General features: G+C 38.9%; 1 protein-coding gene and 1 pseudogene across 1 annotated transcript; one reads left to right on the forward strand and one right to left on the reverse strand.

Moving 5' to 3' along the window:
• Window positions 1-7596: 7596 nt before the first annotated feature.
• St8sia1 (ST8 alpha-N-acetyl-neuraminide alpha-2,8-sialyltransferase 1) lies at window positions 7597-147366 on the reverse strand. The gene is made up of 5 exons (XM_003470448.5): window positions 146672-147366; window positions 99687-99831; window positions 69707-69816; window positions 65153-65245; window positions 7597-15619 (listed from the first exon to the last, which is right to left on the reverse strand). The coding sequence occupies exons 1-5, from the start codon at window positions 146905-146907 to the stop codon at window positions 15133-15135; spliced, it is 1071 nt and encodes a 356-aa protein (XP_003470496.1). The 5' UTR covers window positions 146908-147366; the 3' UTR covers window positions 7597-15132.
• LOC111757022 (dnaJ homolog subfamily A member 1-like) lies at window positions 100540-103519 on the forward strand (annotated as a pseudogene).
• Window positions 147367-236964: the final 89598 nt, after the last annotated feature.

Genomic DNA, 236964 nt, shown 5'->3' on the forward strand with positions numbered 1-236964 from the left:
CAAACTTAAACTAAGATCTGTTTTGGCCCAGCGAGTGTGTCACAGAACTGAATTCTAGCAATGGCTGAGCAACTATACATGTTTATTTAAAATAATCAAACTATGTAAACATTTATAGCGGGTACATTGGGTGGTTTATAAACTGTCCGTAAAGTTGTTAAACATCTATGAGTAACAATTCAGTTAAGTAAAGTGTAACGTCCTTCTCTCACATAGATCTTGGGTAGTTTGTTTAATAAGAGGGTAGTTTGTTTAATAAGGAGAAGGAGAAGGAGAATTAGGAAGAAGAAGAGGAAAAGGAAGGAAAATGGAGAGGAGAGGGGAAGAAGAAGACAGTCAAACTGTTAGTGCTCAGAGTGGAAAGAACTAGCTGGAGTCCTAGAAAATTCGCAGGTGCAGAAATTCTTTCACTGACCTGGCGTCTCCCTCCCTAACAAACCAACACCGCCAACTATTTCCTTAGGAAAATGTTATTTCAACTAAGCCTCAAAAGCATAGAAAGGGGCTTTTAGTTTCCAGTCGGGCATGTTAAGCTTGGAAGTCACCATTTCCTCTTAATAAGGAAAAAACTGGACAAAATGAAAATTCAACAACTCTCTTTAATTCTGTAGATGCAGTGTCTCAAGGCAAATGCTTATTCCCAAACTGAAGAAACCTAAAGGTATAAACAGTGAATCACAGCTCACCCGAGCAGAAATCCTTTAGCACAGTCTGCGGTGGGAACAAATGCCAGAGGAGGAAAACCTGAACATTAACTGATGACTTGCTGGAGACTCAGTGTGGTTAATTCTGAGAGTGAAAAATCTTAGGAGAGGGGCGGAAGTCATAAGAGAGTCCTAAAACTCTTGTGAGCTTTGCTTCCAGGAGATGTACTAGCTGCTCAGAGAGATTACTCAGGAAAAGTTCCCTTGTGTATCCAGCAGTAAAGGAAAAACAGAACCATTATGAAATATGTCAGAGCACTGTGCTCTTCATCACCAGGACTGCTTGCAGGTATTCTACTGGTAATTCACCAAGCCTCAATAAGAAATAGCAAATAGCCTACAGAAAATAAGAAACATCGACTCCAGCCCACTGTAGGCAGCCTATCCCAGTGGTTTTCAGGGAAAAATCTGAGAAGCATTTGTGAAGTTCAGTCTAGAAGCACAGGCTGTCTATGGGACCATACCTAACAGGATATAGGGTTGTCTTTTATCAGTACGTTATGTACAGGAAATACTACAAAAAGTGAAAGTTCAGACTGAAAAGACAAAGCAAGGCTTAGAATCAGAGCCAGATGTGGCAGAGATGTTAGAGTTATCTGACCGGGAACTGGAAACAGCTATCACTGGTCTGCTAAAGCTGACATGAATAAAAGAGAGAGAGAGAGAGAGAGAGAGAGAGAGAGAGAGAGAGAAGGAACAGATGGTCATTTTAGGAAGAGAGATGGAAATTCTAGGGAAGAATCAAAAGAAAGGCTAGAACACCCTAATATTGTCATAAAAATGAAGATTGGCTTTGAGCTGATTGATAGTGGACATAGCCGAGGAAAGAATCCAAAAGCTGAGGTGCAAAAGAGAGAAAACACTAGGACAGGAAGAACGTAATACCCAAGAACTGTGCAGCAACTACAAGAATATTGTATATATGATGGAAATAATGGAAAGACCAGAAAGAGGAGAAATAAAGGGAAGGAAAAATACTTATCACAGTAAAGACAGGATTTCTCCAATTTAACGTTTGATACCAAACTACAGACCCAGGGAACTCAGAACACCAAGTTGGGTAAATGCCTCAATAAATAAACAAATAAATGAATAATAAAGCGACACCTAGTCATATCAGGACCAAACTATAAAAAAATAAGGAGAAATAATTTTGAAGGAAAATACCCCTCACCCATGAAGAAGCAGGTATCATGTGTCTTGTCAGAAACCACACAAGCAAGGAAAACAGACTGAAATACTTCATGTGTTGAAAGGAGAAAAAAAAGGAAGAAAAAAAAACTAGTTTTCTGTAACTGCAAAATTATTCTTCAAAAGTAAAGAAAGAGCAAGGGTGTACCTCAGTGGCAGACAGCTTCCCAGAACACATGAAGTTCTGGGTTCAACCTCCAGTACTGTGCATGTGTGTACTCACACACGTGTGCACACATGGGTCCACAAAAGTAAGAAATTAGACTATTGCAGAAAAACAAAAATTCAGAAAGTTTATTGCCTGCACTCAGAACTGCATGAAGAAAGAACAGCAAAGAAGAAACAAAGAAAGATAAAATGAGCATTTCTGTGTCTTATTCTTATATTATCTAATAAAGAAAGGTTCTTTTCAAAGTTAGAATAGCAACTATGTGTTTGCTTATGTTGACCTGTATAAATAAAATGAATGGCTGTGACAATACAAATAATAAAAGGGACGAAAGATTATTTCATTATAAAATAATAAATAAGTAGTGCACTGTTACTTAAAGGTGGATTTGTGTTAGCTATAATTGTCTGTTGCAAATTTTAAAGCAATTGCTTAAAAAAGCAAAAGTAACTATAACATATACAAAGAAAATAGAAAATGGAATCATAAAATGCTTAGTGAAAACTATGAAAGCCAGGAAAAGAATGCAAGATAAAAATAGAAAAGAAAGAACAAGGACAACAAATAGAAATAGTAATAAATACGGTAGGTATTACTCCGAGGATATTAGCAATCTCTCTGAATGTAAAACCCACCTATCAAAAGACGGTATAAATGGAGTAAAAAACTCATTACGAATGAAATCACCAATTAACAACTAAGCCAGATTTTAACAGACATCACTCCAAAGAAGACACACAGATGGAAAATAGCATATGAAGAGATGCCCATCTTATTTTTCATTAATTGTGTGCAAATTAAAGTAACAATGCCCTACCACTACCCACCTATTTGAATGACCAAGTGAACACTGACCACATCTAATGATGGCTGGAGTGTGGAGCAGAAGAAACTCTAATTCCTGCTCATGGGAATGACTGAAAAATAGTAAATTTATTTTTCCTGCTTTTTTTTTTTTTTTTTTTTTGTACCTGGGATTGAACTCATGACCTCACACTTGCCAGGCAGGCACTTATACCACTGTGCTAAATCCCCAGCCCATAACTACAAACTATTACAGTCATTTTGGATGAGAGTGATCGTTTTTTACGATACTAAAATATAGACCCATCATTATTTCCACAGTTACATACTATGGCATTTACCCAAAGTAGTTGCAAACATATGTCCACACAAAAACTTGTGCTCCAAAGTTTATATCAGTTTTATTCATATTCAATGTTTATTCCTTATTCATTGCCAAATCTTGGAAGCAACTAAGATGTCCTTTAGCAGACAAATAGATAATGAACTTCTAGACAATGCAAAACTATTCAGTGCTAAAAAGAAATGAGCTGTCAAGGCATAAAAAGACGAGTGAAACCAACCTATTTGAAAGGGCTACATACTGTACATACATACATCATTCACCTATCTGAGAAAAGTCAAAGCTATGGAGGAGGTAAAAGATTATTGGTAGATATGGGTGGGGTGAGAGGTGGGGATGAAGACATGAATTTTGAGAATAGCAGAACTATTCTGTATCACATACTATAATGTAGCATTGTAGAACAACACGCTACAATGGTGGATAGATGACATTTACATTTGTCCAAGTGTGTAGAATGTCTAACACCAAGACAAATGTAAGCTGTGAACTTTGGATAACAGTGATACGAGGGTGTAGGTTTGTCCACTGTGCTAAGTGCACAGTTCTTTTAGGACTTGCTGATCATGAGAGAGGTTATGTCTTTGTGGACGCAGCGAGTATATAGGAAATATCTGTAATTCTCTCTCCATTTTTCTGTGGACCTAAAAATCTTCTTAAAAAATAAAGTTTATTTAAACAAACATGCAAAGAGCTCATTTAGCTTTCCCTGTTCTAGTGAAAATCCAAAACTAGTGATGCTGCTACAGCTAAATCCAAAACGAAACCCGTGTCGAAGTATTGATAATTAAAGACTTGTTTAAAAAAACCTAAAGAAGTTAGAGAGCCAGGCATGGTAGCACATGCTTGTAATCTCAGCAGTAGGGAGGCTGAGGCAGGAGGATCATTACGAGTTCGAGACCAGCCTGGGCTATAAAATGAGTTCAAGGCCAGCCTGAACTGCATAGTGAGACCCTGTATCAAAAAGAGAAAGAAAGAAAGAAAGAAAGAAAGAAAGAAAGAGAGAGAGAGAGAGAGAGAAAGAAAGAGAGAAAGAGAGAGAAAGAAAGAGAGAAAGAGAGAGAAAGAAAGAGAAAAGGGAAGAAAAGAAAGATTAGAAGATGAAAACAAAGTGATTGTGACATATAATATGATGATGATAATTTTAGCAAAATCCTCATCAGAAATAAGGCAAACTGGAAGAAAATAGAATGACATATTTAAAATGCAAAAAGAAAAGCTGTCAAGCTAGATGTCTATTATAACAAAAATATACCTCAAAAATGAAGGTGAACTATGGACATTTGGAGGTCAAGTGTGAGGTCATGAGTTCAATCCCAGGTACAAAAAAAAAAAGCAGGAAAAATAAATTTACTATTTTTTAGTCAAGTAAAAGCTGACAGAATGCATTGCTAGCACTACAAAAATAGCTAAAGGAATTTCATGAGGCTTTACAGAAATGAGACCAATTCTAAGAGAAGAGTTAAAAGAATGAAATTGGTATAGAAAGGTATACATACAAAAGTATATTTCCATATGCTAATTTCTTTGAAAACCATCATGTATCTTAAAGTGAAACAACAATATTGAATTATGGAGCTTATCAAATACATAGTAGTAATATATATGACAGCACAGAAAAGACAGGAGGAGCAGAATAAAGTGATCTATTGAAAATTTCTTCAATATGTAGTATAATATGAATTCAATTTATACTATGCTTAATTACAGATACGTAAAATCTCTGCAGCAACTAAAAGTATTTTTTAAAAACTTGATAATTAAAAAACAACTTGACTAATTTTTTAAAAGGCAAAAATGTGGTATGAAAGGAAAAAAAAAAAAAACCAGAAGGAACCAAAAGAAAATAGTAAGATGATAGACCTAAAATTCAACTATATGTATCACTAATTGCATTAAATATAAACATGTTAAATGCTCCCATTAAATGGAAAAGCTTATAATAATATCTAAAAGAAATAAGATTCAGATATATGCTGTTCACAAGAGACACATTTTAAAACCTAATATAATAAGCCAGCTGCAGTGGTGTGCCTGTAGTTTCTACTATGCAAGGTCCTGAAGCAAAAAGATTGTTTCAGCTCAGGACTTTAGGCCAGCCCGGACAACCTCTTAAAAAGACCAAATAAAGCAAAAACGAAAAGCTAAAATAATGCATGAAAGCAAAAAATTGGGAAAAGAAATAAATACTTGCCATAAGAAATCTTGTAAGTATTCATTAATCTCAAAATACACTTCATGACAAGGAATACTACCAGAAATAAAAAAGAAAAATTAATACTCTTATTTTTATGTTGCTATAATATTAACATTGCTATAGAACCTAATAAAAGGGTCAATTCATAAAGACAATAGAATAACCTTAAACATATATTTTAAGAAACCAAGTAGGAAAGAGCTCAATTAGGGCAACAAACCAAGTTGAAACAAAGCTTTTATTCACATATTACATTGTCAACAATGTAAGGGTTTTGGCCCAGACAGGACACTGTAGCCAGGAAAGCCACAACCGGAAGCAGGAAGCCCCATCTTGCCCTGCCCCTAGGAAGTTACCTGTGACGCCATCTTCCCGCCCTTAGGAAATTTACAAATGGCGCCAAACCTAGGACCAATGGGCTACCTGTGCATCCCTAATGCCCGCCTTAGGTTCCACCCCAAACCGAGGCTATTTACATGCCCCCACAGCATGTGTCCGCTGGAGAGATCCCCGGACTCCAGCTGTGGCGGTGCCGGTCATCTCTCTCCGTGTTCTCAGAATAAAGGCCGCTTTTTATTTTATACTTCTCATCTTTTGGAAATATTTTTCATCTTTTGGAAATAATCCTAGCAAACAAGAGCATAAAGAGATACTATTTCTCTGAGGATTTCTACTCAAAGTGGGTCTGGTAGAAGGGATGGAATTTATGTATGGAATCTCAGTAACTGGATAATCTGACTTCTGCCATTGTCAACAGCAAACCAGCAATAGCAAAACCGAATGTTAAACCTTTGGTAGAGAGCCATCCTCCAGGAGATCAGTAATCCATAAGGTAGGAAGTCAAATACAGGACAACATCCACTCTTCTTCCTCCTCATCAAAGGACCCTCTTGTCTCCTTTGTCGACATGCAAAGATGGAAATCTTTCTGCCTAATGTCTAGATTGAGAGCAGCAAACTTTTGATTGCTTTTTAATCTAACTTTTGATAGCACTGTGTATCACAAAAATGTTCCCAAACATCAAGGCTGAGTTTTTAAATTCATGCCCAGCAACCATCACTCAGAAGGAGGAAGCACATAACTTTCAACCTAATAACAAAGGGGTTATTTTCCTAACTTCAAAAATTCTGAAAACAGCATGTGAATTATAATCAAATTCATCCTTCCTTGAATCATCCTCCAGCTTCAATTGTTTTTACCAACAAGACTCACTAGATACCTAAAACAGTAAGTTTTCAAGCAGTCTTTGAGTTACAAACATCCCCTTTTGGGGTTTGGCAAAGGGATTCCTAGTGTTCTTGCTTTTGAATTCTTAATATATGTTTTTGGGCACTTAAACCAAAACAAAGCAGAACAGCAGGACTCAGTAAAATCTAGAATTTTTTAAAAACTTAATGATGACTGATGAAAATAAGTCTATTTTGCTCATGTGGTTGGGGTAACCTACATTTATATTAAAGTTCTGATTTTTTTTTTCCCCTTGGAATGATTCAGCTAAACACCAGGCAGATTTTCCATTAGGTAACAGAATATCCTTTCCTAAAATAGCTGTTGCCCAGAAGCTAGGATATGGGAAAATGAAGTCAGAGAATTAATAAGATCCTACACAGCACCTTGATCAATTCCAGAGAATATGTCCTGAAGGATGGACCAAGGTCACTTTTGTGATGCCAATCCCTCTTGAAAAGCGTTTGGCAGAACTGGGCCACTAGAGCCCAAGGGAGTGGGCAATTATCTAAAATAATTTAGACACGATGGCACATTTGGACTTCTCAAAGTCACCCACATGAGCAGAAGGGGAATCTAAATGTTTTTCACCTTGTTAGGAATTTATTAAAATATGTCTAGGGCATGTATGCTGGTACTGTGTACTGACTCACTATAAAAAGAAAAAAACTGTTATTACTGAGCAAAGCAGGCTTCTCTACATTAATCACATTATATAAATGCTTAATTTTCTTTCTAATTTGCCCAATAGACACTACTAAGCCTCTGAATGAAATATATCAAAGTGTTCTTATATGCAGAGCAATTAAAATTTTTATCTCTACAATAATTTCCTGAGGAACATGACTTTTCATTTACAAGAGGAAAAATAAACAGAGGCAGATAAGGATGCAAATAAAGCAGAACAAAAAACAAAATAGAATTATCTATATACTTCCGGAAAAGAAAAAGACTTCACAAGTTATTTTAAAAAATCATTTTATTCACCGGGTACATTTGCAAATTTTCTCCAAGTAAGGGAGGTAGAGAAATTAAGACTCACTGAACCTTCTACCCTCAGCCATAATTACAATGAACACACCAAAGAAAAAGACATGTTTTTATAGCAAACCTCCTCCTATGACATTGAGTTTAGATTCTGTGGAAAGAAACAATTCAGCAGAACCAACAGAGATAGGTACATTTTTTTTCAAGTCACACTATAAAAAGTACCAATTAAAGCTTTTTTCTTACCTGCCACATTTTATATGAAAATCTAAAAAAAGAAACAAAAAGCATTGATTTTCCCCATACTTCCCATCCATGGAGTTTGGCCTCAATAGGAAGAAGCAATTTCATATACATTTCAAAGGTGATTTCAACTTAATAGTCTAACCTAAAGTCTTCTCCAGAATTATTACATTTATGGATTGGAAATCAGATTACATCGAATGAGAATGAATATTATTTGAGTTTTATCTTCTTACCTCCAGCCTCTGAAAATTTGCTGGAAAAGCACATATAGGATGATATATAATGTGCAATAATGGAGTTAAAGAGACCAAAGAGAAAGTTCTTTTCCGATGTTTTCTACACCAACTAGACTGTACGCTAACTAGACTTCTAACAATATTCCACACATATCAGTGGAGCTGTATTCACCGGTTCTCTCCCCTTTTCTCTAGTGTCTCTGATCATGAGAGATTCTAGCAGTCATCTGTCACCCTAAATTGTGAGTCCTGTACATTAGGAGGGGAGTGTCTCAGTGATCCACCCATGAGGAAGCCATAATATTGGTGTTTATGAGTGCATGAGAAACTGTGACAGACTGATTTTCTGCTTCTGTGAATGCTGCAACTTGCTGGAGAAACTATTATTCTTAATCTATGAGTCCTCCTATAGCTATTACCTAAGCACCTTCTTACCAGACAGTCATGACACTTCCACAAAGAATATTTACATTATCAGACTTCTCCAAGTCCTATCTACCACTATGCACTTCTAAGGAATAGTCAAGTTTGCTACATGTACGAGAGTTCTTGCTGATGATAAAGGTACAACCCGGATAAGACATGGTTGCATCTGTAAAGTGACACAGGTATATGAAGGAACGACAGAAGGAGATGGGAACAAAGCCAAAGGTAAGGCACCTCTGCCACTCCCACCTTTCTACAATCAACCATCAACCTCTTTTCCATAGGCATAAAGTGTGTGTGTGTGTGTGTGTGTGTGTGTGTGTGTGTGTGTGTCTGTGTACATGCATGCACAAACACGTAAATGTGTCCTCCAGGACTCTAGAACACAGGGGGAAACACATGTAAGCCTGATTACATAATAATGAACACAAGAGCTGATGTACTAGTGTAATGGTGGGGGCAGGAGACTAAAGCGCCCTGCAGTTATGCATACCACACGATAATCTGTTCAAAAGGTCAGGTTCAGCTGGTGTTACAGCTCAGTGGCACATGGCCTGCCTGGCAAATGCGAGGTCGTGAGTTTGATTCCTGGTAGAAAAAAAAAATTAATAAAAAATAAATAGGTTCTTGCTATCATTGTGTCATGACAGTGGATTTGGTAAGAATCTTTGAAACTATGTGCCCAAGTGCCACTAATAGGATATGAAAATGGGGTGCTGACTTCTCAAGGCTCAGCAACAAGGAAAAGGGCAGGAAACGGGGTCCTGAGACTGCCAGGGGCCACACATGGGTAACAGGTGCCTCCCTGTCCTCTCTGTGAGTGTCTCACAATTTGCCTCATACACTGCCCCTCTGGCATCTTTTTATCCTTATTGATAAGGATTGGATTTAAAAAAGGTTCCATTCTTAGGATTTTATTCAAGGACAACAGCTTCTTCCTTTGTCTCAGCTTAGGGACCTCTTCTGAGACCCCTCCAAAGATCTTTTTTAATGGAAACCATGATTTTCTCTTCTGCTACTTTCGTTAAACCTTTTAAAATCACAATTTTGTGGGGATTTAGCTCAGCGGCATAAGCGCCTGCCTTGCAAGCAGGCAGTCGTCACATCCCCAGTACCGATAAAAAGGAAAAAGACAAAAAAAAAAAAAAAAAAAAAAAAAAAATCACAATCTTGTGTATCTCTTGCTGTGCAGAGAAAAACAGTCATTATCTAGTTTCTGATTTTCTCTGTGTTAGGAGCTGTGTGAAACATACATTTAAAAATGACAAGTATCTGAAAAAGTCTAATTACACAAATGCAGGAAAAGACAGAGTCAATATATTTGGGGATTGTTCTATAAAAATCCCAGAGAGCTTTGCATCATTGATTAGATCCCATGGCTTCAACCAAAATGTAAAATTAGTAAGGAGTTTTAGTACAACGTAGAGATCAATAGGAACACAGAGACGGTAAGCAAATAAGTGCCCATAAAATAGAATTTCTCTTTTGTACTTTAAAAAGAGTCCAAGGCTTTTGCTATTACTCAACTGCTCACAGATATTAAAAGTCAATGTATAATATGTTATTTATTCCTTAGGTGTTAAAGGAAATCACAAATGCTGACACCAGATAAAAGGAAATCAAAGAATGTAAGCAAAAATATATATTTATTGCAGTGATGAACAACGTTGTTTGAATAAGCTTTGCATTCATGCATGCGTTTCAATCTGTCACCTCTGAGGTATACATAAAAATGTCAGCAAATGAGCCAGGACTGAGGAGACGACAGTACCCACTTTCTAATAATGGGAAGAAAAATGCCTATAGATTCAAGTCTCCTTCTGTTTTAAAAAACAGCAATTTTACGATGATCAAGCTACATACTGTGGCTTTGCAATTTTAGTTTATAGACACGCATTATGGGCTTCAGAATCCCAGCTAGTTTGTTTCCAGGACTTTCAAAGAGGCTCCATAGGAATGGGTTGAATATGTTACACCTCCCTGGTTTCAAGGACTCAGAATGTCTAACTAGGTAAAAAAAAAAAAAAATTCCACTTTTCATCCTCACTTGGCATGGCTATAATTACGTTTGGATCACCAGACTCTGCCAATGGACACCAAATTTAGAGAACACAACTTGAAGCAAAATAGTTGGAGGCAGTGTAAAAACTTAAACTTCTGAGTGTACGTAGCAGCCCTCTGGTCAGTGTCCATAGCTCAACCTTCAAACCAAGCCAGCTCCTCTGGTAGGGCAGATGCAGGGGGTCCTGGAAGGCCACCAACAAGGGTAAAGATTGCTCAGACCCTCAGTAAGCAGCAGTTTGGAGATGGATTTGTTCTTCCTGTCCACTTGCCTCTCCCTCTCCTGAGCACGCAACCACTGGACTAAGTTTGCAAAAGGACCGGTTATATTCACTGCTGATTTGACTATGTGCGCTGATAGAGACTGCAGGGGCCTTGAAATGGTTAACCCATTTTTCTCTCTGATGTGCAATGTGTGCTCTCACCAAAGCCATATAATCTGCAAGTCAATCTCTATACTGGGAAGACAAAGAAATAAAAAGCACACTAATTACTCTCTGTCCTTATTCCTCAACATGCTTGTCCTCAAGTTTCCACAGACATCTCACAGCTATTGATCTTTGGAATTGTATAAACAAACAGTAGACATTATCTGGGTCTAAGGAGAAAGTATTTGTACAACAAGATAAATGGTTGCTCAAGTTTTCAGTGGACTGGCTTCATTTTTCCAGCTCAGATTCTGAGGGGCATCAAGGCTCCTAATAAAGATTTGTCTGCTAAAAATTTCACAAGGTTGATATTTTCAAACCTAGGAATTAGGAACTATAGGTGGCTGACTTTCCAAAGAAATAGGAGGTTGGGTATAATAGAGTTACAAAACTACCCTAGCTACTAAAAAGAAGTGTTATTGATAGTGTTTCCATTTTGGGTCAGCTACAGCACTCTTATAAAGCTTTCTGACAAATCCAAGAACATTAGTGGCACATTTAGAATCCCAGATTTCTTCAGTTATTTTCCATTTTAAGCCACAATGGCCAAACTGCTACAGGTACAAGTTATATTTAGTCTAAACAAAATGTTAGCCCCCCAAAAAGAAGGGTATGAGACATCACAAAACCAAACAAAGGGTACTGACCAAAAATCTGCCACGCTGGATCATTTATTTCCTAGCTTGGTTCGAACAGCGAAAAAGTAAACTAAACAGTGTCAAACTCTAGTCTGAGCACTTTCCAAGCTTCTTATGTGAGAACTATGCAGTTTAGATGCCCGATTTCACATAAACTTTTGGTTACAAATAGTCTAAAGAAAGCATAGTGTCCAACGAGTCCTCTTTCATAGAAAAAAATCTTTCCTATAAAATGTTACTTTTCTTTCTTATGGACTGATTTAATCCTTCACTTATTGTAATTTTGCTGAGGTGTAATTAAAATTAACAGATTGTCCTTATTTGTGATCTTCAAAATCAATGCAATTCTCAAATTGGTAGGAATAAATCAAAAGTCCTATCAGAATATTCATTTCTATTCTCTCCATCCTTTCCTTTGTACTCATAGAACAATTTAATTTTTGTCACACACACACACACACACAATTTAAAAAAGTAGTCTGATGTAGAGAGAATGTCCTCTCCTGGCAGATGACTGAAAGTGATTCAGTGTTTCTCACTCAATGTATCTACTACAACCCAAAGGTCCTCTGAGCTGAATATTAAAGAGACAGAATATTAAAATGAAATCGAACAAATTTGGAAAGTACCAGACCCAATTCTAAAGGTCCAAATTTCAGATAAACAAAATTAACGAATTCCAGAGTACTCTATAGAATACTTCTCAAGAAGTTCCTACTTAGGAACAAGTATATTTCAGAGGAGAAAGATGCAGAACTTCAGACTACAGACATATTCACAGTTACACACACAAACAGACACAGACATATACCACAGACTTCTCTGGAGAGCACAGAAAAATGGATACGTTTGGCATAACTATGTATTATCGTTATAAAGTAACACCAAACCATAATCTACTCTAAGAAAACAATCACATTAAATTATAGCCATACTTTGTGGTGTGGGCATGTATGTGTACACTTCAGTGAAGATTAATGTAGAATAGTCATCCTTTCATTTTGGTCTAATCTAGGGTTTTTCAACCTTGGTACTACAGACCTCTTAGACTAGGTAATTATTTGCTGAAGGGCCTGATCTATGCATTGTACCTTATTTAGCAGGATCTGTCTATGCAGTCTGCATTAAACTAGAAGCGACCTTAAGTCACGACAGTGAAAAACATCTCAAAACATTGTCAGTGTCATCAGAAAGGGCAAGGGAATTATTGAGAAGCACAGGTCCAATCAAATATAACTGTACTGGCCATTGCTGTTTTTGTATTTCAGAATACAATTTTTAAATGTATAGACTAAACATTGTACAAATCTACTAAATCTACTTCATAAATCTATCCCAGCAATTATACTTCGATGTAAAACCTCCAAATAGCATTTTTAATGGAACTACGACATACAGGCTTTATGAGCTCACTGATTACTTTTAACAATTTTATAAATTAATGCACTAATTTGACTGACAGATGATTCATTTATGTATATGTTTTTGTAGCCCTTTTACACTTTAATGAAGATATTGGTAAAATGTATTCTTTTCTTAAATATCAAATAATAGTTCATTAGAGGAAATACACTCAAAAGAGGGCTGTGCATGAATAAATATTTTACAATGTTCATTTATAATACCTTCCATTACACTTTGGCTGCTATATAAGATCAAAATAGCAACTCAGTTTGCAAAGAGTCACTCTCAAATTCTTAACTTTCCACGTATCAGTATAATGTGTGTTATGCCAGCCAATCACCATTACAAAAGATGATTTCTACATCATCTCAGCATTCATTTAGAAATTCCCCACTCATACAGGGCTTGGTTATCTTGATATCTCATAAATTATTCCACTACAAAAAAAATGTCACAAGTCTTCACCTCTCTGGTATACTACATTTCTACTATCAAAACTGGGGAACATTTCTGTACAGTTTACCAATGCTTTTTAAGACACTTGAGCAAATAATGAATTTTAGTGTCTCCTTGTAGGATAGGATGACCTAACTCACAAAGAGAACGAGAGAGTTCTTTTATTTTTATCTTACATGTAAAAACATTTAGCTGACTATAATCAGTCAACAGCATTTTCCTTCTGTGTGTCAAGTCTGCTGAACCAAGCTGCCTAAGTAGTCCTACCTGATGCTAAAGAAAGAAAGAAAGCATTACTAAAGTAGATTCTTTTACTTGTGTGACCATGCTCCTTCCCAGGCCCATTCATCAGATTTGGTGGGAACCAGAATGAATAAAACATTTCTGCTCATTCTGGATTAAGCATTTGGGGGTCAGCCTCGCATCTCATGCTGGTATGAACATTATGAGCAGCAATCACTAAGCTGATTTGTCCTATATTAACATGTAAGGTATACTACATAATGCACAGCAGCTGCCCGACACAGATTATAGAGTTTTGCTATATAGCAGGTCATCTGGGTTCAGCTTTCATGGATACACGAGAAGGAGCTTTATTTATTTACCTTTGTATAATGTGTGTGTACACGTCTATATGCATCTGTGTGCACAGGATTTATCTTGGTGTGAGTGCCACCTTACATGGAAAAATAATTTGCCTTTTGGTCTGTCTTCTGCAGAGACTCGGCCTTGTCTCATTGTGCTTTACTTCATCTCTGAGCATTGAAGTTTTGAAGACAATTATGCTCATTTACAAATCAATAATGCACTTACATTTGTAGTCTTTCTGCACTAAAATAATAATAACACTGCAAACAGATTTCCATAATGCAGACCTAAAATTGAGTTTATACCCTAATGCTGAGGAGGAAAAGTGGCTCATGTTACCCAGACAATGAATCAACACAGTCTAAATTCAACACTGCTTCACATCATCCAAGCAGACTTGACAGAAAAGGGAGAAGCCATTCTTACTTAAAATTTTAGAAACACAGGGGAGCTACAGTTAACACAGATTTGGTTCAACAAATCACAATGATCAGCTGTATTGTTTTGTATCCTTATTATTCAATAAGGGCTTTAAAAAAATCTACCCCATCACCCACCCTCTGCCCCTAAATAGGGCAAAAATAAATAATAATTTTTAAAACTACAGTCCTAATACCAGTCTTAATAAGAGTTCTTTTTGAATTATCATTAGGCCAATTTGTGTTGATAATTGGCAACACTCTTTTTGCCCTGGCATTTTCTATATTGTATCTTGTTTAGATCGTCAGTCTCAACAGCTAGCGTTCATCTTGTTTTTCAATTGCATCTTCTAGATTTGAATCCTACAAATGTGCTTTGCCAGCATCCTCATGGGGATCTCCTAGTCACAAATCCACCATGTGCTACAAACTGTTTCACAGAACGTTTCACTTCTTATTTGTTTTCCAAGCCAACATTAAAAGTAACGTTCTGCTTGAGTTTCTCTTGTTCCTTTCTCATCTGTCCAAGTGGCACATATGGACCCAACCTAATCGTTGCCCTTTGCGAAACAAATACCCTGGCTCAGTCCTCCCTTCTTCCACTGTCCCTAGGAAGTGGACTGGAGGGCAGGCTCCTCGCATGGATCTAGCTGCATTCTCAATGCACCAATTTTATGAAGGTACCAGAGCTGGAGAAACTCCTCTGGCATGGCGTGGAAGCCAGAAAAGGGCAGGACATTATCGTAGTAGTGATGACTGATGGGCTGCTCACGCATGTTCACGGAGAAGGGCCAGAAGCCATAAATGGCTACCTCTTCGCAGAGGCCCAGGGCTGCACTCACTAGGAAGAGTCCTGTGGACAGGCGCTTGGCATGGATTCCCCTACTTTTCCAGAACTTTCCAATGCTACGCAGAAAGTTGGGGTTGGCAAAAAGCACTGTTTGATTGGCACCAACATCTGACAGTGTATAATAAACCCGGAGGGATGGCTCTGTTCCCGTCTTCATAGAAAAGGCGGGCATGTAGATGTAACTGTGGTTGTAGATTTTCATGTTGTCCACGAATGTCTTTCTGGACCAGAGGAGATTCTGAAACCTATTAGAGAGAAGAGGCTCAAGTAAATCTCAAGGAAAGAAAATCATTAAAATCCATCCTATTGCTTCTGATGGCAAATCTTCTCAGCAAAGTACTTCACTGATATTTAAGATCTTCTGTGTTTTATTACTCCCACAGTTCTTATTACTTTTTTTTGAAGAGAGTAAAACCAAATGTGACGGAACAGAGTCAGTCAAATCAAAAGGATGGACATATTACATAATGTAAAAACAGAAAGAAGGTGATCAGCAATGGTTACCATAATGCCTCTTGCTATTAAGATCTTCTGTGAACTTACCAATTATTCGGGCTTTCTTATACCCCAGTGCCTTAAACTCAAGTTTAACATTCCTGAATAGAGTTTTTCTGAGCAAAAACATTCTATGCACTCCATTGTTTCCCCAAATGTTTTTGGGCTGGAGTGTAAAATGCTTTAGTACTCCCGAATTCATACAAAGTGTTGGCTGGGGTCTTTGTCAAACCTCTCTGTGTGGTCTGATACAAGTGTAGGGCTCATTTCCTGATGTGCAAATCAAAGCACTGACTTCAGCAAGTCCGAGCCCCACCAAAACAGGTACTCAGGTCAACTGACGCTGTTCTAACTATAATAATATATGGAAAAACAAAGACTTGTTACTGTTATAATACAAAGAGCTGCCCACCTTGCTTTCTCCAAAGCATTCTCCTTTTCCATTTGGATAAATGAAGACAGGACCTCTGATTCAAACGTATTCAACTAAAACTTATGGTATAACCCCCATGTGTCAGACATGGGGGAAATATATCATTAGTGACCCAATTTTTCCATCTCAAAAAATTCAAGTCCAGTTGTGGAAACAAACAATATAAGCAAGTATAATGTGCTACTGCAAATTGATATTTATATAAAATACTGTAGAATGAAGATGAAAAATTCTGCCTTGGAAGGGAGAGTAGATTCTGTGAAAACTGCAGAGAGGGATGGTGTTTAATGACCTCTCCTTAGGAAAACAACAGGAAAAGCAGCAACTATGCTGTATAGCATGGTTTGGTCAGAGACAAGAGTGTATTAGTGTCCTGCAGCCACTGTCACTGGAATATTGGAGACAGAGATGGTGAGGACCGTGTTTAAAGGAAAGGCATGTTGCAAAAACATTTCATGTCCCTCTAATTTGTTCAGATCCAAGATAACATTGAGCCTTTATAGCAGTGTCTATCACAACACTTACTACAGTTGTCAGATTGTATTCCCCCCCACAAAAAAAAACCCAAAAAACCTATTGAAGATAATCTTGGGAAGACAGTGCACAAGGTAGAGACCAGATAAGATGCACTTGAGATAGCTCAAGGGAAAAGAGGAAAGAAAATAAGAAAAAGTACAAGAAAGGGCAGTGAGCTAGACTAGGGTCTTGTGACTCTGGATTTCTTCTGGGAAGGAAAAACTGCTCATCTAAGATGACCTGCAGGTGAAGCTGCAGCATCTACAGACAGAAGAACTACGCCATAAATCTCTGCGTGACATGTTGGCAGGCTCACCATAAATATGTGCAATTAAAATTCGGAATACACAAATCCACAGGATGGCATGTTCACGCAGTGTTATTTACTCTGTTTGCCAAGAAAGAAAGGTCCATTTCTTACACCTACAAGGAAGGGAAATATTTCAATTTTTCTTTAAATCTTTGCTTTGGCAATTTCCGCAGGGCCTGGACGAGAAGAGACAACACAGTCTTTTGGTAGAATCCCTTTACCCTAGAAGAAGCCCAGAAGCACCTTCAACTGTACTCGGTGTGTGCTAACTTCTGTAACACGTTTTCCTGCTTCCCGACTTCAAGGGGGATTGCTCAGCAGTTCTCTTATTTCTTTCATTGACCATCCATTTGTTCTGCTCCCTTCCTAAATACACGAGGTTCAACCCCCAATCATAAGAAACATCAAAAACAGCACCAATGGTTTCCCAATCACACTGACAAACCATTTAGAGAAACTCCTACTGCACTGAACCATGGTTTTCTCGCTTTAGTTAGAATAAGCTCCAGGGTTTACCAGTATCTCCTTTCCTGGATTAGGATCAGAGTGGTCCAGGCAGGTAATTTTTATCCCAATCCCCATGGAAGAACAAAACATCGGTGTAGGTCATCTAACCTTCTGCATTAACACCTCTTTCTTGGTATCAGTTTTATCCCTGCTGTCATTTGAAGAGGCAAAGAAGTTCCCTCTTTCCTTGTGAGTCTTGGGACAAGCTGTCTCACATTTCCTGAAGGATCTGTGGTTTAACATGAGTTTTCCTTCTTTAACATCCATTTTCTCCATCTCTATCAGAATTGTTCTCTCTTGTCTTCTAATCATAGTTAAGAACTCCCCCCTAGCTTTAATAAAGCATATTTGAGAATTTAAATATATACATATTTACCCAGGTGTGGTGATGTACACTGGTAATCTCAATACTATGGGAGGCTGACACAGGAATATCACAAGTTCAAGCCCAGTCTCAGCTGCTTACTGAATTAGCAAGAGCTTTTCTCAAAAAATTACAAAAAGGCTGGGGATGTAACGCCATGCAAAGGCCCTGGGTTTAATTCCTGGTACCATAAAGCAACAACAAAAATGCGTAATTTCAGGTGTGCAATATTTGATATAATGTATGTTAAAATGATCACCAAATCAGGTTAGAGCCTAAGAAAATTCTCGATTATGCTCATACTGCTCTAGAACTACATTCTGCTTCTATCATTTCACATCAACATTCACGAAGGAAGCTAGAATACTTTTCCTGTTGTCTTTCTTGCTTGGATCCTCCCCTTACTACAGTGGAATGGCTCCCAATTCCCAGGGCTTTGCTGGCTGTTGGAACTGGTAATCTGTGTCACTGTGGTGAACTTCACACTAGGGAGAATTATAGGGAGCTTCAGTAAAATCAGAACAATTGACACTGATCTTGTTCCCTTTTGTGGGGTACTGGGGGTTGAACAAGGGGCCTCTCAGTGAGCTCCATCCCCATGCCTTCTTATTTTTTATTTTGAGACAAGGTCCCACTGAGTCACTAATTTGCCCAGGCTGAGCCCAAACTCACAATCCTCCAGCATCAGCCTCCTGGAGTATCTGGGATTACAGGCACTCACCACCATGCTCAACACTGCTTCCTATCTTAAAGCTGACTGACAGTTCTCAAAAGGGGTCATCTTTTGACTCTGAGTTTTAACTTTAAAAATGGACATCATGTACATATCAGTATTTTTACTGTCTTGTTCTTCAACAAATGACATTATTTAAAAAATTGATTCCACTCAATAATGATGATTTTATCTAATATAATTATTTTCCTGATGAAGAGTTTAATAGAGTTGGTTTTCAACTTTATTAAATTATAAAATTTCATTAGAATTGTTAAAACAGTGCTCTCTCTACTTTCCATGCCCTCATCCTACGCATCAGCCATCCCTGGATGTGGCCTCTGTACACTGTTTTTTGTATTTTTCATATATAGAGTCCTTATTGATCATCTGTTTATTGCTATGGTGAAATTCTGCCTCTAAATTAAAATCTAAATTAAACTTTTTCTTCTTAAGCTTACTCTGTTCTTCTGAAATAAGCTTTAAAGATTCTTCTTTAACTTATCAAACTGAATTGATCATATCCTTCAACACTGTGTGCTCCCTGAAGAAAAGAGACAAAGACTTCTTCATCCTTTGATATTTATAACCAGCTCAAAAGAGCTGTAAAACACATAAATGAAAAACTAATAATAAAAACTGAAAAAGAAGAAAAATGAAACCAGATCAGTCTACAAATGAATAAGAAAAATAAAATCAGACAGCTCATAAATTAAAAAGAAAAATGAATTAGGTTAGTCTATGATGTTAAAGTAAGAATAATTAATAAATACAAATATGGGCATGAAGAAAAAATATGAAAAACTTAAAAATTTGAGTACAAATCACAAAAATGTAGGGCATTTTACAAATAAATTTAATGTGTGATGGGGACATAAAACCAATGAAGTTTAAAATATTATTTAATAAAAATATTGAGATAGCTACCTACCAATTTTGAAATGTTTGGGAATAATACATTTACAGATGAGAAGAAAATGACAAAATAATTTCAAGATAAGTAACTCATAAACTACATTATGAGAAAAACTAAGGAAAACAATTGTGGACTTAGACATTTATAAAATAGCTTTCAAGAGAAGAAATTAGTGACAAAATTAACTATGTTAAGATGTGAAATAGCTAAAATAAAAAGGAAATTACTCTAAAAATATTTACATCAAATATGACAAATAAAAGGTTAATTTTTGTCACGGTTTATGTCTGTGTCCCTCAGGCCTCATGAGTTTGCATTGTGCATTTGTGATTGGTTCATTGTCTAGTGCTTGGATTGATGGTGTCAGTGCTCCACCCACACAGGGGTGGAGCCAGGATGTGATGTAATGGCAGGAAGAAGGTGTGACTTGCTCTTTGCTGGTCCCTTTTTACTGTTTGCAGCCGCCATGAACTGTGGCCCAGCCATGCCCGCCTGTCTTGGAGCCAACTGAGTGTGGACTAAAACCTCCAAAAATTGCAAGAAATAAACCTTTCCTTTCCCAACTTTGGGCTTCAGGTATTTTGTCTCAGCGATGAGTAAAAAGTAACTAAGACAATTCTGATAAGCTTATACACTAAATGTATTGACACACTGATATGAAAATTACCAAAAGATAATTTAAAAGGAGTTTTACTTAAAAATACCAGTTGATAATCAGGATGCAAACTGCAGAGAATAATGAGAAGCTGAAGGACCATTTCTCTCCTGCTACAAGGCCCCAGAAATCAGAAAGAAAAAGTACTTTTAAAAAGCTATATCCATTTTGACAAAAAGAAGAGAAAGCAAACCTTCATTGAGTCCCAGATCTGGGTTACTCCTACAAAACAGCCTTTAGGAAACCTGCCTTGTTGAGCAGCGCTCTGAGAGGTAGAAGAATCCTGTATCTAGAGGCAGGCGATACTAGAGAATATGTTTGTTTTGGATAATAAGAAACGTTATTGTGGGGCTGGGGATTTAGCTCAGCGGCGTAAGTGCCTGCCTTGGAAGCAGGCAGTCGTGAGTTCGATCCCTGGTACCAATAAAAAAGACAAAAAAAAGAAAAAGAAAAAAAGAAAAGAAATGTTATTGTTCAGGTATGGGGTAGTAGAGAGAGACACAATCCTGCTTTGGTCGGTTGTCACTGTATGTGGGAGGGAGTCTCAGCCTCCAGGCTGGGACAGTGGGTGTGTGTCCACTGTTGGCTCAGCCTGGGAAACTGGGAACTCAGTTTACACTGTATCTTCAGCCAGGCTTAGAGCTTCCAAGAGGACTGAAGGCATTACCTGGCCCATGAGCTGCAGATAATGACATTAGGAAATTACTCAGGGGGAAACAACTTTGCCCCTATCTCAGGCCACAACAAAATCTACTCATGGACGGTCTCATCTACTCGCTAAAGAAGAAAACAGAGCGAAGATCAGAAAATCCTGAAGCAGAGAACAAAAGGGAAGAACAAAGAAATTCAGAAGAAACCAAGATCATTCAAGGGACAGAAGCAAACTCTTAAAAATCCATAATTAGTTTGTTTTGAAATATTAATCGCAATTATATCCAGACTAGAATGCTATAGAAAGAAAAAAAAACATTTAGGTAAGAAGAAAAAGCTGTTGGCAATTTTAAAAAATACAGCAACAGATGGATTCTGGTGTTACAGCTCCACAGGAGGGCTAGAAAGCTATCAATCAGATACTAGGGAGCAGAAAAGACAACTCCAAGATGGATGTCTCCACAACACAAAGGGCCCCGAAAGACAAATGTACATTGCTCTCAAGAAGGAAGAGCTGAAGCTCCATCAGAGCCCGGAGATGAATTACGGCTGCATCGAGGGGCTTTATTAGAGCTCGGGAAAAATTAAAAGCTGGGCAGGATACAAAATAGTTCCAATAGGCTTTCTGTCTCAGATGTGAACTATGCGTAGGTAGATGCTCAATCCTGACCACGCATTCGACTGTGCTGAAGCCAATGGAGAGGTCCATACTTAAACATGGAAATGCAATTATTAAAATCATAAAAAAGGAAAAACAGTTTTGTTGATCAAATGTGCAATCACCAAGAAGATACAATAGTCTTCTGTACGTCCCTACCAAGACACTTTCAAAATCAGTTAAAAATAAATTAGAAAAAAAAAATATATATATATATATATTAAAAAAACTGATAGAAATTTACAAGTCAATGACCATAGTGGGTCTTCAATTTCAAAATGGGTGTATTTAAAACAGAAAATTTTTAATGACACTCAATATGTTACAAAAGAAAGATCAGTATCTTAAAATCATTTTGCTTACCACACTGTCATACAAATATAGTGAAATGAGATGTCAACAACATAAGGCATACAACTACAGCAGAAAAACCTTTAAAATGACATTTAAAGTATGTTTATGAGAGGACTCTATTATTAATAATACATGTAGCATATGAAGCAAAATTGACTGAAAATTATTTATTGGAACCAAGGACCTTAGGCAAGATTATCTTTCTAGTTTCTATACATAGCAGCAATTAAATATTGGAAAATATTGTACGTATTTTATATTTATCTGAAGCAAAATACTCTGAAGACCCAAAATACTTTGAACTTAAAATAAATATATGATGTTTTTGCAGAGACAATGAAAACTAAAAGATATCTCATCAGCTAAATGTGTAGTTGCAATATACTCTCCACCAAAAATCTCCAATATTATTTTACAGTAAAATCTGGTAACATAACTCTAAATTTCAGGTGGGAGATATAAGTCAGGATGCATGTTCAAGACAAGACTGGATGAAAGAGTAAAAAACAGGAGGGATTGAATTCACCAATGTCAAAGTTGATTATAAAACTATAGTAATAAAAATAATATGAAATTCACACAAAAACTGACAATGCACAATGGAATAGGAGGAGGAGTCTCAAAATGGACCTATGTGTTTTTGGCAATTTCTTTTATGATAAGTAACATGTCAAATGAATTGATAAAATATTGACTATCCCATAAGTTGTACTGAGGCCACCAGCTAATCAATGATAAAACTGAGATTGCTTTTTCTCTCATAGGGCTCAGAACATTAAGATCCAGATGGAATAATAATACTGTATATTATAAAATGAGGGAAAATGCCTTTAAGATCTTGGGATATAAAAGGCATTATAAAATGAGGCATAAAAAAAGCACAATCCATAAAGGAAAAGATTGGAAAACAACTGCTTTAAAAATAAAGAATTCTATAAGATAAAAGTTGTATAGTGAAAGAAAGCAACAGATAGGAAGAAAGTATGATACACATAACAAAGGATTAGTACCCAAAATACAAACAATTAATATCAGCATACAAATAACAATCAGCAAAATGAACAATTGTACAGAACTGTCAAGTCCAAAGGACCAATGTCCTCCCTAAAATATGCATAACCTCACTAACATTAAAGTTATAATTATTAAAATACAGCAAAATAAGTTCCTCACACACCTGACTGGTTAAAAAATTGAAAGACCTTATAATAATAATGCTAGAAAGAATGGGAGAAACAGATACAGATGGGGTATCTCTTATTCTAAATTCTTAGGACTAGAAGCATTTCAGATTTTAGAATGTTTATATAAACATAATACCTTGGGTTGGGACCAAGTTGAAACATGAAATTCATTAATGTTTCATATACACATCTTATACTCATAGCCTGACAGTAATCTTACACAATATTTTTAGTGTCTGAATTTTGACGGTAACCCACCACATGCAATCAGGTATAGGATTTTCTACATGTTGTATCCTGTTTGCACTTAAAAAACTTCAAAATTGGAAACTTCAAATTTCCAATGTTCAGAATAGAGATTCTTAGCTTGTATTTTTTTTTTTTTTTTGCTTCAATGGCGGTGTGAATTGTTGGGAACGATTTGGAAGGTGATTTGGCATTGCAAATATGCACATCTACTGACCTGGCATTTCTATTTCTCAGCTGAGGCCATCAACTTTACACAGTATTTACCTTTACCTTTCACAGGCTCTGGTTTAAATCAGAGTTCCTTTTCTGACTACCAACCTCTCATTTTTGTTGTATTTATTTAAGGTACCCATTGTGATGCAACATTTTATTACACATGCATACTTTTACTGATTGTATATATCTTATTGAACATTTATTGTTTCCTGCTAAATCCATGGCACCAAGAAGGGTACCTGATACAAGGGCTAAGTAACAACCAGTATCAGTCAGTTATCTGTAATTACAACAAACATTCAAGATAGATGTGCTTGAGAAGGAATGCTGATTTTGGCTCACAGTTTAGAGGTTTCAGTCCATGGTCATTTGTGCTTCTCCCTGATGAAGGAGATCTATTTCCCTCACAGTGGCCAGAAAACAAGGAGAAAGAAGGGTCCTGACATCTCCCTTCAAAGCCGTGGCCCCCAGTGATCTAACTCCCACGAGGCCCCAGCTCCTAAAGGTCCAGACAGTGTCACAGCTGAAAGCCAAGTCTTCAGCACACGAGCCCTTCAATACAAGAGTGGGGAGTAGTGATCCAAACTATAGCACTACTTATGATTACTGAAGTAGATAGAAAATTAGAAACCACTTAAATGTCCATCACTAACAGAAGACCAAATAAATGATTTTGTATTTCTACTGGAGACACTAAGCAAATCCTTTTGAGGACTCAGTTCTGCTTGTCTTGAAACGTTGTCTAGAAAAGTAGAATAATAAAATTATGACTGCTACTTCTATAATGGATTACCATATATAAATGTATATCATGTGAAATAAAGATACTTTTTCTATAGCAGCAAGTCTACATATGGATGAAAATGCATGGGGAAAATTTTGGAAGGATGCACATTAAACTGAAAATAAAGGTTACCACAGACAAGAGCTAGGGCCACGTCAAGAAACAACCCTTGCCTGAAACCCTCCCAATGTTTTAGAAAGTGAATATGTTTATGTGTTACTCGTGCTATTAAAATATTTCTTTTAAAAGGTCAAGTAGGTTCCTTAGTAATCATGTATGTGCAAACTAAAAACCATTTTGAGTCTACTTTATTCTTTTCAATTCAACAACAAATTAGGATTATAGAACACTTTCATCCTCAATATTATTATAATGTCTATATAATGTCTATAGTTTAAAACATAGTAATTGTTTTTAAAATTCTGTAAATAACTAAATTGATTTCTTCTAAAACACATTTCATTTTATAGTCCACTTCTCTATTATGTTTGTACTAAAGTTTTTCTCTTTAATTAATCTGAATGCTTCAGCAATTTTTCCAGTGGATGAACTCATTTCCTGATATTATTTACTTGTTTTTCTACCATTTTTGGACCAGGCGCCATGTTCATGGGTGCTCACAGAAGCTGCTGGCTTACCCAGCTGTTGCTTCCTCTGTTCTCTCAATGGGTGTTAATTTTATGTTGATTTATTGTGCTTTTATGCCGTTGCACCTTCTCATCCTCTGGGTGTGCTTTTCCCATAGGAAAGTATCGTATCAGACTGCAAAGGATATACTTCATCCCATGGATAGACAAGACACAGTAAAATGTCCCCTGAGAATGCTAACTCTCAAAATGCTTGCAGAATAGGCACTGCAAGCCCACCCTTGGAATGGTGCTAAGAGGGGAGAAATTTAGGACAAGCCTTTCAGATGTGATTCACCCAACATAAATTTAGGAGGATGAGTCCATGGTAGCTGACTCCACTGACTCATGTCAATGGAGCTGGTGGAGAAACGCACCCTTAGCTGAAGGAGCAGAGTGGCAAAGGCACACAGGTGACAGACAGTGGTGTGCAAGGAAAGGTAAATAATTTAACATGGGAAAGCCTGGAGATTTGGGAGCAATTAGTGATGGGGTTAGCCTGGCACACAGGACAGAACAGAAGAGGGACCTAAGGCATGCCAGGATGAGAAATTCCGTGGAAGGAAAAGACTTGTGAGCATGCTGTTAGTCTACAGGTACAGTTATGACTCTCATCAGAGCAGCAGGAGGGGAGAAAGGCACTGATTTTGGTGCCTGGGTGGCTCAGAGTTGCTCTTCAGCTGAGAAGCAATAATGAGCAGGGGGCAGCATCCAGCCTGTTCCAGTGCTTGTCTTGTGCCAATTGGTAAATATTTATCACTTCTAGATTTCAGAGTAGTAGCAGTTGGGGGAACGGATTAGATCAGACTCTGTGACTCCTTTCATTGTGGAGCAGGGAACGCACAGGAGAAGGTAGATGGAAGAGAACACTTACCTAATTTTTGACATGGACATCAACCACCCTGAGCAGTGGACCAAAATGCAAAACACTGGCAAATTACAGCATTGAAATGGTGGGCAAAGAAGGCAAAATACAGATAAAGGAGCAGCTGGGGGAATCCCGGGCATGTGCAAAACAGACCCGGAAGCAGTCACAGGAACAGTTTACCGCCAGTGTCAGATGCTGCAGAGAGATCAAGTGAACTGCAGACACAAAATGCTTTGGGAGGTTTTGCAACACGAACATTACTAATGCTACAGCTATTTGAGTAGAAATCAGTCTAAGGCATGAATTGGAAACTCAGTTGTCTACAGGCACCAAACAAATTAGGAAAATGTGTAAAGGCCCCAAATATAAGACAAGAAGAAGCAGACCTAGAAATGAAATGTGCATGTCTCATGTAAATAATTTACATTAAAAAGAAAGGGGAAAAGTGATGGCCAAATACAAGAAATCTGGCAGCCAGATTTGGCCTCTTGGCAACAAGTTTGATGTGAACTCTCAAAGCATATTCAAAATTCCTTTTGGCAATGGGGCTATGAAATCACAAATCATTTCAGAGCAGAATGCAAAGGAATACAAGTTGAAAGACTTACAATCAAATTACAGAAATAACCAACAAATTCCTATTGTAAGATTCTAACAATGCAAATTCACTTATCTAACCCTTGCAGTAACTTTGTAAAGAGGGCATTATCCCTTTTCTGCTGTTGAGGAACGTGAAGATCAGAATGATTAAATAATTAATGATTCATAGCAGGAAGGAATCACACTTTTAACTCAGCTCAGCCTCTGGGTTCTGTACTTTTTCAGTCACAACACGCAGCTTTCCCCTGAGTAGAAGACAGCTCCCTCTTGCCTTTTCTGTAATCTGGTCCCATCCATTCTCATTTTAATGATCCAGTTTACATCTTTTTTATTGCCTTTACCTTATCCACTGCCTTTCACTGGGCCTTGCTCCAACACTTGCCCAAGTCAGTCCCAAGTAAAAACAAAATGAGAAGAAAAAAAATGTCTTCAGAAATACATTTTTAGCTACTTTCCAATCTTTTTCCTTTCTTCTGCAACCTTTTTCTAAATCCCATCTCCCTCATGCTTTCTGGAAGGTATCAATCACTTTCAGGACCTAAACTAGGTCCTATATATTATTAACAGGCTGGAAAATACTATTTTCACAAAAGATACTACAGACTCTTGTGAAGAAAGAATTCTTATGGTTTAGGAGCACAGAATAGTTTGAGTGTTGCAAGTAGCAACTGAAGAGTATGTCCCAGGGGCGGAAAGGGAAGAAGGTGATCACTCTCCTGCCTAAGTAGTTAACAATTATTTGGGGACAGGGGTGTCAAAGGATGTGAGGAAGGGAGAAACTGGGAAAAGAATGAGAAAAAAGCACCATGGATGCTGGAGCCTGACTTAACACAAGCGGCACATTTTCAAAAACGGGAGTAGTCAAAATGCATTTAAGAAAAGAGATAGCTAATGTTTGATTTTTATGTTCTTTGCAGGGTAAGTTTTAGCGCCTCTCTTCCCTAACTTCAAAACATTTATAAAATCCTCAAACGCATATATTGCATTTGGGAATGGTATTTCACAGAATTAAGGACAGGAAGCTTAAATTCATGTTTGCGTGCCTGTGGGGCAGACCAAGGAGAGTTTTCACTGGAAATAAGATGATACAGAGGTAAACAGTTAATTCAAGGAAACAGATACTCGAAACCAACAATGATCATGGAAATATAAGCTTATGGAAATCCTCAAACTATTGGGGAAAGCATTGAATTTACTACCAGATACAGGACAGGAATCCCAAGTCAACGTGAAAAAAGCCACGAGGTCCAGAGTGACCTCTCCTTGCATCTGAATTCGTCCTGATGATTTCTTAGTCTCTGCCTCCAGCCTTGCTACAAAATGTTCTAAAACTGAATGCTAGAAAACACAGTTGTTCACACTCTGAACTTGAAGCATCAACACTTACAAAGGGTTGCTCTCACCTTGAATATTTTCTAACGTTGTGAATTTAGGTTTCTCGAACTGTATGAACGTCAGTTTCCTTATCCATAACATAAGGATATTACTTGTACCTAAAAGCATTCCTGCATTATTACATAAATTGATACTTGAGAAGTATCTAGCATAGTATTGTTCCAGAGTAAGCACTTATTACATCCAACAGTCCACCAGCTACTTCCATTTGAATTCATTCACACCTCTAACAATTATTTTATTGAGTACCTTTGTTCACAAGCACTGTTCTTTCAAATTGTGTTGAGGTAGCATGAGGTTATATAGGGATCAGTAGCAATGAACAATATGAAGTCTCTTCTCTTGTAGAGTTTTCATTCAAGTGAGAAGAGACAACCAATAAACATTATATGGAGAATGCTATGAAAAACATAAAGTAAGGTCATAAAAGAGGGGTAAGTATAATATTGCTACTTTAGTTAGAGTGCAATTTTAGCAAAAGTTGAAGAAAGTGAGGGGGCAAGTCCTGTGGAGATCTGTGAGAAGCATCTCAAACTATGCATCTTCCTGTCACAATCTATGACAACCAGCACCATCTGCCCACAAGGCACAGCCTTGCAGCAGTGACTCAAGGCAAGGGGAATCACAGTTTCCCTTCTGGTGGCTTCTGAACCCAACTGGTCACTGATTTCCATTTTTAAGTTATGTCGTGAGTTTACTTTCCCATCTCTCTATTATTATGGACTGAGCCACCCAAATGGTCATTCTTCAGGTGAAAATCAGTTGCCTTGTGCCCTCTTCGGACCCCTCTATTCCTCCACCAGCGTGCAGGAGTGGGCTGCTTCCATGCCCCACTGTCCAGCCCTCGGGGATCCCCCCACCTCTTGGATCTACTACTGCTGTTGATCTTTGGCTGAACCTTCTTTTCCCAGAACCTTGAACTGCAGTGGATTAAATGTGCTGGGTTGACGGGAGACTCAGTAACCCCTCATCCAAACAGAAGACCTCGCCAGGCTGGAGTTAGTATGGCGAGTTTGCCCCTAAAATAGAGGTCTTCAGTGGGTAAACGAGAGCAGTAGCAAGCTCCCTCCAGCTATGGGACCTTGACGAGCTTGGCAAGAGTGTGGATGATCCCCTCCTCCACACAGAACATCAGGTAGGTTGAGGAATGGGCCAATAAGGCCTCCCCAACCTAGAGAAAATTACAAAGGCTATGAGACACCAAGTGACATAGTAAAGTCTCAGCCAAGACAAACACTACAGACAGGAAGATCTGGTGATTTGAACAACCGGAAGACATAGTAACAACAGGAACTAAGGATTAACTTACATCAATATTGCTAGGCTAGTCAGTCTAGGAAGAATATAGGACTCACCCAACAGGCCCTGTAGAAGGAATTAAGGTGACTGGCCCTCCTCTGCATTGTGGTACCCAGCAATTGGACAAACATCAACTACACAGTAGGACCCTAAGATACACACTACCAACAATAGAGACTAGTGGGATTAGAAGATCAAATATTAGCCCGAAAGGTGAAATTGACAAAAAAAAAAAAAAAAAAGTAAAATGCAATCTCAAACATCTAGTCCAGCAGGGGCAAGTACAGGCGACACTGAAATAGAGGATGTTAAAAGTCATACCCCAGAAATCTCCAAAAAGAGAGCAAATGAAATAAAGAAACAAATTCATGAGGATATAGAGGAAATCAAATTAAAAATAGTTACTTATATAAAGACAGAAATAACAACCTTAGTAAAGGAATTACTCAGGATAGCCAGAGAAGAAATAGATAAAAAAAATTACAGAAACACAGGTAATTGATTGAAACTTTGAATGAACAATATAGAAAACAAGCAAAATCTGTGAAGCAAATTCAAAGAGATATCCAAGAAACAAAAAATTCTACTGAAAGCTGGCAAAACTTTAAATGAAGCTGAGGATAGAATTTCCAACCTTGAAGACAGGATCACACTAAGTGATCATGAAAGAGTAGAACTTTTAAAAACAACAAAGCAGCATGAAATGACAATATAGCAGCTTCAGGATGATGCCAAGAGACACAGTATAAGCTAATAAGCATCAATGAAGATACAGGAGTCAATGCAAATGACGTGGGTAAACTACTCACAGAAGTAATAGAAAAATTTCACAAACATGGCGAAAAAATCTGATGTACAGATAAGTGAAGCATATAGAATGCCAGTCACAACCAACATAAATCTACATACAGATATATAATAATTAGAATCCCAGACACACCATGCAAAAACAGAATACTAAAAGCTGTTAGAGAAAATACACAACCCACCTATCAAGAAAAGCCCATCAGAATCACAGCAGACTTTTCAGCACAAACCCTCAAGTTAAGACAAACTTGGAATGCAGTATTTAAAGCCCTGAAAGAAAACAACTTTCAACCCAAACTGATGTATCCAGAAAAACTTTCCTTCAAATTTAATGGAGAAATAAGATACTTCCATGCCAAAGAACAACGGAAGAAATTCATGGCCACCAAACCAACCCTAGAAAGAGTACTAAAAAACACACTGCATAGAGATATAAATGACCACAATTTCCAGAACAAAAACAGAAAGAAACTACCAGGCAGGGCAAGCAATTAAACAAGGGGGAAAAGCAGAACACCAACAACATGGACATAACATGACAAAGTTGAGCCAGTACATATCAGTTATATCCATCAATGTAAATGGCCTCCATTCACCTATTAAAAGAAATAGACTGACAGAATGGACCAAGAAACAGAATCCCACAATATGCTGTACACAAGAAACATATCTGACTCAAAAAGAGACTCATAGATAGAAGTCAAAAGATAGAAAACAGTATTCCACGCAACAGGAATCTAGAAAAAAGCAGAGGTAGCTATTCTGTTTGCAGATAGTGTGAACTTCAAACCTAAAATGGTTAAAAGAGATAAAGAAGGTTACTACACACCTGTTAGTGGAAAAATTCAAGAGGAAGAACTAACAATTATAAATATATATGCACCAAATACAGAGGCACCCAACTATGTATGACAAATACTAATAGACATGAAAAAGCAAATACACAAGAACATAATTGCAATAGGTGACCTTAATGCTCCATTGTTACAAAGAGATCGATCAACTAGACAAAAAGTCAGCAAAGAAATAATAGAATTCAATCATACCTGTGAGGAAATGGACTTATTGATGTTTACAGAGTCATGCACTCAACCACATCAGAATATACATCTCTTCTTGGCTGCACATGGGACATTCTCAAAATAGACCATATATTATCCCATAAAACATTCTTAAGTAAATGCAAAGGGATTGAAATTATCCCATTCATATTATTTGACCACAGTGCACTGAAATTGGAAATTAGTGGCAAAAGAAATTGCCAAAGCTGCATAAATACATGGGAATTAAATAAAAACCTTCTGAACAACCAGTGGGTTACAGGTAAAATTAAAGAAGAAATAAAGCAATATCTACAATTCAACAAAAATGCAGATACAACATACTATAATCTGTGGGACACAATGAGAGTGGTCCTAGAGGTAAATATATAGCAATAAATTGTCATACCAAGAAAACAGAATGAGCACAAATAAACAACCTAATCCTACATCTCAAGCTTCTAGAAAAAGAAGTAAATTCCTGGGTTCATAGAAGAGAGGAAATTGTAAAGATCAGAGCAGCCATTAATGTAATTGAAACTAAAAAAAAAAAAAAATACAAAGAATTAATGAATCAAAGAGCTGGTTCTTTGAGAGAATAAACAAAACTGATAAACCTCTAGCCAATCCTATCAAGAAAAAGAAAAAAAAACCCCTCAAATTCACACAATAAGGACTGAAAATAGAGAAATTACTACAGATCCCATGGAAATTCAAAAGATTGTGAATACCTACTTTAAAAATCTCTACTCACATTGGGTGGGAAACACAGAGGAAATGGACAGATTTCTAGAAACATATGAACTACCAAAGCTCAATCAAGAAGATATAACAATTTTGAATAACCCAGTATCAGCTATAGAAATTGAAATTGCAATTAAAAGCTTACCAACAAAGAAAAACCCAGGTCCTGATAGATTCACAGCTAAATGCTACAAGAAATTTAAAGAAATTTTGACACCAATATTCCTTAAACTCTTCAATGAAATTGAAATGGAAGCACTCCTCCCTAACTTATTCCTGGAGGCATGTATTACCCTAATACCAAAACCAGACAAAGATCCAACCAAAAAGGAGAACTATAGACCAATCTCACTAATGAACACTAATGTAAAGATTCACAATAAATTATTGGCAAATAGAATGCAGCAAATCATCAAGAAGATTATACATCATGACCAAGAGGGATTTATCCCAGGAATGCAGGAATGCTTTAGCATACGCAAATCAATAAATGTAACACACAACATCAACAGAGCCAAAAACAAAAACCACATGATTATCTCTTTAGACACAGAAAAAGCTTTTGATTATGTTCAACACTTGTTCATGATAAAAACCCTGCAGAAACTCGGAATAGATGGTATCCACCTCAATCTTCCAAAAGCCAGGTATGACAAACCAACAGCCAACATTATATTAAATGGACAAAAGCTGAAAGCTTTTATGCTAAAATCAGGAACAAGACAAGGATGACCATTATCACCATTCCTATTCAATATAGTTCTGGAAATATCAGCCAGATCAATCAGGCAAAAGAGAAATAAAAATAGGAAAGGAAGAAGTTAAATTATCACTATTTGCAGATGACATAATACTCTATATAGAAGAACCCCCCCAAAAAACTCTGTTAAAAGACTACTAGAAGTAATAAATTCAGCAGTGTAGCTGGATAAAAAGTTAATACTCAAAAATAGCATTCCTGTACACAAACAAAAAACTCACTGAGAGAGAAATTATGGAAATATAGCCTTTCACAACAGCATCTAAAAAAATGAGAAACTTAGGAATCAACCTAACCAAGAATGTAAAAGACTCATATGCTGAAAATTATACCAGCCTAAAAAAGGAGATTGAAGAGGATGTTAGAAAATGGAAGGATATTCCTTGTTCTTGATTAGGAAGAACTAGCATTTGGAAAATGGCCATACTCCCCAAACAGTTACACAGACTTAATGCAATCCCTATCAAAATACCATTAACATACCTTACGAATCTAGAAAAAACACTCCTAACATTCATTTGGAAACAGAAGAAACCTAGAATGGCAAAGGCAATTCTGGGCAACAAACGCAAGACAGGAGGCATCTCAATTCCTGACTTGAAATTATACTACAAAGCTTCAGTGACAAAATCAGCATGGCACTGGAAAAAAAATAGACCTGAGGATTAATGGAACAGATTAGAAGATGCAAATAGAACTACAAAAACACTCAGCCACCTTATAGTTGACAAAGGAAGAATAGCCTCTTTAATAAATGGTGTGGGAAAAATTGGCTTCCCACATGCTGAAGACTGAAACTAGATCCATGTCTATCACCATATACTACACTAAAGTCAAAATGTATCAAAGATCCAAATATTAAAATAGAAACACTAAATCTGCTGGAAGACAAGGTAGATAGAAATCTTGGAGACACAGGGGTAGGCAGAGAATTCATGAACAAAGCACAAACCGCATGGGAAATACTTCCAAAAATCAACAAGTGGGATCCCATATTATTTAAAAGTTTTTGCACTTCAAAAGAAAACACCAACAAAGTGGAAAGAAAACCCACAGAATGGAAAAGAATCTTAGTCAGCAGTCCTTCAGACAAAATGACTCATATCCAGAACATATAAAGAACTGAAAAACACCAAGCTCCCCAAATTCAAAGACACTCTCCAAAAATGGGCATTAGAGATGAACACACAGTTCTCAAATGAAAATATACAAATGGCAAATAAATACATGAAGAATTGTTCATCATCACTGGTCATTCAAGAAATGCAAACTAAAACACCATTGAGATTTCATATCACTTCAGAAAGAACGGCTGCCATCGAGTAATCAATTGATAACAAATGTTGGTTAGGCTGTGGGGAAAAAGGAACACTGATCCACTGTTGGTGGGAGTGCAGACTGGTGCAGCCACTATGGAAATCAGTATGGAGATTCCTCAAAAAACTAGGATTGGAAGCTCTATTCAATCCAGTTATTCCCTTCCTGGCTATTTTTCCAGAAAAATTGAAAAGATCATATCACAGTGATATACGTGCACCCATGTTTATATCAGCACAATTTTTAATAGCTAAATCTGGAAACAATCAAAATGCCCATCAACTGCAGAGTGGATGAAAAAGTTGTGGTATTTTTATACAATGGAATACTACTCTGCTATAAAAAGGATGTTCTTGAGATTTTACAGATAAATGGAGACAACTTGGGCCCATCCTCATAAGTGAAATAGATCAAACTCACATTTGTAAATATCATATTGTCTGTCTAGTGTAAAATATAACAAAAACTGAAGGAGTAATAAGATCCAAAGTGTATAATAAATATTGTAAAAATGGAAGTGTTCTAAAGGATATAACTGTGTGTATGCTTAAGAGTATAAGATGGATAACCATATTGCTAAATTTTTGTTGGATCATTGAAGAGAATGGTTTGCGCCATCACTGTTTGACTGTGTGTCCACTTTCTATGCTATGATTTTGTAACTTGAACAACTATTTCTAAGATGACAATATGTAATTTATCAACTAGTGATATTATTATTTCCTTTTTTGAAAGTCTGTATTATTTCTACCTTTTCTGTAGTTTTTTTTCCTCCAAATTAAAAAAAAAATGAAAACCAGTTACTTTTTCTCAGCAAAAGCAAAATTAAAAAAGAGAATGCAGTCATGGTTTCTACAGTCCTACAGGAATGCTGCAACCTCTGGAGGCACAAAGTTTGGGTCGGCAAATGACAACATGACACAGAGCCCTTTCCTGCTGTACTTTAAACTGTATGTGAGGGTGAGGAGGAATACGCTACTGTACTAAGTCATCAACCTGTGGGTTCGCTTGTAAACCCAAACGTATAACCTTGGTGTCACAGGTTAATCTCAGGTCACCATCAGTCCTCCTCTGTACCACTGCAATGTGACCCGAATGGCTCCTGGCTTGACACACACCCTTCTCAGTGCAGGCTGAACAACTGATCCCAACCCCAGGCTCAGCCTCAGCTTCCTGTCAAGCTGGAGCTCTTCGAAGCCCTTTCCTCCAGTTCAGATAAAATAGAAGCAAAGTAGATATTATATTAAAACCCTTTGTGGTGTAAGCCCTGCGGGCACCCACAGCCTCCCTCCTGGCCACTGATCGTCACCATTTGCTACTCCTGTTCCAGCCATTTACAGCCTATGCTGTAATCAGTCCTCAAATCAGTCCTGCCCCTTCTTTCTAAGTCATTCACAGGATGCTCTTTCTGTCTGAAATGATCACCTTCTTGGCACAACTAACTCCCACCAGTCTTTCCAAACTCACCTCGTGGTATCTACCATAGAAAGTTTTCCATCACTCTGAGCCAGGTTACTAGATATCCAACCTAATCTGCAAAGTATCTTTCAGTACATTATTTTTATCAAAGTTTTTGTCACCTGGTCAGGTAATTAGCACTCTGATTTTTATATTTCATTTACTCAATTCCTTCCCCCAAAAGAAAGCTAATGTCTTTATCTCATTATGGCTGACACGAGTAGGCATTTGTGTTTGTTGAATGAATGTATGCAACAGAATTGAATCAATTTCTAAGTTTTCTACAGGAAAAAGCAAAACCGTTTTTCAACTTTTTTCTTTTACAGAAATACCAAGCTAACTCAAGAGATAGCCTTGCTTGCCTTCATATTTGTCAAGCAACATTTTCTATCACTGGTTTTTATGCAAACTCTTCTTCTGAAACTGGAAAATGGGTAATTAAGAACTGAATGGTACCATTACATAAAAATCCCTCATCAGGCACTAGTTCATTTTCTTGCAAACAAAATATGGTAATCTCTGGCAAACAGCAAACCTTCCAAGAATCAAACTCCCATTTTTCATTTCAGGAACTACTTATCACATCTCATTTTTCCCAGGAAAAATGAAATGGTGCTTACTGAAGGTGTTTGCTTCTGATTTTTCCCTTTTGCAGTTGTCAGAATAGCAATCATACTTATTTCTCTAAGTTTTCATATTTACATATGAAATTGAAGCCATACTAACCTTTATAAACTGATAGATTCATTTTGAGACGTAACATTAAGTGAGGCATACTACTCTGTGACATGTCATCACTTCAGTAAAAATATTATACCAATGCCCGCATAAAGTAATAATCTTGTGCATATTTTAAAAATGCTTTGCACTTTGGAGGCTCGCTGATTTCATCATATTTCTAATATAGATGATAGTTTTAAAGGCAACCTCAATTCTAGGGGAGGTGTGTCGAGAAGCCTGCTGTTCAGCCTCTTCTGCAGACAAAACCGCAACATTAAGTCAGCTACTTCATTATTTTGGGCCTCTATTTCCCCATCTAAACAAATGGAGACACTAATAACACATAATTAATAGGCCTGCTATGAGGACTAAGTGAGTTTACATGCATGACGTACTTAGAATAGTGCCGGGTACACAAGGTCTTATAATTGCTAGGTTTCTTTTCCCCTTCTCTTTCTCCTCCCCCTTTTCTTTTTTTCTCTTCCTCCTCTTCTGCTCCTCTCCCTTCTTCACTGGTCCTCTCTTCTTTGAAAATCAAATGTTGAAAACCTGAATCATAATTCCTTCAGAGAAATCAACATTTATTTCTGAGGACTCAAATTATAAATTAACAGAAAAGCAACAGGCAGTATGGTAACCACTGTTGATCACCTTGTATTTTGTTTTTACATTATCTATTATGTCCATCCTTTTGATTTGACTGACTCTGTTCTGTTATGGCACATTTGGTTTTACTGTCTTCAAAAAACAATAATAAGAACTGTGGGAGTAATAAAACCCAAAATGTGTAATTGTCATTGTACAAAAGAGAGAAAAAGAAAGTGCTCTAAAGGATATAACTGCATATATATTTAAGTGTGTAAGATAGATAACTGATTTTTGTTGGATCATTAAACAAAACTGTTTCCAGTAAAAAAAAAATTAACAGAAAAACCACTTATACAAAGGATATGGCTTGTACGGTATACAAGTTTATACAGGCATTACTGGGTATTGGGATACATTATACGTAAATTTTCTCATCTCATTTTTCATTATTTTAAAACAAAATTCAAACATGTGACAAATATTATAAACTGTAAGTGAACACTCAGAAACAATAAGCAAAAATCACTGCAGAGACGAGTGAAAATGCGAATTTCATATAAAATCAGAAATTCATTTAAATAAGAAAGAGGATATCAAAGTGTCTCTCCTTTCTATATCAAAAACCAAAAAAAGCTAACTTTAAACAAAGTTTTGAGAATAGAATCTCTCCAAATATAATAAATATCTCTGAAAGACACAAACAAAAAAGAGAACTACACGCCAATCTCCTTAATGAACACAGAAGCAAAAAATTCTCAGTAAAATATTGGCAAACAGAATGTAGCAAATCATCAAGATCATATATCACAACCAAGTGGGATTCATCGCAGGAAGGCAGAGATGCATATCAATAAATGTAACACATTGTATCAACAGGAACAAAGATAAGAATCACATCATTTCAATAGATGCAGAAAAAGCTTTTGACAAGGTCCAACACTCATTCATAAGAACCCTACAGAAAATCAGAATAGATGGTCTTTACCTCAATCTGATAAATGCCATCTATGACAAACCAACAGCCAGCATCAAATTAAATGGTCGAAAACTGAAAGCTTTTACTCTAAAATCAGGAACAAGACAAGGATGTCCATTATCACCACTCCTATTCAATATGGTGCTGGAAATATTAGCCAAAGCAATTAAACAAGAGAGAGAAATAAAAAGAAAAAGGATAGGAAAAGCAGAAATTCATGCAATAAGGAATGAAAAGGGTGAAATCACTACAGACTCTGTGGAAATACTGGAAAAGAAGTTAAATTATTATTATTTGCAGATGACATGATAGTCTACATAGAAGACTTCCAAAACTCCTTTAAAAGACTTCTAGGTATAATAAAATAAATTCAGTAGTGTAACTGGATATAAAGTCAACACTCAAAAGTCAATAGCATTCCTCTACACAAACAACAAATTCACTGAGATAAATAAGAGAAACCACACCCCTCACTATAGCATCCTGAAAAATGAAATCTTTAGGAATCAATCTAACAAAAGAAGTAAAAGATCTATTCAGTGAAAATTATAATGCCCTAAAAAAAAAAAAAGAGACCAAAGAGGACCTCAGAAAATGGAAAGACATCCTTTGTTCATGGACAGGAAGAACAAACATTGTGAAAATGGCCATTCTCCCAAAATTGTTACACAGATTTAATGCAATTCCAATCAAAATACCAGTAGCATACTCACGGGTCCAGAGAAATCATTCCTAAAATTTATCTGAAATCAAAAGAGACCTAGAATAGCAAAGGCAATTCTGGGCAACAAAGGTAAGGCAGGAGGCATCACAATCCCTGACCTGAAGTTATACTACAAAGCCACTGTGATAAAATCAGCATGGTACTGGAATACAAACAGACCCAAAGACTAAAGGAATGCCTATCACCATGCACTAAAGTCAAAATGGACCAACCAAAGATCCAAATACTAAAACAGAAACAGTAAATCTTCTGGAAGACAAGGTCGGTAGAAATGTTGATGACATAGGGTTAGGCAGAGAATTCATGAACAAAAATCAAACTGCAAACTTCCCCTGCATGTGCATCCTGTACCACTATGACTACTTGTGGAGGCTGCCACAGGATATGTGAGGGTGGCCATGATCATCTGCAAGGCATTTTCACTGTAACTGATGTGATTAAAGGACAAAAAAAAAAACCTTGTCCCACATGGAGAATCAACTACTAGACTTGACTTTGGCTTTCACCTTTCACATGAACCTTTCTAATCCACTGGAATATTGTGCCACTGTGCACACTCACTCTACTTCTGAAGATTCAAACAATACACTAACTCTAAATTTCTGAATTGAAACATTGCTTGGGAAACTAAGCTCTGTATATGCTCTATGAAATGAGTTCTGAAACGTACATTGGAATGTACATTTAACTAACATCAAAAGCGTAGTCTGAAGAACAGAAGAGTCAACGCTAAGAATCAGGTTACAACTCACAAGGTGATATGTGTATCACTCAAATACACAATGACTGAATTGGATAAATATGTTTCTAAATAGTATTTTAGTTTTTCCTTTCTACAAAAGCAAAGCATAGAAACTGTTCAATTATGGAAAATTAGAAATAAAGCACAAAGAAGTACATTATGTATATAATAAATGTTTAATAAATACATGTTGAATGACAGATGAAAAAAGAGAAAGAGAAAAATAAAAGAACCACCCAACAAATCCACCACTCAGAATTAGCCTCATTCATACACTGATTTCTATCTTTTATACACACATCTTTAGTAGCAGAGATGAAAATATACACAAACACATGTGAAAAAACACATTATTTCCTCCACCCACATGCAATTACCTTTATCTTTCTCTGATGTCCCCATTATCACAGTAGCAAGTAAAAAAAAAAAAAGAAAGAAAGAAAACAAATTTTCTAACAAAAAGCAATTCGGTGTTTTTTGAAATGAAAGGCACGAGTCATGGGCTGGGAGGAGACCCAAGAAGCCAAGCTGTGCCCTCCCATGAGCCAGCGGCACACAGGTCAGGAGACAAGAGCACCTCCCCACCCCACTCCAGTACGTAACCAGATGATTCGGAGGAACACAGGCCGAGATGATAGCAAATGAAGTTTTTTTAAAAAAAAAAATTTTAATGCTTGAATTGTTTGATTGACTTTGCAGGCTTAAAGCCGTCTGAGCATCTGTTTGGAGGATAAAAATATGCAATTTAGCAACTATGGGGGATTTTCTTCTGTCTTGTTTTTGAAATCCAATATTGTTCTCACTGTTTTGGTTTGTTCTGTTTTATTGTTTTATTTCATTTTCCAAGAGAGAGAGAGAGAGAGAGAGAGAGAGAGAGAGAGAGAGAGAGAGAGAGAGAAAGGAAGGAAGGAAGGAAGGAAGTACATTCTGACCACTTATAATATAAAATGTCTTCAGGATTGCTTTTTGCTCCCTGATCTCTCAGGTTCCTTCCCTTCCTACTAGGTCCTCACAGAAATGGTGGATTCCCACGCAGTCTCTGACCATGTTCTCTGGTTCTTCTCCCAGTTTATCTGGTTTTGTGCTTGGGACCCAGATCTGGTGTCTGCTAAGATGCAGCTGGCATCTCTGGTCCTTTCAAACACCAAGTAAGCAAGCACTATGCAAGTCTGTGACCCCTCCGGTTGTCTCAGTAAACTATAGCTGCTTTTTCTCTATTTTGGACCCTTTTTATTCCATCTGTACTTTCAATGCTTTGTATTTTGTAATATGGAAATGTCACAACTGCCAAAATACCACATGCAAGATATAAAAACAGGAGGTATCGACTCAGTCTCCCAATCCCAGCCCAGGCAGCTGCACCTGTCTCCTTCAGCTTTTAATTCCTCTGCGAGAACCAGGTTGCCCGTGTTCCTGGAAAGGCACATAAACAGCTCCTCCAGTCACCCAGCCTGCTTCTCAAACCACTGCTACCCCAACACCATACACACACCATCCCCAAGAAACAATCAGATTAACAGTGAGGACAGATGGGGAAGGATGGGAAAAGCACCAGAGAACCAAAGAAGAACAGAACAGGAAGCAAAGAGAAAGTAAGAAGAGGAGGTAAACAAAAACGGTTTTCAAAAACAATTGGAAAGATAAAATTAGGCAATCAAAACCTTGGGTGATGGGATTTGGGATGCAAAGAGAGGAAAGGAACAAACACCACCGATTTCCTATTATGGATCGCATTCTTTATCGGCCACACTGAAGAAAGATGGCAGGAGGGGGTGGGTTTTGAGCAAAACGAAGAAAATAACAAAGAAGAGGAGGTAAGAAGGTATGTCTCACTGGCTCAACTTCAGGCACTAATTATACACTCACTTCCTCTCACCTTCAATTCTTTCAAAGCACGTACTGCAAACAGCCCTAAAGAACCTCAGTAGACTGTAATATCGTTGATTCAGTGGCTAGGTAAAAACAGAGTCTAAGAGTTAATTATACTACAGTTGTTGAAAACAGAACATCTATTTTCATTCCATGCTGTGATTCAAGTGTTAGTGGATTACATCAGCTTTTAAAGTAAACCTTTTCTTTGCACACACCTCTATTAACTAGGCAAGCAGCATTCCCTTCCATTCCCCCCCCCCTCCCGTTTCATTCTGCCTAGGCTAAAAACTATTTTGAGTAACAAACTTTATACGTTATATATATACACAACAATCACTCTGTTTCTCTAAAATATGGCCAATGCCCTAATTCTTCACCTACTTTACAAAAATGGGAAAGACAAATTTAAATAAAGAAACAAGGCAAAGCATACATGTCTGATAGCTATTACCAAAAATATTCATAATATGGGTAAATTTGAGAATAAAAGTTTGGGAACATTTCTTATTAAGTGTTTTAACTTATTATCCGGGCTTGCTTGTAATAAACTAGCAAAGATAAGTCATCAATGAGAGTCCCCATGAATCCTGTGCTAGATCACACACTAAGTTAAAAGGTTGGCACAGACAGAAGCTGCCTTGCAAACAAGAATCATAAAAATCTTTTTTGCTTGAGGATTTTCACTGCAGGAATTGATTTGCTTTAGAAAATCTGTCATTTTCTACACCAAAAAAAGTCTCTAACACTGAAGGAAAAGATACTGGAGAACTTACGATTTTTGTCACTACTGATAAACAGCAAAAATTATTTATTTGAAATATTAACAGAATTTTAACTAAATGTATCATTCTAAGAAAAGGGAAAGTGACCACATTACTAGTAAATAGGGAAAAGGCTTTATACATAAAGCCTCTTCAGGTTTTGTTTTTCTTTGTCAGCAATCATTATATTTATTGACTTACTTATGGTTAATAAAATTAGTTTCTTTACATATTAATATTAAATAAGATTCTGTGTAGTCACATACTTTCACATGAATATCACACAATACATGTATGTATGTATTACCTAACCAGCACATAAGTGCACACATGCTCTGACTTCAATGTAAATGGTTGTTCTGTTTCCGCCATTGCCCGTCAACAACCACAGCTCAAGTTGGCTGGGAAAAAGTTCAGAATAAACTCAACTAGTCTTTTTAAACTATCTCTCCCAACACTAAAAGACCAAGAGTAATAACCATAAATATATTTTTTCCTTTTCAGTTAGCTCCTTGTTAATTCCACTTTTTATTTAACAAACATCTGTTTGCTTGCTTTGGTGGATATTGGGGCTCTTAAAATCAACTCATGCTCGTTTTAGAAAAGGTAAAATGTAGAAAAAGAGAAAAACTATTGCAGTGTCTCGTGCAAGTGTTTAAGGCTTTGGTATTTTTCTTCAAGTGTTTTATTCTTTCCTATACATATTTTACATAAATGAGACTATACTTAATGTTTATCTTTTGCTTTTTAAATAAAATGTTAAACCCAAAGTATTTCAGAGTCATTTAAAGTCACTGAACCCATTACTTATATTTTGGATGCTTAGGGTGTAGTAAATAAATGGACTGGATCAAACAATGTCCAGTGGACCCTCTAGTATCTTCCTCTTCTCCCAAGTAGGACAGCAAAGAACCGGCTTTCTCCAGCTTCTTCTGTGATGTAGACTCAGCCGATGGCATCAACCTGTGAGAATCTTGAGCGAAGAGAGAGATGAGTTCTGATTTCCCAACGTGGAGGGTGGCCTCCTGATGCTGCAGGGTCCTGACTGCCAAACAAGATTTGTACCGTGGCTGTTAGAGTTGCTCCTAGTCTGCCAATGGAGATTCTGTTTCTTCAAACTCCCAATGACTAAAATCCCTGTAAATGCAGCCGTTTATGCTTAAGCTGGCTTTCATGGATTATATTTTCTGCAATAGCCTCCACCACACAGTGTATCCCATTGCTCAAAATAACAGTTTTAAGGATGCCATCTTTTCCTCTCTGCTCCTTTTGCTTGAAATGTTCCCAGATGAATACCTTAGCACTGACTTTCTTAGAAGTGCTTTTACTTGATTCAAAGGGAGGGATATTTTTAAAGTTCTCAATACACACCAATTCCTTTGTTTTGCTAGATAGAAGAGAGATCACAGTAATTCATACACCCATTAGCAGCAGAATAATATACAGCAGCGATATCTTTTCTCTTTATTTTTGCGACGTTGGTAGTTAAAAATAGGTAACTTACTGCTGTTTTAATGTTAATATATTTACTTATTAGTCGGGTTGAACGCTTACAAATCCTTGGATCTGTTAGTGTTTACTCTTTTGTGAATTTTTCCACTCTACATCCAATTATCTCCAGAGACTGAGATGTTTTTCATACCTACTGAAATACTATATATCTATAGCTATATGGTAAACGGTATCTTTATAAACCTGTATATCTATAATTTATATATCTTACCATTTTACATATAATTACTAAATAGTAAATGGTAAGTATCCTTACATATCTATATATCTATACCTTATATATCTTACCAATTCTCTGATTATAGTGGCCAAATGGTTGTGAATTTTTAAATTTCTAAGGTTATGGATTTTTAAATTTTTGTTTCACACTTTTGACAAGTTTTAAAATTTTGTAGTCCAGTGCATAAATCATTTTTCCCAATTTTTGCTTGACAAAAATACTACAGCCATGGAGTAATTACCATTGTTAATGCTTTTTACTTTTGTCATTTGTTATTATAGTTGATGTGTTAACCCTTGTACTGGGTTGATTCTTATGCTAGTTCTGAAGTTTGAACCTCAGAATGTGACTTTATTTAAAAATAAACACCTCAGAATGTGAAGTAGAACCTCAGAATGTGACTTTATTTAAAAATAGGGTCACTGTAGATATAAGAGTTAACATAAAATGAGATCACTATAGATTAGAGTGAGATTAGGGTGAGCCCTAATCCAAGGATTGGTGTCCTTATAAGAGAGACAATAGTCTCAGATTCGGGAAGGATGCCACATAGTGACAGAAGAAGAGGCTGGGAGACTGAGGGCTGATTTTTGGCCACCACCAGAAATCAGGAAGTGACAAGACAGGATTCTCCCTCAGAGTCCCAGTGATTCCTGATACCTTGATTTTAGACTTTTAGCCTTCCAAATGATGAAAGAATAAATTTCTGTTTTTTCATTCCAATCAATTTTGGTGATTTGTTATAGCATCCCTAAGACTAGAAAAGTGATTACACAGCTAAGTTTGGTAAATGGCCTGAATGAATTCTTTTTTTTTTTTTCTGAAAGAGTGAACTAATTGGCCAGCTGAGGCTGGTCCTAAAGGCACATATTTCTCCTCCAATGTAAACTAAAATGAAGCCCAGAAATGAGGAATCTGAGAAAACAAAGTCAGCTAGGATATACAGGTAACCTTAACCTTGTCTGATTTGCAAACAAATGAAACGTAAGAAGCAATTCAGTATAAATGCCAATATTGTTTGTATGATTGGTTGACTTTTTGAGACAGGGTTTTACCATGCAGTTCAGGCTGGCCTTGAACTCACTTTATAGCCCAAGCTGGGTTTGAACTCATATAAATACTTCTGCCTCAGCCTTTCCCAGTGCTGGCATTATAGGTATGTGCCATCATGCTTGGCCAAATGCCAATATTAAAGGAAAATGAAACAATCTCAACCAATTAGAAACCACCAGCTAACGTATACTGTAACTAGGAATTTTCCAGCAGGATAGACCCTATAAGAAAACTGTGTAGTAATTGTAACCAGTCAAATATCTGCTTTGCTTTAATTCCTCATCAATCCTATAAACCCCTTCCCTTTGTGTTCCTGCTACAAAACCTGCAACCATCCTTTTGTTTGGTGCTTCCTGACTCAAGAACTGTTGTTTCCTCAAATAAACTCTAAAAAATGTTACTATGTCCCACTTCACTTTTCATCACTCCACACTGACATCATATGGGTAGCCGGAAATTAGTCACAGGTGCACACAAGCAGAATTTACACCATGGAAACCATCCCATTCTGTACCAAACATCACACCCGGCTTTAAAACATTTACCAGCATATCAACTGTTTCAGGCTCTATATTCTAAATTCCTTTTGAATTTTACCAGTAAAAATCCTCTACTATAAATTTCTTATTCTAGAGTGTTGGCCTCTCAGTTGTACATACTCGTGACACTTACACATACATATTTTAATACATAGTACATAATGTAAAGAGCTGGGGATTTAGCTCAGTGGTGTAAGCACCTGCCTGGCAAGTGCAAGGTCGTGAGTTCAATCCCTGGTACCAAGAAAAAAAGAAAGAGAATGTGGGTTCTGGCTCCTCTTCAAAGAATGATTCATATATCCCCTTCCCTGACCACCCAATTTGAAGGATTCCCTATTGCATAATGTGAAGAAAGGAATCTCAAATCCACGTTCTGAGTTTCTGTATCATCTATGCAAGACAATTTAGCTGGGTAAAGGGTGGAGCCTGTCAAATCTCTGTACCTACTGTGACACTTGTCTTAAAATTTGGGATACAGCAAAGTCTGAAGCTACCCAAATGCTGAGTCCTTTGTAGATAAGTCATGTTTTTCTGATGAGGTAATTGTAGAATATCTTTTAGCCTTGAAATGTAAATGTTTCCAAAATATATATATAAATGTAGGTCATTGTTCACAAATTTGACCTAAAATGTGGTATTTCTATTTGTATACCAGATCCTATTCCAACTCTGGAAAGGTTTTCAGCTCTTAAAGCATTTTTTTTTCTTATTGGTTCTAACAACTGTATAATACTTAAAATTTTTTTATTGATTCCTCTTCAGAAAAATCTCTAATGAATGTTCTTGCCTTTTCCTTTGTGTAATTTCTCCTCTTGTTTAATCTCTTCAGGGATTTTCCTCACATTCTGTACTTTTATTTTCTACTATGGGTTGAACCTAGAGCCTTTGCACTGAGCTACATTCTGGCCTTTTATTTTATTTTATTTTGAGACAGAGTCTCTCTAAATTGTTCAGGCTAGGCTCAAACTTTTAATCTTGCTCCCACAATCTCCCAGAGTGCTGGGATTACACGTGTATGCCACCATGCCCGGCTCTAAATCCCAATTCTTAGGATCTGGCTCCTATGTTCTTAAAGTGAAAATATTATGAATTTTACTTTCTGCACTGTAACTGTGCTTTCTGCAGCAGCCAATGTGAATTTCACTGTCTCCCTGCAATTTTGCTCACACTCAGGCAGCTCCTTTAGCCTGTGTCAGAGGTTTCATACAGGACACAGAATTTATAGTATTATTTTATGATGGTCACCCAGAGTTCAATACAAGAAAGAGCAGGAAATCTGTCGACAACACTAATGACCTAGAAAATCCAGCCAAGAGCCTAGATCCCACAGCAATTTTGCATGAGTTCTGCTAAGGACCAAGAGTCCATGACAGTGCCTCCCGTGAGTCTAAATGGAGGTCTAGAGCCCATGACAAGGACTTATGCCAGTCTCTTTTACAGATCTTCACTAGGAAGGAAGATCCAAAGGTCAGGGGTGGAAACTAGAAAGTCTATGCCAGTGAGGTGAACGATCTGTGCTAGTAGATTGAAGCTTCTGCAGTGGAGCCAAGCAGTGATGCTCAAAATAAGGACCAGGGCTCCCCTGAAACGTACCACAGCCATCCTCAGAGATAATCAGGTCCTGAGCTCCTCCAACAATGAGAACAGTCAAGTACATATTAGCAAGCCAGTGTGACAAGCTTATCCTGGAGATTAAACAGCACACATCTTCCCCTCCAGAGACAGGAAGCGATGCTCAATGTAAGGACTAGAGCTCCTCCAAAGTGACAGATGATTTTTTTTTTTTTGTCTTTTTTGTATTTTTATCGGTACCAGGGATCGAACTCACAACTGCCTGCTTGCAAGGCAGGCGCTTATGCCGCTGAGCTAAATCCCCAGCCCCTGAGCTCCTCCAAAGTGAACCACAGGCACTCTCAGCAACAAGATCCCAACCTCCTCTGATGATAATGGCCAAATTCACATCAGGGAAGCCAGCATGACAAGCTCCTCCAGGAGAACCAACAGCTCCAAACAGCAACACCTTGGAGAACCCACAGCCCACACTTTTCCTCTCTACATCTCCTTTAATGCTGGCAACAGTCCTCAGGTGGGCCATCTACGCTCAGCACCATGCTGATTAAGTTCCGCTAGTGTTAAGTTGATCACCCATGTTTAATACACAACAACCTGTTTTCAACTTCTCTTCTTCTGCCCCAACCACTCCATGCAATGACTCAATTCTTACTAAGCACATCAAGTAAAGGCTTTGATAGCTATTTTTTCTAATCCTTCTAGAAAAGCCCTTTTATTTGTGTTTTTCTCTGAGTCTACCATTCACATTCTCTTGTGCTGCAAAATGTGTTTTTGCAGGGAGGATTCAGTGCTATATACTCTTCTTATTTTTCTTAAATAGTAAAAAAATATACAAAAAGCAAAAAAAAAAAAAAAAAAAAAAAAAATCTCAGAACCCTACAGGCTTCAGAAGGGTGTGAATGTTTTCCTTTTGTCCGCAGTTACAAATCACTTAGCTACACATACATTTTGCTTCCTAGATCTAGACACAGAGAACACTGAGGTGTCAAATCCGGAACCTGGACTCTGATGTCCAGAAAACACTCATCTAATATTCCTACGACCTGAGAGAGGATCTTCTGCTGCAGCTGTGGGCTGACTGCTAACCAGGAAGCCAAGTGCAGAATTCAAGTCTTCATTCAGTGACAGATAAAACCATAACTTCAGTTGCACTAGTTAAAGGATCTTCCTCTCAATCTCAGTGTTTTCCTTGTCATAACATTTCCCAGTGTTATCTTGCCCTAGCCTGCAAACAGCTCCTGCCTCTTCTTCCACTATCTGCCTGTAGCAGGGCTGTGTATTTGGAAGTGTGGTTTTCTTTAGGGGGCATGCAGAGGTTTTGAGATAAGATCTCACTATGCAGTTCAAGGTGGCCTTGAACTCACTGAGTGGCCCAGGGTGACCTCTAACTCACAGCAATCCTCCTGCCTCAGCCTCCTGAGTGCTGGGATTACAGATGTGCACCACCACGCCCGGCTTTGAAGTGTAATTTTCAAATGGATGAAGAAAGACAAGAATCAGCGAGGAGCAGGAAGTGCATGGCTCTAGCCAACTAAGAAAGGAACTCATATGGCTTTGGGATTCTCTGCATTTTGTTGCCAGTAAAGAGACTGGGGTTGAGTCACAGCGTTTTCCCATTTCTCCCAGATTTCTGTGCTATTCTGGTTCTGCAGGCTTAGTTTAGGATTATGACTCTCAACCCAACCCCCTCCTCCCTGCAGTTAGTGGAAATTCCCAGCAGATTCTAGCGTTTTGTTTCTCTTATCCTTATTTTTCACTTGTCCAATAGGATTTTTGGGCGGGGGGTCTATTTATTTATGGTGATTTAATTGAAACACTGACAAGGGCATTTCTCAAAAGTGGCACAAACTGGCCCAGATACTTGGTAAGCACTCAAGGTGGGTCAAACGGTCTGCTGGGCACTGAGAATAAACAGATGAGAAAGGCAGTCACTGCCTTTGGAGAGCCAAGCCCGCAAAGGAAAAGGCGAGGACACTGTAGGGAACGGACATGCTCAGAGGTACTGACAAGCAGGTTTCTCAGGGACAGACAGGTGATATGGGGAGACTGAGGCAAACTGGAAAAAGCAGTGTGGGATGATGAACTGAGATTCTACTTAGGAAAAGGAAATAGGGAGCCCAGTAGAGATTATTAATTTGGTATTTTACAAGACCGATCGAGAGAGAAAGGGAGAGAGAGGATTGAAGAGAGATTTTAGGTCACCATTTGAGTTCTGTCCAGGGATTCTTACAGCCTGAACAATGGTAATAGTGGTGAAAAAACTGAGACAGTAGCAGAGTTCATGACTAATATGACAGTAAGATCCACAAGGTTTTGCAGTTGAGTAGATACAGATGCAAAGAGGTATAAGAATCACCAACGTGGTGACTGGCTGGAGGATGCAGTGACTGTGAAGGGGACTTTATCAGCAAGGGGAGTTTGATGGACAATGTAACGGATTCCCCAGGAGCATATACCAAATGTGAAGTGCCTGCGGGCGTGATTAAACAGAGGTAGACTCACAGCTGTCTGCAGCACAGAAAAGAGTGAAAGTTCAGGGCAGATCTGCACCAGCTGTCATGACGACTGAAGGTGAAGGTCATGGATGAGTCCTCAGAGGAGACCACTGAGTGAGGAAAAAAAAAAAGAGCCAAAAAGCGACACTGGGAATAGCAACATTAAGGTGGCAGATGAAAGGAAACATCAGCCAAGGAAGCTAAACAGAAAACAGGAAGGAGAGGTATGCCGGTACTGCATGGGAAAACGGTTTTAAGGATGCAGGCAGCAACCGTGTTCAGCAAAACAGAAGCACTAATAACCACAGGTTCAATCTTCCAGAGCTTTAAAGCTCTATTTTCAAATGCTTATTTAACAATAACTGTTCAAACAAATAACTGGAAGCTCTTCCATAGTAATACAAATGCTTTCATCAGAAAACCTTTCCAGCTAATGAGAATCTGTGCCATGAAACCTCTGCCTTCTTGGTGTTCAATGATATCAGGAACAAGTTATTATTTAGCAGAGACATGAGAACCACAGCCTTTTTGTTTCACAGAATTTGTTGCAGGAGATTTAACCCAAGAAAAAGGCAAGCTTGTGAGAGCCTCTGTTCTCACAGGACAGCAGTAGAGTCTGCATTAGGCTCTCTGTGGGTCTCTGTGATACAGAAAGGTCAGGTCTGTTTCCCATTAGTTCTCCAAAAGCCATCATTAATCTTGAGGTAGCAGGGTCAGTCCAAGGAAAGACTAGCCATAAAAACAGTGTGATACAAAGGACACTAAAAATTCCTTTTCGATGCTTTGATGAAAATACTTTCCCAGCTCCAAAAGAATCAAGGTAGCTGCAATTCCTCCAGATAAAAAATCATCCTGTTTTGGTAAAGCGGTCAGTTTCCTCCAGGTGGTTCCAGTTAAGATGCAAAGCCAAACAGGGGAGTAAAACATTAACCCATCATCAACCATATTAATTAATAAACATTAACCCATTGTCAGCCATAGCTAGTAAAGATCTGTTTATCAAATGAATCGCTGTAATCTTAAGAAGAAAAGACTAGAGAGCAGGAGTTAAACTGAGAAGATCTCATTTATAGGGCTCTGCACAGGAAAACTTCTGCAATGAAGAACATGTCACCAGGAAGCGGGATGGGTACAAAATGGGGTGATGTGGGGGGGGGGGCTAATGGAAAGCAGGGTTTACTCAGACTTTCCTTAACACAGACTCATCTTTAAGGAACATTAAGATCTCTTGGGCCATGGCCATTCCTGATTCTGGTGCATTTCCAAGTAAAGCATCAACGACTACCAACAAGCACCAAACGTGCACATCCCTGGCAACTAATGCTACAGAGCTGAGCTTGTGCTTCTGCAATTCTGGTCATGAAAATAATAAGACATTTCTTAACATTTCAAAAGATGAGTATTTAAATATATAAAGCATTAGCATACTGCACATGGTTCGCCAAAAACTCTCACCTCCTGGAAATCTTGATTTGACATTTTAACTGATCCACCCTTCTGCCCTATCACGAACACACTCATTCCAACATAGGTAGAAAACATAGTATTTTATCCAGGTAGGTAGGAAGCATACAATTTTATCAGAGTAATCAGTATAAACTATTTTTTTTTTCTGAGCTGAAAAGCATCATAGAAAATTACCAAAGGCTACAACAAAAATTCAAATCAGAGAGACCAGTCCATGTGGAGAGAACATGCCTGAAAAAGGTATGGAATTCCAAGAGGTTGGGATGGATCCATACAGACTAATTCTTCTACTTTGTACCAGTTTATGCTTAAACTGGGTCACTGTGGTTTTGCAAATAGCAAATTATTAAAAGATAAGAATAAAGATCTCTTATCTGCATGTCAACTGTTTCAAGTTTTGAAGGAAACTGCCAGTTGGATTCAGTGACTACTATGGAAAGGTACTGTTGTTTAGGGGCTGCTCATTGGAATTATAGGGGATTAGGAAGCCACAGGACGTCAACAGAAAGGAGCAAGTCCTTTATCTCTTCACAGCATTCCAGTGCTCCCTTAGAGCCCCGAGTTGGGAGCCTTCATGGAGAAGGAGCTTGTCATGGTTTATGTCTGTGTCCCCCAGACCTCATGAGTTTGAATTGTGCATTTGTTATTCGTTCATTGTCTAGTGCTTGGATTGATGGTGTCAGTGCTCCACCCACAAAGGGGTGGAGCCAGGATGTGATGTAATGGCAGGAAGAAGGCGTGTCTTACTCTTTGCCGGTTCCTGTTTGGAGCCACCATGAAGGGCGGCCCAGCCCTCCTGCCTGGGAGCCAACTGAGTGTGGACTGAAACTTCCAAAAACTGTAAGAAATAAACCTTTCCTTTCCCAACTTGGGCATCAGGTATTTTGTCTCAGTGAGGAGCATAAAGGAACTAAGACAGAATTTGGTACCAGGAGTGGGGTCATTTGCTGTGACTATACCTGGCCATGTTTTTCGAGAGGCTTTGGAAATGGCTTGTGGGTAGAATTTGGAAAGGTTTGGACATGTTGCCTGTATGCATAGAGCTGGAGCAGCTTAGGCTGTTCTGTAGAGGAGATTCTGGTCAGAGCTAAGGAGACCAGAAGAATGATAGAAAGCCTCATGGTAAAGACCAGGCTTGGGAGGCTTCTGCTGGGAAGGACTGCATTGGTCGTTGGACTCCACATGATGTGTGTTATGGCTTAGCAGAAAGTTTATCTGCATTTTGCTCCTGCCCAGAGACTTTGCCTGAGACAGACAAAGGGCAATGGACTGATTAATCTTAAAAAAGAAATTAAAAAGCAACCAAATGTCCAGGCTGTGGCATGGCTATTGTTGGGGGCTTTCAGCCAGCTTTATGTTTCGAATCAAGAGCAAAGAGCCCAGCAGGATAATTCACAATGCTGTAAGTTTGGCCAGAAGGAAAATTCCAGGAAGGCTGTGGATTTTAAAGACACAGTTGAGATTTTGATTCCTGAAGAGAAACAGAGAGATAAGAAAGATGGCCCTGGGGCATCCCAGGAAATGGGTCCCCACCCTGTGCAGCCTCACAGCAAAGGTGAAACAATTTGCTCAGAGGGAAATGCTGCAGAGTGCCATGCTCCAGAATGGTGACAGAGGCCAAGTGAGGTTCCAGAATGGTGACAGAGGCCACGTGAAGTTCCAGAATAGCAACAGAAGCCACATGAGTTTCCAGAATGGTGGCAACACAGAGAAGCTTTTCATCACAATCAGGTAAATAGAGCCCTGTGATCCTGGCAACTGACCCCTACAGCCAAGAGAGAGAAAAGCTTGGCTACTGCTTCAGCTAGCAGCAAACCTTGGTGGCATCCACAAGATGCTGATTTTAGGTGCAAGGAAAATGCACAAATTCTGAGGGTAAGACTGCTTCCACCTTGAATGCAAAGGGCCTGGCTGGCCAAGAAGTTTGCTCCTGAGAGGGCAATTTATGAAGATGCAAGTGTGAAGCCAAAGGTGCAATGGAGACCCCAGAAATTTGGAAAAGCCAGGAATGTGGATGATCCAAGGAAAGCTGCAAAAAGCGAGCAGAGAGGAATTAAGAAAAAAGCTGCAGGAGTTGAAATTGCCAGAAGTGCCATGAGGGTGGAATCACCCAAGCATTTTGGAGCTTGCAACCAGATTGCTTCAGATGCTGAGCATGGAACTCTGGGACTTAATGTTTGTCCTGCTGGATGCTGGACTTACTTTGTTTCTGATGCTTTATATTCCCCTGTTTGTAACTTTTGGAATGGTAATGTTTATCTTGTGCCTTTGCATTTCAGAAATGTTTAATTGTTTCATTTTTACAGGAGGTTACAGTTAAGAGTTTACCATAGATCTTGGAGGAGACTTGGGACTTGGACTTTTCAGCAATATTGAAGCTGTTAGGACTTTGGCAACTCTTGGAGGTGGACTAAATGTCTTTTGTATAAAGGTTGTACACAAGTCCTGGGGGCCAGGGGTGAAATGTCATGGTTTATGTCTGTGTCACCCAGGCCTCATGAGTTTGAATTGTGCATTTGTTATTCGTTCATTGTCTAGTGCTTGGATTGATGGTGTCAGTGCTCCATTCACAAAGGGGTGGAGCCAGGATGTGATGTAATGGCAGGAAGAAGGTGTGTCTTGCTCTTTGCCGGTTCCTGCTAGCTGTTTGCAGCCACCGTGAAGGGCGGCCCAGCCATGCCTGCCTGCCTAGGAGCCAACAGATGTGGACTGAAACTTCCAAAAACTGTAAGAAATAAACCTTTCCTTTCCCAACTTGGGCATCAAATATTTTGCCTCAGCAACGAGCATAAAGTAACCAAAACAGAGCTACACAGAAATGTGATCAGTAGGGTTCCAGTGCCAGCATCACAAACAAGAGAGTAGGAAAGGGAATTTAGAATAGAAAGGCAACAACCTATTAAATGGCTCAAGTGGTAAGAGAGGAAGCAGAAAAGTAGAAGACTACTCCAGTAATTCAGGGACACATTGTAATGGTTTGAACGAGGGAGTGACAGTAGAGTAGATGAAAAGTGGTCAAAACATTTGGAAGTAGGTCTATCACAGTCTGGCAGTAGATTTACCAAGTCAGGGATACTGGTTTTTTTTTTAATTTTTATTATTTTAAACAGGGTAAGATTAACCATAACAAAACAGATCACAAGGAAACAATTTTAAGAAACACAGATTTCAAAGCAAGTCCACTGGAGATCTTCACTATCTTATTGTCTCTAGTTTTCTCCCAATTAGTTGTTCCCATCTTCACGCACACTGAATACATACTGAACATTATAGAACTAATCTGATCATAACAGGATGATGAAGGGTCTTTAGGTCTTCATGACCTAACATTGGAGAAGTCAATAATGACTGCCATAATGACTCTCATTCTCTTCGTAGTAGCTGTCCTTATCTTACATATGCTGAAACTGAACATAAGAGACTAGACTAATATCAGTGTGAACAGTGAATAATAGTATTGCTAGATTTTATATCATAATGCTACAGAATTAGCACTGGGTTTCTCAGTGTCTCTTCTTTGGAGTATCTGTTCATATACTGCGGTTTTTAAAACTGAGCAATTGGGGGGCTGGGGATTTAGCTCAGTGACATAAGCACCTGTCTTGCAAGCAGGTGGTTGTGAGTTTGATCCCCGGTACCAAGAAAATAGAAAAAGAAAAAGACAAAAAAAAAAAAAAAAAAAACCTGAGCAACTGAAAAATGGGATTTCCATTTTTGAGATGGAGAAGCCTGTAGAGTACCCAGGTTTTGGAGGTGAGGAAGATTAGGCATACTGGTTATTTTAAGTTTGATGTTCTTATTCGATACACAAATAGACTACTCTGCTGTGAGTTGGATACCTGAGTTTGAGGGTAAACGAGTAAGTTTCTGTCGCACTACAAATTTAAGAGTACCAGAGGACATGTTGTATTTAAAGCCAGAGAACTGGATGGAATCCTGCTGAGTGAACAAACAGAGAAAAGGAAAGATATTGAATAGATTACTAGACTCCAATGATTTTAGGTTTATGAGGTGAGAAGAATCTAGCAAAAGCTAATGCGACAGAGTAGCTTCTAAAGAGAGTAGGAATCTAAAGAGAGTGCTAATTTAGAAAAAATATCAAGCATGTCACAAGGTGCTGATAGGCCACATGAGAACTGACCACTGTCCACTGCAGTTGGCAATCATTCAAGGAAATCATTCAAGAAAAATTTCCAAAATGGGAAGACATGAGCTTGCAGATTGAAAAAGTCCACTAAGTGCCAGCTCAGTGAATAAATGCAGGACAGCAACAAGGAAAATCACTGTAAAATCTCAAAATAGAGGGCAAAGAGAGGAAGAAGAGGAGATGACAGAGGAGATGCCTAGACCAGAATCCAGAGGACAGTAAAAACTCAGGTCAGACACAGAAGGTGAGGAATCTGAATGATATTAGTTTTCTCAAAGCAGCATTGAATCTAGAAAACACTGGAGGAATATCTTCAAAACGCCAAAGAATTTTCATTCAAACTGTAAGTAAAATCCTAGTAAAAATATCCATCGATACAAAGCAAAATAACCTTTCCTTTCCTTGTACTTTCTCTCGGGAAGCTGCTGCAGAATGTATACCACTAAAACGACAAAAATCACTCAAGAAACAAGATGCATTGAGCTCTGGGAATTAAGAGATCCCATACAGGGAAAAGGGGGGCAGGAATTCCCATAAATGATGGTGAAGGTGCTTCCAAGATGTCCCTGAATCAGGTACACTGGAACATGTAAGATTTCAGCTGTCATCCCTTTACAAAACTAAAACTGTTGACTGCTGACACTGCCGAATGCTAACTACACAGCTGCCTAAAATTTAAATAGTTGTCCCAGGAAGGGGATAAAGAAAAGAAAGGTGGGAAGGAAGGATGGAGGGAAGAGAAAGAGAGGCTGGGAGGCAGGAGGGGTTGGGATTCTGGACTCATGATGATTTTAAGTATATAGTCACAGATACAGATGATTTGATTGATGTGAAGTTAAAAGCATGGGTGTTTCCTTCTCATACCTGTCTTTTCAGGGAAGTAGAAACCAAGGGGTGGGTGAGGAGGAGGTGCTGGAGGATCGAAACAGGAAAAGACGCAGTCCAGTCCTCTAAAACACAGACAGTGAATCGCCTCTTCTTTCCTGGGGGCACTAAAGGAGCTCTCTAACTGCTATCACTTCGGGCTGCTAACCATGGCTAATGGACGGTGGTGAAAGCATTCAAGAGCAGAAGCTACTGTGATGGGAGGGCTGGGAAAGTGGTTCATAAGCTCCCTGTGTGCGCTAATAAGAGGAGCGGGGGTCCAGGCGGTGGGGCTGGCAGGGGTGGCCGGAGCAGCTCCGGTGCAAGGCACTGCCAGAAGCACCCTGGGGCAGCAACTTCAAATCAAAAATGATTCGGCCTCATGTGAAGCAGAGTAATTTCAAGAACTTAAAGAAGGGACTCAGAGTCAACATGTCAGGAGATAATTGGCTGTGAAAACTGACTGGGAAGGGTGAAGGATAACAGAAGTAGAGAAAGTGGGAAGGAGAGTAATCACAATGTATCCTGGAAAAGAGTAATCACTGTTTATCCACCTAGCACTCGGCTAGGGTTTAGTTTAAAGCTACCACGAGGAGCAGTTATTTGGTGGCAGGATGCTTCTGTATGAAACAGCTGCAAAACCAATTGGAAATAGGAGATCTTGTCAACTGCACCTTAGTAAAATAGTTCCCTGTAAGTTATGGCAACCTGGGGCCAGGGATTTAGCTCAGTGGCATAAGCAACTGCCTGGCAAATGCGAGGTCATGAGTTAGAACCCCAGTACCAAAAAAAAAAAAAAACCTTATAGCAGCCTGTGGGTTGTTTTGTTTGTTTGGTTCGGTTGTTGTTTTTTCCTTGCTGTTCATAAACTTGGTGCTTATTGTGGTGTGTTTTTTGTTTCGCAGCACACTTAGCTTTCTCTGTCTTTTAAATGTCTAGATAGTTTTATTAGCACATAAAATTTGTTAATGTTTGCTGTTACTTGTTAATGTATTGTTTTGCCCTCTTATGCTTTCTGATATTGTCAGGATCTTTGAAATACAACCAGCCACTAACTCCTTCCCTTCCCTTGTATTTATTTAGTGTTTTGGGACCGGAGATTGAACTCATGCCCATGGGCTTGCAAGGCAGGCATTATGCCACTGAGCTAAATCCCCAGCCCTCCCCTTCCCTTTTAAATGGTAAACTCATTACTGCCTCCTTGAGGTTGTCGTTTACCTCCAGGTGAATCCAGGCTACACTGTGAGGCTAACTCTAAACCTCTCTACAAACTCAACTCCAGAAGAGATGCCAGCATCCACGTTCAAATCTCTGTTCTGCCCTTTAATCTTCCACCAAAGCAGATCACATCAAGATGACTGTCCTAGACGTTTTCACTAAAGAGTCAAGATGATGCTAATGCCTGTGCCCTCAACTCCTCGGAGTCAGTCCTGCCCACATCACCTGGAGGCTCTGCAGGGCTCCGGGTTACTTTCCTGAGTCGCTTTCTCTAAACACTTGCTCACACTTTTACTTCCCACCTAATCATTTTTATTTCAGAGTACTTGAAAGATGCTGTTTATTAAAAGAAATTACATTTCATGACATCTCCGATACTGGACTATTGAGCAATAATAAAGGAAAACTATCACAGCCAATAAAACAAATGATGGCTCAGGGTTTTGTTTTGCTTTGATTTGCTTTGTTTTCTACAGCTCTAGGCCTTTGCACTGAGGTACATCATCAGGCCCTCAGTAAAATTATTTCTTTGTCTATTTTTAAAATTTGAGATGAGATCTCACTAAGTTGCCTAGGCTGGGCTCCAACTCTTGATCCTCCTGCCTCAGCTTCCCAGGTTGGTGGCATGAACAGTGCTGTGAATAGTCCTGTACTAGCCTCTTCTCTCGGGCATTTCTTTCATCCATTCCAATTCTTGCTTTGCATCATTTGGCTGATATAGAGATACTGCACACATTTTAGTAACTATTTATAATATACCTTCATTTACTTGGGGATCTTTTCTCCTTACTTGCTTTTGCAGAAGATATAAAACTGCTCTCATCATTTTTCTGAAATAATTGGCTTATAAATCAAATTTACACCCCATTGCTCTTTCTGCCTTTCAGAGATATTTTAAATGTCAATCAAACTCAATGTATGCAGGGCCAACAATGCAAATAACTCAGCTGAGACAACAGCACAGGAACAGCTATAAGCACAGGGACTGGTAGAGTTTGGATGTGAAGGTCCTGTGTGCATTAAAGTCTCGGTTGCTAGAATATTTGCAATAATATCATCTTAGTCACACTACTCTTGCTTCCAAGACAAAATACCTGATGCCCAAACTAAAGAGGATAAGGTTTATGTAGCTCACAGTTTGTGGAGGTTTCAGTCCATAATCAGCTGGCTCCAAGGCAGGGTGGCTTGGCAGAGAGTGCATGACAGCAGAAGATAGCAAAAGCAAAAATGTGACAACAAGTCTCTTTTCCTCCTTTCTACTGCCCTCAGGTGGGTGTAGTACTCACATCATCTCCCTGCCCTCCTCTTGCACAGGCTCAGGGTGTTCAGGAATTGAGGCCCTGGACCCCTGCTGAGTCACTTAGTTAAGCTTTTAAACTTCTCAAATTGACATAATGAATAACATCCTAGATCAATAAGGGCATGTCCTCTACAACCTAGGATGTAGAACTGTTAAGTTACTTAGTTAAGCTTCTAGACTTCTCAAGTTAACATGAAGTATCAATCATTACAAATGTTTATCAAATATACCTGTTTCACTCATTTATACCCTGTCCTTGTCAATAATATACATTGTGAGTCTGATCTTTGAGATGTTTCTTTTCTTTGTTGTCTGAATTTGCAGGTATATGTCATAGAGAACTCCCAGTATGACTTAATAGTGAAACGTAAGCTAAAAATATGTATCATAATTTACACATCAATCAACACTAAAGTGCTGGACAAAAAGAAAACAAGACAAAAAGGAAAAAGTATTCTACTAACTAAATTAAAGCAATTGAGTAATAGAAACTTATAGACATGTTCTTACAATTCAAGTTAGAAAGCAAATCTTTTCTGATAATGTATGATTTGATCACTTTAGTGGCTAAAGCCCATATATAATCAGATAATAGAATTAGTAATTCCTGACACCATGCTGTGTTTAATCCATATGATTCACAGTCACCAGTAAAATTAATTACAAATGTCAATTTAATGAAGTAATTTTCAGCGACTATAGAAAGATTCACATACATACTAACAATTATTACTCTCATCCTATTTCATAAATAAAATTAGGTCAGTTCATTATCAGCTAAACAATCTGAAATCACTGAATGCATAATCAACTGTTTGTAATGGAAGTGTTCACAGTAGGACCTCTAGTTCATTGCCCATAGAAGCTCTTGGCAGAGAAGGAATTTGTAACAGAATTAGCCAGTTTTACACTTTACACTAAAGTATCTGCTACAGTTAAGCCTGAGCCCAAATGCCTTGGCTGTAACAACACATCTTTGTGAGTCTAAGGGTGTCTCTACATTCCAACAGGGGCAGCAGTCAGTATGAATGTAGTTTCTCAAGATTCCACTCTGAAAATTCTCAGAAGAGTGACATTTTCAAGACTGTCTGTGCCCCCTCAGTGTCATTATCTGAGTGCAAATCATGATTGATTCCAGATGAATGAGTCATAGCAGTCTCTTCACCATTTACACCCAGACACACATATGCATGCAAGCGCACACACACACACACAGAGCTGCCATAACTGATCCCAAATGGATGAGAAACAGGAGTCCCTTCATCTCTTACATACATACATTCATACACATATGCGTACACGCATGAATACCACTTACAACAATGCATGGTTATACTACAAATCTGAACAGTCAAATCAGATGAGAAAGGATTGAGGAAAAATAATCTCAAGACACACACTTTTAAAAAAACAATTTACGATTGATTATAAGTATTTTTGTTCCTTTCTTGCCAACCGGCCTCCAGTTCCAAAAGATGCCATTCCTGGTCTTTTCCCTTCTCTCGTTCCCCTCTTTTCCTCTCTTTTGACTCACTCAAACAACTCCACACTTCTGCATTATTCACATCCAACAACAGGACCAACACCAGCCTGTGAGGCTCTCTCTGAAGTCCCCAAATTCAGTAGGAAATAGTTCTAGATAAAGAACACTTTGAAAACAGAACTCTGGTGCTATTAGATGTTTTCCACCATGTTATGTGAAAGACCAGCTCCAGCGTCACATACAGGGATGCCTTGGTTCGTGAATTCAATTATTTCCATGATTCTTGTTGCAAATGGAATTGGACAAGGACTGAATTAAATCTCTTCCTATACAAGTAAGGTTAAGGAACTTTCTTCCATCACACAACTGCTGCTGCCTCACTGAATTTCAGAAAGTTCTCTGCCCATTTTTTTCTTCTACTGAAACTAGAACTTTCCAACATGCTACTTACTGAGCAGAAAAAATACACAACAGAAGCAAGCATTAAAAAGAAAGCAAAGAGAGGTGCACGGGAAAAAAATGATGCAAATTATTGACCCAGTGGTCTCCATCTAAGACATGCCAATTAGACATGCCTATCAGAAATCACTCCATTGTGCCCTTGGTGGACCATGGGCACCCACAATGTTTTTTCACTAGAATGCAGTCTATTCTCAGGGGGTCTATGTAGGAGTGCCATGAAAATTTACTCCAATATTTACTTAATGATATGTACTAATGATGCTTTTTTTTTTTTTTTTTTTTGAGACAAGATCTCACTATGTAGCACCAGGCTGACCTTGAACTCAAGGCTCAGCTTCCCTTTGGCTGGGATTACAGGTGTGCACCACCACGCCCCCCAATGACGCTTCTCCTGGAGGTCTCTAAATATCTCGTGTATATTTCTCAGCAATCCTCAAGGCAAACAATTTCATTCTCAGTACCAGAAGGGAGATTAAGTAACTAAGGTTACATAGCTAAGAAACAGAAGCACTGGCCCTAGAATTGGAAACACATCTGCTTCAAGCTAACACCTGTGTTCTTCCCTCCTATGTAACATTGCCACAAACTCCATAGTCATATCCTATTAGAGACATCTTTTTTCCATCTACTTTCTACTGTTAATTCCAGTTTTAAAACTTGCTTCAAATTCTCTGATATCACTGCAGATGTAATTCTGCATGGTTATCAGTGACTGTGAAGCCTTTGAGTTTGGAAAGAAAAGAAAAAAGAAAGAGATGGATGTTTTAGGAACACAATCTGAAATGTGAGTCGTAAAACTTTAGAGAGATTATTATAAATTTTTGGATCCAAGTTATTTGTCTTAAAGCTCATGATTTTAAAAAAAATCAATAAATAAACAACTGTTCTCCTGATATTATCTCCACATTCCCAATTTCTTTAGTAAAATCAGAAGCAAGATCATGGGTTAAAATCTCTCTCACTGGGGCTGGGGATTTAGCTCAGCGGCATAAGCGCCTGCCTTGCAAGCAGGCAGTCGTGAGTTCGATCCCCGGTACCAATAAAAAGGAAAAAGACAAAAAAAAAAAAAAAAAAAAAAAAAAAACTCTCTCACTTGTATAGGAAAAGATTTGATTCAGTTCTCATCTGGTTCGGAGTGTGACAAGAATCATGAAAAGAACTGAGTTCCTGAATGAAGGTATCACTGTACAAGACATTGGAAATCTCAAAATAAATATCAGATTTTCATATCATTTTTTTCTAGTAAGCTAACAGTTATGCACTTACAAATTGTAGCAGTCAGCTCACCATGACTTTTTACTCCATTTGTCCTGAAAGCTTTAATGCTTTTCTAAATCATATCAACTTTTTTTAAAAAGTATCAAAACTTTAGATAAGCAAACCAGCGATACCTTTTTGAAACATTCATTACTAAAAATAACCTCATCCACTCTAGAATATGAAACTAGATTGACACCAAAAAGTAATTAACTTTAAAAAAAAAAAAAGACAATGTGGACCAGAAATTCGGTGTGGAAGATTTTACAATGTGTATGTTCCTGTATTCATGCATTCCATAAGCTATGCATGTCCTGTATGCCAAGCAGAAGTTCTAGGGTCCGACACAGATAAAAAGACTCAGCCCAAAGTCATTCATTTCTATTTTATTTCTTCTATTATGCCAATAAGAAAGTATACCAGATTCATTCTTCTTAACTGGGTTCAAATAACAAACATTTCTCAAGTTCCACCTTAAAGTTCAAAAATGAATTCTTAATGTCATAATAGGATCACCGATTTTATTTTTGCTTTTATTTACCAGTATTTTGTCTACACACATTTATCATCCCTGGGAGTAAGTACCATAAAGTCCTGATTTAGGCAAAATGACTCACTGAATTTTCAGCTCTATTGAAAACTGAGAAACAAAGTTTGAGAACTCTGCCTTTCTTCTTCTCATCAAGTTACCAGAGGATAATTCAGGTGAGGCCAGAAATTTCAACCCTTTTGTGAGTCAGGGAGCACTTGGAAAATCTGATGAAACACAGACATGCACACATGTGAAAAATTTTAAATTAATTTTGGGAGGAGCCCCTGATATTTATAAAGGCCTTTCCATAGACGTTAAGACCATGGCTATACTCACTGACTTTGGAGCTTGAATTTATTTCATTCAATTTGGTATTCTCTGTCCCAGAATAGAGTTTAGACAGTATCTGTTGCAGAAGTGAAATCTGATTTTATGGAGCCCCCTTCTTAACCTGCCCTCTTCCCATGATTTTTCCAATGCAAAAAATTATTTTCCAAATTCTACTTTCATAATTTTCTTTTTTCCGCCTCACCAAAGAAAGTTATTGCTTCTATTTCCCAAATACTAAAATGGAGCAATCACCTGAGGATCAAAACGACCAGGCCACCAAAGAATGATTGCCAAAATACCTTCTGAGGGAGTATCGCCTGGGGAAAAAGACAAGGACACCTCTAGAAGAAACAGAAAGAACTGTGCTCTGTCTTATCCAAGGGACAAATTCTTAACAATTCCCTACACCTTATTTACATGTTGAATAATTTCATGTCAAGTGAGATAATTACATTGGGTGACACTGTAACACGTATTTAAATTTTAAAAGGCAGTCTTGTCTGATGGAAGTTATCTTAATAAATGAATGTGATTAAGAGCACTGACTTTGACATGAGGACATGTAACATCAAAGGAGCTAAATCCACTCTTGTGAGATTCTGACAATAGGACATAAAGCATATGCACAACCCATGACACGCTATAAATTTATTCTTGGCAACAATTTATCCTTATGCCAAAACTTGAGATAATTTGAAAAGAAGCAAGGAAATGATGAATTTAAAAATATTTTGAAGGCTATTTGAATAAGCATGTTTGAAGTCCAGTGATACAGAGGTTGTATGTTGAATTAATCCTTCCTGCGGCTCTCCTCTCACAAAATCCAGCAAAGGAAGGAAAGAGACCGCACTAGGTTTCTTCATTAACAGACTGATGCCAATTAGAGCAACCTCTTTCGGCTGGACAATTAAAACACAGACGGCTCATTTCTACCTAGGAGGATTGTCGTGAGGGTAGAGTACCGAAATGTAAATAAAGGACACGGAAGGTGACATAAAAAATGTTAACTATTTATCAGTGTTGCTAATAGATTTTGTTTATTCATGCTTTTTTTCCTCTTTATACTGAATCTATGTTGTTATCAAGAGGTTTACTTTCCTATTCCATATTTAATGTTTGACCCTGTCTTCCTCCTGTTTATTTATAATTTTCCCTCAAAAACATAACTGCTGAAAAAACCCCACAATTGCTCCCTCTTTCTCTCTGCCTTTTCCTCTCTACCTCTCAGTCACCTTGCATTAGTGTTCTTTTCCACCATTCTCTTTAAATTTTACCCATAACTCCACACATTCATGTAAAAAACAAACCAAAAAAACAGGATCTTCTCCTGAACGTAACATGCTCAAAGTTTCATCCTATTCCACCAGAATTTATATTCTTTCCTAAAAGTTATTTTATTCCCAATTCAAAAATAATAGTTAAAGTAGTTAACTATGGTTACACCAAATGTTACTTTCGGGAAAACTGTGTAAAGGGTTCGTGGAACTTTTTTTCATTTTAGGGGCAAAAAAATGTCCTGTGAATCTGTAAGTATTAAAAACTAAAAATTCCCCAGTTAATCACAGAAGAATAATTTGTTTTATCCTCTTCCTTGTACTTTTTTATTTCTCAGAGAACATATATTTTCTTTTAAAAATAATACATTCAAATTGTATCAATAAAATTAATTCTTAAAGATAAAAATAATGCATTCACATAGATTACATTTGTTAAATATGAAACATTAAATTATAAATGCACTATGGAACATCACATAATATTTTTAATGAGACTGTCATGGGGCAAAGAGCATTGTCCCCAGAAAGACTTTTAATAAAAGAAGTTATAAAAGGCTAACAAATTTCATTGCGTAAAAATTTTTAAACAATACAACCTAAGTTTAAATCAATATGACAAAATGAAATCAAACATTTGCTATATATAATAAGCAAACCCTTAGCATCTATACTTACATATCAATAGGAAAATATTTTCTAAAGATGGAAGCAAAGCAAGAAAAAGTACAGGCAATTCAAAGAAGAAACAGTCAATACCAACTAATTGCATTTTTTATGCAGAAAAAATACAAATTAAGTTTAAAAAGTGTCATTTTTCACTCAAACACAATGACAAAATTTAAGAGATTAACAATAAGTATACATTTGTGTTTTCGATGTAGCATAACAGTCTTATCCATTACTGAAAGAAAATGGTATATTTGGAGAGTATTCTGCAAAATTAAAAATCATTTGATTACAGTTTGAGGTACCTACTTTATGAGAATACTTACTTATGAACCAAAACAAGAATAAATGCATGTGCTGTCCACTTGACAAGGCTTTCAGATAGCAAATAAGTGGGCCCAGAACATCTGGATATCTCACTCCTCAGCACTAGGTACACAGGAAGATCTCAAGGGCAATGTCTGATTCTTCTTTCCTCACAAATGGACTCATTCTATACAATACACAGTCCTTAGGACTGAGATGGGTTTCCTCAGGGGGACTGACCCTTAGGAGCTCCCCTAGCAGCTGCAGAGATTTATGGGATTGATGCTGAACAAGAAATTCCATTAGCTTTTCCAAACTGGATAGACGTAGCATAATGTAACTTAATACTATTACATGATCACCATAATCGTGTACATTCTGACACTACTATTACTTCAAAGCACATTGATGCAGGAGATTGACCCTTTATTTTGTTTTATTAATTCAGTTCATAGGTGGCAATCAATAAATTGGGACTGAAGCCAAAAACTGAAAGTAGTTGTAACAAGTAAGTGTGTTGTTCGTTTGAGCAAAATCACTGATCTTCGTGCTGGGTCTACTGTCTGCAACAGTCAGAAACAGAGTACCAGATGTACTGTTTGGATTCCCATAATCCTGCCTTATTTATTTACGATTCCTTCTTTCCTCCTTCCTCCTGTACAGATGCTTTTCCTCTTTGTTTTCTAAACTCAGTCATGTTCACTGCCTTTAAGATGCTATAGCACTTCAAAAACCTTCCCTCTAAGTTCCACACAAACAGAGCTCACCAACTCTTACCTTTGCCGAATTATGCTGGGATTAGCTGTCACCAAATGACTTTTGGATCCAACATCTTTAGTGTATTCACTTGACAAAGGAGGAAGGTTGCATCTAAAGACAGAAGAACAAGCATTTCAGAATGACTTAACACTTTTAAATCAAGTCAGCTATCAAGGCATAAATAGGGACTTTAATTCTAGCTCAATTCACAAATAACTGTATTTTACCACCTCTCCCTTTTAATAGACATTAGATGACTAATTAACCATCAGCATCTTTAAAGTGCTGTCAAAAGACTACTCCTGTTTTAGAAGAAAGAAAATGTCAGCTACAGAAGTAAATGATCTACCAAGCAAAAGAGACAGTAACTGGAATGTATTTATTCCATTTAAAATACTTGAGGTGCTAGGCCATGGAGTATTAGGCTTGAAATTAGGACTCAGGAGGTCATGTTCCCTGCATAACCGTAAACCTCAAGAAACACAGGAATTATACTTGCCCATGTTTTCCTTTCCTGTCCCCAAATATAAATCATAATAGTACAATCAGGGCAACACAACGTTCACTTAAATCAGTCCATGTCTGACTATTCTGACCAGTAGACAGTTTGTTTACTACTGAAGATACAATTACATGAAACCAAAGAACCAAAGATGGTGCGAGGATTCTGCACCATCCTGCATCCTCCAAGGAAAAGTTGCTCGTAATGTCTTCCCAGTGAGGCAAACAGCTGTTCACCTGGCTTGTCATTATGAAATGCAACTTACTTCCTGCCACAGAGTACAAGCTCAAGAAAACTTTGCAGATATGGGTGCTCACTACAGGCAAGTATCTAAATGAATGTCTAAAAAATAACAGCAATATGTTTCAGTGTAAATATCTGCCTTAACCCCTTCTAGGTGAACTTTCTTTAAGTGCAAATATCTGAGACAATTTCCTGTATCTCTTTTCTTAGGAAAAGCACACCATACAATTTTAGCTCCTCAGTTCCTAAATTGATAATTACACAAATTTATATAAAAGGCACATGTAATAGAGTCAAATTGTTTCTAATGAAGCATAATTGTGTAAAAGTGTTTCAAACTTTGCATTACTGCTTGTTGGCACAATTAACAGATATTAACAGCTAACGTGTCTTAGTAACGGTGCTCATGATACTGAAAGAGATCTGGCCTCAAAGTGGCAAGAAAGAAATATCCTTTAACTGTAAAGTAGAGTGGATGAGGAATGGGCTTAGTGGAGAAAAAACTTTAAATAGAGAAATCATAAAATTACTTTAAAACATTGTATACATATATTTAAGTACATGAAGCATACAGTTGAGCATAATTCAAAAGACACCCATTTATATCGTCTTCACCGTGATGCTGAGCCCAGAAACAATCACTGCTCTTTCCATCTCACAGGCCTTTCAGATGTACTGAACTCAACAATATTATTTTTCAAAGTGTTGCTTTTTTTTTCCCCTTTGGTCTTTTTCGTTTTTATCGGTACCGGGGATCGACTCACGACTGCCTGCTTGCAAGGCAGGCGCTTATGCCGCTGAGCTAAATCCCCAGCCCTAAAGTGTTGCTTTTGATTCTACAGCAAATATACACTTTGAAAAAGAGGAAATACTAGCATTTTAGAAGATGTATTTGAAAACGTCTACACAAGGAAATTATGCAATTATTATAATCTAGCCCTAAAAGTTTGCGCTGTGATCTGGTATATCTCTCTGCACAGGCAGGTCTGTTTTGGGGTCTCCTTTTCCACTTCTTGTGCCCACATAACCTAGAGTGTAGGATCACACTAGCCATATGCTTCCTAAACACTGTTTGAAAATGTTTCAATATTCTAAATGTGCCGCCTAAGAATGTGTGTTAACCACTTGTGTAAGTAGAACTGTAAGAGGTCAAGTAATAATTTAAAAATAATTTATTGACCTTTATTACTCCCACATTGGCAACCCCATATAAAGCTTGTTAAAATTTCAAATGTGATACAGAAATAATTCAATATTAATCCACAACACATACACATATAGCTTTAGTTACAATGCTATCTTCCTTGAATTCACTTCAGTGCTCACTTTTCTCATCATCCTATGATCGTTATGCTTCATACTGTGTTGGACACTCTAATCACGGATACTCATTAATTCCAAGCTTGGATCTATCAGTAGGATATACGGGGCCAACCGTCTTGTTTATCTGGGATAAATATTGTACTGCTAGGTAATCCCCTATGGTGCTTAGGTCTCATACATGTTAAATTGAAAATACTCATCTTCCTAAGGGAAGACACACACACACACACACACACACACACACACACACACACACGTGTGCACGCACACAGAGTCAGGAATAATAGAGAAAAATATTTATGGTATTGCTTCCTTCTATACCATCTCAAGGCCACTTGAACTCACTTAACTTCTTTGAACCTGTGAGCTTAATCCTACCAATGCTTACTTCCTAACATCAACGTGTGGAAAGAGCTAATAAACGTATGCACAAAAGCAATTTGAAAATTTAAAGTAAGCTGTGTCATTAATGCCACCTTCACAGAACCACAGGTAGAAGCAGAGTTACATAACAGAAAACCCTCTTCCTCAAGCCTATGAGAAGGCTGAGCTCCAGCAAAGGTAACGTAACATACCGCAGGTCACAGACATGACCAAGGGCAAGTGCTTGTCCTCCTAACCTGCAGTGATCCTCGTCTGCTCTGCAGCCTCACCTAAAGCCAACATATTGGAGTAGGTTCCTGAGCAGACCCAAGGCCTAACTCACCCAATCCTGCTCTCTAGGTTATTTCATCCAGTCTTGTGGCTTAAATCTCTATCTACCTCCACCACATAGTACTGTATTTTTCAGGACACTGCAACAGGCTCTGTTGCACATTACAGTATGGAAAAGCCTTTTCCCTAGCAAAAGGGAAAGAAGAGAAGACTCACTCACCCCGACAACGCTTCTACTCAGAAGCTCTTGCTGACCCCCCGCCATCTATGTCTTCGTTGTCCCAAAGCACAACCCCAGGACATAAGCCTACCTCAGAATTGTTCAACATGCCTTCCCAGAAGCCGCCCTAAAGCCCTATAATATGCAAAGTGCACAGTAAACTGCATTGCATTGATTTAAATTAAGAAAATTATTTTCTTTCCCCCATTTTCCTATTGCTTATATATACCGCAGAAGGAAAAAAAATTGGAATAGAGGTGAAAAAGACAGTGCCACACTGGAAAAAAAAAAGACGTTAGGGCACCCAAAGAAGGAAAAGCAGGTAAGGATGTCCCAACTCTGACACAGGCTTCACCAAATGACACTGGGTCTTTCCAGGAGCCTCCTCTCCTCATGCAGGTTTGGTTCATGGATCTTTTAGCTACTTCAGCCACTTCATTATTTAGCCCTACAAAAAACCCCACAAATGTAAAATCGCCCTGCCCCTTTGCTCAGCTTCCTGCCTTCTGTGTTGCTGGGGCCCTTGGCTCCCTGGTCACAAAGCCCTTTAGCCACTGGCTGGTGGTCCTTCCAACTTCACTGGAACTTTAGGGTCTGAGCTGAAAAACCTCCACAGAGTCTAATCTCCTGGACTTTCTCGGTGTTGAATATCCTGTTTTCCTACAACTTGTCTAATCATTCCCTGGATAAGCCAACCTCTGAAGTCTTGCACTCCAGTGGGCCACTCTTGGGTTTTTCTTCTCCATCCATGTCTCCCTCCTCTTTACCCCCTGAGCTCTGGGCACCCCCACAGGCTGACCCCCTCCCTTTCTCCTCTGCACAGTGCAGAGCCCAGTCCTTTCCCTGTCTCACATGCAGGCTTGTCTCTGACTTCTCACGCTGTCCAGGCCAGCTCTGCAGGCTGTCACCCCTGTCCTCCTCCCCTCTCATCTAATCTCAAACCTGCGCCAAGGCAATCCCTGGCTCTTTGCTCCCACACCAGACTGCTGAGTGCTGTGCTTAAAATCACCAACAGTGCCTCCCTACCCACACCATCAGCATGTCCTCATCACAACCCTGCAGGGGCCTCCACCTCTTCTAGGATCTGATGTCACCACTCTGCTCAGGCCCCTGCCCATGGTCTCCCTTTGTTTGAAACTTACTCCTCCTCCTCTTCCCCATTTTCCTAGTCAGGCACACAGGGAATCCCTTCAAATCCTACTCTGCTACTTTGAGATGCTTCTGTGAAAAACCAGGAAGACAAGGGTAAAGAATAAAATGAACACATTCGAGTGTTTATTCGTATGGAACTAGCCTTAGATAGAGCAATTTAGGAAGTTTCCAGCACCAGATTGTAACATCTCAAAGGAGGTCAAAGAAGGGGCATTTCTGTTTTCTTGGCTGTCCTGCTTAAGGGTCAGAGTGGGGACCTCTGTAGCCATGGGCTCTGGTGGCTTTGTATCTCATCCAGGCACTTTCCCTGGCTCCCCTTAGCACTCTCATGAACTCCATTGTGTAGGAGCTAGAGGGAAACTAAAGAGTGTGCTTCAGCTGATTAATGACAAATGACTAATTCTGAAAGGCCCTGGGCTCCTGGGAGGGGCGGGGACAGGAGAGAAGGCAGAGGCCGCGCTGTGGTGCTCTCTCTTACCGCATGACAAAATTTGCTGCATCTATTTGCCGGCCACAGCCACTCTTCTTCAGAATCCCACCATTTCCCACCACCGCGCATTTCTTCAATGGCAGCTGGAAGGGGGTTGCCTAGCAACAGAAAACAAGGCGGGTTTTCACTGCAAAGAACACACAACCCCACAAAAAGCATTGTTTACAGCAGAACCTTTGGAGGAAGCTGATTGAAGGCTGGGCCAGGCAAGAAGACCATGTGGAAAGAAAGATGCCAAGAGGTCAGTAAGGAGTACACTAGCCTGTTCCTTTGAAATTAAAAAGGCAAAACAAAAAACTCTCCTGAAGAGTATTTAAATATAATCTTTTCTGTCTTTGTCAAATTGGCCAAACACATAGTAGAGTGCATTTGCTAGGGGAAACAAACAAACAAACAAAAATCCAAACTAAGCCCAGAATTATTCTTAAAGATAATACACTAGAAACAAACTCAAAGGAATTCTATCTAGTTGCCTATTTGATTACAATTTCATTCATTCGTACTGTCAGTCACCTACGGCACGGAGGTTTCGGGGCATTTTCTATGCTGCTGAGGACATGTGCAAGGACACAGAAGTCACAGTCGCAGGAACCACAGCTTAGATGCAAGGGGAAGAGGAATGATAACTGCTGAAATGCTGAAGTTCTACAGAAGTGAGCACCTCTTGCTCAGGGGACGCGCCAGGAGGAGCAGGAAGGAACCTCTGCAGCTAAACAGGGAAAGCTTTCTCACTTGAGATGAGCCTGGAAGAAATAGGATACTGCCAGGAGGAGAAGGCAGCACAAACAAAGGCACGAAAGGCTTTGCTGAGGGCAAATGCTGTGTTTAGGAGCAAATGAGCACTTTGCCAGATGGTTCTGTCTAGAAGTTGGGCGTCATTTAGGGGCAAGTGACTTGAGTTGAACCAGACAGCATGTGAGTCTCTCTCTCTGCGAACAATAAGCTGGACTGCAAGGAAAATGTTCAGTGTCCCTGAGTGTGCCCTGGAGAGCTATTTATAGCACCAGGGAATATGGAAACCCAGCACTAGCACCTGGAAGCATAATGCATCATTTGGCCTCTTCTAGCAAGAACTGCCAGCTACAGAATTTCCTGCCTGCTGAAGCCAAGCCTAGCCATTGGGGTTCTTAGAGGAAGACCTTACATATATGTAAATGGTTCAGAAAATAACAGCATTGATACTAAATAGGCTGTCTTGGATGAATCTCAAGCAAACAATCTCAACTATACAAATGAGTAAATGGAACTGATACATGGATATCATGAGGTCTTCATAAAAATATCAAGTATTTAAATAAGTAAAAATATTTCATTCATTGGTAGTGGAGGTGAGCACTTAGTGCAGTTCAGAAGATTTTATTCCCTTGATTTCTACTATGTAAAAGAAGTAGCCAAAGCTATGGAAATTTTCTTGATAAAGATACAGTACTTAAAGTGTAAGCACCTGCAAACAGAGCATCAGGAATTCCCTGTATTACTAGAGCTGAGATAGTCAGCTCTGCAGGGCAAAATTAACAGAAGAGGGAAAACCCACCAATAGCATTCTAACAGATCTGGAATGGATGCATGGTGTTTTTATCAGTTGCCCCTGAGAATGAGTTTGGGATCAACAGCAGAAAAACATGAGTTAGATCAATAATTTGCTGGAGAATATTTAACTGTGTATCTTCAAGTTGTTTGAATATAGTTGTTTGCTTATTCCATAAATACTTAGCGTCTGCTATGTGTCAGGCACTGTCCTGGGTGATAAGGACACAAGTGAAAATCACTGTTGCCTTGGAGATTATAGTCTATGGGAGAGACAGATAAGAAATAAAGATACATGAGTGCACTGGTTAGCTTTCCTCCCTGAGACCAAACACATGATGGCCATAGCTTAAAAAGAGCTCTCTTTAAGAGCTCAGTTTCGGGGGTTGAAAGTTCATGGTAGGCTTGCTTCCAGAAAGAAACATGGCGGAAGGGCATGGGGAGGTAAAGCTGCTCAACTTACGGCATCTGGAAAGCAAAGTGCGGGTTCGGGGGGAGCCAGAAAGCAATGGACCAAGGTCACAAACCTGTGGCCCACCCAGACATATCAGAAATGTGCTTTATTAATCCCCTAGGTGACAAACCAGTTAAATGGACAGTCAAGATCAGCCATCACAATACGGGCCATGGAGCAGGTCAAAAGATGCTTCCAGAAAGGAACTGCAATTTGAATAGGATGTTAAGGGAAGAATTCTTAGGCTGCAAGTGAACGTACCCCAGAAGGAGACAAGGAAGCGAGCCATTCAGATACCTGTGGAAACAACTGGTGCACAGACCTGGAGACTCGAACATTTCCTCCATGGGAAGAGAGAGCAGATAGCCTGTGGTGTCTGAAAATGAGTCAACAAGGGAGAAGAAGAAGTCCGTAGACTGGAAACAAACTTTGCAGGATTTTTTAAGGCACGGGGAATGTTGGGAGCCGCGGCCGAGCCCGGTCGCCTTACTTGGCGGACGTGAGGCCTGTAGGAAAGAGCAAAGCCTGAGCTAGATTACCCCTCCCATCGAGTGTGCTAAGATGGCGCTTATCTCCTGCTTGGTAAACAACCCGCCCTGTAAGATCTCCTGCTTCCTGCTTGGTAAACAACCCGCCCTGTAAGATCTCCTGCTTCACAACCCGCCCTGTAAGATAGTCTGCCTAGTAACAACTGAACCCTATAAAAGTGAGTGCCTCTCCCGCCAAAGAAAGAAGAAGCAAAAGAAGCAGAAGAAGCACGCAAGGAGCCGCGGAGAGCGGACCGGTAGAGGCTTCGGGACAGACTGTAGGGAGAAGCACGCAAGGAGCCGCGGGGAGCGGACCAGAGGAGGCTTCGGCTGGGAGCGATCCCAGGGCAGGCTGTACGGAGAGAAAATAAAAGAAAAGGTTGTCCACTGCCAGACTTTGTCGTGTGTCCTTCCTGCCGGCCGGGAGCGACATCGACAGGGGAAAACTTCAGTTTTTATTGTACAATGAGAATCTCATCAAGCCGGGGGGTGGGGGATATGAAAAGCAGTGACATTACGGCATATGCTGGACTAATCACTGTGTTACTGTGCAAAGTGGCTGTAGGACGTCATGAACAGAAAAAGAAACCAGCGAGGAGTCTCTTTACTAATCCAGGTTGGGAATTTTGGTAACTTGGATCAGTAGGAGTGGGCATGTTTGAGGATGTGATTTGAAACTCAGTTTTAATGACAAGTTAAGCCTTAACATCAAGTGCGTAATGGCCATTTAGACGCACAAGTAGCAAAGTTAGGGGCTGGGGATTTAGCTCAGCGGCATAAGCGCCTGCTTGCAAGCAGTCAGTCGTGAGTTCAATCCCTGGTACAGATAAAAATGAAAAAAACAAAAAAAAAAACAAAACAAAACAAAAAAAACAAACAAAGTTAAGTTAGGCAAATGAGCAAGCATCAGGGAACCCGTCTTTCCTGGACAGAGAAAGTTGAAAGTGGTCAGCTTAACTATTAAAAGTCAAGAGATTGGCGGGAGAGTGAATGCAGACAGAAAAGAGATGTAAGAAAGACTAAAATTGAAAACAAAGTGAAGAAGGAAGGAAAATTTGCATCAAATGCTGTTGATAAATTATGTACAACAGCTTAAAATTGCCCCTGGACTTAGCAACACAGGAGCTGCTGGCAACCTTAACAAGGATTTGGCTTCGTAGTAAGGACAAAAGCCTGATCTGAGTTCACAGAGTTAAACATATAGCATATAATGGTTTATTTGAAAATGTAGATTCATGTGTCCTCAGCTAATATTTATTTTGATTTGTAAAAACTAACTTAAAACTTCTGTAATTGTTCAAGAGAGGTCTTTTTAAATCTCACATAGTGTCGATTCCAGGTTTGTTTGCTTGTTTTTTAAGTTTAGTGGTACAATTTAGGTATGCATAATGATCACATTAACTATAGGGAATTTGCATCTGTACATGATATACACTGATTTCCTCTTTTGTTTTTCCCATTCCTGTTCCCTCCTTGCAAACTTCTTTGCCCTCCCTGCTCACAAAGGGTTCCGCGTTTTGAGGCAGGACTAGAACAGGCAGAGCTGGGAAGCAATGACACAGCCTGGGACTCCATAGGACCGTTAGAGTTGGGGCAGCTATAGCACTCCCCTGAGTTTGGCTTCCCATTTTCAAAGGGGGACATTATCACACAGGTGCCTGTGAGATGACACATACAAAGCCACCCACAGGCTGGGCTCCTCGGATTCTCCTGGCCTCCTTTCATTCCTGCACTTCTTCTAGCAGAAATTCATGGATCTATTCAAGCCATAAAATGCCTAGATAAAACCGTGACTTATCTAGCTGCATCTTAATGATCTGGAATAATTTCATTAGCAGACAATTTGCTATTTTATGCACACCTATTAACATAACCCCAAAAGTCCAGGGATTTAAAAAACATAACAGTCACTTTTGACATCTTTCTGGTAATATTTGGTTGCTCTTTGTCTTCTTCGTTGTGTCAATTGTTAGCACTTGCACAAGCAATTTCATTTCAGTATATATTCTCAAGTTTCTGGGTATACCCTTCTAAGTGATTGGTAATACATCCATGAACAGTAATAGCACCCCATAGCTTTGCAGAGGAAAACAATTAATGGAAGAAATATTATGAATTTTTATTCTAGATAAACATCAGTAACAGATTACCTTGTCATTATTCTCCCTTAGACACAGAATGTACAATTTGGCAATGGTCAATGCTCTCCATAATGATTTAGAACAAGCTATGGTCCTTTATGGATATAGCACGTAGAAGAAATTTTAGCCTCCATTGTCCCATAAACATTATGATTTTGATAGTGTTTTCATTAAAACACTGCATGCTCTCTTTTGAAATATATTTCCTTCTACCCATGCAAGAAAATACCTACTAGATCTGAAACTGTAGTACTGTAACACTCCTGTCAAACTTAAAAAATATTCTAAATGAAAGAGAAGATTAAGGTAGATGAAATAAATTATAGTGATGAGCTCAAAATTTTTTTCAACTCTTGCATAGCTATTAATTCAATTTATAGATTTTCTTTTCCAACTTTTTCTCCCATAATTTTCTTCTGTTAATGGCCAGTTTCTCAATATCATATTATACTATGCATCAAGAATTCTAATTTGCCAGGTCCTTCAACTCCTCAGTGACTCTCTGGAAACAGACTTAGGAAACTTTTAATTTAGGAAGGTTAAAAAAAAAGAAACAAAAATTAGAGTCTTTCATGTTTTATGACATGGCTGAGGGTGAAAAGACCGTTAGAGGCTGGAAGACTTTTTCAGAAATGAACTGCAGGTTCAAATGGTGATAACATTTCTGGCTGACAATATGACTTCTGAAAGAATGTTACTAAAATCTGAAGAATTTAAGCTGTTTTTGTGCCCTGAGTAGATAGCAGCAGAGCATTCTCCAAATCGTTTACAGCTAGGTGAATGAAACATGGTTTCCAGGGTCATATGCAAAACGTCTCCTCTTCCTCTTTCCCACATGCAGTCCACGTAGAGCAACCAAGAGCCGAGAGCGAGTCTCCACCTTCACCCCCGACACAGTGCGGCTGAGTCACTGGCACAGGGACCCTGTACCCACTCCTCTTCCACAATTCTAACTAGAAGTCCTGACCGGTAACTATACTGCCTCTAATATGCAGTTAACCACCGCAGTCACCAAAGGCTTTGGAGTTTCCTCTGGTCTTGAAGGGAAGGAGGAAGTAGGAAATGTATGGAAGAGAAATGTAAATCCCTCAGCAAAAACAAACCGGATTAAACAGTGTTGTGATGACTATTTTCACAGGCATGTACAATATTTTGCTAAAGAGCATCTCTGATTAGAAATTAAGCTACACCAGGTTTTGAAAGAGGCTGCCTTTGAGGCAGATCAACAATTTCAAAAATTAGCATCACGTGATACAAAATCAGAATCTAAGAATAAAAAGTGTCCCATAGAACCACTAAAGGGCCAAACTAGAGATCAAGGACGCTGGGTCTTGTGTCTCTATATCTAAGTTATAAAAATCATCCTTAAATCCAGTATCTTTGGGAATACCAGGAATCTAACATTTGGGATCCCAGAAGAAACCCACTCAGATCCTATCAGCAGCAGAACTCTGCTGAAACTGACTTAAGGCCTAAACAGACTTGAAGAGGATCTGAGGCTCTAGCGCTCATAAAAACTGACTCAGATTCAATCAGATTAAGCGCTATAAATAGATGAAAAATGGCCAATTTAATATCATTAGTTCCAAAAATTATCTTAGCAACAAATGTGTATTTTTCATGTTCTTTTTTAATGAAGATGACAATGAAAGAACTGTTTTAACTTTAATACACTATGTGCACTATTTGATTATGACTCCTCCAGAATTCACTGCTTCACTGTCATATTCTTAAGTGCACAGAATATTTTTAAACTGCTTTGTTTTATTCTTCTTCCTCTGGCAACCTTCTTCTCTCTTGTATTCCTACATTTCTTGTTTTGTTGCTGCTATACAGGAAGCGTAACATTATTATTTATGGATAAAATTGTTTTAGATAATTAAGTTTCCAGTTTAGTTTTGGTGGTTTCATTGCACAAGTAACTTTGTGTGGTACTCATTTAGCTGGAGGAGTTGATACTTTAACACTTGACAGTTGTGATGAAAATACAGTGAATGTTTTACTTTTTTAATTATCGCTCCTGATAATACTTCCCTTGCTTCAAAAACACTTAACCTGTTACTCCTGCCGCTTTCTGAAGCAGTTTAAGTCTTCTTTCAGGTCTTTAGTTGCACTAGCTGTCTTGATGTGCTGAAATGATGCAAAATATTTACCATTCATGGTCATTCTGACATTTAAGAGCCAGAAATTGCAAGCTCAGTAAGGTGGATGACTGCGATCTTTCATAAGCCTGCCTTTCTTTGGGTGGCATGTAGCACTGTATTTTTTTTTTTTTATCACATCTTGTAGATGCTCAGAAATGAGGGCTTTTAGAACTACTTCAGAAAGTTACAAGACCCATCCTTGAAGCAAGTGGGAGCAGCAGGAGGAAGATCAAGGGCATTGTGTCTTTTACAGTAACTCTTTAAATTTCACCATTTACCATATATCTCAATCTCACCTTATACACAGGAAAACTGTTGTGTTTTGGTTTTGTGATGTGTAAGTTTTTCAGTTTAGTGGGGGCTTGTTGCTGGCTACTAATCTCCAAACTCTCTTCTCCTAGGTAAGAAGGGGGTACTCATCCCCCTTATGTGCCTTAAAGCCAGAAAATTTACCAATGCAGTATTTGGAACACCATAAAGCAAGACACCATGGTGAAGAATGAATGTCAGTATTAGATATGAATCTCAAATCACAACAAAAAAGCAGAGATTTTGCTTTGTGAGCCTTTGGGGAGATCAAAAAAAAAATCCCTATATGCCACCTGCTATGAGTCACCATGCCAAATCTTATGCCTGCCTTCATGATGAAAATCTCCAAGTTTGTCCACAAGAACATCAACACACACTTAGGTGCACACCAACCTACTCATTTCTATGTACCCTCACCTATGGATCCACATGGACTCCCACACATAATTATGCTTCACCCACACACATAATTTAATTTCTTGCCCATATGTTAATTATATCCTCAACTTAGGCATCTAAATACACCCCCTGCCTCACATCTAATTACAGCCCCCTCTTATGAATGTAATTACACCATTCAGCCACCCATCTAATTATGCCCTCCTTGACATAGTTAATTGTACTGCCCTGCTCAAGGACCTAATTACATTCTAACCAGTGCATCAATTAAACCCCCAACCCTCCAACAATATTCCTCAAATGCACATCTCTTTATCTCTGTCTCCAATCCGTTACTACTCCAGCTAAGGGTTGGCAACTTCCAATAAGTGAATTCCTAACAAGCAGGGCACCCAGGTCCCCAGGCAAAATAATGCGAGAGTTAAGCCCAAGCCAGCTTCAGCCCTTTCCAGTAAGTAAACTTACTTTAACATGCATTTGCTTTTTCAGGTATTTAACAAGACGCTTGGAAGTCCAAATTAAAATTTCAGCCGTTTACTTACTTTGCATTTGAAAATATTTTTATGATGAAAATATCTAGTAATTAGTTCATTTATTCCAGAGAAAAATGCTCATTTACAGATATTTAGTTATTGAACCCTTAAGAAAACATTACCCAAAACTTTCTCTAGGGATATATATTTCTGAGTACTAATTACTGAATATTTGCAGATCCCTACATTCAAGGACACTTACTGCTCTTCAATTTTATGAAAACCATTTCCCAAAAAGCTGCTGTTAAGAACTTGTATACTCCATTCTTCTAATAAAACTGTGATTTCAAAAAAGATAAATTTAGTATTATCATGCTTTCTGCACATGATACATCTCTAGAAATTGAATGATATGAATATATACTAGGTATTGTTTGTCATTTAAAACTTGTTATTCAATTGGTTAAAAAAATAATATCTAAACAATCCAGAGAGCATTGTGTATTTCACATACAATTTGTCATTTCTAGATACATTTCTAGATTGCATATAGCATCATTTTGTGCCACCATTGACTATATTTATTAAACATTTCAAAACCAAGTCTCAGTTCACTGAAATTTACTACTGATGTCATTTCTGACTCATGAATGCCAAAGCAGTAAACAAAAATTGTGTCTATCCTATACCAGAGGTTGGCCACATTTCAAACATCCTCAAAAATTAAATGGAATTTTATTATGGTGGAATGGTAAAAAAAAAAAAAAAAGTGTAAAAATCATTTACATTTCAAAGGTAAGGGCAGAAAGCAGAAGCAACAGCCAGAGGAACTGAGCCTCACCCTTCTGGAAGTCCTTGCAAGTTACACTTCCTTCCCTGGAAATCCCACTGATAGATTCCTTTTCTCTAACGATAGAAAGTTCTTCTTCCTGTCATTGAACATCAGCCCTGAACCCCTCCTGTCTGCATCAGAATCCTGGCTTTAACGTTTCCTGTAGGACCAGGGGCAAGCTAACCGTAATCCTTCAGCCTCTGTGCTAACGGTACCCACTCCAGACAGTGGCTATGAGGATTAAAGTTATTTGTGGCACAAAGTAAGCAACCAAGAACTGTCATTTTTGTTTTTAATGAACCAAAATATTCTTATGACACAGACTAGAAATCTCAAAGTCATCTTTGCACAGCTCTTTCTTCGGATCACCCTCATACCTACCTCTACAGAGGTTCTAATATTCTTTACTGCTTTACCTTTAATGCAAGTACTGAAAGAAAATGCTGTCTTACTTTTGGTTACTTATGACTTCTGTCCACTTCTGGCTTGTGCCCTTCCTCAATCCTTCATTCTTACTCAAATTCTTCTTAAGTAAAGTCTGGTACAAATGACTTGCTTACTACAAATTATGCCAAGTTTTCCCCTGCCTACAGACAAAACGTTTGGGATTTTCACCAATACACCCAACATCCTGCCCATTCTTTTCTGCCACCCATTTCTATGCAGACACCCAATTTTCCCTCTATACCTTTTTAATCTTCCTTGTGGATCTTCTCCTGAATTTTGGGCCACCTACCTTTACTAAAGCTGTTACCTCTTCTTCCTCCCTCTATTTACCCTACTGTTATCTACCTACCAAATTATTTTTCACCTTTACAATCTGTAAAATGTCTGCAGGGATTGTTCACAGTAAAATCCCCTACAAATTCAAAGGATGCTTAACAATGGAAGCAAATCAGAAGCACATTAGAATTCATTTGTGCTCAATGAGTCATGAGAATTACATATTAAAGCTGTGCACAATGGCTTGTAAATATAGGTGGAATTGAATCAAATCACTTCTTTAATACTTCAGAGATTTCTAAACTCATCACTGCTAGGGCTGCATTTTGTTTGGCAATGTGTTTGTTCATATTTCTCAAATAAGGTGCTATGCAAAAAGTCCCCATACAAACCAAAACATGGAAAAACAAAAGACAATACTGTTTGTAGTAGAGGTGGTTCCTTCTCTTTGATCTTTTACTTTTGGAAGTGCCACCTAGACACCCCAAGGAATGTGATGGTGCAAAAATACTTCCATATAACCAGACTCAATGTTTTTCCCCCCAGAAATTAAAAACTATAAATATCAAGTAAGTTACAAGTATGGCTACATGGCAAGTACTCAGTGTCAACCAATCATGTTCCCATCCATATTCCAAGTAAGGGTTAAAAACCAGACATCCAGTTAGGTGTCTGTTCCAATAAATGGTGGTTTGGAGCTGGGCATGGTGGGACATGCTTGGAATCCCAGCCCTCTGGGAGGCTGAGGTAGGAGAATCACATGTTTACTCCCAGCCTGAGCCAAAATAGAAAAGTGACGGGGGTGTAACTCAAGGTGTACTGGGGACTGCAAAACACACGAGTGCAATCCCTAGCACCACCAAAAACAAAAACAAACAAACAAAAAAAAAAAATGGTGGGTGAATTAAGACATCCATCTTGCTTTCAACTATAGTGAGTAATCATTCAGTAGAGTCATTTAGCATTGGCAGCAGATTGCCAGACTGTTAATCCAATTGAACTGATTAGGCAACTGAACTAGGAGGACTAAGCTCAATTGCCTGCTAATTAACTATCTGCATTTGTAAAAAAGCAAGCTCGAGATTGATTGTCTCATATATAACTATTTCTTTCTATTAAATGATAAAGAATTCGAACAAAACATTCTTTTGGGGACTAAAAGAATGCTGCTGCTACCGTGACTGATGCTGCCCCACCTTTACTTCCCAGACTCTATGAAAAGCATCTGTCATCCTTTCTTAATAAGAAAAGCCAAAGAAGTTGATTCCAGAGTGTTCTTTAATGCCAGGATGGCTCCCTTGTTATCTCTCAGGACCCCTGTAAGTCTCTAATCAATGGAATTTTATAGCCTCTAAATTTCCCGTTCAATACCTTTATTATTTTTCTTTACCTGCCTCTCTTTTTTTCACAGTGTGGCTTAGGATGTACATCAAAGACGTATACTCTTGCTCATATCAGCTCTCCTAAAATAGAATCTCTGGGTAGAGCTTAGAAATCTGAAGCTCCCCACATAATTCATGTGCAGAATCAAGATTGTGACCAATGTCTGCCCACTCCAGATCCTGTCAACTCTTAGATATGATCTAAAGGCTTCCCTCCCTGACCAATCTTATCTCCTGGGATTGGCATCTACATCCCACCCAACCCCCACTGAAACACCTCCAGCACTTACAGTCAGTCCTGCAGCAGGACACTCTGACACTTGGCATGAGGTACCACCTTACCAGTTGCAGGCTTGCACACCGCCTGTGGCTTGAGTAAGGATTAAGTGTGTCCTGCAAGCATTCGTGTATTAGACACACTTGGTCCTCAGAGTGGAGATGCTGGCAGGTAGAACCTTTAAGAGGTAGAACCAGTGGGTGAGAGGGTACATTCTACTCTAGAACCCAGGCAAAGCCACACAGACTTACACTTACCCAATCAACATAGACTATTTTTCAATTTTTCACTGTGACAAGCAACATTACTATACTTTGAATTGTGGCATAACCAGGAGGGTAGGTGAAGGGGGGAGAGGTGGTAACCCTCTCTATTTCTCTCCTTTGATATGAACAACAGAGTTAATTTTATGTAAGGCATCAGAGAAAGGCCTTCTTTCAATAGAGGTGCCATCATTAACCCATTCCACTCAGAAAGATTTCTCCTGCTGCTACTGCCCTGCTACACTGAACGCTGGTCCAATTATTCCGTTAATTAAGATGAAGCCTTAGGGGGCTCGGGATTTAGCTCAGCGGCATGAGCGCCTGCCTTGCAAGCAGGCAGTCACGAGTTCGATCCCTGGTACTGATAAAAAGGAAAAAGACAAAAAAAAAAAGATGAAGCCTTAGACATGGAATTACTGGGTTAGGTTATAAGCACACATTTAAGGTTTTGATTCACACTCCTCAGTTACTCATCAGATGACTGTAATACCAGCATGCCTGCCCCTGGGTCTCTACTTTCTTACCTGACTTCCTTCAAACAACTTAGATAACATCAACGAAAATTAACAACTCAACATGCATAGTGGGAGGCGGAGATAGGTGGATCACAAGTTCAAGTCCAGCCTGGGCAAGATAGACCCTGTTTTTACCCTTTCCCCCACATTTAAAAAAAGGATAGGTTTGTGGTGAAGGCCTGGGCTCAATCCTCCCTTGAGAAGACCTGATAATCTTCTTCCATGAGAAAAACACAAATGGGAATTCACTTACCTAATCTACAGCTATTTTACGCATACCAAGGAAAAGACTTAATTATACTGTACTTATATGATAATCGTTTTGTTATGAATGAATCTAAGTAAAAGGGAATGTAGTTTCGAAGGTTCGATTTGCAAACTTAGGCTTCAGCGGGTCTCAGTTCAAATTCTGACTTGAGATCACAATTTGGAATCAGTCTCTAAGAAATCCCAGACAAGTCACGTAACATCTCTCAGCCTCAGTTTCCACAAGTAAAATGGAGACCATAATACCAGCTTTATAGCTTGAGGTCATCAGACAATGCGTGCAAAACATTTAGCAAAGAGCCTAGCAATAGTAAATTCTCAGCAAACTATAGCTACACAGTATATCTACAAAACTCAATTAAATTACAGAAACACAAAGAACCCAACACTTTGCCAGATTTTCCCTAATATATTTCACTTTGAACAATATTTCTCAGCCATTTTGCCTAAAATGTTATATTCCTAGATACTGAATCCATTTATTTTAATAAATGTATCTATTATTTCTAATTTAAAACAAAAACGTGGAATTTAAATTCAAAAGTCCCATATAATTTTACCTCTCAATAGATATGCTAATATATTTCAATTAAGAAACTTGTGTAGGAGCTGTAAGCAGTTTATATTAATTGCTTTGTTTGGATATGTGCTGGCTATAAAATTATAATTAGCAAATGGAAACATATTTGAAACTTCATGAAAATGTCTTTTTTTCCTGTTTACTCACTGGCACCCACTTCACTTCCTACCCCGCCCTCATCTCTCTTAAAATCAAGGCTGCCTTCCACAGGAGACAGGATAGATTCTTTATGTCTGCATTTCCCATACATGCATAGGTTTCCTTTTTCTTCCGAGAAGAACCTTAAGAAAATGAAGCTTTTCTCATTTTGACAGCACTAGCTTTCAGGGATCCTTTGGCTCCCATCTCTCTTAACCAAGTGCATGAAAAAACCAATTTGCATTAGACAGGATGATTTTCTTTCAAGAGCACTAAACACACTGCCAAGCCCACAAGAAGCACTGGCAGTGGCAGGTTTGGGGCTGGCCAATGTAATCCGCAGCGCTTCTCAAGCACATTTGAATTAAAGAAAACTTCATAGACAGATGGAATAATAACATATGTAAACTCTGCATTTTTACATTTAACATACCAAAATTATTCCTTCAGTCAGCTCTTAAGTGCCCAAGTCATCAAAATGACCCCTGAGCGAAGGAGAATATAATAATTACATATACAGATTATAGCAGCAGAGGATTTTGCCACATGTCACTTTGAGATGATTCCTGAACCTCAGCCTCAGTTTCTTCAGCTGTAAAATGGGGGGAAATAGAAGAAACTACCTCCAGAGATATTAAAAGAAATAAATAAAATGACAATTAGGAAAAGTATCACTTAGAAGCCACAATAAGGTTGACACTTACAAATCACCCAGTAAATATACTATTCAAGGTGCCATTTCCCATTTGCCCCAAGAATACTCACTTGTAGATGTGGCCCTTGTAGGTATAGCATTTACCCAGCCACAACTCACTTATTACTGCCCTAATCTCACCCCCAAAGTTCGCCAGTTAATTATTGTTTTTCCTTTTATTATTTTTGTATCATTCTAGCACACCGACAATCTCTGGAAAAAAAAGACATTCTATTTGGGCAACCTCTTTTGAGTAATGGGATTCTCATAGATAAATACAGCATTTTTTTTGTCTTTTTGAGACAGAGTCTTGCTAAGCATTTCAGGCAGACCCTGAACTCACTTTGTAGCCCAGTCTGATCTCAAATTTGCAAAGATCCTCTTGCCTCAGCCTCTAGAGTGCTGGGATTACAGGTGTGTGCCACCATGCCCAGCTTAAAATACAGTAATTCTCCATTGCTGCAAATTAAACAAACACTGGTAGCAGCCTGCATTTGCCCCCCTAATCAGGAAATGGGTTAGAAGCGGGAAGGCTCCAGCTTTCTTACTGTCCTGGTCTCTTCCCCTTTATGCTGCTATTCCCAGGCTCTCCTCCCTATCGAGGACTTCCCTGGCCCCTGCACTATGAACCCTTCCAGACGGGAAATGTGAAAGGAAGTTTCTACACATCAAGACCTCGAGGGTATAATGTCATGGCTTAGGCCTAAAATGTCCCCCAAATTCTCAGGTGGGGCCTGGTTGGTGGGGCTGGTCCAGGTCACTGTAGCCTAGTCCCCAGCTCCTCCCTTCTCTTGCTTCCCTGCAAGACCTGGGTTGAGCACCTTTGCCCACGCCCCTCTGCCATTCTGTTTCCACCTTGGAGCCCTCCAACGGTGGACTAAATACAAGAGGAGGCCAAATGAAACTTCTCCTTTATGTTGTGGGTGTTGGGCACTTCATCCCAGTGACAAGAAAAGCGACTAAGACATAACCGAAAACACAAAACTTAACGTTTCCTTCGGGCACCTCTTTCTAAAGACATGGCATAAACCATGACATTTTACTACCACTACTTTTAGCAATATGGTCACAGTTTGTCTTTTTCCCCCAAAGCCTAGTGACCCTCACTTCCTCCACCTGGTGTTCTATACATTTTTATACCTAAATGTTCGCTTCCCTAAGCCCGAATCTTCATCTTAATATCTTTCCTTGCGTCTACTTGTTCATCACCCAAAAGGCTGGCAATAAAATTACGAAATGTCTTAAGAAGTCAAGGACTGTCATTTAATTTTTGACCTTTTATAGTTTGAATTTTGAAGACTGCAGATCTCTCTCTCTCTCTCTCTCTCTCTCTCTCAGGGACCGTTTCCTTGAAATGTGATTAGAATCTGAAGAAGTCCTTTGAGGGATTACTTATATCCTTTCCTAATTCCAGAAAAGCCCCAAGGTCCTGAAGTCAAAAATGACTGTTGCAACTGTCCCCAACACTCATTCAGCCTAGTGTCTATAATCTGGCTGAAAACCTTTTTCCTGCTGTGAGTTTCAAGGGGTTAAACATTATTACTGTCTCTGGCAAGAGGCTGTCTTCAAGGTTTATCGACTGGCTTGTTTCCCAAACATATTGGCTCCATAGCCTTACAAAGACTAAAATGAATGCTGTCTTCCAGCAGCTGAGCCAAGAAAGCCTGAAAACAACCAGGGAGGCAGTATGTTAATTTAAAAATACAAATCCCACTCGTTTGTTTTGGTGGGGAAATTGGGGCAGGATTGTCTGAGGCTGGGAAGACTGAAGAAAAGAAAGAGCAGCAGGGCCCCTGCTCTGGGCTCCAAAGCCTGCTGATGCCAGCTCATGGCAGGAAAGAGACCTAGGAGTTAACTCAGCCTCATGCTCGTCACTCTGCCATTTAGCTCTGGAGAGAGGAGGGAGGAAGCGCACAGTCTGGCCTGCTGACATCTCTGTCTGTGACTTTAAATCCTCAGAAACAGCAGCAATTTCTCCTGCACAGTCTCATAAAATTGATTTTTTTTTACACTTGAGACTTTATATTGATCTGTAAGCCCACAGGGGTGACACGTGGCCCAGTAACAAAAGGGGCTCGCTGTGATCCTGTTATTCACTGCCAGTCTCCTCCTAAAAGCTTCAGTTGGGGCTTTCCCAAATTGATTGCTTATAATGCAGGGATTTCTCCTCCACTGTCTCATAATGAACTCAAGTCTTCACACCAAAACACAGGCCGTGGGTGTCCCAGGATACAGGGGTGGCTGAACGCGGCCAAACCAAGCAGTCCTATTCAATCTTTTCATTGATTCCACTAAAATGTGTTCAATCTCTGTCACATCCCAGGCATGATGCTCAACACTGATATACTACGGCTCCCTACTCCCTCAAATAAAATACTAGCCATGGGAAGCTTCCCAGACAGGGAGCAGAAGAGCTATGAATCAAACACAACAGGATACCAAGTTATAATTGAGAGAGGCACCTAGTGCTGTGAGGAACCCCCTGCACCCCAGGAAATGACACTCAAATAGGCGCTAAAGGATAAATGCAAGTTATCCAAGTAACAGGAGGCAAGAGCCTGCCAGGAAAAGGCACAATGTGTTGAAATCTCTGTAGGAGAAAGCATGGTGTGGATGAGGACAGAAGGCATCGAGGCTGCATGGGAAGGGTCAGGGGGAGGCTGGGAAGCACTATGGTTGCTGGAAGCTGTGGAAGAGACGCCTGTCTTTCTCTTGGAGTTCTTAATCCTGAAATCAATGGGAAGGGAGTCAAGGGTTTTAGGCAAAGTGAGTGCAAGATCCCCAACTTGCGTTTAAAAGACTGACTCAAGGCTACCACAGGGGACACAGGCTGGCTGCAGAGAAGGCCAGTTTAGATACAAGAAACTTGTTTCTAGATATCCCCTCAAAGCTTCGCAGGCAGAGCTTTTGGGAGGTGACTGGATCGTGAGTGGGATACTGGCTAAGCCCACTGATGGGCTTATAGCTGGGTGTGATGTCTGTCAGGAGAGATGAGCCACTGTGGGTGTGGTCTAAAGGGCTACAAATCCCTTCTCTTCCGCTGAGCTTTGCTCTGCTTCCTGCCTGCCATGCCATGAGTTCTTTCTGGCTCTTCCATGTCAGCCTGCTTTGAAGCCAATCCTTTACGGTCTGAAACCTCTACAAACCGTGAGCCAAAATAAACTTCTCCTCCTCTAATGTATGGGAGACAAGTATTTTTCCCCAGCAAGGAGAAAGTAACCAAGACAAAGTCTAGTAAAAGACTTTTGAAGAATTCTAGACAAGAGGTCACTGTCACTTAGAATAGGATAGGAAAAGAACAGTGGGAAATAAAACAAAGGCATGGGAAAGAGATTTTCAACACAGTTTGATAACTTTCCTTCAGCTCTGCTGTGGTTTGACTGTCCTCTCCAAAACTCATGCTTAAAAAGAGTTTCCACTGTAACAGAATCACAAGGTCATCACAAGACTAGGATAAAGTTCTGAAAACCAAGAGGATACTGCTGACATCCCATCCACACTGCACACAGCACCCTTAGCATCTGGGACCTCTCCTTCCTCCATTGCTGCTGTCTGTAAGACTCTGCTCCTGGATCACTATACCACATGCAGAACACCAAGCTCACGCCAGGACAGTATAAAGAGTGTTGTACAAGGACCACCCACCCATTGTTGTTACGTTCTGCCCTCCAGGGGCCATAGTCTGAGCAGAAGAAAATATGCAAACAAATACTTCTTATTCAATACTGTAGTAAAAAGAGGTGTCACTGACAAACATAGTAAAAATTTAAATGTTTAAAAATGTTATTACAGTAAAAGACACACCATCATTAATCTCCATCCTTGCTTCAAACGCATCTATCCTATCATTCTTGCCACTCTCTGGAGCAGTTCTGGAGGTCAGCTGTGCCTTCAGCTGTGCTGTTTTGGATGCCTCAATGTCCAGAATTGATTCAAAATGTTTGCCTTTCATGGTCATTTTGACCTTAGGGGGGAACTGGAAGTCACACAGTGTCAGACCTGGTAAACAGATGGATGACACCACACCCTAGTGTTTTTACATACCTGCCTTTCCATCGGATAGGACTCAGCAAAAGCATTCACCACACTTATTGATCACATCTCATAAAGACAGTCCTGAAAGAGGACTTCTGGAGCTTCTTCAGAAAAGGGCAAGAGAAAGGCTGGGGATATAGCTTGGTGGCACAGCACCTGACTGGCAAGGGCGAGGTACTGAGTTCAGTTCCTGGTACCATCCCGCCCCCAAAAAAGAAAAGAAAAAAAGGGACAAGAATATCAAGACAGGTGCATTTGTTGCAAGAGAGAATATTTTGAGGGGGATGCTTGGCGATGCATCTTTTACTGTAATAAGTTTTAAATTTTAAGTATTTACCACATATTTTGATCACACCTTGCATATACAAATTTGGGAAGAGAAAAGAACAGATTTTTTAATCAATACAGGCAGGAAGTAGAAATTCAGAAGGGGCAACTGGGGAGCTTGTACAAAAAATAAAGATGCTTTAGATAGACTTTGAAAAGTAAGAAAGAAGTCATCAGATAGGAAAACAAAGGTCATTCTGGCCAGGTAAAACAGGTGAGGAGGAATTTTTTAAAAAAACATCTTATTTTGGAAACTGTGAATCACCTGGTAACAACAGAATATAAAGAAACAAAGATCAGGGGAGAGAGGGTTTCTAATGCATCAACTCCTTATTTCAAATTTAATTTCCACTTTGATTTTATTTTGCGGATTCTCCACTCATACTAAATTTTATGGCTCATATAGTATTGTGTTTTTTTCTGAATCCATAAATATCTTTAGCCTTTGGATTTTAAAAAGTCCTCCAACAATCTCTGTATCAGGCATCTGGATCTGTCTGCAAATGAGAAGATATTTCAGTTCTTACTGATTTTGAGTATTGTAGTCAAGGTGTCTGTCAGGCTACAACAAGAAAAACCAATTAGGAAATTTATAAATTAGAATTAACAACTAATTAATTAATACTACTTTGTGACTATGCTATTCTCTGGATAGTAGATAATTCTATATGAAATTTATATAATATGTATATAATGTATCATATACCAGACTACTCAGATGAGTACTCTGAACCCTAGAATTAGAGACATTCAAGTAAAATAATCAGGATGCTCCAAAGTCATGCTGAGACCGCAGCTGCTGAAATGGGAGTCGGCGAATCCCGGACCTTTAATGGGAGGACACAGCACAGTGAGCAGTGGATCCAAGGGGAAAGCTTTATTGGCTCTCGGTGAGTGCTGGAAATTGGGTCCTGGGGACCCGCGAAGCAGCCAGAACCACCTGGCCATGCTGGAGGAGACCAGGAGAGGACCATACACCTGGGTGCCAAAGCCAGGCACCATGCAGTTTTCTAACCAATCTTCGCTGCACTGGGAACACAGTGAAGACACATGGTGCAGTGTGCAGTGTACCAAAGAGGAAGAACTGCACTGATTCCCAGTGAGTGCTAGGGATTGAGTCCATGGATGCTGTCACTGGCTGGAGGACATCTTGGAGTTGGGCAGAGCCCAGCGCTGCGGTGACATTCATCAGCTGCTCCTGGCGCAGAGAGAACTGGTGGGATCTGCTGCAGCTGAGCCATGCCTCTGTTTGGAACCCAATAAACAGGTACAAAATTGTTGTGACTCTGTGACATCCGCAAGGTACAGCCTAACTTGCAGATAGACTGGCTCAGAGGCTCAAGGCTAGTCTGCACAGTCCCTGCAATCCTACGTGTACCTCAGATAACAGCAAACTGGGGAGGGCAGCAAAACCCCAGTCAGCACATTTTGGAAAGACCCTAAGCAATATGGAGAGGGCCAGAGATCCCCAGGGCACACCAGTGTGAAAGAAACCAGAAACATGACAAGAGACAGAAATTAAAAAAACAAAACAAAACAAAAAAAAAACCACCAGCTGCTGAATCTGGGAAAATAAGCCCAGGAGAAGTAAATACAGAAGAGAACCAGTGCAGTAACCATCCAAACTAGACACAGCATCAGCGGACATAAAGAAATACCTTCATGACCTCATGGACGAATTTAAAACTGTACTTCTGATCCAAGAGAGGCAAGATATAAAAAGATTAATTAAAGAAATGATAAGCCCCTCCCAAGAGAACAGAGATGGAAGAACGGAGGAACTCAGAAAAGAAAGAGAAACCTTTGATGAAGAATTTAAACATAACCTACAATACATGAAACAGATCCAAAGAGATTACCAGGAAACTAAAAACTCCACTGAAAACTGGCAAAATGCCTTGAAAGAAACTAAGTTAGCCTTTTGAAACTTGAAGAGAGATTTATGATATATGATCGCAAAAGAAAAGATCTCTTAAAAATAATGAGGAACCAGGAAGAAACAATTCAAAGGCTAGAAGACAACAAAAGGATCTATAACTTAAGAATAAAACATGTGAGCGAAGAAGGAGTAATCAAAAATGAACTACAAACACTATTCACAGATATAATAAAGGAAAACTTCCCAAGCACAGGAAAAAGAAATGATATCCAGATAAATGAGGCATACAGAACTCCAGCCACCTACAACCAAAACAGATCTACACCCAGACATGTAATAATCAAGATTCCAGAAATCCACCAAAAGAACAGAATACTAAAAGCAGCCAGGGAAAAGAGGCAGATTACCTACAATGGAAAACTTACCAAATAACAACAGACTTATCAATACAAACTCTCAAATCGAGAAGAGCCTGGGGGAAAATAGTCAAAGCCCTGAAAGAAAATAATCTGCAACCAAGACTGATATACCCAGAAAACTCTCTCTCAAAATTAATGGAGAAATAAGATGTTTCCAAGACAAGGAGGAACTGTGGGAGTTCATGGCCACCAACCCAACCCTACAAAATATACTGAAGGACATTCCAGAGAGAGAGAGGAAGGGATACCAGGATTCCAGCAACAGTGGCAGAGAGGCCTCAATGAATGGGGCAGACAGTGGAATGAGGGAGTAGGGTGGACAAATTATGGCAGTAAAGTGGAGTAGCAGACATGAGGCAGAGACAGTAAGCTTTAATATAGACAGACTTGATACACTAAAATAAAAAAGAAAAAAAGAAAAAAAAGAAACAGGCAGAGTAGATTAGGAGGCAGGTTCCATCGAGATGCTCTGAATAAGAAATACACTCAACCCAAAAGAGAGTTAATAAACTGAAAGTCAAAGATGAGAAAGCAATGCTATATGTGACAGGAAACCAGAGAGAAATAGAGACAACTCATCCAGCAGCTGCAGATAGATTGGAAAGGTATGACACTTTTGGGCAGTGTAGAACTACACAGCTGGAAGGAAGGAAAACCCTATGACTTTAGTAAGTAAAGGAGTACAGCTCAAGATCAAGCTCAGGGGTAGAAAGGTTCAGCAACACTCAGATAGACAATGGGCTGGCCCCCTAATCTAAAAACTAAAGGGGCTAGTGAGACCCAAAATATATAAAGCATCCTGAGAAGGGGAAAAGTGAAAAATAGTCTAAAAAGGGAAGGCAGAGGTCATTGTCAATAGTGTATCAGGATTTAAAAGTCACAGTAGTCTTATTGCTCTGTTTAGTTTGATTTTATTTTGTTCCAGTCTGTCCACTCCATATCAGATTTCAGGGTACAAACATCTAACCCAAAAATAGCAGGTTATACCATGGTAACTATCCTTAATTCCCTATTAACTTCCTGAAACCCTGTATTACTTACATTGCCGTACTATGACTGATCTTATTTGAAGTTGATTTGTTAGACCGCAGTTTTGCCTTGGCTGATTTTATTTGAATTTGGTTTGCTTGATAGTATCAAGTCTAAGAGTAGAGGCAACTACTCTGAAGATGACAAGATGTAAAAGATATCCATACCGGTTTTGATTATTAACCACTTTCAAGTCCTACAATGTCTTCAAAGTTGTATTTTTATAAAAATAGCTATGTAATACCTATGTAATACTAAGCTTAACTATATTAAGCCCGATGATGTGGACAAGTTTATTGAAAATAAGAGAAAGTATAGTAACTACGGTAGATCACCTAATATTGTGGTCTTATGTGTCTTTTTCACTGCATGTTTTTCTAGGAATTTGTTTTGTTGTCTTGTTATGATCTGTTTTTCCCTATAATACTGAGAGGATAGATATACATGTAGAAATTCACACATGGGAAGAATTTTTTAAACTATTTACGAGAACAGACTATATAATGCACAATGTAATGAACAGATACTCTAAAGAAGAGACATTAAGAAACCCAATGCTAATTCTGTAACGTTATGATATAAAATCTAGCAATACTATTATTCACTGTTCAGAGTGATATTAGTCTAGTCTCAAGTTCAATTTCAGCATATGTAAAGATAAGGACAGCTACTACAAAGAGAATGAGAGGCATTATGGTAGTCACTATTGATTTCCCCAATATCAGGTCTTGAAGACCTTAAAAGCCTTCATCATCCTGTAAGATTTGATTAGCTCTATGATATGCATATGTATTTAAAGTGTATGAAAATGGGGACAACTATTCGGAAGAAAACTAGAGACAATAAGATAGACAGTGAAGATCTCCAGTGGACTTGCTTTGAAATCTGTATTTCTTTAAATTGTTTCTTTATGAACTGTTTTGTTCTGTTTTGGTATGTTTAATCTTACCCTCTTTAAGATAAAAAAAAACCAATGTGTAGGACTAATAACCATATTACTTAGTTTTTGCTGGATCATTGAGCAGAACTGTTGGCAGTGTCACTATTTGAATGTCACTTTGTATGTTTTAATTTTGTAACCCGAACAACTATTTCTAAGATGACAATATGTAGCTTATCAACTAGTGATTTCTTACTGTTTATTTTTCTGTAATTCTGTATTATTTCTACTCTTTTTGTCTGTTTTTTCTCTTTAAATTAAAAAAAATAATCAGACAATGAATACTTTAGAAGATAGTCATTGCTCTATTAATAGTAGACCATCCCAGCTAAAGAAATTACCAAATTAATTTAATTTATGATTTCCTTTCTCTTGCCATCTATTTTTTCCTTAGCATATAGCTATCCAATCTGAAGCAAACTAAACTCAGCAAAACAATTCTATACATAAGAATTTTCAATATTTTCTTTACAGCCAACAAATCTTGATTTGTATTCAATCTTGCCTATATTTCTCTATAATATCTACCTACTGACCTATTTTTTGGACAGGCTTCTTGGTTAGCAAGTAATCCAGTTCTCTCTCCTCCACTTAATTTTCACCCCTCTGTGTCGTCAGTCTCTACAGAGCTGGACGTAGGAGAGATAGGACCCTAATGCTTTCATCTGAAAGCTCTACTGCTTTATCCCGTCTCATTCTCAACCTCTACCCCATGAGGAACCCAAATATGAAGCAGATTCAGATTGAGCCTTGGGAACCGTGGGTGAATCTTGGCTCTTGGGGAAATGTCTGAGGGATGTCCAGGCAAAGGTGTGGGAATCACCATCAAATCATACTGGCCTTCTGGCCTTGGCATTGAGTTGTGGCTGCAGTAACTTGGTCTGCGTCTTATTTTCAAAACAAAGCCACAAATCACCCTTCTAGCTTCCTGCCTCCCATTCATTCCAAATTACAGTAATTACCTTCCCACCTTGTTTTCAAAAACAGTCCAGCTGTGACCCCAGGAGCAGGACTCCTCATCTTGGTCACATGAGTCCCTGCACTGCTACATGATCAATCCCCAAAGCTTCACCAGCCAGACACTGCCTCCTTCCGCCAGCACCTCTGGAAGCTGCCAGCCACCAAAAGCTGCTAACAGAGACTGAGAATCTGAAGCCAACTGCTATCTCACCCTGATCTCTGAGTTCAGCTCCATCCAGTCCATTTTTCATCTCTGAGTTCTGCATACTATAGTACATGATATTATTCCTTTTATCCTCAGGGATGGCCAACAGTTTCTTGTGGTGAGACTCCGAATACCCCTTTCCTTTTAGCCTCTGCAGATACTTTCACTTCTGTGTGCGCATCTCTCTCTCTCTCCCTTCTCCTATCCTTATGGAAAAATCTACCTTTTGGATCAGTCTCTCCAGTGTGCCTACCAGCAGCCTGAAGGTGGTGGGGTTTGCTTACTCAGCCCATGAGTCATGAGGAGAATACTGTGCTACCTCATACGTGATCTAAAAATAATCAACCAGTTAGCAGAAGGAAGGTCTTGCCCTGATCTGAGAAAATGTTTGGTACTTACGTGTACCTCTTTATCCTTTAACTAAATTAATGAAGCCAGAGAAAATCCAGTCAGTGTGGATATGAAACTTCTCTGGAAGTTAAGCGAATATATCTAAGCATTTAAAAGATTCCTAATAGATTGAAGAATTACAAATGAGCGCTTCAATAGCAGAAAGGAAACAGGCTTTTTTGGTGTCTAAACAAATGCTCAAAACTAAATCACAATATGATGGAAATGCCTTCCTACACCATTGCCTTTGCCAGAAATTTTAAAAAGAAAACCTAAGATGAAGAAACTAACCAAAGAAGACACCAGATTTTTCTACAGGAAAGCACCCTGTCATGTCTCTAAACCTAAGAAGCAAATGTTACTTGGAATAGTAACACCTCCTGAGAAAAGTCATCAGTCCTGTCAGACCTACTGGATGAAACGTGACTCAGGGGTAACGGATGTCATACATTCTTTTCAACTGTTTATTTTCTTTTTTCTACCAAGTTGACAGATGCCAGGAAGCCCTGTGAGGATCTGCTGGCCTCCCCTTCTCAGTGACAGTGACAGAGAAATCTGAAGAACAGTGGTTATTAATCCATTCCTCAGATACAGAAGTGTAACTCAATGGAAATTAATAATCTATTTCACATTGTACTTTAATTTACCATAATTATTCTCCAACTGTAATGACAGAAATGTACATTTGGCACAACTGCTATACCATTCTCTAGTATCCTTTGCATTACCCTAAATCCCAAACTCAGCAGATTTATTTCTTTTCACTCTCCTGGAAAGCTGATTTAACCCCTTTGCCAGTGATATTTTTGTTCTCCTTCTCTGGTCCCTGGCATTGCCAAAATGCTGAGAATTTCTTATGCCCATAAATGTGAGGCAAATAATGACAGTAATAATATTTTCATGTCCTTGATCAGAGCATTTATTATTAAGCACTTTTATGTCTATAATCTAATTTAACTTCATTTCTCAAAATAGTACTGAAATATGAATACAGGGTAGTATTCATCACAGTTTGCACATTATAAAATTTAGGCCAGAAATGGTAACATAACTTCTCCAGGGCCACAAATGTCACCACGGTGACGGTAACACATAGAATACAGATCTTTAGATTCTGCTCCCCACAGTTCTCTAATGTTGGCAATCAGCAGAAATGAGAGTGTAAATTACCTGAATTATTCAATAGTAGTGGGACAGTGTTCTGAATTTCTATAACGAAGAAGGAAAGTACAAAGGATAATTTTGCCTCCATCCGAGAACCTGAATTTCTTCTTATAAAAACCAAATCAAAACAATCAAACTGCTGTTACTTCTCTTTTCAATATGGGCTGCTAGGGAGTTCAAAAGAGACACTACTGTAAACTACAGGATCCCATAGCTTGCATATTTATATGTAGTCTATTTCTTCCCTGAATAGCTGCAAAACCAATTTCTCCATTTCTTCTAAGTCTATTCTTATAATGGAAATGAAAATCCTTAAAGTGATTTCAAAGTGACTGAATGATATAATGAACAGCTAACCCAGTAGTACCCAGATCTTTTAAAGAAATAAACAAGATGATAAAAATAAAAAACCTCTGAAATCAGGTCAGATTTCTCACCCACAGCCCATCAACCTACCACCTCTGCTCCCATGAATAAAGCTTGTAACTCCTCCAACAACCAAACAGAGTTGCTGTGAGAGATAACATATGAAGAAACTGAGGCAGATGGTACAGGAAGGCATATTTGGTGCATTTTCCTAGAGCTGAAATGTTGGACTTGTCACCTGTCTTGCTGCAAGATAAGCCCATGTGACAGTCACAACCAAAGACACAGAAGCAGATAACCATCAGGACTTCCTGTTCTGTATCTTCCTTCTTTCGGCTGGACTCCTGGACCCAAACTGGCCATTTCCTTGGGCATCAGCTAAGGATGAATGGGTGGGAGGTAAGAGATCAGCATTTGATGGTACCTTGTAACTGGCATCCCGTCCCTGAATGACTCACTCTGTAATTCCTTACTGCGTGAGACAAATAAACCTCTTTTGGCTTCAATAGGTGGTCACTTTGCTATTCCAAATCAGTCAGAAGCAAGCCTAACGATATCATTGAGAGCTGGCAAAGATCGGTGCTTATCAAACAACAGTCCCTTAGTTTCCTTCCTGTTGGAAAAGTATTTGCTTGGGAAAATGCTTACAACAGTATTGTTGTTATATGGTATGATTCAAATTTCGCCCGAGGAGCTCAGAAAATTCTAATACGCACATTACTATGAAGAGGAGGAAATGAGTATTTTTATTTAACAAGGCCATTTTGACAAACTGCTTCCAAATGTCCTACTTACCTCCCCACGAGCCAAGGACACTGCAGGCCCAGGCCCAACAGGGACCCTATGGCCACACGAAGCAGATAGAAATGAGTGTCCAGGTTGGATGCACTGACGACATTCCGTGATTCTTCACATATGACATTGGGTGAATACTCAGGACACAAGATGGGTTTGTGGCCATTCAGCACAGTGGTACAGAATGGCAAGCCAGCTATATTTTCATGACACCAAAATAGTATTTTTTGGATTCTACCAGCACAGACGTGGTTTCTAACATTCCAGCTACTCTCCTTTCTCATTTCTACAAGGAAATTCATGCCCTTCCTGAGTAAAGTATTTTAGGCCAAACCAGACTTTTCTCAGCAATACCTGAAAACCCTGCACCATGCAAGCTTTAGAGGGACAGTCCTTATAAGCAGGAAAAAGCAAACCCTAACCCCAAGGATGTAGCTGGTATTCTCAAAGTGAAAGTGAAAAACATTGTCACATATCCTCTCCAATCTCCTCTCTCTCTCTCTCTGTCTCTCTGTCTCTCTCTGTCTCTCTTTGTCTCTGTCTCTGTCTCTCTCTCTCTCTCCTCTTTAAAATTTCTATATAAGAGTTAAAGCATTTATATAGGAAACCCCTGATGAACACAGTATACGAAAACAAAAATCACTATTAAGTGGGAACCAAATACATCAGCACAAAAATAAAAAAATTTCTTGCGCCTCATATACTCACAAGATGATAGTGGGATCAGCACTGAAGGACTTTGGGAAAACTGTAATGTATTAAGATATAGTTATGCAGGTAAGCACAGTACGTGGCAGAGTTGAACAAACTTGATCACGAGCCTCTCAGAAGTTGCTGATCCAAATAAGAAACAACTTGCTAACTGCAGTCACAGCTCCAACGTGGCTCTTCAGAGTACCCCGTGACGCCACAGCCTGCTCCTTTGGATAGACTGCCCCAAACAGAACCTGCTACCATTCCACATACACAGTGTTTTTCTTCTATTGCATCTTAGCACCAACAACAAAAAGTATGGAATAAAGGTAGGCAGATGGATAATAGGAATAATAATGTTGACTAACATGTATTAAGCTGCTGGGAGAAAAGTATAGAGGTATAGATACACAATCTGAGTTAGAGGATGAGTGACTATTTTGCTGAATTTTGGGGAATGAAGGGCTGCTTTCTTCACACTGACGACACTGAATGAACCTAGCCCATTCAGCTATATTTCTGCTTAATCTGCACACACTGTTTTCTTAATCGGCACACACTAACATGAAGCATATTAATTAACTGGTTACTTAGCCCACTTAAAACAAACTAGAAACATTTTGCTAACGAACAATAGCAAGTAAGGGCATAGAGAAATACAACATCCTTTTGGTGATGGGAATGGTTTCCCAGGATTTCTATAAACTAACCAGTCATTTTGGAATCTCAGCAAAAAAATACCTTTGTAACTTTAAGTGCATCCTTCCACTGAATAGTTTTAGCTTTGGGTAATGACTGTGGACCTGTATAATGACATGGTGGCTTCTCGGTCCGAAGGGAATTTTTTTCCCTTTGTTATTCAGGGGCAGACTCTTGATCTTGCCACAGGCCCAAGGAGGCACAGAATTCATTTGCACATCCTTTGTAAAGGAAATGTTTCCCACCACCCTGCTGCTGCAACCAACAGATAAGATGGGAGGCTAGTTTACATTCTTTGACCATCGTTTTTCTTTAAATCTATTCTTCAGTATAAAGTCAGAAGTTAGTTGGTGTGACTGAAAGCCTTCATCCACAAAAAGCCTCTTTTGCATTTCCCTGAACAATTTTCTTGCTATTCAAGATAACTGTTTCCGTATCTCTGCTTCACTTCACAGCTAGTTGGTATCAATTTTTGAACACACAGCATTCTGTGGACTGGCTTGATCCAGGTCTAATCCACCTTCTTCTCAGTTTCCTGCTGGAGCTTGAAAGTTACAAACTAGACTTTGCTATAACTAGTGCTTTGGGTACAAATTCATCTTTACCCATTAGATGTGTTTGTAAGACACTTGAAATAAGGAGGAAAATCAGGACCCACCTTCTGGCCCCTGTTTCTGTCGGAGGCTATGAAAGCCAGGCCACCAGCAAGACTAGCTGGGGCTTCCACATCATTAGACCTCTGTTATACCAGCAAGCTCTCGCACCCAGTGACCCTAGGATCCATCTCTTGATTGCAGCTTTTCCATTATTGTAGTGGCTTTTTCAAGTACCCAATCCCCTGCATGAGATACTTTTCTGTCAGAAATGTCTAGGGAGATTTCCGTACCTGGTCCAAACCTTGGCTAACAACCATACTTCTCCATCCTTAGAATGTACCATATGCACTAGAACAATATTAACATCAATGTTTACAAAATGCTTTGTAAGTCCATTGTCTAAACTCTTTTGTAAGTATGTTATCTAAATCGACCTTCACTGCCACTCTGTGAGTTTATGGGCCAGGTTCTCCTCTACCCATAATACTAATGAGAAGGCTGAGTCTCAGGAGTTAGGAGACCTATCCAAAAATATTAGTCAATAAGAGATGGAGACAAAACTCCGTTTCAGATTTTATGACATTTTAGTCATTTGCTTTAACACTAGGAAGCCTTCTAAGGTCAAATGAACAACTGGAGAGAAGATACAAAAATCTTGGCATTGAATCAAACTATTTCCTTAAAACTTTTTGAAAACTCGTTATATTCTGAAACCATTCAAGTAGACTAATATACTTAAAGGTAAGCTAATAAATACAGGCTATGTCATACAAACTGTGACTTTAGATCTAGTAGATTCGTGCCTCAAATTTGTAGAATCCATAAAGGACTCTTGTTTATTAATAGAGACAAAAATGGTCAACTGAATTTTTGGGTTTTGTTTGTTTTGTTTTGCTTTTATTTATTTATTTATTTATTGGAGACAGGGTCTTATGATATGGTTAAGGCTGCCCTTGAATACCCTATCCAGCTCAGGATGGCCTCGAACTCACAGCCATCCTCCTGCTTCAGCTGCCCAAGGGCTGTGATTACAGGTGGTGCCACCATGCCTGGCATAACTGCCCATTCTAACCCTGACCATGAGTGCTTCCTGTACGGTTATCTGGCCAAAACAAAAGTGGCTAGAAAGCTTGCCAAGGCCAAGATTCTTATCTCAATTCTCCCTAAGAGCAGCTTCACTGAAGATCCTCCTTCCCCAACAAGGTCCCTGAGAATAAAGATTTACCTTTTTCTCTGTTTGTTACCTAAAATGTATTTTATTTCAATGCTTGGGAAACCAAGAAACAAAAACATTAAATAAATTTTGACTGAGATCACTTCAAAAGTGTCCCAAAAGTTGAATTCCTTCTTTCCACATCCACCGCTCCTCCACTTCTTAGCCGTCATATACCCACAAGGTTAAAATTGAAAAGTTCTAAAAGGCAAATTCTCACCGTATGGTCCCCATTCCCAGAAAGCAAGATCAGTCCTACGAAGCATCCCAGTACCACAAACCATCATGATTATTCCACAGCCATTCTCAAAACACTAGAATTTCACAATTCCCTAACCATCCTCTCTCTTTGTCTCTTTCAGTTTCATGTGACTTGAATCTAAAAGGTCAGGAGAGTGGCAACTCTATAATGTCCTGTTTTTCTATAACATCTTACTTCCATCCTTGCATCAAAACATTGTGAGATATCTACAACAGAAAATGACAGATGTAAGGAAAAGCACTTAAAATTAAGATGAAGAAAGGGTCCAAAGGGTTAGACAAGTCAGGTACCCCTTTCCTAGGACATCAAGAAACACAAGGAGCATCACTGAAATGCAACAGCCGTACTAACCTGAGGGAAGAGAGAGTACGTTGCATTATCAATGGTGAATGAGTATAAGAACTCCCCGTCATACCACATGCTCTTCCCCATGGGGGAATTCGTTTTAGTCATAGCAAAGAGATGGGCGGGGTCGCAGCAGTCTTCCATTTGTTTCCTAGGAGAGAAAACAGAGAAAGAAGAGAACAGCAGGTTAAGTGAGCAGCAGACTCATTCACTTATGATTCCCACAGACACATGCAGACTTAGCTCGGAGCCTGCTCGCAGGAGCAGGCAGCAGCGTTTCCACGGTGATTAGACTACTCTTAATTCGCTCTTCCAGCCATGGAAATGCATGACTGGAATATTTCATAACACAAAAAGGTCTAAGGGAAATACACCCGCTCTCAGGTGCAGCTGAAATATGTCTAAAGGCAAAACTAATCATCATGGTTGCCAATCTATGGATTGAGCCCAATATTCAAGTCCAGAAAGAAGACCTGAAGAGCTAACCCTGGAAATGCACAGAGTGGCTGGAAAAAAAGGTTTGCTTCCCCAAAACTGGGGTCAAAATTACAGAACTTCTCAGAAATCTCTCTGATAGGAACGATAACTTGAGTGATATGATCGCAGATGGTAATGAAGCAACTCGTTTTCCCCGTCTAGTCTTATAGGCTCTTCAGTTTTCAGTGTGGCCTCTCAGGAATGCTTGACAGAGTTGGGCGCCAAGACCTCTGTATGCTCCCCCATTCCCTTTGTGTCTGAAATGCCAGCCTCTCCTGAGTCACCTCACTTGCTAAGCTGCCCTGCAGACCCACCTCCTGCTGGCTCCTCAATTACAGGCCCTGTCACTGCCCTCTGGAGATACCATCTCACACATGTAAAGATGGGTAACGCCAAACCTGGGGGGTGTGGTGGGGGTTAGAGAGGGTTGGAGAAAATGGAACGCAGGATATTGTTGGTGGGACAGTAGATTGGTGCAGCCATTATGGAAAACAAGAGAGACGCTCCTGGGCTGGAGATTTAGCTCAGCGGCATAAGCACCTGCCTTGCAAGCAGGCAGTCATGAGTTCAATCCCTGGTACCGATAAAAACAAAAAAAAGACAAAAAAAAAAAAAAAGAGAGAGACGTTCCTAAGGAAATTAACATCGGACAGCCAACCGACACACCAATCCCTCTTCTACAGAAATGACATCTCCCTACAGATGCCCTATACTCAAGGGAATATGACTCACAGTGAAGACACGGAAACAAACTAAATGCCTTTTGACAAATGAATGGAATGCAATATTATTCAGCCTTTAAAAAGGAAGTTTGCCCTTTGCCACATGGATGGACCTGGAGCACATTATGTGAAGTGAAATACACCAGGCACAGAAAGACAAATATTGCATTATCTCATTTACAAGTGGAAGTGGAGTCTGGGGAAAATATCCTAGAGATAAGACAATGAAACAGTATTTGTCATGAACAGGGTTGAGGTTGGGGAGAAATGGGGAGATGTAGCTCAAAGGATGCAAAGTAGCAGATATGTAAGATGAACAATTTTAGTGATCTATTGTAAAATATACAGGTTATAAAGATAATCTGATAAGCATTTTGGATTTTAGTTGCTTTTATCACAAATCAAAGTAACTACGACAGTTATTTGCTTCATATAGTAATCATTTTACCCTCTGTATGTATCATGCTATAAATCTTGACTATGCATAATAAAATTTATTTCAAAAAAAAAGGCAACAAACAGGGAAGTTATGTCTTGTGTGCAGGAAGACACACAAGAGATACACACAGCTATCTGTGGTTTGTTGTTGGCTGAGATTAAAAGAGGTCATTAAATTATACCCCAGGGTGGTGAGGACAGTTTCCCACTCTGAGATTTGTGACTTGGGAGAAACCAGTAGCATGAAGGAGGAGACAAGTCATTCAGGCTGGGAAGCAATCACAGAGGAAAGAAAAATAAGATGTAACGCCAATAAGATTCATCAGAATATACAGTACAAATATTAAGACTGTCATTCTTAAGAAATTGCTCTGTTGAATAATGTACTTCACATCATATATATATGACATATATATATCTATATCCTATATATGTATTCCAGCTTTTAGAATTTTTATCAAATTTTGTTTCTATCCCCTTTCTTATTCTTTTTGATAATGATGTGTAATATCTGTTTCTTTTGTGGCAAATATAGTGTTAAAAATGCTAAAGACAATCCCATTTTATTTTCAAATTTAAATTTAAAGATCATTAAGTATCATTGGAGCATGAGCTGAGTTTTGGAATTAAAATAAACGATTTTTATTATCTGAATTTCAGCTTCTGCAGTGGTCACCTCTAATGATGCTGCAGTTGCACTATGAGGATAAACACCTGTGAAACCAGAGAGCCTCTTACTAAAATCTCCCTCAGGTTTTGTTCCTCCTAATGGAAGCCATGTAGCCCAATTAAGCCATGAGACCCTCATTTGTTTGTTGCTAGTATAAACCAGGGTACACTGAGATTTTGAAAAACTGAGCAACCAAATACCAATAATGCACAGTGTCAAAATGAGCCTTGTTGAGATGTTTTTCAGATGCCAAAGGTAACACTCTGGTCACCAGACATGAAGAAAGTTTTGAGGATGCCACTCCCATGACTGGAACTATTATGCTCTTTCCAAGAAACGACTGGGTTTGAGATGGTAGGGACAAACAAGAATTTTACCATGTTCTCAACATTTGGCCAAACTGTCCTATAATTCTTGAGTTTTACACTAAGATTTTAGAAAGCTGAATGGTCAAATTGACAAACAACCTAACAAATGTCATTTCTAATACCTCCAAATTTGTATGTGACAAATGATTGTGCAATCCTGCATATCATTATCATATTTAAATGGGGCATCAATGTGAATAATCCAAACAGATAGTATAATCAGGATAAATTAACAGGCAATTAAAATTCTGAGGAACATTCCAGAACCCTCTACGACAGGTGGAGGAGTAGCACACATGCTCCCTCCTGCTCCCTTCCCCCACACCAGTGTAGCCCATTCACCAGCTGTAGAAAATGGATATTTTGAGGAATCAAACCCAAAGCCACCCAAGAATTGAAGTTTTTTAGGATATACAATCCTGATAAGAATCCAAATGAAGAAAAGAAGTTTGGAAAGATTTCTAAAACTTGTAGAGTCCTTGCTGATGCCAAAAATGGAAATTGTAAAACTTTTCAAAGACAGCAGATAATTTAAGAGGAGACAGAAAGTGGTAACTGTGGCTCCCCCATCGATATCTTTGATACGTTTCTGGAGGAGGATGGATGCAGAGAGAAAGAAGAGGTAAAGGTGCTAAGCATTTTGTTCTTGGTAACCTTGGAAGATTTATTTTACACTGGCAGAACAAGAAAAGTGGTTCTGCAAGAGAATGTGATTTGTGACAAATATGAAGACCAAGGTAGTAAGAAACGTGCTGTGCCAACTCCCGGGCTAATGAAATTCATGTAAGAATTCATCAAACAAGACCGAGAACTGTGCAACAAATATCTGTAAACAGAGAATCAGGGCTATAGGGAATGTATTGGTCCTAAAGACTGATTAAAAAAGATGCAATGAAAGATAGTCTGAGAGAAGAAGATGCTAGAAGTTCATATTGATGAAGGCATGAAAGATGGCCAGAAGATAACATGCCATGGTGAAGGAGATTAAGAACTAGAATTGGAGCCAGGTGATATTATCATTGTGTTAGATCAGAAGGACTCTACTGTTTTTACTCTGAGGAGTCTGGACATGCATATGGACATACAGCTGGCTGAAGCATTGTGTAGCATCCAAAAGTCAGTATCTATTCTTAAAACCAAACTATAGCCATCCCCTATCATTGAGGTCAGGTGTCAAGCATGGCAATACCAAGAATGTGCTAAATAGGGCCTCAACCAGCAACCCACCTGCACCGGGAGGTGGCCGGGAGCAACCTGCACTCTGCCTCACAAGCAGAAAGGGCTTGCAGCAATTTCCATCCCATAGTACAGCCTCACTGCATCACTCAGAGCCTGACAGGGCCATGCCCAGCATCCCTCATCACCAGAGGACCCACGGGAAGGTTCCCCCGGGACTAGTTGGGTCACACCCTACAATGCCAAGTAGCTGGGAGCCATCTAACAACCTCCACTCAACTGGGGAAACTCCCTGCAGAAGAGATAAATATTCTGAACCCAAGAAACAACTGGGACATTGTCTTCATCTTCCCCAAGAGCATAGAGGAAAATGACAAAACAGAAGACCAAAATGCAATCTCAAACATCCAGCCCATCCCAAGGAAGCCTAGGAGACATGAACATAGAAGAAAATGTAAGCCATACACCTGAAACTTCTGAAATGATAGTGACTGAAGTTTAAAACAAAAAAACTCTAGGAAGTTATAAAAGAACCCAGATCAGAAATAATCTTCCAGATAAAAGAAGAAATGATAGATGTAATAAAAGAAATGCTGAACACATCTAAAGAATACATAATTAAAAAATTAAAGGAATATTGCAAAAAGATGGAAACATTGAATGAACAATATAAGAAACAAACAGAATGCATGAAACAGATACAAAGAGATAGCCAGGAAGTCAAAAATTTCATCAAAAGTTGACAAAACTTCCTTAATGAAAGTGAAGACAGACTTTCAGACCTTGAAGACAAGATTGCAGCTAGTGAATAGGAAAGGAAAGATCTTTTAAAATAACAAGGGTTCAGGAAATAACAATTCAACAGTTGAACAAAGAAAAACAACATAAGATTGATAGATACAAACAAAAAAGAAGGTGACAACACAAATGATACCAAGAGGATATTTACAGAAGTAATAGCTGAAAATTTCCCAAACAGAAGAATGAAAACTGGAATACACATAAATGAAGCACACAGAACTCCAAAAAACCATAGCCAAAATAAAGCTACACCAAGACGTATAATAATCAACATTCCAGAAATCCAATGTAAGCACAGAATGTTAACAGCTTCAGGAAAGAAGAGACAGATCACCTATAAAGGAAAGCCTATCACAATCACAGCAGACTTCTCAACACAAATAATGAAGTCAGCAAGAGCATGGAGTATTTCAGATCCTAAAGGAAAACTACTTCCAACCGACATTGATGTACTCTGCAAAACTGTCCTTCAAAACAGATGGAGAATAAGATACTTCCATGACAAAGAACAACTAAAGAATTTCATGAGCACCAAAACAACCCTGCAAAGAATACTGAAAGATACTCTAGGTAGACATAGGAAAAAGCCACTAAGCAAGACAAACAATTAAACAGAGTAGAAAGGTAAAGAATCAATAGCAGAAAGATAACATGTCAAGAATAAACCAATATATATATCAGTTATAACTATTAATGTAAATGCCTCAATTTAACCAATTAGAAGAAACAGACTGGCAGAATGGATCAAGAAACAACATCCAACCATATGCTGTATACAGGAAACCTGTCTAACCCAAAAGGAAACTCATAGACTGAAAGTTAAAGGATGGAAAACAATACTTCATGCAACAGGAACTCACAAAAAAAGCAGGGGTAGCTATTCTGTTTGCAAACAATGTGACCAAAAGAGATAAAAGGTCAATTCATGTTCCTTAGGGGAAAACTTCAAGAGGAAGAGATAACAATATTAAATATATATGCATCAAATTTGAGAGTACCCAGCTATATAAAACAAATATTAACAGAAATGAAAAATCAAATAAACAATAACACAATTATAATGGGAGACCTTAACCCCCATTAACACAAAGAGATGGATCAACTAGACAGAAAATCAGCAAGGAAATAACAGAACTGAATCACACTTGTGAACAAATGCACCTAGTGGATATATGCAGTGTTACACCCAACAACATCAGAATATACACTTCTCTCAGCAGCACATGGAATATTCTCTAGAATAGACTATATACTAGCCCACAGAAAATGCTTAAGTAAATGCAAAAGAATCAGAATTATCCCATGCATATTATCAGGTCACAGTGCCATGAAACTAGAAATTAATGACAAAAGAAACTGCAAAAACTCCACAAATGTGGAAATTAAATAATACACTCCTGAGCAATCAGTGGGTCACAGAAGAAATTAAACAATATTTACAAGCAAATGAAAATACAAATACAACTTACCAGAACCTGTGGGGTGCAATGAAAGCAGTCCTTAGAGAAAATTTACTGTGGTGAATTCCCACACCTGATGCTATACCTCAAACATCTAGAAACAGAAGAGCAAGTCAAGCCCAAAGCCAAAAAAGGGGAGGAAATTATATAAAGATCAGAGTGTAAATCAATGCAATAGAGACTAAGAAAACAATGCAAAGAATTAATGAATCAAAGAGTTGGTTCTTTGAAAGAATAAATAAAATTGATAAGCCCCTAGCCAACCTACTTTAAAAAGGAAAGAAAAACTCAAATTCATGCAATAAGGAATGAAAAAGCTGAAATCACTACAGATTTTGTGGAAAACAGAAGATCATCAGTATCTACATCAAAAAGCTCTACTCTTATAGATTTGATAACACAGAAGAAATGGAAAGATTCCTAGAAGCATATGAATTACCAAAGCTGGATCAAGAAGATGTAAACCTGCTGAATAACCCAATTTCAATTAATGAAATTTAAAATGTAATTAAAACTTTACCAACAAAGAAAAGCCAAAGTACTGATGGCTTCACTGCAGAATTCTACAAAAACATTCAAAGAAGACTTAATGCTGACACTCCCCAAACTCTTCAATAAAATTAAAGCGATTTTCCCTAACTCATTCCTGGAATCAAGTATCACTCTAACACTAAAACCAGAAAAAGACCCAACCAAAAAAGAGAACTACAGGCCAATCTCCCTATTGAACGCAGATGCAAAAATTCTCAATAAAACACTGGCAAACATAATGCAACAAATTATCGAGAAGATTATACAACATGATCAAATAAAATTCATCCCAGGAATGCATGGATGGTTCAACATATGCAAATCAATACATGTAATACACCATATCAACAGATCCAAAGATAAGAATCACATCATCGGGGCTGGGGATTTAGCTCAGCGGCATAAGCACCTGCTTTGCAAGTAGGCGGTCATGAGTTCGATCCCCGGTACTGATAAAAAAAAAAAGAATCACATCATCATTTCAATAAATGCAGAAAAGCTTTTCATAAGCTCCAACACTCATTCATGATAAGAACCCTACAGAAAATCAGAACTGACGGTCTTCAATCTGATAAAAGCCATCTATGACAAACCAACAACCAGCATCATATTAAATGGTCAAAAACTGAAGGCTTTCACTCTAAAATCAGGAACAAGACAAGGATCTCCATTATCACCACTCCTATTCGATACAGTGATGGAAATACTAGCCAGAGAAATTAGACCAGAGAGGAAACAAAAGGAATAAGGATAGGAAAAGAAGCTAAATTATCATTATTTGCAGACAACATGATATTACACATAGAAGACCTCCAAAACTCCATTGAAAGACATCTAGGTATAATAAATTAATTTATATAAATAAATAAATCAGTCATGTAGCTGGATACAAAGGCAACACTCAAAAATCAACAGCATTCCTGTACACAAACAACAAACTCACTGAGTGAGAAATAAGAGAAGCCACATCCTTTATAATAGCACCCCCAAAACAAAATACTTAGGAATCAATCTATCAAAAGAAATAAAAGATCTATTCAGTGAAAACTGTAATACCCTGAGAAAAGAAATTGAAGAGTATCTCAGAAAATGGAAATACATTTCTTGTTCATGGATAGGAAGAACAAACATTGTGAAAATGGCCATTCTCCCAAAATTATTATATAGATTTAATGCAATTCCAGTCCAAATACCACTAGCATACCTCACAGATCCAGAGAATTCATTCCTAAAATTCAACTGGAACCAGAAGAGACCTAGAATAGCAAAGACAATTCAGGGCAACTAAGGCAAGGCAGGAGGCTTCACAATTCTTGACTTGAAGTTATACTACAAAGCTACAGTAATGAAATCTGCATGGTGCTAGAATAAAAATAGACCTGAAGATCAATGGAATACATTAGAAGATACAACTACAACTACAAACACACTCAGCCACCTTATCTTTGACAAGGGGCTGAACACGTTCACTGGAAGAAAGATAGCTTTTTTAACAAATTGTGCTGGAAAAACTGGCTCTCCACATGCCAAAAACTAAAACTACACCCATGTCTATCACCATGCACTAAACTAAAGTCAAAATGGATCAAAGATCTAAATATTAAAACAGAAACAGTAAATCTGCGGGAAGACAAAGTAGGTAGAAATGTTGAAGACATGGGGGTAGGCAGAGAATTCATGAACAAAAATCAAACTGCATGGAAAATACTTCCCAGAATCAACAACTGAGATCTCATCTTATGAAAAAGTTTTTGCATGTCAAAGAAATCTCAAACAGGAAGTTAGACATGATGGCTCATGCCTGTAATCCCAGCAGTTGGTAAGCTGTGGCTAGAGAATCATTGCAAATTCAACACCAGCCTGAGTTACAAAGTGAGTTCAAGGCCAACCTGAATTGTATACTGAGACTCTGTCTCAAAAAAGAAAAAAGAAAAAGAAAAGAAACATTTCCAACAGTGTTAAAAGATAACCCATGAACTGGAAAAACAGCTTAGTCAACTGTCCTTTAGACAAAAGCTTCTATTTAGATCATACAAGGAATTAAAAGCATCAGGCCCCTAAAATTCAAATACCTAATCCAAAAATGGGCATCTGAGATACATACTCATTTTTCAGCTGAAGAAATACAAATGGCAAATAAATACATGAAAAAACACTCAGCATCATTGGTCATAACAGAAATGTAAATTAAAACCATACTGAGATTCCATCTCACTCCAGAAAGAATGGACAGGATCAAGAAAACAATCAATAACAAACGCTGGGGAGACTGTGGGGGAAAAAGGAACTCTCCTGCACTGTTGGTGGGAGTGTAGACTGGTGCAACCACTGTGGTGGTCAATCTGGAGGTTCCTCAAAAAGCTGGCACTGGAGGTCCCATTTGACCCAGCTATCCCACTTTTGGGCATATTCCCAGAAGAACTGAAAACATCATATCACAGTGATATATGTGCACCCACCTTTATAGCAGCACAGTTTGTAATAGCCAGATCTTGGAAACAACCTAAATGTCCATCAACTGAGGAATGGATAAAAAAGATGCACTTTTATACAATGGAGTACTACTCTGCTATAAAGAATGATCACAGTGAGATATTTATAAGTAAATGGATGCAATTCTAGACCATAATCATAAGTAAAATAAATCAAATTCACATGTGTAAATACTGTATAGTCTCCCTACTATAAGAAGTGATAAGAGTACATAAGATACAAAATCCTCAGTTAATCCTGTGAAAGGGTAAGAACTTGCTCAAAGGGGAAAAATATATATATCTCAGGGAAAAGGAGACAAAAAAAGAAAGGAAAAGAAAAAGTTATCTAAATTTGTATAAACACACATAAGAGAGCTAAGATGGTTGTGCTACAAATTCTATTAGTTCTTGGAACAAAACATTTAACATTCATAGGATTCAAACAATTTTGCATCTGGTGATCTGAGGAACTCTTGAAGATTACTATGTAAAATAACAACCTAGTAAAATAACAACCTTAGTTACATTCCTACCACCTTATGTTGAAAGCCTGTAATGTCATTGTTTTGGCTCTTTGCTATTGTTATTTGTCCTTTTTGTTTCTTGTTTTTCTCATAATTTGTTTTGTTTTGTTTTTCCCTCTAATGCAGAAAGGATAGATGTACATGTAGAGGCTTATACATCCCTAGAACTTCTAAACAGTTTACGAGAATCTATTGTATTATGCGTGATGAAATGAACAGCTTCTTTAAAGAAAAAGAGACATTATGGTATCCCCCATTGCTGATTTCCTATTGTCATGCTGTGAAACCAAGTAATGCTTTTAATTTTTGTTTAGAGTGATTTTAGTCTGTTTTGTATTGTTTAATTGCAACATACATGAAGGTATGGACAGCCATTTTGAAGAGAACAAGAGACATTATGGCAGCCACTGTTGATTTTCCTATTGTCTGATGTTGAAGGCCTATAATACCTTTATTATTCTGTTTTGATCTGTTTTATACTATTTTGTTTTGTATGAATTCATTTGGTGTAAATATATAGACAACTATTTAGAAGAAAACAAGACACATTATGGTAACCACTGTTGATCTGCTGATGTCTTTGCTTTGAAATCCTGTGTCACTTACATTGTTTTCTTCTGATCTACTTTGTTCTGTTTTGTTTTATTCTCTTTAAAATTAAAAAAAAAAAGAATGTGCTAAATAAAGTCACAACAATTTATCATAAGTCATACAGTAAGAGCTGCCTAAACACTGAATTTAAGGTAAACTCTTCTGATAATGGTTTTCTCTCTTCTGATTAAGCTCTCTTTGCTAGAGAAATTCCTACCTAAAAGAAAGGAAGGGAAAGAAACTGATGAAATGGATCAGGTGGAGCAAATGGACTTCGATCCAAATGAGGAAAGATGGCACCGTTAAGATGGAGAAGCCAATGTGGTGTTCAGTGCTGGGCCTCTTAATGGGGCCAACGAATAGCACTCACTACAGTCACTTTATAAGGGTAGTAGATGACTACAAACATAAATATGCTCCCTACTTGCTACTGTTTCAATATTCAATTATAGTAACTTAAAAAGAGAAGAACAAATGCAAATAAAAAGCTCAAAAAATTCTGACCAACAGTCGAGGAGGAAAGAGTGAAAATTTCCATATGTGCTTTAGGGATTAAAATTTTCCCCGGTGATGTACAGCGCACATTTCATATTGTAAGGCAAAAATCTACAATAATTATGGAAGCTGTTAATTTTATGTACCAGAATATCAAGAATTATTGACTAGATAAAAGTTTAAGTCATCAGTAAAATGAAATACTAAGCGTGTGTTTGGAAGAAAACTTTATGAAAAATATTATGTTATCTTTTTACCACCGAACATTTACAAAATTTTAAATAATAATGTAAGGCAATAGGGGCTGAGGATTTACCTCAGCGGCATAAGCGCCTGTCTTGCAAGCAGGCAGTCATGAGTTCGATCCCCAGTACCGATAAAAAAGGAAAAAGACCAAAAAAAAAAAAAAAAATGTAAGGCAAAATAGTAGCTGAAATTAAATGATAATGCAAAGCTTATAGAATTATTCTGTGCACCAACATCCAAAACATTAAACAAAATATATTTATGAATTATGTTCTGGGCTAGGGATATAGCTCAGCAGCACAGCACCTGCCTGGCAAGTGTGTGGTCCTGAGTTCAATTCCCAGTACCAAAAAAAAAAAAAAAGGATTGCATTTAATTTTGTTATTTAATTTAATTTAGAACAGAGTTGTTCAGAGGAAAAAAATATATCCTATCTGGGAATTTTTCACATTTTGTTATTAAGACTCAATAATTAAATGTCAAATTTATTCCCCAAAAGTTCTAAGAAGTCAAAACTCTAAAAATATCTATATCAGTTTGATCCATTAATACAGAATTCCTCATATTTCTCTTTGCTGTTTATTTTCTTCAGCACTTAGCTCTGTTTAGAGTCTTTATTATAATCTTGCTGACATCTTTTTCCCTACATCCCAAAATATAAAACTACATAAAGCAAGAAACTTTTCTGATCACTGCTGTATTCCCATTTCTTAAAAAGGTGGCATAGCCATTGCAAAGGTGCTGTATAAATATTGACCGGATGAATAAATAACAAATCGTAAAAAATACTGGAAGAAAAAAAGAGAATCTCAATACATATTTTTATATCACCAACAAAATTCTAAGTTTATTGGTCAATTCCTTATGTTTGGTCTACCAAGACTAAAAATCAAAGGATTGTCAAAATAATTGCTATATTATTTTTAGAAGTAGATGGCACAGTATTTTTTAGACGTGCTGAGCAACGAATCCCAAGTTATTTACACTACCCACTAAACACTGGTTGAGCTAAAGTAAGCATGCCTCTAGGATTGCGGGCACACAGTTGGGACCACGGATACAATCCACCCACTAATACATTTGTTCATCACGATAATGCCAAGCATTCATGTTTGACTTTTAAAATGAAATTTCAAATTTAATGTTGTCTCCCTCAAGTTCTTTATACTAGTGATACCTGACTTCAGTCCATTATTGATTTTTGACATTTGGCTTTTGGCCAAAATTTTGTGTCTTCTGTATTTCCTCCAGACAACCACATCAATAGTCCTTATTAAATTAAGCTGAGTTCCTAAAATTCCTTTTAGACTTATTATATGTTGACTCTCCAGGTTAATGTCACAGAGCTTCAGAATCACTGCTAACTGTGCCCAAAACTCCAAAATCAGAGGACAGTGTAAAACTGAGATTATAAATTTATAGAGGCTACTTAGGACATTATAAGATCTCAGCAAAAATTAATTTTGTTCTTCTTTTTAATTGTTAGACTAATCCACAGTTGTTAAAGAATAATTCTGCTTGCATCACATGATCCTAATTCATAAGTGTTTTCTGGACATAATTATTCACAGTGCCTGTTCTATTCCCATAAGTCTGTTCACTTGTTTGGAGATAATCTTGCTATATTACTTAGGCTGGTCTTGAACTTTTGATCCCTCTTCCAGAGCCTTCATAGTAGCTGGGATTATAGGCATGAATTACAGTGACTGGCCCATGTTCCTACTTAAAATAATGAATCATTTGTTCAGCTTATTAAGAGTAGAAGCAAAACATCACCATTCAATAAAAGATGGTTTTAATTTAAATGGAGAACCTGGTGGCCTACAGAAAAATCAGAAAGGTTTCTAACTCTAAATAACTAAATGATAATTTCCAGAGATTATGGAAGATAGTGTTTGAACCCATCATAAAATTATTTTTTTCCCCTTGATTTGATGAAATCCTTGTCAAACCAAGCATGGCAGCACACACCTCTAACCCCAGCTTGCTAAAAGGCTGAAGCAGAAGGGTCACGGTTTCAAGCCCAATCTGGGCAATTTAGCAGCTTAGTAAGACTTTGTCTCAAAATTTCCACAAAAAAAAAAAAAAATATTAAAAAGGCTAAGGACGTAGCTCAGTTTGAAATTTAAAATTTAAAGACTAAAATTGAAGAGTTATTTTTGAATAAGGGCTCAGACATTTATTCTGCCAGATCTAGAATAAGAACTAACAGAAGTTGTACTGAAAAATGTCAATGAACACTTATGCTCAGTCTTCATAGTTACGCTCACTGGTCTATATAGCCAGGAAAATTCTAATAATTAGCTTTGAGAATTGAGTAACAGAGCCCTCTCTATGGTAGAGAGTGGAAGCAAGTAGTGTCAGCACATTTCTCAGACAAAAACAATACCTGCTGCCCACAATATGGTCCCCACTGAGGCTTACATATCTGAAACAGAGATTTAAATGATACCCTCAATATGAGGTTGATATTTGTATTCATCTCATTTTTCTGTAAAAGTCTCGGAGGAAAAAATACTTTCACTAGATTATTGCTTAAACTAATGTTTTCTGCAGAACATGAAGCATTCTCAGCTACTAATCTGGATAATTTGCCAGAACAACAGAGAAAGAAAAAAAAACGCTGTTATCCACTGCTGAAGGCAGTAAGTAATCTTGTATTTAGCAGCATTTTATTCTTCAAATTTGAAATGACTGCACAAGAAAGGTAGATTAGTGTCATTCGTAATTTGCATTTCTCAAGAACAGGCAGAGCAAATTGAAAAGAGAAACTTTTGGAGCACAAATATTTCAAAGTAATCTGTTTTTCCTAATACGTATTTATTTTGTAATTTATTTAATAAGCATACATGATTATTTGCATCAAAGGATACAAAATTTTCTAGGAAGAATTTCAGTGAATGCTTATTTTCTGTCATCCTATTTATGCTCACTCATTGATATAACTAGAAAGATTCCAGTTTCCTTTGAGATTCTCCTGTTTGCTATTTTGGTAGCTAGAAGTGAGTGAGTGGGCTCCTTTGCATTTATTCATTCATTCACTCGGTCAGGAAACATTCACTGAGTGACCTCAGTCAATACTTTAGGCTCTCGGAATAGGACAATCCTCTTACATTCTAATAAAGGAGCCATACAAGCAAGATAAGTTGCAAGATAAGGTGAGCTGCAAAATGAAATTACTATGGTGATGGCCAAGTCCTCACAGCTAAGTGACACCTGAACAAAGATCAGGCAAAGGAGCAGCTATGTGAGTATCTGTAAAAAGACAGCGGAGAACTCAATACCTTATCTCTCACTCATAGGTTCCTGTATGGGTCAGAGAATTAAACTGACAGAAGATAGATTAACAGAAAAATACAAAATATATGTAATGTAAGATTTATGTGATTCAGGATCCATCATACAATTATTTATTAAGCAAATTAAGGTCCAAAGAAGTGGCAAAATCTATTGCTGTGGCATAAGGCCTAACAAAAGAAAACTCATTGTTCAAAAGCAATTACATTTTGTGGGAGATGCTAAAGGAACATATAAATTATTGTAACAGGCTCTGTTACAGACAGAATTGTTTCATTTAAGACTACCTACCTGTTATGATTGATACATTGTGTCAACTCAAGAAGTTTAGAAATTTAAATGTGAGACTCAGCAGGGAGCTAGGGTTCTTACTTTGTAAATATTTTCATCTTGCACAAAGGAGAGCATGGAGATTCCCAGCGCTACACCTGCCCTGGGGGAGGCCTGCATATAAGGGAGGAGAAGAGGCTTGTTTTCCCTCTTGCTCTGGCTGCTTTTTTGATTCAGGCTGCTGCCTTGAAGTGTTGCCCCTGTGCCAGGCCACCCTGCCTTGCAGCCAGCTGATTATGGACTGAAACCTCCAAAAACTGTAGGCTAAATAAATCTTTCCTTGCTTCACTTTGGGCATAAGGTTTTTTGTCTCAGCAATGAGAAAAAAGTAACCCAGACACTATCGTACACTCTTTCTTTTTCCCTAGTACAGTGAGGGCATCTTTCACATGAGACTTCTTTTCTCCCATTTTCTGGGAGAGGGAATGATGAGAATACATGCATCTATTTGCCAAGTTCCTTTAGCTAAAAGAAATCCTCATCTCCGAGGAGAAGTGCATCTTGGGGTGGAAACATTCCAGGTAGAGCAAATGGCAAGTGCAGAGACATGGAGCGGGCACATACCTAGTACGGCCAACGGACATGGAGGAAGCTGGGAACACTAGAGCAAAGCAAGCTTGAGGTAGGTGTCTTGGGGGAGGAGTTTAAGTTGGGCTGTGCACATAGCTTTGACTCCGCTTACCCTCCACCTTCTCGTGGCACCATCTATCACCCCTTGAGAAAAAATCCATCTCCAAAATCATAGAAAGACATTTGGATTGCAATGAAGTTGTGATGGAGAAAGTCTGGTTACCACACTGCAGAAATTTTCTAAAACTTCCCAGTGGGTCTCTCTCTGATCCCTGCACACAATCCTAACATTTACTTTAGCAAGACACCCAGGCCTACCCTCTCTACCTCCCAGTCTTGTAATTTTCTCTTACCCAGAGCAGCTTTCCTCTATCAAACTCTACAATTTTTTTTTTTTTTTTTTTTTTTTTTTTTTTGTCTTTTTAAACGGTACCAGGGATCGAACTCACGACTGCCTGCTTGCAAGGCAGGTGCTTATGCCGCTGAGCTAAATCCCCAGCCCCAAAACTCTACAATTTTGATTCCTCTCATAATCATTTACAACCAAGGTACAAAAAACAAAAACAAAAACAAAAAAAAACAGTTTTCCCCCTTCCTTTGGAGAATAGAAAACACAAAGGCATTTTTGTCATTATATATGTTTAATCTTTATAAATATAGTTCTTGGTCTATGAATAGTGCTAGGACAAGACAGTAAGCAGTGGTTTACAACTGCAATGTTTCTCCATTGCGCAGGTTTACAGGTGGATGCAGCCAGATGTGTTCACTGATCATGGCCCACGATGCTGCTGAGATGCTCTGGGGAGGTCAGACATTAAGTACAGTCCTACCTCAGTACCCCCTGGCAGTTACAGGTTCCAGGACCCCACCACCACCACTACTTACAGTTACCAAAATCTACAGCTGCTCATGCTTCTGATATAAAACAACACTGAATGTGTACATGGCTTCTGTGTACCTCCCGTAATACCACAAAGCATCTCTAAATTACTTATATCTAATACAATGTAAACAATATGTAAAAAGTTATTATACTCTACTGTTTATGGAATAATGATAGGAAAAAAAGCCTGCATAAAGACAGTACAGGGCTGGGGATTTAGCTCAGTGGTGTAAGTGCCTGCCTAGTAAGCATGAGGTGGTGAGTTCAATCCCCAGTACCAAAACCCCAAAGGGCTGATTTAAGCCATTGTTTCATTCAAATCTAGGGGCTGGGGATTTAGCTCAGCGGCATAAACACCTGCCTTGCAAGCAGGCAGTTGTGAGTTCGATCCCCAGTACTGATTAAAAAAAAAAAAAAAAGTACAGACTCAGGGTTTGTTTGTTTGTTTGTCTGTGAATATTTTCTATCCATAGTTGGTCCAAGTTAGTAACAGGCAATGAAGAAAAGAAGAAGAATGAGAAAGGAACAGTATTATGAGTTTTGTGAATTACACAGCTTTTCCTAAGCTAGAAAATGGAACCAGCAAGCTTTAAGATGAGCAAGGAACTGGCGTGTTTTATTGGATAAAGTCCGAGAGGCAAGTTCCATGGATGTAGCCCAATTCTACTGCCTTCTGCAGGACCTGACAGTAACATTTGTCCTGAAAATTTTACAGAGTATAATTGTCTCTTTCATGATTCATGGCACACACTTGTGGTATTTCTGTGAGTAAGATTCAAAATTATTTTCTGAGAAAAATTTTGGCTCTGTGCTGTGACCCATTTTCACAGGAGAAAATTCTATGTAAACACAAGTCAGGGATTCTCAATTTTCTTAACAGAGTATTAACTGTACCACCTGCTCGCCTAAAACATATGGGTCCCTCTTTACTCAGCACAGAATATCAGCACTTCAGGTTGTCAACATCCTTTAATTGCCTGTCATCCAGTTCCCATTAAATGCATAGTTAAAGGAATGGTTATCGAGGAGAAACACAGGGATGTGTTAGCTAAAATGTTCCCTGTAGAAGTACAGTCTCTGTATCAAGTCAGCTATTTACATCACATAAAAGTAACTATTTTTAAACATCCAGCCTGTAAACTCACAGGCGTGAATAAAGCTATTCTCCAGGTCAAGCATGTCAGCTCAACTCACTGCCAGCATATTGTGCAAACAGTGAAGCATTTGCATCCCTTCCACCCATCATCCCTCCCCTTGTGGCTGTTGCTACGTCTGTACTTAATCTTGAATTATTCTGTGAATATCACTGACTTCCCTCTGGAAAAGAAAAGTCCACAGGTATTGAGAGAATTGACAGAGACAGTTAAGGAAAAGCGTAGGCTTACAAATACAAATCAAAGAGGTGATTTTTTTTTAACTGAAAGCATTGAGAAAATAAAAGATTATTTTAAGCATGGCTGGGATGAATCATTTGACAATGAGTGAATAAAGAAGCAACAATTGGCACAAGTAAAGGGAAATGATAGATGAAATGGAAATCTTTGTTGGTTAATAAGATAAGCAGTCATTGAGTATCAGAGACCAGATAAACGTACAGTGTTATACCCAGTGTTTAGTCATTAACCAGACTACATATAACAGAAAAGTACAGAAACATCTGTATGGACTGCTAAAGCAAAGCACAGGTGTTAGAAGTCTGTTAACCCAATGATAACTCAGGGTAATGGTTGGGAATTACTAAAAGAAAATTTGAGAGATTTCTAGGAATCAAAGTAGCACACGGTCACCATGCTATACTTCCAGGCTTCTGTATCACTAAAAAATTTAAGTGAGCAAATGTTCAATTACTACTCAAAAAATGTGTCCTTTATATTCAAGCCATTGTGCATGTGCATATTACAGGACACTGGACAGCAGTAACTGTTGAAAAACGCTCACAGCACTTGAGATTGTTAAAGAGAAAAGTACCTACTTGCTTCAAAATCCTTCAATGCAGTAAAAAATGAGCCACTTTAGGAAACTACGCCCAATTGGCTATAAACCTAAAAAGCCGAAGAAAATGTTTCGGGGACATGCTCAGCTCCATTTTGAAAAAGGAATGTAAGGTTAAACCATTCTTGGTCAGTTTGGAGTTAGAACAACTTGTGAAGCTGTGACCTACGGAAAAGCAAAGAGTTTCAGAAAAAAACAAGCAATCTGTGGAAAAGCCTTTTCCAAGCTGCATTATACACTTAGGCTTTCATTGAGAGTCAGCATAAGAAACAGCTGCATTAAGAAGTGGTGTTCAATTTTCTACAAAATTGGAGTTGACGATAATGTCTATATTCTGCTCTTATTTGCCTTAATGGTAACTTCCTCCTTGAGTTCAGTGTCAGGAAAATTTGTGTCTCACTACATAAAAAGTATGCATTCGTTTATCAAACAATGAGAATTATTTTGAATCATTAAATGTCCCATTGGTTTCAGTCATCAGGGAGCTTAGAAGTAAATTTAATATAGCTATAAGACTATCTCAGCCCAGTTCCACGGACTAAAATTCCCCTCTTCCTTGTTAGAGGGTACTTAAAAAGTCGATGTATTTTTTAGGGGGGTACCAGGGATCGAACTCACGACTTTGTGCTTGCCAGGCAGGCACTTATGCCACTGATCTAAATTCCCAGCCCTTATTTTTAAAATTTTAATGTACAAAATGTTTAAAAGCTAAATTTAAAATGTGTATACATTTATAATTTTTAAACGCTAACTTCAGAATTTTTTAAAAATATAAGACAAATCCATGAGGGCTGGGAGGAGAACCAAGAAGCCAACCTGTGCCTTCCTGTGAGCCAGCCAGCACACAGGCTAGGAGACAAGAGGCGCATCACCAGCATCACCACCCCCGCCATCCTCCAGGCAACTGGCTAATTTGGAGGAACTCAGGCTGAAATGATAGCAACCAAAGTAAAAACAAATTAATGCTTGCATTGTTCAACTGACTTGGCAACTATGGGGTATTTCTTTCTATCTTGTTTTTGAAATTCAATATTTTGATCCACTTTATTTTATTTTATTCCCTTTTTTGTTGATACTTATCATTCTTAAATTATTTTTCTTTGTATTATCTTGCAGCCATTGAATTGTTATTTCCTGGTTCCTTGTTATTTTAAGAGATCTTCCCTTTCATAACCACTAAAGGCAATTCTGTCTTTAAGATCCGAAAGTCACTCTTCAGTCTCTTTCAAGCAGTTTTGCCAACTTTTGATCAACGTTTTAATTCCCTGGATATCTCTGTGAATCTGTTTCATGTATTATAATTCCCTCCTATACTGCTCATTCAAGGTTTCCATAATTTTATTATGCTCCTCTTTATGCCATCTTTAATATGCTCAGCAATTTTTTCATTATGTTTGTGATTTCTTCTTTTACCTGAGATATTTCTAACCTGATTACTTTTATAGCCTCATGAAGTTGTTTCTTTACTTCAGTAGCTACCCTCTCAGAGATTTCAGATGTGTGACTTCCATGTCTATATCTCCCAGTCTTGTTCTTTGTGGGCTGGAAGTCTGAGATTGCTTTTTACTCCTTTATCTTGACACTCTCCTGGATTCCACCCAGCAAGCCAGATATGGGATCCTAGGCACTTGCCACATTGGCTGCCCCTCTGTGGTGTAAGGGAATGGCCCGTGCACCTGGATTTCTCTGAACCCAGGTTCCCAGGGAGGTAACAGAGTGCGGGCAGGCTTTTCCAGACCTGTGAAACTACACTGAGGCTTCTTCAGTGGCCAGGGATGCATGGTGGAGGGGCTGCCTCTTCTCTCAGCCTGTATATCTACACCAGGACTCCCCCAGTAGTGGCAGGCACACAGGATTGTGCTCATCTGATTCTCCCAGTGGGTGCTGGCTGCCCAAAGGAAGCAAGGGTCTCCAAAGGCAGGCTGTGTGTGCACAGGGCATATCTGGCTGTTTCTCCTTCCCCACAGTGGTTACCTAAGGGAGACAAACTTACCAGTGACACAACAGCAAAGGACACACAGGGGCATGACCATCTGCATCTCCCTACCCATACTGGCTGCATGCAGGAAGCAAGCTTTCGAATGGTGGCAGCAGCACAGGGGCAAGTCTCTGTTATTTTTTTTAATCCTGTTTTATTTCATTTTGGTGGTATTGGACATTTGTACTGAACTAGCGCCTTTTTTACTTTTCAATTTGAGACAAAGCTCCCTATGTCACTAAATCTCCATTTTTATCTCTTTATTTTTCTTTCTTACTTTTTGGGGAGTAGTTTCCCAAATATACCTATTGATATCTTTGAAAATCCACCCATTGATATTTGAATTTCATTATCACATGTTTAATAGCAAAAGCATCTAAAAGCTCCATTTTCCAATATTTTCCTAAATTTTAAAATTACGTGTATATATATATATATACATAATTTTAAATATATGCATATATATATATATATATCTGAAGACTCATACTTCTATTATTAACTATGCATCCTTCTATTTCTTGCATTGTCTATTTCCTATGTTTTTCTATTGATTTGTCTGGTGTTTGTGTTTCATGTAAGAGGTTTTCTAGAAAGATTTACTGATCCATAGCTGTCAAGTAACATTTAAGAATAAGGCATGAAGGGGCTGGGGATTTAGCTCATCGGCATAAGCACCTGCCTTGCAAGCAGGCGGTCGTGAGTTCGATCCCTGGTACTGATAAAAATGAAAAAGACCAAAAAAAAGAATGAGGCATGAAGCAACGGTCTGAGAGCTCTGCGTGCCAGGGTGGTGATTACCAACCACTGGGCTTCCTCTGTACATGATCCAACGGACCCAGTCTCTTGCAGAGAACCCTCAAGAGTCAGCATCCACTTTTTTGACTTGGACCAGACACTGCTGCAGAAGAAACCCTCCAAATCCTTGATGAGGCTGGTCCAGCCTACTGCCTGACACTCTGGGTGCCGAGGTCTCCCTCTACCATACACAGCCTAGGGTTCATAGGCCCATTTTCAAAGCCCCGAGGCACAGCCTCCATCCCATGTCCAGTCTTTGCACAGACGGGGAAGGGCAGCTCCTTGCACCTGTGGGGAAAGGGAGGCCTGGCTCATTTCCAGAAATGGTCCCATTTTTAGTTTCATCAGCACTCTCGCCTCCTAAGTCCTAAGTCTCCTGGGAGTTCTACAGCAGGAACTGACATCCTTCCTGCTGGCTCCCCACTGCAAGAGCTCAAGCGTTAGATTTCTGGACGCTCCCAGCCAGATATCACAGGCCATCTGCTTTTCATCTCGTAAAATTTTGTTGACATCTTTTGTCTGTTACAATCTCCTCTTCCATTCTTACAAGTTTACGCCTATTTATATTCTTGCCTTTTCATTTTATTAGCCTTTGAATAGGTATTATCCAGAAGCCAGATGGATTATCCTTTTTGCCTTTTCACTTCTTTTCCTACAATTTTTCAGCGTTTTTTAATTTTAAATATGTGTATAAAAGAATTACGGAAGGGCCACCATGAAATTTTCTGATGATGAGAGCTTTAAAGAAATAGAATGGTGTATTAGACACGGAAAAACTTCATTTTCATCTTATGTGTTTCTAAAGGGCAATACTTTTTTAGTGCCTTGACGCTGTATTACTTTATCATTTTAATTGAATTACTTTTTAAGAGCTAGTAAAAATGAAGTAGTAATAAATCCTTGTTATTAAGAACCATAAGATATTAAAAAAAAGTATAAAGAAGGAATTAAAGTCAAAAAACGTAACTATATAGAAAAATTCTATTAACAGTTTTCTCCCCGTGAGCTTATTATGTTCTCAGGTTTTCTTAGAAATTGACGTAGTACTAGTAATTATTCCAGCTTTGGAATCTCCTTTGTAACTAGATCCTATCTTCACCCATAAAAATGCTTATCTCTATTTTAGATGAAAGAAAAATTTCTTCAAAGGCACCATTTGCTTACAGTAAGATAAAATTTGAGGACTTCTGCAAACCTGGTTTTTCAAAATATTGACTGCCTGTTTTCCAACTATTCTTTTTACTTGTGTCTGGTCTGCCACCTTCACTGAAACTGCCCCTCTGAGATCATCAAAGACATCAGAATGACCAAACCAAACCAGGAAGTCTCTGCTCCCTTCTTACTCAGACCCACTGCTCTTGGAACTGCCCCTGCTGACCACCTCTTCCTTCTTCCAAGTGCCCCCCCACCGCAGCCTGTTAGAATTTCCTCCTGCCTGCTCATTTCCCCTAACTGCCTTGTCTCTTTCCTAACAAAACACCACTTTCTCCCATCACACAACACAGTTACGTCCCATAGCAAAAACCTCAGTTCTTAGCATTTCTTACTCTAGCGACAATAAAGGACCGAGTTACAGTCATTTTTCCCATTCTAACCCTCCCAAGAGAGCTAATAATGGTACCCAGAATACTGCTGATCTACTCTAGCTCGAAGTCTATCCCCTAAACTTGCTTATCTGAAAGCACGGGACACCTGAAAGGCAGAATTCCCTCTTCTGGCAGTCTAGTCAAAAATAGCTGGATCAAAGATGGCTCCCAGAGTAACCACCACTCAACCGCTACCTTGATGATAATCTAATTTCTATACCAAGCAACACAGCTAGCAGCTCCCAAGGTAGGAAGGACCAGGTCATAAGTGGAGCACGAATAGGTGGTTCCTGAGTCCCGGGAACTCTCTACCTATTCCATAAAAATACATGAACATTCTTGCCCTTTATTATCCTCACTATCCCCTTTATTCCGTCACCCAGTATCTATGACTTCCCCAATACCATCAGGTAGAAAATTAGATTTGCAAACCTATACTCCTGCTCCTCTGGCGAGCAAATAAACTCACGCTATTGGCATTCAACTATGGCTTTGCTCTCAGGCTTTACAATACTCAGTTGGAAAAGGGAGCTTTTTTGAAGGGTCTCTCACTTACCCAAGGAGGAAGGGATGATAATTTGTGAATAATGGGATCTCCAAAATAGAGAACAGACCTCACATGGACCATCAGGAGATGTCTAAATTTGGAAGGGAAGAGTTGGAGCTGTGGAGAAAAGAGGACACCCAGGAAAACAAAAAAGAAACTATGAAAAATATTAGCTCTTCCTATACATGTGACACTCTGGCAAGTCCTTTCACATACATTACCCCCATTTACTTCTGAAAACAATCCTGCCAGCCAGACTTGGCAAGCCTATAATCCCAAGCACCCTGGAGGCTGAGGTTAGAGGACAAGTTCCAGATCAGCCTGACCAATGTAGTGATTTAGCAAGCCTGTCTCAAAATACATTTTTTTAAAAAAACATAAAGGGGGGCTGGGGATTTAGCTCAGTGGCATAAGCACCTGCCTTGCAAGCAGGCGGTCGTGAGTTGGATCCCTGGTACCGATAAAAATGAAAAAGACAAAAAAAAAAAAAAAAAAAGAGTGCCTTCATTTTGGGGCTGGGGATTTAGCTCAGTGGCATAAGCACCTGCTTTGCAAGCAGGAGGTCGTGAGTTCGATCCCCAGTACCGGAAAAAAGACAAATAAATAAATAAATAAATAAATAAAACAAAAAAACATAAAGGGCTGGGGATGTAACTCAGTATAAGACCTTGAGTTTGATTGACATTATTCTTAAAAAAAAAAAAAAACAGTAGACAAATGATTTGTTTTTACTTCTCTCTTTAGGAAGTAAGCAGCAATAGCACAAAACCACGCAGCTGGCACCCAGGCTGAGACGAGGCAGCCCACAGAGCAATGGGAAGAACCGAGATTTCGGGGCCACACAGTTTAATTTCATCACTTAGCACTTTACGACTTTTAGTTATATCACTAGGCTTTCTAGTTTTCATGTTTCTCATCTATAAAATGGTCACAAAATTAGTTTATTACAAATGAAGAGATTTAAATAAGCTGCATATAAAGTCCCCAGTGCATAGAAAAGGGGTCATAAATAGTTGTAATTACGGTCGGACTCCGTAAATATGAATTCTTTTCATAGCCGAAAAGAACACTCTGGGGATGAAAGGAAGGGAGAATTTCTAGAAGAGGAGGTAAGGCTGCTGCCACAGCGCACAGAGCCAGGTGCAGACGGCAGCCTGTGCCCTCTGCTGCACCGAAGAGGGGCAGTGCCCTCAGCTCCGCTCTTCCCCCCGAGCTGCCCCTGTGCCAGGCAGGTCTCTGTGACTGAGTCAGCCAGGAGCCGAGAAAAGCTCCACCCTGCTATTGTCTAGAGGCCATCTGTTCCTAAATGAGACTCCTTTCATCACCACTGAATCTCAGGAGAAGCTGTGCTTGTGTTTCTGATTAAAAATATATACATTTTAAGGCACAAAGTGCATGTTTTTAAAAGGAAAATAACAACCCCCAGGCAAAGCATCATAAGCCCATGTGGATTTGGAAAGGTCAGACTACAAAAACTGCTCATCTCCTCTAGACTCGGTTTACAGCGTGCCTCACATACCTCTTCCCGTAAAAGTGCCACAATCAACATGGTAACCCAAAATGAACGGACTAAAGAAAAGCACGAGCTGACAGAAGCATTATAGCCTCTGGAAGTATCTGAGACAGCAGCTGCAGACTGTTCCCAGACACTCTGATAATGGGGCACATAATTAGTTTTCCTCGGCAAAGAAAAATAGGAGAACTGATGAGGTCAAACTCCATAAATTCATTCAATTCAGTGAGTGTGTTTGTTTGAATAAATCCTCTGGGCTTGAGACTGCAGGTCACGAGAGACAGACGAGACACTGACAAAGGACGAGAGGGCTGCCGGAGTAACCACTCACCCACCCACTCTCTCGTTCATTCATTCACTCATCTATTAAATATCTATTACGCACTGAGTTGGCATCAAAGGCGGCATGCCAAGCTTTGGGAATACAGGTGAGAAAGCGGTAGCCTGTCTTGAAGAATTTCAGTCACTTGACAAAATGGAATAGCAAATAAACATCCCCCGCCCCTACTGGCAGCACTTGGAAGAGGATGCGAAGATTACCACGGAACAGCAACACCTGGACAGCTGGGTGGGGTGGAGGACAACAGGTGCAGGGCAGTAGAAGACTTTCTCAGACCAAGGTAAACACTGTGAAAGCCAAGGGCTACTTATTCAGGCAGACAAAAGGCAGGCAGGAGAAAAGAAAATCTCTGATACACTATGCATTAGAGTTCCCAAACCCCACTGGTCAGTGTCAATCTGTAACTGTTTTATTAACAGCCTTTGGCAAAATGAGGAAACTGGGCAGCAAGCGAAGCTTCCAGATTTCATTTTAACCTCTGTATTTTGAGGCTATGTCCAATCTCTCTTTTGTTGTTGGAGACAGAACCCAAAGACCTCAGCATACTAAGCATATGTTAAACTGCTGGGCTACAACCCCAGCTCCCTCTTTCTGCTTTTGATGTTACTTTATAAAGTTTTTAATAAAATGGGCAGTCTTTTTATTTTCTTATTAGAACACGTTTCCTATGCACAATGTATGCACTGGCTGTGCGGCGTTCGCACGTGTTATATGGCATCTTCATCCTTTTTCTTTCCTTACCCTTTCTCCTCCCTCTCCTCTCCTTCCATCCACAGATCCCTTCCCAGTGATGGTACTTTATAAATTTCCTTACTTGCCAAATAGAAAATTATCAGCACTGTCCGTGTTTTCATTCATTTGGCAATTTCCTAGTAGATTAAATCCCTAAATCTTGGGAAATCTCCATTAACATGATGCATTAACACAGCCACCAGGACTTGGCGTGATCAGTAGGCAGGGTACACGTGGCAGATAAATACACAGTGGTTTACACAGGAGATGAAGTTCAGCGAGTAGGCAGGGATGCAATTATGAAGGGTTTTATTTAGATGACTAAGAAATTTAGATTTTATTCCACAGGCAAAAAAAGTGGAGGTGACCTTCAAAGGAATAGAAAGGAGAAAGTGGAATGCTATGAGAGTCCTTTAGTCTTTTTTTTTCAGATGCTCTTGCGTGAAATGCTGTTGTTTGGTAACCAACCCACCTCCTAAGACTTAAATCAAAATCAGGACATAAAGGTAAAATTCTCCCGTGAATTCTAATGCTCATTCAAAGGTAGAGGGCTAATATTAATACAATCCTCCTTCTCTAAATAAATGTATAGACTATAGCTTCCAAACTCTCCTGAGTCTTTCCCGGGGTCACTTTTGAGCAGGGTACTTGGCCAACAGCACCCTAATGACAAGACACAAAGTGATGTAAACATTTCTTGGATTCTCACTCGAGAATGCAACATGTTTGCATAAATTATGATGTATATGTGTGATAGGGCCTCCTACTAATGATCTACCATGCTAGTTTTCAAGAGTTCTGATTTTTAGTTTACCAAGGATTCTCATCACATTGTACAAAGAAGGCTGGCTGTGAGAAGCACTTAGCAAAATAACAATGCTTCCTTTGTGTGGGAACACAGGGAAATTCTGAAGTTCCTGCAGTTGTCAGAAAAGACATGTTTTCAGCGCACCATCAATATTGTGGGGGAACTGGCTCTGATTTCCCAATTGTTTACTGTTTTTGTTGGGAAATATAAATTACGTTAGTCATTGCTGGATTAACCAAAGGCAAATTCGGTTTGCATCTGGTGTGCCAACCAAGTAGGAGCATTCCAGGCATGGAAATAAAAATAATAATTTGATGTCTAAATTTCTTAAAAAACACTGAAGTAATCATTCTGAGCAAATTCAAAGCTCTGATGTACTAAGTGTACTACACTCTTTTCAATGCTTAAGTCTTCTAAAAGTTTTCACCAGAATTTTGTAACTTAGCAAAATCCTTACTTGTAAATTACAGGCCTAACTTTTTGGTGTGTAGCAATGAGAATTTATATTGATAATATTTTATGTATATTTTAACAACTTTAATTTGAGCGATATGTATATAATTTACAAGCCAAATACCAGTCATCCATAAATCTGCTGGTATAGTTGTAGCTCATAATTAGCACACTCTGGAAGCAGGCTGCCCTAAATTCAAATTATAACCCTATCTCCTACTACGTGTGATACTCAGAAGATGTTCCATTCCCTCTAAGCCTCTGTTTCCTCAAGTGGAAAATAAAAATAAAAGAATTCCTATTTAATATACTGTTAAGATCACAACTGTAAATCCTTTAGCATGGAACTTATTACATTTCTCAAAGTTAGTCATTCATTATTACTTATTGCTATTTTTATTTGAATTTTTTTTTTTGTCTTTTTCATTTTTTATCGGTACCAGGAATTGAACTCACGACTGCCTGCTTACAAGACAGGTGCTTATGCCGCTGAGCTAAATCCCCAGCCCCTTTTATTTGAATTTATGTTTTTCTAAACTCTAACATAGAGTAAAATATGTCAAATAAAAAGGAAAAGGAAGTTGAGTGCTCTAAAGGCACCAAATGAATACATCTGAGTTTTGCCAATAAAGAAAACAGGAAAAGCACCAAGCAAATGTTGCAGGAATTATTCTCATACAGAACCAACCAATCAGGGGTAGAAAAATGGGATAATATCCAAAGGAGCTGAAAAGGAGAGGAAAGAGGATTCCAGCCTGTGCCAAAGGGCCCAGGGAACCCCTTGTCCACAAATGTCACCCTATTTCAGCAAATCTAGACAACTGAACAAGATGCCTCCAATGTTCAACAATGAAGAAGAATCACTAGAAAACCACCTGCTTAATTCTACCGATATTGATGAATGTAAGCTTAAGTTCAATTTATTAGCTTTTATGTAAGCAGCTTTTCACATGGCTATTGTCAATATCTGGAATACATTACAAATACCTAAGGAGCCAAAGGCACATGCTGCCAGCAGGAAGGTGTCCCAGGCACCACGACAGACCAGAGCAGTCAGTTATCAGACACCTGGCACCAGCAAATAAACTGAAGTGATGCTGTAGTATTTGCTCAGAATGCAGATTGAGAGATTTCTAATTTTTAAAAATGTCTGTCTCTTGAAAAGATGCTTTAGTGGTATTTGCCCCGTATGTGCACAAGTGTGCCTACATATGTGCGTGTGTGTTTGAGTGTGTTGCAGGGCAAGGAACACACCAGAGTAAGTGTTTTGTAGTCCTGAATTGACTTGATTTACGTGAGCAGGGTGAGGGAAGGGAATGCGATTGCAGGAACGTGTCCTCATGCCTGTCAGACCCTTGTTGTAGAGCACCCTTGTCCTAGTGCTCTAAAGCACAGTGGACCAGAAGAACGGAAGTGGCAAAGAGATCCTGCAGAACTGGTATAACCATGCACGCTCCCCTTCCTCCTCCATGTTAGCCACGAAGGACCAGCGAAGGACCTCCATTGTGGATCATCAACAGCCAGCAAAGAGCTCTCAAATACACTAACCCCACAATACCAACAGATGTCAGTCAAAACAAGAGGAGAAAGCCAACCAGGGTGTCTCCTAACAGGAGTTTTTAACCTCTCCCTGAGCGATGCCACCCAACTTTTCACTACACGGAGGATCACCTGAAAACAAATCAACACAGAACTGGTAAGAGAGCTATTGTATTGAAACACATGAAGAATCTCATCTAACAACTGAAAGAAAAGTTTAGAAAAAAAAAAATACAATGATAATGGGCTCCACTGACAGATGAAAATGTAATTCCAGCCCACATGGCATGATGCAGGGCTGAGAACCTAGACAACATCAAATCTGCTTGCCTTGTTTTGAATACCAGCACTTAAGATGCAAATCCTATTTACTATGTATCTTCCTCTGTCCCATTAACTTCCCAAAAGCATTTCCTTGTTCCGAAGTTTTTATGCTGAGTCTCTTAGATCGGCCCATTCCATACTATTCTCATTGTCTGCATTGCAGACTGGGCTCCTGCTATGATTTCCCTTTATTTTTATTATTAGTTTAACATATACAAACTTATGAGGTACAACAAGAACAAATCAGGTACTTAGCATTTTCACCTCCTTAACATTCTTTGAGGTTTTGATTAACATGTCAGAACTGTACACATTTGCTAGGCAGGTGCACATCTGTAATCTCAGCATTCAGGAGGCTGAGGCAGGAGGATGGTTGCAAGTTCTAGGCAAGCATGGGCTACAAAATCAATCCAAAGCCAGCCTGAACTACACAGCAAGATTCTGTCTCCAAAAAAAAAAGCACACATGTTTGTGAGGTACCGTGTGGTATTTTAATACATACATACAGTATGTATTGACCAAGTCAGGGTACTAAAAATATCCATCTCCTTTGAGTTCAGAGGATTCAGTCTCCTCTTTTCCAGTCAGTCATTAAACACATAATAGGCTATTATGAGCTACAGTCACCCCACTGGGCTGTAGAATTCCAGAACTTAGTATTTCTCTGGTTTTGGTACCTATTATCCAAAATCCTCCTATCTCCTTTCTCTCCCTCTTCCCAAATTCTAGTGTATTATTCTACATCCAGATGGACTTTTAAAGAACATTTGCTTATGAGAAAGAACATGCGGTATTTACCTTTCTGTGTCAGACTTCCTTCATTTAACGTATGTTCTCTAGTTCCACCCACATTGCTCCAAATAACAGGATGTTACTCTTTTATGACTGAATAATATTCCATCGTGTATGTGTACCATGCTGTATCATTCATTTATCTGCTGATGAGCAGACTGAGTGTCTTAGCTATTGTGAAGTACAGCCATAAACAGCAGCGTGCACCTAGGTAACTTTGATACGCTGATTTCATTTCCTTTGGATAGATACCCAGAAGTGAAATTGCTCCATGCTAGAGTAGATCCAACTTTAGCTTTTTGAGAGACTTTCATACTGTTCTCCATAATGACTGTATCAATGTAGAGTCCTATCAACAGTATACGCGAGTTTCCTCTTCTCCACCTCCTTTCAGTATTTGTTATTTTTGGTCTTTTTTGATAGCAGCCATTCAAACCAGAGTGAGACAACCAATCACTGTGGTGTGGATTTCCCCTGGATTGATGGATGATGAAGCTGAGTGTTTTTGCATAGATCTGTTGGCCATCTGAATTGCTTCTTCTGAGAGGTGCTTAACTCACTCACATTGCCTCCGTGCCTGAGGCTGCCAATCTGCCCTCACAGAACATCCAGATTCATGCTTCTCACTACCCTCATCTCATCACTTCTGCTTCTCAGAGCTTACGGTGATTCTTAAGCTTCTACGTAACCTCTTCCTAACTGCCCAAGACTTTTTTTTATTATACCCCAAAACCCATCATCTTGTTCAAATCGAGCATTCAGCATTACCTCTCATCTTCGAGTTCTCCCTCAACACTACCAACATAGTAGGAATCCAACAATGAGAAAACAAAAGTTAGCGTAAGTGTGCCTTCTATCACTCACAAGTTAAGTTTTTATTTTACCTTTTCCTGCTCCTTATCCACCCCCATGCCAATCACCCATCCCGGACCTGTGCTACAGGAATGGAAGACCTGATTTAGGGCAGCCCATCTTTCTCTCAAGTAAGATTCATGCAATATTCCCACTGCCAGAGCAAATACAGCAAAATTAACATGTACCAGTTTTTTAAATCTACATTTTCTCTCTTCTGAATAGAACATCTATTTTGCCTCTTGCTTCCCATTTCCCCACAAAAATCCAAACTATTTTCCTTCCCTCCCTCCTGTGTGCCCCCCTGAAATAATGACATTTCCAGAAACCAGATTCATGTGATTTAAGCATCTCACAGCGAGGTGTGTTTCCTGTCAAACTGTGGACCTTATGGTCCTGGAGCACAAGCAGAGAAAGCCCAGCAGTGGACTGTGAAGAGGACTTTTGAAAAATCCACAAAAGACAAGAGTGGGTAGAGCAAACAAATACATTCAGTACACACACACACACACACACACACACACACACACACACAATCAACTCCCCTCACAGAGAGCCAGCACCGCAGAATGAAAGGTATTATTCTTAAAGTCAAGTTCACTAGATGTTGCTTCCAGGCACCATAATGGTGTATCTTGACGTTTCTTGTATCAACTGTAGATTTCCAGCACCATGACTGAAACAGGGTGCACTGTGGTTTGGTGACTGGATTTATAGTGTCAGAAACAAAATGCACAAAGCAAGAAGAAGGGAAGGAACTCTGGAAGTAAGTGATCATCCAACCAGGAGATAGTTCTTAGAAATCAGTCCAGAAGTCAGCAATCCTGAATTCGAGTCCTGATCAGCCAATCATTACCTCTCTAAGCTTTGTTTCTTGCTATGTCAGTCACACATTCAAGGTCAGAGAGCTAGAAAATGAGGAGGAGTTAGAGAAAAAGAGGGAGGAACATAAAGTCAGACTTGAAATTGAAAAAAAAAAATTAAAAACATGCACATTAAAGAACATCAAAACGTAAGAAGTAAATACTATTTAAAAAGAACAAATTATCACCATTTATAAATTATGCAAACACATAAGCGCATACCTGAAAAATTCAAGAGGACAAACTGGAAAAAAATACACTAGGTAAATCTAGTATTATGGCTGGCAACAAGTACATTCAATGACTTTCCAATATATAAAAAATAATCATTAGAAAAATGATGAAAGTTAGATGCTACTAGAAAAATAAAAATGCATGGAATATCTAAGAGGAATCACAATTTTTAAAAAGTGCAGAATTTGTGAGAAAAAAATGAAATACTATTTACAAAAATAAAATAAGGATTTGCTCTCCAATGACATTTCAGTTTTTTAACAATAATGATACTTAAATTAATGAAATCAAATAAAATCTCAACAGGAATCACTTGAACTTTGAAAAGCTATCTTAATTCTACCTAAAAGAAAAATACAACAGAATAGCCCACAGAAAATATTGACAAAAGAAAGTGACTGGTTCTATCAGATATTAAAATTTTACTGTAAAGCTACCACAATAGAGACTGACCACATGGCTTTGGAATGGAATTAGCAAGCTAAACCTATGGAAGACAAGTCATACTTCCAAAACAGACCCATGAATATAAGTTTTCTCAGTACAGATAAATGTGTACTTCGAATCAGTAAACAGTGTTGATCTTCTGTTTCAGTAATGATGCTAAAACATATGGTGGAAAGAATCCAATCTCCAACTGACTGTATGAAAAGAATCATAGATCGTAACAAGTTAAATCATAAAAATACCAGCTGAAACTATCTTGAGCTACAAGTATCAGGACACGGCAGCTCAACAGCCATAAAGGAAAAAAATATTAAAAACTAATGAAACTGATTTCTTCATGAGCTTTATACCTTTACAGAAAAAAAATTTTTAAATATAAAGAACAAAATCAAAAATCAAAATAGTGGGGAAAATACTTGCAACACATATACTTTGTACTATGCATGCTACATTAGGTATCAACTGACAAGAATATTGGGAATAAGAAAGAAAAAGGGTTGAAACTCGCTACATGATTTTATTTAAAATATGTTATAATTATTCATTGCTATATAAGAATGGTAACTAGCAATTGTTATTTGGGGTAAGATTGGCAGCTTAAAAAGACTTTTTCTGGGAGTCTCTGCAGGTCAGGCGTATCGTGACCTAAAAGGTCTAGATCAAGTTCTCTCACAATGCTGCAGAGAAGCTATCAGCCGTGGCTGGAGCCATCACAACCTGGACCATACCATCACATCTCACACGATTGCTGGTGGTCTCAATGCCTCCTGGAAATTGACCAGAACCCCAATTTCTTACCATATGGCCATCTTCACAGACTAAGTGCCCTCCTCCCAGGCACGCAGATGGCTTTTCCCAGACCAAGGAGGGAACAGATAGCACCCAAAATGAAGCCATGGTCTTATTACAGTAACCTAGTGTCAGAAGTGACTCACCATCACTTCTGCAGCATTTTGTATTATTCAGAAAGTGAGTCACTACATGGGGCCTACAATCAAAGGGATAGGTGACACAAGAGACAGAATATCAGGATCTCTGGGAGCCACCTCAGAAAGTGTACCCCATAATAGATGACAGAAGGATAGACAGATGAGAGATAGATATATGGAAAGACAGACAGGGAGGCAGGCAGATAGATAATAGAGAGATAGATAGATAGATAGATAGATAGATAGATAGATAGATAGATAGAACACAGGTAAATAAATTCATACAGCCATATAGCAGGGGGATTATACATCTCTGACTGTTAAAGTAGTCCTCGATTATTACTATTGTCCTGATATAAACAAAGCATTTTACTTCAAGTGTCCCTGGACACTCAGAAGAGTAAAGTATCCAGTATTCAAAACACTGACACTGCTTATCTCTGAAGACTGGAGAAGATCAAGAAGGCTTTTGTGTTTACTTAATACATTTGCATAAAGCTTTAACTCTCACAATAAGAATGCAGATTTTATTTTCTAAATGTACTTTCTAAGTTAGATTTCTGAATAACTCAGACCATGATCTTTTAGACTCCAGTTTAGAGACAATGTCTCAAGGCAAGAGAAAAGTCCCTGGTTATTTCCACAATGGAAAGAAATGCAAGAATTTTCCTTCCTAAATAGCACAGAAAAAGTCCCCACAAGGCTGGTTGTTCCACTCTGGTCTCTCATAGAGGAATGAGCTCTGGCTCCTCTCACTATGGAGGTACGTAGTCTTGGCATCCAACTCACAGATACAAACAGAGGCTAAACAAGTAGGCTAGAATGGCCAGAGTTACAAGAACAAGTCTACTCCAAAGCTAAGCCAATCGGATGAATCAGATTTTTTTGGCAGACCCAGAGTAGGAAACACCCACCCCCCAGCAATGTAGACTCACTGATTTATTTGTAGAACCCTTGAAGAGCAAGTGGTACAAACAACCCTAACTTTAATGACAGTGAAAGATCCAGGCTGACGCTTTATCATTTGAGATTCATTCATTGGTGTTAAAGTGGGGTGATTTGAGGTAGTATCAGGCTCAGAACTTGAGCTCTGAGCGAGTACCTGTCATACTGCAGTGCTTCAAGCTAACAAGGACGTTCCTGAGCTGTACAGTTAGACCACCTACTAGCAGCATAACCCTAAACAAACTCTTTAAGCTTTTTTTGCTTCCGTTTCTACATCAATAAAAGGACCATCTTAAAAGGCTAGTATGTTGCTGTTAACATCCATAAAATACTTAAATGAAGGGAATATCGCAGTAACCATTCATTAGATGCTGGCTCCCAGCACCACTGACCACAGAAATGGCCTCGGGCAAATAATTACAGCCTGTTTCTTTGAAAAGTAAGGATAATATCTATCTCCGGCTGTATTTGTGAGTGTTAAATGATAACATTGTGTAAAATGCTTAAAACAGTGCCTAGCATATGGCAGACACAAAATAAACAACAACGATATTACTAAAAATATCATCATTTTGTCTGAGCGACTGCGCTGATGTTAGGAGCTAGGGTTAAACTTCTGATGCATTGTGCAACACAGCCTCCTGCACTGTGCTCATGCATCATTGGTGCTCGGTAAATGTTAATTAAATCCGAACTTAATTTTCCATATTGAATCTCTATTTTAAAAGTTGAAAGAATTTCTTGGATCTCTTACAAGTTATAAATCTTGAAATCTGATACATGAAGAGCCATCTTCTGGCTTCTTTATTGGTTCCTTCCTTCTGCAGCAGGATATGCAGTGAGATTTTAGGCTGCAGTGATGGCTTAGGTCTAGGGCAGGACACACAGCTGCTAGGTACCCCCACATGTGGCCAGCCCCTCAGAGGGTTTGTGGAGGGATCTGATTAGCAGCCCTGCCCCAGCCCTGGCCAATAAGAAGGGACAACTGGGGGCAAAGGGAATTTGCTGAAAATTGGGGATTCTCCTCTTCCTTGAAAACAAGACGACTCCATGGAATGAAGATGGGGTACCTGGCCAGAAGGTCATCATTCCTGACTTGGCTAGATGCTCTGGTCTCCTCCTGGGCTTTATGAGCAGTAAGAGAAGAGAGAGGAGGAATTGCCCGTAGGAAAGGGATCCACTGTAAGTTGCAGGAAATGGTCAGAGACACTGATGACATGGACTGAGGCACCTGGATGCCTTGCCTTGTGAGAAACCTTGTCCTGCTTGAGAGGAAACAACCAGCTCGGATGAGCACATTCTATTTCTGGGTCCCACATGGATTAGGAAACAACCCACAGAGACTGAGTGCTATGAGGGAACAACTTATCCAGGGGAGCGATGTGACAAAATACGATTCTCTCTCTCTGAAAATTACAGTCATGGCTTCACACTGAGGCCAACATATGCTAAGCTGCGTATCTTTTAAAGTTCAGAAAGCCACCAGATTTTACAGCCAGCCATCTCTCAACAGGTTTCTAAAAGGTACCAACCCACAGAATCAGTCCTGCCAGCATCCAGCTGACTCACACGGGGGAAGGACTGGGAGAAATCAGTGCCCTCAGAGGGTCATCCTCTTCCGGTGCACAACTCCTGGTCTCCCACCTAGGAGGAAACAAAGGTTTTCCTTCCTGCCAACAAAAGGAGAGAAGCAGACATAGCACCACGGACGCTTACTTATCAACATCAAGAAGGCCTGCATTGCAGCTATTCCAGAGGCTGAAACAGGAGGATCACAAGTTCAAGGCCAGGTTGGACAATTTAGTGACACCCTATCTCAAAATAACAAAGTAATGGGGAGGTAGCTTAATGTTTCTAGGACTGAATTCCCAGTACTGACAAAACAAAAAAATCAAGAAAGCCTAAAGAGAACCAAGCATTTCCTTCTTGGATTGTCCTTCGGCAATGGAGAAAGTTGGAAAGAGAGATCGTGAGTCCGGGGTGGACAGGGAAGAATCCCAACTTGGCAAAAATGGGGAGCACCCTGTGGATGTGGTATTGACCAGGACTCTGCTTAAGAAGGCTCCATCCAAGTGAAGACGCCACGGCCAGAGTCTGTCGGGGAGATAACAATCCTGGGCTATAAGATTGTTATCTCTTCCTGCTATGGGGGCTATGAGGATTGTCCCCTCTTCCTGCCCAATCTGAAGTCACAGGCCCTAGAGGATGTGGGCAGGACTCTGTATTGAGGGTCACAGAGTAACTTAAATGGGGTAACCTCAGCTTACAGTAGTGTAGTTAATCTCTGACCCACACTGTATCAGAGAACAAATGCCCTTTCCACCTTCCAGGCAAGATCCTAGAGCCTGGGGGAGCCCCTGAGTTTGTGTCCCTGAGCAGGGACAGACAATATGCTTTAAAATAAATAAAACTGAGCTAAATGGCAGACTGGGACTCTGCCAACAATCAAGTGGATATAAACTAATAGAATCTGGCCAACTTGTTGAGAGACCCAGTAGAGCCAGCTAGGTGGAATGGGAGGTGGGCATCAAAAGGCACACTGGAGATGGCATGGGTAGAGCGGTTATTAGGAGAAATTAGAATAAGTTTTTATTGCTTTATTCCTAGTTGTGATTCTCTGTTCATAGCTTCCATGGTCTAATTGCCAGGTACTCCCTTTCCTTTGCTCTGCTATTTCTGCGTGGCCAGCTGAGTTGAGAACCAATGCCTGCAAAGGCAGCAATCCAAGGCATTCGAGGGTTCAAGCCAGCACGACATTCAGCCTTTGATTCTACCCATAACTCAGCTTGTTCTCCCCACGGACTCATGTGTCTTCTAGCTATGTTTTAAAGTGCATTTCCTCTCTAACATTTCACATGTTGCGAAGATTAGCAAGAGTCAACAGTTATTATCCTGTTAAACTGATTCAGACACCCTCCCTTAGCCCTCTGCCCCAAGGAATGGACTCAGGGAGAGGCCCTGGGCCCTTGCTGAAGTGTACCAAAGACACATTCACACAGCTTGTTCTGAAAGTGAAGTTGAAACTGTGCTTGTTTTCCTTCCATAAAGAAGTAAAGTGGAGAGACTGAAAACATTGCTTTTGTTATAACACAAGACTGGGTACAAATTGAGTTCTGTGAGACTGAGCCCCACATCTTCCTAGCTTGGTACTCTAGTCTCAGCAAGTAGCACAGAGCCTGACATATGGAAGACAACTGAACAGATATTGTTTGAACAAAAGAATGAATGAAGAGGTGAACAAGTGAATTGGCTGTGAATATTTACAGCATGGAGGGCTAACACAAGGCAACAAGTGACTCCTAGAAGTTACACAAACATCCGTCTACTGGCCTCGGAGACAATCTCACATTTTCATTCATTCCACAAATACTTATTAGTAAGACTATCATCACATAACAAGTCTCCATCTCTTGCTTAAAAATATCAGGGACACAATGTGAGTCGCCATTTGCACAAGGATAAAGAGCAGAAGGCACAGGGCAATGATGGCACAGGCCCAGGGCACCCCACTCAGGGAAATATCATCATTTACCGTTAAAAATCACTGTGTGCCCACTCTTTCTAAAAGGGCACACAAATCTAAATCTGCCCTTAACCCAAGTCTAAGATTTTCTATAAATAGCCAAAAGTCAGTTATAAGAATTTCTGGTTAAAAAAAAAAAACTAAAAGGCACTAATTCTAAAAATCTATATACAAAGAAAATTGAGAAATCCTTTAGGATATTCATAAAAGTGTTCATCCTATCATCATTTATAAAAATGAGAAACTGCAATCATATGAATACCTAGTAACACAGAATTAATTAATTTTTCATCTAATTTAACAGTAGACAATCTTACAGCCATTAAAAAAGGGATGAGGTAAAGCTACAGATCCTGTTACCAGGAAATCCTTTTTTGGGTACAAACTTTTATTGACACACACAAAGCATGGAGTGTGCGAAAGAATATATTCCAGAATATCAGCAATGCTTGTTAAATGTCAATTATTGTCACAAATGAGAAGTGCTGCTTTTACCATTTACATGCTCATTATAATAAACACACCTCTTTAAGGGGCTTTCATTTTCTATACTCAGCTAGTCGCTAAATTTATACAAAGAGATTTGTCAAGGGAAAAAACTAACATACACACTTGTCAGCGGCATGAATCATCTTTTTTAAAAAAGCAATTTTTTCCAATATGGTAAAAATATTGCAAGAAATTCTCAATAAATAATGACATCTCCAAAATAAAAATCATAAAGCTACTTTATCACAAGTTTGAAAATTCAAAATTGTTTGATTATATATGAAAACTACTGTGCTATACTTTTGAACAACTAAAAGAGAATAAAATGCAATTTTGTAATATATACATATAAACATACACAAGAAGCTGTTTACAATGAGTACATTTGATGGATTGTAAGGGGTTTTTATCTCCTTTCTACTGCCTTTTAAATTCTTCTACAGTAAATATGTACTATTTCCAACATCAGATGAATAAGAACACTGAATTTTTAAGTGGACATGGGAGGGCATAAAATCATGCATATATTTACTATGTCCATAGCTGAAACAAGCACTTTGTTCAAAAATCCTACTATCATTACAATCATCTGGAAACCTCCAGTTGTATAACTCTGCTGCTTGAAACCTAGCAAATGGAGCGGGTGTCTCTGAATTCATTTCAGCTTCCTCCTGGCACCTAATTACAGGAGTGACACAGCTCTTATGGTCTTGGCTGCTTCCCTGTCACACAATACCATAGCTAGAAGAGAGCTCAGCAGAAAGGGAAAGCAATCAATCACTTCAAAACTACTGCTAAGTATCCAGAGCAGACAAACTATAATCCATGACACACCTCATTATTCAATTTTTCACTGGCCTGGCTAATGTCTCAAGACGGGGCTGGGATCTATATGAAACTGGAGGTCTTGTCTGGTTTTTATATCTGCACTCCTAGCATCTCACTGGCTCTGTAAACATTCAGGAAAAATAGCAGAAGGAATGAATGAACAGTCAGGTGACAATACTGGGCTCTGCTGTCTTCCTCAAAATTTCCCAAACCATTGACAGCAACCACTATACTAACAATACGAGAGAAGAGGGCGTGTCGGAGGCCACATGGCACTCAAATGTCCTTTTACTGAGGTACTCAGTACCAATTATAAACACAGAATGTGTTCCATGGCACAGCTTTTCCCCTTAATATAGATCAATAATTAGCTACTAATCAGTCCTAATCCTCTCAAGATAACTATTGCAACCAGTAATTGAGGCACAGAAAGATCATTTCCAAGGTCATAAAATTAACAAGTAATAAAACCTAGCTGGTCTAGGCATGGTGGAGCACAACTGTAACTGTAGCCCTCTGGAAGAATAAGACACAAGGATCATAAGTTCAAAGCCATCCTGGGAAACTGAGAGATAGAGATCTTGTTCCAAAATACTAAAAACTTTTAAAGGCCCAGGCACGTGAAGGTCTTGATTTCCATCTCCAGTAAAATGAATGAATGAATGAATGAATGAATGAATGAATGAATGAATGAATCTGGATCTGAACTTGATTCTTTGGGGCCCCAAAGTCAAGCTTGTTTCTGGAGAGCAGCAAGCTTTCTTTCCATCAGCTCATCTCTCTGGGTAAGGATGGCTACAGATTCCACATTAATCATCTGAGTTAATCATCATCAGAAACCCATAAAGTGGGCTAGCATAATATACTCATTTTTCAAATGACAAAAGTATAGAGAGGTTATATAACTTTGCTCATGCAAACCCCAACAGAGTTAAATTAAAACAAAAAGTGAAAAGTATTGTATTTTACTATGAATTGATCGACTCTATTATGAGAGACTGCATTACAACAGCATCACTTGCAAGATTCACAACCTTGTCAAAAGATAAATTAAAAAGGCCATATATTACCAACTAACATATATAATAATTCAACCGATTCAATCAGTTTCATAAAACACTCCTCTCTCAAGTGAAAACTAATAGGTTCTCTCATTGCAAAGAAAAAAGAAAACCTATAATATTTCACTGGAGTATTGACCCTACAGTACAAACCAAAGGCATGCTAACCACCCCAATTTGCAAGGCTGAAAGGTAAATAAAAATATATCTAGAAGTTACAATCAAGCCAACAAACAGATAAGATATGTTGCATCCTTTTCTCCAGACAAATATGCTGCATAATAATCCAGAATGCCACATCGGATCTTAGTCCACTCAGACTTCACAAGCTCACTACTGGAACATGAGGACATGGGAAGAGGCCACTGCAGGTGGGCATGTGGATCTCAGGTCCCATGTCCAAGTTCCTTCCACAGCCTGCCCACCCTGAGGAGCCATCCCTTGGTGAAGAAGTGCACACCAGGGGACAAGTCATGCTCGGGAAGGAAGGCAGGGAAACGGAGGGAAACGGGTTGCAGAAGGGGCTGGGATCATGTGGGCAGATAATTCCAGACCTACAAAGACTCGACTAACACCATCCCCCTCGATAACGCATAGGGTCAGAGTCCCCTTGCTAGGGACAAAGGGAGGACTGCTGAAGGACACTGAACATGTCCCACATAAGAGGTGATGGGGACCATGGCATACACTCACTATCCAAACCTTCCCTAACCTTGCAAGATGCTGTCAAGTACTGGTACTTGACTCCTCCTCCAGGAACTCTTCAACTACTTGAGCATCCAGAGATGCCTCCTTTCCAATCAGCCAGTGCATTTATAATTTCTAGTTTGCAAATGTAGATCTCAATTGCCTATATTCTCAGGCTTTTAAAGTCCAGTCAACTGCATTGGCTTTGTTTTCCTAAACCAGTAGTTCTCAACCAGGGGATGGTCCCTAAGTCTGGAGACACATAGTCTCAGTTAGTGGACAGTCAGGGATGCCACTGCACACTCTGCAATTTGTAAGCCAACTCTCTGCCACAAGGAATCTCCAGCCCAAGGTGTTATGAGCAATATAGCAGTAACCTTCTGTAGAGGAAGAACTGTTTGAAAATAGAGAAGATGCCATCTCTTCCTCTGATCCCCCACTGCGAGGTGGTGTTGGGCATACAGTAGCTCCTCATTAAATATCTGACTTATCTGATTGACTATGCAGTTCCATGGCTTTCTAACACTTTTGCTCACACAATAACTAACACAAACTAGTGTGCCAGGAACCACTGTGGGCTATGTGAATGCAGACAGAAACGGGGTTTAAATCTGAGCAGAGCAGACAGACAAACTGGTGCTGTCAATACAGCACCACTAGTGCATCTGCCACGGCTAGCTATGTGCGTATGCACCTGTTTATTGTCTGTCTCCCCTCATCAGTTTAAAAATTCCAACAAAGCAAGAATTTTGTTAAGTATACTGTTACAATCCCATGATCTTCTTTGGTATAATGGTGGACACACACTAGTAGTTATTTTGAATAAAAGAAAGAAATGCAGTAATATGCCTATTCGGTACAAAGCACACTGAGACGTTTCTAGTATAACCCAGTGGGAGAGGGGAGGTGTCAAGTGAAGCCACTTAGCAGGGCACTCGCAAAAACTGAGCAAAAGTCATATGCTGGAAAGGTCTAAACATTTTCAACACTTCCATTCTCACAGCAATCCCACATTCTATAGGACAGTGAGGAAATGGACAGTGAAGACCACTGAAGAAAGATGATATAAAATGATGTTGCAAAATAGAATAGAAATCAAAGCCAGATTATAACTGCACTTATCCAAGATTATCAGAGAACAAGCAGAAAGTCTAAATTCAATTATTCAGGGTTTGAGATGCAACTCTATTGTTTTAGTCATGGATCTCTCTGAACTACCACATCCTCATCAGTAAAACAAGGAAAACACAAAAATCCACTTTCGGGCCAGGGGTTTAGCTCAGTATTGTTAGCGCCTGCCTGGCAAGCATGAGATTGTGAGTTTAATCCCTGGTACAAAAAAAAAAAAAACAGAGTAACAAATACTCACTTTATAGAACAGTTTGGGGTACAAAAGAAAATACATAGGAATACTAAGAACTAGGCCTTACATGTTTTATGTGTCCAAAAAATGTGAATAACAGATTTGTGCTATTGTGATTATTGCTGAGTTCCTCTACGTTTGTAAATCTGCAGCATACAGGTGAATTATTTCTTTAGGTATTACACCATTTTTTCCTAAGCTATTTCTTCAGGGTAAATTCTACAGATCTCCAACTTACAGACACTAAACTTCCATCTCATATACAGAGACAGTGGTACCTGCCTGGCATCTTCTCTATCTCCAGTGTCCATCTGATGCCCCAGGGCAACTAGGAGTGTCTAAAACTTTAAAGATCCATGCATTCAAAGGTAAGGAAAAGAAGAAGACACATAAAGCCAGAATTGTCCACATGACTTCAGAATTTGGAAAACAAAAGGCACGTGACTGCTGAGAGTCATCCTGACTAATTAGTAAGTCAACAATATCTCCAAAACAACCACTTCACTGCCTTATCCTGGGTTCTCCATTCCCAGCTCCACTGCTAACAGCACTGTACCTCCCCTGCAGGGAGCTGTGCCCTGTGACAGCTGGTGTTTGTCCGTTACTCTGGAGTCCTGCCTCGAACACACTCAAAAATTGGGACTGGCTTCCTCCTCCCTCCCAGCCTACCTTTCTGCGAGGTCTCTGCGGGCCACTTGGTAACTTTCCATCCCTAAAACATGGCAGGCACTGCCAAACCCCTCTGCCTTCACTGCATGAAACATCCTGCTATCCTTACCTCTTATTATGACTCTAACTCTTTTCTCAACCTTTAATTTTTACTAACACATTTTTGCAGTGTAAAATGATTACATTCCTCTTTGGGAGTTGGGGTGCTTATGTAACACATCTTACTTCTTTTTTTCATCCCCTTTTCCTCCCTGACCTCCTCTTTCCCTTCATTTCTTGGTCTCTTTCCCATTTGTGAAAGATCTATTACCTTATTTCCTATTATGTATCTTTCATTTTGTTCTTTATATTTTTGGTTCCTTATACAAGAGAGATTATGCAATATTTAAGCTTGTGTTTCTGAGTTATTTCACTTAACACTGTGGTCTCAAAGAGCATCCAACATCCTATATATGACTCACGTTTATCTTTATGGCAGATGAGCACTATCTTCTGTATGAACATCACATTTTTCTTTAACCATTCATTTGTTGGTAGACATATAGCCCATTTTCAAGAGTTAGCTATCATGAACTGTGTTGCTGTAAACTCAGGTATGCATGTATCACTGTAATAACATACTTTAACTCTTTTGGGAATTTTGGGAAGATAGGGAGATGGCTGGTTGGATGCAATTTCTATTTTTAATTTTTTAAGGCATCTCTATAGTGATTTCCATAGTGGTTATACTTGTCCTCAGTCCCACCAATAATGTAGAAGGCTTCCTCTTACCTGCTTAGCCTGGCTTATGGCAAACACTATCTCCATTCTAAAGTCTTATTTCTTCCCTTCCGTAGAATTAATACCATGTTCTGTGAACTTCCCCAGGACTTGGCCTATTTTTTTGGTACTACAATGGTCCTGAATTAAACAGAGACGTGGCCAGTATCATTCTAGGTGCTTTCTGTATGTCTCATGGATTTTGCACTACAAACACACGTGATGCTGCGCTACTAGAACTCTCACTTTACAAATGGGAAAGTTGAAGCGAGGAGAGTTGAACTCACCAATGATGGCACAACTAGAGGGATACAACCATAAATCCAACCACATTCAGACAGCTCCCTAAACTGTCACACTGCCACGCTGTCTTTCTCCATCACAAAGCAAATACACAGACATCTAAAAATTCTGTCCCTCCCATGCAATTATGGTAAGTCCTTTGATGATAGGGATGAAGACATGTTCATTTTTATAAGCATGACTAATATGCAAAGTTCCTATGAGGATTAAATGTGGCATACATATAAAGTACTTATCATACCAGGCAGATAGTAACACTCAATTATATATATATATATATATATATATGGCCTCATACATACATTCAAAGCTGAGGTTTACTTTTACTTTGGAGGAACAAATGGGTGAAAATCCAATGCTGCTTTCATTTAGCATTTTTCATACTACCTGCCTACTCAAACCAAAGCAACAAAACCTAAGAAAGTGTCTGTGCTAGGATCAACTGATTTCTTTATCTTTCCATCACATCTGATTGTCAGAGAAACTTCCTATTTAGTTCAAACTCTGCAGCTGTGTCACTGTCTTGTGGCCCTCTCCTCCGCAGTTTGTGTAAGCCTCCCATCTGAGAAGTATTCCTGTGGACTTCTACGGTTTTGAACTCAAAGAAGAAAATCACAAAAGTAAATAAAGCCACAAATGGCAAAATAATATCTAAAGGATCTGAGAGTATAGCTCAGTGGCCAGAGTGTGTGCTATGCATGGGTCCAATCCCCAGCACTATAAAAAATAAAATAAGAAAAACTGGAGCTTGAAACATAATAGAACACTCTCTTTTGTCTTTATGACATTAAAAACTACAACAAATAGCCATTATCTGTTTTCTTTTTGGTTTTTAATCTGTCATTCCTTAGCAAGAAGTAAGCTCTCTTAGAGGAGATAATTCTCCATGCTATATACGCTTATCCTCTTGGGATTACACATCTGTAGTAACAGTCGTCACTCACTAAATACTGCTCATGTATATGCCTATATGTGTGTGTGTGTGTGTGTGTGTGTGTGTGTGTGTGTATATAAATATGTATGGATGTGTGTTGTGCAGATGACAACATTCCATTATATATAAATAAACCTGCATCTCTCTATATATACAGAAATACACATTGTATACAAGTGTACAGATGTTTGTCTGGACCAGATGTTTCAGACTAGAGAAACACAGATACCTGCTTGCCAATACTGTGACTCCTTAACACAACACAGGCTATAGGCTGACCTAATGCTTAACAAACATATACTTGTACTCATATGCTAATAACCCAGGTGTTTAAAAAAAACAATGAATTTCACTAAATGTGCCAAGTAATAAAAATATTGTTTTGCCTTAGCAAACATGAAAGCTTGATTTTTCAAAACTCCTGTCTCTAGTTATTAGCTTAAGCAATGAGAATGGAGAGGTGAACATGAACAAATAACTTTCCTTCTGTAAGTCTGTCAGGTGAAACATTCCAAATTCTTATGTACTGGCCCAGTGTCCTGACGTAAGTTGTAACACATACAGAAAGTTGTAACCATAAAAATTATAAATAACCATTTTGGTGCAGTGTACCAGACATTTGCTATCAGTTGTCTATTATTTTTCACTACTATTATTTAAACCTCATAACAACTCTACAAGGGAGATGCTATCATCCTTTTGTTATAAAGTTAAAAGGTTATAAAGACTCAAAGAGATAGAGGTATCATGCCTTTTATCTGTTTCTGGCACAGGCAATGTGCAAGGTGAGTCTTCTAATCTGAAGCTCACGCTTTATTGGATAAGCTATGGTGCCTTTTACATAGTTTTATAGACAAGGACTTTAAGGGGTGTGTTCAGGTACTCTGTATAGTGCATAGATTTCAATAAGTCATTCTCCGCACATAGACGCTCGGCACAGACTGAGCTAAACACACTGAAGATTACCCCAGGCTGTGGAGAGAAAAGAGCACCCAGCAACAATCCGTCTGTGTTGATCAGAAGATGAAGCATTTTCCACTTGATTGTGTCCTCTAAAAACACATCTATTCTGTAACAGAGCTTCATTATTTCCCCATACACAAAAAAGGGACTCTTTCATTGCAAACGAATGAGAAGTTCTTAAGTGATTTCTGTGTATTACTTGAAATAAAAGTGTTTTCTGTCCTTAGGAACAGAAAACTGGGTGCTATGCCTTTTGCCTTCTTTTTTAAGTCCAGCACTCAGTGCCATGAATCAGAGAGACAATTCCTCTTTATGTGTTGTTAGGGGACTGGGGTAATTTTTAAAGTTAATGACAGTAGAGATATTAAAAAGAAAAAAAGAGAGAAAATCTCCCCTTCCCCTTCCCAGTTTTAAGGAATATTCTACTGCCTTCCTCTGGGACAACTGACTATATCACGTCTGTGACCTTCCTTCCAACAGTAGGCCTAGGGAGGGGAGGGGAAACATATATCCAAAAGTTTTTAAAACCTACGGATGCTTGTTAACATTGGTAAGGAAAGCAGTGTAAACGTTTATGCTGTCTCTCTCCGGCCCACACATTGGATCCTCTACAGAGCAGAGGAAAACCTCCCCCTACCCCCCCCCCCACCCTATCATCACAAAGAAGCCGTAGCATCTTGAGCCCCGGGGGACTGAAGGTGAAAGGGACGCCCTGTCGCGGCAGTCCTGGTGCCTCCCCATGGTTCCGGGAAAACAGAAGAAGAGGAAGCAGCTCTAATCTCCCTCCACCCCACCAACCGCTGGCTCCAGGAACTTCTTTTCTTCCCCTAGACAAGGGAAACTGCAGCCTCCAAGTGAAGCTCAGAGTTCTGATTTCCTATGCAGGTTTTGTTGTTGTTTCTTCTCTGATTTTGAGTTTCTCCCTAACATACATCTCCCACCTTCCAGAAGCATCCACAAGTTTAAGCCAACAAAAGGAGCCGAGAGCTTTTAAATGGTGCAAATTCCAGGATCCACACTCCAAAGATAAATGACCTTGGGCGAGTAACTTACTCACCCTTCCAAAGAGTTGGTGGTCGATAGGAGGGGGAAAAAAGATACGTATTATCAGAAAGTTGTTGAGATTTCAACATAAAAATCAATCGCACCGTTCTGGCTTTGGACACAGTGCGCCAAGCAGCGGGAACCTGGCTGGCTGTCCACGTCCTCACTGCCCAAGGCTTGCCCATCAGACCCTCTTTGATGTTTTATGTCGCCAACTGCTCGCCTCACCTAGGGGAAGACACCTCTTGCATGCTTCTAGTTCTCTTTAGCTTCAGTCTGCAGAGCCCACGAAATAAATTCTCATTAGCTACTAGGACTAAGTTAGGTTAGCTGGGTCCTCCTGACCACGCTTGATTATTCGCAAATTGTTCAATGCAACTCAAGCTTGGGAAGAAACAAGCTGTCTTTACCTGCGCCTAGCAGGTACCTGCACATCTCTTGGAGTAAAGGCTCGGTGGGGAAGGGTCCCTGACCACAGTCTCCAGATTGGGGATGTCACCAAGGGCAGTAGAATAAAAAAAAAAAAAAAAAAACCAAGCCAGGGTGCAGGCGCGGAATCAGCCAGGCCGTCCTCGCTGCGACCCAGTCCCCCGCGCGGAGGGCAAAGGACGTCGGAGGAGAGGGACAGCCAGGGCGCGCGTACCTGAAGAGCCGGGCCGCCGTCCGGTTCCTTCTCCACGCCGTGCCCTGCTGCAGCACTCCCTGTACGATCTCCTTCTCGTCCGGCAGCCGGTAGACAGGGAAGACGTAGAGCCAACAGAGGACCACCACGCAGAGGGCGCTGGCCCCCACGGGCAGCCGGGTGCGCGGGAACTTCCACCCCAGGACGGCCATGGCCCCTCTGGACGTCTGTCGCCGGGCGCGCCCACAGGGGCTCATCGCAGCCCCAGCGTCCCGGGGACGGGGACGGGGGCCGAAGCCTCAGGACTCCGCGGGGCGAAGCTGCTGCCGAGGGTCCCCGCACGGCCGGGGCCCCATGCACACACACACACCTTTTTGTGTCTTTCTGGCTTGCACACGCACGCACCGCGGCTTCGGCCCGCACGGCCCCAAAGGTCAGCACAAGGATTTTGGAAAAGGCAACTTTTTCAAGGATTCCTTTCTACGGGAAGCAACCGGCAGGCAAGTCACGAGCTATAGCCGTGGTCGTTTTCCCCGAAGAAGGAGGGCGCCGGGGGTCTCCGGAGCAGAGAGCACAGCGGCGGCGGCCCGGAGCTCCCGCCAGATCTGCAGCATCACGGTCGCCGCGGGGGAGGGTCCGGGGAACGGTGCGGCTCCCTCCCAGACTTCTGGCCCGCCGCGTCCCCTCCGGAGCGATGCTCGCTCGCCCTTCGCCGCCTCTCCCCGCCTCCCGCGCGGCTGCGCCCCAGACACCCCCCACCCGCCCCGACGCGCTCTCCGCGCCGCGCCAGGTCCTTGGAAATTTCCACGGCGGCCCGGGACCGCTAACCTGCTCCCGGCTCCTCCGCCTCGCCCACCGGGACCCTCCCTCCCCGCCCCTCCCGGGGAAGAAAAGAACTCGCTCTCATCAGTGAATTCCGCGGCGCGCCGCAGCCTTCCGCTGCGCCCAGGACTCCGCAGACAAACGCCCCGGGATTGGTGGAAATCAAGGTCTCCCCGCCCTCCCCCACCGCGAAATTGCCTCCTTCGCCCCGCGCAGATCCGCGGCGCTCGCCTCTCTCCTGCCCTTGATCTCTGGGGAGAGAGGCAAACAATGCAATGCAATACAATACAATAAATAATAAATAAATAAGTAAATAAAATAACACCCCCCCAAGTGCTGCAGAGAGGGGGGTGGAGGGCGGCGGGATGGAGATCCCGACCCTTTGACCCGCACCCCCCAGCCGGTGCGCCCCGGCTGCTGTCACTCCTGTCTTTCTCCAACTGCTTGGTGATTATTAACCCCCAGCGAGTCGCGAGGAAGTGGGCAGAGATTTATTCCTTCCTGGGCCCCTAACCCCCTGAGCCGGTCCCAGAACCGTAGCTCTAGGCGACACCCGTCCGCGCGCGTGCGCTCGCGTATACACGCACACACACACACACACACACACACACACACACACACACACACACACGAGGCTTCGGGCGCGGGCGAGCGCGCGCACGGGGCGCTGCGTGCACACCCGGGGTCCCCCGCCTCCGCCCAGCCTGAAAGGCGCTGGCTGCAGCAGCCGGTGTCCGGAGCGCGCAGACAACGCACGCGTTAAAGGCCCCGAGGCGCGCTCCCCCGCTCCACCTTAACCCGGCTGCCTCTTCTCAGAAGTCTTAGCAGCATCCACCAGACGGTCCCAACCCCGACCTTGGAAAAGCGCCACCCGCCTGGACCCGCCTAGCGTAGGGGGCCGCCGCCGTTAGCCATTTCTGCTCGCCCGATGTAAACACACAGCTCTGGTACCTCCTAGCGGTTGCCCGTTCTGTTTGAGCATCTTGTCAGGCATGAAGTGTGCAAGGACAAAGAAGAAACCCTGCAGCCTGCGAACCCGGTCAGCTTAGTCATCAAGGAAGCAAAGCCTCAGGCCATCATTCGGGCTGCTCGGCTGATTACGCGGTGGCGTCCTGGACGGTGTACATTGACTGCTACGTGACCCGGCGTCTTTGGAGCATCTTTCCTCCACTGAGAAGTGGAGCTTGAGAAGTTGGTGCAAAGTTATTTACCAAACACGAAGTAGGATACAGAATGACTGTAATGTCAGTCTGCCTCAGGCTGGCAGGCACGCCTGAGAACTAATCTCTCTGTCTCTCTGTCTCTCTCTGTCTCTCTCTGTCTCTGTCTCTCTCTCTGTCTCTCTCTCTGTCTCTCTCTCTCTGTCTCTCTGTCTGTCTCTCTCTCTCTCTCTCTCTCTCTCTCTCTCTCTCTCTCTCTCTCTCTCTCAGCAGAAAGACAAGTAAAACTCGGAAATCCCAAAGGTACCATCTTACCCTAGTGGAGCCTAATGCAGACTCTGTAAGATGAAGAGTTTCAAGCTTCATTGAAAATCCTTCATTGAAATCCTATGAAGTAACCACCCAAGTCTCTTTTGTTCTGGAAAGGAATAAGGGAGAATGAGGAATCTTTTCCCACAATTTCCAGGGCTGTGGATAAATAACCTGCCATTCTCTTTTTCCTGTAATGTAAACAAAACACAAAGCATCCCAATCTCTCTTTTCTTCCCCAAGTCCGAGGGGTACTTGTGGAATAAATCAACCAACAAACAAACAAAAAAGACACATTTCAGATACGAAAAGCCACAGAGTGGTCCCCATTTCATATCATACTGTGCTGTGCCGTGTTTTCCTTTTTCCTTTGGTGGCTCTGCTCCCACCTTGCAAGCCAACCTTATCCCTTAATCTTCCTTAATATGAATATCAAATTTAATGGGCCATTTCTTACATTCTTCCAAATTCCAGCGTTGTAAAAATAACAAGGATGTAGGCCCTAGAATTGCAAAACTAAATTTTGAATCCTCACAGCAGTCCTGTGAGCTACTGTGTGTTGCAATCCTATTTTTCAGAAGACCAATTGGAGGCACGTGAGATTAACTATCTTACGTCATTCTATTCTTCTTCAAAGTCTGTCTGGAGGTATCTTGGGAGAACTTTTTTCTTGTTAATGAGAAATGCAACCCAAAGCAACAAAACAGAAAGTGAGGGTAATTAGTCTTTGCACATTACTTAATAAAAGGCTGCTAACTTTCTTACACTAAAAAATAATATTTGGTAGACTAAATTTACACTTATTTTGACTTTAAGAAATTCTAGGTCCTCAGGTTATTGGTAGAAAGAATGGGACATTGGTGACCCTTAGTCTTCTAGTTAGTTCTAAATTCTACCAATTCTTTCTTTCTTGTGTCTTTAGAATACTATCCCACTGCCACCATCCTGAGGCTGATTTTTCTATTATCTCCTAAAATCATCCACCTGGAGTTTTTTTAGTCATTTATCTTAGGTACTTAATCTAAAGTATTTGCCTTCCTAAGACACTTTTTATCCTTGCTGGAGATCAAACCCAGGGCCTCATGCATTTTAGGCAAGCATTTTACCACTGAGCTACAGCCCCGGCTCTTTAAGATTCTGTGTGTGTGTGTGTGTGTGTGTGTGTGCGCGTGTGTGCGCGCGCACGCGGGTACATTACAGATTTAACCTTGGACTTTCATACTGAGCTATACTATTCTTCCACTTAATTTTTTGAGACAGAATCTTGCCAAGTTGCAATACTGCCCAAGGTAGGCTCAAACTTGCAATCCTGCCTCAACCTCCCAGAGTGCTGGGCTTGCAGGGATGCATCACCTCACTTGGCCTTCTAGGATTATTTTAAGTCTCCATCCTGCACTTGAACAAGGACTGCCAGTTGCCTATATCTATGCGCCTTGAATCCACAGGCAAACAGCCAGGATGCCCTGCAATCCTAGCGACACTGAGTCTCCCCTTACATTCCCATACACACAGTTTCCTCCAGCCAAGTCATTCTGTACTGTGTCCTCATCTTTTTGTGCTGGCTTCATTCACGCAAGTCCCTTCATTTGAAATTCTGATTCACTTTCTTTGCCTGTATAGATCTCACTCATCTTCACAAGCTCATCCTTTTGGTAAATGTTTATCTCTCCTCCACATTTCAATCCTGACCCTCTCTCCATGGCTGATTGTAGGTCAATGTTTATGACCCTCTTTTAGTGGTGCATGGAAAAGTACTGCACCATGAGCCAATTTTTCATTTTGTTTTCTTATCAGGATATTGAATTTATAGGAGTTGACTTCTCAGTTATGTTTTAAACTACTTATAAATAGATAACAATTGAACCCAAACAAACGGTCACCTTTTAAAGCCAAGCCACTGTGGTAGGTGGAGAGGTGATCACAGTCCCAGTTCACAGAATGCTTAGAATCTACATTGTTTTGTGTCCAACCAGCTGTTTGTGTCTAGCAGAGATAAAATCACATCAGTGACCATGCTTACCCATAATTCCTGCTACAGTATCATATGATGGACTTTTTCATGTTTTATAAACTACTTATTGGACATGAAAAAAATTTCCTTGACAAATCTGTATTCCTTAAATCAAAATCTAAAAAAAAAAAGAAAGAAAGAAAGAAAGAAAGAAAGAAAGAAAGAAAGAAATTCCCTCCTTCCCCATACCCAAATACCTTTCATTCTGTCATTAGAAATATTCAGAAGCCAATTTGTGTTGAATCCCTTTTCAGTGACTTAGGCTGATCTTATCAAGAACGTACATTTAAATGAATTTTTTGCTCTCTATTTTATAAGACCTGGTGGATACTAAACACTTAAACCCTTTGGCATAACATTTTTTTCTAAATACTATTTTTCTAAATACTGACATATACAAGATGCCAAACTCTGACCATCGTGGATGATAAAAATAACCTAATCATTCTAGACAGACCAACTGCCAAACCTGCAACCATTATTCCTGGCTTATTTGCCTGGTTTAACAGGTCTTTTCTTTCACAGAAAAGCGTCATCTCCACTTATCTCCACGCACCAAGTCCAACCAAGACCCTCTTAGCACTTGGAGGCCAGTGTTAGGACATGACACATGTCACTACAGTGTCATTGTGGTAAAATTCCAGAATGTGTTACTTGTGCCTGTGCAAATCATAGAGGCAGTTTATTTTGAGAAAAGCCTAGAAACTTCCCATAAGTTCCCTTTTTGGAGGTCCAGCAATGAATTATCAGTGAAACATCATGAGCAAATCAAGACGACAATCATCCTCTAGGGAGATATGGCATTTGTATACAATGGAAAGCTACTCAGTTATAAAGAAGGATAGTCACAAGGCTCCTGTAGGTAAATGGATGCAACTTGCAATCATGCTCAAGGTGAAAATGGTTCAGACTTATGCAAGTGAATATCAAGTTTTCTCCCTAGTATAAGAAACTGCAGGAATTAGCGAGATCCAAAATGCGCTAAAAAATTGTAAAAGTGAAAAGGAAGGAAGCATCTAAAAAGGGAAGGAAGTAGCCATTGTTAATTTTCTATAACCTTGTTTTGAAGCCTTGTTTCATTTTCATTGTACAGTTTGTTTGGTTTTATTCTGTTTTCTTTTGTTTGATTTTTTTATATCAGATGGTATAAGCAGCTATTTCAAAGACAGCAAAATCTTACAGTAGTCATTGTTGATTTCCTATTATTTTGGTTTGAAGCCTTATATCACTTTCATTGTTTTGTTTTGATTTATTTTATTCCATTTTGTTTTGTTAGATTTTATTATGTTTGATGGTACAGGCAGCTACTTCGAAAACAACAAGAGACATTATGGTAGCCATTATTGATTTCTTATTTTGAAGTCCTGCATCACATTCACTCTTGATTGACTTTATTCTGTTTTCTTGGTGAGGGTTGTTTTTGTTTTATTCTCTTTAAAATAAAAAAAGATAGGGTAGGGCTGGTGTGCTCAGTGGTACAGCATCTGCCTGTCAAGTGCAAGTTGTGAGTTCGATCCTCAGTACAAAAAATATAAAACAAATAAAATCATCCTCTAGAACCCTGTAGTATTGTCACCTTATTGGTTTTTGCTATCTATATGTAAATAGATTGGGGTCTCCTGCAGAAACCTTTAACACTATTCTTCCCACGTCAAGCAGAGACTGCTAAATGGAGTACTGGGTTTGGAGTTAGCAAGATAAGCTATGGCTCCCAGACCCATCATGCACCACTCTTGAGGATTTGTTTTATTGTCTAGGCTTAACACACATAGTGGTTTATTCTCTGCTTTGTATTCATTGTCTCTCATGGCTTCCAATCAAAGTCGCCCCCAAGTGCTGAGCTGATTGAGCTGCAACCTGCATTAACCAGGAAGCTCAGCCATCTTTAGTTAGTCATAGGCACTGTTACTCTTCCCTCCTTGGAGAGACTCATGTCATGTTAGTGCATATATCAGCTTGCATTTGACTGCGATCAAGTCTAAACTTTATCTCACCAGGTTGTCAAAATACACAGGGGAATTCAACTTCCTTTACGAGAGAATGCTGAAGGTAAGTCAATCATTTTCACAAAAAAAGGAAATTTTGCCTGAATTTCTTCTAAAATGGTGTTATAAAATAAAGAATGGCCACGACTATCTCAGCAGCCAAATTACCTTAGCCTGTTAGATTTCCTGGATGGCTTCCCCCATTTCTGATAGGATGGGACTTCTATTGGGACTATTAGAGTTAAGCCACAGAAGACAATAAGCCACAGCAGAGCACCCATAATGTGCTCAGAACAGTGTGTGGTATTATAAGAATGTGTCAAGCAGAATATAAAAAGAAAGACAAGCGAACATTCTGAATGCTATTCAAACAAACTTTGAAAAGCTTGCACAGAGCCATAACTCAAAACAGCACTGTTTTGGGTTGCTCTAATGTGCAAATTACCCTGTAGATTTTTTACTATCAAGTTACATGCAAGCTGAGATTGTTGCAGAAGTCTTCTAACACTCTTCTCCCATTCCAAGCAGGCTCTTGGGAATTAATAACCTTCTATTATACTTATTATTTTTAGTAATTATTATACATTTTAGGTTTACAGTATGATTTATTTGTACATGTAGAGTGAAATGGTTACCATAGTGAAGCAGAGTAACATAGAATCTCACATTAATTAAATTTTGATGACCACAGAAGCTAAACTCCTAACAAAAATGTCTGACACAATTTTATTTTCTGTCTTCCTCATGTTGTACCTTATGTTTGTAGGTTTGTTCCTCCTCTATATCTGCTACTTTGTAGCCTGCAATCTACATCTCCCATTTCCTCCTGTCCCCCATCTCTTGTCTCTGGTAACCACTGTCTTACTCTCCAATCCTATATATTTGACCTTTTTTTTTAAAAAAAAGAATGCTGTATGTAAATGAGGTCGTGCAATACTTTTCTTGCTGTGTCTGGTTTATCTCACCTAATGCAATGTCCTTTGGGTCTATCCATATTGTGCCAAATGGCAGAATGTCTTTCTGTTTTTAAGGCTGAATAGTATGATGTTATATGTGTGCTCAGTAGTCCTTACCCACACTTTCACTTTTCATGATTTTGATTTTTGGTCCCACTTTGGTCCCATTGTGGTTCAAAAATATTAAATTGAAAATTATAGAAAAAATCAGTAAGTTTCAAAACATGTTACCCTGAATAGTATCATGAAATCTTATACCACAGCACTTGTCTTAGTTACTTTTCTCATTGTGAGACAAACTACTCAACACCCAAAGTTAAAGGAGGAAAAGCTTATTTGGCTCACAGTTTGTAGAGGTTTCTTTTTTTTTTTTAATTTTATTTAAGGAGGAAAAAAAAGCAGAGAAAGGGTACAAGTTATACAGATTTACAGAAAAAAAAATAAACAGTAGGAAATCACTAGTTAATGGATTACATATTGTCATCTTAGATATAATTGTTCAAGTCACAAAATTAAAGCTTGTAAAGTAGACATTCCAACAATGATACTGCAAACAGTTCTGTTCAATGATCCAATAAAACTCAGTGATACCATTTTCTATCTTATACACTTAAATATACATGCAGTTATATAGTTTAGAGCACTTTCTTTTCCTCTCTTTTGTACAATGACTATTACACATTTTGGGTTTCATCGCTCCCATGGTTCTTATTACTTTTTTGGAAGAGAGTAAAACCAAATGTGACATAACAGAACAGAGTCGGTCAAATCAAAAGGGTGGACATAATAGATAATGTGAAAACATAATACAAGGTGATCAACAATGGTTACCATAATGCCTCCCGCTATCTCTAATAGAATTGCCTATATCATTAGTTATAATAAAATTGAACAAAACAGTAAAGAACAAAACCGACAAAACCAAAACATTGGAGACATTGTAGGTCTTCAAAAGTAGATAAAAGTCAATGAGAATGGGCGTCATAATGAATCTCATTATCTTCACAGCTGTTGCCTAAACTTTCGAACCTGATACTATCCAGCAAAACAGAATAGGGGAACATCAGTCAAAAACAAGATGGTGAGAGTAATACAGGGCTTTAAATCGAGATAATGGAAAGTCAAAGTGGGTTACTATAATATATCCTGCTGTTTTTATTTATTTTTCCCTTAATTAAAAGGATAAAAATAAAAAAGTAAATAATGGAGTGGAAATTGAGATAAAAGAGGGCATAACAGCAAAACAGCGCAGATCAAAACATAACCATTTAAGCAGAATAGTGTTTCACCACCAGATAATCCTGACATAAAAGTAGTTACCATATTGTCTCTTTCCTTGAAATCCTTGAGTACAACTTCGTATACTATAACATTAAATATATCAAAACAATGTAAAACCATTTAAGAGAATGACAGCATTACAGAGTATTTAGAATTGACTAACAGAAAATGAACAATGGTTTCTGTATAATCTCCTTGTCTTTAAAAGTTTTTGCTTATACTATCGTACATAATAAAATCCAATAAGATACAACCTGTTTAGACCAATGGAGACAGAAGAACAAAAGCCTGATGAGACTTCAAAACAAGATGATACTAAATCAGTATTACCTATTAAGATGTCATTTTCTCCAAAATAGCTGTTTCTATCATCCAATCTTCTCTGCCTCATTTCTCCTGAGCTCTTTTTCTGTCAGTAGCTGTCAGTTTGTCTTCTTCATTTTGTTCTCTGCTCCATTCGTTGTGGCCTCCCCGCCACTATTTCTGGATTCTTTGTATTTTTCTTTTTTTAGAATATCCTGCAATACTCTCTGTAGGGTTGAATTGGTGGTTGCAAATTCCCCCAGTTCCTCTTTATCCTGGAAGCACCTTGTTTTTCCATCAATTTCCAGGGACAATTGTGCAGGATATCTCAATCTTGGCTGGAGATTATTATCTTTCAAAGCTTGAATTATTTCCCCCCACGCTCTTCGTGATTTGATGGTTTGTGCAGAGAAATCTGCTGTAATTCTGATGGGTGTTCCCTTGTAAGTGGTCTGTTTCTTGTCTCTGACAGCTTTTAATATTCTGTTCTTGTATTGAATTTCTGGAATTTTTATTATTATATGCCTGGGTGTTGCTCTGTTTGGGTTGTAGGTAGCTGGGGTCCTGTATGCTTCATACATCTGAGTATCTTTACCTTTTGCTAAATTAGGAAAATTCTCTTAGATTATTTCTGTGAGTAGCTTTTGTAGTTCATTTGTTTGTGTCCCTACTTCTTCTTTTATGTTCTTAATCCTTAAGTCATGTATCCTCTTATCATCTTCTTGTCTTTGTATTATTGGTGTTTGTTTCTTTGTTATTTTTAAGAAATTTTTCATTTCATTCTCCCATATTACAAATCTGCTCTCCAGTTCAGATAGTCTGTCCTTAGTTTCTTTCAAGCTGTTTTGCCAGTGTTCGATAGACTTCTTAGTTTCTTGGTAGTCCCTTTGAACCTGCTTCACGTATTCTATGCTTTCTCTGTTTTCTCCATCAAACAATTCTCCCCTCTTTTTCTGTTCTTCCATTCCACCATCTGTTTTTTCTTGGGTGGTGCTTAGCATTTCTCTAACTATTCTGCATACTTCTAGCTTCAGGTCATTGATAACTTCATTCCTGAACTGATCTATGAGGCTCTCTATATGGCGCTTTATGTCTATTGGTGTGGCGTCCGCTGTTACCTGTTTCTCAGAATTGGGGGCCGAGGAGCCTTTCTTGTTGCTGCCTCTTCCCATATTCTCTGTTCCTTATATATTATATAGGAGGCCCAGCTTCTCTCCCTGTCAGCCACAGCCTGATCAAATTGCGCTGGTTAGGTGTTCCTGCCCACCGCAGCACACCAGGAAGTTCCAGACCAGGCAGCCTACGCGGGGCCTGCCCCTCCCAGCTACCGTCAGGCTCTGGGATCTGGGTTGGGCAAGCCTACTGGGTCCGCGAGCAGTGTCACGTTAGGCTAGGCACTTTTCACCAATCCCGCCTGAGAGGGGGATGTGTGGCTGAAGTTGCCACCGAGCCCTGCTCCCGCAGAACTGCCTGGGCCCAGAATGTCCTCCGCTGGAGTCAAACTGTGGTAGAGTGTCAGTTTCTCTCACTCACCTCACCACAAGTCAGTGCACGCCTCCCTGCCCGTCCTGTTTTCAACTCCATTCACAGATTCCTGTTCTCAGAGCTTCCGCGCGTCTCTCTCCTTGCCAAGCCACTGTAGAGGCAGCCGCCGCATGGTGGGAAACCCAAATCGCGGCTTCCAATGGCGCGGGCTCCAGCCTCCACACTGAGGTTTTTCTGTTCCTGTTTTAGCACCAGGACTGCATTCCAAGTTGGTTTCTCTCAGCTCAGTTCGTTCCTGAGTCAGCAGAGCATATCTCCACCGGCTCATGTCTCCTTACTCCACACCCTTCCTGACTTCTGAGCCGAGCCTTTCAGAGAGCCTCCGTAGTAGCTGTTATCTGTCCGCCATGTTCCTCCGGAACCCCTCTGTAGAGGTTTCAATTCCTAGCTGGCTGACTCTAAGGCAGGGTGGCATGGCACAGCGACATTGCAGAGGAGAAACAGCTCATGGCAGGCAGAAGGCAGAAGGCAGCAAGCAGTAAGCATCAAGAGAAAGTGACGACCCTCTTTCTGTCCCTTGTACTGTATCTAGGCTACTCACCCTTAGGACAGGGAGCACCCATGCCCAGAATGGAGCAGCTTAATCCTGCTTCATCGCAACATGAAGCAATCCTAGCATCACATCCTTGATCCCAGAAGCATACACTCTAGATTCAGCCACATCTGAAAAGCCCCATTTAAACCACATGAGACTTTGGAGAGACATCTAGACACAAGCCATAACAGGTCCTGCCTGTCTCTTTGTCCAGCATATTTACACTATATACACTACACACTGGTTAGTAATTTAGTAGCTCACTACCTAGATTATCAGATCAACTGTTGTAGTATCATACTGTTTGTGATCAAGTCATCCTTATTTTATTTAATAATGACCTGAAAGCACCATTTTTTATGTGATATAACATATAGTTTGGCTTAGTTACCATCTTTAGTTTCACGTATCTACTGGGATTCTTGGAATATGTCCTTAAGCAGGAAAGGAGTTTGCTGGACTACATTGACTTTACCTATTCATCCGCTGAAGGGCCTTGCTTAGGTTGTTTCCATGTCTTTGCTTTTGTGAATAATACTACAGTGAACACGGGACTGCAGATCTCTTTAGGTGATGCCGATTTCCTCTCTTTTGGGCACATACTCAGCAAAGGGATTAGGAGGTCATAGTGTAGTTCTATTTTTAATTTTTGCACAAGGGTTTCAAATTAATATGACCAATTAAAATCAGGCAAAAGGTAAATGCCAGCAATGTCAAAGCCCTCCATTCACAGCCACATTTACTTCAGCTGTGCCCTCAGTGGGTAATGCCACCACATTTTTCACGTGGGGTTGTGGTTTGCTTTTCACTTCCTGAACAGGAGGTTCACCATAACACTAGTTCTTGTGACAGCATTATATTTGCTTTTGGTTTCATGATATTTTTCTCCCACTATGTGTTCACTGTTCTCTAATAATTCCCTTGCTAAAATAAACTGCTATACTCAGGGGATTTATTTCTAGCCGTTTCTCCCTTATTCTGCCTCTCCTTTTCAATGCATTGTGCCAAATCTTCAAGAGTTAAAGCTTTCACACCCAAATTCCCTCAGTAATGTTTACCCTTGGGAATCTGTCACAGGCCTTATAGTATTTTACACCTAGAGTGAGCAGGTAACTGAGCTGGCTTCAACGTTTTGCCATTATTTCTACCCTGGCCAAAAAAAGAGAAATCTCTTATAACCTGCTTACAACCCTGGACAAGATTTTAAAAAAACAAACTGTTTTTCAAATTAAATAGCTACTCAGAAGGCTGAAACAGGAGGATCAAAATTTTGAAGCCAGACTTGGCACCTTAGCAAGACCTTGTCTCAAAATAAAAACTAAACCGAGCTGGGGAACGCAGCTTGGTACTCCCTGTGTTCAGTAAGATTCCCAATCAAAGCAAGCTGATTGGGGAGAGAAGTCAGAACTTGAAGAACGACCAGGAAAGCAATGACTTTTCTGAATTCTTTAGTACCCAGCTTTGACTTAAGGATGAGCATTGAACAACAGGCACAGATAACAAAGCCTCCCGCCGGCAAAAGCCTTTTTTCCTTGCCAAAGGACAGGGAAAATAGGCCCTTATTTTACCTTCCACATTTTTCATTTGTTTGGAGTATGTTAACAGTGGTTTATGGAAACCTTTTTATGATGGCTCCTTTATATTTTTTATCAGCTAGTTTCAATATCTCAATCATCTCAACATTGATATTGATTAATTTTCTTTCCCATTCAAATTGTTTTTTCCAGTTCTTATGAAAGGTGATTTTTATTACATTCTGGATTTTTATTATGTTCAAACACTGTTATGCAAGTCTAGATTAGGAATAAAAACAAAGGTAGGAGCTCAGCAGGCCAGGCTTACGCCACTGCACCTTCCACATGCAGTAGCGGTATCTGGTGAGCAGAGCAAGATGGGCATAGGAGATAAAGAAAACTTGAGCATAAGGGACCTCCTGCCACTTGCTGCTTCTCTACAGGTAGGAATCAAAGTCACAAATCTGGAAATCAAACAAGCCAAATCCAGCCCATTGTCTGCCACTGTCTCGTTGGTACTTAGGCCAAATCATGAGAGAAGAAGAATATGAGACATTTAGGCTGAGAATCTCTTTTTAAACTTAGGAGCAAAGATTTTTTTTTAGGAGGTAACCAAAGGGGTGTCTGCTGGAATATGAGAAATTTAGGAGCTCATAGCAGCTAAGAGAGTCCAGATCTACACATTGAGGCATCTCCCAAACATGACTAGGAAGCTGAACTGGTTCTCTACTGGATGTGGCCTGGGAATGTCTGAGAAGGTTTTTTCCTGAGAGATTGGGCAGGCATCCTAAGCCCATGGCATCTGGGTCAGTGGAACTACATTCTCTGAGTACCTAGGGGAAGATAGGGGCTGATTTTACCAGTCCAGGGTTGGATAATGAAGAGCAAGAGCCTGCAGGAAGTGGCAAATGACCTCCCGGAGCTCAAGAGCAAGAGGGAAAGAGAGAGAGAGAGAGAGAGAGAGAGAGAGAGAGAGAGAGAGAGAGAGAGAAAGAGAGAGATTTGAGAGAGAGAGAGAAGCCATTTCTTGGCAGGTTAGGATAAGCTCTTGTCTGGCTCTTACTAGGGATCGTGAGGCCCTGTAGGACCGGCAGCCTTATGCCGTATGAGATTACCTCAGTCTCAGGGCCATAAAAGGAAGAAGTGCGGGTTTTAGAGTAGTTCCTATGAACTCTCTCCACCAAGATATCAAGGGGAAAAGGATAAAAAACAAAGGTAGGAGCTTGAGAGGACAGGTTTATTCCAGAACAAACTTAAGAAGCACCACCTAGCACTGAAGCCCCTTGTGACTCTCAGATAGATCATGAAATCTGTTACAGGGTCACGAGCATAAAGGAGAGGGGGAGAGTTTGGAGAGAGAGAGTTGTGGGCACCTGCCAGAGACAAGGCTTAAGACAGCACAGGGAGTGGTGACTGTCTGTGGGGGGTTAAGGGTGTGGCCCTGCTCACTGGGCCTTATTTCCCTATGATTTTGCATCTTTAGCAGGTGTAGAAGCACAGCAGGATGAAAGAGGCTTTTTAAAGTGATCTCTGCTCAGCTTAGATGGTGGCCATCAGACTCTCCTATTGACACATCTTTTCCTTCGGTTTTGATGCATCTTTCATGACATCCTGACATCTGCCAGCTGGGGGCAGGGGCTTCTCATTGTTCCTAGGTGAGGATGGAACTGCCAGTGTCCCTTAGGCTCCCCCCTGGGCAGAGGGAGCGGGGGAGGGGGGACACTCAGGACAGCCAAATGAGCTTGGAAGTCTGCCTCCTCACTGAGTCCTGTCGAAGGGACGCGGCCACTGTTTATTCTGTGTTTTAGTGATGGTGTTAAGAGTGGTTAGGTCCAAAATATTTCTTTCTCTTTAGATTGCCACTTTCACCATCCTTTAAAGAGCATCAGTTTTCCTTGGGGATTTTTTTAGTTTATGCCCTCTGGTGTTCCCAGACTGCCCCGTTTCTTCAGCTCCCAGTACAGGGCGTGTAAAGCAGCAAGAGCAACAGAGAAAAACCGGGGAACTCTGCCAGCCTTCGTAGCTCAGGGCCTTTTTTCTGCTTTCCAAAATCTTCTGTGTTTGCTGTACATTCAGTGTCCATGATTTTTAGCTGTAGTTAAGGGGAGAGTGAGGGAGGAGTTTGGCTGCTTCATCTTGACCTGCATGAAAGAGACAATTGGCTGGTGATATAGCTCAGAGGTACAGCATTTGCCTAGCATATGTAAAGCCCTGGATTCCATCTCTAGCATCACAAAACAAAACAAAGCAAATTTTAAAAAATGATCTTTTATAAGACAGCAAGCAACTTTTTCCAGAGAATTTCAACAGGACTCAGTGGTTCATGACATAATATTCAAATTGTTTAGGATGAAACTTAAAGCTACTAAAAATACTAAGTAAACTATAGGAAAATGTGCTCAATTGTTGAGCAAAAGACAAGAGGCTAAAACATGAGAGCTATCAGAAAAATGCATTAAATCAGGAATTATAACTATAACTGTGCTCTCTGATACAAAGGTGAAAACTCTTAAAATGAATGAAAGAGGAAGTTTCGGCTTAAAAATTTTAGAAGAAACATAAAAATGAATGAAACATAAACTTTAGAATCTCAGAACACAATCAGGGTGGAAGAGTGAATTAGAACATACATTAAAGGATTGTCCAATCTGAACAGAAAGAAAAAGAGGTCAAGAAGAAGCAGTAATTTAAGAACTCGTGAGTTCACACTAAACAGTTTAATTATCAAGCCATTGATATCCCAAAAGAAGATCAGAAAAAAAATCCTGAAGAAATAACATGTAAAATTTTCCAAATTTGAATAAAGGCGTAAATTTGTAAATTTAAGTAGTTTGGCAAACTACATCCAGGTAAATGCAAAGTAAAGTGAAGCCAGACATATAAGGGCAAAATTGCTGAAAGCAAAAGATAAAGAAAAACAATAAAATAAGTCATTTTTAAAAATCACATGCTACATACAAGGAAACAACAATTTCAATGACTTTGGATTTCTCATCAGAAACTTAGTGAGGTCAAAACGCTATGAAACAACACTTTTAAAGTATTCAAAGAAAAGAACTATCAAGCCATAATTCTATGTCCAAGGAAAATATATTTGAAAAATGATAGCAAAGACTTTTGGGAAGATGGTAGAGTGGCAAGCTGCAGCCAGTCAGCCTCTCCGAGACTCCAAGTCCAGACACTAGAGAGTAACTCAGGAAAGAAGAGGTGCAGGGTGGATCCTCGAGTCTCAGGAAAGGTCTGAAAGGCAAATTGGAGCCTGCGAAGAAATGGAAGAGACAGACCGTGATGCAGAGAAAGGATGCTGCCTTCCCAGCTCAAGGCTCAGGCAGGAAACAGGAAGTTTGAATCAACAGAGACACAGCGAAGAGAGGCAACTCCAGGGAGAGATTTACCAGCAGAATAGAGCAGTGGACGCTGTGCCCTAAAACAGCCAGTGAGTGACTCCAGTTCAAGAGATGTCCATGTCCTGAGGGTGCTGGGTGGGGCATCATTTTAGGGAAAGGCCAACTGAGTCCAGGACTCAGAGCAGCGGTGGATCACCTTCATCTCAGGTCTCCCAGTGTTAAACTGCCTTAGTGAGTAGATGACGGAGACACCCATGGTCAGGGAGCCATGCTCAGCCCAGCAAGAGATGCCCAGAATGTTATAAGTTAAATGACTTAGGCCCCGATCCCATGATCAGAGGTTAAATTCAGCCTGAATGTCTGTGGATTTAAAAGTCCCAGAACCAAAACCAAACCTTAATCCTACTGCCAGTTTGCTGAGTTTATCCAGCATGGATCTGGGCTCTGACTGCCTCCTTTGTCTATCAGTGACAGAGTCACAACTTGAATTAGACATTGTCACAAAACTGTAGATCCCAGCAGATAACCACAGGTTTGAAATCACAGAGAAATGGCTTTTCTCTCTTTTCTCTCTCTTTTTTAAAATTTATGCTTGATGATTTTTTTTTTCTGATGGTTTATTTTGCTTCTTTTTGAGGGTGAATACTGTCGTTTTTCTACTGTGTTTTATCCTTGTGGTTTTTTTTCACTGTTCCCATTCTGTCTTCTTCACCAGTTTTCTGAAGCTTGGGTAATATATCTTTGCTCTTCAGCTTTGCTTCTAATCTCTTTTTTCTTCTTTTATTTCTCTATTTTTTCCTCTTCTTCCTTTTAAATTTTTTCCCTCTAAGGTAAAGTTTATCTATTGAGTGAATATTTACTGTATGTAAGTTTCTGGTTTGTTTTAGGTTTTGTTGTATAACTATAAGTCTTGTACCTATGGTTAAAAATTATTAGTTACCACAGTTTGTCATTTTCCAGTCGGTGTTTTATGTTATTGTTATTACTGATTGTACTGCGTTAGCCAAGATGACATAGTTGCTGAGATCAATTGATATTCCTTGAATTCCAAAAACCTAGATTGTCTGAGAGACATAAACAATACTACAGTCTAATACCAGAGATCTGGGTGCTAGGCCAAATAGGCTGCAATCTTTTATCCCTAATAAACAGCAGAGGCAGAATCCTGGAACAGATGCAAAAGCCAAAAGCCAGATATGCCTAGAGACATCTCTGAAAAGTAATCATTTGCTAAAGAGGGCTCTGTTGTAATCCACCCAAAAAGAAAGCCCCACGATCAAAAACGGGGCAAGATCCCCGAGATGATAAATGGGGCAAGATGTCTTTTTTAAAAGAAGCGCTTTTATTTTAGCCGGCCCAGTGACACAGTGCAGATGGAATCTGCAAAGCTGTGCAACTGAGTTAGAATTTTGACTGATTTTTATAGTTCATTTATGATTATTTCATTGATCATTTTGTACATAGTGATGAGCAGCAGAAACAAGGTGGACCTTTGTTCCCCTTTGCTTGAGGTAAGAGGCATTTCACAGTGGGTGCTTAGCCAATCCATAGCCCTTGGTCTGCCAATTCCAGGAACATTTGTCTCTCATAAAGGGAACAATGGTTGACACAGCATCATTTGTCTCTTACAAGGGGAACAAAGGTTAACATAGCACACAGGTTACTTGGGGGGGCCCCATACAGAACAGCATAAAGACGCGGTCAGTTAATCTATAACTATGTGGTTGGTGCTTGGTTACTAGGGTAACGAGCTCAGTACAGAATGACAATACTGCTAATAACTCTCTTTTTAACTATTTTTGCTAATTACCTTTTAATCAATTATTTTAATTTTTCAGCATCTTAGTATAACATTCCCCACTGATTTTTGTCAATGATCCAAATCATTGGCTCATGGAATTTTCAAGGAGTGGTATTTGTTCATAAACTTGTGTCCTTAAAACCATGAGTTTTATTGTTTGAACCCAATCTTTGACATAATTTACCAATTTGTTTATGATGCAAGGTTCAATTGTTAAACAAGTAAGTAAGATTAACAGAGGTCCAGAGGCTGCTGTGATTAACATTGTCAACCAGGGAGACAGAGAAAACCATTGTTTATATCAATTTTATTCAGCTTGTCTGGCTTGTTTTCTTTACTGTTTAAAGCTGGCCATACTTTTTCAGATAACCCTAGAATAATTGGCATACAAGCAACAATTTTTTCTTAATGTCAGACAGAGGCCTCTTTTCTTTAGGAACAGGAGATCTAGTCCACACCAGTCTTGTAAAACCATCTCAGCCAGTGAACTTAAAGAATTATCTGATTTGGAGACAGAGTCACTAAGGGCTGCTAAATCTTGGTCAATGAGTGTACTTAAGTGTCTATAATTTTGGTCTCTAACTATTGGGCTGGACATTCTTAAACCTATTGACCTTGTTATCTCAATTTTCAGTAATACAGGTAAGAGTACAGGATTTATCTTTGCTTGGATTTGACTTTTTAAGTCAAATGTAGGGAACAAGTGACTCCTACCATTATCTCCAGTGTACCAATACACTTGGGGAACGATATGGACTAATATGCAAGACTCAGGGCATTGGGTGAACAGGTGATGCATGGAACAAGGAGTTATACCAGAAGTACAAGCAAACCAGGCTCCATTGGGAGCAACAAGGTGCTGATTAGCAAGATACGAAAAATTATGAATCAAAGCTAAAGAGGTAAGATTACAGAGCATAGCATAAGGGGAAGTGCACAAGGAGTAGGAGGCAGAGTAAACACAGGTTCCTGGGGTACCCTGTACATTGTCTAGTGTGAGCAGGAGCCTAGCATCCCACCAACAAGAGGTGTCATCTGCACAGGAATTTAAAAGTTGATTTGCCATAAGCAATGTCCAGAGGCAAGAAGGGGTCCAGAGATGGCACAGAAATCGCAGAGGGCAAAAAGGTCTCAGGAGCAAGAAGTCTAGTGGAGAACAGAAGATGGGGTCTCCCGAGTGAGGAAAAGGTAATGACCCCCTTTATTTCCCTGTCAAGGAGATAAAGATTCACAACCCCAATGTCTACAAAAATATTTTGTCTCTACAGACTGTGAACAGACTATGGACTATGATCAGAGGCTGGCTGTTGCTTTTGGGGGCAAAGATACAAGCCAGTGGACTGTAATTTCTTTTGACTACATAGGTCCCTGCAAGTCTCTAATACCAATCAGGCAGCACGGCATGCAAACCCAACAACTTTTTTTTGTCTAATTTTTTCTGGGATGTTATCTAATAGGGCACATAAACCTACCTTAATTACCTCATAGACAGTAGCATTGGCTACCAATAATTTACCAGTGAAATAGTCAATAATTTTCTAAGTTTTAAACAGTGGATAACAAGGTATCTCCTTGGGGTGTCCATAAGAAAGAACACTAAGAACAAGATTATCAGATACATGTGGCAATTTTAAGCTTTAAAGAATCCTTGGCGGGAACAACAGTCCGCTTATCTGTAGGTTGATTGCTGTCGGAGGCCAGAACTGGCTTGAAGTGGCAATGATGAATCGAGACAGGCTTTTCAGCAACTCTGACAGCAGTCAGAGTGCTGAGGACCACAGTGTAGAGGTCTTCTCACCATGGTTTGAGAGACTCACGGTGATGTCTCTTGATGACTAGGTTTCACTGCAGGATGTTCGTCCTCGGGATGGGCTGCAGGCAGAAGTTGTTGTTCTCAGAATAACCGGTGGATGGAAGTCAGAGCTAGCTGAAGGGCCTAGAGGAACTTAACAAGATCTTGATTAGCCAGATCAGCTAGTTTTTTTCTCAGAAATCTTAGGAATAAGAGGAGGAGGTCTCCCATATAGAACTTCAAGGGGAAACAACTGCAACATGGGGGTACCACTGTGCACACAAGAGGGCAAAAGGAAAGAGACTCACCCAGTTCTTGCCAGTTTCCAATGCCATCTTAGTTATTACCATTTTTAAAGTCTGGCTTATCCTTTTTACTTGTCCTGAACTTTAAAACTGGTAAGCACAATGGAGTTTCCAATCAATCTGCAAAGCTTGGGTTAGTTTTTAAGTTATCTGGGCTGTAAAAGCTGGGCCATTGTCAGACCCCATGGATAAAGGGAGGCCAAATTGGGGAAACTGCTATCAGGACTGACTCAAGACTTAGTAGGAAAAGCTCTCTATCATTACTAATAAGTAATCGTTCCCTTAAAGTCCAGGCTTTCCCATTTTTGTGAACTCTATTTCCCAATGTTTTCCAAGCATAGTCCCATGATAACAAGTGGTTTCCATTTGTTGTGGTTGCTTAGGGTTTACCAACTAGCACTGAGGGCATCTAAGGCTCACAGACTGAGTAAGCTTCAATAACTGAGGGATAAAGAAATGATCTCAAAAAGAGCAGCGAGTATTGATCCTCCCATGTGAGTGGACTGATGAGCTTGTTGGGTGAGTTTTCATCTCAAGTCCTCGGGGAAGAGGACTTGATTATCAGGCAGTTGGTATCAGCCCCCAGGGATATTGGGCTTTGCTCAAAGTTGAGCTGCCAAATACAAGTCTTTTTGAGTGCAAAAGTGCTCTGACAGAGTGGGTGAAATCAGTAGCATGCTGGGGCTGTCTCAATCCCCACTGATTTTGTGACTGCTTTTCGGGCAGCAGCATCTGCTAGATTATTTAATAGCCACCTTCTTTGGCATCCAAATGGCAGCTAACAAATCCAAAATTTGGGGAGCATTTTTTGATCTTTTGGCCCCCTTAAGTCAATAAACCTCGTTCCTGATAAATGGCCCCATGAACATGGGCAGTAGCAAATGCATATCTGCTATCAGTCTGACAACTTGAGGGCCTCAGTGAGGGCAATGAGTTCAGCCCATTGGGCTGATGTTCCTAGCTCCAAAGTTTGTTCCCATAGAATCTGAGAGTCCATAGCAGCAGCTCCCATGACCCGCTTACCTTGATAGATGTGACTGCTTCCATCAGAGAAATATGATGGAACCCTGGACAGTGGCTCATCTGTCAAATCTGGTCGAAGCCCCAAGAGATGATCAGAGGGACAAGGAGGGGTCATTATCAGGCAGCAGAGTATCTGGGTTCAAATCCACTATCCCCTTGAAACTGATGGTAGTCGGATCCAGAAGTAATGCCTGATAGTGCATGACTTGAGAGTCAGGCAGCCATCGGTCCAGGGGAGCTTTAATGAGAGTCTCCAATGAATGAGAGGAGATAATTAAAAGTTTTTGTCCAAATGTCACCTTTTGGGCCATTTTCACCAGAAGGGCCACCGAGACAATCATCTGCAGGCAAGGCAGCCATCAGGCTGTCACATTATCAAGTCTCTTGGAAAAATAGGCAACAGGCCTTTGCCATGGTCCTAAACTCTGGGTCAGTACTCCTTTTGCTATCCCTTGCTTTTTATCACCATAGAGGGAAAAAGGTATTTGCAACTTTGCCAAAGCCAGAACTGAAGCTTCTGTTAAGGCTGATTTTAGTTGCTTAAAAGCCTGGTCTCGTGAGTCTATAATCTAAAGCGGGCAATATCCTATGGCTCCTAGAAATTTTCACATTTGCTTCTAGTCATAGGGACTGGAATCTGTTGAATGGCTTGCACCAGCTGGGAGGAAAGAGTTAGTTCTAAGCAAACTCTAATAACTAACTGAGGGGCATTTCCTCAAATCTCTCAAGCCTTTGCAATTTTTGCTTAATATCAGGGGCCGACAGTTACAAAGGTATTATTAATGGCCCTTGCATTTTCAGGATCTATAGGTGTACAAATGTAATAGGCCTCTACAATCTCTCCAGAAACCCTGAGGGGGACTCATCATCCAATTGTCTCACCTCTGCTACCTTGGACAAATTGGTGGGTTTTCCGGCAGCCCTTAAAGGCTTCTGAGAACAACTGGCGATACTGAATGAGAGCCTTCTTACCTCTGGTTGTTCAATCGGGGCGAGACAAAGGGAAAACACGGTTCTGGCATTCAGGATCAGAGGACAGGTTTTTATTTGGAAGCACACTGCTTTTTATCTCGCAGCATGAATGTTTTCTCTCTCTTCTACTGTAAACAAAACCTGCAAAATCTGCTGACAGTCATCCCAAGTGGGGTGATGAACGGAGAAGACAGATTCTCCCCCTTTTTAGAATATAATCTTATTTTAATGGAAACATTTTGCAGTAAAGGTTTACTGATCCAATTCTGTCAAATTCTGAACACATTTGATTTTCTATTTTTTACTTATTATCAGTCAATTACCTTTTCTCTAGCTTCTTAGACAACATTAAAACTTTTAACAAAATCCTTGAAGTGACTTTCTTAGCACTCTAAAATATATTATATCATTTTACGTCTTTTTACCACCTTAAAATGTTACACTTTAAAAACTGTAACTTCTTAAATTGGCTCAATAACAGTATGACCTGGCTTTACTTGGTAAAGTCAGTATGATTTTAAAAACCATAAACATATATATATGTGTAAATATATGTATATGTATATATACATATACATATATTTACATTTTAACCAGAAAGGAAAATACTTTTAAAGGCATGCCAAGGCTGTACATAATCAGTTGAGAACAAAACATTAAACAAGGCACCACAAAAGACTGAGGACAGCTGTGTGCCTTTCAGGATAGCCCCAGTCTTTGTTGTGAGTGCGACTTCTGGGCTCCAGCGTAGAACCCTCATCCCACTAGCACAGCTCCTTCATCCTGCTGGCACAGACTTTCTGGCTTCCACTGCTGACCTTTGGGTCTTCCCTGCACGGATCTGTAAAAGAGACTGGCGTGAGTCCTTCTCGTGGGCTCTGGACCTCCAGTTGGACTCGTGGGAGGCATTGTCCTGAGCTCTGGGTTTTTATCTGGACTCATGTGGGACATTGCCGTGGGGTTTAGGCTCTTGACTAAATAATCTATGTCTTTGGTATTGCGGTCAGATTGCCTACATTTTCCTGTATTAACTTCTGATGACCATTATAAAAAATATTATAAACTCCATGTCCTAATCCTACTTGTTCTCTGTGTATAACCCCTGACTACAACAGCTGGGCATGGTGGCTCACGCCTGTAATCCCAGCACTCGGGAGGCTGAGGTGGAAGGATCATTGCGAGTTCGAGACCAGCTTGGGTTATAAAGTGAGCTCAAGGCCAGCCTCAACTGCGTAGGGAGACCCTGTCTCAAAAAAGACAAAAAAAAAAAAAAAAAAAAAAAATTAACATCAGATAAGTGGGACACACAGAACTCCAAATATCCATGATTATGAAGAAACTATACCAAAGCATGTAACAGTCAAGATTCCAGAAATTCAGCATAAGAACAGAATATTAAAAGCTATTAGAGAAAAGAAACAAATCGTTTATTGTTGGGAACCATTGAAACTGGAAACTGAATACAGGTGCAGGGCTGCTGCAGGGCCTGGACAAGATAAGACAGTGACTGAGGACACCAGGTTCCCACTCCAGTTAACTAAATAAACACTGTAGCTGCAGACATTTCACCCTTGTAGTGAAATGCAACATGGAGATTTTCTCCTACAATATTTCTTGTTAACATAATTTGTTGCTCGCAAAGTCCTTGAACTACTCCCAAGATCTGTTCAATTTCCTATGGTTTCCACACTCTAACCCCCTAAAAAAATACAGGCAATCCAGAGACATTCTCTGTCTTAGCCAACAAATCCCCAAACTCTGCAGAGGGTTTTGATGCTCCTGGAGCCCTAAAATCATACCACTTATCTCATTTACTTAAGCTTCTGCCATACACTCCTTTGGGAGACTGGGGATGTAGGTCAGGTCCCGATAACTTATAAAGGAAAACCGATTAGAATCACAGCAGAATTCTCAACACACACCCTTACGTCAAGGACAGCTTGGAGTGAGGTATTTCGGGCCCTAAAGTAAGACAATTTCCAATCTACATTGATGTACCCTGCAAGATTATCTTTCAAAATTGGTGGAGAAATAAGATACTTCCATAATAAAGAATACCTGAAGAAATTCATGCCACCAAACCAGCACCAGTACTTCAAAAAGTTCTGAAAGATAACTCTAGTAAAGGAAAACAAAAACAATTCAATGATCCCAAAAGAATGAATCCACCAGTCCAGGTAAGCAATTAAATAAAATGGAAATAAAAGAAATCAACAACAAGAAAATAACATGATGACAAGAAGTCAATATTTACCAGTTAAAGCCACAGTGTGAATGGTCTCAACTCACCAATCAAAAGAAACAGAATGAATCAAGAAACAAAATCTAACAATGTGCTGCATATAATAAATGCATTTAACTCAAAAAGAAACTCATAGACTGAAAGTTGAAGGATAGAAGACAGTATCCCATGCACAAGAACCCAGAAAAAAAAGCAAGGACTTCCATTTGTAGACAAACTGGATTTCAAGCCAAGACTGATCAAGGAAGACAAAGAATACCTATATACTATATACCTATTAAGGAAACAATCCAAGAGGAAGATATATATATAATCTCAAATACACACAATCAACAAACTCAGTTTGTTCATGAGGGTTTGTTGTAACTCAAGTTGGTTGTGAGGCAAGACTATTTTTCCCATAAGAAACAATGCAGTTACCCATAGTGTATTTCAAACCTTTCCACAGCAGCCCTTAATTAACTTTTACATAATCAAAAAAGGTTGTATAATGTTCATAATTTACCAGAAACACCAATAATTTTACTAGTGTATTCACCAAAAAACTATCAAATGTGCCTGGTCTACCAGAAACAATTTCATACCCTACTCACCATTCAAGCTGACATCTTTGCCTTGCCTGAAGGGAGATGAAATGCAAGGTGGTTTCTATTTTCTTACTGAAGGAGAGTCCCCTTTAGGGGACTGGATATTAGGAATCCGGCTAACAGTTTTTTCCACTTAGGAGAGTCCATAGCCTACAAGGACCTGCTTCTGGCTTATTAGGTCTCAGCCATTTCAGAGCTAAACTTTTGTCTTAGGTCATCTGTTTTTGTCTTTTCTTTACTGCAGTTCTGTAGTATGACACTGTCATTAAGCAAGTGAATGCAGTGAGTGGCTTTTCCTCCGTCTGGGTAGGCCTTCTCTACAAAGGTAGCTCCGTCAGTTTTTCAGGATTTCTTTTATTTCAGAAGAACTTTGTTGTGCGGATTGTTGATCATCTCCTACCTCCTTAGAAAGCTCAACTGCCATCCTCTGTTGCTGAGCCAGAAGTTGCTGAAGTGCCTTTGTAGACAGTGCCTCTGGGTGTTCCTCCACCAGTTCTTCAAATCACTACTGTCTCCCTGCAGGTCTCTAGACTAAGCCATCATGACAAGTCATCAAACACAGGGTCAGGTAAAGGTTCCTCTACAGAGCCTTCAAAGTCTCTTTCCTGTATAATGTTAGGCCACACTCTCTTCCAGGCACATCTCAGTGTCTTAGAGAAACACTTGCCCAGGATATCTCAATTAACCCCACACAGGAAAGGATTTTGTAATGTTCCTTCCAGAACTCTGTAAAGGTTAAATCTAAATCTGAGACCATCTGGAAGCACTTCAGGAACTGTTCCTTGGTTGTATAGCTTCTTAAATAGTTGTAACCACTGGTCCATAGGCTGCAGTAGAGGAGTCATATTAGGTGAGGGGGAACTTATCAGGGACCTGGTCTAAATCCACAATCTCCCAAACGAGTATACGGTGAAGGCTTAAATAAATGAGACAAGTGGTATGATTTTAGGGCTCCAGCAGGATCAAAATACTCTGCAGAGTTCAGGGACTCTGGTGGCTAAAACAAGAAATGCCTCTGGGAAACCTGTATTTATTATCTTTTTTAAACAGCACAGGAAACTGAACAGACCTTGGGAGTGGCTCAAGGACTTTGCAAATAAAAAATTACATTAACAAGGAGAAATGTCTTAGGAGAAGATCTCTATGTTACATTTCACTATAGGGGTGAAATGCCTGCAGCTACGGCATTTATTTAGTTAACTGGAGTTGGAGCCAGGTGTCCTCAGCATTATATTATCTTGCCTGGGCCATGCAGGAGCCCTGCACATGTGTTCAGCTTCCAGTTTCAACAGCTCCCAATGGGAACTTGACTGAAAGCTATAGGAATTCTTTAACCAATTCTTCCAAATCATGTGAGTGCGCAGGAGCACTGTCCTTGACCAGGAGAACCTTGAGTGGGAAACCTCTGTCCTCTAGATATTTCTTAACAGTAGGACAGAAAGCATTCCTGATCCACTCAAGAAAATGTGCTCTTGCTACCCAGGCTCTTGCGTTAGATTTCCATGTGATCCTTAGCTTATTCTTCATGACTTTATGTTTTCTGAACACTCAAGGGTTTCAGAGTAATAAACCAAGAAAGGTTTATCTTAGGGTACCACTCACATTGGCATGTATCAATAAGTTTAGCCTAACCTTTGTAGGCTTGTAGGCTGGCAGTTTCTTCTCTTCCTGAGTAATGTATGTTCTCCAGGGCATTTTCTTCCAGAAAAGGCCAGATTCATCACAATTGAAAACCTGATAAGCACAAAAGCCAGCTCTGTGACATTGTTTTGGAGTGGGGTATGTAATTTTCAGGAGTCCTTTTATCAGCACTGGCTACTTCACCATGTCTAGTTGTATGCAATGTGCAGTGACAGCTTACCATGATTTTTACTTGTATTTATATCATTAGTGATGCTGAACATTTTTCCCTGCACCAGTTGGAGGTACCCATCTATCTACCTTCTTCTGAAAAAAATGTTTACAGTAAAAGACACACTGCCATTAATACCTCAAAATACTCCCCCTTGCTTCACAGTTATTTCACCATTCTTGCCACTTTCTGGAGTTCTAGAAGTCTTCTTTCATGAAATTTTTTTTAGTTTCATGACTGCCTTGATGTCCTATTCAAAATGCTTATCAAATTTTGACTTTAGGGAAGAGCCAGAAGTCTCACAGAGCTAGATCTGATCAATAAGGTGGCTGGGACTGCCTTTCTGTTGGATGGAATGCCCCAGGAGCATTTACTGGGGTTTTTTTTTTCACATCTTGTAATGACAGTCACAAAAGAGGACTTCCAGAACATAGCAAGAACATAGGCTAAATGTGTTCAAAGAGAGGAGTACTTTGAGAGGGTTAGTGCCAATGTAATAATTTTTTTGAATTTAACAATTTGCCATATTATTTATCACATCTTACACATATAAATAAAACTCACATAAATGTAACAAATATATATACATATATATATGTGATAATTATGACAAAAAATGCTGAACGCTAATGAAGTAAGTAGAAACATAGCTAAACAGGGCTGGAGTTGTTATTCAATGGTATAGCACCTGCTTAGTATGCACAAGACCCTTTGTTTGATCCCCAATACTACATACCTCTCCCCAAAATAGCTAAGCAAATGGAGATATGCAATTTCACAATAGATTACATTAATCAGTACTGCTGGTGATCCTTCAAAAATTGAACTTTAGATTTAACAGCTCAAGTTTTTGACAAATCTATTGGTGCAAGGGTAGACATAAGGTAACAGAATAGGGAATGCATATATAGACTCACAAAAACACAGAAAATTATGTTTTTAAAAGGATAGAAATTTAATGGTGCAAAATGATCTTTCAAAAAAACTTGAAATATTTGTATGAAAAAATAAACGTTAAAACATATTTCATACGTGTCATGGTTTATGTCTGTGGCCCCAGGCCTCATGAGTTTGCTTTGTGCATTTGTGATGGTTCATTGTCTAGTGCTTGGATTGATGGTGTCAGTGCTCCACCCACATAGGGGTGGAGCCAGGATGTGATGTAATGGCAGGAAGAAGGTGTGTCTTGCTCTTTGCTGGTTCAAGCTCGCTGTTTGCAGCCGCCATGAAAGGTGGCCCAGCCATGCCTGCCTGCCTGAGAGCCAACTGAGTTTGGACTGAAACCTCCAAAAACTGTAAGAAATAAACCTTTCCTTTCCCAACTTTGGGCTTCAGGTATTTTGTCTCAGCAGCCAGTAAAAACCAAAACAATACGAGATACAAAAAAATAATTTAAGTGTATTTTAGGTCTAAAGATCAACACAAACTATGAAATGTTTAGAATAAAATGTTGTAGTAGTCAGGGTTTGCAAGAGAAACAATTACATACAGGACACATAATTTACAAAATTATTTTATAACACTCATCCCAAGACTCAACATGAAAGGTACAGGAAATTTGTCACACACTAAAGACCCCCAAAAATCTAGCTGAGGGCCTGGATCCTACTGTAAGGTCTTGCATGAGTCCAGCTGAAGACCTAGAGCCCATGAATGTCTCAGGCAGATCTGTTTCATGGATCTACTCTAGGAGGGACTCTCCAAAGGTCAGCAGTGGGAGCCAGAAAGTCTATGTCAGTGGAATGAAGGATTTGTGCCAGGATGCTGAAGGTTCTGCACTAAAGCTACGATGCAACACTCAAAGTAAGGGCCAGAGTTCCCCTGAAAAGTACCATAGCCACCCTCAGTGGCAACGAGGTCCCAGGCTCCTCTGATGATGAGAACAACTGAGTTCATATCAAAAAGCAAGCATGACAACCTTCTCCTAGAGATTGAACTTTCCCCTGTGGATCCAGGAAGTGGTAAAGTAAGGATCAGAGCTCCTCCGAAGTGAACTGCAGCCATTCTCAGTGATCAGAAGGTCCCAAACCCTTCTGATGATGACAACAGCCGAGTTCATACCAGGAACGATGCTCAGCAAGCTCCTCCAGGAGAACCAATGGCAACAGGAAAACCAACAACACCACAGAGAACCAACAAGACTACTTTTTCGTCTACAGTTCACTTTTTCACGTTGGCAACAATCCTTAGGTGGGCATACAACCAGCATTGCAGTGATTCAGTTCAGTTAGTTGTTACAAATTGCCCACCACTTGTCAATCCACCACAAATTAGACACAATTTTTGTGACCTTGAGTTGGACAAATGTTTCTTAAATATGACATCAAAAGCAAGCCATTTTTTTAAAAAAGTTGATGAAATTGATGCTATCAAAATTAAAATACCTTAACCATTGAAACATACTGTTAAGAGAATGAAATGAAAAGCCACAGGCTGAAAAAAAAATTTACAAATCACATTACTGACAAAGATTTGTATCAAAAATACAAGATGTCTCAAAACTCAGCAAGACGAAAATTAACAACTTATTTACCAAATAGAAGAAAGATTTCAACAAATACTTCAGCAGATCAGTGAGACAAATGGAAAATAAGTACATGAATCAGTGCATGCCATCATATTCATTATGTGTAATTGTTTAAAGCTATAGTAAGATCGCAATAAACATCTATTAGAATAGCTTAATTAATTTAATGAAAAGCCATTAGTGATACCAAATGCTTGCAAACATGTAAGGCAATTAAAACTTCTTCATGATTGATGGGAATATAAAATGGTACTGCCACTTAGGAAAACAACTTGGCCGTGTCTTATATAGTTAAACATTGCTCACTGTATGACTCAGCAATCCCATTATCCCAGTGAAATAAAAATGTGTGTTCACACAAAAACCAGACATTTATAGCAGCTTGATCTGGTTGAAAAAGCTGAAATATCTTTCAACTCATGAATGATAAATTCTGGCACATCCATAAAAAGGAATAAGGCTCAGCAATTTTGAAACTATTGATACCGGACAAGAATGAATCACAGACACAACTTGCTAAATGAAAAAGGCTCTAGATTCAATAGGCTACAGATTGTATGATTCCAAGTACATGACACTGTGGGAAAGGCAAATCTAGAGAAGCAACAGACAGATCAGTAGTTGCCAGAGACTGGACAGGAAATGAATTGAGGATGAAGGGGTATCATGAAAAATCTTTTTAGGGTAATAAAATTTTGGTGTATCTGAATTGCAGTGGGGATAATTGTATTATTGTCTTAGTCACTTTTCACTTTACTGAGACAACATATTCAACATACAAAGTTAAAGGAGGAAAGGCTTATTCAGGTTACAGTCCATAGTTGGCTGGCTCCAAGGTGGGGTGCAATGGCAGAGAGGCAGCACAGAGGAGAAATACTTCAGGGCAATCAGAAGACAGCAAAAGCAAGCAAGTGAACCAAAAAGTGACATAGCAGCTTCTTTCTGCCCCTTTTGTATTCTTCTAGGCCACCCGGCTTAGCGTGGGTACCAAACCAATCAGTGGACTAATCACACACCCGTAATCCCAGTGCCTTAATTTTAGCATTGCACCATGAATCAGTCACACACTCTAGCTCCAGCCACCTCTGAAAAAGTTCCACCTATGACTGCATGACACTTTTGGGGACTATCTAAACACAAGCCATAACAATGACTATCCATTTGTTGTAGTCAAAGGTTGTGCAGAGAACAATTAGAATCAGGACATGGAGTTTATAATATTTTTATAATGGAAGTTAATACAAGAAAATGCAGGAAATCTATCTGCAACACCAAAACATGGAATATTTAGTCAAGGGCCTAAATCCCACAGCAATGTCCTAACAGAAATCCAGATGAAAACCCAGAGCTCATGACAGTGCCTCCCACCAGTCCAACTGGAGGTCCAGAGCCCACAAGAAGGACTCACGCCAGTCTCTTTTATGGATCCATGCCAGGAAGGCCCAAAGGTCAGCAGTGGAAGCCAGAAAGTCTATGCCAGCTGAGTGAAGGAGCTATGCTGGTGGGATAAGCGTTCTGTGCTGGAGCCACGAAGTCACACTCACAACAAAGACCAGGGCTGTCCTGAAAGACACCACAGCCATCCTCAGAGACATGGAGGCCCCGAGCTCCTCCAATGACAAGCACAGTCGGGTACATTCCAGGAAGCCAGCGTGATGAGTTCATCCTGGAGACCAAGCAGCGTATGTCTTCCCCTCCGGAGCTAGGAAGCAATGCTCAATGTGAGGACCAAAGTTTCTCCAGGAGAACCAACGGCTCAGACAGCAACTCATAGGAGAACACACAATGCCTCCTTAACACCTCAACCCCTCAACATCTCCCTTCTTCTCCACCTATTTATCCTGGCAACTTTCCTCAGGTGGAGCATCTTCTCTCAGTGCATGCTGATGTAATCCAGCTGGTGTTAAGTTGACCACCAGTTCTTAATCCATAACACCATTTTTCACAACTCAGGACTGTACATGATAAAGTATAAATTTTACTGTATGTAAAATTAAAATAGACATGAATTTTATCTTACTACCTCCTTCCTCCATGTAGTTTTTATCACCTAGTATGCTTCGTCTTATCACTAGCCTCAATTCTATTACAATAAGTGGACAACAAGCAATCAATATTCTCACCATAGAAAATGTAATTCTGCGTAGGATTACTCAGTAGTTCAAACTCTTTCAAAACAGGCCCATAAAGAGAAATCATGAAAAGATTAAAAATTCTCAGGTAACAAAATTCTCTTCTCCATATAAAATCTGAGTAGTCATTGCAGGATGTTTGGTAAACTATTATGCAATAGGAAGACCAGCTCCAAGGGAAAGGAAACCACCAAGCAAATTTTAAAAACAAGAGTACCCTGAAAAAGAGATAACAGGCAGAGTTGGAAAGAGAATAGAAGATAGCAAGGGAATAAAGTAAAATGGAAAAAATGAGGAATATATAAGATCTTCATAGCATTCTTATGCAGGATACATTTCCCATGACTGTAGCTATAAAATAAAAACATAATCAGCTGCATACCAAATGATACTTCTGCTTGATGAATTAAATTATCTTCATTACACAATGAAACAAATTGCTCAAAGTTTTTCTCATTGCAAAACCTTTGTCAATTATTTTCCCTTAGTGTTGGCATATACAGTCTCACTGTCTACTTCAGAAAATGAAATTGTCTAAATATTCTTTTATGAGTACCTCTGATGCCAGTTCTCAGAATCTTCAAATGTAGGAAAACAGCTTTCTTCTTAGATGCTAAGTTGAAAGCAACATTGAAATGAACTTATAAGCTAGATAAAGGTTACCGTTATGTTATCAATAATCTATGTGAGACTTTAACATTTATAACAGTACAATATGTTGTCAGTATCTTCACACACAGGAAATAATCACTTTCACTGTAATGAAACATCAAACCCTTCTAGTTCAAGTCTTTTCATTAAAATACTGGTGCAAATGCAAAGTGACAGAACAGCAAAAGCATTAAAAATTAAACTTCAAAGAGACAACACACCAAGCTCTGAAGATTTCCAGTAAGTGCATGGTCTAGGGGAATAAGTTGAGAATGGTCTTGAACTTTACACTGTATTTTTCAATTTATAAATCCAAGTATGGCAGAATGTTTATGTGAACTACTGATCTCTTCACATTGCCAGTGTGAACACTTGACATAAAAATCTATGTATGCAGTTCTCTAGAATCTCTCACTGAAGGTCAACAGTCCCTGTCCATCTCAAGCAAGCAGAAGGCCACATTATCTGTGACACTTGGGGCTCTGCTGGCTTTCAGCTTGGTCATGCCTTCAAACGGGACTGCCAAGGAGAGAGAAGCTTTCAGGAGAGTTTCCACTTGGGTCTGATTCTCCAAACAGCAACATATATTTGGATTATGACATATATTTATCCATGGTCTTTAGCCAATGGGGTTTTTTCTTGCAGTTCAGCAACATCCTGAGGGATTTGGAGCAGTGGTCATTAGGGGGCAGGTTGCCGCTGGAGTCCACTGAGTATGGGTTGGGCTACTGTGAAATAGTCCTCAATGCACACAGCACAACCTTCTACAACAAAAAATTATTCTATCTAAAATATTAGTAGTGCCAAGGCTGGGCAAAATCAGTCTTTACCTATATCTTATCTGTATCGACTTTTAAATCGAGTACTTCTTCAGAAGCCATGGCAGTTTTTAGAGTGCAATTTTATGTTTGGTGTTTTCTGATAAGCATGCTTCGTTCTGGGTAAGAGACCACAGCATCCATGAGAAGACTCCTGAGAGGGCTTTCTTCGCCATTCTGAGCGAGCTTGCATCTCCAGTGCTCACACAGCCACATCACTCTGAAGAGGTTGTGTTGAAATCAGACCATCACATTGGGGATGGAACCCTCCACAATTGTACTGATTGCATTCTTTGTCCCTACAAGGGGAATAATAATATTTCTGTTCACTTAATAAAATTAATAGCTAAAAGTAAGAGGGGATAAAGTGAAATTAGTTTTATCCATGAAACACTAGCACAATTATACTTTCAAACACTTACATAATTGTATTTATTTGGCATAACAGTGTTTAGCAAATTTAATGTACTCTTAATGGTTCTTCAGAGTCAGGTTAAGTTGTTCATCTCTGAGAAGCACTGAAAGTACCAGTTTCACCCTGGTGAGGAGACAAATACTTTGTAATATAAAATACGTCCGAGGAAAAAAACGATTTCTTCTTTAAAACTGAGACAGTGTAAATGATCCAATCTAATACGATATGAGTTCAATAGGGAATGCGTGAGAGGGAAGCTGAAATTATTTTCTAGTTTGCAAGTTTCCTAATTCTGTCTGCAAGAGTCAAAACAGAGGTACTTTTAGAGTCATCGTATTAGTACCTTAAAAGTTGATTTTGGCATAAATGTAATAAAATTGTAATCATTGTGTTGTCATAAGTGCATTTTTAAGATTTCAAAGCACTTGAAACTTGCTGTGTTAAACCTCTGAAAACACTGAGATTACAGTCAATATTTACATACTTGGAAATTTTAATTGGTTACACTAATGAGTTTTGGTTCATGGTTTTTAAAGTTTGTGTGAATACTTGCAACAATGTGAATTAAAAGCTAAAAAGACACTAACTGACATACAAGTAAAAATATTTCTTCATACACATAAAACATCCTTCATAGAACTGTACATTTCACAAATATCACAAGGTGTCTGCCCCTGAGTTAGGTCTCTCTGATTATAAGTTCCTAAGAGTAAAGAAATCCAACCAAAGAAAATCATTGGTCAGAAATGACCAAATTACTTCATTATAAAATCCTTCCCTCTCTAATTATAGCATTATTTGAGTCTATGTCTGAGACTTAAGACTTCCTGCATTTAATTTCTGTAGCTGTACAATTTAATTGTGATATGACCAATCAAATGACTTATTTAGTCATTCTCTGACTCATTTTAAAAGGAATAACAACAGAATCTCTCCTAGAGTATTGCTATGAGACTTGAATGAGCTAACCTTTTTAAAGACTTGGCATAATGGATAGTTGGTGAGTACCATTATTATTTTATTCTGAACAATGAATATTTTTGCATTATGTTCTAGGATAGAAAGGGTTGTTACTTCTTTTTCAGCATGTTAGAAATCTTACTCTAAGAATCAGAAGAGAAACTAGCCAAAATTTTTCAAACTATATCTTTGACTTTAGCTGTAAAGGAAACATAAAGTAACTTGCAGTAAACTGCTCTGGTATGTGAACTTATTTCAGAAATTTAAAACTATACAGGATTGAAAATATAAGATATCATCAATGCTGAAGACCAGAGAGATAAAACTTAACATGAAAGGAGACATAAGAATTCTCATGGTAATGGTGACAAAGATATAGTGATGACTAACACTCGTCCACATGTCCTTTATGTACAATACTCTCCCACCACTATCTCTGCAAATAGCAAAATCTGAGATGCCCAAGTCTCTGATATAAAATGGTGTAGTATTTGCATATAACCTATGCACATTCTTTTAAAGACTTTAAATCTTCTCGAAACTATTCATAATACCTAATAAAATTAAATGCCTTATAAATTTTTGTTATACTGCATTATTCAGGGAATAATGACAAGGAAAAACATACATGGTAAGTACTGATTTAATTATTAAAACTTTTAAAATCTGTTGTTGGTTGAATCCATAAGTACAGAGAATCAATGGCCCTAGGCGCCAATTATATATGCCAACAAATTAGATTCCCTGATGAAATGAATGAATTCTTTGACAGGCACAAACTACTAAAACAGACTCAAGAGAAAAGGAAAATATAAATAAGTATATTACATATAAAATATTAATTGCTAAGTTCACTCACCTGCTCAACAGACAAACACAAGTCAAGGACCAAATGTATTCAGTCATGAATTCTCTCTAACAAAACAATTAACACTGATCTTTCACAAGCTTTTCTAGGAAAATAGAACAAGAAAGAATATACCTGAACTCAGTGTATGAAGCCAATATTACACTGATAATAAAATTAGACAAATACATCACAAGAAAAGAAAACTACTTTATAGGCCAACATGTCACTATTAATATGGGTGAAAAATTCCTCAACGTAAGACTATCAAATCTAGTAATGTATCAGTCTGGTAACATATAAAATGCAAATCCAACTATAATGACTTACTGCTTTACATCTGTCAGGATGGTTATTATATAAAAGAAAAATAGCTGGCAAGGCTGTAGAAAACTGGAAACTATACACTGCTAGTTGGAATGTAAACTAGTACAGCAGCTATGGAAATCAGCATGGATGTTCCTCAAAAATGTAAAACAGAATTACCATATGATCCAGGAATCCAAAAGAAAATATACCCAAATGATATATATCCATATTCACTTCTTTGGTTACATGTCCAAAAGAATTGAAATCAAGATCCCAAGGGAAAGTTAATATATCTGCAATAAAAGTGGGAAAAAATTAAATATATTAGCAAAGTAAAGATTTAAAACAAAGGCTATACAATATCTGAATAATGCACCCTATACATTGAAAGGCATGTTCTTTCAAATGTAAGCGAACTATTTACAAAGAAACTGACCATAATCTGGCTCCAAAACAAGTATTATATGATTTTCAAGATTTCAAATCATATTAATGATAAACTTTGGCTGTAATTCAAGTACATCAGTACGTTTGTAAGTAAAGAATTATGTTTGTAACTGAATTAATTCTAATTATAAAATCATACTGAAACTATACTACAGGAAAGTAAAACTCCCAACTGAAAATGGGAAGAGAGGATTACAAAGTACTACAATAAAAGAGGAAGAAAAGAAATGAAAGATCACTTGAAAGCATAAAAAGTTGAAAAAGAAGATACTCAGTAGGGGGAATTGGAAATATCTTTATAAAAATAGAAGCAAACCTAAATAACAATAAGTAACCATTTCTAGAAAGCAAAATAAAAAGGATAAAGTTTGTCATCTAATCTTGATTTGTAAAACTCAATAAAATAGAAATATATATTTTCTTAACAGAAGCATACCACTAACCTGACTGACTTCTTACCAGAACAGAAACAGCTGAACAATGAAATAAAATCAAGAAACATGTACAAAATGAAGACAGAAAGGAATTTTCTTAGGAAAAAGGGCAGAGAGCAAACTAAAGAGGGAAAACAGAATTTTGAAAACAAGAATAGGCTAGGCCGGGGACATAGCTCAGCAAAGCACCTGCCTGGAAAGGCAAGGTCATGAATTCGAGATTCCCAGTACCAAAAACCAAAAAGATGAGGGTATATAAAATGGAAAAAGAGATCATGTAGAAAATAAAAAGATCACACAGGTGTTAGAGAAGATAGATGTAGAAGTTGTAAAGCATAAAGGACAATTGGATCCCCATAAGTTTGAGAAAGGAAGCAAGGTGAAGTCCCAGGCAGCCTCCTGAAATGATCACCCCAGTCCTCCAAGGGAACCAGTCTTCTTGCTTGAAGGTACAAAAAGCCATAGTGAGATCAGTTAGAGAAATCACACCTGAAGACTGGGAAATACTGCCGAACTGCTAATTAAAATGCGTATAGACTTGAGAGCAGGGAAAGCATAAGGAACAAAATAAAGTACTCAGAGATTAATGAATGAGGATCAAAGTAGCAGCATGTTTATTGTAAAATGGACAATAGAAGCTTAGGCATGCCCTGTACGGACATCACATATATGCACACATGCAGGCACGCATGTACTAAAAAAAGGCACAGAATTGGGGTTCAAATGGAAGACAATCAAGATAGGGCAGGACCAGAATGAACCAAGGACAGAGGACCAAGTACAGGCCTGTTTTAAATGTTCATTGGACAGAAAAATAACTATCGGCAATAAGATTCACTATGATGTCCATTCTGGTTTGACTATTATCTTCTTTTGAAGTCCTGTAAGGTCTCCAATGTTTAGGTTTTATTGGTTTTGTTCTTTACTGTTTTGTTCAATTTTATTATACCTGATGATATAGGCAATTCTTTTTAAGGTAGCAAGAGGCATTATGGTAACCATTGTTGATTACCTTGTATTCTGTTTTTACATCATGTACTATGTCCAGCCTTTGTTTTGATTGACTGCTTTGTTTTGTCACATTTAGTTTTATTCTCTTGCAAAAAAAAAAGTAATAAGAATTGTGGGAGTAATAAAACCCAAAATGTGTAAATGTGATTGTAAAAAAGAGGAAAAGAAAGTACTCTAAAGGATACAACTGCAAGTGTGTTTAGGTGTGTAAGATAGATGACCATATTACTAAGTTTTTGTTGGATCATTGGACACAACTATTTGCAGTCTCATTGTTTGAATGTCCACTTTGTATGCTTTAATTTTGTAACTTGAACAACTGTTTCTGGGATGACAATAATCTATTAACTAGTGATTTCTTAATGTTTATTTATTTTTTCTAATTCTGTGTTACTTGTACCCTTTTACTGTTTTTTTTTCTTTAAATGAAATTTTAAAAAATAACTCTCATGTCAGATTAGCCAATTTTATGGAATGAACGTGGATGAGGTTTGTTTCAACGTTTGACATTTTTAGTGTTTGGGAACGAGAGACTTATGCCTCTTACAGTGGGAGCAGCCACAAGACACATTCTACAAAAGTATAGGTGGAAACAGACAAAAGGGCTGGGAAGAAAGGAAAAACTAAAAACAAACATGACTTCAACTTGGGAATTTTCTATCGTAAAGAAGTAAAAGGTATGATTTTAAATGCAGTTTAACTGTAAGGAATTCATTTGAGCCTTTTTAGAATGAGGAGGGAAAGAGCAGAGGGAAAAGAAACAGTTACAGATACTTTGGGAAAAAATAATGTCGGAGAAGGAACTATTCTTCAAGACCTGAAATGTTCAAAGGTTGAGGGAGACAGGTCTTGAAGAGTGTGTAGAAAAGGTATCCATCTGCCTTATACCCCTACATGCACACCCAGGCGCATACCTGAGAGCCGACAAGATCAGCTCAGGAATCTGCTGAGGCCCATTCTCCTCCTGGAGCAAAAATGGAGTCCTAACTGGAAATCTGCTGGCAGAAACAGGAAGTGGGTTTCACAGGCACTTCCTCAGCAGCAGGTGATAGTGGCATTGGTGGCATAAATTAAACTTGTTGACTCATTTAAAAAAAAAAAATATATATATATATGTATATGTATACTTACATAAAACTAGACAATTTCCACACTCAAAACATAAATGGAACGAAGTTTTGAATATTCTGGTTGAGGGAAAAATAGATTCACACAAACATGCTGGTAAGTACTACAACAAGAAGTTTGAACCCTTGAGAGGTATGTTGCTATGCCCAAGTGCATTTTTGTCCTTCAGATGGAAATACAAAGGCTCTTAATTACCTCTGATGGGCAAACATTGACAGATCATGGTATCCAGACAGCTTGCTTGGATAGACTGGCCCTCTGATAAGTCCAAAATCTAGGTTTTCTTTCTACTCTCTCTGCCTCCTTCACTTGGTTACCAAAAAATTCCTGGCTTTGGAGTTCACCAAGAGCTAGTTTCTGGGAATTGCTTTTGCAGGAGGTAGATCTTTTCGAGGAGCTTGGAGTTTCTTCTGAATTTCAAGGTGGAGTAAATGTAAAGGGTAAAACTCATGTGTCCTGCCATTTAAAGATGAGTCACAGTGAAATAATTTTCTGAGCTCCTGAAAGAAACATACTACGTCTATTCAAGTCAGTACTTACTGAAACTTCAAAAGCAATAATTTTCTCAGTCTTGATTTGCCTTAAAATCAACTCAGAACTTTGGAAAAACCACGCAGTTCCCTAACTAGTGATTATTAAGGTGTGGTAGCCCAGACCAACACCACCAACACTATCTGGGCACTTACTAGAAATGCAGACTAGATGATGAGGCCAAAAAAATCTGTGTTTTAGTGTCTTTCAAGGAACCCTGATACACAGTAAAGTTTGAGGACCCCAAGCCTAGGCTAACTCAAGCAAATGAAATCAGAACTGGTAGTGGAGTCCGTATCAAATTAAAAACATGCAACACTGAATCTATCCAGGCATTAGTTCTTGGCTGAAATTGATCAAAAAAGAATGAAACATTCAATTTTGGAGGAAAAAAATGGGTAATTTAATTTTGGGAAATTCAACTTCAGGATACCCTAGACTATCTAGGACCAAGAAATTTGATTAGGACTGCAATTTGTTTTGATTTATAACTCACAAAAGCAAAATAATTTGCCTTCAGATTTGGGGCTAGTCTGGTCTGTTTTTTGTTTTGTTTAGTTTGGGGACAAAGTTTCTCAGTACATCACTAAATTCTCAATTGGGATTTGAACTTAAGATCCTTCTGTTTCAGACACCCAGAATGCTGGGATTGCTGGCTGGCCTCAGATTTTAAATTCTTTGAACTTCAACTAATTTGAAAATATATGTATATGTTAAGATGAAGTTGTCCCACCATACACAAAAATATAATAAATAAATGGCATATGTATTTATTGGATTAAACACTGATCAATATTTTATCTATACTTGCTTCAGTTATTATTTTTTGGTGTCATAGTTACTTCTGCAGAAATACCTGATATCATTTCATTGAAAAATTACAGAATTATACTACTGTATGCTTCAATGAGAAATAGGGATATTTGGAGTTGGAGTATAGTGCAGTGGCAGAGCATTTGCCAAACACATGAGGCCCAAGTTCAACCCCTGGTACTACAACAAATTGATTAATTATTTAACTAATTTAAAGGCAACCGCAATCTTATTTTTATTCCCAACAAAATTAGTATTTAGTATCTGCCTACATTTAGTAACATTTCTTCAATTGCCTTAGAAATATCTTCTGCTGACTGTATTAGAGTTCTACAGGACCAATACAATGTATTTTTGATGATAAGAGGGGATTTATTAAATTAGGTTACCTGATCAAAAGTGGGATAGTCCAGGATGGCCACATGTTCCTTAGTATCAGGAACTGATCAGGCTCTCAATCTAATAGACAAGCTTATAGAAAAGGACTAAAGACAAATGCAGTTATGATTTGTAGGATCCAAGGAGCTCAGAACTCTCTTGGAGCTAAGACAAGGATTTCTCTGGATCACCCATATTTATTGACTCCTACATAATTCGGGAAGATGTAGGAAGTAGAGGGCACATCTGAGGCTAAAGCCAGTGAAAATGAGCAGGGTCTTGAGAAGTTAGAACAAAGGCAGTAAATCTTGCTATTTAAGAGAAGTGTTTGATCTCTAAGATTGACAATTGGTTTCTCTTGAATCCTTTGAGTGATATTCAACAGTTCACAGCTGCAGGGTTATCTTGTCTTTAGAGTCTGTGAATATGAGCTTTTCAATACATCCAGAGAGGACTGTGTTTAGCAATTTAACCCATACACAGCCTTGTCTCCAACATACTGGAGAACCAGAGAACCCAGTAGGTACTCAGTCTAACAAATCAGAAACTCCTCCCAAAAGAGAAACCAATGATGCAGCCCTGGTCAAGGCTGGAGAGATGAAATCCCCTGGAAAGTTGCTGTTGCAAATCCACTTTTGAAGGCTGAAGAATCTACTGTCTTATATGGATGATGAAGGCAGTAAAATCAAAACAAAACCACACCAGTACAAGAGTCCTATGTGCATGCATAGGTGAGTTTCCCTTTATGCTTTTTGTTCTATCTGATGGTGCCACCTTGTTTAGGGAAGATGTTCTCCCAACATCCCTGGGTCAATTCACCGACCCACATCCAGTCATCTCTGGAAAACCCTCACAGATGCACTGGGAAGTGTGATTTCCCAATGTGTTACACATCTCTCAGCCTACTGAAGTTGAAACTGAGATTAACCATCACACAGACACATTTGAACCAAAGTCTTCATGGGATTGATCATATTACTTTTCTCAAGTCTGTTCACCAAGCCAACAGTCACATTACTTTCTTACTTCCCCATTAGCTTGCAGATGAAATAAGGTGTTCTTTTACAGAATGTCCTACATTCTGGATTTGTCTGGATTTGTGCTGCTTGTTTCTTACTGTTGTCCTCTCTTTGATAAACTGGAAGGTCAATCTACAATCTTAATTAAATTCCAGTTGAAGCTTCTTTGCAGGAATATTCCATGTTGCTTTGCAACATCTGGTTGTGTAACTGTGTGGATATTATGATTAACAAGTAATTTCAAATGGTGGCTGGTCTTAGTATAATCTTTAATTTTTTTCTCTATGATTTTGAATTTCATTAATTATTGCTGTCTGAATCAATTAGTATTTTAGAGGTTGCAAAATTATGCCAACCACCCTGCCTGTATTTTTATCTGAAATTTTGTGAAACCAACTTCTCTCACCAACTAAGGCAAACTGGTTACCTAGAAATAAATTATGTCCAGAAAACTATGAATACATGCTTAGCTTTTTCTTTGAGAAAAGCTACACATTTTTTAAAGGAGCATATTCTTCAACTTGACAATTATGCCTCTAGGAATTTTTTCTACATATATACAAGTGTGGAAAGTTATATGTGCCAAACTTCTATTATATTTTTCTAATAAAAAAATCAAAATTATAAAAATAACCAAAATGTTTCTCAGTATAATTCTCATGCAAACAACAATAAGGCAACTATTTAAAAAACACTTTTCTTAGAAAATTAAGTGAAAGGAACTTTCTTAACTTAATACAGATTGAGCATAGATCAAAAATCAAAAATTTAAGGTGCTCTGAACTCTGAAACTTTTTGAGTACTGACATAATACCACAAGCAGAAAACTCTGTATCATGAAACTTTATTTCATGCACAAAATTATTTAAAATATTATATAGCCAGGGATTTAGCTCAGCAGTATAAGCCCTTGCCTGGCAAGTGTGAGATCATGAGTTCAATCCTAGGTATCAAAGAAAAAAATTAAAATATTTATTAAATTATCTTCAGTCTATAAAGAGGTGTGTATAAAACATAAATGAGTGTTAGACTTAAATTTCATCTTTAAGATATCTCATTATGTGTATGCAAATATTCTAAAAATTCAAATATGAAAGTATTCCCAAAATATCTAAAATCTGAAACACTTTTGATCCCAAGCATTTCAGATAAAGAATACTCAAACTGCAGAAGCTAACTACTGACGAGTCACAGCAATTATTGAATTTCATAAATAAACTTTAAGTGTATTTTGTATAAATTGAGAATAAGATACTAACTACTCTCACATTTATTCTTTAAATTATCAGAAGACCTAATCAGCATAATGATGTAAGAGACATAAGAACCAGAACTATTGTAAACCCAAATATCAAGTTCAATCATCCAAGTATTGTAATCCTCTTTCTAGTTTTCCTCACAATCCAAAAAGTTATATTTGTAATCTCATTGAGACATTATTGGAATCCTAGCAAGTTAATTCCAATCTACCATCACCAATCCAACCCACAGCACAAGTAAAGGCATCAAGACATGTTTCAAGTTAAGGACAGCCAAGAGGTCCTAAGTCCAATCCTCATGAGGACCTGTGGACAAAGGCCTTGATCCTGGGCCTCTCCCAGCATTTATTATCTTGTGAAGAAAGGAGGGTGGCTCAGGGATGAGTGATAGTGAGGATGGTAGGGATTACTGAGTAATTTGAGCTGGCTGGCCAGGTGCAAGAACAGCATCTCTGTAATTTGCAGAAATAAAGATATGCAGAAGGATCAATTTACATAACCCAATTGAGGTAGCAGAGGAATTGTTTGGGGGGTTATTGCTTGGTTTCTCATATGCAAACTCTTGTGCCGTGGGGAATCATAGCCTCTTATTTGGAGTTGACATCCCCCCCACCCAGCTATTTGCTCTAACATGTCAAGTGTTCAATCCTGTATTGTGAAGAACTCTATGTGAGGAAACAGGACTGTCTGATGGTTATAGACTTTGCACATTAACACCTGGGCTAGCCTTATTTGCAATGCTCAGAGTCAACTGAAGAGAAGGAAATACCCTAGCCAGCCTTTTACATATTAGTATAAGGGAATGAGTCTCCAAGTAGTCAAAGTCACAGCAATTGATTTGGATTCAAAGGGAATCACTGGAGTTTTCTCCCACAAGAAGGAAAAAGACAAAATAGCCAATTCTGATAGAAGAGAACCTCATTAGACTGGAAGAGGTCAGAAGTTTATTCAACACAAACAACACATAAAAATCAATAATATTGTGGCATGGTGTTAATGACCAACTAGAAAATGTACTAGGAAATACAATGTCCTCAACAACAGCTATAAAATTAAAATGTCTAAAATCTAAAAATGAATATATAGAACTTTATATAAACAAAAACACTTTTAAACTCCATTAAGGATTTATGACTCTACTAATGGAAATTGTATCAGTCAGGGTTTACTAGAGAAACAGATATAAGACAAGACATATAACTGTGTAAGAAATTAAAAGATTGGCTACAATGGTCAGCCACAAAGTAGAATAAAGGACTGTGCAGAGGGTGTCTGTATGTTAAAGGTTGAAGGTCCAGCCCAAAGGCTGGGGCTTACTGCAGTGTCCTGTGCAAGTCCACATCAGGAGGCCAGTGGGTCTACAGTGGAACGCTGAAGAATCTACAATCTATAAGGCTGAAAAGAATACAACGAAGAATGAGGAGTCCCAGGCAGAAGCTTAACAGTCTGTGGCAGAAACCATGAGACAGAAACCAAAACGAAGTTGAAGACTGGAGCTCCTCCAAAGAAGCAGCAATCCCACACTCCTCCCTTGCCTTCTATTGTATGCAGGCTGTTCCCCTGGGGTGGGGGTAGCACTCACACCATCTGGATGTCTTAGCTCTTGCACATGATGAAGTTGTTACAAACTAGGGACCCTGGCCCCCTGCTCAATCAGGTAGAATTCCAACCTTCTCAAATTGACACAATGAACAATATCCTAACTGCTTGTTCTGTGACACCCCAGGGTGTAGAACTGCTGAGTCACTTAGTTAAGCTTCTAGACTTCTCAAGTTGACACAATGTATAAACCATAACAGAGATATAACCATGGTCACAGTCAGAAAACACAAGATTGTAAAGATTATTTTCTCTGTACACAGACACACAGAAATAAAATAATTTTTACAATTCCAGTGAGCCGTGAAAGGAAATGACAAAGCTATTCTCAAATTTACAGAAAGGGATAAATGCATAAGAAAACCAAATAGTTTTGAAAAGTAAATGTAAATAGAATATAACCAACATAGTTAACTGTCTATACAAAACCCTAGCTAAAGACATGTGAAAAGCAGCTTGCCAGAGGTCTTCTGAAAGAGAGACCAGAAAAGACAGTCTATTCTCTGATATTGTGCTTTTGCCTCTCTGAGTATGATCTGTGTCACTGCTGAGCCATTTTGTTACCAAGAGGAGAAAACCAACATGTCAATGATACCACTGGAATAAAGAGGTTGTGCGTAGATGATATTTCTGTGCCTTTGAATCAGCCTGCTTTGGAACTGTCTTATGTTAGGGTTTCTTGCTCATAACAATAAATGTGCCTCAGTGTGTTAAAATAGCATGAGATGATATATAGTAATATGAAAAGACATTGAAACACATTTTAAATAGAAAAAAAATCCAAAATCCGATTCCATTTGTGTAAAACAAAGATATATATCTGTATTATTTACCCTTGTAACAAGCATAGGTGTTTTTTCCAAGAGAACAAAAGAAAATCTTCACAATGTTTAATTCTCATATATGATTTCAGATGTGTACTTTATCGTGGTTTTCTAATGTGCGGATGTTTTTGTCATTAGCCTGGATTTGCATAAAATGAGTAGAAAAAGAGGACAATGATGATAGTAACAACTTAGCTATCACTAATTTTCACAAGGAATAGAAAAGGGGTGAACAGCTTACTGAGTAAAGCACAGTGCTGTGAAGGAGAAGCCAGATAAGAAACAGCCAAGAGGACCGAAGTCAACATCAAGATGATGACCCGCATTTGGGCCAGGACGGTGCTGCTGCTAACTGACATCCTAGTTTCAGGTAGAGGCGGACCCTCGTGGTGGCCCTGAGTTCTGGGGCCAATGGGAGAAGAATGGGAGGACAGTCCAGATGGGTAGGAGTCTCCTCAATTCTGCCCCAGCAGGCCAAGGAATCCTTTGTGTTCTCAGTGTTGCCTCATCTGATGGATTGCCATCTGCATTGCGTGAGGTAGATATGGTACCATGGGACACAGGTTTTATGGTCACTAATTATCCCAGACGATGGTGGAAGACATGACAGACAATGTGAGTCTCTATAAAAACAAACATCAACCAATCAAGGCAGGAAACAGCTCCTGTCCATATATCACTCACCAAGGATCAGTTCGCAAAGTTGGTTAAGTCATCATAAAATACGTCACCCAGAATCCAAATAGGAAATTTGTGTTCTTACAAAGCATACAAACCCACAATGATAGCATTCAAGAGGAAAAGAATAAAGTCTCCTTATTTGAACAGAAAAACAACTCACTGTAATGTGTTCAGAACACACTGTTCATGAAACTCCATGGAAGCAGAAAAATGATTAAGAATCTGGTTGTTAAAGTGCCAAGTCCACAGAATCTGTGGCAGAATTGCTCTTTTGAGTAGAAAATGGTGCCAATACACCACTAACGAGGTCAAAGTTCTGTGTTCAACACTCTAGCGGACCAATTTTCTTTGTTTTCAGGTTCTGTTGTACAATTTCCCCTTAAACAAGACTGACGAAAGCCCAGTGGGTCTTATGATCTACCTTTATTACTGGAAATCTACTTAACTAGCTTCTCCTACATTTGGGGGTCAGTAAAATCATCTTTAAAATGAAAAATGGTTGTAAACAAAGAAGACACATTAGTTGTGGAAAATGCTAAATATCATTTCAATAAAGGTGTCATGGTTTATGTCTGTGTCCCTCAGGCCTCATAAGTTTGCACTGTGCATTTGTGATGCTTCATTGTCTAGTGCTTAGATTGATGGTGTCAGTGCTCCACCAACATAGGGTAGGAGTCAGGATGTGATGTAATGGCAGGAAGAAGGTGTGTTTTGCTCTTTGCTGGTTCCTGCTGTTAGCAGCCACCATGAGCTGCGGCCGAGCCACGCCCACCTGCCTGTGAGCCAACTGAGTGTGGACTGAAACCTCCAAAAACTGTAAGAAATAAACCTTCTCTTTCCCAACTTGGGCTTTAGGTATTTTGTCTCAGCAATGAGTAAATAGTAACTAAGACAAAAGGTAACCTATTGCTGTATTTTTTTAAAATTTTATTTAAGGAGAAAAAGAGAAAAAAAAGCAGAAAAAGGGTACAAGTTATACAGAATTTCAGAAAAAAAAATAAACAGTAGGAAATCACTAGTTAATGGATTACATATTGTCATCTTAGAAATATTTGTTCAAGTTACAAAATTAAAGTATATAAAGTGGACATTCAAACAGCAAGACAGCAAACAGTTCTGTTCAATTATCCAACAAAACTCAGTAATATCATTGTCTATCTTATACACTTAAATATACATGCAGTTATATCATTTAGAGCACTTTCTTTTCCTCTCTTTTGTACAATGACTATTACACATTTTGGGTTTTATTACTCCCACAGTTCTTGTTACTTTTTTGGAAGAGAGTAAAACCAAATGTGATAGAACAGAACAGAGTCGGTCAAATCAAAAGGGTGGACATAATAGATAATGTAAAAAACATAATACAAGGTGATCAACAATGGTTACCATACTGCCTCCTGCTATCTCAAATAGAATTGCCTATATCATTAGTTATAATAAAATTGAACAAAACAGTAAAGAACAAAACCAAAAAAACCAAAACATTGGAGACATTACAGGTCTTCAAAAGTAGATAATAGTCAACCAGAATGGGCGTCATAATGAATCCCACTATCTTCACAGCTGTTGTCTAAACTTTCGAACCTGGTACTATCAAGCAAAACAGAATAGAGGAACATCAGTCAAAACAAGATGGTGAGAGCAATACAGGGCTTCAAATCAAATTAATAGAACATCAAAGTGGGTTACTATAATATATCCTGCTATTTTTTTATTTATTTTTCCCTTCATTAAAAGGATAAAAATAAAAAAGTAAATAATAAAATGGAGATTGAGATAAAAGAGGGCATAACAACAAAACAGTGCAGATCAAAACATAACCATTTAAGCAAAATAGTGTTTCACCACAAGATAATCCCGACATAAAAGTAGTTACCATATTGTTTCTTTCCTTGAAATCTTTGAGTATAACTTCGTATACTGTAGCATCAAATATATCAAAACAATGTTAAACCATTCAAGAGAATGACAGTATGACAGGGTATTTAGAATCAACTAACAGAAAATGAACAATGGTTTCTGTATAATCTTGTCTATAAAAGTTTTTGTTTATACTATCACATATAATAAAATCCAATAAGATACAACATGTTAAGACCTATGGAGACAGAAGAACAAAAGCTAAATGGGACTTCAAAACAAGATGATATTAAATCAACATAACCTATTATGACATCGTTTTCTCCAAAATAGCTGTTCCTATCATCCAGTCTTCTCTGCCTCATTTCTGTTGAGCTCTTTTTCTGTCATTAGTTGTCAGTTTGTCTTAATCATTTTGTTTTCTGCTCCATTCATTGTGGCCTCTCTGCCAGTATTTCTGGATTCTTCGTATTTTTCTTTTTTAGAACATCCTGCAGTATTCTCTGTAGAGTTGAATTGGTGGTTGCATATTCCCCTCATTCTTCTTTATCCTGGAAGCACCTGGTTTTTCCATCAATTTCCAGGGATAGTTGTGCAGGATATATCAATCTTGGCTGGAGGTTATTATCTTTCAAAGCTTGAATTATTTCCCCCCATGCTCTTCGTGATTTGATGGTTTGTGCCGAGAAGTCTGCTGTAATTCTGATGGGTGTTCCCTTGTAAGTGATCTGTTTCTTATCTCTGATGGCTTTTAATATTCTATTCTTATATTGGATTTCTGGTATTTTGATTATTATATGCCTGGATGTAGCTCTGTTTGGGTTGTAGGTGGCTGGGGTCCTGTATGCTTCATATATCTGAGTATCTTTACCTCTTGCTAAATTAGGAACATTTTCCTGGATTATTTCTGTGAGTAGCTTTTATAGTTCATTTGTTTGTGTCCCTACCTCTTCTTTTATGTTCTTAATTCTTAAGTTATAGATCCTCTTATCATCTTCTAGGCTTTGTGTTATTGCTGTTTGTTTCTTTGTTATTTTTAAGAAGTTTTTCATTTCATGCTCCCATATTACAAATCTGCCTCCAGTTCAGATAATCTATCCTTAGTTTCTTTCAAGCTGTTATGCCAGCTTTCGACAGAGTCTTTAGTTTCCTGGTAATCTCTTGAACCTGCTTCACGTATTCTATGTTTTCTCTATTTGCTCCATCAAACAATTCTCCCCTTTTTTTCTGTTCTTCCATTCCACCATCTGTTTTTTCTTGGGTGGTGCTTAGTAGTTCTCTAACTATTCTGCTTATATCTTGCTTCAGGTCATTAATAACTTCATCCCTGAACTCATCTATGAGGCTCTGGAGATAGCGCTTTATGTCTTTTGGTGCTGTGTCTGCTATTGCCTGTTTCTCAGGATTGGGGGCCGAGGAGCCTTTCTTGTTGCTCCCTCTTCCCATATTCTTTGTTCCTTATATACAAGCGTATATAGGAAGCCCAGCTTCCTTCCCTGTCAGCCACAGTCTGATTGAATTGCACCGGCTAGGTGTTCCCCCCACCACAGCACACCAGGGAGTTATGGACCGGGCAGCCTATGCGGGGCCCACCCCTTCAGGTCAACCTACCAAAGGCTTCACCACTATGGTGCACCTCCGGGCACTGGGACCTGGGTTGTGCTAGCATACTGGGTCTCAGCCAGCAGCATCACGTAGGCTAGGCACTGCTCACTAATCCTGCTTGAGAAGGGGATATGTGACTGAATTCACTACAGCGCCCTGTTCTGGCAAGTCTGCCTGGTCCCAGAATGTCCTCTGATGGATCCTCCTAGACCATGGAAGAGTCCCAGTTTCCCTCACTCACAGCAGGTCGATGCACGGCTCCCCACCCATCCCGCTCTCAACTCTGTTCACCGATTCCCATTCTCAGGGCTTTCGTGTGTGTCTCTCTCCTTTCAAGCCAATTCAGATGCAGCAGCAGTGGCTGGAAACCCAAATCACGGCTTCCAATGGCATGGGCTCCAGCTTCCACGCTGAGGCTTTATCTGTTCCTGTTATAGCACCAGGAATGCATTCCCAGTTGGTTTCTCTCAGGCCAATTCATTCTTGGGTCAGCAGGGTATATCTCCTCTTGCTTAGGATTCCTCACTCCACATCATTCCTGGATTCTAAGCTGGGTCTCTCAGAGAGCCTCCATAGCTGCTGCTATCTGTCTGGCATATTCTCTATTGCTGTATTTTTGATATGAGATAAAGTACTTTTGTACCCTGTGGATCTAGTAACAACTTAGCTGATGATATTTTTCACAAAAAAAATTGTAATTCTTTTGATATTTTCCTAGGTCATTATTAAATATTAAAAGAATTCACACAGTAGCCCATGGCAGAGAAACATATTTTAATGATTTTGTTAGCTTGCCCTTCATATCTAAGAACACCATGCTATTAACCTTTTTCTATAACACTTATTATAATACTTTCAGCACTTGACATTTTCCTCTTGAGTTAAAAAATAGCTATTATGTTATTATTTGTTTATCAATGGCTCATTAATTGGGATACCTTGGAAACCTTTGCCAAATTGTCATGATTTCCACCCTAGTCAAACTTTCCAAATATAAACATTTAAAGATTAACAGTTAACCCTATAAAACAGAAAACTTGATGCTTAAATTCTGCTTAAAATTTTAGGAAGATAATTTATCTTGGGAAAAATTGGTGTTTTCTGTATCTTAAAAATCTAGCCTTGGGCTGGGGATTTAGCTCATTGGCATAAGTGCTGGCCTGGCAAGCGTGAAGTTATGAGTTCAAACCCCGGTACCACAAAAAAAAAAAAAAATGGTCTAGCCTTTGGCTGGGCATGGTAGTATACACCTGTAATCCTAAAAGGCTGAGGCAGGAGGGTCACAAATTATAGTCCCAGCCTGGATTATTTAGTGACTTAAAGAGATCCTAACTCACAAAATGAGAAGATGCTGAGATGTAGCTCAATGCCTAGGCCTTGGATTTCATCACCAATACCCCCAACTAAATTCAGTCCTTGATTGGTTATAGACAATGAAATGAAGCCTAAGGAATAAAGCAGAGATGGAAGGAATTACAACTAGATTTCTGGGATAAGCAAGAAACGTTCCTCGTAGGTGAGTGCATGTTCAGATTCCTCTTGGAGCCTGAACACCCTTGCAGGTTCTGAGAGATGGGTAGAGGCCTTGGTCATTCTTTACCAGGACCATTCTCAGGTTCTGCCTGCTGTCAGCAGCCTTGAAAGATGAGGCAGTGTTTCCCTCAAGGGGGAACACAAGGCACAGGCTTGCTTCTGTTACTGTAAAACACTAAATTCCTTCAAAATTCTCCTACACTGCAACCCAAGGCATCTGCTGATGTCGCTCATGTGTCCTGTGTTGCCTTAATGGGACTTGGGACCAGCGGAACAGATACAAACCAACATGTAACTCTGGCTACTGCTTTTCCTTGAATAATAAAGTCCTTTGTCTCTGCCCTGGGAGTCGTGTTCTCTGCCAGGACCGCGAAGCAGGAATAGCCTAATTGATTAGCATGTGTCTTAGTTACTTTTTACTTGTTGCTGAGACAAAATATCTGAAGCCCAAGTCGGGAAAGGAAAGGTTTATTTCTTACAGTTTTTGGAGGTTTCAGTCCACACTCAGTTGGCTGCAAGGCAGGCAGGCATGGCTGGGCCGCAGCTCATGGCAGGTGCAAACAGCAAACAGGAACCAGCAAAAGAGCAAGACAGACCTTCTTCCTGCCATTACATCACATCCTGGCTCCACCCCTATGTGGGTGGAGCACTGACACCAAACTCTTGAGGTCTGGGGGCCGCAGACATAAACCATGACAGCGTGTGAGTAGGGTAAACCCCCAGAAACAATTCCTACCTGTAAAAGGTGAGGCCACACTTCACACAATCATTTGGGGACCCAGGGATATCCCATGCAGTGGCTCTTTCTAACAGAAAGTCCTAACCTGCAGCTTCAGCATCTAACTGGCAGATGAGAGACGTCTGACAGGGACTGTATAAGTGGTTCCAGGCCAGGCCCAGGAGTGTGTGCAGTGCTTCCATCCACGTTCACAGGCTAGAATGAAGCCATCCAGCCCTACCTCAGGACGTGAGAGCCTCAGAAATGTAATTTAACTTTGCACCCACAGACTAAGACAGGGAGTGCAGGAAAGATGCAGCAATGTCCTCGCCACAGTCCAGGACTCTAAAATAATCATAAAAATGCCAAATGCATTTTGGGATTGGAATTGACTCATCAAGAGAAATGCTTATACCAAATAAGATTAAGAACCGCATCTGGAGTTCTGTTTCTATGTGGAGAAATCTGTATTTCTACATCATACTCAGATGAGGAAAGCAGCATGAGAAAGATGGGAATGCTTTCTTTAATTTTCTAGAAATTAAAGAAGTCCTTTTCATCATAACCTGAGGCACCTTATCATAGTAATGGAGAAAAGAAGAGAGGAGAATTAAACGTACCAATTAAAGGGAGTTTAAGATCTTTTAATAGTCTGTTCTGGTTTGACTTGTGTTTATTTCAAGTAAGCGCTCAAACATTCAGTTGTGTCCTGTATCACAAGAAAATAGAGTCTGGCTGTTCACAGATGCACCCTGGTATCTGTGGTTTTATTGGCAAGTTCCACCCTGACCATGGTTGAGGCTGATAACTTACTTGAACACTGGCTGTCTCTCTGGTGTTTGCCTTAGAAGCCCACAGGAAGCAGAACTAATGTCCCTTCCTCGTGTCTGACCAGATCATTGTGTGGTCAGCCTTGGTTCCTTGGTTGAATGAAGGAGAAACTAATTTTGACCTTCTCTACCAAGAGCCCTCAACCATTGTGACCTGTCCCCAAGAAGGTGCTTTGTAGGTTGCTCTGCTCTTCCATGGGAACTTGCAATCCAGTCTGTACACAGAGCAGTCAGCAGAACCTCACAATTCCCATATTTCCAAACTGTTTCTGGTTTTATTGCTGCTGTAGGGCTTAAAAAAAAACTGTAGTAAAGGGCTGGAAATATAGTTCTGTGGCATAGCACCTACTTGGCAAGCATAAAGTCCTATGTTCAACTTCCAGTATCAGAAACAAACAGGCTTCATAAATTACACACAATGTCCCATTTGATATCTTAACCATATTGAAGTGTACAGGTCAAAGGTATTAACATATTTACAATTTAGTGCAATTGATCTTAAAAATGTTTTTTTTTTATCTTTGATCTTGAGGAATAATCAAAGGCCACATGGTACTAGATCTGGTGAACAAGGTGGATGAGAGCGCATCCTAATCTTCTTATGAGCCTGCCTTTTTGATAGATGGCATGCAACACCTGCTTTCACTTCATTTTTTAAAAATTGTATCTCATAAAGACACAAAGGACAACTTCCAAATTGCTTCAGAAGTTATCAAGAATGATTACTGAGTAAGTGTTTTCAAGGCGAGGGGGAATTTGAAGGAAGATTAGTGGCAATACATCTTTTATTATTTACTATAATAAATTTTTTAAATGTAAATATTCATTATTTTGATCATCCATTGTGCATGTGCCACTATGATAATGTTTCATCTGTAAATAGGCACAGTAAAGAATAACAACAATAACTAATAACAAATTAAGTAATTGAACACTTACTTTGGATAATATTCTTTCACCTTAATTTACCTCTTCAACTCTGCTGGAAACTCGGTAGCAACTTCTTTGCTGGCAGATACAGCCTGTCCCCTAACTCTTGTACTTTTCCATCTAAAGCTATTTCTGAATTTATGAAATCATCCCTTGTTTACCCCAAATGGCGTGGTGTCACCTGTTTCAGTTAATCCCTGTTGGAGTCTGCACAAAAGCTCCCTGCTTTCTGGTATAACACACTGCCCTCGGTTGGAACACATTTTCTCTTCACATCTTGCGTGCACAAATGTAATGTCTTTATATCTTATCTGAACACTTATCATATACTTCACTCATAGCTTCTGCTATTTCAAGGGTGATGAAAAAACTAGCACCAATTTATTTTTTTCCTTCACAATTTCACAAATAGGAGATTTGTTTTCACTGCAGAACTTTCAAGACTCAGCATCCAACTATCCCCACAGATCTGGGCTGTCAGCTCAGTGATAAAATGCTCATCTCATATCATATAGATACTACATGATAGTAGACCTGCAGACCTTGGATGCCTATCAGTGAAAAACAAACAAACAAGAAATCACCCTAAGTCAAAAACTTCCATTTTTCACTTTAGACAAAGCATTTTACATCTTTTCTTGGGCATATCTGAATTGCCAGCCATACTATATTGCATTTAGGAGTCATTCTTAGGTAAAATAAGGATCACTTGAACACCAGCACTTCAGTACTAGCCAGTCAGGCTGACAACCAAGGTAGTTTCTTTCTTTTTTTTTTTTTTTTTTTTTTTTTTTTGTCTTTTTCCTTTTTATCGGTACCGGGGATCAAACTCATGACTGCCTGCTTCCAAGGCAGGCGCTTATGCCGCTGAGCTAAACCTCCAGCCCCTAACCATGATAGTTTCTAAGGGACTCACCAGAGGTAGTGTATATTCTGTGGATACACTGGACACAGAGACAATCTAGCTCTCTGTCAGGATGGAGAAAGATTTCATCACATTACTAAGGTTGGCACGCAATTTAAAACATACAAATCATTGATTTCTGAAATATTGCATTTAACAACTGTGTACTATTGTCAGATGTGGTTAACAAACCATAAAAACAAAATCACAGATAAGGAGGTCTACTGTGTATAATTTGTAACTATGCTTTTCCATTCTCTAGGTTGCCTTTTATTCTGCTGATGGTATCCTTTACATATCTGGTAGGTTTTTTTTTTTTTTTTTTTTTTGTCTTTTTTCTTTTTATCGATACCAGGGATCAAACTCACAACTGCCTGCTTGCAAGGCAGGCACTTATGCCCCTGAGCTAAATCCTCAGCCCCAATATCTGGTAGTTTTTAATGTTTCACACCCTGGGTGTGACCTAACATGGTGAAGAAAAAAGTTAAAGATTGGGCCACAAATCTTTCTCTTTTTCTTCTTCTACTCATGGCCCCCAATATCTCTCATTCCTCACTAGTAAACAGTGGCATCCTTATATCACACCCTGTATTTTCTCTCTTCCCGTCGCCTCTAGTAAAATTCAAAGTTCAGACCTTTACACTTTCAAAATTTTAGAAACATAGAAAAGTCTTCCCTCAACAAATCTTGACCCTCAGGAGCTCACTTAACAAGAGTCTTAAATAGTTAAAAAGAGTCATAGTTGGTTTGTCATTTATTCAAATCTATGAAGCCCATGAGTTCATTAGCTGGAAAGTTCCAGAACATTAATGATCAAAGAATATGCACCCCTATTCAATTTCAAAGGCAAATCTCTTAGACTCTTGGCCCTAAAAAAACACCACTAAAAATATTGATAATGTTTCCTTCACATAGATGTTCTTTAAATACCACTTTCAACAAATACTTCCTCGTGGTTCTAGATTTCTTAACTTTCCACCACAGGACAATACTAACACTTTGTATAGCATTCAAAGCCAATATTTCTTCTAGTAATTACTTATCCAGACAGTATTGAGTAATACCCATTGTCATAGAAAGACCCTTAGAGCTGCAATGTGGCTATTTTATGTTGACTTCTCTTTTTAAATAGAGTCTTTGTCTAATTTGAATTTTAATTTCCTTTTATTTATTATACAGTAAAAGGAAATCTTTTTTGCCTACAGGTAGAATTTTCCAATGGTATTTCGGAAACCTGTTATTTGTGTGAAAAGTCTGGCTAAGAGCAGAAAAATATAAAAACAGTGTCAAGTACAAAATTAGCAAATAAGATTACAAAGGAATAAACACTGTATATGAAGAATTTCTCTATGTCAAAACTCAGTAGTGTGCTTTGCACTGTGTCATGTCTCATGAAATCGGGTTCTTAGGATGTCGGTCCCAGCTGTGGGTGAAAATGGAGAAGGAAGAGGAGTAGCTTATCTGAAATCACAGGACCAACACTGGGGGTAAGGATGAAGGAATAAGGGATCCTTTAGAGGAGGAATTTAGTATCCACTCAGCAATCTGAACCACCTCCTGACTACACCTCTGGCAGACAGAAATATGTTCAACCACAAGCCATGAGGAATAGTTTGTACTAACATAGCACAAAATTATTTTTTCTGGAAATTACCTAATACTAGGTATAATCAAAATACATGGTGAGTTTGAATTTCTTTTTAAAATATTATTACATTCAAAGAAACATTGCCATTAATTCCCCTCAAAATTACCCCCCCCCCCATGTTTTGAATACATTTATCCCACTCTTGCTGGCACCTTTGAAAACAATTCTGGGAGTTTTCTTTCTTGAGTACTGTCACAAGGATTGATAAAAATGTTGTGAATATAGCTCCTAAGTGCCATCCAACAAACAGATAAGCTTGTAAAAATATTACAGTGTGTCCTCATTCATTTTACTCACCAAATCTGGCCCCATATGACTTCTGGTTCCTCTCCATAATCACAAGCAGCTTGTGCAGAGGAACCAGAGAAAAAGTCAATACAAAGGAGCAAAAGGCAGTCTCAGGCCTCCAGCCCACACAGAGCAGCTCTGGGAGACATAGACATAGAAGAAATTAGAATTGGCACATCTGAGATTTCTGAAAGGACAGCAATTGAAGCAAAGAAAAACTTCATGAGGCTGTAAAAATAATCAGATCAGAAATAATTTCTCAGGTAAAAAAAAAGACATGACATACACAATGAAAAAATTGCTGGGTGTATCTAAAGAAGACATAGATTAAAAAAATAGAGGAGCATAGAAAAATGAGGGAAACTTTGAATATAAGACAGATTTAGAGTGCATGAAACAGAGTCAAAGAGATATCCAGGAAACTAAAAATTCCATTGCAAGCTGGCAAAACTACTTGAAAGAAACTGAAGATAGACTTTCAGACCTTGAAGACAGGTTTACAGCTAGCGATCATGAAAGGGAAGATCTCTTAAAAATAACAAGGAACCAGGAAATAGCAATTCAGTGGCTGCAATACAACACAAAGAAAAATAATTTAAGAATAATAGGTGTCAGTGAAAAAGGAGAGGTCAACAAAAACGACTTTAAAAGTCTATTTACAGAAGTAATAGCAGAAAAATTCCTTCGCATGGGAAAAGAATGTGACATACACATAAGTGAGGCATATAGAACTCCAGCTAGCCATAATCAAAATAAATCTACACCCACACATAAAATAAAGATCCCAGAAATTCAGCACAAGAACAGAATATTAAAAGCTGTTAGAGAAAAGAAACAAATCAGCAAGGAAAAGAAACAAATCAGCATCAAAATCATAGCAGATTTCTCAATGCAGACTATCAAATCAACAAGAACTTGGAGTGAAGTGTTTCTAGTCTTGAAAGAAAACATCTTTCAAACCAGACTGATGCACCCTGCAGAACTATCTTTCAAAATTAATGAAGAAATAAGATACTTCCATGAGAAAGAACAAAACTGAAAGAATTCATGACCACCAAACCAACCCTATAGAGAATGCTTAGGGTTATTCTAGAGAGAGATAGAAATGACCATGGTTCCAGCAACAGCAGCAGAGGGGGATCATTGAACAGGGCAGATAATCGAATGGAGGGGGAAGGTGGGAGGCCAACAGCAAGAGGATATCATGGCAGAGATGAACCAGTGCGTGTCAGTCGTAACCATTAATGCAGATGGCCTCAAGTCACCAATAAAAAGAAACATGGGCAGAGTGGATCAGGAGACAAGATCCATCAATATGCTGTATACAAGAAATGCTTTTGACTCCAAAGAAAATTCATTTACTGAAGTTTGGAGAAGAGAAGACAATGATCCATGTGACCAGGACCCAGAAAAAAGCACAGACAGCTTGCCTATCAACCACAGAATGATTAAGAACGATATGGAATTTTTACACAATAGAAAGCTACTGAGCTATAAAGAAGGATAATCCCAAGGCTTTTGTAAGTAAATAGATGCAACTTGAGATCATACTCATGGGTGAAATGGTTCAGACTCACATGGGTGAACATAGTGTTGTCTTCCTAGTATAAAAAACTAAAGGAGTTAGTGCGATTCAAAATGTGTGAAAGGACAGCTGGCATGGTGCACACTCCTATAATCCCAGCACTCAGGAGGCGGAGGCAAGAGGACCTTTGCAACTTTGAGACCAGCTTGGGCTACAAAGTGAGCTTAATGCCAACCTAAACTGCATAGTGAGACCCTGTTTCAAAAAGCCAAAAAAAGTGTACAGTAGGTATTGTGAAAGTGAAAGGGAAGGGAATGTCTAAAAAGGGAAAGTGGTACTCATTGTTAATTTCCTATTAACTTGTTTTGAAATCCTGTATTTCTCTCTTGTTTTGTTTTGATTGGCTTTATTCTGTTTCATTTTGGGGGGGTTTATCCTCTTTAAAATTAAAAAATGGATTTGGGTGTTTCACAGGGGATTAATGGCAAGGTGTCTCATTATAATAAATTTATTTTAATTTAAATAGTCACTATAGTTTTCAATTATGCTTCATATCAATACCTTGGTATGTGAGTGGTATTTTTAAAAACAGAATATGCTGCCTGTTGAGTACTAAGATTCTTGTTACAGGAACTAGTAAAACAGAGGCAGCTGAGATCTACTAAAACATAAAATAAAGTCTCTGTCAATGTATATTTTATAAGATCTGTGGTCCTATGGAATCGCAAGCTATAAGAGCCAAAAGATAAAAGAAACCTATGGAATTTGTAGAGAAAAGTAATGACATTTAAAAAGATGTTTGCTCTTAAGAACGGAAAGATAGTCAATAACCAGGAAGTGCTCTTTTTCACTTAAGTAATTCTTCATATTTGTGTTTTTATAACATCAGCAACATACATATCAAAACACTTCAGCTTTCACAAGGAAAATCAGCAAGACTTTACTTTGTATTTAGGCAGTAACAGATGATCAAAAGATTTTTCCCATGTCTGAGCTTTCTCGCTTCTTTAGCAGCTTTTAATAATCTAAAACAGAATCAAAACCAGTGTCCATCTTTCTTTAGAAAAAAAAATAACACATTTCAAAATGCTGTTAACTCAAGAATTTGAGCTGGCCTGGAAATTTTCCAACTTCTTTGCATGTCCCTCCCCCAGATCCAAGGTCAACCACCTGTATTGCATGGCCAGGACTCGTATAATTGATATCTTAATCGTACTGCATTGGGTATATAATTGTTCCAAAAAAATTTAAATCAAATCCATTTAGGAAACATGTAAGTATTGCGTGCAATACGAGTAACTGCAGATCATGAGTCAGAAAATTTCAAATCAAAAATGGGATGAAGCTCTCTCCACCCTCAACAATTATAGTGAAACTTACAAAGCATAGATGAGAAAGTATGCTGACCTTTTCTTGGTTATTATACACTAGAATTCTTTTTCAAGCAAGCAGATCTATTTAAAATTACTTGGGTATAACTGGTTGGTTTCATTCCAGTGAATCATAACAACAAGGATGAAAGCTTTCTGCTCGCTATTAGAGCTAGCATTTCAAGGAAAAGATAATGGCTTAAGTTTTGTCTACATGGTTATGGCTGGTTGGGCTTTACGTGCAGTAATCCCTTGGTATGCACAGGAGTTGATTTCAGACCTCTGCAGGATACCAAACTCTGGGGATGTTCAAATCTTTGATATAAAATGGCACAGTATTTGCATACACTTAGTCTCTAGGTTCCTTATTGTGCTGTATCAGTCCGAGTTTTACTAGAGAAACAGATACAACAGGAGATATACAAATGAATAAGAAATTACAGGACTGGCTTGTGATGGTCAGCCACAGAGTTGGATGAGGAAGTGTTCAGAGGGTGTTTGCATACTGGTGACTGATAGTTTCAGTCCAAGGTCTGGAGTTTACTGCAGTGTCCCATGCAAGTTCATATCAGGAGGCCAATGGGTATGTGACAGAAGCCTAAAGAGCGTACAGTCGAAGGCTGAGAAGCCATGGCAGAAACTGAAGAGTCTGCCCTAGAAGCCAAGAGATGATGTCCAAGCTGATGGTAAAGACTGGAGCTCCTTTGAAAGCAAGTTCATTCTTCCTCATTTCCCGTTTACACCATGCAGTTAATAAGCCACCCTAGGGCAGGTCTTCTACACCCTAGGGTACAGAATTGCTGAGCTGATGCAGTGAAACTTCTAAACTTTTCAAATTGACTCAACCATGACACATACTTAGTAGAGTATAATATAATATAAAAAGTTGTTATACCATCTTATCCAAAGAATGACAAGAAGTCTTTACATGCCCAGCAATAATGTAATTTTTAAAAATAATTTCGATCTGCAGGTGATTGAATCTGTAGATGCAGAATCCACAGATAGAAAGGTATCACTGTACATTAACTGTGGTCTCCATTTTTATTTTTTAACAGTGCTTCCATTTTAGTCCTTCTCTAAGTTAAACTGAGTATGAACAACTATTTAGCATGACACTGCCACACACATTTTCTTCCCATAAACATCTGTAGGTTACAAACTAAAATCTCAATAAGTCCTTTTAATGATTCACGCTCATACTGTTGAGTTAATGACAAGCCTTTGAAAATTTGAGAGATACAATACAGAGGTAGTATGCTGAATATGACTGATAGGAGGACACTGCCAAGTATTTTTAAAATACCACAAAACCAAGGTCCCCAAAAGCCAATATCTAACCAATTAAGCAGATCAATTGATTGTGCTTCCCTAATCTTAGCTCTCTAAGACTTGGGGCTATAATTTCTGACTTTTCCACTTGGAAACAGAATAATGTTTCCCTTCTAATTTGGTAGTTTCGACTTAATGAATTTTCCTGGTTTACAACGTGAAGGTCTCTGTGATATTTTGTTGAATTTTCTGTGCCTGCCCTAGAGAGGCAGGCACAAAAGTTTTCCACCTATAAGCTGGTGTGAAAAGTTCTCTGAAGTTTATATCAAGTCCTCCAGATTCAGCATGAGGGTCTTGCTGGTTAGGAGCAACCAGAGTTCAGTCTGATGATCTTAACGTTATCAGAAAACCTGTATTTTCCACGAATCTTTTGCAATTTTCTGGACATAGTTTGCTGAAACTTTCAAGAAAGCATGAAAAGACAACAGTAACTATACGTAAATGACCTAAAATTTAAAATGACCATGATTAAAGAGCTAATGAGAGTTCATCTAAGTGAAATTGAAGTCAATCTGTTTATTCTGTGACCTGCAACATTTTAAAAGTGATAACCCTAATTGTAACTGATTACACAGAGAATAAAAACAAGACATTTCTAGAAATTTTATATAATTTTATAACGTATGTCTAAACCAACTAAAAAAGATTTATCATTTCTTGTTTGAAACTCTTTCTCACATAATTTAACTTTACAAATAAATGTAGCCATTACCAAGTAAAATTATTTTATCATGTCATTTTGACAGTTAAGAGGTAAATCCTTCTCCAGAGACTCTTTAGGAGTCCCAAAGTTAGTTAAGAGTCAAAAAGATTTCACATAAGATTCAGTTTGGAAAAAGTAAAATTGTCAAAGATGTCAAAATGTTTTAAACATCTGACTAAATAGGATAACATGTCATTGTGAAACAATATTTAGCCATCCACGTAAACAAAATGATAACGATTTCAAAAGCAGAGAAAATTATTCATCACTTGATTTAACTTAGCATGACTTTAAGGGTGTAAGTTATCAAAAAGACTCAGAAAATTATTTTTAAGGAAACAGATTATGAAGCATAATTGACATTGAAAAGTATATTTTGTGACCAGGGATATAGCTCAGCAGCATAAGTGCTTGCCTGCCCAGCTCAAGGTCATGAGTTCGATCCCCAGTACCACAAAAAAAAAAAATTATTCTACATTTTGGATCTTATATACTTGTTCACCTTCTTATATTAGAGAAAGAATATGATGTTTACACAGAAGAATAAATAAGATCCAAAATGTTCTATAGATATTGTGAATTTCGAAGAAACGGCTCAAAAGAAAAGAGAAACTGGAGGTCGGGGGATGGAGGAAAGGAGAAAAGGAAATATATATGATATTAAGATAGTTATAGTACTAATTTCTATTCATTAAAAAAAAGCTTGTATTGTTTGATCAATTTTTCATGCCTATATCTTGTAATCTGAGTACCTACTTTGAAGATAACAATATGCAATACATTAACTTTGTTACTCTCCTACTGTCTTATTTTGAAATTTTGCATCATGGTTTTTGTTGTTTTTTTTTTCTTTTTAAAATACAAAAAAGTTTATTTCAGAACTCTATCTTACATCTGCTTCACTGATTTATTTTTAACCATTACACTTGAGTTGCTCATAAAAATTTCATGAAACACTGATCAGCCATTAGCATATTTTTCTTACTATACTGTAACAGAAATAGCATGAAGTTATTTCACTAGTAAACTTAGGTAGTAGAAAATGTGAGTTACATTGTGATGCTGACAACTCTGAAGATACGTTGGTGTTTTCAGCTTGATTGTATCACTGAAGCTGAGACCTACACAGTTCTGCCCCTGGCTCTCCGGCTAAGCACATCTTTGGGGAAGACAGAGAACACATACTGTGGCATGGTGAACTCAGTGAAGACCACTGTCAGTTTGTCTCACAGTGAGGAAATTGTTCTCTGCCAACACATGGACTACAAGCTTTCACCTTATTTCCACACAAAAGGAAACAGTAGCCACTCAACGTGAGGCAAACCATTCCACAGAAATAATTTGTGTTATGGGTTAAAAGCTGGCAGTCAGCTTGACACTGGCTAAACTGAATCAACATGGTGCTAAGTGTAGACAGCACGTGGAAGGAAAGTTGCCAGCATAAAAAAGGAGACGTGGAGAGGAAGAGCAAAGCGCTGTGGGTTCTCCTAAGTGTCATTGTTGTCTGGAGCCCTTGGTTTTCCTGGAGGACCTGTCATGCCGACTTGCTGATATGAACTCAGCTATGAGCTCGGGACCTTGTCACTGAGAGTGGCTGCGGTTCACTTTGGGGGAGTTCTAGTCTTTACACTGAGCATCGCTTCCTGGCTCTGGAGGGGAAGAGGTGTGCCGTTTAACCTTGAGACCTCCGTGTCACTGAGGATGGCTGTGGTGCTTTTCAGGGCAGCCTTGGTCCTTGTTTTGAGCGTTGCTTCTTGGCTCCACTGCAGAACCCTCAACCTACTGGTACAGATCCTTCACCCTACTGGCACAGACTTTCAAGCTTCCATCGCTGACCTTTGGGTCTTCCCAGTGCAGATATGTAAAACAGACTTGCACGAGTCATTGTTGTAGGCTCTAGGCCTCCAGTTGGAGCAGGAGGCACTGTCATGGGCTGTAGGTGTTTGGCTGGACTTACGCAGGACATTGCTATGGGATCCAGATCCTCAGCTGGATTCTAGGTCTTTAGTGTTGTGGACAGATTTCCTGCACTTTCTTGTATTTAACTCTGGGTGACTATCATAAAATAATATTATAAATTCTGTGTTCTATATGTAATGGTTCTCCTTGCAATCCCTGACTACAACGTTTTGTAACCATATTATATTTGTATTTTAAATAAGTATGTTAGTACAGATTAAGGCTTCATAACAAAGCATAGAGTCAAGAAGCAGCTGTCCCCATATACTGCAGAACACTGCAGAGGAAGCTCAAACTGGAAAGAGGAATCTAGACCCCTCCAGACTCAGTTTCCCTGCTTGCTGAATAGGGTCAGCAACAGCTCTTTAATGAGGAGTAGCTGGGGCCTTATATCTCAACCCTATCCTGTAAGGCTGACTGTCTATAGAGGCAGGGCATGTTCAGCTGCTCTTGAGAAATCTTTGTTTCTAATCATTATACAGATCCAGCCTTAAACGACTTTTAGAAGCCAGGGTTGAATTCTCTTCACTCATCTAAGATTCTTACAGAGAAACCTAGGCAGTGTTCTTTACAGGTGAAGACCTTTAGCCACAGATTATTGTGAAGGTTAGATTCATATGTCGATTTAGCTAGGTTGTCACACCCAGTTATTCATCCTAACGCTCTCCTAGGAGCTGCTGGGAAGGTACTTTGTAGATTCTTAGTTAACATCTGTGGTGAGTTGACTGCAAGTGGAGGAGATGCCTCTCCACACTGAGTGGGCTTTACCCAGTGGAGTTTCGGTGAAGAAGAAGAAATTCTGCCTGTCACTCACATAATCAGCACTGCCAGCTTGTCGCATTAATGTCAGACTTGGGCAGCCAGACTGCACCGTCCCATATCCGGTCCCTTGGGGGGAACGGGGGGGGGGGGGTCTGTTGGTTCCGTTGCTCGGGTAGAACCTGAGAGACATGAAGTAGCTGGTTCAGGGCTCACTGAGGATAAGCGCTAGGGACAGGGCACCCCCTGAGCTGTCCACGCGGCACCAAGCCCCGCCCACTGCTCCCCTTCCTGTGAATCCCAATCACTTGCGATCTAATTGCAAATTTAGGGCTTGGTCCAGCGGGGTGAAGGGAGGCGGAACGCGCGTGGATGAAAATAAGCGCGAGGTAAAGGAGTTCGTGGGGCGTACGTGGGTCACCAATGAGGAAGGCGTATAGATGAGCAGGGAGCAGAGTGTCCGGGGTGAAGGAATGGCACGTGCACGCCCCAGGGCAGGTCTGTGAATGTGGCCGTGGCAAGCTGCCCGGCTGGAAGTTCATGCAAAGAGCAGGGGATGGGTACTGAGGCTCCAGGGCTGCACAACAGATGATGGGCTGAATCGGGCTGAAAACGGGCTCCCCCGCCTGGCAGCAGTTCTGAGGCCGGTGGGACCTGCATGGGGTTTCCCTCTAGCAGAGGGCAAGACCATAGAAAAACTCTGTGGGGCTGAAAATGCTAGAGTCTCAAGATACAGTTAGCAGGGCAGCTTGGCAGATTTGCCCCACGGAAGCTGGGCCCAGATCTCTTTTAAATGCTTTTTGATAAAAACTTGATTTTAAAAAAAAGGAGGCAGGAATACCACCTTCCTGTTAGTTCCTTCACTGATACTCTGTAGACAGGGATCTGGGTTTTACGTAGAATCGTTGCATCCCACACCTCAACCTCAGAGACACACAGGAGGTCTCTGCCTGTGTTTTCTTCCATCCCAACTAGGGGAGAGAAAGCTCGGAGCTGAGCAAGTGAGCAGCCGGGCAGGCGTGCCAGCCCCTGCCGGACGGGGACTTGCGATGAGGCCCAGAGGTCATATTCATTTCACCTGGAAAATGTCTTCCAGCACGGCAGAATCCTGGGCAGACTCTGCGTGCACACATTGCTTATTCTTCCCGTGGAAGGTGCAGTGGCCCCAGGTTTCACACTGCTCCAGGGAGTCAAGGTAGAAAGCAAACCAAGCATAAGAGACCAATCAGTGTAAGGACGCTGGCTTTGCCCTGCTTGGAGCTGTGGTCTATAAATCACAGAGTCCCCTATGGACAGCTTCTTTGCCTTACACTAACTGAGTCTCACCGGCTGAGTCATCTTGCACTTATGTGTGTGGCTTTCTGATTGCAGAAAGAACAGCAAAAGTACTCTGGCAGCCTGACTTCCCAACGTTGGCTTTGCAAAGTGTTTTCTGAGAGTAATCAACACATTTTCTCCGTGTATTTTTTCAACACACTAATCTATGGGGATGGAGGGGGGCAGTAACAAGCCACATTAAGTGATTCATTAATTTTATCAGTTACTTTTATCAACTGCTAGTGTGTTAGTAATCTAATCTCAATAATTGGAAAGTTTCAGGAACTAAGAAATAAGATGGCCATCAAACAGGGAAAGCATGTAAAGGCTATAGAAAACATGCAAAAAAAAAAAAAAAAAAAAAAAAACCCAGTCAAGAGAAGGATGGAGGAGAGATGGAGGGAAGGGAAGAGAATGATAATAAGAATTAAAGTGTGTAATGGGCATGCTGGGTGTGGTGGTGCACGCCTGTCATCCCAGCACTCAAGAGGCTGAGGCAGGAGGATCACTGTGAATTCGAGACCAGCCTGAGTTACAAAGTGAGCTCAAGGCCAGCCTGAACTGTATAGTGAGACCCCGTCTCAAAAAGACAAAAAAAAAAAAAAAAATGTGTTACACATATACTAACTCCACACAAGGTATGTAAACATTATGCCCCTCAAACACGTACTAGTAAAAAATCCATAAAACACTGCTATTAAACCAATTACATACAGATATATGTATATAAACTTGCTTTCTCCTTAGGTCCTTGACACTGAGCAAAGTCTCCAGCCCTGCTCGCTTAGTTTTTGTTTTGAGACAGAGTCTAAGTCACTACACTTGAACTTGTGATCCTCCTGCTCCAGCCTCCCAGGCTGCTGGGATTATAGTCATGTGCCACCAAATATATCTTTTGCATATACATAAAATGAAAGAAATATCACTGCCTTGTCCTAGTTGAAACAAACAAAGCAAGGGACATGGGGAGATTGGTGGGAACTGATGTCAGAGAGGGAGAGAGGGACAATTCATAGGGAATTTGTGAGGTTTGATTTCATTCTAAATGCTGCGATAAGTCAGTGTTGGGTAGTAAATTTAATGGAAGGGGCTTGATCTGGGGAGCTCTATGATCTTGATGTCGCTATATGATTCCGCTTTGTTGGTGATTTTAAAATCCTCTCTCTCTCTCTTTCTCCCTCTCTTCCTCTCCCTTCCTCTTCTAAGTTTATTTTTTTTTTTTATTTTTGTGGGACTAGGAAGGAACCCAGGGCCTTTGCTCTGAGCTCCCTCCCTGGCCTTTTTATTGTTTATTTTGAGACAGAATCAGGCTAACTTGTTCATGTAGGACTCGAACTTACCACCGGCCTCACCCTTCATACTAGCTGGATTTACAGATATGCGCCAAAATGCTGACTCTTTTCACTATATTCGCTTCAAATTTGATATGTCAAGACTTCCCAGGGTCTTTGAACACGTGAATCTCAGATTTGCTTTAGAATAACCTTTCTTAAAGATTGTAACCAAGGACACAAATTTAATGGAAGACTGCTTTGACTGAGCTCCTAAAATGCCCCTCTGGGCCGGGGATTTAGCTCAGCAGCCCAGCTCCTGCCTGGCAAGCGTGGGGTCATGAGTTCGATCCTTGGTACAAAACAAACAGACAAAAGATGCCCCTCTGGACAGATAATTCCATGTTTTGTCCTTTGGGAAGTTTCTGTTTGGGTTATACAGCGCTTCAAGCAAAAGAATTCCATCTCGTCTTTTTATTTTTTATTTTTTTTATTTTTTGTCTTTTTTGAGATGGGTTCTCGCTATGCAGCTCAAACTGGCCTTGAGCTCACTTTGTAGTCCAGGCTGGTCTCGAACTCACGACGATCCACCTCAGCCTCCCGAGTGCTGGGATTACAGGCGTGAGCCACCACGCCCGGCTTCCATCTCATCTTTTCAGAGGTGTTTTCTGAAGCTGATACATGGTCTTTTTTCATGTCTTTAGTTAGGATACACAGCTCTTCTCATCTCCACTTCAGGCCTGGCATCTCTACAGAATTAGAAGCAATGAAGACTCACACCCGAGCAGCTGATATTACCAATTTCTCACCCGTCTTTCATTTCATTTATTTTCTAACAATGAATTGTGTCTAGTTCTTTTTGTTAGCTGAGTTTCTCTAGTTTATTTTTCTTATTTTTAAGTCCCCCACCCACTCCCATGTTCAGAAGATTCAGTTTGGTGGCAGGGCATGTGCTTAGTATGTTCAATCTCCAGCGAAAGTAAACACAAAAATAAATAAACCAAAAACAATTGACCAGGGGCAAAAGATTGCTTTAAATGATGATCATATAAGTTAGTTTACATGTGATTTAAGGTGTGACTGGTTATGAGCTTCCCATAATCTAGACTTCTAGAAAGCCTGTTCATAATGGATGATGTCCCGGCAGAGGCTAGCCATTTGTCAGAATCTCAGAAGCTTTTGAAGTTTCACAGGCAAATATATCTTGTGTACAATTTCATGGCCATTTTCAGTGGCTGCAGAAATACCTGTCTTCCATTATAATATTAGCAAAACCTGTGGCAGCTTACTGAGCAATCATATGAATACAATACGCTCAGAAGTGGTAGGTTACGATAAATACTCCTGGAGTGGTTTTTGAATATTGAAACCAACTGGAGCTGGGGATTTAGCTCAGCAGCATAAGCGCCTGCCTTGCAAGCAGGCAGTCGTGAGTTCGATCCCCAGTACCGATAAAAAAGAAAAAGACAAAATATATATATATATATATAGAAACCAACTGCTTTCTAAGCCTGCTTAAATTCTGACCTAGAAGCAGACATTCAGATTGTGCTGGAAAGAGATTTCCACACCTGTACGATTTTCTTAATGCCATACCCATTGTCTGGAGGGTTGGAGGGAAGCTTAAGACAGCGTTCCTCTGTGCTGTGCAACCAGAATGGAATGTTTCCTGGAGCAACAAACTCTGATAAATTATTCCAGGTTAGTTACAAAGTAAACAAGAATTTCTCCAGTTTTAATGACTATTAATGAACATGCTACTGTTCTCTCTCAATTCTCCGAGAGACTCTTGTCATCCAGGGAAAAGAAATAGGCAGGAACTAATGGATTACAATAGAATCAGATGCTTAAGGGTACATATACAGGAAACAAAACCAAAATAGAATTGTTTTCCTTTTTCTACCTTTCAGTCCTTTCTCTGATCTGTAGGAAACCGCTGTATCTGAAATCGGGGCTCCCAGAGCACAGCAGACACACAGCAACTTTAAGGTCCGTGGAGATTAATCGGTATGATGGCTGCTGACATTTTTAGCCCGATGGAGTGCCAATATGTGGGTCATCCAGCGGATCGTGGTGCTGCTCCCGATATTTAGGCACTGACTTAAGGCTTGTAAAGGGAAAATTCTATATTTATAAAGAAGTGACGGTTCAGCCACACCTGAAGCTATAAGGTGATGGGGACTGAGTACATATCGCAGCTGGCAAATAAGAATTTTCAACTTCCTCACACTCAGTCATGAGCTGCGAGGTCAGCTGTTCCCATGTTGGCTCAAGAGGCTCCTAGAGGAGCAAGCAGGAGGTTCCAAGGTCTTCTCACTTTGACAAAGAGTTCAAAGGTCACCTTTCTTCACATACTGGAAATCGGGCCACTAAAAGCTGAGAATAAATTTATTTCCTGTTTGTAAATCAGCAGGAGCTCATGAGCATCACAACTTAGGCTTGAATGGCACCATCTGGGAAGAAAATCTCAAAGACAATAAAAGGATGCAGCTTCGCCAACACTCTCGACAGCACCGACAATAATATTGCCTGGGAAATAACAATATTGTCAGTGTTTGTTTAAAATGAATATGGAAGCATTGGACTCTGTGTAAGAAATTGTTTCAGGAATATCCCAAGTTTATTTTGCATATATTTCCATATTAGAGCACAGCATGATACATGATAAATCTGTGGTCTTTCTAAGTAAATCTAAAAACTCTTCAATAAATTAAAATTAAAAATCTAAAGTGACAAGACAGCTTTTGTCCCCATAGGTTAATTTACAGTAATATTTATGCATTGCATACCTAAAATGATAGCATGTCGTACAGTTGATGCCGTCTGAGATTCAAAGAGATATGGTATATTCCTGGGTCTCTCCTAAATGCTGGATGCTCAACAGTGAAAAAGTTGGACAAAGTCCCTAAAGTTTAATTTCTAGGATAATAATCTAAGAAACATGATAATACCAAGTAGCAAGTGATAAATGTTGTATAGAGACTTGAAATGGGATGACAAGCAAGAGAGTAACCAGGTGTCTTCTTTGGATTGTCATGGTTCTGTCTTGTAGAGAGCCACTTATAAGGTAAAGAAGTAATAATACCAGATCAGTGGGACAGCCCGAACTGTGAGTTTCCCAAATACCAGGTTCTTGTCCACAAATCTCAGCAGGCCAATGGTATGATTATTGTACCCAAAGCTATTTACCTACAGTGTTTAATTTCACTCGTGGTATTATTCTCATTTCATAGTGAATGTGGACTTCAGAGAAAGCTACCCTTCACCTGAGGTCAGGGACCTCATCCTCCACTTGAAGGAAAGCATTCCATCATGAATGACTCCCAGTGTAGATATTAAAAATACTTAAGGTTTTCCTCCATGTGTTGGCACAAACACTTCATTTGGTGAAGGGACTATAATGATGGGGAAAAAAGCTGTTGCATCTATTTCTGAATGGGTGGAAGGAGGATGGAATATAGTTACTTGATATATTTTACGCAGCAAAATATCCAACTTCTGATGCAATAAGTATGAGGAAAATGAATTGGGAAAATTGCTATCACATGACAAAGAAAAACAGAAATACTTAATACTTAGCATCACCTTTCTTACTCGTTAAAACTTTTGCCAAGGCTTTAGTTAATTAGCAAAACCAATATTAAAACTGAAAACAGTATCAATTTGAGGTTTGGGCCAAGGAATAACTGGTCTCACTGATATCTTATTCAGCAGGTATTTAAAACTAGAATATTTTCAAAAAAGATGAGCTAAAAAGTTCTTGACTCATGATCTCAGTTTAAAATATCAGATGGACATTCTAAAAACAAGCCTGAAAAACCCTAAAATTTTAAAAGATCTTAAAAGATTGAGAATAAAGAATAATAAAATGTTAAAGCTCAAACATATGGGTACACAAGGAAATGCCTAGGATAAATTAAAATTCAAAAAGCATGACTTTAAAATGGTAGCATGATCAAGAAATCAACCACTAACAAATCCTGGAAGGGCTGTGGGGAAAAAGGAACCTTTTCCATTGTTGGTGGAAGTGTAAACTGGAGTGTGAAAAGTCAGTGTGAAGAGAAATCAGTGTGAAGATTCCTCAGAAAACTAGGATTGGAGGTCCCATTTGACCCAGCTATTCCCCTTCTGTATATCTTCCCAGAACAATTAAAAATATAATATCACAGCAATGTATGTACACCCATGTTTATAGTAGCACAATTTGTAATAGCTAGATTTTAAAGACAACCTAAATGGATACAAAAGATGTGTTTTTTTTACAATAGAGTACTACTCAATCATAAAGAAGGATAAACTTGAGACTTTTATAGGTAAATGGATTCAACTTGAAAACACACTTATAAGTGAAATAAACCAGTCCCATTTATATGAACATTGTATAGTCTCCCTAGTATATGAAGCTGAAAGAAATAATAGATAGACAGATGACTGATTCTCTGAGTTCACTGACAAGGAAAGTTTGTGCTAGTATTGTTCAGACAATTAAATTCAGATATCTTGTACTCTGAGTAACTGCTTTGAAGATAACTATATGCGATGCATTAATCATTATTATCCTCTAATTATCATGTTTTGAAGTTTTGGGGGTTTTTTCCTCTTTAAAATAAAAAAATGATAGCAAGCTACTAGAGACACACGAAGAGAATTAACTGGGTTTTCACATAAGCATTAAGAGAATTAACAGCTTTATGCTTCAAAGTCTTTCTTGGACTATAAATAATAGCATTTTATTTTGTAAAAAAAGAAGCTTTCATTTGTTTTATAAGTAATAAACATTGACTGTGCTCATAAATTACTAGTGGGAGAACTCTTCTTTTTTTATTTAAAGAGAAAAAAACAAAACAAAACAGTGAAAGGGGAGAACTCTTCTTAATATGTGAAAATCAGTTGTAACAGAATAGAGAAGCAAAAGGAAACAGGTTATGCTTAGCCTAATCACCTAAAATCTGAGAGATGACGTCAGTAGCACCTATGCCCATTCTGTTGGTTAGTAAAGAAAACTGGACTCTTCCTGGAATTCGGCAAGTGGAGATGCTTTGGGATTCATAGCTCTAGAATGAAAGAATAAATATGAAGGGGTCTCCTGGAAAACAGCCAAGGGAACCAATAGCAATCAAGCTACAGAGCCCAGTTCTCCCATCTACCTCCACTCTCTACAGATTGATGTTTCAGCTTTTATTTCCATCCTTGCAAGCACTTCATCAAATGAGGTGTTCGTGCCAACACGGGGAGGAAAGTCTTTTAGACCACTAAGGATTTTTTTTATTTAAAGAGAAAACAAAACAGTAAAAGGGTACACGTAATACAGAATTTCAAAAAAAAAATAAACAGTAAGAAATCACTAGTTAATAAATTACACATTGTCATCATAGAAATAGTTGATCAAGTTATAAAATTAAGCATACAAAGTGGACATTCAAACAGTAAAACTGCAAACAGTTGTGTTCAATGATCCAACGAAAACTTAGTAATATGGTCATCTATCTTACATACCTAAACACACTTGCAGTGTGTCCCTTAGAGCACTTTCTTTTCCTCTCTTTTTTTCAATAACATTTAAACATTTTGAGTTTTATTACTCCCACAGTTTTTATTACTTTTTTTGGAGGAGAATAAAACCAAATGTGACAAAACAAAGCTTAGTCGGTCAAAACAAAGGATGGACAGAGTACATGACGTAAAAACAGAGTACAAGGTGATCAACAATGGTTACCATAATGCCCCTTGTTAACTTAAGAATTGCCTGTATCATCAGGTATAATAAAACTGAACATAACAGTACAGAACAAAACCAATAAAACCTAAACACTGGAGACATTTCCGAACTTCAAAATAAGATAATAGTCAAACCAGGGTGGGCATCATAGTGAATCTTATTGCCTTCCAAGTAGTTGCCTATACCCTCAAAATTGATAATATCAAATAGAAGAGAATAGAGTAAAATCACTCAAAACAAGATGGTAAGAGCAATATGAGGCTTCAAATTGAGTTAATAGGAAATCAAAAAAGTTACTATAATATATTCTGGTAATTTTTAAAAATTTTCCCTTAATTAAAAAATAATAATAAAGTAAAAAATATTTTTTAAAAAGGGGGCAGATTGAGATAAAACAGGACATAACAGCATAACAATACAGGTCAGAACAGAACAATTTAAGCAACATAGTGTTTCACCACAAGATAACGCGACTTAATAGTAGTTACCATAGTGTCTCTTTCCTTAAAATATTTGAGTATAACTTCATATACTAGAGCATCAAACATACCAATAAGTGTGAAACCATTCAAGAAGATGAAAGTATTACAAGGTATTTAGAACCAGCTAACAGAAAACAAACAATGGTTTCTATATTACCTATCTCTTTGCCTATATAAAAAAATTTTGTTTATACTATCATATATAATAAAATACAACAAGATACAACATGATAAAAGTAATGGAGACAGAATAACAACAATTTGATGGGACTTCAAAACAAGATGATACTAAATCAGCACTAGCTATTATGGTCTCTTGTTTTCTTCAAAATAACTGTTCACATCATCACAGACAGTAATGTCTAACAGCCCAGAATAAAACCATTCCAAGTAGTGAGTGAAAACTTTATAAGGCTTCAAAGCCATATAATGGGGAATCATAATTATCACATAATTTATGCATTTGTACCATTTCTTACACTACAGAAACTATTTGGTATTCATACATGTTAGTTTTATTTATTCCACTTATGAGTATGGTCTCAAGCTGCACCCATTTATTTATAAATATCTCAATGTGATCCTCCTTTATAGTTGAGTAGTACTCTATTCTATAAAAATACCACAACTTTTTTATCCATTCCTCAGTTGATGGACACCTAGGTTGTTTCCAATATCTGGCTATTACAAATTGTGCTGCTATAAACATGGGTGCACATATATAACTGTGGTATGATGTTTTCAGTTCTTCTGGGAATATGCCTAGAAGTGGAATAGCTGGAACAAATGGGACTTCCAATCCCAGCTTTTTGAGAAATCTCCAGACTGACCTCCACAATGGTTGCATATCAGTCTACACTCCCACCAACAGTGCAGGAGTATTCCTTTTTCCCCACAGCCTCTCCAGCATTTATTGTTGGTTTTCTTGATCCTGGCCCTTCTTTCAGGAGTGAGATGGAATCTCAGTGTGGCTTTAATATGCATTTCTCTAATGAGTAATAATGTTGAATATTTTTTCATGTATTTATTTGCCATTTCTATTTCTTCATCTGAGAACTGTGTATTCATCTCAGATGCCCATTTTTGGATTGGATCTTTGAATTTTGGGTGTCAGAGTTTTTTAATTCTTTATATGTTTTAGACAAAAGTCCTTTGTCTGAGGGATAGTTCACTAAGATTTTTTTCCCAGTTTGTGGGTTTTCTTTTCACTATGCTGGAGATTTCTTTTGACATGCAGAAACTTTTTAATAAGGCGTGATCCCAGTTACTGATTCCGGGAAGTATCTCCCATGCGGTTTGAGCCCTGTTCATGAATTCTCTATCTACCCCTATGTCTTTAAGGTTTTTACCCAATTTTTCTTCCACTAGATTTAATGTTTCTGTTTTAATACTCAGGTCTTTGATCCATTTAGATTTTAATTTAGAACACGGTGATAGGCATGGATCTAGTTTTAGTTTTTGGCATATGGAAAGCCAGTTATTCCAACACCATTTACTAAAGAGACTGTTGTTCTTCCAGTGAACACATTTGGCCCCTTTATCAAAGATAAGGTAGTGGAGTGTGTTTGTAATTGTGGTTGCATCTCCTAATTTATTCCATTGATATTCAGCTCTGTTTTGATTCCAGTACGATGCTGATTTTACTACTGTTGCTTTGTAGTATAACTTCCAGTCAGGGATTGTGATACCTCTTGCCTTGCCTTTTCTGCTTAGAACTGTCTTTGATATTCTAGGTCTCTTCTCGCTCCAGATGAATTTTAGGATTGATTTCTCTAGATCTATGAAGTATGTTGATGGAATTTTTATTGGGATTGCATTGAATCTGTATAACAGTTTTGGGAGAATGGCCATTTTCACAATATTTATTCTTCCTATCCATGAGCAAGGGATGTCTTTCCATTTTCTCAGATTGTCTTCAATTTCTTTTTTCAGTGTATTATAATTTCCCCTGTATAGGGCTTTCACTTCTTTAGTGAGAGTAATTCCTAAATATTTCATTTATTTGGTTGCAAGTGTGCAGGGTGGGGTTTCTCTTATTTATCTCTCTGTGATTTTGTTCTTAGTGTATAGGAATGCTATTGATTTTGTATCCGGCTACATTGCTGAATTTAATATACCTATGAGTCTTTCAATGGAGTTTTGGGGGTCTTCTATGTAGAGTATCATGTCATCTGCAAACAATAATAATTTAACTTCTTTTCCTATCTTTACCCCTTTTATTTCTCTCTCTTGTCTAATTGCTCTGGCTAGTATTTCCAATTCTATATTAAATAAGAGCAGTGATAAGGGACATCCTTGTCTTGTACCTGATTTTAAAGTAAAGGCCTTCAGTTTTTGGCCATATAGTGTGATACTGGCTGTTGGTTTGTCATAGATGGCCTTTATTATATTGAGATAAACACCATGTATTCCAATTTTCTGTAAAGTTCTTATCATAAATGAATGTTGAACCTTATCAAAAGCTTTTTCTGCATCTATAGAAATGATCATGTGATTCTTACTTTTGGCTTTATTGATATGGTGGATTACATTTATTGATTTACATATGTTGAACCATCCCTGCATACCTGGGATGAATCCCACTTGGTCACAGTTTATAATCTTCTTGATGATTTGCTGGATCCTATTTGCCAATATTTTATTGAGGATTTTTGCATCTGTGTTCATTAGGGAGATTGGTTTATAGTTCTTTTTTTTAGTTGGGTCTTTCTCAGGTTTTGGTACTAGAGTAATATTTGCTTCCAGGAATGATTTAGGAAGGATTGCTTCCCTTTCAATTTCATTGAAGAGTTTGAGGAGTGTCGGCAGTAAGTCTTCTTTGTATTTCTTATAGAATTCTGCAGTGAATCAGTTTGGGCCTGAGCTCTTCTTTGTAGGTAAGGACTTAATTACATTTTCAATTTCATTAACAGAGATTGGGTTATTCAGCAGTTTTACATCTTCTTGACCTAGCTTTGGTATTTCATATGTTTCTAGGAATCTGTCAATCTCTTCTGTGTTATCAAACCTTTGAGAGTAGAGGTTTTCGAAATAGGTGTTGATGATCTTCTGTATTTCTGTAGAGTCTGTAGTGATTCCGCCTTTTTCATTTCTTATTGCATGAATTTGAGCTTTTTCAAATAAGGTTGGCTAGTGGCTTATCAATTTTATTTATTCTTTCAAAGAACCAACTCTTTGAAACATTGATTCTTTGGATTGTTTTCTTAGTCTCTATTGCATTGATTTCTGCTCTGATTTTTATAATTTCCTCTCTTTGGCTTGGGGCTTGACTTGCTCTTCTTTTTCTAGATGTTTGAGGTATAACCTCAAGTTATTTATTTGTATTCATTCTGTTTTCCTGATGTGGGAACTTAGTGCAATAAATTTTCCTCTGAGGATGGCTTTCATTGCATCTCACAGATTCCGATAAGTTGTATTTGCATTTTCGTTTGCTTGTAGGTATTGTTTAATTTCTTCTTTAATTTCTTCTGTGACCCACTGATTACTCAAGAGTGTGTTATTCAATTTCCATATGTTTGTGGGATTTTTGCAGTATCTTTTATCATTAATTTCTAATTTCAGAGCGCTATGATCCGATAATATGCAAAGGATAATTTCAACTTTTTCATTTATTTAAATATGTTCTGTGAGCTAATATATGGTCTATTTTAGAGAATGATCCAGGTCCTGCTCAGAAAAATGTGTATTCTGATGTTGTTGGATGGAACACTCTGTATATGTCTATCAAGTTCATTTGTTCACAGGTGTGATTCAGTTCTGTTATTTCCTGATTTTTTGTCTAGTTCATCTGTCCTTTGGTGTCAATGGTGTGTTAAAGTCTCCTGTTATAATTGTGTTACTGCTAATTTGGTTTTTCAGTTCTGTTAATACTTGTTTTATATAACTGGATGCTCTGGAATTTGGTTCATATATATTTAAGATAGTTATCTCTTCCTCTTGAAGTTTTCCCCTAACCAGTATGTAGTGACCTTATTTATCTCTTCTGATCATCATGGGTTTAAAGTTCACATTGTCTGCAAACCTAATTACTACTCCTGCTTTTGGGGGGGGGGTGTTCCTGTTGCATGCAGTATTGTTTTCCATCCTTTGACTTTCAGTCTGTGAGTATCCTTTTGGGCTAGATGGGTTTCTTGTGGACAGCATATGGTTGGATTTTGTTTCTTGATCCGTTCTGCCAGTCTGTTTCTTTTAATTGGTGCATTGAGAACATTTACATTAATGGTTATAACTGTTATATGTTGGTTTATTGTTGACATGTTATCTTTCTGCTGTTGCATCTTTATCTTTCTGTCCTGTTTGTCTGCTTTGCTTAGTGGTTTTTTCCTAAGTGTATCTAAACTGTCTTTCTATATTCTTTGCAGGGTTGGCTTGGTGATCATGAAGTTGTTCTGCTGTTCCTTGTCATGGAAGTATCTTATTTCTCCATTGATTTTGAAGGACAGTTTTTCAGGGTACATCAGTCTAGGTTGGAAATCATTTTGCTTTAGGATCTGGAATACTTCACTCCATGCTCTTCTTGACTTTATTGTTTGTGCTGAGAAATCTGCTGTGATTCTGATAGGTTTTCCTTTATAAGTGATCTGTCTTTTCTCTCTGACAGCTTTTAATATTCTATTCTTATGTTGGGCTTCTGGGATGGTGATTATTATATGTCTGGGTGTAGTTTTATTTTGGTTATGATTATTTGGAGTTCTGTATGCTTCACTGATCCTGATGTCGTTTTCTGATCTCATGTTTGGGAAATTTTCAGCTCTTACTTCTCTAAATATCCTCTTGATATCCGTTATGTTGTCCCCTTCTTTTTCATTAATCCCTGTCAATCTTATGTTGTTTTTCTTTGCGTCATCTTGCAGGTGTTGAATTATTTCCCGATTCCTTGTTATTTTTAAAAGACTTTTCCTTTCCTGTTCACTAGCTGCAATCTTGCCTTCAAGGTCTGAAATTCTATCTTCACTTTCATTGAGGCAGTTTTTACAGCTTTCAGTGGAATTTTTGATTTCCTGTATATCTCTGTGCATCTGCTTTATGTATTCTGTTTGTTTCTTATAGTGCTCTTCCAGGGAGTCTTTTTGTTTAATTCCTCCAATTTTTAAACTGTGTCATCTTTAGATATGTTCAGCATCTCTTTCATTTTTTTATGGCAAGCCCAGCCCCCAGAACTGATGGTGCCTGCCCACACCAGAACTCCAGAGATCCCCAAGTACAGCCCAGAGTGGGGAGGCTGCCCTAGGCCCACCCAGGTCCTGCCATGCTGGTCCAGTGCACTGGGAAGTCACAAAGTTCCCTCTCCAAGCTGAACGGGGGAGTCCCAAATTAGCTGGACTTGGTGGAAAGTGTGTGGGGCACTTACGCCAGGCTGCCCAGCCTCTGGAACTGATGGTGCCTGCCCGCTTGCCTGCTTAGAACTCCAGAGTCCACCAAGTACTGCCAGGTGTATGGAGGCTGTTGCAGGCCTGCTCAGTATGTGCTGTACTGGTCTGGTGCACCAGGAAGCCACAAGGATCCCTCTAGGGTTTTTAATGTCTACCCTGAGGGTCAATCATGGCTCAGCACTTTCTTTCAAAGTGGAGGATGAAGACTCTGACCAATCTAAATGCTGAGGAGGACCATCACACTTAATAGCCAGGCGAAGGTAGAAATAGCTTTCCATCAATTTCACACAGTGAGAGAGAGGTAAAAATAACTTCTCTAACAGACCAGTTTCTCTGAGTAAGCCTGGAAAATGTCAACCAAGGCATATAAGAATAACCTAAATGGGTTGATCTGCTATTACAATTACACGTGTAAGAGAAAGATTGGGAAAAAATTCAAAACAAAATAAAATATAGTTATACTACTAGTTTCTCTTAATTCATTGAAAAGAATGGTGTTAATATCATTTGTTGAAGTTTTTATGCCCATGTAATGTAACTACTTGAAAGATAACAGTACAGGGCATATTAACTATTGTTATTCTCCTATTATTTTATGAAATTTTGTTTTATTTTTCCATAAAATAAAAAAATGAAATAAAGTATGCCATAAAATAAAAAATGAAATATGTTTTTGCATCCTGTAAGACATACAGTAGTAATCTACATTCTTAAGCCAAAAGATGGCTGCCCTATTCCCTCAACCTAGCCCTCTAGCAGATTCTTTGAAAATCCCTAAGAGGATGAAATATTGTGTGTAACTGACTGTAGCACAAAAGGAGTAAAAAAAAATTTTTAACCTTTATAGATGCTGAATCATTAGTCATTCTAGATTTCATCTGTCATCTTCTCTAGAGATCTAATCAGTTCCCCTAAACAATTTCAGATAAATAATTTCCTGTCAAGAAAACATGACTGCTGGGAATATCAAGTTTTCCCATTAATCATTCAGACTTGAGTCTATTTCAGAAACCATCACCATGAAAACACTATATTGATATACTAGAGGAGAGTCTTCAGATACACAGTCTGTGTTTTTGCTGTGGCAGTACACTTTCTACTAGTTGATACAATTAAATTTCACAGATAAGAAGTATAAAATGATTATTCCATTGTTTAGCAAGGAGAAATAAACCAATCTTATTAAATATTCTGAATCATTTGCCAGATGTATTTATGAAACTCTGTAAGTGGTTATAGATTTGTATCAGTATTTTGGAAATGTTTCTCAACGGACTTTAACAATATTTAGTAGACTGCCCAGAAATTGTATGATTTTATAATTAACATAGAACTTTCAAATACTTTAAATGTATTCTTTTAATTTGGAAACTTGCAAAGACATTGTGAGTTAGGACATAGATTATTCTTCTCATTTTCAAGTGAGAAAACTGGTATTTGAATGAATTTTTCCAAAGCCAAATTGCAATATAGCATTGCAGACCAGTTCTTCTGACCCTAGGACATCATTAGTTTCACTGTTCTGACCCTCCTGGTATCTGTAAAGTTCATTCATTCATTCATTCCTAAGTGTCTGATGTTTTGCTAGGAACTATGGCATAGTCAGGAGACAAATACACTGTAAATTCAGAAGCATATAATCATCTAACTCATCAACAGTGAAAGTTAAATGCATTTCTTTACTATAAATTTTTAGATGTCCCCAGAACCTAATACTCAGGATACAAAAAGGAAAATGAACCCAACGGAAAGAAATGATAGGTAAAAAGTAATAAGCAGATATCACTAAAGCACATTGATAGTTAAATATTTACCATGAAAAAAGCTATCACAATTTGCATGTTTAAAAATGTTAGACAGGATAGTATGTGGTTTAGGGATAGACTACTTGCCTAGAATGCTTCGAGTTTGATCTCCAGTTCCTCAAATAAATAAGATAAAGATGTTGGAATTAAAGGCCATAGGCAAAAAGGTTAAATCCTTGCTTATTTGAGAAAAGTAAAAAAATAGTCTAAGTTTTAATTTGTCAGGGAAATAAAATATTAAAAGTAAATGGAAATATGTAGATAAAAAAAGTAAAATGTTAGTCAGGTGTGGTGGCACACACTACTCAGGAGTCTTGAGGCAGGAGAATTGTTGCAAATTCGAGATCAGGCCAGGCTACAAAGTAAGCTCAAGACCAGCCTGAATTGCATAGTGAAACACTGTCTCAAAGAGACCAAAAAAAAAAAAAAGTGAAAAGTTAATGTTATGAAGGATGGATGAGTGAAGATCTAGTGTATAATATGAAGACTGTAGTTAATAATATTGTATTATTTACCAATAATTTGCCAGGAAGATAGATTTTGAATACTCTTACCACAAGCATAACAATAACTATATGAGCTGATGATGATGTTAATTTGCGACTGTAATAATCTAGTCATAATTTCCATGTGCCTGTCACTTAGCTGTGCTTCCCAGATAACGCACCTGTTGCAAAGAAAAGCTCTGTAGCAACCTTGCCTCAGACAAGTCATCAGCACCATTTTACCAGCAGCGTGTTCCCATCTTGTATCTCTGTCATGTTCTGGTGCTTCTTACAATCATGTTTCATTATTTTTATACCTGCTATGATGGTCTTTCATCAGTGTGATCTCTACTGCTACCATTGCAATTGTTTGGAGAAAGCATATGCTATGCTCATATGATAGCAAACTTAATTGATAAATGTTTTGATATTCTGACTGCTCCACTGTCCTCTTTTCCTCTTCTCAGACCTCTCCAAAAATAAGACCTGACTGGAAGATAATCAGCTTTGAAAATTAGAGATCAAAAATGCCAGCTCCAATCAGTCTATCCTTACCTTATCTGCTGTTATGACTTGTATCTGGATCCCCCTGTTCTACCTAAAGCTTCATGCAATCATAAGTGGGGCTTTTCAGAGCTACATAGATTTAGGGCATGTATTACTGGTATTAGGAGTATGTGACAGTAAATTAGTTCGCTGATTGGAATTAACAGTCCTGGGTGCTGCTGGCTGGATTTATTGAAAACAGAAGATCTAACTGGATACCAGTGACATCTCTCAAAAAGGTTTATATCCTGGGTGGGATAAATGGGAAAGGCAGGCTCACTGCTGGCTGCATGCTGCTTGTTGCTGTGGCTTCCTGCCTGATCTACCATGGACTGTTTCTCCTCTGTGATATCCCTTAAGTAAGTCAGAAATTCAAAGAAAAAATTCTTGAAGGAAGTCAAAAGTGCTCCCCTAGTGAACTGGTTTATTGCTGATGTGGAGAAAGTTCTAGAGGTCTGGATAGATGATCAAATTGGCCACAACATTGACTTAAGCCGAAGCTTAACTCAGAGCAATGCACTTGTTCTCTTCAATCCTATGAGGGCTGATAGAAGAGAGAAAGGTGCAGAAGAAGAGTTTGAAGCTGGCAGAGGTTGTGCATGAAGCTTAAAGCAAGAAGCCATCTCCATGGCATAAAAGTGCAGAGTGAAGCAGGAGGGGATGCTGTAGAAGCTGATGTAGAAGCTGCAGCAAGTTTTGCAGAGCATTTAGCTAAAGGTCATTGGTGAAAGTATTATGATAATCAACAAGTTTTCAGTGTAGACCAAACAGCCTTGTATTGGAAAAAGATGCAATCTAGGATTTTCATAGCTAGACAGGAGGAATTGATGCCTGGATTCAAAAGTGTAAAGGACAGCTGTGCTCTTCCTAGGGGCTGACACAGCTGTACTCTCGACAATAACACCAATGCTTGTTTACAACTCTGAAAATCCTAGGACATTTAGGAACTACACTAAGTCTATTTTGCATATGTTCTATAAGGGAACAACAACGCATAAATAATAACACATCTGTTTACTGTGTGAGTTACTGAATATTTTAACCCCACTGCTAAGACCTACTGCTCAGAAGATTCCTGTCCTAATGTTAAGGTTCATTTCAATGGACCTGGCCACCCACAAGATCTGCTGGAGACATAAAATGAGATTAGTATTGATTTTCTGCTTCCCAGTACAATATTCATTCTGTAGCCTATAGATGAAAGAGTAATTTTTACTTTTAAGTCTTATTGAAGACATACGTAAGTCTGTAGCTGCCACAGATAGTGAGTCCTCTGATGAACCTAGATAAAATACATTGAAAATTGCTGGAAAGTAGCCATAATTCCAGATATCATTAAGGACATTCATGAATGATAAATCAAACTATTGATATTAGCAGGAGTTTGGAAGCTGTGGACTCCAAACTTCATGGGTGACTTGGAGGGGTCCAGGACCTTTAGGGAAGGAAGTAACTGGAGGTGTGGTAGAAATAACAAGAAAACCACAAAAGGAGCCTGGAGATTAACTGAGCTGCTGTGAATTCCTGATAAAATCGCAATAGGTGAGAAGTCACTTGTTATGAATGAGCTAAGACTGATTTCTTGGCATGGAAAACCAGACCTAGTAAAGATGCTGTGAACCTTCTTAAAATAACAACAAGGTATTTGTAATACAACATAAACTGTGTTGATAAAGTAATGGTAGGGTGGAGGGGACTGACTCCAATATTTAAAGTTCTGCTATGGATATCATGTTTTCAAACAGCATCGCACGTGGCAGAGAACACTTTCGTGAAAGGAGAAAGTCAATCAGCACAACAAACTTCACTGTTGTTTCATTGTAAGAAGTTACAGCCAAGTGTGGTGGCACAGACTTCTGATTCCAGCACTCTGGACTGCTGAGGCAGGAGGAACTTAATGAAAACTTATCTCATAAACAAGGAGGATGTGGATGGAGTTCAGTGGTAGAGCACTCCTGGGTTTGAGTCCCAGTATCACAAAAATTAATTAATTAATATCTGTTGAAGGCTCAAATGATCATTAGCATTTCACCACTAAATTATTTTTAAAGTCCTCACATTGTTTTTTAGGCATAATGATATTACACTTAATAGACAATAGGATAGTGTACACATAACTTTCATATGCACTAAGAATATAGAAAATGGATGTGCTTTTACTTTGTTGGGATATTTGTGTTATTGCAGTGAAACTGAACCTGCATTGTTTTCGAGGTATCTCTGTATACGTACATTAAGGTAAATGTAAAAATCTTTGTACTGTACACTGTATACTTAAGGCTGGATAATAGTTTCCAGAAATGTGTTCTTATCTCCAAAACCTGTGCATACATTTTACAGGCAAAAGAACTTTAGATATGATTAAGTAAAGGATTTGGTGAAGCAGAGGGTTACTTGAATGACTCAGGTAAATGTAATTACAAGTGATCATGTGAAAGGGAAGGATAAAGAGATTTGATGATGGTAGAGGCAAGCAATGTGTTAATACATTTGAATTGAAATGCTAAGCTTCTGATTTAGGTAGGGTTCATCAGTCAAGATACACAAAGAATGCAGCTCTAAAAGTTGGAAAAGGAAACAGATGCGTGCCCCCTTGAACATCTGAAAGGAACACGATCCTGCTGACACCTTGATCTCAACTCAGTGATAACTGCTTTCAGATTTCTGGTCTCCAGGAATATAAACGACTAAACATGTATTTTAATGACCAGGTGCTTGATCACTTGTTATAGCAGCAAAGTGAAACTAATACAATATATTTAAAGTGTAGGAATAAATAATACTAAGAACAATAAATGTAGAATAATGATACATTCTCAGGGTATAGTTATGCCCCTACTCCTCAGTTTTCAAAGTCAGGTTTTTGTTAGAATAGTATTCTTGGGCTTAGAGGCCACCTTTCTTACTCCTGCCTGATGATGACAAAAGGGTGTCTTTAAATGGTGCGCGGGGAGAATCAGCTGAACACTCAGTTCACCCCCTTCTAATTTCCTTCCCTACCTTGGAATCAGCAGAGAACATACATTCTATTCTACCCCATCCCTCCCTATGGAGGCCCACGGCTACCCTCAACACTGCTAGTAACTGGGTAAGTTTGCCCAATTTTAGGGACTATAAACTGGAAGTCACAGTCTCCAAAACATTTATTTACTGATAGTAAAGGTGATATTTGATCTCTGTCTGTTTTATTCTTCAGATCATTTCAAAGGACAGCTACTATACCTAAGAAAGTAAAGGAAAAAGGTTTTTTTCTGTACCTACAGAATCAATGTAATCAATATGCTATATTCAACTCTCTCAGAAATTGATAGATCAACTCGACAAAACCATTGGTGAGGATATAGAACATTTATTGATATAGTTAAAAATTTGACTTTATGTCTACATTAATAAGTAATAGACGAAGGAATGATACATGACGTGAGACATATAATCTTGTATGCAGAAAATAAAGAATATGTTCCCTTAAGCACACATGAAAACAGTTACACAAATTGAACAAGCAATCAGCAGATTTTCAATAGTTGTCAAAGAATTTGTTATTTAGATCATAATACATACTTGTCGTGTAACTTAAAAAGAAGATAGTAATTTCAAAAGAATAAAACATCTTTGGAGACTATAAATATAAGATTAATAAATAAATCTTTGGAGACTTCTAAATAATTTTCAGATTAATGAAGAAATCACAATGGTAATTACAAATACTCAAAGTTAAAATAAATAAAAGCACTACATAAAACTGTGAAATTCTATAGAGGAAATTCCAGGGGAATTTATAATAATACACACACTTACTAAAAACTAACAAAGATTGAAGAATAAGCTAAGTATTTATCCTAGGAAGGTAAAATCAAAAACAGTGGTAATCCCCAAAGGAAGAAGTATGAAAGCTAATAATAATAAAGTTGATTAAAATGATTCAGGGGATATTTTGCAGCTGTCAAGTAATTATGCTAGTTTATTTGATATATGAAGTTCTATACCTTACTTGAAGGTGGCTAAGCTAAATTAAAAGCATTTTTTGAAATGCCTGGAGCAATCATTAATATTTTCTTAAGAAGAGAAATAAATTAAGAGACAATTGTAGAGACAAATATCAGAAAAAAAATTAACTGACCCAAAAGCAGAAATATGTATGTGTGTGTGTGTGCATGTGTGTGTGTGTGTGTGTGTGTGTGTGTGTGTGTGTGTGTGTATGCATGCTAAGGGTATATGGAACAAATGAAAAACAATTAGCAAGATGGTGGGTCTTAAAAAACTATACCAGTAATTACACTGATATAAAAAATCTACAGTGGCTGTACTAATTTTAGACAAAGTAGACTTCATAAAAAGCAATATTTCCAAGAATAAAGAAGGGCACTGCATAATAATAAAAGGCTCAATCTGCCAAGAAGATAGCCATGATGGTTAACCTTTACTGTCAGTTGATTGGTTCAAGAGAACCAGAGAGGATTAGTAAAGTACATTTCTAGGTGAGTCATGGAAGCATAACCGTGGGGACTATAGGTATCTGGTCCCTGGTCCTTTCCTTTCTGGGTCCATTTTTCCTGCTCTGTGTCCAAGCTGTCATTTGTAGAGTAGCTATCATTTGCCAAATCCTTCCACCGTGATGTTTCTGCCTTGGAGCCCGCTGAGTATGGAATGAAACCTTTGCAGCAGTGAGCCAAAATCAACTTTATGCTTTACATTCTATATATAGGATATCTTGTCCAAACAACACAAAGGTAACTAACACAATAGCTTATAGCTTAATCCTGAATATATATCTATATACATATGTATGTATACATATGTAATCTACATATAATCCACATTTATATACATATATCTACATATACATGTATTTTAATAGAGCTTTAAAATAAATGAAAAATAAACAGAACTGTACAGTAAAATAGACGAAATTCTTCTCAGTAATCAATAAAATAAATAGAACAAAATTAGTAAGTATGGAGAAGATTTAAACAGCAGTATCAAAGAACTTGACCAATTAGTACTTATAGAAAGTACCATCCAGGACTGTGGATTTAGCTCAGGGGCACAAGCACCTGCCTGGCAAGTGCAAGGTCATGAGTTTGATTCCTGTGACAAAAAAGAAAAGAAAAGAAAATGCCACCCAACAAAAGGAAATGTAAACATTTTTTAAGTGTATAGAAAAATTCAATATATCCTGGACAATGAAATAAGTTTCGAGATGAAGACCAGTTCAGTGATAGAGCTCCCATCTATCACGCACAACCCAGGGTTCATTTCCCAGCACCACACGCACACACAAGTTTCACTAGATTTAAGAGTTGAAATCAGTAAAAAAAAAAAAAAAATTTTAAAAATTATGTTTTTTCTTGCTATGTGTAGTCGTACAGGCTGACAGTCTAGGTACTCAGGAGAGAATTGCTTGAGCCTGAGAGTTTGAGCCAACACAACATGAAGAGATTCTTACTTTAAAAAAAAAAAAACAAAAGTTACTCCTATGGGGAAAAAAATGAGAAACTAAAATTCAGCAACAAAAACAACTAGAAAAAAAATCTCTGAGCACTTGGACATCCAGCAACATTCTTTTAAATAAGCCACACATCAAAGAGAAAGTTAAGAGGGAAACTGAAATAGTTCACAGTAAATGAAAATAAAAGCACAGTATCAAAATTTGAGGATCTAGTTAAAGTAGCGTTTACAGGAGGATGCGTCACGTTAAATCCTTGCATTAGAAAAGATGGGAGGCCTCACACTAGTGATGTAAACGTCTACTTAAGAAACTAGAAAAAAAGAGCAAATTAAAAGCATGAGGAAGTTATAAAAAGCAAAGACAACACAAATGTAAAACAGAAAACTCAATAAAATACAAATTTGTTCCTTTGAAAACATTAATAGATGAAATGAAATTCTAGCTAAACTGAGATGAAAGAAGAGAATACCCAAATTACCAACATTAAGAAAGAAGGAGGAAATACCCTTCCGGATTCTATGGGAGGGAGGAGGAGGAGGAGAGGAAGAGGAGGAAGAGGGAGGGCAATGAAACATGAACAGTGCTGTACCAACAAATGCAGCAACTTAGAAAAGGAACAGATCCCATAAAACAAAACTACTAAACGTTATATAAAAATAAAAATAACCTGAGTAGTCCTTTATGGGTTAATAAAATTATTCATAGTTAAGGACCTTCCAACCGTCCGGGAAGGGTGAGGACCAATGTCTTGTGGTCCCCAGCTCTGCTCTCCTTAGGGAGGGGGTGAGGCCCCGGAAGCACTTGAGAACAAGGCTAGGAAGTGGCAGATTCCTGGACCCCGGGCATGGAGATCCTGGCATTTGCTGGCCCTTTGAGAGACAGCTGTGACTGAGAAAGAGGGTCGGGCAGTAGGAACAGGACCTGCGCAGGCTTCCTTGGAAGCAGGCACCAGGGTCTTAAAGAAGCCCACAGGGAAACCTCTGAGGCAGTCGTGTCTGGGGTGGCATCCTCACTGCATGTAGCAGCTTCTCAGGGGCGTGGAGCTCATTCCAGCGCGACACCAGGAGACACAAGCAATGCACGGTGCACCAAAGAGCTTCCTGGATTGGATAGCTTGGGTGTGGACACTGGATTTCATCTATTTTATTTTATTTTATTCTATTTTAAAGAACAAGACAGGACAAAGCCAAGACAGAACAATGCAGTGAAATTGGTTCAGAATTAACAGCAGGATACTGGGACAACAGTAATAGGTACCATAGTATATCTCATTATCTTCACAATAGTTGTCCAGTCAATCAGGTATAGCAAAATCAAACCAAAATGAGAACATTATAAAACCAATTGGGAGAGAATATTGAATAGAGCAAAATAATTAATCATAACAAAACAGTGAAAACAATATTTGCCTTCAAACAAAAGATAGAAAGAAATCCCCCATATTTGCTATGTTGCATAGCAACATAGTCATCCTCCCAAGAGATGCTCAGATCTTTGCCCCAGTTGCTAATGCAGCTGGGGTAGGGTAAGAGTTGGGATGTTTGATTCTCAGTCCACGCACAGGTAGGCTCAAAGGAGCTGCTGACTAGGTCTTCTTCTGGCTTGCGCCAGGGCACTTTCCAAGAGGACAAGTTGCTTTCTTGGTCGGCCGCCTAAGTTCCACCATTGGGATTTAACCTTTTGAGGATGGCGCTGAGCCCGGAGAATTCTTGGACAATTTCAGAAGTGGAGAGGACACTGTGTGTGGTGGCACATGCCTGTAATCCCAGGAGGTTGAGGCGTTCCCAGGAGGGAACAGGAGGATTGTTGTGCGTTCTAGGCCAGCCTGGATTATAAAGTGAGTTGAAGGCCAACCTGAACTTCATAGAGAGACCCTGTCCTCAAAAAGACCAAACATATATAAATAATTATTTAAAAAAGAAAAAAATTTTTTAAAAAGCCGAGATAGGCTCAGAGGCAGGAGACTTTGGATTTCTGCTGATGTAGGTATACAAAAATTTTCAGAAAAATGAAACAGATATGACTATACTTATATCCTGAGTTTGCAGAGCATTTCACAATATATGTTACTGCAAATAATACAACTATCTGGTGATTTAATACCTTTGATCTCTCCATAGTTTGACAGGTATAGAATTTTTTATTCATTTTTCTGTACTCACCACAATCTGTGATTTAAACAACACACATTCACTAATTCAGAATGGATTTTACCAGGCTCAAGTCAAATCATGGGTAGGGCTAGTTCTTCTTTGGAGACTCTAGGGGAGAATCCATTTCTTTGGTCATTCAGTCTTGGCAGAATTTTCCTGCAGTGCAGAACTGAGATCCCAATTTCTTTTCTCTCTGTCAGTGAGGGTGGTTTCCAGCAACGAGAGGATACCTACGTTCTCCTTCAAAGCCAGCTGTCACAGGTTGAGGCTGCCTGTTGTATTCTTTGCAACCTTCTTCTTCTTTTTCCATTTTAAAGATTCATGTGCTTAGATTCTAAAACCCTTCCAGATTAACCAGGATAATTTCCCCATTTCAAGGTGCTTACCCTTGATGACACCTGAACATTCCCTTCGTTCATGTCATGTAATATATCACTGGGAATTCATTATGTTCCTCAGTATAGGATCAATATTTTAAGGCTTTTAAATATTTAAAATATAGTCTTTTTAAAAACCCCAATGAACAAACGCTATTTGAAGTGATTTGTCGAGACCTAACACGCTTAAAGAACAGAGGAATCTTTTTACACTTTTATGCTTAAAATATAGGCTTGCCTGGTGAGGATGTGAAAAAAAGACTTCTACACTCTTGGTAGGAATGTAGATTAGTGGAGCCATTATGGAAAGCAGTATAGAGATTCCTCATGAAATTAAAAATAGAACTACCATATGATCCAGTAATCCCACAACTAGGTGTATATCCAAAGGAGATGAAATCAGTATATTAAAGAGACATCTGCACTCCCGTGTTTGCTGCAGTGTTACTCACAGAAGACAAAACTGAAATCAGCTGAAGTGTTCCTTAATGGATGAACGGATAACGAAAATGTAGTATAGCCACACAGTGGAATACCACTCAGGCTTTAAAAAGGTAATCTGTTATTTATAACATCAAGGGTAAGCCTGGGTGACATTATGTTGAGTGAAACAAGCCAGCACAGAAAGAAAAAATAGCACATGGTCTCACTTGTATGTGGGAATGAGAAAAAAGTGAATTCCAGAGTCAGAGATATACAAGGTATAATCAAAAACTATGGTGAATGTTTCATTTTTTAAAAAGTATTATAGTAAAGGAAATTTCCTTCAATGTCCTTTAAATAAATTCCCTCATTTTCTAATAGAGTTACTATTCTCACCACTTTCTGAAGCAGTTGTGAAACCTTTCTTGCCTGTCTTTAGTTTCAGTGTTGTGACTGTCTCAATGAATACAAAAAAAATGTTCACCTTTCATGGTCATCTTGACAGTGGGGAAGATCCGAAGTTTCCGGGTACCAGATCTAGTGAAGAAGGTGGATGGAGGGATGCTGTGTTTACAAGTCTGGTACTTTTATTTTTATTAGCAGATACTTACAGTACATGACTACAATCATATTGTGGAGTTGGTGCATGTGTATAACACACATCAATTCTTTTTATGCCCCCATCCCATATTTTCTCCCCATCCTGCCTGCCTCTCTTAGCCCCTGCTCATTTGCAAAGATCTACCTTCTTGTCTCCTATTATCTTTTATTTTGCTCTTTATTTATACCTTGGGTTTTCATATAAAACATGTAGTATTGTCTGTGGCATCAAAGTGCATCCATTTTCCTATAAATGACTCAAATTTATCCATCTTTACAGCAGGGTAGTACTCTACGGTGTATAAATACATTTTCTTTATCCATTCATCTGTTGATGGGCATATAGTGCACTTCCAAGATTTAGCTATTACGAGTTGTGCTACTACAAACATGGGTATGCATGTGTCACTGTGATATGATGTTTTTAACTCTTTCAGGAAAATATTTAGAAGAGGAAGAGCTAAGTCAAAAGGAATTTCTAGTTTTAGTTTCTTGAAGACCTTCCATAGTGGTTTCCAAAGTGGCTGTCCTAGATGACATCCCCACCAACAATGTAGAAGTTTCTCTTTATCCCTGCTGCCCCACCAAATAAGCAAATAAAATTTGTTCTTTTTCCCTGCTGCCCCACCAAATAAGCAAATAAAATTTGTTCTTATTTGCTTTCTGTATGATAGTCCATTTTTCTGTGGTAGAATGGAACTGTGTTGGTTTTAATTTGCATTTTTTTTCATGACCAGAGATGAACATTTTCATGTTATTTGTTGGTCATTTGTACTTCTTCATTTGAGAGATATCTATTCGTTTCAGTTGCCCATTTTTAAACTGGATCTTTTATTTTAGGACAAAAATTTTTTTTGCTTCCTTATATATTTTAAATATTACTATTCTATATGAGGAGGAGCTAACAATTTTTTTTCTGTTTTGTAGATTGTCTCTTCATTGTTTCTTTTGCTATGTAGGAAACATATTTGGTATAATTTGACGTAATTTCATTTGTTGATTCTTGATGTTATTTCTTGTGCCAGTGGGGTTCTGTTCATAAAATTCTTGCTTATGTCTCTATGTCTTCAAGAGTTTTATGTATTTTATTTTCCAGCAGATTAAACATTTTCTTTTTAACACTTAGGTCTTTGATCTATTTTGACTTTAGTTCAATATGTGGTAAGAGATATGGGTCTACATTCAACCCTCTACATATGTTTGGACAGTTTCCCCAGTAAGAA

The sequence above is a fragment of the Cavia porcellus genome, unplaced genomic scaffold (genome assembly GCF_034190915.1).
Source record: "Cavia porcellus strain 051 isolate PalLab524CR breed Dunkin Hartley unplaced genomic scaffold, mCavPor4.1 scaffold_27, whole genome shotgun sequence".
Taxonomy (NCBI): domain Eukaryota; kingdom Metazoa; phylum Chordata; class Mammalia; order Rodentia; family Caviidae; genus Cavia; species Cavia porcellus.

What these genes read in the sequence shown, in the direction of transcription:
- St8sia1 (XM_003470448.5), bottom strand. Translation starts at nt 146,907, where the DNA reads ATGAGCCCCTGTGGGCGCGCCCGGCGACAGACGTCCAGAGGGGCCATG. An exon ending in ACGGCGGCCCGGCTCTTCAG is followed by an intron (nt 99,832 to 146,671) that starts GTACGCGCGCCC and finishes TTTCTCTCCTAG; the next exon opens with GAAACAAATGGAAGACTGCT. An exon ending in CGTACTCTCTCTTCCCTCAG is followed by an intron (nt 69,817 to 99,686) that starts GTTAGTACGGCT and finishes TTCTGTTGCTAG; the next exon opens with GCAACCCCCTTCCAGCTGCC.